Here is a 288,358-nt window from a genome sequence, read left to right on the forward strand (position 1 = left end):
TGATTCGTTATAACTGCAAACTTTCACACTATACTTTAGCAGCATGAACATTTCGGCTGGCACTACATGGCAAGGATTTTCAATTATTTTAAAAATAGTAGCCTATATCAGGACTATAACACAGATATTATGCAGAAGTCTCTGTAATCTCTGTTCCTTAACCATCACTTTTGAGAACTGATGTCTTTTTTGTAATTATTGTAATAAATATTGGGAAGTAAAGTAAATTACAAGTAGGCTATTCAAGCTCATACTTCACTTTTAAATTGATAGGAAAAAAAAGGAATTTCTATTTTGCATTACAGTACTGATAGTTGGCAGCACAGTGTGAGTGGTTGCACTTTATTTTACAGTACGTGTACTTACATGTACTTACAATATACTTACCTAAGAAAGTACTGGTACAATAAGGTAACTACATGGGGTAGGGTTAGGATTAGGGGTAGGTACAATGTTAGTAACTAGTTATTACCTAACTATTGTAATTACTACAATAAGTAGCCTACATGGTATGTACATGAGGAACAGGACTGTAAAATAAAGTGCTACAGTGTGAATAATACTACAAATAGGTTTCAGCTTCAATTTCTTAATTTTAATTTTGATTTTGGGAAGACAATTTCTTTGTGAGATTCATCCTCAAAGTTCCATCCAAAATCTTTCAACCCAAATTACACAGGATTGAGTCAGAAAACTTTGAACACTCCAGAGTGGGACAGTAAGTGGGCCCTGATGCAATTTCCTGTGTGTTCAGGGCATACACACAGACAAGCAGAGAGTAGTGATTCGGTTAATCGAATCGGTTCTTTTGAACACTTTACCAGATCAAAAATGATTCAGCAGTTTTATTTGTATGTCCAGTTACATTCTGTTATTAGTACAAAGTAGATTACTTTTAGTTCAATCAGTCATAAATTAGGTTCTTTCCTAATGTATTCACTCACTGTCCGCTTGGGGTTTCGTCTCATTGCGAGTCGTTCTGGGTGAAAATGATTCATTTGAAGATTCGACTCAATAGAACGATTCGTTCGCGAATCGGACATGGCTAGCAGACAGGGGGTTTGGCTCCCGGCGTAATCTGACCCCAGCGCTCGGCTCTTTAAAGGAGTAAAGGATGAATTTACTGAATGGAGATCCGCTGCGACGTCTGCTGAGTTCAGAGCAGGACTGGAAGCTCTAAAAGACGGCGCGACGGAGAATGAAATTTTTGGAGGAGCGACTTTTGAGAGCGTTTGCGAAGTTTGGAGGCGTAGCGCAGCGCAGCGATGTGATGTGATCTACCGGCTTTGAAAACATTAAAGTGAAAATCTCGGGCGGTCAAGAGAAGGACAGTCACAAGGTAGGATCATGGGTAGGCTACGTAGGACACGAGCATATTATAGTTTGACTCCGGTTTGGCTCATGGCATGTGTCATCGTGTTTAATGTCTTCATGCTTCACATATCTCAAACTGCAGTGTTAGTTGGGATGTTCAGGGGGTCCATATAAGTTAATGTTGTCATTTTCCAGTCTGACACACCTGTGCGTTGTGCCCATTTTTGGACAAAAGTAATGCCAGCAGTGCCTACATGTCCCATCTCTGTGTTTCTTGTAGTAACGTTGGGTTAATTGGTGCATGAACAAGTTTTGTGATTCTTTATGTTAAATAAATAGTAAAGGAAGAGCAACGATGCAGTTTGGAACCAGTCTCTGGTCACTCGTGCTGTTATAGTGAATAACAGACTATGAAGTGTTTCTTGAGAGTGTTTATGTCTGTTTCGTTCCCAGTGCATGTGCATTTGTGCTCACTTGGAGTTTTGGATTATAATGAATGAGTTTGATCATAGTTTGACCTCATGTACACAGGACTGCACAATAAACAGTCATGAATTATAGTAGTATAAACCCTAGTTTATTCTCTTCTATCTCTTAGACATTTACACATTATTACAGTGCTTGCAAAACAGCACTGTTGATATTATTCAAACATGCTTTTTCATTCAACACGACTCTATCTTGTATATTCAATCACTTGAATGCACCTCTTTTATGGTGTACGTTTTCAGTTTTTAAATTAAAATTCTTATTCTGTGTGTGTGTGGCATAAAGTTTAAAAAAATATCTAGCTGGTATAACTGTTGATTGTAAGGAAGAAAACAATTTATTACAAAGCAGAAGTGCTTATTATTTCTTAAAAAATAAGCAACATAGATAGATAGATAGATAGATAGAGATATAACACTTGTTCTCTACAAAATCAATGTGTTATTATCAAGATGTAATATATAACTATTTGTCAAGGTCAGTAGAGCTTTTAAAATATGAAATATTTTGACCTTTTTAATAATATGATTATCTTATTTCAGGTGGTCAGTTGTTAAATGGTGTAACGAGAAAACAATGATGTTGAGGATTCTTAAGGGATATTATAATATTAAAACTGTTATATTTGTAAAAATGGTTTATTACCTTGAAATGGATATGGTATTATACTTTTATTATTATTTGTAAAATAATAATTTTGTGTTAAAAATTGACCAAGATGTGTGTACATGTACTCACTCACATGTATTGAAGGTGTAAGGAAAATATGTTATACCACATGCCATTGAATCAAAATTTCTTGAAAATGGTATATAAAAGTTTTTATTTTGAAATGTCTTCTGTTATATTGTCTCAGACTTCTTTATCTGTCATTGACCCTTTTATCTATCAACTTCTAGCCTTCACTTTCACAGACAACAAGTCACGTGCTGAGTGACACGACAGCAAATGCCATTTAATTTGTGTAAACCAAAGCATAAAACCTAAGCTTACCTAAAACTTCTATTGCTGCTGGCAAGCACTGTTATTTTCTTCACCAAATAAAGTTTTCTCTTCATCCTGCATCAGTCAATGCTTTCTGAGGGAGGCTGCGGTGTGTAGGTGATGTTTACACCTCTGCATGGAGGAATGTCATAGGCTATATTTACTGCTTCAGCTGATAATGAGTGTGGCCAGTTTACAGAAGCCTGTTATTAGGCTGAATACAAAGCTTCCTGTAGACCAGAGAAGAAGAGCATTGGAGAGGTGAGCTGCAGGAGATCTACAGCTGTTAGGAACTCTCTGTGATTCATGTAATCCAGTCTATTTATACCACTAAATGGGTGTTGTATTCGACAGCAGATGTTCTCACCCCAAATATGACATATCTGGAGGCTCAGGCTGCGGTGATGTGCTATATTCAGTTGCGGCTTTTGCTGTCATTGATGGCTATAGACTATCTGACATCTTATGTAGTTGTTTTATGGTTCAGTGGCATGGTTTACTAGCATAAGCTGGTTTTAACTGGTTTATCTGGTCTTCTATAGCTCTGCCAGATTGGTTGTAAAATGGTGCTGGTTTCCTGGCCTGACCGGCTGATTTAATAGTAAACCAAAACCTCTCTAAAACCACCAAAACAGGCTCTGAGACCAGACAATAGGATTGTATTCATTTATTTTCCCCCTCCAGAAACCTTGAGAGGAACCAACTTTTATGACCTTCTCATGAGTTGTAGTAATTAAAGCTTTACAGTTCAATAGAACTAGAAAGCTTCAGCATGGTTTAAGCCTGCTAAGCTGGTCTTAAGCTGGTGTAACTGCCAGTTAATCAGCCAGCTGATTTAAAAGTACCCAAAACCTCTCTAGAACCATCAAAACCGTTTTTTTTTTTTCCAACCAGAAACCTTGGGAGGTACCAATCTTCTCAGACCTTCTCATGAGTTGTACTGATTAAAGTTTTACAGACAAGTACAGTCGAATATGCCCAGTCTGCATGGTTTAAGCTGGTTTTGATAGACTCCCAGCCTGGCCAAGGTGGTCTTAAGCTGGTCTAACTGGTCTCCATTCCTGACACACTGTAAAAAAAATAAATAAATAAATTGGGCAAACTTAAAAGTTTAAGGCAACCAGCTTCAGCAGATTTTTGAGTTTTCTCAACTTATTTTTTAGGAAATTTCTCAACATTTTGTTGTATAAACTTAAAGCAAGAAGTTGAGAAAACTCAAAAATCTGCTGAAGCTGGTAAACTTTTAAGTTTGCCCAACCTTTATTTTTTTTTTTTACAGTGTATAGGCTAATTTATTAGTACCCAAAACCTCTCTAAAACCATCAAAACCATCAGGTTTGGAGACCAGACGACAGTGTTTTAAATTATTTTCTTTTCACCAGAAACCTTAGGAGGAACTAACCTTCTCAGCTCTTCTCATGAGTTGTACTGATTAAAGCATTTCAGAGAAGGCAAGGCAAGTTTATTTATATAGCACATTTCATACACAGTGGTAATTCAAAGTGCTTTACATAAAAGGAAGTGAAAAAGTCATTAAAAAAAAAGTCACAACAATAAAAACAAGGAATTAAATAATAATAATAATAAAAACAAGATATAAAAATTTATTTAAAAAGAATTTAAAACAGTTAAGAATAGAAAATTATTATACATAGTGCAATCAGTTCGGACGTAGCACAGTGCTCATTTGACAAATGCACAGCTAAACAGATGAGTTTTGAGTCTGGATTTAAAAGTGGCTAATGTTTTAGCACATCTGATCTCATCTGGAAGCTGGTTCCAACTGCGAGCAGCATAATAGCTAAAAGCGGACTCCCCTTGTTTTGTGTGAACCCTTGGTATTTCTAACTGACTCGATCCTAATGATCTGAGTGGTCTGTTAGGTTTATATTCAGTGAGCATATCTGCAATGTATTTAGGTCCTAGGCCATTGAGTGATTTGTAAATGAGCAAAAGTACTTTAAAATCAATCCTAAATGTAACTGGAAGCCAGTGCAAGGACCTGAGGACTGGTGTGATATGCACAGATTTTCTGGTTCTAGTCAGAATCCTGTCAGCAGCGTTCTGGATGAGCTGCAGCTGTCTAATGGTCTTCTTTGGAAGGCCGGTGAGGAGACCATTACAATAATCCACCCTGCTGGTGATAAAGGCATGAACAAGTTTCTCCAAGTCTTGACTGGACACAAAACATCTAATTCTTGCAATGTTTTTGAGATGATAGTATGCTGATTTAGTTACTGCTTTGATATGACTACTAAAACTAAGGTCTGTCTCCAGAATCACCCCAATATTTTTGACTTGATTTTTAGTTGTTTGACCCCTAGAGTCAAGGTAGGCATTCACCTTGAGAACTTCATCTTTGTTTCCAAATGCAATGACTTCAGTTTTCTCCTTGTTTAACTGAAGAAAGTTCTGGCACATCCAACAGTTTATTTCATCAATGCATTGGCAGGGGGAGTCAATTGGGCTATAGTCATTTGGAGATAAGGCTAGGTAAATCTGGGTATCATCAGCATAGCTGTGATAGGCAATTTAGTGGGAGCATATACAGGCTAAACAAGAGTGGTGCAAGAATTGAGCCTTGTGGTACTCCGCATGCCATGGATGTCCACTTAGACTTATGCTCTCCTATACTCACATAATAACCTCTCCCTTCTAAGTATGACCTGAACCATTTGAGTACCATCCCAGAAAGCCCGACCCAGACAGAGAAGTACAATAGAGTCAGAGAGCATAAGCATGGTTTAAGCTGGTTTAGATAGTCTTCCAGCCTGGCCAAGCTTAAGCTGGTGTAACTAACTGGTCTCTTTGCCTGACCAACTGATTTAAAGGTACTCAAAACCTCTCAAAAGCATAAAGCGGCATTTAAATTCTGTTTTTCACCAGAAACATTGGGCGGAACCAACCTTTATAGAACTTCTTATGAGTTGTACTGATTAAATCTTTACAGAGAAGTACAATAGAGCCAGCTGGCCTTAAGCTAGTCTAACTGGTCTCTTTGCCTGACCAGTTGATTTAAAAGTTCCCAAAACCACTTCTTGACAGGCCTGTTTTTTTTTTTTTGTCCACCAGAAACCTTGGAAGAACCAAACTTCTCAGACCTTCTCAAAAGGTTAAAACTGTACAGAAAAGTACAATGGAGTCAGTAAGCATCTGCATGGAGGAATGAATCCTATTTTGCTGTTTTCTGTCGAACAGCTACTTTGAGTTAGTCAAACAGACATTCAGACCTCCAAAGCTGATGTTATGGGTGGCTATAAATTGTTGCACAGACACCAAATGGAAATTTTGTTGCAGGCTGAAACAAAAGATGTCAGACTCAGTTGAGTTGCATGTGGTGGCCTTTCTTTTGAGATATATAGTCCGTGCAAGAGCAAAGAGTTGGAAAGCTCGCTGACTGCTCGCTCCAACCTGTAATAGCTACTTTAACTATTCATTCCGACGATCACACATGCAGACATGATATCATATAGCACCGCACATCATTTTTTATTTGAATATAAATGCAGTAGTAATAGGACTCAAATGTCATTGATTGGCTTCAAATCGAGTTGATTGTAATGACAGAAACACACTTGCGCGCACACACACACACACACACACGTACACACACACACATACCACAAGCTGACCCAGACATGCTTTTTTCCTGCTGATTTGAGTAATTCGGATGGGATGCCAAAGTCTTGGAAAACCAGTTTGGTCTTGACAGAGACAATCCAGAAAAACAACAGAGGGGATTTCACACGACTGTTGCGATGATATCATTTAATCGCCTAATCGCTTACATCACCGCAGCTGCACGCTCAGCAGAGATCTAGGGTGTGTGCGCGTGTGGGTACATGAAATAGAGTTTCAAAATGATATTCATTTTATTGGAATAACAGAGGAGGTTCTGTTTTATTGAATGATGCACCAGAGACTTGTCCTGGTTTCCCACTGGCCTTTCATGACCTACACACACATTGCTGTTTTTTCATTTCACATTGCCTTTTTCATTGGTTTATAAGATTTACTCTTTCCACTACTACACTGTTTAACAGAGATCATATTCTCCATGTGTCAGTTATAAGAATATATCGAGTATAGCAAATAACAGACTTTTTTGCCATTAAAAGCTAGACTATAGTTTGGTGTGCAACTCTGGCTTTTTTATTTGTTGTCATGAATGCGCTTTGAGATATCTATATAGGCCTGTTTTTGAGATTGTTTAGTATGGAAGCTTTCACGGTGTCTTGATCTTTTGAGTAGATGATAAGCCTGTTCAAAATATCAAAAATCAATCAATCAATCAGTCAATCAATAAAAAAAAAACAATCAATCAATCTTAACACTTATGTATTTGTTGTGGAATGGCTTAAATTTCAATAAGTGGTCAACTTGTTGTTTTTAATCGTGCTTTAGAAATAAATTGGCTTGCATTGCTTTGCTTTGCCTTGCCTTGCCTTAAATTTGACCAAACTTCCATAATTCAAAAAATTGTTAAAGAAGAAAATCAAATGTTAAATAGAACTGAAACATTAAATTAACACAAAATATTAAAACATGATAATGAATATTAAAATAAAAATGATATAAAAACATAAAAATAAGGCATTTATTCACTAAATAAAAATAAGGAATAAGAGTGATATTTAGTAATGGTAATTTATATAAAATTAATGCATGTGTATATTATGCAGTTTATACAGTAGGCCTATATTGTAATTATACCTAAATATATGTAGGTAGTTTTTATTATGTTTTTTTACTGTGTATTATTGCAGAGATATGCATGAACATTTTTGAGTGATTACGTAAATCAGACTTCAGTTTTATGTTTAAAAAAGTTTAAACTGATTCATGGAAATTAACTTACCAACTAGCCTATAAGCTATTACACATCTTTGATCTATCACACTTTCATACATTCCAGATGTGACAATGATGGTGAAACTTTTGTGATAGTTATATTAACTGAATTGTTTTCATTTTATATTATTGTGAATATGTTGGGAGTATTTGATAAATCTTATCTATAAAATTGTGCATTTTGAATATGTCCAACTCAAGGCATATGGGGAAAGAGTATAGTACTCTTTCTCCTCTCTTCCTCCCTTCCCCCCATCAAACAAGACAAGGGTGCAAAATGCCTTGTTCCTCACAACATTAGCACAGAGGCTTCGGGGGCAAATGGATTATTTGCATGTTGCTGTCATATTTGGCAGTACAAGTCGACGTGGGCTGAGCTAGCAGAAACATTGGCTTAATTTGACCTCTCTTTCTGACGGCCATTCCTGCCTCTTCCAGGCTCTGTTTCCCAAACCTCAGGTTTTGACTTCAGTCAAGTCCGTACATAACTGGACAGAGAGTTATTGCGTTTTGGTCAGCTAGTGGAATCTCTCTGTGCGCCGCTTCTGTAATTTGTCAGTAGGGCTGTAGTTATGACCATGCTAATTGTAGAGTGCAACATGGCGCAGTTGTGCCGCTCTGCAGTTTGAATGTCTGCCGCACCGGAGACTTCTGGTGTCAGTCCGTCTCATTTACCGTTTCACTTCCAACGCCACTGCTAGATTTTCTTTATTGTCTGTTACAAGGCCTGTTATATTGTCCAGACGTTAACTATTATGGCTTTGTAGTCTGTCAAAAACATCTTTTTGTTGGGACATGAATTTTTGAAATTTTTCTCTTTTACTTTGTTGTCTACCATTCTGTACTGTGAGTTTTATTTTTTCCCACCATCTGAATAGAGATGTTATATTTAGCCATTTTCAGACTTCGGGGTTAGTGCGTATTTATTACAGGCTACATTTAAACTCCACTAACAAGATGATCTACAGCTCATACACCCCGGCGCTTTGATTAGATACACCACAGGACTCTGAGAGCCTTTGTCATAGCAGTTATGCAAATCGTGCTATAGGGTCAGTGACATTAAAGAGTCCATGATCAATAAAAAGAAATAAAAATCTTTTAGAAACTTAGTTTAAAACACACGTGGCAAATTCTCAGAAATGTACTCTTTATATTCTTGGTTATAAAAAACTTCAAGTTTGTCATGCGGTGTAACCATCAAATAAAAAGTAATAACAAATTTCAGACTTATTCATTATCTTATAATAATTCATAATTATTTTTTAAAATTAATTATATTAAATTAATTAATTAATTGTATTTATTTATTTTTAAACAAACATAATGAACTTTTTTCCCCATAAATATCACTACATTTTTGGGGGGTTGCACCAGATGACATTTTGAAACCTGAGCTAATCTTGCCTTGTCATAAAAAGGTCAGATTATCTGATAATTTATAAGAATAAGACTTATTGATACACTGTCATCAGCCTCTCTATCATATAATTTTCCATCTATTTTCCATAATTTTCATTTTATTAAAATATCCCCCCCAGAAATATAAGATTATGCCAAACAGGGTTGAGGAATTTAATAATTTAAATGATGCCCTTTTTTTATTAATTATAAAATCAGGACAGTTGTAGCATCAGAAAGTTGTAAAGTCAACATTTTTGACTTTATGCCCCTCAAACAATAATAAAAGGGATTTTAATTCACGTATATTTAAAAGTTGATCATTATAGAAGAGGCGTATTCAAGAAATTGTATTTATGAATTGCATTTTCAATGTATTTCTGAATAAATTAATAGATAGGACAAAAAATAACTAGATTCACCCACTAGCTTCACAAATGTTACACATTTTTAAAATGTGAGCTACAAATGGTCGCCTGTCGGGTTTGTACAGGTAAAAATAATCAGTGCTTTCCACTATTCAAGAGCTTGTCTCCTTTGAGCCTCCACATTCTTTATCCCTTTTTCAGGGGAAGAGAGAAAGACCCCCCTCCCTCATATTGGTAATGGGACTGTCATGCAGAAAGACTCCATTGTGTGGGCCAGGATCCTGTTTCTCCATGGGCCTGTAATTAAGAAGGGATTGCTTGAGCAGGGATATTTAGGTGGCTGAATATAGGGTAGGGATTGCTTAGGACGCTGGGTAAACTGTCTGCACATGCATAGCTGGACTTACCCCATCCCTACGGCCTTCACACGATATATGCATGTGTATATTAGTGTCTATAGTGCGTATGTAGAGAGAGAGTGAGAAGGTAGCCTTTGTTAAACTGTGTCATCTCTATGAGCTCACAGCTCAAGTTTGCTTTTCAGTGGTTACCTAGGTGATCACTAAAAAGTGAGCTCATTTGAAGGGAGGGAAACAATGAAAGAGAGGTGAAAAGAAACCCCTGGCCCAGAGCGTTTACCGCCAGACCTGTGATGTCAACTGTGTGTTCTCATCTTATGGTAAATGTCAGTCTTAGATCACCAAGATTTTGGCCTCTTTTTCATTAGACTGTCTAATGGAATTAAACTCCAGTCGTTTAAACACTATAAACACTAAAGCAAAGTTCCTGTCAAATGCACTATTAAGTAATGGTCCACCAGTATGGGGTTTTTAATGGCATTACGCATTCAAATTTGTTAGAGATCAGGGTAGCTGATGGCTGATATAGTGACGAATAGAGGCCTATTTGTGTCTTGGAGTTAAAAAAAGAAGGAAATTACAACTATAAAGCTCACAGTTAATTTGGTGTTGTTGTGAACAAATGTTTTGTAATTGCAACTTAAATTCTCATAAATATGACTTTGTATCACAATGTGACTTTAAATCTCAAAATATCTGTGAATTTTAAATTTTGTGTCTCACAATATGACTATTTCTTATAATTGCAACCTTATATCTAACAATTGTGACTTAATTTCTCATAAATACAACTGATTATAAACTTTATCTCCCAATCACTCTTTTTATTTTTTACTCTGAGGCAGAAACATACAGTGGCCCAATAGTGCACAACCCAACGAAATCTCCTTGTGGCTTGTTTCCGTTGTGTTGTGCTAATTCTGTTGTGTTGTGTCTTGTTTCCATTGTGTTGTGCTAATTTCGGTTGTGTTGCGGCTTGTTTCTGTTGTGTTGTGCACTACTGGTCCACCGTAGAAACATGCAGATAATATCTACACAGCTGTGCTAAAATCCAGATCAAGGAAAATAGGAAAATCAGGGAATTTTAAAATTAAGATGTCAGTCCTGGAAATTATGCTAATTATACTAGTCATGTTTCTTTGGGTATAAGTTGCTATCCTTCAGTGCAAACTTAAAAAAAATGTGTTTTCAAATATTTATCCAATAATCAGGATTGACTTTAGAAGTCATGTAAAGACATATAAAAAAAGGTTTTTGAACTCTGTAAATGAAGCATTGGAAACAGAAAATATTCATTGTAATGTGGACAAGGCTGTTGGTATATTTTGGAACTGATACAAGGACAATTATAAGCTATTGTCAGTATTTTCAAATATTGGCAATTTAATTGGTCTGGGCTGGACATTGGTCACTACTATTAATGTCTGGCTTTGGTTTTGATGGTCTTTCAGTCTTTTTCTAGTTGCACTGTCCAGTGGACAATCTAATTTCAGTAGACGGTTCATTTCATTAGTTTTTTTCTCTAAACCAGCCCGGGTCCAAGGTCCCACGCCTCCTTTGCAGGCTTCAAGGCAAACCTGTTAACCCTGTCCTCTATTTGCCTTGCATACATGTAAAAGTTAATTACGTTCTCACTCCATCTGACAAATTTCCATCGCTGTTACCTGCAGGTTGACAGACTGGCACACAGGCACAGATGGCAGAGGTGATGGAGGGTGTATCCACGGCAGCAGTGCCCAGTGGAAGTGTGGACTGGCAGAAGAGATGCATCGCCTTGGAGACGCAGCTCATGAGGTTTCGTCTACAAGCAGGAAACATCCGCCACCTACTTGCTGAGAGGGTAAATGAGGGGTGTTATGGGTAACACGGGGTCTACAATTCACCCACTGCATTCCAGTTACGCATAAGATTAGTTTATTTTATGTACATTTTTCACAGCTTATGTACGCTAAGTTCATCTAGCCAAAACAAATATCAATCCCCTTGAGTTAGACTGTAACAAAGCCATTTTATTTGACAGTGAACATTGTATGCTTTATAAGGCCAGATAATATAGTAAACATGCTGCAGGGTTGCATCTTATAACTTGCACATGAAGTCTTCAGCCTGTCCCATCATCCTAACTTACTAACAAGAAAGTTCCAGAAAGTAATACTGTCTTTTTATTTTTTGGACTTGGTACTTTGTATTTTTTTATTGGACATTTACCATGGTACCTTGTAAATATCATGTTGCTTGAACACTGTAATCATTCAGTACCATGATATATCAAAGTGCCATGGTTTTGCCACCTGATATATCATTGTTCTATGGTATTTTTTTGTACTGGTGATATCAGCTGATTCTTTTTCTCATCTATTTCTTTTAAGAAAAGTCTTTCTTTTTCCTCAGTTACAGTGGAACAAGTTACTTAGTTTCTCAACTCTTTCTCTCCCTCCTCCTCTACGGTTTGGTCATGCTGCATTGACCTCAGTGTTTCGTCTTGCAAGAAAAGGTTAACTGTCAAACTTGGCAAGTGGCCTTCCAAGCAAAGTCAGGGGGAAACCACTGACTCGTGTGAATGCTTGAGTGGATATGCAGGTGTGTGTCAGTGTGTGCATTTTAGAGGGAAAGAATTGTTTATTAATTACCAGATTACCAAAAGTAACTGTCTTTTGACATTTTCTGAAGAAACTGGTGTTGTTTGTTTGTGACCGCTTTGTTAGGGTGTTGTGGATGGTTGCAGAACATTACTACATGGCTGCTGCTAAGGTGTTCTAAGTGGTTGCTATGCGTGATGTTGCTTGAACATACTCCATGGAGGTAACAAACCTAACTACTCTAGGGGGCGAAAGAGACTTTCAAACATAATGTATAGGCATAGATGCTATTTACAATAAGTGCAATATATGCTATTTACACTCAGTGAAATAGTTATAGATTCTATTTACGCTATGTAAAAATAGGAATATTTTCATTACAATAATAGGTACATGCTGTTTATATTACTTAGTGCAAATAGTGGCGCATATCTGCACCTCACTATTGTAGAACATTATATGCAATAACGTACTGAGTGTAAATTATAATTGTTATTAAAATTATTAAATGGATGCTGCTTTGGGACAATAAAGCCATTACTACACCTAACCCTAACCTTAACCAATAAACACCCGTGAGGTATGTTATTTTCCCTTTTTTATTATTTCCTTTATTTTTATTGAAAATAAATTCCCTTCCGATTTGATGTGTGATGTGAAAAGGGAGAAGAACGAGTTGGGCAAAAGGCGGATTCAAACTCGGGTCAATCGCGTCAAAAAAAAAACTTGCTGCACGCTGTACTACCTACCTAAGCTGCTGTTTAACAGGCCTCTTTTGCAATGTTGTCTAACCACACCACACACTTTTCGGCAGTTAGTGTAAATAGACACTCCGTAATGTCCAATTATTCAGGTCACTATAAACATTTTGACTTTAACAACTTGGCTTAGCAATATTCTTTCTAAGATGTTGTTTTACTGTTATTGTAGTTGACCTCAAAGAGGCCCTACGATTAGTTTTTTTTTTTTTTGCGCTAGCTAATCTTAAACTGCCATGATAGTAGTTGACTTGAACGAGAAAACTGACTGAAAAAAAGACATTTACACTAATAGCTACTGTAGTGCCCCTTGTGGCGACACTGAAAATGCAAAGAGTACTTGAGTGAATTGAAGTCAAACTCATTTCAAAACACAACAAAGCTAGCATAGCTAGAAACATCTGTGTTCGCTGATTTGCGTAAAGTATGTTTCAGGCCTTAGGGGTTTTGAGGTTTTGCGCTAGTCAATCCCAAACCTTTTCAGCCATAAAAACCATTTAGTGAAGAATCAGAACACCTTCTAACCATTTTTCATGCATAGCTTTGTCTCAATAAACACACTGTGAAATAAACATCTCCTCACGGAGGAACATATAAACAGTATCAGATCGGTTTGTAAACCCTGTGTGTATATGCTTTTCTTGATGTTAATAAGTCAGTCCAAAAGCAACAACATCAATTTTGTTTTCTTTTCGGTCCAAGAGGTAGGTCTGTTGTTGTGTTTTTTTTTCTATCTGTGGTGGTGCCATTATGGTGTTTACTGTCCAAACACGCAGACCACAGGGACATTAAGTCTTGGACGGCTCCCAAGCATCCTCCATCAGGTTTCTCCCCTCTCTGGTCATTGCTCTAACAGCCTTTCGCTCACCCTGACCTCCACACTCTCCTGCTCTCCCATTCTTTCCAGCCTCTCTCGCTCGCTTGATATCGGGGCTCAGTGTCTCATGGGTTTCTGCTTGTTTTGTTGAAGAGGACAAAAGAACGTGCTGAGAGTTTGCTTTTAGAATTTTTTAGAAAGATTCATACGCTTCTCATCTGCTTCTCTGGACGGCATTAGGAGTGTTTTACACATTGACCCACTTTGCAGAGGAAAGGCTTGACACAGAATTGTGTGAGGGGTGTGATCTCTCATTCTGGCGTGAGGGAATACTTTTTCCATTTGTTCACGTACGCATGCCCTTTAGTTGAAAAGTGTGTCCTGTTGTAGAATGAGATGAAAATTGAGTGCTCGTAGGCTATGTTTGAATAGCATAATACCATACTATGTACTATTTCTGCACAATATAGTATGTGAAAGGTACTGTGCAGTACTGTATAATACTGTGCAAAATGTTGCACATTTTCTGTATTAATAGAATTCCCATGTGATGTAGAGTACTTTTTTTGCTAAACCTTACAGTATGACTACAGTAACATCTGACAAAATTACAAAATAGGGCTGCCAAAAGGCAACTGTGATATGCTTAAACTCGTGAAAGGGATAGTTCACCCAAAAATTACCCCATGATTTACTCACCCTCAAGCCATCCTAGGTGTGTATAACTTTCTTCTTTCAGAGGAATACAATCAGAGTTATATTAAAAAAAAAATATCCTGGCTCTTCCGAGCTTTATAATGGCAGTTAACGATATTTTTAAGCCCAAAAAAGCACATCTGTATTACTTTGTATATATTTTGTTATATGAATATCTGAACATACAAAACATCAAAATAAAGAACAGATTATCTGCTTGTAAACAAAAACATTTTATTCTAGCTTCTTGCATTCTTTTTTTAAACACTTGAATGTGGGTAAGTTTCATAAATAAAAAATAAATAAATAAACAACATTTTGAACAAAAAGCTGAAAAAAAAATATGAATTGGATTCAGAGTGATAATTAAAATGTAGACAGAGTCAATCAACACCCCAAAGCTCATTATTACCTCTTCATTGGTGACATTTTATTCCATAACGTTACACAGTTTTGATGCTGTTTTATGTCAGATGATCGTGTTAGATTACACATGGAAGCATCTGTTGTTTCAGTTTCTTCTTCACTTCACAAATTCTGTAAAGAAGATGTGTACTAGCGCCCCCTACCATATAACAATGAAAACACAGATTCTAGGAGCACATATGTTTAGACTTTTTCTAAGTATAAGTCAAGTATAATTAAATGTCATATTAAGTATATTTCTGAGAAGTACATAAAGCCCATTTCTGAGAAGTATATAAAAAGTAGACTAAAAGTATACTTTCCTATTTTTAGTTTAAAAGAAGTATACTGTACTAATAGCACACTTGAATAAACTTATTTTTCGTAAGGGACAGCATACAACTGTTTGAGATGTATTATTGCATAATGCACAATGTTTCACACACATTGTCAGAATTTAAGTGTAAAATATGCTGTACACTATGCAAGTTTTCTATTCTGAACATAATTACTAATGTCTTTTTATTTACTTCAGTTGAAAGTGTCAGATGCAGTTGTACTTCAGTTCTGATCGTGCTGATGTGACTTCACTCAGTCTTTACGTGCCACATGTGTTTGTATTTAAAATGGGAAAGTAGATGTAGAAGATTCAGTAAGTTGGTCCTCATGTTGAATTTGGCCTAGTTCTTCATGCTCTCTGTAGAACTGTCTCGTTTCTAATGAGCTGCCAGACAGGAGGATTAGCCTGCAATAGCAATAATACTTTCTTGCTATAGCTCGCTTTCTCAGACTCACCCAATCTCCATTCTATCATCTTGCTCCATTTTTAAATACACCATCCCTTCTTCATTAGCCCTTATCTTCATGCATAGTTCTCTAATTAATTATTGAGCCATTGGTTGTTTCAGGCTTTTGGTGTCTGTGCCTAATATGGTTAATCATTACGTTTTCAGGCAGTAGTTTGATGTTTCTTCAACAGCGGGCACTTATTTTAAAAAATAAACTCTCCTGCACACTTTTCACACTCTCATTAGTTTATAAAGATGTTGAACCTCAGCTATACTGTAAAAAGGTTATGTTTTAGTAAGAGACCAATAGCAGATGGATGCTATGCTGGTGATTTCCACAGTCATTAATGCATAGTTCACATTCTCTGCTTCCATAATCTAAGGCGGATAAGTCAGCTGGTTAAAGAAGTTCTGGAGTTCAACCAAGGAGGAAACCTTCTTTGCATTTTCCAATAGCAACTGCAGAAGAACAGTTGTTAAATGTTTCACATACCTGGTTGTTGGATGCCTGAGCAGCTGCCCTGCCCCCACCTGTTTAACCTGTGGCCTTTCATCCCAGTCGACTGTCAGTCCATCCACAGCCTTCTGTTGAATCAGGATGATGTGTTGTGTCTTAGCATTGGTCTTAAACCTAGGATCAATGTTAAGCCATTTCGTTGAGATATTTGCATGATGCTTTTTTTGAAGAAGTGTCACAAAACTCATGCTAATGCAGTGTTTAAGTCTATCCTAGTCAGAATGATTCCATGTTTAATTTGACATGAACAAAAACAAGCTGTGAGGAACAAAAGTGTTGTCCATTCCAATTGTGAAGTTACCATTTACTTATTGCTAAAGGAATGTACTACGACTGGTTTATTTTATCACCTAAGAACATCAACTACCTGAACAACATACCATGTTAAGTTAACCAGTTACACAAATTGAATTACCCAAAGTATTTTTGCTTTTGTTTTCAGTTTTCAGCTCAATAAAAACTAGCTCAACTGAAAACTCAATTGACTATTACACTAATTCCCAGTAGACAATATCTGAGGAAAACGGGGGTTGCGAAGATTATATGCAACAGAACATAATCAACACTGAACTGACAGAAGAATTTACAGCAGAATTGATCTCTGTGTTGCAAAATTAAATCAGTATTTTAATGTTTATCCCTGTAAAGCTACTTTGAAACTGTATTGTATAAAGTGCTACAGAAATAAAGGTAACGACAGATTTCTGAATACATTGTAAAATGAATAAATTTTTTTTTGTTTTTCCTTCAGTTTTTTTACTTACGCCTTTCAGTTTTTAAATATGTAATCTAATCTGACTAAAGGCTATACTACTATCTTGGAATTCACTGCATACTCTATTGAGGCCAGTAGCTCAACACTCACCACCAGTAAACTTTACGACATAGTTGTTGAATAGCTCTTAATGCTCAGTGAATCATTGCTGAGTGGGTAAGGCTAACCTGAGGTCAGTGCTGAGCTTGAGTGAGTGGACACTATTCCCATAGTAATGTGGATTGATTGAGTGTCAGTGAAAGCATGTCCTTGTTCATATTTGTCACCGTGTCGTCTATTCATTTCTGTACATTTGCTGACCCTTGGGTGAAGTGTCACACCTCCATACACTGACCCCACAGGCTCCTTTTTGGCCCCGACACACAGGGAATGCTCACATGGAGTGGGTGCCTCCTGGGAATCCCTGTACTTTTGGATTGAGGAATGAGAAAGGGTGGAAAGAAAAAGGGAAAGAACAAAGAATTTTGAACAAAAGAAGTGCTCTGTCATACAGTGGGAATCCATTAGTATGCTTGTCATCCTTTTTACTGGGTCAGTGAGCTCAAGAAACATTAAGTCCAAAGCACTTCATGGCCAGGAACTTTGTTTGTGTGAGTTCTAATAATCTTTTGTCAATCTATATATTTGCAAAAGTGATTCTGGGTGAATTGATATAATCCATGCATAGATGAGAACACCTTCCCACTGCCTTTTCCCCCTTCACCTCTTCCTTTTCTTTCATTGAGTTTCATTCATAAGCAGTTAAATGTTGCATACTTGCAGGAGAAGATTCATTTAGCAAGTTACCATCTTCACAACAGGAGCGAATACACATTATTTTTTTCTTTCTCTCATTTTAATGTAGATGAATACAGGTTTTTCTAAATGCAGTAGTGTGCACCTGCAGTTAGTAATTTACATAAAGCACCCCCAAATAATCTCCATATAAGGGATTTGCACACAGCCATTTCTGTAAATCATTTGTCACTTTATGCAAACGAATCACTGCATAAAACTAAACATCAAGCTGTAAAATAATTTTTGTAACTTTGAAATAAGTGAAACTCATTAGAGTCAATTATTTATTCAGTTTCTTTAATAATATGTATGAAAACATTTAGTCATTTCAGTTTCTAAGGCCATTGGGAGTATGTGATTGTTGCATATATTAGGTCCAGGCCATAAAAAAAAGTTCCTGGGACAAATTGTTCCAGGTAATTTTGGTGGAAAAGCGGCTTATGTGGTTTTAGTTTTGAGTTTTATTCTAGATTTAAAATAAAGAAAAGTGCAAACTAATTGAAGATTCATGATTTCTGCGTCACTTTAAGTCTCATTAAGATTGTCCTGGTCAAGCTTAAAATACTCACATATTTTCAAATGAAAACATATACATATAATACACAAATAAAATTGAATACAAAGCAACAAAACTGGAACTTAAACATGCCACGAAAAAAGAGAAAATAATCAAAACAAAAAATGAAAAACTAAATGAGAAAGAAAACAAAAAGATTAAATGAAAAACTAAACTAAACAAAACAAAATCAAAACAAAACTAACATAACAAACAAAAAACAAAATAAAAACAACAAAAAAGATTAAATGACAAACTAAATCAAAACAAAACTAGAAACATCACAAAACGAAAACAAAATAGAAAGAAAATTAAAACAACAAAAAAGTAAAATTAACAATTACAAATTACACAACAGTACCCACCCTGTGTCCAAACCAGGCATGATGCTATAAATTGACAAGTAATAAATCACTTTTCTTTTTTCTTTTTTGCCATGACAAGCAAGTAAGTACTTTATTGTCATTGCACATGTACAAAACTCTGGTGGAGCAACCCCCCGGGTGCCCACCCGATACACACAAACAAGTGATGCACCATTTACACCACTGTTATATGCAATACAATTCAATATACACAATACAATAAACAATATACACAATATGCTATTCAACACAGTACTCAAGGAACACATAGCACATGACAACAAATGTGCATTAATGTAAACATAATGTGTATGTGCATAAATGTAGTCATTATGTGCAATTAAGCAGAAAGTGACAAGTGCTGAGGCAGTATAGTTGACATCTTGACCATAATAGATAAAGACTTTTAGACTGTGAAATATTGCACAGTAAGGTGACTGCACTAAAGTCAGTAAGTGGGGAAGTGGTTGAGGTCTCTGGGTCCCTGTGGAAGGTGGGGTGTAGAGCAACTGCTCTGTGGTAAAAGCTATTTTTGAGTCTTGTTGTGTGGGCATACAATGTTCTGTATCGTTTCCCAGATGGCAGAAGGGTGAAAATGTTGTGACCTGGGTGTGAAGGGTCTCTGATGATGGTTTTGGCCTTCCGGATGCAACGTGCCCTGTAAATGTTCTCCAGACTACTTCCCAGCTTGTGAGTTGGGTGGCTTGTTTACTAGGATGTGCCCTAACCTTTTCCCAGTGCTGTCAGGCCATCATGGTGGTCTTGTTGATAACCGCAGTGGATTGTGGCATGAGCGTGCCCTTACCCGTAGCAGTACAACATGCCCTCAGTATTTAGTGCCAGATTATGATCAAAATCGTTTAAGTATGACAGATAACACCACTCAAAATCAGATATACAGTAGATTATTCTTATAGTTTATCATACATTCATAGTTTATTTAACCATCTCTCTCTCACACACACACACACACATCCTAGCCTAAAAAGAATAATCCATGAATCTCTGTGTTTTGTTTATTTGTATAGATGCAGGAGTTGGAACAGAGAGTGATTGAGGCCGACCAGCGGGCAGAGAACGCTGAAAAACAGGTATGGCTGTTGTACCACTATCCCTCCTTTTGTTTATTTTCCATAATTTACTGTATTTGGATCATTCTCAGGAAGTAGTAGCTATCCTATTTGCCAGAATTTTCATTGATAATTCATTAACAATATATAACTAGCAAATATTAGCTAGCAAATATTATCACACCACACCACTTTATTCAAGGTCAATATTTTTGTATTTTTGTCCCAAATTGTAGAATGCATTTTATAAATTATAAAATAGTAAGCCATAGGAGCACAAATGGCAACTCTTTCCCGACAATTATAATCATAAAAACCACATTTATCTTGAGAATTTAACCAAGATTGCCATTGTAGGTCCACATTATGGAGGAGAAACTGAAGTCTGCAAACGTGCAGCCCAGCGAATCGGAAAATTCGCTGTACAGGCGTTATCAAGAGTTGAACAGTCAAATTCAGGAGAAAGACATGATCATAAAGACACTCGAAGGACAGCTGGAGAAGCAGGTAAAGAAAAGACCTCACAGAGAGGAAGAGATGGCCATGCGTGTTCATTAAACTCTCAAAACTGCCCTCTTTATCTGCAGAACTTGGTTCGAGCCCAAGAGGCGAAGATAATTGAAGAAAAAGCTGCCAAAATCAAAGACTGGGTCACCTTTAAGTTACGAGAGGTGAGTTGAAACATCAAAGTGCTGTGGATCAAAAAAAAAAGCATTTGTTGAAACATAGTGTGTCATTTATCTTTCTGATCTTTTTGTGTCTTGTAGATGGAAACAGAGAACCAGCAGTTGAAGAAGGCAAACCTTAAGCAGGCTGAGCAGATCCTCATACTGCAAGACAAGCTTCAGAGTAAACATAGTTTCTTTCCTGTTTTCTTTCTTTTTACCATTTGTTTTCACTTATGTTTGTATATATCTCACTGTGTTTCTGTCAGCTCTTCTCGAGAGGCCCTTGTCTCCAGCGGTGGATGCCCATCTGGTCCCCTCTAGTCCACTCCACCCTCCCAGCTGCCCCGGGACACCGCCTGCGCAGGAGGAGGGTTGGAGATTGACAGGATCTCGCATAACCAACTCTACAGGTATATGGTCCTATTTTTTTCAGGTTTACTCATGGAGCAGTCTTAAAAAATGTTGACTTATAGTGTAAAACAGATGATTTTTTATTATTTTTTTAAGTGGCCAAATTTTACACTTTGCATTGTTTTTAAAATCCACTTATTAAGTTAGATATGGTTTCTTGTAGCAAGCATTTAAGCCTCAGCTTTAACCAGACTGTTTTTTTGATACTTTACCTTTAAGATTTCTTTGTAAAAATGATGATTGATTATGATTATGTAGAGTTGATTATGATTGATATTTATTGTACTCAGTTTTAGCAACAATTATTTAAACAGTTTCCATAAATTCCATAAAAAGTTCAGCTGTGTTGTTAGAGTATTCACATGGTACATCTAGATTTGATCAAAATAATACTTAAATATAATTGGAATTAACAAAACACATTAGTAATGCACCAAAATTATTAGTCATTTTTGCTGAACAGATTTTACACATTTCTAATGTAGTATAATTTTTGGTTATTGTGAAGTGCGTCCATACTGCTGACATGTTTACCTGTTTTAATTTATTATCTGCTTATTAAACATCACTGTTCAATTAATTATAAGCGTCAATGATTTTGGCCTGTCAAAATTATTTTGTCCAAAACCAAAAATGCCTTTTCTGTTTCGGCCTAATATTTTTGGTTGCCTAAATTTAACTTAAACAAATAATCATAAAATATTAAATAATTCAAAAATAATAATAATAAAATATTACATCATTTAAAAATAAAATTATTAATAAAAATAATTTCTAATATTTTAAGCTTTTAAATGGTCCATGTTGTACTTTTTGAATGTTTTAGCTTTCGTAGTAATTTTTAACTGAAATTGTGTTTCTATCTGTTGCAAATTGCAGATAGCAAAAGGAAAATCACGGAGGGTTGCGATTCCGCTTTTCATAGTGCATCTTTACTTCCCACATTACAAGACAAAGGAGACTCTCATAAGTCTAGTCAAGATGGTGTTGACAACACAATCTCAATAAAAGAGAGCGCAGAGGGGGCGGAGCCTTCTTTTGGAGTGGCACGTGAGAGAGCAGTGGGAGGAGCCTCAGACAGAGATCACTCTTCTGACGAACTCAACAGCAAATTTCGTTCCCAGCGCCTTCGCTCTTCTTCTTCATCCTCTTCCTCGTCCTCCTCAGCGTATGAGACTCCTGGTCGGGGTGGCTTTGACACACCTACCCCCACTCCTAAAAGCCCTCCTCCTGTGTCCCTCTCACCCCCATTATTACGCCTCCCTCTGTCATGCCCCTTCCCTCTTGCTTCACCCTTGGGCACCAGTATGACCCTGCCCAAAGTTCGCACCCCTCTAACCCCCCGTGACAGCATCCAGCTTGTGAAGAAACACCACAGTCAGCCGCAGCCCGGCATAGAGCGCCTCCATCAGGTCAATGTCAGTATTGATATCGGAAACTGCACCTCTCCATCCTGCCAAAGTCTGGTCTCTGGGACAGTTTCCACACATGGGCTAGAGGAGACGGACATTGATGAAGGGCCTCCAGAAAGCATGGAGGGTGTGGTGGAGGGGTCAGAGTTGGAAGCCCAGCCCACTGATGGAGCCTTATTTGAGGGCTTGGCCAAGGAGTTTGAAATGATGGACCCCGAAGCTCTTAAACCACCTACACCACCTCTACACCGATTTCCTTCTTGGGTAAGACAGGAAAAATACTATAGCTTGGACCTCAAATTGCGTGGCTTGTTGAGGACAGATCTGCTATTACAAGTTAGCAAGTTGGTACAAGCGCTTGTAATGTAAATGAGCACCTGGTGCATTTCTACATTTTTAACATGATTAAACTTAGTTAAAATATATATATATATATAATATGTTTGTTGTATTTTAACATTTATTTATTACTTTTGACTGTTTAAAATTTAATAAAACTTTGATTATGACATATTTTAGTATACAAATGGTAGTATACACTACCATTTAAAAGTTAGTGATTTTTGCCAGAGCATATTAAATAGTTTGAAATTTAAATTAAAGACATTTATGATGTTACTAAATATTTAATGAATGCTGTACTTTTGAACTCTCTATTCATCACAGAATCTTTAAAAAAATGATCATGGTTTTCACAAAAAATATTATGCAGCACAAATGTTTTTAACATTGAGCGTAATAATGAATGTTTCTTGAGCTCCAAATCAGCATATTAGAATGATTTTTGAAGGATCATGTGACACTGAAGACTGAATGATGCTGAAAAAGCTTTACTTAAGCTTAAAAAAAGCTTTAAGAATAAACTACATTTTAAAATATATTAATATGGAAAACACTCATTTTAAATTGTAATAATATTTCACAATAGTACTGTTTTACTATATTTTTGATCAAATAAATTTAGACGAGACTTCAAAAACATTTTTAAAAAATCTTAACGATCCCAAACTTTTGAGGGTAATTTTTTATACAACTATAATAGGTGTAATGAATATAATTAATATAATAGATGACTATTTCCTGATTAGTTTACGAATTAATGATGCAATGAAGTCAAATTAAGTACCATTAAGTAAGTGTTAGTTCCAAACTTATTTGTAGATACTAAGCAGGTAGTACAAGTTCTCCGAATGCTTGAGGTGAGCTTAACGTAAAAGAAAACTAAAAAAAACACTCAAAATATTTAGCAACCACATTGCAACACCCTGGCAACCACCCACATCGCCCTATAGCACTATAGTCATGCAAGTTTTGTGATGTAAATCTACATCACTTTTTTCATGTTTCTTTGTGTTTTTCAGGAGAGCCGGATCTATGCAGTAGCTAAATCAGGAATGAGAGTCTCAGAAGCCTGTCTTGGAGCTAAGATTATTGGGAGAGGTCAGTCAACCAATCAGTAACAATCACAGATCACTCAGTTTATGTCTGTCACCAGCAACTTGCTGGCATTTCTAGCAACTTACTGCTATAATGCCATATGAACAGATGCTCTTGGATCTGTCAATTAGAAGTCAGGACTTGTTTGATGTCACTTCCTCTTACCTAAGGGGAACACACCTGTGCAGGTGTGATCTCCATTCATTCAAGCTTCTAAGAGGCTTTTAGAGGACGACTGGGTCTGTGAGTAGAGGGTGAGAATGGAAACCCTGATTTTCAATCAGCCGTGATGAAAGGATAAAAGCGCTGTGTAATTATCTCAGCGAGTATTTCACCTCAACTCTACAGCAAAACTTACAGAAACTGTGCTCTATGCTGCAGTGAGACACAAGTCCGATCATATATTTACTTTGATACAAACTTACTACAACATTTTGGAAGTGACAACCACATTTAACTCTTCCACGCTGTTACCACTGAACATCGAGCAGCCGGCTGAAAAGTTGATTTTAGGTTGCAGATCCTGTGTAAAAGTCTAAACCGGGTCACTTTAACCACAGATGCTGTTTTGGAGCAAAGTAATATTAGCGACCGGAAATGTTTACCTAACCATCATTGACAGGCACTGTTTTGTTTAAACTGCTGCTTTTAAAACTGCATGCCTTCTCTGGACCATAATGCATGGGTTGCACTTAAATAATAAAGAGTAGTCATGGAAAATCTGGAAATATTAGGGAATTTTCAGGCTTAAAAAAATAATACATTTTTCTAGTCTTGCTCAGCTCAAAAAATACTTTTGCGAGTTTAATTTTCATTAAATGTGACCCTGGACCACAAAACCAGTCTTAAGTCGCTGGGGTATATTTGTAGCAATAGCTCAAAATACACTGTATGGGTCAAAATTATAGATTTTTCTTTTATGCCAAAAATCATTAGTATATTAAGTAAAGATCATATTCCATGAAGATATTTTGTAAATTTACTACTGTAAATATATCAAAATGTCATTTTTTGATTAGTAATATGCATTGCTAAGAATTCATTTGGACAACTTTAAAGGCGATTTTCTTAATATTTAGATTTTTTTACACCCTCAGATTCCAGATTTTCAAATAGTTGTATCTCAGCCAAATATTGTCAGATCCTTCGAAAAATTGACACTTAAGACTGGTTTTGTGGTCCAGGGTCACAAATGATTCTTCAGTAATTATAAACAGCATGAAAATTACTGAAAGTTAATTGGACATGAATGAAATGAATACAACCAGGATGCATTAAAGTAATCAAAAGTGACAGTAAATACAATTTATTATGCAACAAAATATAAATGCTGTTCAATCTTGCTTTCAAAATTGACAATAAGAAATTTCTTGAGCACTAAATCAGCATATCAGAATGATTTCTGAAGGATCATGCGACACTGAAGACTGGTATGGCTGCTGAAAATTCAGACAAGAATAGATTAAAATTATTATATAATTTAAAAATATATAATTATTTTATTAATAATTAAGTTATTTTAACTTCAAAATCATACTGGTTTTACTGTATTTTTGATCAAGTAAATGTGGATTCCTTTCAAAAATATTAAAATTTTGCAGACCCAAACTTTTGAATGGTAGAGTTTACCTGCTATAAAAAAAGAAAAGAAAATTGAATTGCATAAAAAATAAGCTAATTAAATGTACGAACACCATATTTGGCTATTTCACTGGTGTCTGTAAATGGAAAGGCCTTATGAAATTATATTGAAGTGCCCACCCAGGCCCTATGAATTTTTACAACTTTGCAGACTTTATGCAAGTGCCCATGTGTTGGTTTGTTTCTCCAGTATCCACCCAACCTCAGCACTCAACATCTGGCCCCTTCACCCACCTCATTTATAAGAACATCAGTGTGCCTGTGTACTCCACACTCAAAGGGGTAAGACTACATCATTAGTATGACACTTAACTAATTCTAAGCTTACAAATGTGACATAACAAGGACTGAGAGAAATCTTTCAAATAATACAAAATGTAGTGTCTTTCTCATCCTTCCCACACTGTGCCTCTGCTCTTTCAGAAAGCAACTCAGATCAGCAGTGTCCCTCTCCCTGATGATGACTCGGGTTCAGAAGACGACAGCAGCTCATTGGCCAGCCTACACACATCCACATTGGTGCCAGATAAGAAGGGCAGTACCCCAGGCAGTCCACGCGCTGTCAAAAGAGGTGAGGAAATCTGTAAAATAATACACTCTTGGGCTTTCAAAATCTTTTTAACTGTAATTTAACTGTTTTATAATAATAAAAGTGTGTAAAAACTTTAAAACTCTCAAAGATCCAGGTTCATCTCTTGGACGTGTCTTTTGTCCCGCAGGTGTGTCTATGTCCTCCATCAGTTCAGAGAGTGACTATGCCATTCCTCCGGATGCGTATTCACTGGACAGTGACTGCTCAGAGCCTGAGCACAAGGTGCAACGTACCTCGTCCTACTCGTGCGAGAGTGTCGGACCGGTACGTTTCTGAGCTCCTCATTTGAGCCGCCTCAATATTTGTCTTCTAATCTACATTACCATCCAAAAATCTAGGGTCTGGTAAGATGTTTTTGAAAGAAATTTCTTATGCTTACCAAGGCTGCATTTATTTGATTAAAAATACAGTAGACAAACAGTTATATTGTGGAATATTATTGTAATTTAAAATGATTTTTTTTTTATTTAAATAAATTTTAATATGTCATTTATACCTTTAATGGCAAAGCTGATTTTTTTTTAAATCAGCTATTACTCCAGTCTTCAGTGTCACATGACATGATCCTTCAGAAATCATTCGTTTGTTTTTTTGTTTTTAATGGTCAAAACAGTTGGAAACAGTTGTGCTGCTTAATATTTTTGTGAAAACAATGATACGTGTTTTTTTTCAGGATTTTTTAATGAATAGAAGGTTCAAAAGGACAGCATTTATCTGAAATATAAATATTTTTCTTACTAGAAAAGAAAGATTTTATACTGTCTTTCAGTAACATTTTAGTATAGGGACCAATTTTCACATTAGCATGCCTGTTATTAACATATTGGCTGTTTATTAGTTCTTATAAAGCACATATTCTACACGACTATATTCTACATCCCTAATCCTACTCAATACCTAAACTTAACAACTACCTGACTAACTATTAATAAGCAGAAAATTAGGAGTTTATTGAGGCAAAAGTTATAGTTAATGGTTTGTTTTGTTTGTATTTTTTTAGTACAGAGGTTCTTCAGATGATATTTGTAACTATTATTCAGTCTATTCTTACATTTTAGTATTAGTCCAAGAAGGTCTATCAGTTAGCTTTCCCATTCACTGCAATCCCATCCACAGAGTTAGAAGTAAGACAGATTGTCCATGTTTAACGGCTTTGTATGTGCCTTTCAATATAGGAGACTCTAGAAAAGACAGGTTACTTGCTGAAAATGGGCAGTCAGGTGAAAGCTTGGAAGAGGCGCTGGTTCATTCTGAGGAACGGGGAGATCTTGTATTATAAATCACCGGTGAGTAGGCTTTTCTACAACTCTGCAGCAGTATTTGAGAGACGGTGTGAGGGAAGGAAGTTTAGAGTTACAGCACTGATGATATCTGCCTTTGTTCTGCTCTCAGAGTGACGTGATCCGGAAACCTCAGGGCCAAATGGAGCTGAACTCTTCGTGTCATATAGCCCGCGGAGAGGGAGCTCAGACATTCCAGGTGAGAGACACACGCTGATACACCTAAACAGCCTTTAACAAATCTGTCAGCCTGAGGCTTTCAGAAACAGCCTGATATGGGTATCGCATGAGTTTCACTTGTGTTTTGAGGGGATGTTCAGCTCTTAAGTGCTGTTAATATTGGGTTTTCAAAGGCGTAATAATAATAATAATGGGGAATTATGTATCATTTCCTCAGTCTTGAATCAGTGTAATTGGTGTAATCAATTCGGGAGGAATTGAATATCATAATCATAAAATATCTTGCAGTATTTATTGTAGATCATCTGGACGTGTTTTACGGTTACCACATGACTTGGAAGAAATTCTACAGTACATTCCATCATGGTCGAGATGATTTAAAATCTTCACTCACAATGCCAATTTTTCAGTTCACTTATGGACAGACAGACAGTTTTTAGTATTTTATTTAATATCATAATCATAAAATGTGTTGCTGAATTTACTGAACCATCTGTTTTACTGTTATTAACTGACTTGGAATAAATTCTACAGGACATTGCATAATGGTAGAAATGGTAATTCATTTATTTAATAGATTTTTTTGTTTTATATTTTATTCATGATGAAGCCCAAATTTTTTTTTTATCTTAACATTTAAATTTTAATATCTGCAATTTGTCGGTTATCATCAGCCATAAAATGAAAACATTTATCTGCTTATCGGAATCAGACAGAATTTTAATACCAGTGCCATTATAGTCATAGAATGATTAACCAGTTTTGTTGACTAAATCTCTGTCCATGTTTTTCTCATTTGCATGTTGTTTCTAGTTAATTACAGAGAAGAAGACCTTTTACTTGGCTGCAGACTCCCCAAATATCCTGGAGGACTGGATCCGAGTTCTCCAAAATGTTCTCAAGGTCCAGGCCAGTGGACCAATTTCCATGGATAAAGAAGCTAAGCCTACGGTGCGAGGCTGGCTAACTAAGGTAAGAGCTCACAGGAGTGTTATTAAAGGGATAATTCACCCAAAAATGAAATTCTTTGTCATTATTTACTCATCCCCATGTTGTTCCAAACCTGTATGAGTTTCTTTCTTATGTTGAACACAAAAGAAGATATTTTGAAGTATTTTGAAGAACCAAACAGTTGTTGGTCCCCATTGACTTCCATAGTAGGGAAAGAAATACTATGGAATTCAATGGGGGCCATCAACTGTTTGATTACCAACATTCTTTAAAATATCTTCTTTTATGTTCAGCATAAGAAAGAAACTCATACAGGTTTGAAAAGACATGAGGGTGAGTAAATGATGACAAAGAATTAAATTGTTGGGTGAATTATGCCTTTAAGGTGTAAGAATGTTCCCGTCTCGCTTAGCCCAAAGAATATTTGATTGGTCTTTAGTTTTACTCTTGAATAGGTATTAGCTTATGATGTTAGCCGCAAACTAACACTAAAAAGTTTAATAATTTATCTAGTCAAATCCACAGTATTTGAACAGTGTATCTACCTCTAGTATGCATCTATTTTCTTATCATAACAGTAAGAGTTTTGACATGTATAAAACAAATGAAGTGATGACGATTAAAGAAGGAATGAGCAGGTGACAGCGAGGAGCGTGGGATGAGATGGCTGGTACATGCTGGGACACAGCTGAGGTCATCAAGCCTGGAATGTATCTGATAGGGAGTCCTTGATCACAGACTGTGTATGTGTGGGGTGAGGGGTGACTTCATATCTGAAGGGTTTTGATTGACAGTTCAGGATACAATTTTTTCTGTATGTTGCTGTGCTTGTGTATTGACCTTCAGGATGTCTTGTCAAATGGGTGCGTTGATAATGGCATGATTTTTCTATTTGAATGCATTTGATTTGACCATCCATTTTCAGTTTGACGAATAAACTAGAAACTATCCAGCACAGATTTCATATATTGAGCCTGTTTACACCTGGTAGTAAGATCCTGTTTTGCCTCTTCTTTCTCTCTCCATATTTGTGATGATGTCTTTATTTTACTACAGGTGAAGCATGGTCATTCAAAGCTTGTGTGGTGTGCTTTGATTGGGAAAGTCTTCTACTACTACCGGAACCAGGACGACAAGGTGGATATCTTTAGCTTCATTCAGTTCAGAGTGATTTTAGTTTCCAGGAACGTTCATGTGTGTATTTTAAATGTTAAAATAAAAAATATATATATTCAGGTATATATTCATGTGCTGAGATCAAATATGTGTTTGTGGCAGTTCCCACTGGGTCAGCTACGTGTTCGGGAAGCACGGGTGGAAGAAGTGGACAGGTCATGTGACTCTGATGAGGATTATGAAGCAGGTGGACGGGGCTTCCTCTCCTCTCACTTCACTTTAGTGGTTCATCCCAAAGAGCAAAGCCCCACCTACCTGCTTGTCGGCACTAAACAAGAAAAGGTACCACTTACACCGCAAACACAATCTGAATTTTGCCTAGCATTTATTTGCTTTTTGTTTATTATAATACAATATGTAAAATGCTTCATTCTTATGCAAATCAGTTTTCCATTAAGGTATGTGATTACTGGTGTTGCACTTTGATACGATGACAAAATTAGAATTTAAACAAATCAACTTGTTAACAAAATACCATCAATAAAACCAGACAGTTATATACACTAGTGTTCAGAAGTTTGGGGTTGGTAAGATTTTGCAATATTTTGAAAGAAGTCTCTTACACTCACCAGGGCTACATTTATGTGATCAAAGATAGAGTAAAAACAATAATATTGTGAAATATTATTACTGTTTAAATGACCTGTTTTCTATTTTATTACATTTTAAAATGTAATTAATTTCTGTGATTGCAAAGCTGATTTTTTTTTAGCAGTTATTACTTCAGTCTTCAGTATGATCCTTCAGAAATCATCCTAATATGCTGATTTGGTGCTCAATAAACATTTCTTATTATTATCAATGTTGAAATAAGCTGTGTTGCTTAATCTTTTTTTTTTTTTTTTGAGGAAACATGCTACTTTTTTCAGGATTATTTGATGAACAGAAACGTACTCAGTTACTGTCGTAACCTCAGTTCCCTGAAATACGGAACGAGTACTGCGTCTTTGTCTAAAGACACTATTGGAAAATGCCTTTTTTCTCCTGAACTGAAGCCTTATTCAATCACGCAGTGAAACTGCACGGCCATTGGTTCGTGCAGTGTGTTAAAAACTAACCAATGGCTCGGCAGCAGAGCTGCATGAGCCTATGGCGACAAAGCCCGCCAGAGCCCGTCAGAATAGGCAGAGCCATCTGGCTATATAAGTGGCCGTTTCGCCATAGGATCCTCAGGTTACTTTGACTGAAGCGACGACTGAGTCGTGCAGCTACCTAGCACGGCAAGGTACACCGTACTCGTTCTGTATCTCAGGGAACCGAGGTTACAACAGTAACCGAGTATGTTCCCTGTCGATACTTCACTCGTACTGCGTCTTTGTCTAAAGACGCTATGGGAACCCAGTACAATCACGCTGTGCTTATGGAAGAAGAACGACTGCATAATATACCTCCTTAAGCATTCAATGCCCATAGGGAAGCATAACAATATACTCCAAGGCTAAAACGGGCTAAACTCATAGAGGTCACGCCCGGCCTGGGTAATCATTCCAGATGACTCTTGCATTTCCAGCACTCCTCGGGCTGAAAGCATGCAAGCAAACCAACCAGAGAGCTTGAGCGAGACGCGGTCAAGGACTCTCCATCAGAATTGTTCCCATGACGTAGTTTGTGCCCACTTAAGCAGAGAGGACTCTGGCCTGTAAGGCCGGTACATCCAGGTTATAAAACCTAGCAAATGTGGACGGCGAGGCCCAGCCGGCCACCGCACAGATCTCTGTAATAGACACACCGCTAGACCACGCCCAGGATGAGGCAATGCCTTTGGTGGAATGGGCTCGTACTCCGATGGGGCATTGCAGGCCCAAGGAATAGTACACTAGCGTAACGGCATCCACTATCCACTTAGAGAGTCTCTGCTTAGTGACCGGACGCCCTTTGGTGTGGTTACCGAAGCTAACAAAGAGTTGTTCCGACCTCCTAAAAGGGGCGGAACGCTCAAAGTAAATCCAGAGCAAGGATAACTCCCGGTCCTCTTCAGAGGGAGGAAACGCAGAGAGTGTGATGACCTGAGCTCTGAATGGAGTGGAAAGCACTTTGGGCACATAACCCTGCCTTGGTTTCAGGATGACCTTGGAGTCGTCAGGCCCGAATTCCAGGCAGGCAGGGCTAATGGAGAGCGCCTGCAGGTCTCCTACTCGCTTGACCGACGCTAGTGCTAGGAGCAGAGCAGTCTTAAGTGACAGTGACCGAAGGTTAGTAGACTGCAGTGGCTGAAAAGCAGGTTCCCTTCAGGCCCTCAACACAGTGGGCAAGTCCCATGTAGGGACAGTGAGGGGCCGAGGCGGATTCAGCCTCTTGGAACCCCTCAAAAAGCGGACAACCGAGTTATTCCTGCCCACCAACTGGCCTGCTATAGGGGCGTGGGAGGCCGCTATAGCTGCTATGTACACCTTGAGTGTGGATGGGGAGTATCCCTTATCCAGCAGCTCTTGCAGGAAGGACAGAACCACCGATAAGTCAGAGGTAGACGAGTTTTCACCACGGTCTAGGCACCAAGTGGAGAAAACAGACCACTTAAGGGTGTAGAGGCGTTTTGTAGACGGGGCTCTGGCCTCAGAAATGGTGTTTAACACGTGCTCCGGGAGACTCGCAGGCTTCTGTCGAGCAGCCAAAGTTGCAGGGCCTACAGCTCGGGCCGAGGGTGCCATATTTTGTCCCATTCGCTTGAGAGAGGAGATCCCGTCTCAGGGGAATAGGCCAAGGGGCTGCTACAAGCAGTTGAGTTAGCGCTGACAACCAGGGTTGGTTCTCCCAAAAGGGGGACACCAAGAGAACCTTGTGTCCTCGTTCGATTCACCTGATAACCTGTGGGATCAGGGTGATCGGGGGGAATGCATAAAGGAGGAGGTTGGGCCAGTTGTGGGCCAACGCATCTCTGACCTTCGAATAATAAGTTGGGCAGTGAGAGTTGTCTTCTGAGGAGAAGAGGCCTACCTCAGCCTTGCCAAAGATCTCCCAAATCCTCTGAACCGTCTGCGGATGGAGCATCCACTCCTCTGAGGGGACATTGCTCCGAGATAACATGTCCGCTTCCCAGTTCAGCTTGCCCAGTATATGTGCTGCTCTTAGCGAGTGCAGGTTGAGTTGAGCCCATTCAAGAAGGCGCTCTACCAGAAAGAAGAGGCGCTTCGAGGAGATGCCTCCTTGGTGATTTATGTAGGACACGACAGACATGCTGTCCGAGTGGATTAGCACATGATGTTCCTTTAGGTCTGGCAGGAAGAGCTGGCAGGCTCAACATACTGCTAGCATTTCCAAGCAGTTGATGTGGAACCCTTTCTCCACTTTCGACCAATGGCCAAAATTCGGTTTGCCTTCGCACAGCACCCCCCAACCTGTGTTGGAGGCATCTGTCTTGACAACCTTTATCTTGCAAACCATTCTGTCATTCTACAAACCAATCAACCCATGGCTGTTACACAAGCCTGGCTCACCCTGATATGTAGGCATCCGTGATGCCATGCATGGGATGGAACCTGTGGTTTCAACCAGCGCTGAAAGGGGCCGCATGAGAAGCAGGCCCAGGTGTAGTGCTGGCGATCCTGCGGCCATGAGGCCCAGCATCCTCTGAAACGTTTTGAGAGGGTGAGTGGCACCGATCTCGAAGGAAGCCGCGAGTTTTCGCATGGCCAGAGCATGTTCTGGTGCGACTACGGCTCTCATCCGAGCTGAGTCGAGTACTGTTGCCAGGAACGATATCCGCTGGCTGGGGGACAGCGTGCTCTTGGCGAAATTTACCCTGAGCCCAGGCGCTCCAGGTGGCTAAGGAGGAGGGTTCTGTGCGATAATAGCTCCCCCTCTGACTGGGCCAGAACGAACTAGTCGTCGAGGTAGTTGAGAATGCGGATTCCCATCTGTCTTAGAGGGGGAAAGAGCTGTGTCGTAAAAGTGACAGTCCAAAGGGAAGGACCGTGTACTGATAAGCCACTCCCTCGAAGGCGAAACTCAAGAATCGTCTGTGATGGGGGGCTATCTGGATGTGAAAGTATGCGTCTTTCAGGTCCAGAGAAAATAACCAGTCCCCAGTGAAAATCTGCAAGAGGATCTGCTTCAGCGTGATCATCCTGAACGACCACTTCATGAGAGCGCAATTCAGGTGTCTGAGATCGAGGATGGGCCAGAAGCCGCAATCCTTTTTGGGAACGAGGAAGTAACGGCTGTAGAAGCCTGACTTGCTCTGAGCTGGAGGAACCCTTTCTATAGCTCTTTTTTCCAGCAGATTCACCACCTCTGTGTGCAGAACGTGGGCGTTCTCGCTTCGCACCGAGTGCGGGGGTCTTCGAATTAATTGGAGTGAATAAACTTGCTTTATTATCCCCATAACCCACTGTGACACTCCGGGGATGGCCTGCTAGGCCTCGGCCCGCGTGGCAAGGGGTTGGTTAAATTCGAGTGACTGGCTGCACGGGGGCAGGGGGCAGAAAATTGCTCTATTTTTGAAAATTGAAGTAAAAATTGTGTTTTATTTTTCCCACTATAACAGCGGGCGGTTGCTTGGGCGCTTATACGGGCCCTGTATTCGCAAGCAAACACATTTCCTTCTGCACCCAGGGTTGAACGGGGTGGGGTGATAGGAGGTTTAAGAGAGGCTGTTTGGTGGGTGGTCCAGCCGTGGCGGGACTTGGCCCCCTCCTCGTGAGCTCGTTGTGGATTTCAGGGAAGAACAGAGAGGAACGCTGGCAAGTGGCCTGATGGTGCCCCGGCAGGAACCACTCGTCCAGACAGCTGCGAGAGGGCTCCTCTGGTGGAGACCACTCCAATCCCAGCTCTTCAACTGCTTTCGAGAGGGCACGGAGAAGTTCAGCATCCATCCCGAGTTTGGCGGCACTAGGTGCGGGCGAAGGCAGGAGGGTGGGGTCAGCTCCTCTGTGTCCGAAGCTGCCGACATGCTGTCATTGGCCAGCTCTTCGTCACTCCCCCCAAACGAGACCAGATCGCTTGTGCTGGCAGAGGGATGCTGGTCAGGCTGGGTAAAGAGGACGGGGGAAACCTCTGTGTGTCGAGAGCGAGGCACATGGGATCTGAGCCGACGTGAGCTCGCTCTCAACTGAGCGCTGAGGTCCTCTGCCCCGCTGTTTTTTCCTCACAGGTCCCTGGGAGGAAGAAAACGGGAGGGCGCAAGGGGCGGAGTCATTCTCTGAAAAGAAAGCTATCCACAAGCGCAGAGAGGCGAGACTAATGTTCTCGCAATGAGAACAGTCTGTCCCCCTGAGCACGGCTTCCGCATGGGATTTCCCCAGGCAGGAAACGCACTCACTGTGGCCGTCATCGGCGTGCAGGGGAGACCTGCACGAACTGCAGTAACGGCGCGGCATTTGCAACAACACGGAGCTCTTTTAGATGCTATTTCAGTTCGCCAGATGGCTGCAGGGGAGCGAGAACGGAACTGCTGCAGTGCTGAGGCACGAGGAAAAGGTGCTGGATCAGCCGAGCAGATTGAGGTCGCTGGGTCCAACTGTGAGGCGTGTCAACGGCGAGCAGGCTTCTGGGATCAGCGGAGACGAAGTCGCCATCGCTGAAGGAGAAGAAATCTGAGGATCCTATGGCGAAACGGCCGCTCATATAGACAGATGGCTCCGCCCATTCTGGCGGGCTCCGCTGCTGAGCCATTGGTTCGTTTTTAACACACTGCCCAAACCAATGGCCGTGCAGTTTCACTGTGTGATTGAATAAGGCTTCAGTTCAGGAGAAAAAAGGCATTTTCCCATAGCATCTTTAGACAAAGACGCAGTACGAGTGAAGTATCGACAGGGAACAGCATTTAGCTTAGTCTGCACAGAAGCCTGTGAATCAAAGGAAACATCTTAATGAACTGATTGACTAAAATTCTAATTTCTAATACTACTCTGCTACTCGTTGGAAAAAATTGCATGATTTTGAAAATCAGTTATCTTAGTATAGTATAGTATAGTATACTATTTTATACTTTTTTAATACTATTTTTATACTACAGTATTTTTTTTAATATTTTGAGTTAACTTTTTTCTCATTTTAGTTTTAGTAATTTTATGGGCTTTTTGACATTTGTTTTAACAAATTTTTACTCAGCTTTCATTTTTATTTGAATTTAAGTTTCAGTCATTTTAGTACTTCTTTTTATACTTAATATCAATTAGTTGCCAAACAGCATTTCTGATTTTTCATCTAATATCATATAACATCTAATACTTCGGTCTGTTCCTGTCTGTCGTGCTGCTGAGAGGTTTGCGATTGTAGCTCCATATAGCTTACTTTACTTTCACTCTCTGTTGTTTAAAGTGATAATACATAACTTAATTCCCACCATATTTCTGGTATTATCTATCAAACTAATCTAACTCGTTATCTTTTTAAAACCGCGAGTGCAGCGTGTTAGCATTCGTTAGCCACTTAGCTTGTCACTCGCGGTTCCATTCGCGCCTATTATTGTTTTATTTTTCTCGCTCCGTTTCATTTCTCTCTTGCTCCGTTTTTCACGAGTTCATCAAACAACAGTGGTAAGTAAATCATTCATCAATCACGGTGAGTAATGACTTCTTCTCCTTCTATTGTTGTTTGCACTGTTTGCCACATGTACCGTTTATCTCTCTCTGTTCGGCGACGAGGGATTCACATGTGATAAATGCAGGGAAATAGTTAGGCTGACAGAGAAGATTTTAGAACTAGAGACACGCATCCAAACTTTAGTTGAGGATAGTACAAATGTGAGGGCTGTAGACACTGCTTTGGATGCGACTATCTCAGGGAGTCCTGTACATTGTTTGGTTCTGGTAGAGCCCGTGCAGCAGGGCAACTGGGTGACTGTGAGTCAGCCTAGTCGCAGGTCAAAACACTGCTCTTCCGTTCCGATCAAAAACCCACTGAGAAACCTGATGGAAGTGCTCTAGTTATTGGTTATTCTATTGTACGGAACATGAAAATAGAGACACCAGCCACCATAGTCCATTGTTTACCGGGAGCCAAAGCGCCTGACATCTTGGCAAATTTAAAAGTGCTGGCTAATGCTAAATGTAAATTCAGTAAGATTGTTATTCACGTCGTCGCTAATGATGTTCGACTTCGCCAGTCGGAGATCACTAAAAATAATGTTAAAGAGGTGTGTGAACTTGCAAGTACGATGTCAGACACTGTCATATGCTCTGGTCCCCTCCCTGCTTACCGGGGTGATGAGATTCATAGCAGACTGTTGTCACTCAATGGCTGGATGTCTAAGTGGTGCCCGCAGAATAACATAGGTTTTTATAGACAATTGGACAATTGGAGTTTTTGGGGCAGACCTGACCTGTTGAAAAGAGATGGTGTTCATCCCTCCTGGGGTGGTGCCGCTCTTCTCTCTAGAAATATGGCACATAGTCTTAGAGTTCGTACTTGACTAACTGGGGCCCAGGTCAGGAAGCAGACAGACCAGCTAAACCAACCATCTGCTAGCCGCCTCACGTCACAGAAGTCAGTTAATTCTCAGCACATAGAGACTCTTTCACCTAGATATCACACTATAGAGACTGTGTCTGTTCCCCGAACTAGAAAATACAAAAAACGTCAAAACCAATTTAAGAGTAACAATTTTATTGATGTTCAAAAAATAAAAAATGTATATAATACAGAGCAACAAATGACAAAGCTTGGCTTACTGAATATTAGGTTCCTTTCTACGAAAGCGCTTTTTGTAAATTATATGATCACTGATCATAACCTAGATGTGCTCTGTTTGACAGAAACCTGGCTAAAACCAGATGAATACATTATTTTAAACGAGTCTACCCCTCAAGATTACAGTTATAAAAATGAACCGCATCCAAAAGGCAAAGGGGGAGGCGTTGCTACACTTTATAGCAAGGAACCTTTAAGTATAACTCCTTTGAAGTAATGGTGCTTCATATAACATTATCTAGAGAAACAAGTGTTAATTATAAATCCCCTGTGATGTTTGTACTGGCTACTGTATACAGGCCACCAGGGCACCATACAGACTTTATTAAAGAATTTGCTGATTTTCTATCAGAGTTAGTGCTGGCTGCAGATAAAGTCTTAATTGTTGATGATTTCAATATCCACGTTGATAATGAAAAAGATGCATTAGGATCAGCATTCATAGACATTCTGAACTCTATTGGGGTTAGACAACACGTGTCAGGACCTACTCATTGTCGAAAATCATACTCTAGATTTAATATTGTCACATGGAATTGATGTTAATGATATTGAAATTCTGCAGCAAAGTGATGATATCTCAGATCATTATCTAGTCTTGTGTAAACCCCATATAACTAAAACTGTAAATTCTATTCCTTGCTACAAGTATGGTAGAACCATCACTTCTACCACAAAAGACTGCTTTGTAAATAACCTTCCTGATTTATCTAAATTCCTCAGCATATCCAACAGCACAGTTAACAGCACTGTGTTAGTGAGGCCAGCAGGGGGTGCTCACCCTGCAGTCTGTGTGGGTCCTAACGCCCCAGTATAGTGACGGGGACACTATACTGTAAAAAAGCACCGTCTTTCGGACGAGATGTTAAACCGAGGTCCTGACTCTCTGTGGTCATTAAAAATCCCATGACACTCATCGTAAAGAGTAGGGGTGTAACCCCGGTGTCCTGGCCAAATTCCCTCCACTGGCCCTTGTCTATCATGGCTTCCCAATAATCCCCATCCACTTGATTGGCTCTATGACACTCTCTCCTCTCCACCTGTAGCTGGTGTGTGGTGAGCGCACTGGCGCCGTTGTCCTGTGGCTGCCGTCGCATCATCCAAGTGGATGCTGCACACTGGTGGTGGTTGAGGAGAGACCCCCCACATGATTGTAAAGCGCTTTGGGTGTATTGCAATACACATTAAAGCGCTATATAAATGCCTCATTCATTCATTCATTTACAGAAAAACTATGGACTCTCTCTTTTCTAGCACTTTAGATACGGTTGCTCCTTTACGCTTAAGGAAAAGACTCCAAAACTGTGGTATAATGAGCACACTCGTGCCCTAAAGAGATCAGCCTGGAAAATGGAGCGCTGCTGGAGGAAAACAAAACTAGAGGTATTTCGTATCGCTTGGCGGGAAAGTACCCTATTCTACAGAAAAGCATTAAAAACAGCTAGATCTGATTACTTTTTGTCTCTTTTAGAAGAAAACAAACATAACCCCAGGTATTTATTCAATACAGTGGCTAAATTAACAAAAAATAAAGTATCAGCAGGTGTTGACATTTCCCAACAGCACAGCAGTTATGACTTTATGAACTATTTTACTTCCAAGATCGATACAATCAGAGATAAAATTGTAACCATACAGCCGTCAACTACAGTATTGCATCAGAGAATGCACTATAGATCCCCTGAGGAACAATTCCACTCATTCTCTACTATAGGAGAGGAAGAATTGTATAAACTTGTTAAATCATCTAAACTAACAACATGTATGTTAGGCCCTATTCCATCTAAACTACTAAAAGAGGTGCTTCCAGAAGTCAAAGATCCTCTTTTGGCTATTATTAATTCGTCATTGTCATTAGGATATGTTCCCAAAACCTTCAAATTGGCTGTTATTAAGCCTCTAATTAAAAAACCATAACTTGACCCCAAAGATCTAGTTAATTACAGACCGATCTTGAATCTCCCTTTTCTCTCAAAGATACTAGAAAAGGTAGTATCTGCACAATTATATTCTTTCTTAGAGAAAAATGGTATCTGTGAGGATTTCCAGTCAGGATTTAGAACGTTTCATAGTACTGAGACTGCTCTCATTAGAGTTACAAATGACCTGCTCTTGTCATCTGATCGTGGTTGTATCTCTCTATTAGTACTACTGGATCTTAGCACTGCGTTCGACACTATTGACCACAACATTCTTTTGAATAGACTAGAAAACTTTGTTGGCATTAGTGGAAGTGCATTAGCATGGTTCAAATCGTGTGAATGAAGAAGTATCATATCGATCACAGCAGTATGGAGTACCTCAAGGCTCAGTACTAGGGCCATTACTTTTCACACTTTACATGTTACCCTTACCCTTAATATCATCAGGAAACATGGTGTTAGCTTTCACTGTTATGCTGATGATACTCGGATCTATATTTCTTCGTGGCCCGGCGAAACACACCAAATTGAGAAACTAACGGAATGCATAGTCAATATAAAAAATTGGATGACGAGTAATTTCTTACTGCTAAATTCTGAAAAAACAGAGGTGTTAATTATCGGACCTAAAACCCCCGCATGTAATAACTTAGAACACTATCTAACACTTGATGGCTGCTCTGTAAATTCTTTGTCATCAGTCAGCAACCTAGGTGTGCTATTTGATAGCAATCTTTCCTTTGACAGCCACATTTCTAGCATTTGTAAAACTGCATTTTTTCATCTTAAAAATATATCTAAATTGAGACCTATGCTCTCAAAGTCAAATGCAGAAATGTTAATTCATGCATTTATGACCTCAAGTTTAGATTATTGTAATGCTTTATTGGGTGGTTGTTCTGCACGCTTAATAAACAAACTACAGATGAACAAACCAAAATGCAGCAGCTAGAGTTCTTGCTAGAACCAGGAAGTATGACCACATTAGCCCGGTTCTGTCAACACTGCACTGGCTCCCTATTAAACATCGTATAGATTTTAAAATCTTGTTAATTACTTACAAAGCCCTGAGTGGTTTAGCTCCTCAGTACTTGAGCGAGCTCTTATCGCATTATAGTCCTCCATGTCCACTGCGTTCTCAAAACTCTGGCCATTTGATAATACCTAGAATATCAAAATCAACTGCGGGCGGCAGAACCTTTTCCTATTTAGCTCCAAAACAATCTACCTAACACTGTTCGGGAGGCAGACACACTCTGTCAGTTTAAATCTAGATTAAAGACCCATCTCTTCAACCTGCCTTACACATAATACAGTAATATGCTTCTAATATTCAAATCCGTTAAAGGATTGTTAGGCTGCATTAATTAGGTCAACCAGAACTGGGAACACTTCCCATAACACCCTATGTACTTGTTACATCGTAAGAAGAATGGCATCTACGCTAATATTAGTCTGTTTCTTTTTTATTCTGAGATCACGGTAGCCACCCGATCCAGTCCGTATCCAGATCAGATGGTGGATCAGCACCTAGAGACGACCTCTACAGCCCTGAACATCAGCGGAGATCAGGATACCTAGATGAGCCCCAGAGACAGATCCCCAGTGAGGACCTCGTCACCTAGACAGCCATCGGGACAAGACCACGGGAACCAAATGAATCCTTTACACAATTTGACTTTGCTGCAGTTGGAACTGCTGGTTCGTCTGGCCAGAGGAGAACTGGCCCCCCGACTGAGCCTGGTTTCTCCCAAGGTTTTTCTCCATTCTGTCACCGATGGAGTTTTGGTTCCTTGCCGCTGTCGCCTCTGGCTTGCTTAGTTGAGGACACTTCATTTCCAGCGATATCGTCGACTTGATTTAAACTGAACTGAGCTGGACGATGACATCATTGAATTCAATAATGAAATGCCTTTAACTGAAAATTGAGTGTTTAATCTTGTTATTTTACATTATTGACACTTATTTTCCTATTTTGATATTGGAAAGTTACTTTGACACAATCTGTATTGTTAAAAGCGCTATATTAAATAAAGGTGACTTGACTTGACTAACATATTATTTCAAATTTATTTCAATTAACAAAAATGACTTTAATAATTTAATAATAACATGACTGAGCTACATTACTAACTTAGGTTTTTCAGTATCACTTCAGCTGTTTAATACTGTCACTCCTTTTGGTAAATGAAAGTAATCTCAGTTATACATCCACATTCAAACCTAGTCTTTTGCTGTCTTTCTCGTAGGACACCTGGCTGTACCACCTGACCGTGGGGGCAGGCAGTTGTGCCAGCTTGAGAGTGGGCACAGAGTACGAGCAGCTGATTGGCAAGCTGTTGGATGTTGATGGAGACCCAGGTCAGAAGTTACTTTTAAATATCTACCAACTGCACACTTCTACAATATGTACAACTGCTTCTCAAGTCACTTGATGGATGGTTTTAAATTGAGACAGACAGATCGAATGACTCTATTTAGAACCCAGACAGTGTTTACGACCAGTTTTTATGGTCTGATAACAGCTGTTGTGCCATTTTAATTTGTTTTTCAATCTGTTGTGTGTTCCATGTGTGCAGACTCCGCTCTGTGGAAATGTGAAGTGTTGTGTTTCAGTAAAGAGGGTCTGCGGTACCCTCTCACCACGCTGCCCTCTGAGGCTCTTCAAACAGAGGCTCTCAAGCTCTTTAAGGTGAACGCTCTCGTCTGTGTCTTCTTTTACTCTCACATTCACAATCACTCTAGTCTTTATGTCCTCCTGTTGTCTTTATCTTCCTTGAAGAGTCACTCCATCTCTCGTAACACTTCTAAATTGTCCTTGTCCTCCTCTCCTGAGGGTTGATGGTGCCGTCCTGTCCCTGTGTGTGAGAGCTACTGTGTCTCCCACAGCAGGATCAAAGGCTGTGATGGGAGGCCTTGTGCTCATTATAGCACAGGAGATAATGAGCTGGATTTGGCTCTGATTGACGTAGTGTAGTCATATTGGGGAAGCTGCTTTGAAACTGTAGCTTGCCAAGATACATGCTACTCATCATTTATAGTAGTTCAGACTACACTTTCGAAACACTAGCACTTGGATACAGTACCCGTAATAAAATCAGAGAAGGTTTTTTGGCACAAAACATTTAGGATCTCTATTACCATGGGAACACAAACTAAATCATGGCTAACAATATAGAAAAAACTACTCTAAACTGAAGAAACAGCTGCTGGTATCAAAATAGCAGGCTGGTTGATGACCAGTATAATTTGAAAGCACATGATGAAATTAAATGAGCACGGCATAAACTACCGTTCAAAAGTTTGGGGTCAATAGTAAATGTGGTCAGTATATTAATAAAAAATAATAAGATGCACAACTGTTTTCAACATGGATCATAAGAAACCAAATCAGCATATTAGAATGATTTCTAAAGAATCATTTGACACCGAAGATTTGAGTAATGGCCGTAAAATTCAGCTTTGCCACAGAAATAACACAGAAGATAAATAAACACACAAAAATACAGTCCTTTGATGCCACCTACTGGCTTAACCTATCTAACTGCAAAAAAAGGAGCTAAACAAATCAGGGAATGAATCTGAATGAATCTTTTTGGTAAATGGATTCAAACGGTTCACAGGAATGAATCACAATCCTCACTTCAACACAGACTTTCTAGGAGAATGCACTTATGTTCACTTAATTGTGCCCCAGATCACTCATTTGTAAAGCTACATGTAAATAATGTGAAAAAAGTTAAGTAGGGTTTGTTACAGTTATTCATTATGCAAGAAATGTAGTTAGTAGCATCACTACTTCTAGTAATGACTTTTCAACAAGTGGCTCTCAGCACTTTGTGTGGGAAACGGCACTAGCTCTGTAACGTCTCATTTTGAGGACAGGCCTAAACATTTCATTCTGAGTTCAAAGAGGATCGCTGACAGTGTTTGGAGAGATAGTCTCATTCCAGTTGCCCGTAGTTTCTCCTCAGGCTCCCGTTTTCTATTGAGAACCCTGTTCTCCAGAGGTTTGCAGACATTATGCCGTATTGATAGTTCAATGGCGTATCCTCGAGAGCTAGCATCGTGCGCAGCCCTCAGTGCTCTTTGAAGATCAGAGGGGCTTTTTAGGTAGTCATTTGATACTGAAAGAAAAAGCCTCCCACTCTGAAGTAATGAATGGGGGGTTGACAGCTACATCCTGACTTGATTTAATTTGCATTGTAAGAATTTCTGTACGAACAGAAACGGAATGTTAATAAGAAAGTAAAGCTTGTTGTTGCATGCGCTGTCTGTATGGCTACAGAACCAGCTGTGTGTGTGTGCGCTAACATGTTATGTGAGGAGTTCGCCATCTGCTGGTTGTTCTGTTCTCATCACAGATGGTAGTGCCATATATTTCTAGCTTTTCTCTGTCTGCTCATATGGTTTTAAAAAACTTTTATGCCAATTTCAAGATAAAAATCTATTTAACGCCTCTTTAAATGTCATGTGGTGTCTATCATATTTTTCTTGCATCTTGGATACATGTGAGAGAATACATCTAAATATGTAAAGTAAATAAAGTTAAACTAAATAATAAATTAAATATTTAATTAATTAAACGTATTATAAATCTAAATTGTATTATTTTATTTTATTTCTCCATAAATATAACATATTTTGGGTGGCCGTTACACCACATTACATTTTACAACCTGAACTAACTTTGTGTGATCATAAAAAGGTCCAGTTATCTGACATTGTTATGGACAGTTTTCATGAACAGCATTTTTTAATGTACTTTTGTATAAACTTATATAAGGAAGAAATGTAGTGTCATTGACCCACACACATACAAATAAGTTATTGTTTTGCCCCCCTGGTAGTCATGTCAGCTGTTCATCAATGTGCTGGTGGAGTCTCCCTCTATCGACTACCACACCTCGCTGGCCCAGAATGCACTGCAGGTGTGCCTAACACATCCAGAGCTGCAGAATGAGATGTACTGTCAGCTGATCAAACAGACCAACTGCCGCACTCCTCACAACTACGCCCTCACGCAGGTCAGTGTCATATTTGTGCACACACTAATTTCACACTGTATCATCATATGAAGTGTTTTATATTTCTATATCTCTCTGCTTTTCTTTTTCTTTCTCAGTGCTGGCAGCTGTTATCATTGTGTGTAGCTCTCTTTCTGCCTCAGCACCATTTCCTGTGGTACCTCAGACAGTACCTGCAGCGGAATGCAGATCCCAGGTCACTGGCCACACACTCACACACTCCATGAAGTACAATGTGTTGAATACATTCCACTAATAAATTTAACTCTCAGACTGATTCTGAAATATAAATATAAATTTATATTTATAATATATACAAATAAATCTGAATATATAGTTTGTGAATAGTTGTATTATTATATACAGATATTTGGAATTACAACTGTATATTCAGGATTATAACTGTATATTTTGATTTATAAACATTTTATAATTAATATACAATATATATAATAAATAATTACAAGTTATAAATACATAATTTGTGACCCTGGACCACAAAACCAGTCATAAGGGTCATTTTCTTAAATTGAGATTTATTCATCTGAAAGCTGATTAAATAAGGTTTCCACTGATGTATGGTTTGTTAGGATCGGATGATATTTGGCTGAGATACAACTATTTGAAAATCTGGAACCTGAGGGTGCAAAAAAAATCTAAATATTGACAAAATCGCCTTTAAAGTTGTCCAAATTAGGTTCTTAGCAATGCATATTACTAATCAAAAATTAAGTTTTGATGTATTTATGGTAGGGAATTTACAAAATATCTTCATGGAACATGATCTTTTTACTTAATATCCCTATGATTTTTGGCATAAAAATAATTTTGACCCATACAATGTATTGTTGGCTATTGCTACAAATATAATATACCCATGCAACTTATGACTGGTTTTGTGGTCCAGGGTCACATTTATAATATATGTTCTGGTTTATTCAGTATTTGTAAATACTGTATATTTTAAGAATTTACATTTTATACATTCAGATTCATAACTATATGTTCAGATTTACAACTATACACCACTGTTTACAAGTCTTAAATTTAAATGTATTTGAAAGAAGTCTTTTCTGCTCACTGAGGCTGCATTCCTTTCAGCAAAAATACAGTAAAAACAGTAATACTGTGAAATATTTTTTAAACTTAAAAGAACTGTTTTCAATTTTTTTTTAATATTTTAAAATGATTAGAAATCACTCTAATTTGAAAAGCATTTGTTTGAAATCTTTTGTAACATTATTAAAATTGTTACTGTCATTTTTTAATCAATTTCATTAATTTCTTACAAAAAACTTAGAATGGAAGTGTATATTTGAATTAATAGCTATATATTTAGATGTACATTTTGTATAGTCAAATTTATAAATATATATTCAGTTTTATATTCTTATTTTACAATTTTCTTTAACAATATTTGGTGTTTGGCCTCTCACAATTTAAGAATGTCATATATAGTATATCTTACTTAATGTATTAAATTCAAATCACTGTCAAAAAAGGCTGCTAAAATAAGAAGAAAAAAAAATAGTTTTGATGTGCTTACTGCAAAACAAGACTTCGATACCAATACGAATAAGGGTTTTTGCAGTGATGCCTCATGTAATTGAATTTGAAAGCCTGTGTTTATGTGTGTACACCCACAGGACTGAAGTGGGGAAGTATGCAGTGTACTGCCAGCGCTCGGTAGAGAGAACCTTACAGAATGGAGAGAGAGAGGCAAAGCCTTCACGAATGGAAATTCTGTCTATTCTGCTGAGAAACCCCTACCATCACTCGCTCCCCTTCAGCATACCTGTTCACTTCATGAACAACACTTATGAGGTACACACAAACACATTCTGTTCCCACTGATCTGGCACTCTATAAAGCCCGCTGTATCATGCTCGAGACTTTCTAAGGCCTGTAAATTATCAACATAATTAACTAAAAATCCTGTTGTACACAATCTACTGCATGCCTTCTGCCCTCTGAATCATAGTTTATATTTTCTTGTCTTTGTGCTGTGAAATCTTTACTAATTTTTATGAAGTAAATGTAAGAAAAATTTTATTGCTAGTAATATTTCAAGATGAATATCTTCTGGACTGAAGGTACTTTTAGAAAAAAAAGTTAAAATGTGATTATCAAATACGATCAGGCTTTTTTTTATTTGTGCATCTCTCAATCATCATTATATTGCATTGCATTGTATGTTTTGCCCCCCTCAATTAAACTGCAGATATTTTATCATAAAAATAAGCATTTAATATCATCTTGCTAAGACATAGGCCTATTATTGGGAGATTCTGAGTGATATTTATATGCATTTTGAAGTAGTCTGTTGCCATGTAAATAACAACTACACCAAAATTACAATTTTTTAAAACATTTTTTTATTTTTTGCTCACTTTGGGCCTCTGAATGTTTTTTTTCCTCCTTGAATATGAACTCCATATTCTCATATACATGTATCACACTATGCATCAATTATGATACTGAACAAAAACACAATTGCATTTTTTAAAATAATATTATGTGTGAAGGTTCAATAGACTGTTCCATTTCAAATAAATAAATACTTTTTCCCTGTTGTCACTTGGTATTAAGATGTATTCAGGATTTTAGACCCCATTTACACCTGTATTCAAAGCTGCAATGGCGTTAAGAAGAAAATAAACGAACAAACAAACACCTGTATTCAGCATTGACTACTCATGATATGACCACAAAGATGGATGCTAATGTCAGGTGTAATCAGGGTCTTTGATGTATTATATGGAATGTATAAGGGTCAACAGTTTTACTATAGCAGGACAGGCTTTCAGAATGCTGCTGCCTCTTACCTTCCTCCATCTCTCTCTAGGTTGTAGGGTTTGATGGTTCCACCACAGTGGAGGAGTTCCTGAACACAGTCAACCAGAGAGCAGGCATGAGGAAGCCACAGATTTCAGGCTTTGCGCTCTTCACTGATGACCCCTCTGGAAAAGACCTGGAGCATTGCCTGCAGCCTAGCAATAAAGTATAATATGAACATTAAATATCAGAGCTTTTACAAGTACAAAAACATTTTAGTCTATATATATTCTGTGCTGCAAGAAAATTAAAGGAATGCTTTTTTATCTTGCTGCAGATTTGTGATGTGATCTCAAAGTGGGAACAGGCACTGAAAGAACTTCATCCTGGAAAATATGAAGGAACACGGATTGTCCGTCTCACTTATAAAAGCAGGTACGTTTGAGAAACTGTGTTTTTTTTATCTATCAAAATCATGTCAATAGATTAATAATGTTAGGATTTTAAAAGTGTTCGATCTTCCTTGTAGACTGTGTTTCCGAGCTCAGGCTAAGGGGGAGACTGAGCGAGAGCGCCTCCTGCTGGCATATCAAGTAAATGAAGAGGTACAACAAGGGCACTTCCCTGTCAGTAAGGAACTGGGCCTGGAGGTGGCTGCGCTGATGGCACAGGTGTGTGTTAAAGTGGATCAAGTGTTTGAGGGTAAGTGTATTTGAAGTGGTGGATCACAAATACACCTCACTCACATTTATCTTTTAGGTCGAGCATGGTGATCTAGACCGACCAGCAATGTCTCCCACCGGTTCTTCTCAGCCGAAGACCCAACAGGTCCTTCAGCAGGTACTGGAGCGTTTTTACCCTAAACGCTACAAGCAGGAATACAGCATCGAGCAGCTTAGGTAAATTCACATTTATTTGATTTTGTGTTTATTATAATCGCTTCATGTTCGTGTTCATATGGAAGCCCGTTTCCGCCACTGAATAAAAAAAAAAAAAAAAAGTTTATTGCGACTTTTTATCTCACAATTTGTGATACAAACTCGCAATTCTGACTTTTTTTCTCAGAATTGTGAGACATAAACGCAATTGCGAGTTATAAAGTCAGAATTGCGAGATATAAAGTCGCAATTGTGAGAAAAAATGTCAGAATTGTGTGATATAAACTCGCAATTGCTAGTTATAAAGTTAGAATCGAGACTTTATATCTTGAAATTCTGACTTCATAACTTGCAATTTTGTGATATAAAATCGCAATTGCGAGAAAAAAAGTCAGAATTGCGAGAAGGTTATTGCGAATTTTAATCTCAGAATTGTGAGATATAAACTCACAATTGCAAGTTATAAACTTTTGAGGAAAAAAAAAACGGATAGGTTCTCAGAATTGCGACTTCATATCTCACAATTCTGACTTTATATCTCACAATTGTGAGTTTATTTCTCAGAATTGTGAGTTTATATCTTGCAATTCTGACTTAATAACTCGCAATTGCAAGTTTATATCTCACAATTCTTAGAAAAAAAGTCAGAATTGTGAGATAAAAAGTCGCAATTACTTTTTTATTTTTTATTCAGTGGCGGAAATGGGCTTCCATATGTTCATGATTATATTATATTAGTAGTAATTCATCTTTAGCAGTTTATTATATATTTATTTAGAATATGCATGATATAATAATTGTGAATGAATATACTGAAACACAATAAAGTTATGTATCTCATCATTTAATCTCATATAACAAAATAAAAATGTTCACAATTTCACAATAATTTTCACACACAAAAAAAGAAAAAAAAAAGGATGATACGATTGCTGTTTGTGGAGCGTTGATTTTTTATTTTATTTGTGTGTGTGTGTGTGTGTGTGTGTGTGCCTTATTCAATTCTAGGACAACTTGATGCAATTAGTAATATGCATTATATTATTATTAATAATTATTATGCAATTATAATTTTTACATAATTTTATGTTTTTTTGTATAATTATAATTATATAATATATTATAATGAATTAATAATTAGAATAATTTCACTTGAATTTATTATGTATATCCTTTTTGGAATATTTTATTCTGATGTTTGACCAAAGAATGCCCCATTTACAAATCAAAATATAATAATACTGTACATTATGTATACATTTATATTACATTTATAATATACAGTATCTTTAGCATTTAATTATGTATAGTTTCATTTAGTATAAATATATTTTTGATATATAAATGCAGCTTTGTGGAATAATTTATAACAGATAATAATTTAGGTTTATACTAATGTTTGACCATAGAATGCCTAATTTACCATTTACCATATTATACTTTTCTTAATTAACTGTAATATGATATGTTTACTGTTGTTTTCTTTTATTTAAAAAGTACATGCAATCTAAAATGTTCACTGGATTGAACTTTATACAAACACTTTTACACTTTGTTAATTTAATCACAACTTTGTCCCACAGGGAACTCGCTGAGCGTTTGGCCACTAAGTGGTCTGTCCTTCGTGGATGCACAGCCTCCGAATGTGTGAGAATCTACCTGACTGTGGCCCGCAAGTGGCCTCTGTTTGGGGCCAAGCTGTTCAGTGCCAAGGTAAGATCAGATGTACATTAGATAAGGTAACAGTTTCCTTAGCCACTGAAAAAACGGAATGCTATTTTCTACACAACCTTGATCCCCTAAAAAGATTTTCAGATGTATTTTTCACAAGAGGGCTGTTAAAACATGACAGCATTTCTCCTTTTACTCCCACTCTGTTGGTGCACAGCCATTGCCTCCCTCTTCATTGGAGCAAACTCGAGTGTGGCTGGCTGTTAATGAGGATGGGCTGAGTGTTCTGGACTACACAATGGTGAGTGAATGTGAATACTTGATCTAGTTATAGTTTCAGAATGTAAGACTGCATCAAAGGAATATTAAGGGTCATTTACAACTTAAGCTCTTAAGTGTGCTGTTGATTACCACAGAATAATAATTTGGGCTCCCTCAGGTTGTAAAAACAAATGAAAAACATGCTTACAGTAAAGCTCCTTTAATGAAAGCCTATAAGTAAAGTGTGCAGCACCACAAATATAAAACTATAATACAGTTTTGAAAATGAAACAGTAACAAGGGATATGATGTAACTGTAAAGTACCTCTGTAAATATGCATAAGTCTATACAGTACATAGAGCTAATTCCAAGAAAATGTAGGGTTAAATCATACTGTTTTGACAATAAAAATAAGCAAATATTCTACTACCTCTCTCAACCAATACACCATGTAGACCATTTATAACATCATTTTAAATTATTTTATCAGGATCTAAGTAATATTCAAAAGTTCACAGTTCCATGACATCCCCACCATTTTTTAAAACATTGATTGTACATTAACAGTTATTACCAGTTAGTTCTACTTCAATTGAACAATTTAACAAAAATATGAGCTTCATATTTCTGCTTTAAACCCTCCTGTTCACATATCTGCTGGGCTTCCATTGTAAGTGCACTTCTTTTCAGACATTTAGTGCCCTCTCTTGGCTCAGTGAAATTTTATTTTATTTTAGTTTAGTTTAGTTTAGTTTATTTCTTCCATTTTCTAGGTTTCTGTTATGGAAGGAACAGAGGAATTGTGCGGATCCATCTGCAGAGCTTTTATTAACAGCCGTGGTCACAATCAGTCATGGGTCAGACAATGGTAAACAGGGATGTAGAAGACAAGACAGAGCAGTCTGGTAAACAAGCGAGGGTCAATCGACGTCGAACGTAATCCAGGTACACGGTAATAGTCCAGGCGAGGTGCAAACACAATCCGAAACGGCAAGGCAAAGGGTTAATTGACGATACACTAGAATCAAAACACGGCAAAAACAGGCAAGACTAAGACTTAGACTATGACTATGACTATGAAAACTAAGACAGGCTCCGTAAAGTAGCTATCAGCTATCACAGTAATAAAGGCTGAACAATACTCGGCAGTTTGAGAAGGATCTGAGTGGGTGTAATATAGTGTGTATGTGATTGGCTACATCTGTGTGCAATCAGTGCAATGGATGATGGGAAATGCTGTCCAAGGTAACTTGAAACAGTCTGTGCAGTGTGAGAGTCAACACAATGGAAAGGCGACCTCTGGAGTCAATCGGATGGAAGTCCACAGACCGGATTCGTGACAGTTTCAAGAACTATATAATATTTATCTGGCACTTAGAGGGCCATATTGGCAGGAGTGCTTGTTTGAAAAGCTGTAGTCCGCATATCTTGCCCAATTGGCTGTATTCTCACTTGGAGAGGTCTGATTGTTTTGAGAAAGAATAAACAGGGTCAGGCAGACTCTGTAATTTTCTGTTTTCTATTTTTATATCTTTTTTGCTTTAACTTCTTCATCCACTCACTATTCTATTCTAAAATCGCCTTTTGCAGATAAGATACAGAAAAATAGTAATATTTTGATATATTATTACACAATTTATTGTTATTATTATTACTTATTGTTATTGATATAAACAGTTTTGTATTTTGATATATTTTAAAATGTACTTATTGTGTAATTAATGTGATAATAATTCTAATATGCTGATTTGCTGATTTAAAGAAACATTTCTTCTTATTTTGATGTTGGAAACAGTTGAGATGCTTAATATTTTTGTGGAAACCATAAAACATTTCTTCAGGATTCGTTAATGAACAGAAAGTTCAAAAGAACAACATTTATTTGAAATAGAACATTTTCTAACAATATAAAAGGCTTTACTGTTACTTTTGCTTGATCAATTTAATACATCCTTGGTGAATAAAAGTATTAATTTCTTTAAAAAAAAACAAGCAAAAAACAGTAGTGTTTATATTTGTTTTTGTAAATATCTCAATTTGTGTGCTCTGCTTTTCTTCAGCACCCGTTAGTCACATATCCATACCAGTCAGTGATCACCTTCGGAGGCTGCAAGGAAGATTTCATGCTAGTGGTCAGCCAGACTAAAGACCAGGCTTTGGGCAAGAAGACTGTGGATAAACTTTTATTTGCAATAGCTAAACCAAAGGTAAGACCTGCTAACTCACAAAAGGTAAAACACAGTTTAACTGCATTTCCAAATGAAGCCAGTAAAGACAGAATTCTGATGTGGTGCTTTTAGCATTAAATTTTATGACCTATCTTAAAAATCTGATCTGAAGTGTGTGGGGGTGAAATCAGAACTTTAAAACAGCTTAAAACCCCCCTTTGAAACCACTATCTGAAAGACATCCAATGATAAAAACAGGTTTTTCAATGAGAGTTTCACTCATACAGCATTACACGATACAGGAAGTGCTAATGAGCTCGTATATATGTGGTTTGTTGTGTCGTTTTGGCCTGATACAGTAAGAGCAAGTCAAATGTTGAAATATTCATCTACTAAAGACCTCCTGCTTCACTGTCTCTCTCTCTTTCAATGCTGTAGATCCTGGAACTGACGCTCCTCATGGCTAGTTATATTAACTACTGGACCTCCAACTTACCAGGGGCCGGAAACCAGAGTCAAGGCTCAGCGCTGGGGCCTCAAGGAGACAGGAAGCTCTGGGACATTGACAGCCGACACTTCCCCTCAATGACATACACCACCAAAGGCCCCACTCTCCTTTAAAACCTCAGTCTCCAGGTGTCTGGATATATCACATGGTCTGCAAACAAATACAAAAAAAAAACACACATTTTGGGAAATATTTAGACCATTTAATTTGGGATACAATTCAAAGATTGTGTGTTTGAAGTTTCAAACCATAAACTGCATAAGTTATTTATTGTGCGAAACAGACACTACTTGCACACTGTTCGTAGTCCAAATACAAAAAATAAACACATCGCAAAGTGGGTTTTTAAATGGAGACTAATAGAAACCCACCCTGAGAAGATCACCCACAAAGTCAGAGCAGATCCAAGAGTATTTCATTCTTGAATGCTAAAAAGTTTGGCGTTCATTTTTAAGGAATTAGAGCTTTTAAACTGGACGTCCAGTTAAAGGCACGGTTTGACTTTTTCATTTGTGCGTAACATGATTTTATTTCTGTCTTTGTTTGCATTTTTAAATGTTTAGTTAGTTTAAAAGTTTTTTTTTTGTTTTGTTTATATTGGTTCAGGACATTTCCACTGTTTAACGGTACATTAATTATTGGTACCATCAGTCATTTGAAGTTTATACAGTGAATATCAGAATGTGTAGAAACATGTGTCATCTCTAATACATTAGCACAAACTAGCTAACCAGTATATAAAGGACAGTCTTATGTGGTACATGACTCAAGAGCAGTCTATTGTCTAGTGGTAGTGTAACAGGGTTGATGAATTCTTCTCATCTATCCAAGCAGGAAATGACATGAATATGTCTTCAGCACTATGTGAAGTTATAGAGTTTGGGTTAAAACTTTGTTTTCTCATTTGTTTTGTGCCATTTTCCATAGTACTACCAAACTTAATGCTTAATCTGAGCCAAACTGTTCATGTAGTGACAAGTTTTATGTTATACAGTAGTTGCAGAAAGGCACACATTTAGGCTACTTCATATTTGCTCGCTAGCCATAGCCTTGCCTCTTGTATAAAGAAAAAAAAGAACACAGCCACACATTTTTCAACATGACGTTAATATGTGCAGGATCATATATTTTCGTGAAGTTTGTTGCTTGAGAATGGCCATAGCTATACTGATATTATTATGACGTAATTTTTTATATTAGATTTTTTTTAAAACATTAGGTCTTATTTACCATAAAGTGCATGTTTTCAACCATAGAACATTTTTAATATTTTTTTTTCCATAATTCATAAAACTTACAAATAAATACAAGTACAGTCTACTTTGTTCAATAAAATACAATTTTTAATAATTATCACGAGTGTTTCAGAAACTGATAATTGATCATGAGTAGGTAAAGACACACTGTACCAATAATATGGCAGATTTTGAAAGATTGGAGGATGTACGGATGAGTTTTGAAAAAGAGCTGTAATAATGACTTGAATTATTCTATGAATCAAACCACTGTCTCTGTATTTTGAATATTTATTTTGTCATTTTTTAAAACTTTGCTTTTTTTAGTCTAACCAACTTGTTTTTATTCAGTTCTTTTTAGAAACCTTGAAGCATTTCAAGTGGCTTAGAAATAGTGCCACTTTTGCGATTGTTAAAATCCAAGCCCAAAAATGTGGTAAAACAGACATTCAGAGGTGATGCTGTGAGAGCTTCACATTTTATGTGCATATAGAGGTTGTTGAAAATAAAAAATTAATTGTTCTGGTGTTTCCTTTTTGATTATGCATTACCTTTATGCACAGTATGACTATTGTTAAATTCTTCATGTTCATTTAGGTTTTTAAAATACTTCTTCATTCCATCATATTATCAAGTCATTTTCTTTGGCTTTCTGTGTGCTCTTAGCAATCATAATGAAGTCTCATACAAATTTACAGAATAGTTTTTTTTAATTATTTATATTTAATTTTTTAATTATTTGTTCTTATATTGCAGAAGAAGAAAAAAAAAGATGAATAACTGAAAAATTTCACAGATTTGCTGGCCACCATGTAGGTTTATAGACGGGGTGGGGTTTTGTCTGCTCTCTCACTCCAGGCAGGTCAAAGTGCTAATGGCATTTCCCTGCCAATAGCCTGCTATAAATTCACAATTCGAAAATTAAACGGGGAAAAAATGTGTATGTTCTAAGCTAATACGGTAATACACTCATTACTCGGCCAAGACTCTCTCTAAGCAAGTTGTAACGATGAATTAGGGAAAGCCTGCTTTTCATTGTTGCCTTCTGCAAAGAAAGAAAAAAAAGCTGTGGCTCACTATATGATTTGAAGGAATCCTAGACACATTTTAAATGACAGCATTTAGTTTATGAGACATCAAGAAAATTATTTTAACCTCCGAGTTCTGTTATAAAACTCTTTAAGAATTCGAGTATCAGAAACAAAATACAATGAAATATCTGCACGTCATCTTCAGATTCCTTATTCATTACATTTTCTTTAACTAACAGTCAACGCTTGAATTTTTTTAAGGTATATATATATATATATATATATATATATATATATACATACATACAGTATATATATGTGTGTGTGTGTTATATTACATTATATATTATATTAATATATATATTGTGTTGGATTAGATAGTGGGAAAAAAAGATGGTAAATTGTACAGCTGGTGCTTAAAAAGTTGTAGGCCTATTTAGCCTACATTGTATTAGATTGTAGAAAAAGCCAATCTCAGTGCTTGGACATTAACAGTAAGTCACAGTATCGTAACTATTTTTTTAAACTTATTCTGGCTTTCATTTGTGAAATGATGGAGCATTTAGCTTAGAAGATTAAGGCCAATTTAGAACAATTTATAGTGACTTTATGTAAAGTACAAGTGTTTTAAATAAGTATTTAAATAAAAGTATGTGACTTTTTACACTTAAGTCACAGTTAACGTAGGAGATAAAATGTATGAATATAAAATATCCAACAAGTTAGCACTTATGTTTAAGTGTATAAACGTCACAAGCCTCAAATTGAACTAAAACAAGTTTATTAGGTTTTATTTAAAAGACAAAACATGAAATAAACTTAAAACTTAAGATAAACGTATTTTGGTTATCTGCTAGAAAACGAGTAAACTTCAAGACAAGTAGCCTAGTCTTAAGGAAATGTTTTGTAAATGATTAAAATAACTGAAAAATAGCGCAGGAAAAAAAAAAGTTATTTTAAGAGAAGCTTTAGCACAATGTGTTTGCAGATGCAACTTGTTTTGGTATTTTGTTAGCCATGACATTCAGACGTGCGTTTCAGTGTGAAATTGACTACATCTAGGACCACAGCAAATAAGCAATATCTCTTACAGTGTCCTCATTGAACTCTGACTGAATCTGAGTTAGAGTTAAAATTAACCTGCATTGCCCAAGAGCGCGCTCACACACTGAATCCCCATTTCAGCTCGCGCCAGGACGCCGCGTGTCAGACCAGCCTCGGACTTCCGCCGCATCTCCGCAAAGCGAGGAACTACAGTAAACAAACTGTACTGAAAAGCCAGAGTGAAGTAAGGTCTAAACACACCTGCAGTGCTCAGCACTATATAATGCGGCTTATGTCCACCTTAAAATAATAACAGACTCCTCTGTTAGGCCTATTCATTTTATGGACACATTTTATTTCCTCGAGAAATAAAATACACTAAAATACGTTTGAAATAACAAAGAGGTTTAAAACATGGCAACGCTGCTATAACCGTTTGTTTTCCTCAACACAGGCCCAGAATCAGAAAATGACATCTAAAAAGCAGAGTTTACTGAGAGAAGCGTCTCATCAGATCATAGCGGGCGGATCTGCAGGTAAGACGCGCTTCTAGTTTCTATTTCCACAAACTTGGTTTACCAACTCGTAAAGTGTCGCATTCAGCACCGGATAGCAGACACTCAAAACCGCCTTGAAGTACCTTTGTCGGGTTTTTTATTTTATTTTATTATTATTATGTGGTGCAAGGCTGTTTACATGAAATAAATATGTTTAGTAAGTGATTTTAAAGTCGATAGATGCCAGAGACATAAACCGGATGTCTGTCTTGAGGTACGCGGGATACACGCGCGCTTCAGTTAGTTCCGTTTACAATCGTTCCCTCAGAGTTGAAGACGCTTCACTTTAGGGCTATTTGTGTAATATACCCCTGACAAAATGAAAATGTTTATTTAGCTCATCCGTGTTATGCTTACATAGGTTTACGTTAAAACACCATCTACGTGTCTATAAGGACGATAAGAGTGACTGAGTCATGTGTGGGACTCACCGACAAGATGTCTTAAACAGCCAAGACGCCCATGTGATGCATATATACAGAGACCAACAATTGTTTTATTAAGCGTTTTATGTAACATATACAGCAGACGGAACGGAAGTCTGCACATTTGTAAAAAGCATGATGCCAGCTGCTTTCCAAAAGGTTTCATTATGCATTTTGAGCTCGTCAAAATGTATTGGCGTAGAAATAGGAAAATGAACTCATGAAGAGTCCTTTAACGAGAAAGAACCGGTGTAGTGGCGCTTTACTGTATTTTTGTGTGTGTGTGTGTGTGTGTGTGTGTGTCATTAGACAGTCAAGTCTGTGTTGGATCAAAATCTTTTTTGTTTGAGGTTCTACTGCTTACACGATGTCTACCTTTCATGCAAGGCTATTTTAAGAGTGACAATGAAGGATTTTGAACTTTAGGTTCCACATTAAGAAATAAGTGAAAGCATGCCCTTTTCACTTGGTGTTAAATTTTAACAGCCTTTGAACTTTGCATCATATTTAGCAGTAATTTAGGACCTTTCTTTCTTTCTTTCTTTCTTTCTTTCTTTCTTCAGTAGAATAACCCAGTGTTATTAGCTTGCACCCCCTGCACTTGCCATATTCCCTCCAGCAGCCTGTTAACGAGGCTGGGTAGAGTGAAAAGTTAATTTATGTATGACCTGGTCACAGGGATTGGATCAGGTTTGTGCTTGGCTTCTCTCAGGTTTGGACTGACTCTCCAAAACTGCCTCTTTTTTTTTTTTCTTTCCCCCCTCTGAAGGACACTAGAGTTAATGTCACTGCAGTGCATTTTATATATCCTACCAGGACTCGTTTCACAGCCTTTCCATTCAGGGATATACAAAGAAAATGGGGCATGTGTTACAGGCTGAAACCGGGGAGAGTTTAAGCTGTACCTTATGATAACCGAGTAAATCCTAAGAGGGTGAATTTTTGAATCTACCACAAGGGGGAAGCATTGTACTTGGCATTGGTGGTAGTCACAGAGTATTATTATTTTTTTTCACTTTTGAGCATCATTGGCTGTCTTTCTCATGCTCTATGGAAATGTAGCAGATGTGACTGTATCATCCTGTTGACAGTCCATCTTTTGCAAGAGAATATTGAATCCAGAATCTTGAATCCAGAATTAATTGAAAAATACATAATGTAACTAATTTGACTCCATTCTATACTTCAAGCACTACCTCTTTCAGGAGTAAATTAAGTAATTATTTAATCAAATCTGTATTGTACTAAATCAGGCCTAGTTTCTTGGAGCATATAACTGCTTTATAAGCACACTAATATTTACTGACATGCTTTTTATTTAGGAAATATTCCATCTATATGGAACTTTTAGGTGATTCATAAGACGATATACAGTGCACAGTGCAATCCAGCATTAATTGTGAAAAATGGGCCTGTATTAGTTCAGCCGGATATTGCGAACTTTACATTTGCCCTATTATGTAAAAAAATTCTCTTTCATAAGTGTTCTTAATGGGAACTTATTTTCTTTTCATCATTTATCTTAGTTTTATCCAGAAGGTCCGGAAGAACGGTCAGATGTTACCTTAAGTGTTTTTGGTATTGATTTCCTTTCCCTGCCCCTGTTATACAGAGTAATTTGGTAAGATTTACACAAAAATGTTTTAGTTATGATTAGTTTCTGTGTAAACGTATCCGCCGACCGCAAATGGAGTGTGACGGGAAAAGACAGACAGCCTAAGTATAATTGAACTCAGTCCACCCCTCCACAGCAGACCCTCACTTAAAACACACTCAGACCTCTCCTGTTTTAACTGGTGCGTAAGTGTGAAATGAAGTTTAGGAGCCTCAGACAAATAAATTCGCAAAACCTAAACTGAGAAGAAGAAAAGAGTAAAACGAGATCAAATAAATAAAAGCAATTAAAATAGGGACCCTGGGAGAAAAAAATAGCTACATTAGATCTCAGCCGCAAAGACCGTTTCCTCTCCGGGCCACAACTGGCTGCTACAATCAGAGCTGAATTAGGCCTAATATTTATTTCCAGAAACAATTGTACATGCCTCAGCAGGGCAATGATTGGACATGTTGTGGACAGATGTTTAGATGAGCTCATGTTTGAAGTAATGTTGATTTTGGAGGGTTCTTCTCTGAGCCTCCAAATCGCCTTCTTATACACCCACTTCTGTGTCATTTTTAGACTTTTGTCTTTTTGTCCCTGGACACATTAAGTGATTCTATATCTGAACAAATTATATAATCAGAGTTCTAATGATATTTATGTAATTATGCAATCATTCGGTATCAGATGAGAAAACTTGAGTGCGTTTGTAGTGCCCTCGTCGACATGTAGAAAACCGTTCTCGAAATGGGGCAAAAACGCAATTAAACCATAATAAACATTACAAAAACAAACAGAGGAGATTTATTGACTGCTACGACTAATTACCGCTGGAGGAAATGTGCAGGATCATAATGTCACAAGAAATCAGTTGACTGCAACCAGGCATGAAGTATAATGGTAACATATGCAGCAAGGAGCTTAGACTCTCCAAACAGATCATATACCTCCCACAGGTACCTGCAGTTGATGGGAGCAACTCTTTAAAGAGAAAACACCTCAAATAAGCATTTATTTACACCACAAATGGATTATTTTCTTCTGGTGATAAAACAAAACTCCTCTGAGTCCTATACGCCTACAAGAACTACTGTCGAACTACTGTTTGTATGAGCCTGACTTGGATTGTCGCTGTTGTGTCAGCTGTTTGTCAAAACGGGGCCTTAAACGGATGCAGTTTAGTCTGCCTGGGTAATGTACGAGCCAGCCAGGGGCTGCTGACGTTATCTTAATGATATGATTTATGGAGGTCGCACGCTGAACTGAGCAGAGGAGCTGCGACAGATGGGGACGTGCGTGAGAGACGTTTCTACTGTAGACGGTTCGCTCAAACACACATAAGCACGCACACACTCATCCATCACGCATGCTGTGTTGCTGTAAGCAATGAGGATAATTGCGGTGTTATGGTAAGAGTAGCGTGATTATGATTGTTCAACATGGGAGGCTATGTCTGGGCTAGAGCTCGCGCTTATTTTCTGGGGGAAATTATTAAAATGAGGGCCTTTGGAGCGGACTGAAAGGAACTGCGGCTCAATAAATACAATATGCTCTATCGCCTGATCACGATGGTGATCTAATCAGAGATCTTAATGTTAACCACATTCATTTTTGATAAAACATACTCTGAGTTTGAATGACGTTTATGCCATTGGCGAAAATTCACATCAAGCAAATTAGCTCATTTTATTCATTGAAGTGAATTTTCTCTGAAAAAAATCTTGGCATCTAACGCGAGGGTAAACTCTGGCTTTAAAATCGTCATGAAATCAAAATTGACCCTGTTTACTTGTGTTGTGAAGAAGAAGGTTTTTGTTCTTAGTTTTTCATTAAATAGCAACTTCTTAACTCTGAAACGACTTTCCTTTTCGATGAAGTCACATATTATTAATTAATGCATCGGTAACACTTTACAATATGGGTGCACAGATATGCATTAAATAATGCTTAGCTAATGCACAGATAATCATGAGTTAATGTATAACTCATGATGAACTAAACCATTTATTAATGATTACTGCATCAGCAACTAATGAACATTCGATATGATTCAAAGATTAAGTAATCAATAAAGTGTCATAATGTATTAATTACCTAATAACTTATTATATTAACTAATGAAGTACATTTATATGTTAATTACCACATGGAGTCGAAGCCATGCTTTTAAACTTCCAGTTGTCTGCAACTAATGATTTGCAAAGGTATCATTATGTTATGACTTTACTTGTTGAGGCACAGAACTATTAACCAATTGTTAAGTAATATGTCATTGTGGTTATAGATTTTGAATTAGTTAGTTAGTCATGTGCCAACAAGTAAAGTCACACCATAATGATGCCCATGCAAATCATTAGCTAATGATTAATTAAAGCAGGCATCTGGAAGTTGAAATGCATGCTTGAACCCATTGTGGTAATTAACATATGAATTAATACTATTAGTTAATATAATATGTCATTAATACTTTATGACACATTTAACTAATAACAATTTATTGATTACTTAAACTATGAATCATATAGAATGTTCATTTGTTGCTGATGCAGTAATTATTAATAAATGGTTTAGTTCTTCATGAGTTTGTTTGTTTGTTTGTTTGTTTATTTGACAAAAAAAGTAGTGAATACACTCAATTCGTCAAGGATAACACAATAAAGTTTAAAATACAACTTGTTTCCATTGTGGTCCTTGATGTAAAGCACAAACTCCACTCCCGGTAACAGGTACACTGGCACTGCATTATAAATACAAAAATGACAATAAAATTCCACATTTACAAAAATGTACAATCACAAATAACCACGTACATAATACAGTTTCATCAACAAAACACCCTACTTAAGAGCCAACTTTTAGCTTTTAAACTAAAACTAACCATAGTCGAAATACCCTTAATATCCAGAGGTAATTTATTCCACAAAAGTGCCCCAGAATATCTAAAAGACCTACGACCATACATAGTTTTAAAACGACATAATGTAATATCCATAAGACTTTGCCTAGTTTTATAACAATGTTGCTCAGAAAAATGTGCATTCAAATATAAAGGAGCTCTATTATTGATAACCATATGTACCATTTTTAATTTAATATGTTCAAGTCCGCTACACATTAACTCATGATTATCTGTGCATTTGTTAAGCATGAATTAATGCATATTAGTGTGGTCAGACAAAGTGTTACCAATGCGTCCTTTCTAAAATCTTGCCATTAGTTAATGAAGTAATTGAATGCCTGTAAATCAAATAAAGTTTATAGTTTAACTGCAAATAATGATAAGAATTAAATTAAGTGTTTCCATTGAGATACATCAAGATCATCTCAAGGGTGAACTTGACCTTCAACCTTCATGTCTTTGATCAAATAAATTCCTCAAAGTGTTTGAGGAGGGGAATGGTTCTCCACAATCTAGTGCAAACTTGTGTCCAGGTTTATTTTGGTACGTTATACCCACTTTTCACAATGAATAAAATCCAAGTTCAGCATTTGGATATGTCACATTTTCATGTTTACTTTGTTCAATTCTTCACACCTTTTATACAGTCTCTCATATAAAGAAAAAATCTGGTGGACGTAACATGAAATCAAAATTTGAGTGAAGGAAAAAAAGAGTCACTAAGATGCCAGAGATTTCCAAAGCACTGAGATCTGCCATCATACTGGCCGAACACACTGTATTACATACAGTACTGTAATACAGCACATGGCAGCAATAACATAGCTGGAAAGGAAACCGGCTAACAAGCTATGCTTAATTGAGCACTTAGTCTAAGTAGTCAAGGGCCATAGTTTGAATGACCCTGTAGGAAAATGAAACTGTACGGTAGATGCTACACTGTGAGTGCATGAATTTGCGTGTAAGCGTTCCCTTTTTCTTGGACTGCTGTCCAGTTGGCTGTTGTCCGACCTTGTAATTAGCGCAGAATGCTGATATGTCTTTTGGCTGGAGAAGAGCTTTTGATGGCGTGATCACAACATTGCATTGATCATAAAGTCTCGTATGAACATATTCCCATAAAGCTCTTTCTAAAAATAACCTTCCAAGGAGCTCTCTCTTAGCTCTTTAAATGCACTTTAAATTTGTAATTGTTTCTCAATCCGCCATGCTGTAATTTGCAATGACTTAACTGTGGTGGAAGACTTGTGTTTTGCTCTGTTTGAGAGACAAATCATTGTCCCGTTTTGGCTTTATATTGTCTGGAAACTTTGGGTGAATCTCTGCCCAGAGTTACAGTTCTGTTGTCGGCCTGGTTTCTCATGTGAAGAAGAGGCAAACATTTCAGAGGACTTTTGGTCAAATACTAACGTCATAGATGAATCCAAGTCAAAAAGTAATGTATATATCTTTTAACTGAATCTAATTTGAGACACTAAATTGTAGAGAATTACAAACCTAGTCATTTTTTTAGTAGAAAAGCTTGAATTATAAATAAACATAATAAGTACTGTCAAAAACAACAACAGTCAAAAATGCTGTAGGGAGAGATTTCTTGATTGAGCATGTCAATGTGTATGTGACTTTTTTTGGTTTATATCCATGTATGTGTAGATACAGTGGCTAAATATTTTTGTCAATCCATTAGTTAAAGAAATGAATACATTTCTTCAACAGAAGAAAATCAAATTATAAATGCTGTTCTATTTAACAATTATGTTTATTAAATGTAGCCTTGGTGATCATGTCACTTCTTTCAAAAACATTAAAAAAGATCTTACAGACAATGTTCAAAGCAATTGCAGAAATTACTAAGCAAAGGGAGGATAGTGCTGACTAAACGTCTGACATAATTTGTTTGCAGATGCCATTCAGGTTAATATTAATTAGTGCTGTCAAACGATTAATCACATCCAAAATAAAAGGTGTGTGTGTGTGTGTGTGTGTATATATATATATATATATATATATTTTTTTTTTTTTTTTTTTATATTTACATGTGTATATATATATATATTTATATTGTTATATTATATATAAATATATTTAATATATAAACATAACATATTTTTCTTATATATGCATGTGTTTGTGTTTATATATGCATAATAAATATACACAGTACACACATATATTGTGCAAACAAAAACTTTTATTTTGGATGCGATTAATCGTTTGACAGCACTAATATTTTTTGACGTAATGCAATGACATGAAATTTTTAAGTGTCCAGAAATGTGCAAATATTTTTTAAGGGCCATCATTGACTTTACATATGTGTTTCTCCCTCGGCATGTTTAGAGATCCAAGCGACTGCAGGCTTTTTTAGGTAGTCAGAGCACAGGTCTGCAGCAGCGAGACGGCCTCTTCAGCTGGGTTAACTGACTCAAGATGAGCGGTGCGTGGGCAAGAGCTGAAATCATAATGTGATTTGTTGTGCTTGGGAGCCAATTTGAGTCTTTTTGGGAAGGGTCCCTGCCCGGTCGCCTGCTTGTGCGCTTTGCAAGGAGACCTTAATTAGAGAAGCTCAAATTTATAGACACTTTTGATTATAGCTGATCTTGAGTTGTAAAAGGATGACATTGCCTAGGAGGGGGACATTGGCAAGGGCGGCCGCACAATTTGATAATGAGAACCAAAGCTTAGGAGAAAGGCTTGTTTTGAATTTGTTTACACGTTTATTATCCTTTCAAAAGGAGCGCTTCATCCAATAAAATCAAGACAGACACAGATGTCACAATCAAGAGGCAATAAGAAGGGATGGGGGGGAGAAATGAAGCGGTTTCCATTATTATGTTTGAAATAAGGGCAATTATACAATGGAATAAAGATATAAAAAATGATGTTGGGTCATGGAAAAGTGCCCTATTACGTCTTGAATTCCTGTTCACTCATGTTACCGAGTGGTAAAGGATGGGCGCTGGCAGGAAAGTGGGAGGGGATTATTGCACAATTTGATGCTGACTGGTTTATAAATTAGTTTTGAATGATTGACAGGATCTTAATTTAACAGAGGATATGTCCAGAGAAGCTTTTTAGGACTGAATCATAAAAAAATAGAAATAAAAACTGTGCCGCAAGAGTTGTTTCAGATTGATCTGATCCATGATTATATCCTCACTTTGATTGGGGACTTTTTTTTCCAGCTTGGGAAAATGGCTGCATCCTAACCGGATAACATGTCCACTAAAATGTTTGGTCAGCCTCTAAATCTTAAGCTGTCATAATGTTATAAGAATCATTTCACTCTTCTGACTCGACTCCCCCTGTTTTCTCTCATAATGGGGTTGTTTTAGTCAACCGACTTGCTTGTAGTTGCCATACTCTTGGATAGGTGGCAGTAGAGAGCTATTTTGAAGGTTCACTTCCTCTCTTTCCTTCTCTCCAGCCTTAGTAAATCTTTCACCAAGCGATGACGTTCCATGTGGAGGTTGAGGCTGAAAATTGAAAGCTTTTTATAGTAATAGAGAAGATTTATTTAGTTATAATTATGTAGGAGAATCGTATGGAACGGGTGATGGTAAAACTTTTGATCTAGAAGCTTTTTGCATCACATAGGTCTTTTTTCCATCCAATCCAATGGAATTGATTTCTGTTATGAATTTTCTATCACCTCACAAAAATGAAACACAACTTCATGTTCTTCTTCTGAAGGTCTTAGCTTCATCCAAAATGGGTCTCAGGACTTCAAATTCCCTCTGGACTTAATATGACGTGATTAAATAGCACTGATTTAATTTCCCACAAGAGCAATGGCTACTAGCCAGTGGCTTTCCTAACATTCCAAAAACACTCCAATCTCTCATTTGCCCATCACTGTCTAACGCTCGGGCAACACCATGGCAGGTGGTACTGCTCATCCTGACCGCAGTCCGACATAGCTGGCCAGCACATTCTATTCCAGGCGCTGAAGTCCTGAGAACATGTCCATACCAACGTCAAGATCTCTAGATGTTTGGTAGAGGAATAAGTGAGATCAGAAGCAAAGGGAAAATGCATCTTTATCCTCGAGCGGTGTCTCGTACTGAATGAGACATGCATACAGAAATCAGTGGTGCAGAGAGAAGACCACACATTCTGAGGGATCCTAGGGGCTCTCTGCTCGTTTTGAAGTGCAGTATGGTGGAAAGGTTAAGCTATCAGTCTGCTGACTGTGGCAGCGTTGGGGCAGCAGAAGCCTCTGATGAGAGATGACAGATGCTTTCCCCAGATAAAACTTCCCGGAATGACACAACGACTGCTTTGTCGTCTCTGCAGATGAGATTCAGGTTGTGGATTTGAATCATATATGCATATGAAAAAAACAAAGAGAAATGTAGTGTTTTGTTGTTGTGTTCTGTATGTTCATGGTCATTTATTTGTAGATACAGTGGCTTCTAAGTGTTTGGACATGACACACAAAATATCAAACCACACCATACATGTCAGTTTATTCATTTGAATCCCCCCCAAAAAAATATAATAATTACTTTTTTTTAAATATACAAATATCATGAGTTATTAATTCATAAATATAATTTATGGTTTTGAGTAGTCATGCCACATGACATTTTAAATATTACAAAATATTATTTTCTAAGAAATGTTGTTATAATAACAATAAAGAATAGTTTTGCCAAACTACTCAGGTTTTTCTTTAATAAAATATTATATTAATATAATAAAATTTTTGGTTGCACTTTATTTTGCAGTGTGTGCCTCAGAAAATACTGGTCATATAAGGTATGGGTAGGGTTAAATTTAGGGGTAGGTTCAGGGTTAGTACCTAGTTATTACCTAGTTATTGTAATTACTATAACAAGTACATAGTATGTACATGAGGAACAGGACTGTAACATAAAGTGCCAGTTTTTTTATTATGTCATCACATAAAACTTTATCACCCTCACAGCCACCTATTTTTGTCTTTTTTATATAAAGACAAAAATAGGTGTCTGGTCATTGATGTAAAAAAAAAAAGGAAAAGTTCTGAGTAAATGTTTAGGTTTAGTTGTGGCACTTGATATTTTGTTATCCAATGCAAAGAAATTTACACATTAAGCGTGGCTTAAATGTCCAAGTACATTATGGGGCTGTTGTATAATTAGATTAAAAGGATACATTTTAAACTTATAGTTGCAATTTTATGCTTCAGTCTACTTAATCGCATGAACAGCTTATTATAGAGATGTTCTCATCGCAGTTTTGTGCCGTGTAATACTCACAATCTGATGGCTCAGCAGGTGTTTGTTAGTATGAGGGTAGAAGCAGAGCTGATGAGATGGGAGATATATCTCCTCCGTAAGCACTTGTTCCTTCCCAGGAGCCCATTGCCGCCCATGTAGAAAGGAATCTAGTATGGCTCTGGTGTCAGGCTCTGTCATGCATAGCCAGGCTCTGGGGTGCTTTTGAAAACGGCCCTTTCCGCCTCAGTCGGCTGAATAGATGGAGCCCAAGGGGCACTTTTTCCACAGCCACCAATTTATCAGCTCATATCCAGACCGATACGGCCTGTCGTTGCCTGCGCTTTCCCTGTTTGTCCCTCTCAATGTTTATAAATGGCAGTGAGTGAATGGCAATGCCTGGCTTAGAGGAAATGTCTCACTGTGATTATGTGCAGGTCGCTGCCGTTTTTGTGGGTCTGTTTGTGTTTTGATTGCTTAGGGAAATGTTTTGTTTGGTAATTTTTTTTTCCAACCCACCCAGATTTAATTACATTTATGATATACCGTAAGTGTCCTTAAAAAAAAAGCTGTGCATTACGCACACGACTAACAGTACTCGGTAAAAATTTAGAAAAATATGTAATGCAATCCACACTAATAGTATGACTTTATATTTTTCTCCAAAATGGCTGGACAGAGGGCTACAATAATTGCCCCGGGGGCAATTAGATAGAATGGCTGTGGGAGCGGCAAAGTCATTTTGTAAGCCAAACATCCTGGTGCTTGGCTGCAGAATTCGGCCAGCTTGAGGGAAGCTGTTTGTAGGGAAGTGGATCAGGGTTTGTTTTCTTTCTCTGAGAACTCTGCCAGATGAGCAGCACCTAAATTTCAGCACCCTTCTTTCCTTCTTTTCTCTTGCATCTTCATGTGACCAAAACAATAATAAAAATGGGAAAACCATGTCTAATTTTAATCTCAATCTCCCAAATTATTCTGTGGTAAAATAAAATAACATTATAAAACACACAGTAAGCCACATTTAAGGCATTATTTGGTGCAACAGTCAGGTTCTGGAAATAAAAATCCTATTTGTTTTCTCTAGAAGTGAATTGATTTTTAAAGATAACATCTAAACAGAGGTTGCTAATTAATGGTGTATGCTTTTGTTGAAGTTTTATTGTTATTTCAACTAACATTTTACACAATCATGCTTAACAGTGGGTTCTCTGGTGAAAAACTACATTAGCTATTCTGCAAAGACAACGCCACCAATCAGAGAATCGTGACAAGCAAATTGCGGCAAAAGAATTCTTTAGTGCCCGTCGATTCACACAAAGCACTGTGCGATGTGATAGAGTCAGTCTCCCTATGGTCTCAAAATGTTTTCACAGAAACTGCAGTTTTCTGCCAAAATTAAAGTTCAAAGGATAAACTTTTGCAAGTGAGGAAATTAAGACAGCTTTATTATTTTAGTGTAAAGTAAAGTAATTATTATAGTTTTGAAATATTTGTTTTTCATTTACATTTATTTTATGGTGCAGTTGTATTACAATAGTAATTACTGTCTTAGGGATGATGACAATAATATCAGTAATAATATAAAGTATTATTATTATTATTATTATTATCATTATTATTAGATTGAAATGGCTTTCTAAAAACACCAGTGAGAATGTGATGTGGACTGAGAACTTTAAAATGTACAATATTTTCTTCCAGTGTTACTTAGCAACAGTAAAACAAATTAATTTAATTTGATTAATTATTAGTAATTACATTTTTAAGATATACTTTTTTTGTGAAGTCAGAAAATGCAGTCATTTTTTGTCTACCAGTACTGTAAAATCACTGCAATCCACAGCCTAAAGTGCAGGCTTATTACTTTATAATAATGATACTGAGTAAATGTAAGAGTGGAAAAATTGATAAATGAATCAATTTAGTGATGCTGAAGATCTCATGAAAAGAATGCATGTGCAGTAACCGTAAGCGCAGTTCATCGTGGTGGAATCCCTCTCAAGAGTTGGAAAACGTGACTGTTCAGACAGAAAGCAGGCAAAAATGTAATTTGTTGTATCCCAACCCCCTGTTAGGTCACACACCTGATATAAAACGGGCCAGCTTTAGCAGTCTGAATATGTCTACGCTTTATAAACCAGAAGCTGAGCAGCTCATAAGTGATATCCATCATCACAGGGGCTGAGCTGAAAGACCTGCCTTTGAATATGGAAAAAATAGAGTGGTGTGGGGAAAAATGAGAGTGAATGAGCATTTTGCATGTGGGTAAATCAAACGTCATGCTGTCTGAGGCACTGAGCTGCCTCGATGGGGGACTCAGTCCATTTATTAATCATGCTAGAGGACCAGATTATTTTTCTTAACTTCACTATTTCAGGTTGCACTATAATCTGAGCATGCTTTGAAAAAACGAGATGATCAAGTAAAAGAACAAGGCTCATAATTGACCTCACAGATGAATGAAAATAATTTTTAACTCTGACCCAGGAATCGCTAATGAGCAAAACAGCAAATGACATCATTCTGATGTTGTGAGAGAATTAACTTGTTTTGAATAACCCTCCACTGACCCCTTTGGTCAAGGAATCTCACTTTTGCATAAAACTGTCATTTTCCTCTTAATTAGTGAGGTATGTTTAATGTGGAATAAAGGTATTTTAAGAAGGCCATGCAAAATGAACAGCACTCTGTCATTTTGTTTGGTTCTCTTGCATTTTTGTTTATTTTTTTTTACGTTTGGGGGAGGAGCAATGGTGTATTTGTCACTCTTGAGTTAGCGCAGTCTCTTTTGGCCGAGACGACTGAGGTTTGCCATCACTCCCCTAAAAACAACAAGGCACTCCTGCCAAGCTTCCTAGTTAATTAGCGAAGCATTTCACACGCTGCATAACATCAAAAAGGAAATGGAAAAGTGACAAATTTGGAGAGTTTGGCAGCGTGTGAGAGTCAGACTGAGCTGGACGTTTTCCAAGCTGTCCTGTTACCTGGTTTAACTTAACAGAGTCTACACTTTTTGTACTCAGAACATTTTAGAGCAATATATTTCCATCAGAAATATTTAGCCTTAATTAGTTTTATTTAATTTATGAGCTCTTCCCCAAACTGACTGTGAAAGCTGAGACAAGAACAAAAAGAACGTCAAATTGAAGTTTAACGTACCCATGGAATGAAATCTGCACAAGTTGATTTTTTTCTAAGCAATGCTTAGGTTGGATTGCATTTGTTTTATGCTAAATTTAAATTGTTCTGGTTAAAAAGGAGTTTCTGACTCCCTAAGTGGTAATTAGTTTATTCATTTGCACTCCTTTTTTTAATTAGGTGATAACTAGTACGTTCATATTGTGCTATTGTCTGTATTGCAACGATACTTGTTTTAATACTTGCTTTCAGCCAAATAGTCTCTTAGTTCTTCGCTTTTTTCTGAAAAATTAACAAGAACTGTCCTATAAAACAGAATGTTAAAAAAGAACTACTGATCCCTTTATTTCATGCCTGACTTTTATAGGTTGGTAGGCGTCCATATCCATGTAATGATGACTGCCAAATGTTACAAGAAAAAAAAATAGCAATGCTTTATTTCCCAGCTCTCTCAGCAATTTCAGAAATGTCAGGCAGAGAATTCTACAATTTGAAATGGCAGCTCAAACCTCCATAAAGCATGATTGACATCCATCACACCTGTTCTTAACCTGATCATATCGTCATCCAAATCCTTCCCTCCTGCAACAGACTGCTCCATCCTCACCCAGCTCCCTCATAAGCCTGGGCAAACTGTCACCGCATCAGCCGCAACAGTCTGGGGAGTTGAACTTGACTGGAACATATGTCTTCAATTTTAATAGCCCTTCATTCCCCCAGATGGCCTGGAGGGGGGAAGGTTGCCTGAGAAGCTGCGTTTCATGTAAGAATAATTTGTGTTAAGTAGCTGGGCGATCTGTTTGTTACGCTAGAGCTGACAGTTTGTTTATGTTTCTTGAGGAGTATGATGGATGGGGCAGGAGTTGATGCTAATTAGGCTAAATTGTTGCTAAGAATGCAGTTGGCCTGCGCCACACTGCATAGGCCAGCTCCCATTGTTCCTGTCTCTTCGCACTCAAGGCGTAATTGAATGGAGCTTGCAGCCATTCATCATTGTATCGAGAGGCAGGAACAGGAAGTTAGAGTCTGAGGGACTAAGGACAGAGAGGGCTGGGGGACAGACTGGCTGGGCATGAGTGGCGGTGATGGGGCATGTCACAGCGACTTCTCTCGAAACAATCTTTGTTTGATATCTGTTGAGAGACACACTTGAAGGGTGTGTTCCAAGAACCTAGTGAGCTGCCTACATAGCCAGCTACTTTGTATGGCAGCATCCTAACAGAGATGGAACATAAGTGGGCTATTTTGAACTCTACATACCGCATGGATAAGCGATTTATATTCAATTTATTTATTTATTTTATTAATAGTTATTGGTAGATTTGTAGTCTTTGCAATGGGAGTGTTCCTGTGATTCCTTAAATTTCTCACTTAATGGTTTTGAAAGAGAGCTGAAGTGTAATAGACTATAAATTGAATGTATACAAAACGAGTGAGCAGTTGGAAGAGGAATATTTGTGTTAATAATGCTAATACATAATGTTGGGGCTCTAGAAATTAGATTTACTGAATCCATAATCATATTGCTTTACAAAGAATGGTGACATCGACTTTAAAGGCACCTGATTTTTTTGGCCTTCTTGCATGATATAATGTCAGACACTGTATCGCTTCCTCTGTACCACTTCCCTCTGTACCTATCCTTCCATATGTCCTGTTCCTTAATTTCACCCATACATTGCCAGTGGCACCTTCTCAATGTTCACCTTAATTTGTTTTCTCCCCTTTCCCCCTGCATTTATTTTCCTTGGTCTGCCCTTTTTCCTGAAGCAGGAAAGTGAGGAAATGACTTCTTCAAATTTGTAGACCTGTGGACCACAACCCAGCAGGCCAAGACCCCCAATCACCCACCCCATCCACACGTGCCCCTGACAGCCATTCTAATGACCTCCATTCAGATTGGCGTGCCTCTCACTGTAAGGGTGTTATAGGGTCACTTCCGCCTTACTGTAACGTTATGCTAAACGAAGACATGTGAGGACCACACTCAGAACCCCCCAGCCTCATGTTTGCTATGTGTTATGTTGCAAACGGACAGAACCTGGCACTAGTCAGCACCCTTGACCTTCTAAGCCCGATCGCCCTAGAGAAAGATGGAGAAAGCATTGTTTACAGTGCCCCCACAAATGTTTGTGTAGAAACGCATGTGTTTTCAATTAACCTCAAACACGTACATTCACCATACGGCAATGTCATCTGCAAACAACAGCGTTATGACAGGGTGGAGGGGATGGGTTGGCTCATGACAGAGAGCAGACCATGTTTAAGATGGGTTAGACTTCAGAGAGGTACACTTAAATTGTTCTGGATGACTGTTACTTAATTAGCCCCTAGCTAGCATGGAATGGTTTAGCATTGTCTCTAGTCATGAACTAAACAAACAATGTACTTTCAACAGTGCTCCAATAGACTGATTATGTTTGAGAATGTAAGACAACTTCTTGACATGAGAGGTCTCTCAAATCTACAAAAACCTAATGAAAAAGGTCCTTGCATCTAGCAAATATGCTCTGACACATTGATGCTTTCTTGTGTGCAATGCCAGTTTGATTGGACTAGGGTTGCCAGCTTCCGCAAAAAAGAAATCAAGGGACACTCTCAGTTTCTTTTAGGGGAAATTGGGGACTCTTTCCATTTCTTTGTACTACATAAGCCATTTGAGATTTAAATCTGATGAATACTACAAGCAAAAGTACATAAAGAAAACAAATAGAAGTTAGCTAGCGGTTAGCAACCTCCTTTGTCTGTTCCTTTATCCTTTCCATGCTAGCGCTTAACATGTGCTGCTACTAACGGTACAACAATGTCCTGAACTGTACAACAAATACTGTTAAAATAATGACCATGACCAAGCTTTTTCGGCAAGCACAAATGCTTTCAGCCTGAGCAGTTTTTCATGACCTTGCTAGCAACTTTGGGTAATGACTGAAAGTCACATTATCATATAATACATCCATCCATCCATCAAGTTATGTATAAAATATTTTGTATGGCATATTTCTGCGGGCTTTAAAGCTGCTTATACATGTTAGGTTGTAGGTAATGGTCTGGATGGGGGAGGTCAGAAGAAGGAAGTGAGTGTGTTCAGATGGGCGAGAGTGAAACCTGAGCATGATTGAGTTAAGGAAAGGAGAAGAAGCCCTCCGGCTCAGAGTCGGATGTTGTGTGTGTATACATAGGAGTCTTGTCATGCTACCCTTTAAGCAAGGGAGACTGACTTACAAATTGCAATGGGACTTTTTTTGCATGCCAGAGGTATTTTTGCGTCCCTTGCAGTGTACATAAGGAGGTCGTGTGAGTGTATGTGTGTGGCAGAAGGCAGACGTACCTGTACATCCTCATTTTGTATGAACACTGACAATGCAAATGCACGCAGATGCTTGCATCTGCTTTTTAAAGCTGTTCTTGATCCAAGATCACACAAGACCACATAAACAGATTATGGTCCTTCATTTTATTCCCAATTATCAGCACTCTCTTGTGAATGATGCAGAGCACAAATAATGAAGAATCGATTCAATTAACTAATCAAATTCTTAGCCTCTGCAAAAAAGGTCTTCCTTTTCTTGTTTTCCTTGTGCTTTTTTAAACTAGGAATTTGTTCTTGCTGCTTGCTCCACCGTTCTTTGTCTTTGATTTGGCACAGCGTGTGAGGTGCTTTTTAAACTGTGGGAAAAAATGTCCCGAGCGAAGAGCGGAGTGGAGGCGCCGCTCAGCACTGCAGCAACGCTAAGCAAAAGCAGATGTTATAAAGTTTACAGAAATCAGAACATTATTTTCCTGTTTCCATCGCATTCTTCTAAACACTTAGTGAACAAGCTTTGAAGTCACCCAAGAAATCTAGTCTGCGGGAGGAATGATAGCATCTCGTAGGGAAACAGCGTGAGGGAGGGGCAGAGGCGTCTCTCCTCCAGCGCTGCTCTGTCAGAACCAGTTTTGCACTGATGCGGACAGAGCCATTCAAGGCCATGGCAGACGCCGCCCCCTGCACACGCCAGCACCACTGTGGTCCTCAACCTGGACGGCTGTGTGTGTGGGTCCATGTATCCAAGAAAGATCAGATAAATCCAGAATCTCTCAAAGGCACACAACAGGATGTGAGCGCAAGGGTTCAATCCTTAATCCCAATGTTGAGTAATTTGTAAGGTCAAATCCTCGACTCCTTGACCAACAGAACAGGGAACACTTAGCCTTTATTTCAGTGAAGCAAGGCACTTGAAGTGTCTTGAATTGTCTCTAACCTGAAGCGGCCTGTTGGTCTCTGCCCTATTGTTTTAAAGTCGAAATTCATTTCATGTGCACTTGTTTTTGATTTAGCAAGGCAAATCACTCTTATTACTTTGAATTAGGAGTAAAGGAGAAAAACAAGTGTGTTTTCCTGTTTCGACTCTGCGGGTTGAGCTCTGGGTCAGCTCAGCGCTTGTAACTTGGTGATTTGTTGTGGCATGGTAGTGGGACAGATGGCCATGTGTCTCTGACGGCTAAGAAAGAGATCTCATTGTCACTATTGCTTCCTTCAGTCAGGATGCCTTCAAACCTCATCATAACATATACATGGATGTTGTTTGTGATCTTAATTCAGCCCTCCCAACCCTACATGAATTGTATTCAGTCTTTTTCCCCTTCTTTTCCCCTTTTCTATGTTTATTGTGAGCCTCTGTTTGTGTTTGGATAAGGGACTGGTACAGGCCCAAAGCGAGGTGAGCTGTTTCTCTGTCTTCTTTGTGTATCTTTTGTGGTCAATGTTAATGTTTAGGTGAATTCTTTCTTTTGAGGGATGGCATCTGTGCCCAAGGATGTTTTGCTCATGTTTCCTTAAATTTTCTCTTCTCAAAAAGTCAGAAACTTTCTCAACGAAACAAGACCTACTATAGTATAAAACCTACAAAAAAGATGTTATGGAAGCTTTTGTTACAATTAGATTAGATAAAATAAATGTGAGTGGTAATTCTGGGCATTTTGGGTGGTTTTCATGGTGTTGGCAAATTGTTTCTAGGCTTTTCTGGCTGTGTGTAAGGTTACGTACCTCTTGAAATCCATGTAGCTCACTCCTGTGTCTCTATGACAGCCATTCCTGTTCCTGCACTTGAGTTCCAACCCTGCTACAATGCACCTTGCTATTCCTGAAGACCTTGATGAGCTGGTTCAGGTGTGTTTGGTTAGGGTTGGAACTAAATATGGCTCAGGGCCGCATTTCATTTACATTGCATTTACATATATTCATCTAGCAGACTGTTTTATCCAAAGCGACTTACCACTGAGGAATACAACAAGAGATTCATCATAAAGAGGCAAATAAACACAGGAAGTTCTCGTAATAAAAGGTCTCAGGCATTGTTCAGATGAGTACAAGCTAGACAGGGAGGTATTTAAGGAAAGAGAAAGCAAAGTTTTTTTTTTGTTTTTTTTTTTGTTTTTTTTTATTAAATAATAGGATGCAGTCAAATATTGACAAAAGAGATATGTTTTCAGCTGTCACTGAATTGTATTAATTGCAAGGGATTCATAATTCTAGATGGGGTGGGAAGATCATTCCACCAGCCAGGAACTGGAAAGTGATTTTGTGCCTTTCTGTGATGGTACCACAAGGCATCGCTCACTTGTAGATCTCAGGCTTCTGGAGGGGATGTAGATTCGTAAGAGGGTGCTGAGGCCGTGGCTGTTCTATATGCAAGCATCAGTGCCTTGAACTTGATGCAAGTCGCAACCGGTAGCCAGTGCAGGGAGATAAAGAGAGGTGTAACGTGGGCCCTTTTGGGCATGCTGAAGACCAGTCGTGCCGCTGCATTCTGAATCATTTGTAGAGGTTTTATTGCGCATGATGGAAGTCCAGCAAGAAGAGCATTGCAGTAGTCCAGCCTAGAAATGACAAGGGCCTGGACAAGAGGTTGTGCAGCATGCTCCATTAGGAAGGGCTTGATCTTTCTGATGTTGTGCAGTGCAAACATGTATGAATGAGTGGTTATTGCAATGTGGTCTTTGTAAGTCAGCTGGTCATCAAAGATTACACCAAGATTTCTGAACGAACTTGGTGGGCTAGTTGTTAATGAACCTAGCTGCATGGTGAAATCATGCTGTAGAGTCTGTGTTTCAGGGAAGACGAAAAGCTCAGTCTTTGCCAGGTTGAGCTGTAGGTGATGTTCTTTCATCCATGCTGAGAATGTCTGCCAGGCAGCCTGAGCCTCAGCTACCGTTGGATCATCTGGTTAAAATAAAAGATAGAGCTGTGTGTTATCAGCATAGCAATGGTAGGACAAACCATGTGCCCGTATGATGGGTCCCAGTGATGTAGTGTATATGGAGAAGTGAAGGGGTCCAAGAACTGATCCCTGAGGAACCCCAGTGACCAGCTGATGTGCTTTGGATACCTCCCCTCCCCAGGCCACCCTGAAAGACCTACCTGTGAGACAGGACTTAAACCAGCGAAGTGAAATCCCTGTGATGCCCAGTGATGAGAGGGTGGACAGAAGAATCTATTCACAGTATCAAAGCATCACAAAAGCATTGTGAGCCAAGTTAATTGTAGAGACCATTGCTGGCAGTGGTTCTATGATCTAATTAGGCTTACGATGTTTTGGGGGGGGGGGGGGCATGCATTCGAGGAGCCTTTCTCAATCAAGTGTATGTTTTTTTTTTTTTTTTTTTTCAATCATTTTATTTACCAGGCAAAAAAACCTTTAGTAAAAGCACACCAATTCTTGTCTATTGCACAAATATTGCAGGACTAATTCTGTGCCAAATTTCAATACTTTAGGTTGAATTAATTTTTTTTTAAATCACAACTCAAAGTATGAGCAATACTAATTGCGATGGTTGCCTTAGGAAACACCACGAATTAGTGCTGTAAGTCATTAGCGGAGAGCTCAGGGGTTCCTTGAGTGTGAGTTAATGTTCAAGTCTCGGAAGGCCCCTGGAAAGAAATGACGTTGAGGAAAGAGGCCTGCAGGCATTTCTGCAGCAGAGAGCTTCTCCTTATGTGTTTAGATTGCTTCACCACGCGCATCGGCCTGTTATCATTGGCTGGGCGGCCGGTGATGCTGCTCCACTGGAAAGGCTCTGGTGTGAATTTTACTGTAGGACAGGGAGCACAGATCATAAAAGCTGCCTGAGTTTGAGTCGTGAGCCCAGACGGGCCTATGTAGCTCTTACCTTCACTTCCCACCATCTGCTCAAGGGCCCACACACTGGAATGGAATCGGAGTGTGTGAATGGAAGACCAGAAGAAGCCAAAGCGAGAGAACCTGGGTAAGAGAAGGAGAATCTTACCTCACACATGTGGGCACAGGGCTGTATTTTGACAGTAAGTGCCATAAAAAGCAAAAGCAAAAAGAAAAAAAAAAATGCTTAATTCCCTACCGGTGGCTCATGATATCATCAGCCAAATATGTTTTGAGCAAAATCCATTTATTGCCCAGTGTAAACGGCCAGTGGGGGAATCACGGGGGAAGATAAAACAACAGCCTGTCTTTACTCTTTAATGGCAGCACTGCTCATTGCCTCCCCTCGCGCCATGGCATTAGGGCTCCAGATGCATCGGCCACCCTGTAAGCTCATCCATCTCTCAGTTTTTTCCATAGCTCCCTTCTTTCCCATCCCATCTTTTTTCCAGCATGCAGACCTGCAGCAATGCTGCCAGGCTGAACAACAGAGGGCCAAAGCAGATGGACTTTCCTGTCCATTGTCCCAACATCTACTCTCCCCTGGACTGCGAGAGCATCCATGGTGCCGGTCAAGCCCAGGAGGGGTCAGGACCCTGACATGACCGAGGGTCTGGGGTCAGCCTGAGCATAGGGGGTCAGCTGGAGGAAGAGGCTTCCGCTGCCCGCTGACTTTGGGTGTGAAGGAGCAAAAAACAAGGATTGAAAGATGGCCCAGGAGAGCCTGAGCCAAGCCATGAAAGTTTAAACAAATACAAGGAGGAGAGAAAATTACCTTGGTGGTCTTGCACACTTCCCCCAGCTGATGTTTTGTTTTTTGACAGGCCTCATTTTGAGAATAAGAGGTGAGCCAGAGACAGTACTCTTCACTGCCAGTGTGGGGCGTAATTAGTTATGCTGGTTCTACTCAGAGACACCATTAGTAACAACAACAACAACAACAACAATAATAATAAACAGGTTTTTAAATAAAGCCTTTTACTATTAAATTGTATGCGGGAATGTGCTGGGAAAGCATGTTGCAAGGGTATTTTTATTCGTTTGTGAGAGTGTGTATATTGGGCACATATTATTTATCTCAGGGAGAATGTTAATGTGTATGTTTAACCACAGAGGATGATACAAATGTAGCTCTTATATTTTGTGTTTAATGTTGATGTATATGCATGTTTATACACAGCATGTGGTTTGTGTAATGTTATTAATTTGACACGACAGTTTTAGAAACACCGATAGAATGTGCTTGTGATATTCACAAACACATTTGCTCCCACGGAGTCTCTGAAATGTAAATATGAAATATTATATTAAATATTGTATTTCACAGCATTCTGGTCTATTCAGTAGTTAAACATTTCAATAATGACCTGTGAATAATGTGGGTCTATTCCAAGATTTCTATTTTTGTACATAGATGTACTTGTGTTCAGTCTCTCCTTGGCTTCTTCAAGAAGGCTCATTAAAAAAATGTAACTCAAATGAATATTTAATTTTCAAGTATTTATTTGGTTGCATTACATTAGGAGTGTTATACACCAGCTAAGTCTGGTATTTAGAGCTTCAGCGATTCGTCGACGTCATCGATTACGTCGATTAGCGTGGGATGCGTCGATGAATCGCACATTTTAGCCACGCCCATTGCGCGAGCCTGCAGTTATCCCTACTTAAGACTGTTTTTCTGCCATGTTTAACACAAAACAAGACTCTAGAGCCGAAGGTAAAGGCTAGTATGGCAACATCACTTCATAGAGTTGCATTCATAGAGCATTTTATTATTATACGACCGTCAGAACCGCATATAAATATAGCCAAACTGACGCCTTTACATGTCAAGATCCAACCGCATTCTCGCATTCAAAGCTGTGCTGAATGAACGGAACAGCACGGGACATCGAGTTGCCTATATAATCATGACGGGTTTAATTCACCCACAGAGACGGAGAAGGAGAAATGATTCGCGTTCATCTGAAGATCCACTGGAGCTGCCGTCAGTGCCGTGGGCGCGATCGCGCGAGCTCTGAGACGCGCGCACCAAACCCGCTCTCTGCTCTCGCTAACAAAGCATTTAAAGTCATTGTTTAACTGTGATGGATTGGACAAGCCTCGACTGGGCTCATTTATTTAAAAACGGGCTGTCAACTGTGATAAAACATCCTGGTGTTATGACGCCATTTTTGATTCTGTCGCTCTAGTGTCCTGAATGCGGTTGTGACTTCAGCTGTTCATTCATACAGAGATGTATTCAAGCAGATGTTTTAATCTGCTGAATAAATAAAACATTTCAAGTCTCTCACCTGTAAGCAACTGCTGTGCTGTCAGCCCCAAACAGTAACTGTGAATGCAGCCATAAAGTGCATTTCTATTGTTTGTATTGCATCACTGCCCTGTTATTCTTTCTTTCTTTCTTTCTTTCTTTCTTTTCTTTCTTTCTTTCTTATTATTATTTCTTTCTTGCTTCCTTGCTTTCCTTTCCTTTTCTTTCTTTAATTTTTATTTTGTATTAATTATTTATTGTTATTATTTCTTTCTTTTTCTCTCTTGTTATTTTTTCTTTATTTATCGTTATTTTCTTTTTTCTTTCTTTGTTATTATTTATTTTTTGTAAAGTATTAATTATGAGAAAATGTTTGAATAAAATATTAAAAGATATAGCAGAAGTTACTGTTATTATTTATTGATAGTTTAACTAAATAATTAATCAACTGATAAGAAAATAGTAAATAGATTAATTGAAAAATAAATCGATAGATTAGTCGACTAATCGAAAAAATAATCGAGAGATTAGCCGACAATAAAAATAATCGTTAGCTGCAGCCCTACTGGTATTATCACAACCTAAACAGCCATGATCAATCTGTCAAGGTTTATAACTGTAAATTATTCCCTGTTACTTTGCACCTCTAAATGTGCCTTCAGCAATTTACAGCTTTTTTTTATTCAAAAGAAATAAAATCAGTCATGACTGAGTAACAGTAATCAGTCTAATCTGTAATTAGCAAAATAAAATAAAAAATAGTTCTGTCTCCATAGCTTTGAAATAAAAACAAAATGTGAACTAATAAAACAAGGGCAAGTCTCCTCTGCAGGTTATCAAAGCAAAGACAACTGTGTTTTATTCTGGATACACACATTCTGGAGTTTTCTGTCTTGTTCATGCAGGCTGAATTATATGGTCTGCTTTAATTTAATTTAATTTAATTTTGTTTTATTTTTTCCTGCATTTGTTTATGTGACATATTATGACAGGAGTCATTTATCATCTGCAAACAAAAAGAAAATGCTTGACAATCGTTTATATTACCTGTTTCAAACTCAGGTCAATTATGGTAAGCAAATTATTAATATATTAATTAATTTAATTATGTGAGGTATGCACATTAATATGGTTTTACTGTATGCTGTATGTTTGCAGTTTAGATAGAAGATAGACTTAAGGCAGTGCGGTGCTGTCAATAGTCTAATTTACATATAGTGTATTTATTTTTGTCACTTACCCATAAATAACACTGTAAATGATTTGAGAAATTGTTTGTGTGACCTTAGTAACCACCAGATAAACTCCCTCTGGGTTCAGGCAAGTTAATTTATGTCTTTATCAAACTGAGGTGAGTCACGAGAAAATATCAGCTGTCATCTTAGACTAAGAAATTATTTGAGCAGAAAATGAGTTTATTAGGTTCCAGTGGCCTGTGTTGTATGTTTTTGGGGGATGCTGCTGAGCTGAAGTCGAGGTGTTTCTTACACGAGTCCCTGTGGAAGCGATGATATGTATGCTTTAAATCTGCTCAGTTTATCTATGGAGTGGAGGATGGAAGAATAACACATCATGCACTTTGTTCACCCCAGCCTGCAGTAAAAAATTAAGAATTACACAGTCAGAGACAGTTTAACTTATGGTCGTAAATAACTGTTTTACAGAAGACGCAAAGACACTGCTCGGAGCGGTATAAAGCCGTCACGGGCGGCACTCTCTCAGGCTTAACATGTCTGCAGATGTGACTACAGATACGCACCCACAGATGATCTGTGCAGATAGGGTCAGAGGTTTGCTAATGCTTAACCACACATACAATAAATGAAAGAAAAAACAAGCATCTGCATGCAATCTTCATGTTTTTTTATTGAAGTGAACTAATATTTAATAATCAGCAGGTCTACTGCTTTGTTTATTCATCTGTATGTTAATAGTGTTGTACAAATTTTCTTCCGCTTTCCAATATGTTTAATTACTTTGGCGAAGACTGCTTACAATATTAAGAGTTCATTAATGATCATACAACTAAAAACTTGCTCAGTGAATGTTCTTTTCTGAAGCTCAATATATATAAAATACAGTATATTTTTTAAAGCCTTTAAAAAAATGAAATTATTAAACAATCTAGAATATTTTGATATAGAAACCATTTTTATAAATTTCTGCATTCATCAATTCACTGAAAATAAATGATACTTTATATTTTTTAAGGTAAGTGGTTGCAAACAATTTATATTAGCTACATTTAAAAAAATATATTTAAAGTTAGTCAACTAAATTTGTTTATTTAAATGTAGCTAAAATACATTGATTGCAACCACGTACCTTAAAAAACAAATTAGTAAATTCAATGAATAATTTTTTCAGCGCTCTTATTAACATTATGAGTAGTATTTATAACATATGCATGAAAATATATGCCTGCTTTTAGATTTTAAAAAGGAGGTCACTAATAAGGGGTCAGATTTGTCATGTTAAAGATTTTGACAACACATAGACTGCATAACATTGGGCACAAACAACTCCACAAGGTGCTTAAATTGTTAGTTTTGTTTAAAATAACATTTTTAGAGATTTCAAAAAATTAGGCACAAGCATTTAGATCAAATTCTTTATGGTATCATGACTCACATGTATTCTGTTAGGTGTGCACAAACGTTTGACTATTTCATTTCCCTAAAGTTTTAATGTGTAACATTTTGTGCAACAGTGCTAAATGACACTTATTCCACCACTGAAAAAGGCTAATATGTCTCAGGCCAAACATAGTAACAGGTTCAATGCTGTATTAGCCCAGAAATTCGGATGGTTGTGGTATTCGACTACAGTCTTTTGAAGCAGTGAAAGAAGGTTTGTTTCCAGCCTGTGGCAGCGTCCCCTCCCATACCACAGGGGGGTAATAATCACTTAACCCAAATCAGAGGCAATCAGACCATGGGCCGCAGCTGGGAGAAACACACATCCCCGGTTTGGGAGGAGAGCCACAGGAAGGAGAAATGAGAGGGGGACGAAGATGAAGATGAGGGTCGGAAAAGAAAATAGCCTTTAAACACTGGTGGGTCTGCTTCACGTGAAATAGTTTGGCACATTTGGGCCTACATATGTATGTCTGTCTCGTGAATTGCTGCATTACGTTAAACTTTACATTCTTTGTCTCTTTTTATGGATATTTTTTAAGAACTGAACAGGCTGGAACCTACAGTACAGAATTATTAATTATACACTGTAAATTGCAGAGGTGTAGCAGTCCTATCTCATTTGAGACATTTCTACATTTGTTGTAATTGTAATCACAACAGGATTTGTGAGCAAATGATTTTAGTTGGGGAAAAAATAATGTTTTTTTTATATTATTTTTATATATTTACATTATTATCCACATCCCAGTTATGACAAGAAATGTGTTTTATCTATTCATTTTAGCATTCTCATTCTGCCATAGAATAATGGGAAATGTTATTGCATAGACAAATTCAAACAAACTCAAAATTCATAACTGCAACATATGAGGAATAGCAATGGGGGGGTTTGCAGTGATGCAAAAAAATAATAATAAATAAATGATAAAAAATGCAAATAAATTTTATTTCTTAAAATAATTTTTTTTGTTACTCTAAAGAATTATTTTTCCCCACTATAAAAAAAATCCTTTTGTAACAATGGAAAGGGTCCATGAATGTTAAAGTTTCATCATGAGGCCAATAAAGTGTAGGTACGTGAAGTTCATGTGTACTCATCACAAATATTGTTCCCATAACCCAAGTGCACTACAAGGATGATGTTTTAGCTTCCCAAGCCCTCAGTTCTTTCGTCTATCCCGGCCGAGCCCCCAACAACCTCTAGTATCTGTAGTGACATGCAATGGTCTTGTCTGTACTGTGATGTTCTTTAGTGATAATGTCGAGGCAGAGATTCTCTTCGTGGCCAGAGTTAACGTGGCCCCTGTGGCAGCGTTTCTACGCTGAGCCTCGCAACAGCCAAGACCTCCAGCGTTTCAGCTCGACTCAGGAGTCGGAGTCCTTCCGCTCTGCACAGCTTATCTCAGCATACTCGCCGCTTAGCAGCCTGGTCTGCTCTTAATCAACTGGAGATTGCAGCAATAAGATATCAGGAACATAAATCTGTGTGTGTGTGAGTGTGTATGCGTGTGTTCTCTCTACTGCCTTCATCTCAGGGCCATTCAGAAAGGCCTCGCTGTTGCTCACAGCTTCTCACAGCATCTGCCATTCATTTGGAGGGGAAGACAAACACACTGATGAAAATGTCAGGGACCGCAACATTGCCTCTACTTTCTCTCTCCGTGTCGTTGTTTGGTGTGGAGAGCAAGAGGTATTTCCACTCGTTTGTGCACATTTAGACTGTTGTATGTTACTCTACAGATGGGCCACATTTGAAAATTAAATATAGTGAATTGAATTTTACATTGTTTAAATACAAGGTCATGAGAATGTGGAGTTTAGTCTCTGCTTGGCTCCAGAGTCCCACGTATGTTTAAGGACATATGCATTTTAATTCCTTCTGTTGATCTATATGCTTCTGTGATTGAGCAGAAGAGATTAAGTTGAGATGAGGTTCATATAACGTTTAGACCGTTTGGAACAAAATTCTGACAGAATGTTGTGAAATGTTGTCAACCATCAAGATTACATGACGGATCATGGAGATATGGTGCTGTACTTTTTCCAACCAAACCCAACATTTTTTTTCTAAACTCCTCATCTCTTAATCTAGAGTTTGCTGTTAGTCACTTGGGCCAGGTTTTTTTTTTTAACCTGTAATTTAATTATAAAATTTAATTATAAAAAGTTTTTTGAAAGTTGCATTGATTCTTCACCTGGCTCATCCAAGGGGAGAGATTTTGACTTCCAGAACATTATGAAAGTCATTTTTTCTTTAATACCACTCTTTTTTGTTTCCTGCTCCATTTACACGTGTATATATATTTTTTTATTTAAATTATTTTTTTATGATCTTTTTTTTAAAATTGGAAACACATTGCATTAAGGAAGTAAAATGGGTTGTGGATGCCGTTTCATGTTGACTTTACCTTCATAAATGCTAGCACACATACATGGACAAACACACACACACACACACACACACTAGTGACCGATATACTTTCAGTTAAATGAATGTGGGATTCCTTCCTGAACCTCCCCAGTGTTGTTATTTTAGGTGCTTGTAATAGCTATTCATGTTTGTTAGGATTTTTAAAAAAATAACGCAGAGCTACGGCAGGATCTTCGAGGCGGAACATAAAACATGTAAGTTGAGTTGGGGGAAGGTGGATGTGTATGCATGTCTGTTTAATGATGAGGTGTTGAAGTGGAACTGCACATAGATCAGTGAGGGACACCTGCTTCCCGCTCTCAGTGACCCAGAACCCCCTAAATCGTCTCTCACACACGTTAATGCCCGGCTAATGGGGGAGAGCCTCCCCACCCACACCCCCTGTATACACACATTCAATATATCTGTCTCATTCTCTTTTACTCATCTGACAACCATGTGTTCGTGCACACCATCTAGACTGATAGCAAGTGGCACAACACAACAAAACTAAAATGCACCCTAAATCAGTTAAGGTTTATAAAATGATCATTTCTATAACAGTATTATTCTATAAATACAGTACATTTATAGTAATAATCTTTTTTTAATCTAATTATTACCTTTGGTAACACTTTAGTATAGGGACCAATTCTCACTATTGACTAGTTTTTAATTAGCAGCCTTATTATGAACATATTGGCTGTTTATTAGTACTTATAAAGCACATGTTCTGTATGACCATAACTACTACCCTACTAACTAATAATAAGCAGCAAATTAGAAGTTTAGTGATGGAAAAGTCAAAGTCAGTGATGGAAATTGGACCTTAAAATGAAGTGTAACCATATCTTTTATACATAATTATTATCTTTTATCCACAACTTTTATTGTTTGATGATGATGATGATGATAATAATAATAATGCTTTTTATTTATTAACTTTGAAGTGTCTTCTCTCTTTTTTTTTCAGCCAAAAATTGATTTGGATGGTTGGGACTTATTTTTTTAAAGCAACATAAACATAGGAAATATTTTATTATGTCATAGTTGGTATTTTAGGTCTGTGCACTTCTTGGGTGTCCTGTGCCAGCCAAGTAACTGCCATTGAGATAAATGAGAATGCTAACATGTAACTTTATTCAGCTGTTCCAGCCCTTGGTGTGGAGCTCACGTGATCCACCTCATGATGCAGTTGGGATATGGCAGTCAAATAGGAACGCCTTCCAGCGACCAATGTTAGAGCAACTGGACGGCCTTCAGTCTTTTTGGTCACGTCACATTGTGCCGTTCACTTGTAGCGTGGAGTTTCTCCAGCACACGGCACTGCTGAGAGGTGTTTTTGATAAGATAATGGTGAGGGCTGTCATTCCTCTGAGACTGCTGACCTCTAAATGGGTGCTGAGTGGAGTCTTGGTGTGGTTTCGTTCGTTCGGGACAGCGTGGACGTGCTCATGCACTGTTGACTTAAGCGTTCCGCCTGAGCCATCAATCATCGGCCGGGTGACAGGCGGCTTCTGAACCCTGCAGAACTTCTGCCTGCAAATATTCCCCTCTCTCCCCATTCCCTGCATGTAGCAACCAGCTCTCTGAAACAACAATGAAAACAGCCCTATTTCTCTCACACGCACACCACAGCACACACACCGTATTTAACCTTACGGACCCCTCACTACCACACACACACTAGCTCACCCCACTCTTTCAAAGACGAAGAATTGCTTCTAAATCCTTCCTTCCCATTTTTTCAAAACCGCTAAGGCATTTGGAAGAGGTTTTTTTGCAATTATATTTAATCATACGCGGCCGCCCCAATCAGTGGGAGCGGGAGTGATCACATTTGCATGGGTTTCAGGTTCTACCCTTCACGTCAGATCACTGCCCAGCGGCCACAGTACACAGGACCACCTGGGCGATCCTTCTCTGTCTGTCTCGCTCTCCCTCTTTCTATCTCTCTCGCTCTTGTACCTTCACTCTTTCCATCCCGTTCTGTCGCTCTCTCACTGTTTCCTGACTTTAAATGTTTAGTGATTGGGTAATGTGGATGCACACACACACACACACGATGTGCTGTGCTGTGGTGTGAACTGTGGTTGATCTTGATCTGACTGGAAAAGCTGCGTCAAAAGTACATGTGGTAAATCCGACGTTTGTCAAGTTTTATTTTTCTCTCTGTCTGAATCTACATTATAAGGGTAGCTCACTCAAAAATGATAATTTTGTCATTGTTTACTTTCAAATCAAATATGGCGCTGACAAGTTTGGGATTTAATCAAATTTGGCTATCTATACAATAGAAGGCAGGAAAACTTCAACACCCATAATGCACTGAGCTCGATCAGGCAATCTGAGTGGGGATGCAAAAATTCAGAAGTACGATTTGTAGATTTAAAAGTAGCCTTGAAGCTGTCAAAAGTCTGCCAGATGATGCATATATGGTGAACTTTTGTCCAATATATTGAGATATCTTGGTACAGGTAACACGAAAATTAATACACATTGATAATTTACTTAAGCCACCAATATTGTAACAATATAAATCTGGTTAAAAATCTGAACTTGCCATTTAAGCTTGATATCATTGAGATTTTATCATTAAAAATAAATTAGATATAAATAAATCAATAATTTATAATAATAATAATTATTCTAAAATCAATAAATTCTAGAAGTGCATTTATAATAAAATATGCAGTATGAAAAATTTTTAACGATTAAGTGAGCATTCAGTGATGACTAAAAGTATAAAAGAAATAAAAGAAGTAATAAATAATAAATTAAACATGAAACGTTTAATTTCATGTTTCAAAATAAATTAATATATAAAATCAATGGTTTCAAATACTGCAAGTGAATCAACATAATAATGTACACTGAAAAGTAGATAATCATTCTGAGAGACACTCAATATTGATACAAAAATGGTACTGATATGTTGAACATCCCTAGTACTTCTATGGTGATTTTTGGAAATTGATAGTCAAGGTCACTTGTGACCGTTGTTGTATGGAAAAGAGATTCGTGAAGGTTCTTTAAAAAAAATAATTTTTGTGTTCCACCAAAAAATGTGGATTTGTAAAATATGAGTGAGTAAATAATGACAGTTTTCATTTTTGGGTCAACTATCCCTTTAAATGCAGACAGTTGAAGTCATGAATATGCTTGCCAATTGATTATGAGTGTCTTTGCGACTATGTCTGTGTGTGATTGTCGGTTCGTCTGTAGGATTAATTTGTTAACTCCCTGAATCTCATCCCGGGGTACAACAGTCAAGCGGCCCACCCAGTCTGTGTGAGAGCATTCCATCATTCCTGCGGATGTGTGTGTGTGTGTGTGTATGGATATGCTGACCATTGTATGCATGAGTGTGCGTTTGTACATGTGTGTGTGTGTGTGTGTGTGAGTGCGAGAAAACCGGTCCTCTCATTTTCCCCAGTGAAAGGCTGCATTATAACCCATTTCCATGACCTCAAGCCAAGCCCTTCCAGTCTTCTCCGCGGCCTGCGTTAGTGTGTGTTTGTGTATCTGCTGCGCATGTGCACGTGGACATCCTCTAACTGCTTTCCATGTCCTGCAGCCAGGACTCTCCTCTGCAGCCTGCCTTACAGCGCTTGTTTAGACAACAGTGGCGCACATGTTGGCTGAAATACGGCCGCTGAGCTCCTTCGCTCGGGTGAATTAAGCTACGGCATGTGTGCTTAAACCCAGACAGCTCGCTGATTTAGCCATAGATTTAAATGATTGATTTAAGAGCTCAACAGCCCACACTTGTTGAAGCGATGACCTTTCGGAGCTTAGGTGGGTCTCTGCGATGGGAAAGGAGGGGGGCCGATTGTGAATTTACAGCTGAAAACATACAGCTTCCTTACAGGCCAATATGTTTACATTGTCTTTACACGGTTATGGAATATTTATTTAAAATTTCATGATATGAAAAATAAATTTTGTCTTGTTTTCCTCAACAATAAAGTGTGTGTCTCTATCTCTTTCTATATACACACAAAAAAATATATATATATAGTATATATAATATAATATATATATAATATAATGCTGTCAAATGATTAATCGCGATTAATCACATCCAAAATAGAAGTTTTTGTTTGCGTAATATGTGTGTGTACTGTATATATTTATTAAGGATATATAAATACACACACACACACACACACACACACACACACATATACAGTATATATTTTGAAAATATGTACATTTATTTACATGTATATATTTATATTCATATCATTTATATTATATAGAAATATATTTAATATATAAACAATATATTTTTTCTGAAATATATACATGCATGTGTGTATTTATAAATACATAATAAATATACACAGTACACACACATATTATGTAAACAAAAACTTTGGATGCTATTTTGGATGCGATTAATCATTTTGACAGCGCTAATATATATATATATATACATACATACACATACATATACATACACACACACACACACATTCATCTTTAAATATATAAAATGATAATGTGTTATTTAATTTTTTATTAATTATAAATATGATTTATATGAAATACAATTAATACATTATATGAATACAATAAAAAAAATATTATTTTCAATATATGCAATATTTTATATATATATATATATATGTATATATGTATATATATGTTGTTATTTGTTTTATTTTTCATTAATTTTTTACATTTATTAATTTTTATTTATTTTTTTTCTTGAATAGCGTGACGCCCAAGGGGAAGTGAGAAAATCTCTTTATCCATGATACATTTATGTTTTATGAGCTGTCTAATTATTAAATGTTGTGGAGGAAGGTTCAGGCGGGACAAAACATTCCAGATCTGTTAATGCCTCCCGGTCATATTTCCTCTCCCTCTCTCCCTCTTTGATAATACTTTTCCTTATGAGCCCATAAAACGCCTTGTTTTGGCTTCATAGAGCCACCCATATTACTATATAATTTTTAACACATCATTTTTATGTTTAAAAAAATACAAGCTTTCTGCATACTGAAAAATGTGAAAAATGCCGTAACTTGTGAAATGTTGACTGAACCCCCTTCAAATATGTGAAATCTGGACTAACTAACATGTTATTTCCTTGCGATTCTGTCAGTGAAGGAAGAAATGAGTAAAAGAGGGAAAAACAAGTAATGAATTCAGTGAAAACAGCAGTCTAGTAAATACACCCTTTCTTTCTCTCTCTCTCTCTCTCTGTCTCTCTCTGTCAGCGTACAGGACTAAGTTAGGCATAAGCGAATAATTAGGTAATTGCCCTCCTGATTGAGCCCAATAGGAAACGTTTCAATTAGGCTAAAACTGCGCAAGGAGGAAGTAGGCTCTTACAAAGGGAAACATTTCTTGTCATGCAACTGTCAGCCCCCCCAAGCCCACACCACAAGCGAGGATTTACTGGATACGAGAAGGAGGAAACGTTCGGAACGAGGGGAACTCGCTTTTTAAAAAGCAAGGAAGAGAAAGGGGAAAAAAGTGTGCTAGTGAGGGCTAGAGGAAAGGAGAAAAAAAGAGACAGCAACAAATGATTGCGGTAATTAGGGCTATATTTAAACAGGCCTCTTCTCTGATATGATTTGCTAGTGATCCCTTGTTCAGATAAGAGGAGGGCTTCTCAGCCCGCCGAGTCGCCTGTTACAAATTACAACCTTCCAGCCATGGAAGAGACATAGTTCCTGGAAAGAGAAGAAAGAGTAGGGGGAGCGAGAGGGCTTCTGCTGTAGCCTGAGAGAGAGTGAGCGAGAGCGAGAGCGAGAGAGAGAGAGAGAGAGAGAGAGAGAGAAAGAGAAAGAGAAAGAGAGAGACACGGTGGCAAGAGAACACAGATGGAGGGCATCCTGCTGGACATTAGCAGATGTTAGCCGGATCATTTGTTATCTTGCCTCAGCTCGTCTCATTAGCATCATCTTTGCATCTATTTTTTTGTGGTTTTGTTTTATCCATTTTATTATGTTATTTTTATTAACTGCTTTATTGTACTGTTTTAATGATTCCTTAAAGATGCAGCAAGTCATTTCTGCACAACTAGTGGCACAAAATGGAAATGATTTTCTCTAAACAAGTTTAGAACGTTCTCTGAACAAGCCAAACTTTTCCTTTCTGCCGTTATTCAATAAAACAAGTAGTTCTACTCCAAAATAACACCATTGGTTGAGCCAATATGTCTGTATCGTATGGAAGCATATGGGTAGCAATATTCATTTTGAAATGTAATATGCAAAATGGCAATGCAATGTGTAAAATGGCAATGTATCTCTGTATTTAAATTTACATTTTCCCATACATACTGCAATGTTTAGTGCAAAATGAAAATGAAAATTCAATTATATAATTTACATTTCAAAATGAATATTGCTACCCATATCGGGCAAATGAAACAGATTGCAGTTCTGTGGGGGTTCCGAAATTAAAGATACCTTTAAAGTGTTTGTTTGTTTGTTTATTGATTTTTACAGTTTACTGTTAAGGTGCCTTTAAAAACAAAAAATAATGTTTATTTTAAAAATATATTATATTGTAATATTATATAATTATTTTATTATTGAATATTTATTATAATGAGTCCTATAGGTGCAGTTTTTCAATAATGTCTTTACCTGAAATATGATCACTATCATTTAAAAGTTTGGTGTCAGTAAGGCGGTTTTAATTGATTAAAATAACAGTTTTCTATTTTATTATATTTTAAAATTCCTATTATTGCAAAGCTGAATTTGTAGCATCATTACTCCAGTCTTCAGTGTCACATGATCCTTCAGAATAATATGCTGATTTGCTGCTCAAGAAAAAATTTGTATTATTATCTTAAAATGTTGAAAACCTTAACATTTTTTTGAAAAATGTGATACATTGTTTACAGAATTTTTTAATGGGTAGAACAAAAGATCAATATTTATTTGAAATAGAAATCTTTTATCTTTTGTAAAACTTTAAATGTCTTTGTCGTCGCATTTGATCAGTTTAATGTATCCTTGCTGAATAAAAGTTTATTTATTTGTTTTTTAAATCTTACTGCCTGAAGTTTTCCACTGTAAAAAATAACTGTGATTTTAACGGTAAAAGACTGTAAAAATACAACAGTAAAAATCTGTCAAATGGTTAACGGTAAGTTCCCCTACTATATACAGTGAAAAACTGTATTGGACGTTACATGTAATTTTATGGCAGTATACCATTTTTAGAAGTGGAAAAAGAATGTATAATTTACAGTGAATAACCATAAATTGACATTCCCAGAAATCTCTGCTTTACATTTCAAATTTGATGTTTTTTGTTGAAATAACTTTCTTAGTTTTTTTTCTTATCAGTTGTGTAGGTTTTATGTCACATCTAATGTTGTTAAATGAATGTTTATTGCATTATTTCAGTTTCATGTGTGTTACCATGATGGTGTTTAGTGTTTGTGTGAATGACACTGTGCACTTTCTATATATGTTAATATTTAAAAGCTGCTTGTGATGGGCTTTGGTTCATCATGTGACTTTCTCATCACCACCTGCTTTTGGTGGTTATCAGTGTATTACAAAGGTACAAAACAGATTTCAGTACTTCAATGTATTGGTATATTAACATTATATCATTAAATGAAATTACGGTATTTGAATGTAAATTTAAGTTAATTTAAGTTTTAAATGTTGCTACCATATTTTATTGTAAAATTCTGACAACCACAGCTGCCGTTTTTTTACCGTAAATTTTACGGATTTTTTTTTACAGTATAGTATAAAATAAATTACTATTTATTATTATTATTATTATTTAACCTATTTATATACAAAACTATTGATGGAAAAACTATTTAGATTTAAATTTTTAAATAAAATGACTTCATTTGCCTTACCCAAAAAACAGCCAGATCTATCAAATAATGTGACTGAAATTAGTTTCTAGATAATTATATCAGTTATGGAGAGCATAGTGACACACAACACACAAATGGCACTGTTTTTTGCTGACTCCTGTCATAAAGTTATTGATGGTGAGAACTACCTATCCTGATGTGTAAATAAACTAGACCTTATACAGTGGCTCAGACTGTACCCTCAGCAGAGGAATGTGATGTTTGCATAGGCTTGAATCCTTCAGGGGGGAAGCCAGTCGGACTGTGTGCTCACTGCAGTCTCTCTCTGAAATATTAACTCACACAGAGCATATATTTGACAGCCATGTTCCACAAATAATTGTTTACGACCCGCCATAGGCACGCCAGCGGGGGGGGGCGGGGTGTTAATTGATCTTGTATGGATGTTTATATGAATAAAAACTGACAGTAATAAATGTATGAGAAGTTGGGCAGTGTTCTGGGGTGTGTGCGCGCGCTTGTGTTTTTTGTATATGTAAACAGACGCTGCCCTGCAGGCATGTCCCACAGGGCCGCAGTGTGGTTAACAGAGTAAACTGTGGTCAATGTTAATACATTTCCTGTGTCTGACGGACTTACCTGAACGCTTCACACATGCCGATTAAAGAGAGTTTCAGTCTGCATTTCTCATTCTGTTAGTCACTCATTCTGTCTGCTCCTCGTTCTCTCTCGAAATCGCTTTTTCATACTCTCCAAATTTGAATGTGTGCAGCGGTCTGTCAATTGAGGCTGACCGTGGTGTTTGTGTGGTCGGACCTGGCACTTCTTTGGCCATTGCTTGTTTCCCAAAGCGGGCCGACGGGCACACACATCCGCCTCTCTCGCATTCATTCGTTTGTGTTGGGCTTCACGTGACAGCTGTGATGAATGAGAGCCCTGCAGTCACATGCAAACCTGAATCGTCCTGCTGCCTCTTGCTCAGGTGGATCCTGTGGATTTATAACCAGCTTATACTTGCTTTATCATATAAACCAGTGGATTTAAAGGGTTAGTTTGGTCAGAATTTTTTGTGAGACACAGAAAGAGATGTTTATCAGCATGTGTACTCTACTCTTTAAAAGTGAATGGGGACAGAGGCCGTTGAGCTCGGAAAACTTTGCCAAAGTACCACAGAAGCGGCATAAATGTACTTTATGACAGCTTTGTGTGAGGAATAAACTGAAATTTATAGGAATAGCTTTCTCAAAATGTAAAATTCTGTGAGTATTTACTCCCTCATGCCACTTTCTTTTATGGAACACTAAAGATGTTTTTTTTCTTTTCTTTTTCCGGAAAATTGTATGACTGCCCTTTGCAATGAAAGTGAATGAGAACTAAGGTTGTCAAAGGACCATAAATATCTCACAAATGCACTCCATACGACTATATTTTTTAAGTCTTCTGAAGCCATGTGATAGGCCTTACTTTTAAATATTTTAATTTTTTTAGCAAGGATGCATGAAATTGATCTAACATGATGGTATTTTCTATCTATTTCAAATAAATACTGACTAATACAAACAATACTGAACTTTCTTATCTATCACGGTTTCCACAAAAATATTTAGCAGCACAACACTTTTCAACACAAATAATAATAGGATTTTTTTAAGCAGCATATCGGCATATTAGAACGATTTCTGAAAGATCTTGTGACATTGAAGACTGGAGTAATTCAGCTTTGCTTCACAAGAATAAATTACATTTTAAAATATATTAAAATAGAAAACAGTTATTTTAATTTATTATTGTATTTCGGTAATACTTTAGTATAGGGACCAATTCTCACTATTAACTAGTTGCTTATTAGCATGGCTATTATTAAGATATTGGCTGTTTATTAGTACTTATAAATCCTGTATTCTACATCCCCAACTTCTACCCAATACCTGAATTTAACAACTACCTTACTAACTATTAATAAGCAGCAAATTAGGAGTTTTTTATTTTTATTTTTTATTCAATTATTGATTTTTCATAAAATAATTGCATCCTTGGTGAGCATAAAACATCTCGCCAACCCCAAACCTTTTTCCCTATTTACTTTCATTATATAGTAAAGGGTTGAACATGAACATGAACATGAACAAAAGCCTGAAATTCACTTTGTGTTTCATGGAAGGCAGAAAATCTGTTTTTGGAATGACATACAGTAAGTGAGTAAATGATGACATCCCAACTAGCAGACGCTTTGGATGATTAAATGTAAATGTAAACTGTTTATGGCAAATGCTGTTTTCCCTGCTGTCAAGGCAAAGGTAGAGCCATGACACTGATATACTGGAGTCCACACATGTATACACTGCCACAACTTCTGCATTTTCCAACCCCAACATTTACATGTTCCTGGGTATTTGTCATCCTAAACGTATTCTGTCGTCAGGGTGGGGGAGGGAGTGAAGGGCAGCAAGCTCATTACCGGGATGGGAGAAGAGCAGCGCTGGTAATGTTTTAACCCCAAAATGAGTTCCATTCCTGAGGAGTCCCGTGTGGAGTCAGGGATGTAATGCTCATATGGAGCAGTTTATGAGGATTAAGAGCTTTTATTTAGTCTACAGGGCCAGGCCTGCTCTCAGCGTCTGTCTCTTCTCCCTCTGTTTCTCTGACTGTAAGCTCGGCTGTGGGTATTGGGTGGCTGAGCTTGGGGGCAGAGACTCTAATTCTAGTCATTCATGCACAAAACGCTCCCTCTGAATGTAACACGTCACACTAGTAATGGGCACAAATCTATCTGACATTTAAAAATAGATTTAACAAATTATAACAACAATTAGCATGTTTATAATGATAATACAGAATGATGTCCTGCACACACACACACACAAACACAAGCACAACCATTCAATGTGGGTCTGTTGAGCCCCACACATAACGTGGGGTAAAAAAAAAGATATATCATTGACAATATCATTTACTAATTTGTTCCCTGGATTTAGTAAATTTTGGCCATGTTGTACTAATTCATACCCTCGTTTTGATTTAACTAAAATGAGGGAACAGATTAGTAAATCATGCATTCGATTTAACTAAAACAAGGGAACGAATTTGTAAATCATAGCCAACGGCCACTGTTTAAATAAAACTAGGAATGAATTCTTAATTCGTAGCCATGATATTCTGTCCTGCATGTCATGTCAGTAAGTTTTTCTTTTTTTTTCTTTTTTTTTCGTCAAAGAATTCTGATTGGGGCACTCTTAAAATGATATACCATATCAAATATTAAAATGATTTCTGAATGACCATGTGACACTGAAGACTGTTGCAGTGATGCTGAAAATAAACTATAATTTATAATAATTTATTATTTAAATTACATTTTAGGTTATATTACAATAGAAAATAGATATTTTAATTTCACAATATTAACGTTGTATTTGTGTTATTTTTGATCAAATAAATTCATCCTTAATTAACGTAAGTGACTTATTTAAAAAAAACATTACAACAATTTAATAGGCTCCAAACTTTTAAACAATATTAAATATGGTATCTGTGTATTATCATTGTATTATCATATTTAAAAACCTATATATGCTATATGCTATATGCATTTTTAAAATGATAATAAAACTTTAAATGTAAATACATTAATATTTAAAAAGCATTATGTAGTTTTAACTTATGAAGTAACTTGTTTGAATGAGCAAAACTTAATATTAACTTCACTGTATTTTCTATTCATATAAATGAAAATAAAGAAAATATTTCTATAATATAGTAATTATAATTATATTGTTTTAATATAATAATATTATTATTACTGTGTTATTATATAGGCTAATATCATTTTTAACTTGACTTCTGGAAGTTATAAAATGTGTCCAAAAACATGTAATAAATGTAAAACCTTTTTACATGTAAAAAATTTTCTGGTCGTTGATAGAGATTAATTTGTATATTTTTTTATACTATATATATATATTCATAATATTCCTGTTCAGTTTTACCAAATTTAAGTGATTCAGCTAATTCAAATGACCCCGATCTTTAATTCATCAGTCTTCCATTGCCTGCTAGTGTTTCAAATGTTCTGTAGTGTTAAATGTCTGACAGGATTACGTGTTTACTGCAGGTTACTGTTATTTCACTACATCCAGTGCCGTTTACTGCGTGTGGATTTTATGTTCTCTCCTGGTAGTGGACTCTCTGGTGTAATGGCACGCAGGCCAAACAGGCTACTTGGGATGACGATAACTTAATGATTTTTCCTGTGCATTTACACTGTATTGGAATGTGCAATCATTTTTATGTAAACAAAGTCCATGTTTATTAAAATTATCTACATTCCTGTATACTGAGTTGCATTTCTGGTATTTTAATGTTTCCATTTCCTCTCAGTTATTTTATTTTGCTAATTGTGTGTGTGTGTGTGTACACATTTTTGTTTGTGGGGGTCTGTTTCCTCATTTGCATGTTTGCTTGCGTGTCTGAGCTTGCAGTATGTGTGTGGCTTTCCCCTCCTTCTCTCTCCCAAAAGGAAAAGTTTCATGTTCGCTCACTAACTCGTCCCTGTAGAGGGTCAATTGCAACCAGTTGGCCACCAGTCTGGTCCAAAATAAACATTTGGAGAGAGGAGACTATATAGGCAGGTACTGGGGGCCTCTCTCTCTCCGTCTCTCTCACTGGCTTTTTCAGCTGTGTTTCCTTGGGAAACTCTCTCTCTATGTGTGTGTATATGTATAAGTGTGTGTGAGTCTGCAGACTCTGTGCTATGCTAGATGGCATTATATAGCACTCTGCAACCTTTGATATGTCTATCATTTCATTTGCACAAAGAAAACAAAAGCTTTCCTCCTTTAATCATCTTGTGAAATGTGCTTTTTGCTTCTCGGGCTCTCCCATGTCTGACGCATTCATTATGGATGTAAAGCTGTAGGCTGTCACATGGGTCCACGTCATGTATGTGCTGCTTGATGTGGGCAGGTGGGTGTGATTCATGGGTACAGTGTGGCTGTTTGAGGCTGATGGCCAGCGACTGGTTTAACTGGGACGGGGGCGTGACGAACGCGGCTCAATTTAGGCCACATTAATCACACTGCCATTTCCTCACATCAGCCCGTGTGTCTGTTTGGCCGGCAAGCGCTTTCAGCATAATGAGCTCAGGTGACTGAGCAGAGAGGGCCGCTCTGTTCTCCCTTTCTCTAGGGGACCGGCCAGCTGCCCACTGCCACTTCACTGAGACTTTTCACAACACACAATTTAATTTTTTTGTGAACATACAGCAGCACAACATGGATGTTTCATAGTTTTGCAGGCTACAGTAACATTATATCATTTTTGTGGTTTTGTTGTTTATTTGATTTTGTTTTATTATTTATTTTATTTTAATTTATTTGTAATTTATTTTTATTATGATTCTAAATGAAATCCTGAGGCTGATATGGTGCAACGAATCATAATTATCAATATGATAATACAATTTGAATCATAAAATTTAAGTTGATTAATATAGAAGATTAAGTTTATTAATATACTTAAATTAATTTAATTCTTTATTATATAATTTATATAGGGGTCAGGGGGATGATTGTAATCAGTTTTTGTATTTATTTAAATATTTTTAATAAATTTTATTTACTGTATAATCTGTATTTTCTGTAGTTAATTGCATTAAATTATTGTTTTAAAGTGGCATCCCTAGTTGTAACCTTATTTTTGTCATGTGCTTTAGACTAAACCCTGTAAAGTTCCACATTATTGTTCAAATATCTTATTAAAATAGATTATATTAATAATAATCTGTTAATTGTGTTATCAATACTGAACACCACGAACACTATCTGTATTATATTTCTTACTATATTAATACTTTGAGTCAAACTAGACCATAATTACAACATTAGCATTTCTTACTGTCAAAAACTGACATTGCAAAATGGAATTAAAAAAAAAAAAAAAAATTTTTAATAACAAACAGAAATAAATTTAAGCCGGATATTGTCAATACCCTGATAACAAAGAAGCACAGTGATCAAACTATGTTGCATATACAAACAGACAACATGAGTTTACTAAAAAGTCAGTTATGTTTTTATGGTTCTGATTTATTTACTTTCACTTTCCTTCCCTGAGGATTTTTCCTGGTTGCTTGGTTGCAGCACTAATTCTTTGCTTGTACTTTCTTGCTCTGAACCTGGCTTCTTTGTTTTTATCTTGTCTTGTGCTGAAAGAGAGATTTAGTTGAGAATTGCGATTATATTGGCTGAGGGATAATGTATGTGAAATAGCTCATAAATTAAATTAGATTAATGTGAAAATGTGGATTTAAAAGAATATTTAAAAGGTTTGGCCAATTCTGCGGCCTAATTGAAATCAGCTAGAAACAGCAGGAGCTATGTTTAGTTTTACACAAATGAGGCTGCAAGAGATAGACATACAACATGTTTCTCATTTTAATTAGAGTAAAATTAAATAAATATTGATATTGATCAAGAAATAATAATGATACAGTGATCACATAAAAACAAACAACAAAAAGCTATATAAATAATGTGGTTTAAAAGTAAAACTCACATCACAACCTTCAGATGTCATCTGGTTTTTAGCCGAGTAAGAAGCGTTTCATAACAAAAGTGCTTTAAATATTTCGATTTTTAAAACACACAAAATAGTGTCACTTGTTACTTCTGTTTTAAAACATCAGAAAGATCATCGTCTGACATGTTTTCCTCTTCAAACTAGAATCAAAGATAAATACATTAAAAAAAAAAACTAAATATATTTAAAAATGCATAATAAAAATTGAATACAATTTAAACTATTTAAACTTAATATAATACTATTTAAAGATAAATTAAATGACTGTTTTCTTTAGTTTAATGGGAAAAACATGTCTGACCATAATTGTTTGACATTATTATATCTTATGCTTTGGTACTGAATGGAATTTAAGTATAACAGTATTTGATTAACAATATAATAGAGATTTTTAAATATGTATTTATGGATCGTTTGCATTGTGGAAATCTAGCACTGGCACTATTAGATGTCTGTGTGTAAGTTATTATATATTGTATATGTGTGTGTTTAAGAGGCCCTGTCGTTAGGAGAAAGAGAGAAGCAGTGTAGTGTGTGTGTGTGTGTGTGTGTGTGGAAGGCGATCTGTAGCTTGTCGTACAGGTGCTTATAATTTGCAGTGATTAATCATTGTTGTGTTTGGGGGTGACATGTTGTTTAATGCATCTGTCTGTCTTCCTCTCTCCATCCCGGAGCAGCAGGCCACAGCATGCTGGGTGTCACTGAGGGGTTACTGTGCAGTAACACACCAACACACTCTGATTTACACATCACGCATTCTGCATTGTAATAGACACGCCACTCGCTGTACAGTATTAGAAGAGTAGGCAGTATTCCAGTTTAATGTATGCTTTCTCAAAGCCTTTATACAAATAAAGTGGGCTATCTGTGTGTGTGTGTGTGTGTGTGTGTGTGTGTGTGTGTGTGTGTGTGTGTGTGTATTTGCTTTGGGTACAGGGCAGGCAGTCTGGTCAGTGCAGGCTGTAAATCAGCTGCTCTCTGATGGAATTCTGACAGACAGGAAGCTAATCTGTCCCTCGTGTGTCATTACAGCCAACCTCCCAGATTGCCACATATCCTGCTGCTACGCTCATCTTCTGCACACACACACATTCGCCCCGGCTGCCAGAGACAGTAACAAACACACATGTTGAACATAAAGTGGCTTTGGCTGTGTCAAGAGTTCATTGTCCACATCTGCCAGAGGCAGAAAAAGAGCTCAAACAGACGTTCACTCTCGCTCTCTGGCTGTATCCACATCTCCAAATTCACTTTCCCTCATTTATTGTTGGTGGTGATAACTATTCATTCACTATAGATATGTTATAATTAACGTATTGCTTCTCTTCCTGCATAAAAGGGTAGTTTGCCCAAAAATCATTATTTTCTCAACCCCATGCTTCAAACCTGTACGACTGACTGACTTCTGTGGAAGCGGAGATGTTTTGAAGAATGTTCAGGCTGCTGTTTTATATACGACAAAATCAGGACTAGGGTCTTTTTGACTTGAGTGTTATATGTCAAACCTCTGAAGCCATATAGCTTTGTTTGAAGAACAGGTTCAAAGTCCTTTAAAATCTTGGTGTATGAATGCAAGGTGTATTTATAAATACAGACAGTAAAGGTATTTGAGAGTGGAACTTAAATTTAAGTTTGTTCCTCACACATTACTATCATTTGGCTTCAGAAGACATAGGGAACAACACAAAATTGATATAGACCATTTCTTTGGTGCTTTTATTTTTTGTTTTTTGTGTTTTGTGTTTTGAAATTAATACTTTCATTGATTGAAATTGACTTACTTTTTACATTGTTACAAAATTTAAAATAAATGCTTTGAACTTTCTATTCATCAAAAAATAATAATAAAAAATGTATTATGGTTTTCACAAAAAAACATCAAGCAGCACAAAATTATATTTTGTGAGAAAGCTATAGATGTGCTATAAGCCCTTCACTCATTTCGAGCCCCTTGTACCATCTCTCTAAACTCGCAGGAGTTTAATTACGAGCATTCTCATGTATGTGTGTGTAAGCAACCATGTTTTTACTTGTACACCCTTCACAGCGTTTCATGTCCCAGCCCACTGCTTTCTTTACAGCTCTGCTGTAATACCACAATCTCATGAACAATTTCGGTCTGACAGTTTGAAATATTTTTTTTTTGAATCCTTTGACAAATTGCTGTATGAAAAAAAGCCCAAAGCATAATGGGCTGGTTTGGAGAGTGTCCAGTATTAAGATCCTGACCCTTCAATTACAGACTTATGGTGCTTGTTTTCATGCATGGTGCTGAATTTCATTAGTGGTTATAGTGCTTCTTGGTAGCATGAATGCTTCTGCTCAGCAATAATGGTGATATGTGAAAGAAATCTGTGTTTTAGTGAAGCTCATGAAATAATATTTTGGCTCAAGAAGGAGAAAATAAAATTTAGTTTCTGTTCCTTGTCATGTTAATTGCGTGAATAATATGACGCTTGTTATTTTTATGTTTTTTGACTTGTTCAACAACATTTTAAAAATGTTCATACGGACAAGGACTTGAACACATCTCTTCTATGAGCATGTTTTTAATTTATGGAATAAATTGTGTATGTAAATATGAAACGCACTAGAAGTTTAAGACTCAGAGTTTACTCAAAATTGAAGACTCTTCTGAATCATCCAAGGAAATGTTTATGTAGTTGAGTTTGTAGTTGAATCTTAATCTATCTAATCTTAATTACTAGACAATTGCAGCACTGAAAAGTGAAAAGAGAAACTCGTTGTTGATTAAAAACCTTTTTTTTAAAAAAATAATAATAATAATGAATGTGTGTACACTCACAAATATTCAAGGTGTGATGAAAATAATACTCTTTACTTGATGGTTACACCACATGACATTTTTCATTTAGTCACGGAGTCGTTAAATTTAAACTTCTTGAAAATGGTATAAAAGTTTTTCAAAACCATATGAAACCAACATGAATACAAAGAGCACATTTCTAAGAACTTGGCACATGTGTTTTAAACTAGATTTTTAAAAGATTTTTCATTACCCTAATGCATTTTCTGTGTATGTGTACCTGTGTGCACATGTGTGATTGTATGCCTCTGTATGCCAACCACGGATTATGATGACAAGTTAGATTTTTCCCAGTGCCCATGGAATCACTCCATGCGTCGTTCTTGCCAAGTTACCTGGTGCCAGGGACTGTCAGGGCTGCCATGTCATCAGATCGGACAGGGTATTTGCTCCACGGCTCAGGATAATTCATTACACCGCCTCCAATAATGACAATACATCACACACGCTCTTTCAATCGCTCGAACGCACAAAAAAGTCCAGGCCGCACGGCTGATTTCATAATTACCGCATCAAACCGCTGCCGTATGTAACACAATCACAAGCTCTCATCAGACCCAAACCGCCACCATGGCTGGCCAGCACCGCTTATGTAACGTTTGGAAAGAAAGAGTCTGTGTGAGATTGTATGAACTTTATAAAACCGAGACTTGTGTAGATCCCGACAGTTTAGAGATGCTTAATGTGTTTGTACTTGTGTGTGTGTGTGTGTTACTCTTGTTCGTTCTCTCTGAGGACGGGTGGTGAAACATGTTTCTCTTGTGTTTGGCCAGTGCTGGCTGAGTGCGTTTACACTTCAGTAATGGCTTCCTGCTTCAGTCTCTCACGCTAAACTCGAGGAGGGGACACACGGGGGCCCTTCAACAATGCTACCATAACAGCACACACACACACACACACACACACTCTTAACCCTCCTGTTGTGTTAAAAAAAAAAAACTAGGTCTAATTTTTGTGTTGCAGGTCAAAAACACCTACATTGGGTTCCATGCAATTTGCCAAAAATTACACTAAAAATATAAAATATATGAGAAATGTAATAATTCCCATCTATTTCAATTGTGTTAAGAGTCAATTTGACCCACATATCTTATGTAAAATTAGCTGCACAGACACAAAATAGAGAGGGAGAGAGATTTCATGGCTACTTGTAGTGATTATTTGCACACTAAAATGCAAATATCTACAAGTAATAATTGTTATTTGTACTTTAAGTAGTATTTATTGCACAGACAACGTTTTTATGGGGTTTTTGGGGGTTATGGCATCTTGTAGTGACTTTGCACACTAAAATACAAATAACTACAAGTAAAAATTGTTATTTGTACTTAGCTTAAGTAGTATTAATTTAAACTAACATTTAAAAAAATTCTTTTTTGGTCATGGCATTTTATAGTGACTATTTGCACACTAAGGTGCAAATAACTACAATTAAAAGTTGTTATTTCTACTTAGTTTATGTAGTATTTATTGCACAGACATACAATATAAAAAATGTTTGTTTGTTTGTTTTTTTGGTTATGGCATCTTGTAGTGACTATTTGCACACTAAGGTTCAAATAACTACAAGTAGGTAAAAATAGTTATTTGTACTTAGTGTAAGTAGTATTTATTGTACAGACATAACATATAAAAATGCTTTTTGGTTGTGTCATCTTGTAGTGACTTAACTACAAGTAAGTAAAAAAATATTTGTTTTGTACTTAGTGTAAGTAGTATTTATTGCTATTCGTACTAATAGTGTAAACAGCCTCTTCCCTATGTCTTGTTCTCAAACCCTTCTGAGGGTAAAATGAGTTTCTCATTTCACTTTTCAGATTTTCACCTTTTCAGATTTCACTGCAATTGTCTAGTGATTAAGATTAGATTAGAACTACATAAACATTTCCTTGGATGATTCAGAATATGAGTCTTCATTTTGAGTAAACTCCGAGTCTCAAACTTCTAGTGTATTTCATATTTTAGTGTTTGACAAGCTTCAATTAAGTTTTTTTTGTTTGTTTTTTGAAGATAATTCTTTGATTTTTTTTCACAGTGTTGATTTTTGCCAAATTGCGTGTTGACCCCAACAGAAAAGTTGCACAGCCTTTCCAAAACACATCTACTGTATGCGTGCCTATACATGACCATAAAACAGAAATAGACACAAAAGATAAAATAGTTTAACCAGTGTTTCAAGCAGTTTGAAAATCCTGTGCGAGACAAACTGACCACAACACAACAGGAGGTTAATCACTACAGGGCAGACACACACATCTTGGCAACTCTAGCTTGTACAATCATCAGCTATGTTAGATATATTTAGTATGCAAGCACACAATTGTGTTTGTTATAGATCTTTATTTCCCCCTGAATATTTTCGTTGTTTCCTAAAAAAGGCCCCCTGGGGAAAGGAAAGATCATATCACTCCCTAAGAATGTCCGTTGTTCTTTCCCATCATTCTCTGATCTTCTCCTGCACCTTGCAGGCAGAGGGCTGTTTTTCGACCCATCTTGCACCTCCACACAAGAGACGCCAGGTTCATCTGTTCGTTTAGTGAGGAACGGCGAGCTTACTATTGAATGATGGGACAGCAGGGATGAGTCTGCGCTCACATAAGCTCTCCCCAGCGGTGCCTCTGGTCGACGCAGATCCAGGGCCCCCATTCCTGCACTTGTCCAAAGAGACACAGGGTGTTAACAGGTAATTAAAGAATTTACTGCCCCACTAAAACTCTATTATTGCTGTTCCTGGCCCATAATTGGGTTCATTATCAGCTTTTATGGACTATAGGTGAGCGTTTCTGAAGCAGTGGACAAAGCGTTCCACAGCCGCTGTCCAGGTCATACACAGTGCGTGAGTTTGAAGAGGTCACATGTTGTCTCCAGCTTTTATGCTTTCACAACCAAACGCAATCTTACTAGTTCTAACATGATTAAACAGACTTTTCATTTAGGTTTGTTAGTAAACTTTTCGATTATAAAAAAAAATGCACTTTACTTGTGCGGAAGTAGTGCTGAAGTCCAACTAAAGATATACTGAAGTATATTTGATTGTGCTAAAGCGGAACTATTGCAAGTATACTTTAAGTACACTTTAAATATCTTGCGTTTGAAGATCCGATATTATTCAAAGATCATACAATCCTCATCAGTAGTGACATTAAAACACATTTTAGGCTTAATAATAAGAAATGTGCATTGTGCACAAGTAGTACTCCAAATAAAGTTTAATTATAATTTTTATATCCGTAAGTCTCAAACGATATGTCAGTAAATATTTTAATAGATTTGAACTACGTTTAGTATTAAATAAATTGATTTGAAATTAATTTAAAAAGGAGCTGCAGTTTTTATAAGAATCACCGGTAACACTGTAGAACAGTGGTCCATCATTAAAATAATGCAGGATAATTAAGCAGTACTACATTAACACTTCAGCACCTACTTTTAACTAATATGGAAGCAAAATGAAATAATCATTAAGTAATAGTAAATTTAGGACTGAAATCAGGTAATGCATAATTATGGAATCAGATTCGTCTTATTACAATTATTAAGTATATTAAATAACATTTTGTGAAACCTATGTGAAGCCCTCACTCGAGAAACTTTTTTCACTTTAATATAAGAGTGACATTCATTTCCATTATGAACAGTGGCCACTTGTGGGTGTGTCCAATGGCAAAACTGAGAAAATGTTAACTTTATGCAAATTAGCAGCTAAATGATGCAATTTTCAGGAGTAAAATCAGTGCAGCTCACTTTGGATGTCTTGTTAGTTACCAGAGTCAAGTCACAGAAAGGCAGAGAAGTTATGCTATTGTAAGCTTTTTATGATTTATATCTCAGAAATAATTGAGTAACTTTTTTATTTATAAAAATGTAATTTAAAGAATCATGCATTGAAAAAACATCAGAAACTGTTGGAATGCTAAGTGAGTTTGATTAAGTTGATAATCATTCATCATATGATATATTTATGCCCTGTTCCAGAAATGCTCTTTCCAGAAAAATGTTAATTTTTAGTGACAAGAAAACTGTTTTATTGTCAAAAATCAAATGATGCCAAACTTATAATTGCAGTGCATCTAATTTATAATCAGATTTTCAGCTATGGCCAGTTGTCCAGCCCACCATTAATGTGGCACCATTAACTCCTATTAGTGACCAAGAGTACAGCACGTTGGAACTGTTGTTGTTTTGCTTGATTTGAGATAAATATGACATTATTTAAAATATGTGACTACCACATAATCTTAACGTAATCTCTTTTGAAGTGTTGTTTTTCCTCATTCAATGCGCTCTACTTGAATGCGTATTTACCCGCATGGAAAATAGCTGCATGGGGACGTTATCAAGATGGCCACCGAGTGCAATCACATTCTTTTTAAGGGACTTTGGTGAACGCCCATTAGGAGTGCAGAACAAATATAGCGAGAAGCACGTCATCATCTCTCTCACTCTTCAAACTCTCATTTGGATGTCTCCATGCCTCTGTTACTTCCCAAAACACTTTCACTTCTCTCTACTTTTCATGGTAGGTGAAGATGGCCAAGGTTGTTCTGCAAAACATAGCGACTCCTGGGTGTGTATTTATTTGTACACTGTCACAAATGGTGTGTGTCCATCTCTCTCCTTCTTCTCACTCTCTCATGACTGTCCACTAGGTGACAGTAATGACACAGCTCATCCTCTGGGGTGATTGACATGAGAAATATCATGTGTATTACACATAATCCAGGGCACAGCATGACTATATGGTATGCCAATGGACAGTTTATGTTCTTTATTTTATGGACGTTATTCACAGATGAACATTAGTGTTATTTTATGTATATATCAAATGTTAAACGATAATTACCTATGTAATATCAAAACATTATTGCATTTAAAATATCACAAGTTTAAACATTTTCTAAGTATCTGACTTTGAATTAAGAGCTGAACATGAGTGTGTTCTGTGAGGGGGGTCTCCAACTGCATGCCCAACTAAACTAGCTTAAATAAACAAAAACACAGACAAACAGTTGAAACGCATAAAGAGGCATGAAACTGACACCCACACATACTGGGCCCTGTAGCTGGCGGCCCCAACCACCCCTATTTGACGGTGACTGGTTTATCAGATTGCACCGAGATTGTGCGTGGCTAGGCTAGTTTGAGGAAACGGTGCATTAACTTCAATAGCTCCTTCCGTGTATATATTCTGTGGAAATGTTCATGTAAATGTGGGCAGCATTTTTGCATATGTTGGTTTTTGTTTTGTTAACTTATTCAGGTGTTGGTGTTCACTGAATTGAGTGCTGAAACATGTCAGCTGTACGTCTGTTGCGCTTTAGGGATCTAAGAAGGAAATTGTTTAGCTACGAATGTTTTGTTTGGAATTAGGGTTAATAGTTTTTTTTTTTTTTTTTGGGTTAGCTGGCCTAGCTAGCTTAACAAGTTGAAGCTGAAAGAAATAGCTTGTTCTCAACAGCAAGGGCCAGGACTACACACAGAAAAAATGCTTTAATCTGAAAATCTGAAAGTTTAATTTGGGTTACTGTTTTCTCTTTGAAGTATTATGTTCCGCATTTGTTAGCAGGCAATTCTGCCATTGTTCAATAGAGCGATGCAGTGATGACATGTTTTTGTAGACCAATTGGAAGTTAGCATCCCTCTGGTTACCTCAAAAAAACAATAGGATTTTAGGATTTAAGCAGAAAATAAGCTCTGTGACAAACAAAAGTTTTAGATTTTTTACATGTTTTGCTCATTGTGAGAAACACAACTTTTATGAATTTTGAAGTCTAAATATAATTGCCAAAAGTAACATAGACTATAAACAAACTATATAATGGTTGCATGAATTCAACATCACCATTACTAAGCTTCTGACGGCTCTTTCAGTCTTTATTTTAAAAAGTACACTAAGTAGATGAATCACAAGGGGGTATTACAGATGTATTTTATGTGTGGAAAATATCTTGAGCTTGTGTTAACCTCAGATCTTTTTTGAACAAAAACTCATTCAATAAACCCTTTGACTTTACCCAGTTTTGGTCTACAAAAATAGCATGTCTCATCCCTGGAGCACTTTACAGTATATATCTAGCTCGTTCTTCTGAACTGAACTATTTATTGTGCTAGTTTTTAAAAGTTTCAAAAAATTACCCTTATTCAGTTTTTAGGAAGGCTTTGGTGGTTCCCTCATTTTCTTAAAACTTTTCCAGAGAATGGACTCTAAATATATCTCTAGTATCCTGGTTAGCATCAGTTAACACAAGATTTGCATCTAATGTCCACCCTTTTTTTTCTGTATCTCTTGTATGTTTATATGTACTGTAGTCCTCATGGGATTTGCATTGTGTGTTACAAATGTTATCATCCGTGTTTTTGTGAAATTTGATCTCTGGTATTTTCCAACTGCAGGAACCAGTGATGAAAGAATTACATGAATGCATGATCGTGTAAGGTCACGCCAGGTCTCGTTTAATAAATATGTTTAAAAAAATAACTTTGCAAATTGTTAGATTTTACCCATGATGACATATTTGCATCAATGACAAATAGGAATGTGATGATATAAAGATATAGTTCAGAAAACAATTGCAAGTTCATGTGAGTTTAATACATTTTTGGGAAAAAATAAATGGCAAGTGGTGTAACCAAGTGCAAAGTTATCAATAATTTTTTTATCATTTGTTTTTAATAGTTATTTACAAAAACATTTTCTACTTTTATAATATTTGTCATTGAAAATATGCATTGAAGTATTGTCTTTATAAATAAAAAAAAAACTGCCTCTTGTTACCTTAGAGAAAAGGTAGTGTCATGACACAGTGATGCTATCAGATGATAAAACTGAATGATTTCCATATACATGTTCCATGGTATTACCATAAACCCTATTTTTGGGACAAACTTACGTAAATCCTCTTACTAACCATTGTTTTAATAGAACAGTGTAATTTTTGTATGAAGAGATGTTTTAGATGTGCAAAAGTGTTTAGACCAGTGCAGTAGTTGACATAAAAGCTTTTCATTGAAGGGGAAAAAACCTCTAGGGAGTGAATATCAACCATGTTTGACAAATGACTCGAAGCATATTTGTTTTTTCATTTCCTGTAGTCTTTTCTTCATCATTCTTTCTCCTACTAAACAAAAACACTTCAACCCCAAGTTACCATATTTGAATATGTAAAGTCTTTGAACACTTGGCACTTGACTTCATCCTAAACTTAAAAAAAAAATTATCTTTACTTATTCCTTCCTTTGGTAGTTTGTATTTATTTGAACAATGCCTGAGACTTGGTGTTGCAAGCACTTCGTCTGTCTGATTGCCTCTTCAAGATGAATCGCTTTATGTATTCCCCAATTGTAAGTCGCTTTGGATAAAAGCGTCTGCAAAATGACTAAATGTAAATGTAAATGTAACATTGATGTTAGCATTTCTCCATTTCAGGCATTTACTTGCAGTACATTTCCTTTAAAAATACTATTTTAGGAACATAAAACTTCTATATTGTGAATATATTCACAACTAAAAGCCATTCACATAATAAAAATACACAAATTTAATTATAAAAACGTTCTGTTAGGCAAATTCTTAAGTTCTGCTAAAACATATAGCCCATGGCATGCAAACTAAGTTGAAATGCACAGTGCCAAAGTGTTTGTTATGTGGCATTAACCAATTAGAAACCAGAACTAAAACAATCCATTTTATTTATTTCTTTACAGTGATCCCTATGCATGCATGACAATTCTAATGCACATACTTATATGTATATGGATCTAACCACACTAGTGAACATCTTATCAACATACTGTAGCTCACACTTCTTGTATTTTCAGATGCTAATCAGATGTTCATTGTTAGTCAGGATGACAAATGGTTCAGTGCGGGTCGTGCCGCCTGTATGTTTAGCATTCCTGTGTCTGTGTGTTTTGAGAAGCCGTATTCATAGGTTTAGTGTGGAGGTGTCATCGATGATAAGGGTGTGCTCGATTAGCTACCGGTGGAAGCGGGAACGCGGCCAAACCTCGCCGCTCTGGACTGACGTGAAAAGGAATGCCTGACACGCAACTCCTCGATTGCCAACCTATAAAAAGCGCACTCAAGCCATCTCAGGAGAGAGTTCAGAGGTGTCATAATATTGTTGTCAACAAGATTTACGCCCAGCAAGGAAACATTTTGTGAATTATCTGGTAAAAGAATTTTTGAGGAGTGTCATGAACGGCAATCTGTCGAAACCATCGCTGCTATTTCACACATGGTTGCACAACTTGACTTTTCCAGTATGTCATGCCAGGCCATTCTCTCTGATTGATGTGTCAAAGAGAAGGATTAGCACCAGCCAAATTATTTAGATATGTAAATGAACTATAATCCAAGTAATGGTTGGTCTTTTATCTCAGTTTCTCTAAGCAGACAGAGCCAAGAGCGTTTTCTGTCTGGTTTGAAGTAACTCAAGTGTGACTGTAACCCAGGTAGCTGATGAGCCAATGCCAACAGCTGCGTTAGTCGAGTAGCACCGATAGTTATGATAGTTAGGTTACAACTGCAATTGGAGAAAACCCACCTTCGCAACACTGTACTTCACATGATCGCCCCTTCCCTCGGCCGCTAACCTTTTCTCAGAGGCTTTTAGGGGAAATCTGCTCACTCAGTCACTGTCTTTGGATGATTGATGACACCTGTGCATGTTGAGCAATCGTTTACTGTCACTGCGCTATTTTCCTTTCTCACTTTTGCGTGGGAGCAAGAGTCGGGTACTTGCCTGAGCCAAGACCAACTGCAAGATAGTGATCTTAACTGTGATGATGTATGGTCTTCAATCAGGGAAGATATCAGACTATTATGAATGCACACTGAAGAACTGTTGCCTGGAGTACATGTGGTGTCACCTCTGTGGATCTTACTCGAACATTACCTAGTTAGGCGACAAAACATTAATGCTTGAGGTAACTCGTAATACAGCAATGCTGATGTATTAGAACGTGTGTGCTGGAGTCACACTGGACTTCTAGTCATCCAGTAGACAGACTGATGAGTTTATATACTTTTTTTTTTGCTGTTTTCAATGACAGTTTTTTTTTTTTTGCATGCTTTAGGAGTTAGAAAGTTTGAACTGTAAATTCCTCTCAGAAAAGTTGTCTTTTTTTAGTTCTGTCAGGACCACTTTCGTCAAAATGATTAACAATTAGCATACAGTTTGGTTTGGCGGTATGGTTCTCTTCTGGGCAAAAACTCCATGCCCATCCATGCAGCTTATCATGAATGAGCAGGGAGAGCAGCAATAATAACCCCCAAGGGTAAACAGAACAGAACAAAGCAGATGTCATTAATGTGCTTAATGAGATTTAAGTGTAACACATTATTCAAGATAAAAGGTCTGATTCAACAAGGAATATCAGAAAGCCAAATCCTGACTGTGGTGAAACAAGGAGTTAGGGATGGAGGAGGGTGATTTGCGAAAAAGCTGCTGAATAATACTGAATAGAGCTTATATAGGAATGCCGTGATAGGTGTCGTATTCTTATAGGTAGATGTGATCAGCTGAGAGTCACGTGACCTTACGTGATCAAAATCGACAATCAAAATTTTACAATTACAAAAAAATTATATTTCAAATAAATGCTAAAAAATTTCAAAAAGAATCCTGGGGAAAAAAAGTTGGGTAGCACAACAATATTGGTAATATCAAATCAGTATATTAAAATCATTTCTGTGGGATCATGCGACACTGAAGCCTGGAGAAATGACTGCTGAAAATTCAGCTCTTCCAGCACAGGAATAAATTAAATTTTATAATATATTAAAATAGAAACAGTTGTTTCAAATTGTAAAAATATTTCACAACATGACTATTTTTACTGTATTTTTAATCAAATAAATGCAGCCTTGGTGAGTAAAAGACTTCTTTCAACAGCAGTTTACCAAACCTTTTTGAATTACCGTATTGACCCGAATATAAGACGATGTTTTTTTTTTGGAAATACATCTGAAAAAACGCGGTCGTCTTATATTCGGGGTCTAGACTTTGACATGTCAGTAATACACCCACAACAATATGTGGCGCCAAAAACGCATAAAACGAGTGTGACATGAAATATGTAATATGTCGTGACTGTCATGTTAGCCTGATGGGAACAAACTTCCTCTGTAAGTGATTTTAAAACATAAGACAGTACCCAGATTTGAAGACTACAATAAGATTTCACTTCTACTGTTAATAAAATTGAAAATTGAGATGGATAGCTTAAATGTTATATAATTCATATGGGCTACCTGTTATTTCAATGGTATATCAAAAAGTGTATATTTTCAATGTCATTGTTGGTACATTTTACCAGTATTTACCATACTTTCAAAACAAAAATTAAAATAGGAAAAATATGCAGTTTGAAAATAATTTAAGAAAAAATGTTTTACAGAGAGAGAGAAAAAAAACAAGATTTGGTTTTCAAAAAGCCTTTTTCCAAAAGGTACATCTGGAAAAAGGGGGGTCGTCTTATAATCAGGGTCGTCTTATATTCGGGACAATACGGTATATAGATTCCAAATATATAACTATGTATTTTTTGTTTATAGTACTATAATATAATATATCAAAATATCTGGTCTTGCCCATCCTCAGTATGTGCCAAGTCAACATTTAGATATTTTTTTAATTCTTTATTTAATTTTGAGTTTTGAGTTGATTTGCTGATTAATTTGTTGAGATAGTGAATTGGTGGGTTTTTGTTAAATGTGAGCCAAAATCATTACAATTAAAAGAACCAAAGACTTAAACTACTTCAGTCTGTGTGCATTGAATTTATTTAATACACGAGTTTCCCAATTTGAGTTGAATTACTGAAATAAATGAACTTTTCCACGACATGACATTCTAATTTATTGAGATGCACCTGTATATATATGTGTGTGTATATATATTCCAGATGTATGACACATCACTCTTGTACTTTTTTTTTTTTTTACATATACACTCTTGTACTTCCTGAGTATGTGTCATGCCCCTCATGCCTGATGGCGAATGTTACTCACCTGGCTTGAATGACTTCCTATAGTGTGGTCTTCCCACGCCTCATTTGAGAAAACCTTACGTCAAAATTTCCACGTAGGCTATGTTAAATCATTTACATGATTAAGGGTTGGTCATTAAAACATATAATGTCACTAATGATAAACTCACAAACATGTATTGATTTCTTTGTTGCAGAGTGTAGTTTGTGACAGCGTCTTGAGGGCAATCGCCTCTCCTTGTCAATCTGTTACAGCGCATGTGTGGCTGTTCTTTCGCTTGTATCTGCGGGTGTAGATGCTGCAGATGACAGAAACTGTCAGTGCTATTGTGGCTCAGAGACAAAAGACATGCCAAATAATGGAACTCAATGATATGTCACTCACTGAGGTGGAACTAAGCCTAAAACACCAACCAGATGGCAGGTCAATTTCTGCCTGCACTTTGACTAAATGGCAATATTACAGAGGAGTTCAGAAAGAGACTTTCTATTTCTCCACTTTCTCCACTCTCTGCTCCACTTAAGGCACATGATCAAACAGTAGCATGTGCTGACAGCCTCAGAAATCTCATATAGAGCAACTGAACTTTTGGATGGGGAAGCCTACAGAGATTTTTGGATCAGAAGGGCACAGGCACTTGATCATGTTTGATTATGCTCTTCTTGATATAGTATCTGCGACAGTTGATCAGTTGTAAAATAAAGTTGTTGTGGAACAGCAAACTTAGATGTTGTTGCCTGCAGCTGCTCATATTGATTCTGTGGTTGTCGTTTGCATTGCTATTTTAGGTAGATACTGGAGCTGATAAGCGGAACCAATGCGATGATCCAACACAGAAGTACTGTGAAAACACAAGGCTTGTGTTTTCCATCCAAATGAATTCAGTAAATATTACTCAGTCATGATGCTATGCCTGACTTAATATCTGATAAGGTTTCCAATCGTGTCCTTTGCACATAATGTCTTTAATCTTGACACGCTCAACATAAGAGTTTGTTCGTTTGTACTCAGCTGTCAAGGAAAACATGCAAATCGTGCAAGCGTGCCATTTTTCTCCACCTCCACACATGGCAGAGCTGTCTGATTCTGTTATATACCCCAGTGACAACTATTTTGTTGGGTAAACAACATTACTGAACCTTGCAATGCAGTAGGAACACAGAAGAAAGTAGAAACTGCTGATTTGAACTTTGTTGTCCAAGGACTGGGTATCGCTACACCAGTGTAATTTTAGTATTATTTACATACTATTACAGTGTTCCCGCCTCTTGTTTCCATATTTGGTCATGTTCCTGTCCTTGTTCTGTGTGATTATTAGTTCATTCAGTTCAGGTGTGTCTATTTATCAGTGATTGTCATGTGTATTTAGTTCCTGGCTGTTTAGTTAGTTTTCGTCTGGTCTACTCGTTATTCCCCGGTGTTCCTGTCTGTGTCAACCTTGCCTTGCCTTGCCTTGCCTTGCCTTGCCTTGCCTTGCCTTGCCTTGCCTTGCCTTGCCTTGCCTTGCCTTGCCTTGCCTTGCCTTGCCTTGCCTTGCCTTGTCTTGTCTTGCCCTGTCCTGATGTCATCATTAAAGACTATTATTTAGAAGTTTATCCTCGTCTCCGTGTTGCTCATTCCTCCCTGATGTGTGCACCGTGACATTAGTGTGTTAACATTACACTAGTTAAGTATTTTACTGTGAATTTAAGTTCAATCCATAAACCTAAAAAAAAACCTTTTTTTTCTGGCGTGGTTCTGGCAATGACTGCTGCCTTTTTTTTTTTTTTGCAGTGTGTGTATATTTTGCAGTGTCCATTTTGCTTACATGTGATTCTCTCTAAATTGTACTAGGAATCTAGCATATGTGTGTTATATAAACTGTGAATATATTACCCACTACACACACAAACACACACACGTTTGTTTTTGTGAAAAGTGGGGACATCCCATAGGCGTAATGGGTTTTATACTGTACAAACTGTATGTGCTATTGCCCTACACCAACCCTACACCTAAACCTACCCCTTACAGGAAACTTTGTGCTATTTCAGATTTTCAATACACTCCATTCTGTGTGATTTATAAGCGTTTTGAAAAGTGGGGACATGGGGTAATATCCTGAAAAGTCACCTTCTTCTTGTAATACCTGTCATACCCTTGTCATTATACAAATTGATGTCCTCATTTGTCACAAAAATGTGTGCGCACACATATAATGCCAGCCAACTGTTTTTTATTTGAATATATTATTTGAATATATTTTTTTATATAACGTATTCCTGTGATGTGAAAGCCGAATTTTCAGCAGCCATTACTCAGTGTATTATTATTATTAATAATATTATCATCATCATCAATGTTGAATAGTTTGAAAAAAAAATCTATATTTTTACCCAGCCCTATTGCCCCGTATACCAAAATGATCTTATTCCCATCCAGGGCTGAAATTTACAGAGCTCGGGACAAATGTTTAATGGGTGAATCATCTCTCCCCTGAGTACAATGAGTAGGCTACACCAAACTGGGCCCCTTAATGACGGCCCTGTTCCCATCGTGGTTCTACCAATAATTTCTTGGCCAACAACATCACCAATTCTTCATATATTGCAGCTGAAGTTCAGAGGCTTTCTTATTTGCCACAGCCATATCACCCTGCAGCCAAAGACTGGTTGCCCACTGAAGCTAAGCAGGGTTGAGCCTGGTCAGTACCTGGATGAGAGCCTTCTTGGGAAAACTAGGTTGCTGTTGGAAGAGGTGTTAGTGAGACCAGCAGTGGGTGCTCACCCTGTGGTCTGTGTGAGTCCTAATGCCCCAGTATAGTGACGGGGACACTATACTGGCAAAAAGCACCATCTTTCGGATGAGACGTTAAACCGAGGTCCTGACTCTCTGTGGTCACTAAAAATCCCATGGCACTTCTCGTAAAGAGTAGGGGTGTAACCCCGGTGTCCTGGCCAGATTCATTCCACTGGCCCTTATCAATCATGGCCTCCTAATAATCCCCATCCACTTGATTGGCTCTCATGGGTTGAAGAGAGACCCCCCCACATGATTGTAAAGCACTTTGGGTGTACAGCAATACACAATAAAGCGCTATATAAATGCATCATTCATTCATTCATTATTTCAAGAGCTCAGCTTGCATCCACATAAGCCATTTTAATTACTTGCTAGTGTTGTGTAGGGAAAGTCTTGCTTTCCCTTTCAGTCCCTCCATCTCTTGCCCCCCCACCCCTTCGTCTTTTTCCTGCTCACTTAAATCCACCCATATGGAACATGCCAACGATGGCTGTGGTTTATTCTTTGGCCCTCTCACCTTGTTTGTGCATTTTCCCCTCTTTGGAAGCTCTTAGACGATAACTCTCGAGTGTTGTTGCTTAACTAGGGTGTTCTTTTCTTTTCCGCCAAACATGGAGTTCATTAGACTCAAATGAGTGACAGGCTTTCTCAACTACTCACTGCTTCCTACCTTTGATCCTCTACGAGCCCCTCTTGTACAGTTCAGAGCAGCAACAGGGTTCACACGGATTCAGGCTTCCTCCACATTTACCTCAACAGTGACCGGGATTTTGCCAAGTAGCATGTGTTTTGGGATCAAAAACCTTTTGTTGGTCCTCAAACAACATTCCTGTCAACACAAACATAGGGGGTTGGTGAATATTCTGAGTTCAATACAAGTTAAGCTCAATCGAAAGCACTTTTGGCATAATGTTGATAAAAGAAATAATTTTGACTGGTCCGTCGATATCAATTAATATAAACGGTGACATACTTATCATAAATGTAAATGGGCACTATTTTTGAAGAATTTAAAGGGAGCAATGCCATTAGTTGGAAATTGTATTGAATTGACAACACCCACTGGACATTAAATTGAAATGCAGGAAGTGGGAGAAATTCAGCAACTAATGGCATTCTGGTAAATGACACATTCTTTCATCATTTATGCTATTTAAGTATGCTTGATATGTATTTATACTAGGGATGTGCGGGACTAGTCGACTAAACGGTTCAGCTCCTGCTAGTCGACACTGAAATCAATAGTCGATTAAACGAGAGAAACCCCCCATAATTTTAACGTTACATTTAAAACATTTTAACAACAAGCTAAAATAAAACTTTTGAAAAATAATAAATATCAAAACTGCCCTTAAAATCTGAGGTAAATAATAGGCTGATAAGAATGTTGTTCCAGGAGCATGTCCTACTTGACAAAATGAATTCACTGCAATGAAAATATTTATCAAGTGGTATGGCATTTTAAAAAGACATAACCCTTAATATGACTTTACGGCTCCACCTCAGCGTCAAGTATGGATGGGTCTATTCCTCCAGCTGTCTCGCTGCTGAGATGACTCTCCCAGGCCTCCTTCTCTTTTATTTCCTCAGGATGGATAGAGTGCTGAAATGGAAAACATGTGTCTCCTGAGTGCGTAACATTATTTTCCCCTGTGATGCCCTGGCAGCCGTGATTAATTAATGATAAACGTTACAGCGTTATATCACCTTGGGCGACGAGGAGACTATGACACACCTAATTTGCCTGCTTTCTCCTCATTTTGGTCTCACTGATGCATCTTCCACAAGCTCATGTCAGCCTTGAAATGAATCACACCACCTCGGCCTGTCCCACTGCTGGGATTTGTTTATGAATATGCCACATCCTCCGTTCAAAAGACGCACGTTACATGCAAAACAACACCACTGTATCACCTTTGTGTGTATCTTTTGCGAAGTCTATTGCAATTCCTCTTTGGAATTTCTCTTGATTATTACTTTCCTGGAAAATCCCCAAGGAGGCAATGTCTTGTTTATGGACAATACTTTTAATGGAAAAAATTAGAATAGGAGCATATTTCTCAGCAGCTGTGTACACATAGAGGAATCTGTGAAGGAAGCCATTAAAGTAAACGCCTGAACGGAGCTGAGAATTGCGATGCAGATGCATAATCGCGCCTCTGCGATCTCATTGCAATGCATTGCACCCATCAAACACCCCCTCAATCTGTTTGTTTACAGCTACCTTGAACAAAAAAAACGTGTTCTGTGAACTGTTTAGTGCAAAACAGACACTGAACTGAGGTGTTAACTACTTACATAACTTGTAGCCCAACAAGTTGTATGGTTTCAGCTTTTGTTCAAAATCTCCATTAAATGGAACCCGATCTGTGTGGTAACAACATCTGAAGTATTCGCCTTGTTTTGCAGTGTGAAATCACCATTATTCAGCATGTTAAACAGCCCTCGCCCCCTCTGTCATGGCTGGAGTGTATATGAACTGGAATCCTGGCATTAGGAAGGCCATTACGGCAGCCTCTCTGTGGGCCGGTCCAGATAAAATAGGATTTGAAAATACTTTGGGATTTTACGTCCATCAGCACATTGGAACCGAATAAAATGGATGATGGTAATGACTTGCAGGCCAGGCGAGCGCAACGTCCCACATCTCTGCATGGAGGCCATTTTGTTGCCAGATCCCTTCCCGCACGCTTGTCAGTTGCAGTGGAGTGGCAAGGAGGCGAAAACAAGATCAGAGTGACGAAGGTGGCTGCTGGCCAAGCAGCTCCTGTCGGATGTGAGTTCAGGCGACTGTTACATTGGGATTTTTGAGGGGAAAACCCTCCGTCTACTAAATGTAGACACACACAAACCGCACGCATATGGCGAATGGAATCACACACAACACATCTGTGGCTTTTTATTTGTATTTACAAATATATGGATTGTAGTGTATAATACATCACCATTTTAACGCGGTGAAATATTAGTGGATTAGGTCAAACGTTTCAGTCTCGAGAGACTTTACAAGTGTTTGTATGAAATGAAGCTGTGTTTGCGATGACTAAAAAATTCACTGTTTAATGCAAAAAGGCTCTTGAATGAAACTGGATTGTACTGAAATATTACTTAAAAAGCTCTGTGAAATATAACAAGAGTGAGTGAAAGAGACGGAAAGAAAGCTTGGCATTTGGTAATGACAGCTTAATGGCCTGTGAGCGAATAATAACATGTTCGGTTGTGCTCTTGTCCCGTTTTAATGACTGATTTATGTCGGTTTTAACAGGGCAGATACATAATTACTTATGATTTTTGTCCTCTATAGGTCTTGTGGAGATTTGCTTGATGCACCCATTGGATGTTGTGAAGACCAGGTAAAATATCGTTCCTTTCTGTTCTTAATTAAGGGCTAGGCATTTTCTTCTTCTTGTGGCAGTAGTGGAATATTTCTGTGGAAAATGAAATGCATCATTTACTCATTCTCCTTCAATGTTTAAGTAATACTTTTTAATGTTCTCAAATTGCTCACATACTTACCTCATTATTTCACTTAATTATATCCCTTGTTCAATGCCTGAGCTTCTATGTGAATTGTGAACCAAGGCTGCATTAACAAAACGGCACCCAATTGTTTTTTTGGTTTTTCCATTAACGGCTCTTGCATGTGTGTTCTTCCACCAATGCTGATGAAAACACCAACTGAAATATTGACACTTCCTTAACCCTAGAGAGCCTACTGTATCATATTTAATACAGCACTCTGAATTATCAACATGATCAAAAAAACCTAAACCTGTTTTACACAATCTACTACATGCTCTCTGATTAATAGTTCATACATTTGTAGTAAGTAAAAGGCCTTTTGTTATAATTCTTAAAAATGTGGTACATGTGTCTTTTGCTCTGAAAACTAAGTATTTTTATAAAGTAAATGTAAGGATAACTTTTAGATTTGTTAGTAATATTTCAAGATTTTTTCAAGACATTTACTGGACTGATGCAGTTTAGGATTACTTGATTATCCATACGCCATTTTTTGAGAAATAAAACAGGGAAAAAAGATGAAAAATCATGTTGAAATTTAATTAGCAAGAATGATACAACAGGAACATTTATTTATTATTTAATACAAAACAAAAAACACGTGCAAACTTATAAAAGTTTTTTTAATACATTGTCTAAAATTTAAATAAACTGTTCCATTTAAAAACAATAATAAATAAATAACTGACTAATATTTCATAAGCTCTCCTCTTCTAAATTTATATAGTGTGACCATAGTCTGATTCCCAAACAAATTTGTTTGTTTTGTTTTGTTTTTCCGTTTACAATCAGCTAACAGTGAAACTTAAATTAGTAGTTACCCACTATAGTTGTTAAAAAACAATCATGCATTTTATCAGGATAAATTTATGTAAATGTAACATAAAATGTAACATGTAAATGTGTTGTTTATTTTTTGGTTACAGTCAGTCATGAGACAGTATTTATGTTGCCTAAAATTAATAATAATAATAATAAACCATCTATGAAAAGTCATTTAAAAATGACTTTTTATTTATTTAATTTTTTTTTTTACATTTATTTATTTAAATTATAGCTCATTATTTGGCAAATGAGTTGCCTTTTTCCTCCAAATAATTATTCTTTCTTTTGTATGAGAATCATTAATGAAAATGGAATCATTAGCAGGACCTAGAATAGTTCAATTATTTACAATTCTCATTAGTAATACCAATCAATTCTGAATCTTTTGGGCAGCGATACCTCTTTCCCTCAGTCCTGCAGGAAAGAAGGAATGTTGAAGAGAGGGAAAGAGAAAATGAATCAGGGCCCTCACACTGGAGTCGCTCAGTATGGCGTAAACAGGTTGTGGGCCGGTACTAAACCTTTACGGCTTCTGGGTGCCCTGCCAAGACCTCTGGCTCTGTGACAAACACCCCTCACACATACGCTATGATGTTTCACATTTTCCGCCACCGTTTTCTGGTAAATAAACTTTTTGAGATGATAATTAGATATTTGTACTTTGGAGAGCATGTGTGGTAGTCAAGGTGGCTTGCTTGTGTTTCTTTGTGTCTATTTGCATGAGTTTGTTTGCGGCAGTGTGTCTGTGTGTACACTTGTATGCAGCGACATTCGATACTCTAGAGTCCTGTAGAGTGATTTAGGATCTGGTGCTGCTGGTTGAGGGTTTATTACAGGTAAGGCCACAGTTAGGCCGCTCTCTCCTCACACTGGGTCAGGGTTAAAAGTGCACTCTCTATTTTCTTTGTAATGCTCTTCCTCAAGAAGTGATAAAAGCCCTGTGTAAAGAGCGGCAGTTTTATTTATTTGTTTTCTGTGGGTTTCTCTGTTAGTGTGAGTGCATCCAGTCAACTGCGTAATGCATGTGAGTGTGGCTCGCATATGTTCCCTGATTATTCATAGACTCAGATTGAGAGGATCAGTCTTTCTGCTCACTGTTCTGTCTGTCTGTCTGTCTATCGTTCTATCATTCGATCGTTCTTTCTATCGTTCTACTGTTCTGTCATTCTGTTGTTCTTTCTATCTTTCTATCTCTCGTTCTGTGTATCATTCTGTATGTCTATTCATCTGCCTGGCAGATAAAATGTCAAACTTCAGTGTTAAAATGGTTTTTAAACAAGTCTTTGTAGTAGTGATTCATTTGCAACAGATGACAGCTACTCAAATATCTGAAGAAAATGTAAAAATCTAGTTGCTATATCACTTGTGTACCGCTTTCTTTCTCCCTCTTTCTTTCTCTCTCTTGGGTTTTCAGTCACACTAAAGCAGGCTAATTGGCAGAATGAAGGGTTAGTAGAGCTGAAATCTATTAGCATAGGTCTCAGAGAGCTGCTGAAGCACAAATGCCCAGCACACCTCCTCTCCGACGCTAGCTGCAGGAATGGCTCCTATTAGTGACTGGCTGCCGCTTTAATGTCCGCTGCTCCAAATTAGATGCCAACTGGAGTGAACAGTTTTTTTCACCCCCTCGCTTTCTTCAACGAGCCGCTTTAGTGGAATCAAAGGCTTTTTTTCTGAGGGGAACCTGACAAAATGTATACTTGGGAATACATATTTACCCTGTGCAAATGAGGGTGCTGGAGCCATGAGGCGGAGACAGGAATTAGACGACTGAGGGGGCCGTCGATCTCAGACACACGCACAAACTCACAAACAAACATCTGGAAGCAGATTAGGAGAACATTAAGAGGATATATTTCAAGGCCATGATTGTTTGTAAGGTTAAATCAATGTTTACTTTAAAGTCTTACTACCATTCTTCATACTTGTTTATATTCGGGATCAAGCACTTCCAGCTGAATGTAAAATTATGGGTCTCTCCTCCTCTGACCGTCATAAGTCACTGCCATATATTCAGATCAGAGCAGTCCTTCACAAATAAACGTCTCTTAGAAGAGGACAGGTCCATGTGCCACTTATATTCATTTGCGTTCAACGGTGCTCATTTCTGGGTTGGAATGTTGCCTTTTTTCAAAGGGGGCTTGCTAGGGTGAGAGTAGGGGGTTTCGGGGGTTAGTTAGACTTCTAAGGAGACAGTGAGACTGGAGTTACAGCTTTTCATTAACCTGGAAACCACCTAGTTACATGGTTCATGGGCTGGTCTCAGCTCACTTGGAGGTAACAAAGGGTGTCAGGCGGCACTTTCGGCAGGGGGCGGCTGCTCGGGGCACCCCATCTGACTCTGATCATCATGCCGGCCGCCCTGCCGCACTCATTAGAGGCCAGGAATGAGCTTGCATTGCTCTTGTTGAAGAGCTCCGGTTACGTCGCCTCACCCCACCCCAAACACGCCCTAAGCCCCTCCTACAGTCTCCGTTGTTGTTCTTTCTTGAAATGGGAAGGTACAGAAAAATAAAATTATAATTCATGTTTGTTTTGTTTTTCACCCGCATAGTAATATAAATGGCTCTATTGAAAAAAGTTCATGTTATATACATAATATATTTCATGCAAATAACTATATTTGAACCATTTTAAATGCCAGTGCATACATAAATAATCAGTAATCAAACAAAAATGTATTACATTTTATCATTTTATTTTTGAACATCTTTGAAAGTCTTTTCAAACTTTTCATATTTAAATTTTCCATACAATGGTAACATTATGAATTAAATATATTAAAAAGTTTATAATATAATATAATAACATAACATAATATAATATAATGTAATGCAATATAATATAATAGTGCTGGGAAACGATTAATCGCGATTAATCGTATCCAGAATAAAAGTTTTTGTTTATATAATATATGTGTGTGTACTGTATATATTTACTATTTATATATATATTATATATTTATATATTTAAAAACACACACATACAGTATATACAACCCAAATTCCGGAAATGTTGGGACGTTTTTTAATTTGAATAAAATGAAAACTAAAAGAATTTCAAGTCACATGAGCCAATATTTTTTTCACAATAGAACATAGATAACATAACAAATGTTTAAACTGAGAAATTTTACAATTTTATGCACAAAATGAGCTCATTTCAAATTTGATGCCTGCTACAGGTCTCAAAATACTTGGGACGGGGGCATGTTTACCATGGTGTAGCATCTCCTCTTCTTTTCAAAACAGTTTGAAGATGTCTGGGCATCGAAGTTATGAGTTTCTGGAGTTTTGGTGTTGGAATTTGGTCCCATTCTTGCCTGATATAGGTTTCCAGCTGCTGAAGAGTTTGTGGTCGTCTTTGACGTATTTTTCGTTTAATGATGCGCCAGATGTTCTCTATAGGTGAAAGATCTGGACTGCAGGCAGGACAATTCAGCACCCGGACTCTTCTACTATGAAGCCATGCTGTTGTAATAGCTGCAGTATGTGGTTTTGCATTGTCCTGCTGAAATACACAAGGCTTTCCTGAAATACACGTCGTCTGAAGGGGAGAATATGTTGCTCTAAAACCTTTATATACCTTTCAGCATTTATAGTGCCTTCCATAACATGCAAGCTGCCCATACCACCCCATACCATTTTGAACTGAACGCTGATGACATGCTGGAAGGTCTCCCTCCTCTTTAGCCTGGAGGACACGGCGTCCATGATTTCCAACAAGAATGTCAAATTTGGACTCGTCTGACCAAAGAACACTTTTCCACTTTAAAACAGCCCATTTTAAATGTGCCTTGGCCCACAGGACACGACGATGCTTCTGGACCATGTTCACATATGGCTTCCTTTTTGTATGATAGAGCTTTAGTTGGCATCTGCAGATGGCACGGTGGATTGTGTTTACCGAAAGTGGTTTCTGGAAGTATTCCTGGGCCCATTTAGTAATGTCAATGACAGAATCATGCCAATGAGTGATGCAGTGTCGTCTGAGGGCCTGAAGACCACGGGCATCCAACAAAGGTCTTCGGTCTTGTCCCTTACGCACAGAGATTTCTCCAGTTTCTCTGAATCTTCTGATGATGTTATGCACTGTAGAAGATGAGATTCGCAAAGCCTTTGCAATTTGACGTTGAGGATTGTTGTTTTTAAAGTATTCCACAATCATTTTACGCACTTTCACAGATTGGAGAGCCTCATCTTTACTTATGAGAGACTCTGCCTCTCTAAGACATCCCTTTTATAGCTAATCATGTTACAGACCTGATGTCAATTAACTTAATTAGTTGCTAGATGTTCTCCCAGCTGAATATTTTCAAAATTTCTTGCTTTTTCAGCCCTTTGTTTCCCCCTTGCCAACTTTTTTGAGACCTGTGGCAGGCATCAAACTTGAAATGAGCTCATTTAGTGGATAAAAATGTTTTGTTCTCTATGTTCTATTGTGAATAAAATATTGGCTCATTTGATTTTAAAGTCTTCTAGTTTTCATTTTATTCAAATTTAAAAAAGTCCCAACATTTCTGGAAATGGGGTTGTATTTAGAAAATATTTACATGTATTTACATGTATATATTTCAGTGTTTCCCCTACCATTATTTTAGCTCCCGCCCCCCTTGAAGGTCAAGTTAATTTTATTTAATTTTATTTTCTCTATAGTGCCAGACCACAAAAGAAGTAATTCAATGTTACCCTATAGAACAGGTCTATACCTTGTTCTTTTATTAAACAAACTAAATAGCCTTATGTTATTTATCTTATTTACACGACGGCATGTCATTTCTGTCTCTACGTTACATGGCCACACTCTCTGTATCGCGCGCACAGCGGAGTTCCGCCCCGGTTCGCACATACACACGCACGCACACACAAGTGAGCACACTCCCACTCCTATTTGTAAATATTAAGCAGCAAAACGACTATATAAATATGACTTCTGTGTGTCTCTGTGTTAATGTATGGCGCAGACGCGCGAGTTTGTTTACTACTCATACAGAAGCGCGCGTGACGCTTGTGGTGATATTAACTTCTGCCGCCTCACTAAATGAGGACATAAATACATGAACAACATCTCCAGAACTGCTCTGAGAGTTACTTCATGAGCATTTGACCGTTTCATTTGAGAAAAACTATCCATATCATATACACACAGAAATGTAAAGGTATTCACGGCAACCCGTCAAAATAAAAGTTCGGTTTCACTTGAAGACATTGGGCAGAAATATATTACCGTATTGTCCCGAATATAAGACGATGTTTTTTTCTTGGAAATACATCTGAAAAAACGCGGTCGTCTTATATTCGGGGTCTAGATTTTGACATGTCAGTAATCCCACAATACACCCACAATAATAGGTGGCGCCAAAAACGCATAAAACGAGTGTGCCATGAAATATGTAATGTAATGTGTGTTGTAAAGTCGTGACTGTCATGTTAGCCTGATGGGACCAAACTTCCTCTGTAAGTGATTTTAAAACATAAGACTATACCCACATTTGAAGACTACAATAAGATTTCACTTCTACTGATAATACAATTTTGGTTGGCTACTATGAGATGGATAGCCTAAATGTTATATAATTCAGATGGGCTACCTGTTATTTCAATGGTATATCAAAAAGTCATTGTTGGTACATTTTACCAGTATTTACCATACTTTCAAAACAAAAATTAAAATAGGAAAAATATGCAATTTGAAAATAATTTAAGAAAAAAAATGTGTTTTACAGAGAGAAAAACAAACAAACAAAAAAACAAGATTTGGTTTTCAAAAAGCCTTTTTCCAAAAGGTACATCTGGAAAAAGGGGGGTCGTCTTATAATCAGGGTCGTCTTATATTCGGGACAATACGGTACTATTGTTCAGAAGAACGTATATGTAATAGGCTACTACTACAAAACTATTAAAACCTTATCTTTAAGGAATAATCATACAATGTCTTCAATGTTATTATCAATATTAAATCCCCTTTATTTTCAAAAAAATAAGATTTGTTTAATCTAATAAACCATAAACCTTTTTTTTGGTGCGATTAATCATCATTAATCGTTGCCCAGCACTACTAATATATAATATTAAATAATACACACTTTCATATATTATATAAAAGCATAGAGATTTTGAGGGGAGGACACCTTTTGAAACATTTGAAACATTTTAAAATAAACTTTATTTTATTATTTATTTATAAATATTAACATTTATAAATAAATTATAAAATTTGGGTGGTGGGGGGTTTATGTCTGTATGTTTGTACAGTATATACTGGTAAACAGATTCCAATTTAAATAGTTATAATATATAAAGAATATGCTGTTAATGTTACATTGCAATTCAAATATAACAATTGTAATACTACATAGAAATCATGAAATAAAGCACCTGCACTGATCCTGTCATTGCATCTATCCATGTGATCTACCATATCTCTTATTTGCCATCAATCTATATGCTTATCTATGTTCCTCCACCACTCATGATTAAAACAACCTGGAGATACCTCCTCATGAGAGTCACTGCGATGACACAGCCTTCATCAGATCCCAGCACGCTACACACTGAGCTTCACTGGTGACGGATTGTAATGTTTGACGAGGGCAGTGACAGATGACGTCCTGTCCCCAGGAACGGTGACGCTGAGAGAGGAGCCCAAGTCTTCCACCCCCGACTGGTGGCTGAACCCTGGTGCACTCTTGATGGAATCCCTCAACCAGCCCTTAAACAGCAGGGCTCAAAGCTCAGAGGACTAAGAGCCAATCCGGCCCAGTAAAGCAGCACGTCGCTCAGCTGTGCTCCAGTGATCTCTTAATCCTACCCTGCCCTGGCTGACAGTGTAAACTGCACACAGGTATCTGACTGTGGCTATCTGTGCTTAGAAAGCCGAGACTCCAATCACATCAGTGGTCGGACAGTATACTAACAATTCCAGTGAAAGAAGTCAGCAGAACATTGGTTGTGGCATGTTTCATTATAAAGGGGAAATCTAAAGCCAGTCCAAAATAACTCAAGGCACTACTATTTGTGGTTTAGAAAGGGAATTAAAAAGCTTTTATATTAGTGGCTTACCACTGACATTTTTTGGCCAAAGTCTTCACCAGGGTGTACGGAGTACAATATTGACTGCTGCTTAACACAGATCATGGAAACTCAGGTGCATGTAATAATAGTAGTAACAGTAATAATTAGTTTGAGGTAATTACTAAAGACTGAAATTATATCAAAAGTTCTGGTGTCATATAATACAAACCACTAAAGTCCATTCCTTGTTCTCAAGTGTCTCAAGTGTTCTCAAGTTCACTGAGACTAAATTACGTTAAATGTGTGTTTATGTAAAAAGAATGAAACTTGGCACCAAAACTACTCACAATGAGCAAGAAACGAATTTTCATCAGAGAAAAGTTTACATACCTTAACAAATTCACTCGCTGTTCATTTGTGGGCTTAAATATAAAGGGATGTTTTCACCTTCCCGGAATGGAACAATAGAAGAATAGGAGTGTGATAGCGTGACATATGAATATTACTGTATGTTGGTAATATTGGTGTTCTACTCTTAGTAATAATAATAATTGTGAGAGTAGAACTGTTGTAACACATCTGGTGCTTAGATATAGTATGTCTATATTAAACACATTTCCATTTTTTTAGCATATCACGTTTCAACCAAAAAAGCGAACTTTATGGCTTTCTTTCTCTTGTGGAACACAAATTAAGATATTTTGAAAAGTCTTTAAATGAAAGTGACATTCAGTGTTGTTTTGGATCCCTTTGGCTTTGATTATATTGAAATATTCTTCAAAATATATTGTGTTCTGCAGAAGAAGTGTGGGCAAATTAGCAAATTATGACAGAACTTTCATTTTAGGGTAAACTGTAAAATGAGGGACCAGGTTCTTATCAAGCCCAAAATATCATAGAATTTCTTTGCATACATAAGCAAAATGTTTGACTCCAGATTCTAGAAAAGAACAATTAATGTGACCAGGTACCAGCGGTGTGACCTCCTGCTGATGTGACTGCCATTGCACATTATGACCTGGTATTAAACAGGTCTGCTTGAAGGAGTTGTCACAAACACCTAAATGCATTATGTTACAAACATACTAAATAAAGCAAAAATGTCCAAGTGTGCTGAAATGACCCGTTTTAGAGAAGCAGTAAAGTGCTTGATGAAAACTCATTTGTCTCCTGTACCTGTCAGACGCCTCGCAGCATCTGTGACCCACTCCTTCAGAGTTTTGTTTTGCAGCGGCCGTGTTCCTACCAGGCAGGGGGTGAGAGGTGCAAATGTAGAGTTGTAATTCAGAGAGTCCGGTTTCTGTTGCTGAAGAAGCAGAGTGCAGTATTGATGACCGCACTCTGCACTGTCCTGACCGTCTGTGTAATAGCTGCCAGTCTCCTGCTGTCTTAAGGAGTCTCCACCATCCTCAGCCAGCAATTTCCTTTCTTCAAAGCAGCCGTAACTAAGCTGGACTGAGATGGATTATCCAGAGTCTCTCAATCTGATATTTCTAGTTCTGAAAAATTTGTTTGGATGATCAGAAAGCGTAAACCAACTATTTTTTCTTTATTTATTTGCTAACACTTTACAAAAGGTTTATATGCATTAATATTGTGTTAATGTAACTTTTACAAAAAAAAAAAAAAAAACCACTTTCAGACAATTTCAAATTGTATGAATTAGTTAAGATATTAATTAACATTGAGTAGTTGTTTTATACAGATATAGCCTAAATTAAAAGGATAGTTCACTTGAAATTGAATATTCTTTCATTATTTTATCATGTTGTCTAAGCCTGCATTACTTTCTTTCATCTTTGGAACACAAAAGAAAGCTTTAAGAAAAAAAGATACTGGTCATTTTCTGCCATGTTTACTTCAATCCTAAAAACATTACACAATTCTTTCATATTAACACAGTACATTATGCAATATATATATATATATATATATATATATATATATATAGATATATATATATATATATATATATATATATATATAGATAGATAGATAGATAATAGTAATAACAATTAATAAATAGATTAATAAATGGTCTTTTATGCCAATATATTAACTGATATTAATGAATTCATCCTCATTTTAAAGTGTTTAAAAAAAGTGTTCATATTTTAAGTAGTTGTGCTTTAATTAGCAAGCTTAGTTGTTACATTAAATGCTGCATTTAATGCAAGTTTTAAATGTAACCACTTTAAATCACAGTCACTAGTCATTTCAGCATGCTGTCACATGCGTTGCATTTTATTGTGTCAAGTTAGAAATAGTCCAGCTTTATAAACGCATTCTGCTCTTCCTGATTTAGAATGCAATAAAGGTAAGAAAGGTATCCATTTGGGGTCGGTTGAACACGAAACCTGCATATTTATGTAAAGCTTCCATAAGACCAATAGGCCAAGTAGTGTGCCAATAACCCTCTGCTTAGTTTTTTTTTTTTTTTTGGAATGTCTTAACAAAGTGAGACAACGTTTTCACAATAAGTCAGCCAGAGTTTGGAAACCTGAGATATAAATTAGAAGGAGCGTTTTGTTAGATGTCAAACTGGTCATCTTGAGGACGTCATTCCTTGTCCCACTCCCCCTCTTGGGCAGCTTCATTTCCCCAGTCACAGTGGGTCAAGTTGGCCTGTGGTGCCACTGAAACCCAAGCTTTCCTAACGCAGACCGAGACCTAGAAGCATGCGGTGTCACAAGCGCCATGACTTTATCACTTCCCCTTTGCCCCATCTTCATCTTCTCTTCTGCTTTATCTCCTTCCCTCCAAAGGCTCATCTTTATAGGCCACCTCCTGCCACGGGCCCAGCGGTATTAGCCTGAAAAGCCAAAAGAACAGAGGAAAGCAGCTATGTATGTCTGCAGTGAATCAAGGCAGTTTTAAGAGAGAAATTTCCCTGTGGTTTTCCAAAAGCATTGCGTTTCATTGGTTTTACATTTATATTCACCCCGCTACTCAAGTATCAATGGTGTTTTGCTTATGTATAGTCCGATTAATGTAGTCACAGAGCATTAATTGATATTCATGAGTAGCGTGATCACAGAGGGTCGATTGGTCCCCTTCCATATTGGAGCATTTAGGTTAGAGAGGTTTAACCTCATGTACCATTGCAATGGACGTCTGCCATCTTTATGATCCTGCTCATTAAAATTAACTGTCTGGCTGTAAAAAATAGATTTCCTTTTAATGCTGCCTTCTGGATTCTCTTACGCACCGCTGATTGTGTGTAAAAGAAACCTTGCTCACGTGCGTGTTTTGCTTTTTCTAATTTTACTTTCATTTCAACTCTTGATGAAAGTGTCGTTGGTTCAGAGGCAGCAGATGGAAAACACATTAACATGAATAAGAATTAAAGACTGAATAATTGAAATAAAAAATGCCATGACCAAAAACATTGGTGAATAATTCAGTTTATAAAGAGATCAACCATAGTGATATTTGTTTTACTACCATAAATGATTGAAATTTATAATAATTTTCCAGCAATTTTTTGTCTTACTTATACCACACAATATTTGGTTATCATTGTACCAGACTGGAAACATAGATGGCCAATATCAAATGCCAACTGTTTAAAAATTTTCCTGTCACAGCTACAGTCACACAGTTTCAGTTATAAAAAGGAAAAAGGAAGTCATACAAAAGTTATAAATGCTGCATTTGCAGGATGGTTTTTCGCTCATGGGACCTTGTTTATCATGGGGTTGATATTATAGTCATAAATGAAATAATGCAGTTCCCACTCCACGCTCCATTCTTTGGGGGAATACCCTTTATTTAACAAGGCAAATTTAAGAGACCTTTTTAAAAGTTTAGCCTGCCCCTTTAAAGGCAAACCCATCAAACTCAAGCCTTTTGATCAACCCAGTAACCTCCCGCCCTTCCCACAGGGCTTTTTTTAACACCATCATTATTAGGCCTCAACCCATCAAGCCCGTCTTCCAGCGGGGCATAGCCCCCCCTGTCGGACCCGGTGCTGGCCCATTACATACAGGGTCTGAAAGGGGATGAGGCCCTAGCACTCGGCCTGGACCTGAAACACTTCACTTCTGTCTATAAAAATACAAAGAGTAGGTGTTCTCCTGCTCTTTATTCTCATTTTCTTTCCTGTCAGAGCGTTCAGAGTTCGCCATTTTACAGGGAGTTTGGGGTCAGGTGGAGATGGTAGGGTTATATACCCACAGTGCTCATTTCACCCGTAGAAGCTCCACGTTGGCCTTACCTTCACCCTCACCTGGCTATTCAGGATGGCGCTGTGGTCCTATAAAAACAGAGTACAGCAGGTCGTTGGAGGATTTTGATGAACTCACAGATATCGTCACCTGTAAGTATATCTTTTCTTTCTTGGTTTACTTTCAGAGTGATTCTGAGAGCTGGATCTTTTAACAAAGCCTTTGGGCTTTTCGCAGTTCCTCTGTTTGTTGACTTTACAACCGGGAGCTTGGCTCCAAGGCCAACCGAATTGGCCCTCAACTCATCTCAAGAGTAAATATCTGTCTCCAAATCTGTCTAAAGGTTTCACTCCTGATCTTCTGGCTAGACTCATGTAAAAACAAAAGGTTCGCCTTATCCTAAGCTTCTTTTCTATTTTGAACTTTCGGTAAGCGAGGGAAGCCTGGTGATCCTTTTTGAAAGTCCCGAGGCATCTTCTGCTGCCAAATCTTCCCCATTATCTTCCACTCCCCGGGCTGTGACGTTTGGTCCAAGGCTTTTATGACAGGGTAGGCAAGGGGCATGAGGAAATGAGGTGACCCCAAGGTCAGCAGTGGAGTCAGGCAGCTGAAAGTGGACCGTGGCCCTGCCACCTCTGGGCTACAGCGGGTTGGGCCATCCCAGTGTACTACAGAAATGGAAACTCTGGCATTGGTGGGACAAGACCATCTTCGATCCTTGACCTTGCTCTCATGTGCCTTTAATTAGGATGGATTTAAATTTGTTTACAAGCTCCACTGGTCTTAAATCTTTTGGTTCGGTGCCCCATCCTTTTTCATGCCCCCATCCCTACATCCCCCCTCACTTGACTGCCTGCTGTTTCAGAGTCCCTCTTTTCTTCTTTCTCTTTAATATGGTGTTGGACGTTCATTTATGATGCTTTTTTAACTGGTTCTTAGGCACGAGTTACAAGCTATTTGGGAATCTACAAAATTGGATGTTGGGGACACCCCTCTAAGATGTTAATCTGTTGCCGATATGAAAGGCTGCTCACCTCGGTAAACCCTCTCATCCGATGGAACCAGGCCACTTTTACGGCCCCATCAGGCACCCGCCTGGATGACTTACTGCTGACCTCTTGACATGGCAGTCAAAGCCATATGAGGAGAATCTTTCTCATTCTGTGTCTTCCACCCAGAGTTCATCTATCCGCACTTGGAGGCCAAAGGTTGGTTTATTTATCGTCTCTGTGTGCCCAAAAAGATACCCAGCCTGAACTCCTATTAATTGTCCTGGCATGTCAACCTATAAACAAATCATAGTGTGTGGTGTCAAAGTACCAAAGGTCTTACAGTTGCTTTGTCCATTTCTTCGTGCTAAAACCGCTATATCACATGAACCCTTGGTGGTGGTGGTGGTGGTGGGGGGGGGGGGGTGGAAGAAGCAGTAAATCCCTTTCCCCAAACTCACACTCTGCGCTGGTACCACGTTAAACATTTACACGGTTCAGTTTGCGCTTTATTAGGGAGTTACTAGCATGCTTGTTGCTACAAAAACATCTCTTGACCATTTGTATCATATTAAAAATTTACACGGAACTGCAGAACTGTTACCTGCAGGTTACTAGCATGTTAGTGACAAAGTTAGCAGCTACAAGGTCTGTGGCTATAGGAGAAGCGAAGCTAATTGGTAAGGATGGGTTAAGTAAATGTTTGACTTCTCCGCTGTGCTAAAGGGACCGAGAAAGTCAGCACCGCCTCAGAAAGAACAGAAGGTGGGAGAGAAGAGCGGTTTGGGTTTTGACAGACGTCTAAAACTTGTGTCGACACTTTGCACAGATTAGCCAGTGTCCCACATTTCTGCACACAGATAATTGATAGCATATGGTGGTCATGCTCTATGATCTCTCACTCATCTAAGTGAAAGAATGTTGAACATAATGTATGTACAGCAGTGATGTTTTCCAGAATTTATGAATTCTCAATCATTGTTTTTCTTGTTATTTGGCTTTTTTTTCCCCAAATGTGAAAAGGAGCCATTACATGCGTGAAATACATTTGTTTAGAGGGAGAACATTGTAAAAAAAAAATAATAATAATGTTATGAGTTAAAAGGTCTGTAAGATCATGTCTTTATTTGTCGTTCTAATTTTTAAATGCTCTTTTCATAATGTGTGTGTGTGTGTGTGTGTCTAGGCCCCATTAATATGGTAAATACAAAAATAAGATTTCTTTCATTAGTTTATTATTATATTAACAGCAGTATTTTGATTAGTATGTTAGCATGGTACATTTTTTGTAAGTGATTATAATCCATGGAATAGACCACACTGGTTGGAAAAGTTAGTTTAATATTTCTGAATCAAGGTTTATAAATTCATATTTTGTGTAAATCAAGTCTTGGGGTGACCAGTTGGCATCATTTCATTTTTCAGGTTTCAAATCCAGAGAGGGAAGTCTGACCCAAATAGCTATAAAGGCCTTGGAGACAGTTTCAGAACTATATTTCGCGCTGAGGGGTAAGTTATCAATTTCTGTCTGTCTGTTGTCCATTTGTTTATCCATTTGTCAATCAATCCATCCATCCATCCATCATACTGTATTGTATTGCCGTGCCATCAAAATTTCTCAATAATTTCATTTATAATTTAAAAATATTTGTAATCTACGAAGACGTATCAGACACCAAAATAAAACAAAAAAATAAACACTTTTAGGATCTTTGTAGTTTATATAATATAATATGGAATTGTCTGGTGGTACGGTTTTTGTTTAGGTTTCCAATCTTGACCCTGTCCTTCATCACTATTCAGTTTCATTTGGAAATACGATCTTTACTTTAATTTGTAACTTAATTTCACATTTTTCAGTTATAATTACTTTTTTGGTTGGAAATGTGAACGACACTTCTGGTTTGTAATGTTTTCTTTGAGTACTTCCCATCTGCTGTTTTCATGTATTCAGTGTAAACTAGGTACACATGTCTGCTGTATGCATGGTAACAACATACACCTGGTGACAGGGAATGTTTTGAGGTTTGGAAAAGTAGTAAACCTGGTGTACAAAAATCACAAACTTTAAGCCCACCTGCTCTGTAATATGCAGTGTGAAATCATAGGTTTATATTAATCACTGGCAGTAGCATGCTCAACATGTGTCATGTTAACTGCCTCTGCTCATAGCAAATCACACATATGACGTAGTGTGCTTGAGGCAGAGATTTATCTGTTTCTGTCTCCCTCCTCTTTTTTTATTTTCCCTCCCAAAATGATTTGCTCTCCTTTCAGTTTTTTCTCCCCTCCCTCCGCCACACAACATGAGGCACGTGTCAGATCCCAGACAGTGTGCACACTTGAAAGAAAGCTCTGTTTATGGCAAGATGACAGCTTTACAGTGGATCTAAAGCTGATCCGCAGCAAGGTGTGAGAATATATGCGCGTGTGTGGCCCCAGGTGACGCTGACACAGCAGCTCTGGCTGGCCATTGTGAGATCCATCGTACTTTCCCTCTCCACGGAGCTGTCATCGACTGCATCCCGCAGGCCTCCCCTGCAGATTACGCCTCTTCTTTCTTCTAAACCAATTATCACCCTCCGACTGTTTGTGCTGTGGCTGGAATCACCACACAGTAGCCGGTAGCATGATCAGCCCCAGGCTGAACCACTTAGTTTTAATTTACACAAATGGTGGTGGGAGTTACTGTTGTGAAATTATTATTGAAAATAAACATGCTCTTGCTGTATGGGCCAGCATTGCACTTTTGCTCTCGGTCCATATTTTGCTTCATCCACCCCTCTGTGCGGTAGAAACCTGAGCCCTTCGGCTTCCACACACCAATTAGTTCAGAGCTGGAGATCCATCTGTGAACTGGCTCCGAGTCTGTTTGAAATGTTATGAACATTCACTTGCGTCATGATGTAGCATGTGTGAATCATCATAGAAAGAAAGCACTAATAGTTTTAGATCACATATATAAATAGCTTGATTGTGCATAATTATTTAACAGCATGTGTCTTAGCCGGTGATTTATAGAACTTTTTGTTGGTATTTTAAGTTGCTATGGCTCCAAAATACTTTCAAAAGTTAGAAATGTATTTTTCGGAACCAAGCTGCATTTTTGAAGTCCATCCATTCATCCATCCAAAAAAGAAAGAAAGAAAGCACTAATAGTTTTAGATCACATATATAAATAGCTTGATTGTGCATAATTATTTAACAGTATGTGTCTTAGCCGGTGATTTATATAACTTTTTGTTGGTATTTTAAGTTGCTATGAAATGTATTTTTCGGAAACAAGCTGCATTTTTTAAATCCATCCATCCATCCATCCATCCATCCATCCTTCCTTCCTTCCTTTTCAGCAGTGTCACATGATCCTTCAGAAATTATTGTAATATGCTGATTTGGAGGTAAAGAAACAATTATTTTTATTGAAAACTGAAACACATTTTTTCAGGAGTCATGGACATGATGATTTTATTTATTTTTTTGCATGCATTAATTTATTGGTGATCTAAAAATCAGCATGATTTTAATTTCTGGATTTCTATGAAATAATAAAACTTATGTTGTTACATGAAATGCATAAGAACACATATTGGTTAAATAATTTTATAGTGGATTCTTTGACGTTTCTGACTGTGTTTAGACGACTGATTTCCAAACAGGAATGTTGTATGAATGTATGTTTCCTGTAAACACAAAAAAGGAAGGCTTATATTGCTTTACATTATAAATTTTTCTTATAGTAAATATATATGTATATGTAATTAATACCATATTTAACTTTTACGGTTTTAAGTCGCATACCCTGAAATGAGTCATATTCATTGGATAAAACCTACAGTAAATATGATATGATTTAATGTCCATTTGTAATGCTTTTTATTAATACATTTGTGTGTCAAACACAAAGATGAACACATTTGTTTATCTGTAAGACGGGATATAAAACCTTACATATTTGCCCTGATTTTAAACATTAATAATATATAAATTAGGTAACACGTTAGAATAGGGAACACATATTCACTATTAACTTGAACAAACTCCTTATTTGCTGCTTATTATTAGTTAGTAAGGTAGTTGTTAAGTTTAGGTATGGGGTAAGGGATCTAAAATATGATCATGCAGATTAAGCCATTAATATGTGCTTTATAAGTACTAATAAACAGCTAATAGGCATGCTAATAAGAAACTAGTTAATAGTGAGAATTGGTCCTTAAAGTGTTAACGTAAATGATTATATAAATAAACATTACATTTTATTTATCAAAGTTCAAATTCAAATGATCAGATCGGTTTCTGAGCTTCTTTTCTGCATTAATCACTGGAGGCAATTAGCTGATGAATTGGTGTTGTTTTACTCTGCCTGTCATGTTTGATTTCAAGCCAAATCTCAAGAAACATCCCCACTCCTTGATTTATGAGCATGGAGCCGTTGTGCTGCCCCAAACCAATGTCAAGGTTAAAGACTCGAGAGGCAAATGACAATATTTGCAGATCAAGCATTCAGGTTGTTGACAAGGGAAAGGACAGGAAGAGCTCAAAGTCACCCGGTCCACCACGTAAGATCACAATTGTACGCTTACTTACAGCAGACAAAGACCGAAATGTAAATATTCCATATACGTTTCCTGTCAGCCCAGTGATTCATTGACGGTCGGCCCCATAACAGGGATCAAACATTTTGCCTCATTATCCAATTTGGTTAATGTATCATTTCCTTCCTCTGCTTTTGTTATGTTGAAGGATGTGGCTATGAGTTGAATGGGAGAAATTGGGTTTGATGCAAATCAAAGACAAATCACACCTATACAAACTCCAGCAGCTGGACCCACAGGTACCTAAATGTGTGAGCATTTGCTTATGAGGGCCAACTGCGTGCTTACATTTAGAGTCAAATTGGCATTCAGGCATAGTCAAACCAGGCGTAGTCAAATGGGGTCCTAAGTGCGTGTGTAACAAATTGGAGCTTTATCTCACCACCTGATGTTTCTTAGACTGACCACACCCGGGAAACACACGGCCAGCGTTTGCATGCGCCACAAGGGGGACGACAGGAGGGGGGCTTCCGTTTCGCCAGACAAAAGCCCTGCATGTCGGTCCCACTCTGCCAGGCACTTTCGTTCGACACAATGCCTCTCTGTTGCAGTTTCACCTGACAAGTGATGCTTGTGACATCTGACACATCGTGATGCTGGTGAAATCGAGATTGTTTGTCATCTGATGAGATGTGTGGTAGTAATTAGCCGTGGGTCAGAGGTTTTGGAGTGGCGGTCATGGCGTGGGCAAATTTGCTCGCTAATCGCCTCATCTCTGTTCGCAGAAACGATAATATTTACACCCCAACTAAATCAGCCGAGGACATCTCTGTTGACTGCTCGGGCATGTTTTCACAATACAACGACAGAAGTTCACATGCAGCTGTCACGCTACTCTGTCCACCCTGTCCACACACGTGTGTTCAATATCAATACACGCTAGAACTGATACTGAGAAATCTGTTTCATTCTTACCGTCCCCTCCTGGGATGTATCAACCCTCTTATACGCATACATGGATGTTACCTGATCTGAAGCTTTGGTTATAGTAAGGCTGTTCATGTTAAAGGGATAGTTCAGCCAAAAATGTACTTTCCCTAATGACGTTTTTTGTGTGGAACATACTAGAACCTTCCTCACTAAGCTTTCCAAGAACAGACAAAACAATGTTCTTGCATTCAAAAACAATAAATTGACTTGTGATACTTTTTATAATGGCAATTTAATGCCTTTTTATTATCAGAAAGTAATATAAAAACATTCAAATATTTTGGAAATATTTTGTTTTATAATTAATTCATTCATTAGGTATCAGAACACTGAACAACAGTTTCTACGGCATTTATTAATCTACACTACCGTTTAAAAGTTTGGAGTCACTGAGATATTTTTTTATATTTTTATAATTTAAAGAAGTCTCTCATGCTCGCCAAAGCTGGATTTATTGAAGCAATGGAGCAATTATTACAATTTAAAATAACTGTTTTCTGTTTTAATGTAGTTTATGTATTTAGAGAACTATTTATTATTTATTACTATTTAATACTATTTATTTGAAATATTGAATCTTTTGTTGTATGTCTTTACTATCACATTTAATCAATTTAATGCATCCTTACTAAATAAAAGTATTAATTTCTTTCAAACAAATTAGCAACAACAACAAACAATCTTACTGACCCCAAACTTTAGACAAAGTAGTGTAGAATAATGTTAACTGATAAATTAACAGTGTCTGCTCACATTATAGTAATTGGTTTATGCGTTTACGTATATTTATACTTTAATTTACCTTGAAAGGTAAAAAAATATATCTGTATATGTAGAAATTAACAATAACCTATTAATAAATGCTGTGAAAGTACTGTCTATTGTTATGATAACTGTTATTAATATTAACAAACTGAACTGTATTGTATTACCAAAATATTGCTATTGATAGCCGTTTAATTTAGATCAATTTGATTAATAATCATATTATGTTATTCTTTTTTTTTTTTTTTTTTTTTTCTTTTGGCAACCCGTATACATTGTATACCTTTGAGATATTTCATGGAACATTTTAGAGGCATGATTAAATTTGTTGGTTTAAAAGGGGTGGTTTACTGCGATTTCACTTTTTTCATTTTAAATAGTGTGTAATGTTGCTGTTGGTGCATGAACAGTATCTGCAAAGTTGCTGCGCTGAAAGTTCAACGTAAGCGGAGATATTGTCTTTTAAAAATCAGGAAGTTTAATGCCTACAAAAACGACTCATATGGGACTACAACGAGATACTTCCCGGGTTGCATACGTAATAAACCCATAAATTTACATCAACCCCTCCCTCCGGAACATACAAAAAAGGGGGCAAGGCCATGTTCTGCGGCTTTGTCGAAGAGGAAGCGTTATAGTGGAGAGTTGTAGTCATGCCGTCGAAACGGTGTTATTTTCACCCAGCTGTCAGGTCTTCTGTGTTCGGGCTTCCTACGGACGCTGTAGTTCGTCAGCAATGGTTAAAATTTATGTTTGATTATGTTCCTGACAATTACAATCCTAATTTAACTCTCTGTGCTGTGCATTTTACGGAAGACAGCTTCCAGAATCTACACGAGTTCAATAATAAAATAAAAATAAAAACGTTCCATTCAGAAACGTTTGTAAGAGCCGTGCTTGCGGAAGTTCTGCTTGATTCTCTTCATTACTGCTTTCTGGGTCTGATTCTGGCTCAAACTGATACGGCAATATTGACACCATTATTTACATTTGACCGGAGCACATGCAACTGTCACCCGTAAAGGTAATGGGCGTGAAGTTTCTGAACAATGTGCAGTACGCAGTTTAGCCAATCACAACACACCGGCCCAACTAACCTATCTGAGCCCATCGCCTGTTTCTGAGGGAGTGGTTTCATAGAATCAGGAAGTCAACCGGTCGTTCAAATGACAGAGGAGAAAGCGGCTTACAATAAAGGTGAAATATATGAAAAATAAGGCGTTTTTAACAAACGAAACATGAAGACATGTTATATTGCACCCCATAAACACAATCAAGCAAAGAGAAAAGGCAGTAAACCACCCCTTTAAATACTAATGACAGAATCTATTTTCTCAATGTTTTTGTTTTGTTTTTGTGTTACATTTCTAGATAAACTACTTTCAGTTCTAAACAAAATGGTATAATCCTCATTCTTTACTTTAATTCTTAAAATGTGCATTATGTGGACTTCAAAGAATGAAATCATCATTTGATTTCTTTGATTGCAAGTCTTTAGCTAATACAGCTTTAAAAAAGAGGTCAAATGACCTGATGATTTTAAGCCTCAATATTTATTGTCATCCCTACTAACCAATTGTATCACTCCACAATAAATCTAATGACAGACCTTTTCTTTTTGACATATTACTACAATACCGAAACTACACACACAATTCTAGGTAAATGTTAGCTCTTTACCATACTGCTGAGTTTTTGTATGAGAGAATGAGGAGTGAGAAGAAAAGCTCAGGTGTTTCCCTTGCTCAGGCTTGTCCTGACTTTCAGATTGACAGAAAGCATAACAGAGTCAGGTTTCAGCTTCAGAAAAAGTACATGTGCTCTCCAAACAATGTCTGCTTCTCAAAGTGCACATGTCTGCGTTTAGGGGTGGTGAGAACGTGCTGAAGCATTGATCAGACTGGAATCTCAAAATGCAGACACTTATTTTGGTTGCCGTTTGCTTAAGCAGGCTGTGAATGTCCATGAGATCCTGTATGATATTTCAAATCAAAGAAAATATTGGACTGTCACAAAAAAAAAAAAAAAACGTTTCTGTTAAGATACGGCATGGTAGCCCAACACATTTGGATCATTTACAGTTTGAGATACAATTTGTGCCGTTACAACGTTAAACTCGTATCACGACAGTTATGCAAGTAGCCTTGATATAAGTTTATGGTGATATCAAGATTAATTCAAACACATTTCAGCTTTCTAAGAATATTCAAATGAGAAAAAATATTAGTGATACTGCTGTTGCAATACAAAGACTGTTTGTGTTCATTTGCTTATCATACAGATACCTGTCAAGGGTTACCCTCTATGTCTATTTGCACTTCTAACTCTATTATTTGATAAGTATCCCTTAAAGCTATTTTCTCTGATGCAATACTGTGACAGTTCTTAAGAACACATTATTAATTATATAGCAGAAGCTGAAGAATCTCACCCGTTTTGACACTAATGCCAAAAGATGATTTGACTGTCTTAATCTTTTTAGACATTGAAAATCTAAAAATGTAGTTGCCTTGGTTAAGGGCTTTTGTTTTTCATTTATAAGTGCTTTAGACCAGTTTAACCTGTTCTGGTTTGGAAACAGTACCCTGGAAACAGTAGTGCTTTACAACCGAAGTTGAGCTCAATGCATGGTAATGGGGGTGGATTTCCATAATATTCACACATCAAAGTAGGATTCAGTAAGATTCAGCATTATGTGAAGCACCATGAATCAAGATGTGTAATAGTTGCAAATATTTGTCACATCTTCTGTGTAACAGACTTAAGACACATTTTTAAGCCAGTTTGACACATTGCACCAATTTGGATTCAATTCAATCAAGATTCTCCTAATAATTCAGCTGCATCCAACTATATATATTAGAGATGCATCGGCTGATAAAAGAACATTTTTCCACTTTGATTGTTCAAAATCAGCTGATGATCAGGGCCGATTATATCCTGTCAATAAAAATTTAAGTTATAGTGCAAAATAAACATGAATGGACATCAGAACGTATGTTAAAAGATACAGTATAGCTCACCAAAATGTGCCAAAATGTCTCTTGTAATCACTCAGTGTTTCCATTGCAGAAATACAGCAATAAAACAGCTTGTGAACAATATTTCACTTAATGCTGCATTTACCTCAGGAAAGTTATCCAATGTTCACAGTTCATTAGTTATCTGTAAAAAAAAAAAATCCTAAAGAGGTAAAAGGTATTTATGAAGACTATGTTAAGTGCAACTGAGTATATTTCTGTTTTGTGTTTGAGTGTAATTATGATATCTGAAAATAAATAGCAGTTGAATATAATAGCTCTGCTGTTAATTTTAACTTTAATATTATAGTAATGTACCAAATGAGAGTGTTTCCTGTATTGTTTACAGCACTATCAGTATCGGTATTGACAGTATCAAATTATCAGTATCGGTAGTGGCAGATATCATTCTGAATAATCGGCTATCAGTATTGACAGAGAAAATCAGTATCGGGGCATCTGTAATATATATATATACAAATAAATAAGTTAGTAAGTTAAATAGATAATTACTTTTAATCCTGTTGCTAATTATTTTAAACACAGATTTAAAGGTTTTAGATTCTGATTTTAAGATTACATTTCTAAAATGATTGCATTTATTTGATGGACTGGGGAAATTTTATTAATTAATTCATTTATTCGTTTATTCATTCATTCATTCATTCGTTCATTCATTCATTCATTCATTTTTTTTTTTTTATTTATTTGTCTTCTATTATGCTTCCATATTGCTCCATTGATTAATGCAGTAAATATTTTTCAAACTGCATATGCACTACTTCAACATTTCACAGGTTGCTTGATAAGCTTTTTGCCAATAGTGATAGTGAAAGTATGCTTAATCTTCAGAAAATGTATCCTCAAACTCAGGTCATATAAAATTTTATTTAGCTTTGTTTTATTTTATTTTCCTTTTATATAAGGTAATCAGTTTTTGCAAACCTGCTACCAAAATGTCTAAATGTATTTTAACCCTTATTTATTTTTTTATGTGTCATATGTTAATTTACTTACTTCAGTATAACCGTATTATTAAGCTTTATGAATGCAGTCAACACAACAGTATTTGTAAAAATTGAGAAAATGGAATCGGATTATTGTTAGGGTTTTCTTGGGTGTCACAGTTTCAAGAAATTTTTGCAATGATGCTAAAATCAAGTGTTAAGAGGGTTAGCACATTAGCTACAGTACATATTGGTGCAAATCTCCCATAGGGCCTAGCTTGATGTTTACCATGTTCAACTGTTATTCTGTATTGAATCAAATTTTCTATGCGATGCAAACAAATCTTTGGTTTCATTACTGTACACATAATTGGCCGAATAGATATTTCAATGTTGTTTGTCCATTTATCATGTGTCTCAAACCCAATGAGTGATGTCTTTTGCTCAACAGAGTGTACGGCTTCTACAAGGGAATCCTTCCCCCCATTTTGGCCGAGACCCCAAAGAGAGCAGTGAAGGTAACAGGAACCACATTTGACTCTGAGCTTAAACTCATCACTTAAACCATACACACTCTGATCTTTGCAACCTGGCCTTCCGAGTGTAAACAAACACACAGACCACATACGTATGTCCTCAACATACCGGCTCTAGCCAGGAGGATCAAAAACACTCATCCCCTCTCTATGTTTGTCGTCATGCCACATGTGTTTGCTGTTGAGAACGCCCAATATTGACCTACATGGCCAAAGATTGCTACCGGCCTCACTTTAGTATCAAGTATAAACAGTACATATATACACTCTTGAGTTTAGATGAGCACTCGCTGTGGCTTTAGGCCGTTGGTTATGGGCACCTCCAAATGGGTGTCTGAAAGGAGAGCGAGCACATTAATGTCTCACTTTTCCAATCTAAAAACATCTGGAAGGGGTTTCGTTCCATTATTGGAAAGCTTTGGATTGGTAGACTTGACATGCTTTAACAGTTTGCCATAAAGGATTTGTTCACCTGAATTCACATGAAAATTCTGTCATCGTGTAATCATTCGCATTTCATTCAACTCATTTGACTTTCTTTCCTGCTAGAAACGCAAAAAGAGAATTTTGAATAATATACTGCTCACTTTCTTCCAGTGAATGGGGCCTGGAGCTTCTAAGTTTCAAAAGGACACAAAAGCATCATAAAATAAATCCATACTTTACTCGTGTGACTTAAAGTCTTTTTAGGCCATACTCTCTTAAAAATAAATGTTTCAAAAAGACGTTTTCACAGTGATGCCATAGAAGAACCATGTTTTGGTTCTCCAAAGAACCTTTCAGTAAACAGTTAATAAATATAACCATTTTCTTCTTAGTGTAAAGAACATTTTAACAATCTAAAGAAACTTTATTAAAGGCTGTAATGCATTATAATTATTTATAATGTGTGCTGTAATACATGATATCTTTTAGAAAATAATTATAACTTTATATAAATATAATAATTATTATATTTATTTTTAAAAGTGTACTATAGTTTTGTGTCGAATATATATCAAAATTGAAGGTGTTATTCACTGAAAATGAAGAGTAACAGCCGCAACTGGATCATTGATCGATTGTGAACAAATTATGCAAAGTAAACTAGATTAATCTGTTCAGGGGAGAAAAAAAAAACCTGACTGAAAAGCACTTTTTGTTCAGAAATCAGGCATCATTGCTACTCTGTTTTACTCTAATTATCTTGCCAATATTGTCAGAAAAAAAAGTCAAAACAGCTCATCACTGGGGCAATACCCTTAAAGGGATATTTTTGTATCATTTTTAGCCTTAAAAAGTGCATATTAGTTCCTTAATAGGTACCCTTATGTTAAAACAAATCTTTAAAAAATGTTTCAGTTGTATTTATTTTTAATGTTTTTGTGAATGTGAAGAAAAAGAGCTAGGGTGTATGCTAGATTTTCTGTTAATAATAAAATTTTGGTCTGTTCATCACACAAAACTATTGTATAACTTAGGAAGACTTGGAATATAGTGCACAAGTTTTATGGCATATTTTGGATTATGGTGTATTATGAAGTATTTTGGAGCTTGATGCCCCCAGTCCTCACTCACTTTATGTTGAAAAGAGTAGCTAGGATATTTTTCAGAATTCCTTTTGTTTAGCATGAATAAGTCATACGGATTTGTAACGACATGACGTTGAGTAAACGATGACAGAATTTTCTATTCATTTAACACTGGTCCATGAATCCATGCTCCAAATCTGTTGATTTAAACCTACTAAACAGACTTGGTTTATTCTACAGGCCCTGGCCTCCATCAGTCTTACTGGATGTTTTATTATCTAATATCTGTCAAGCTGAGCAAATCTTTACTGATATAAAGAATTATACGTCATCCTACTAGTCGCCTATGTGTTTTTGTATTTGCTCAGTGTCATGTTGACAGCTTGAGTGTTCTCATTCACTACAGTTGAGCGGTGTTTGCTTAGGGTGTGAGCATTCATCTTGTCTGCGTGCATGTATGTGAATGCATGTTGCGTCTGAAAACACTTCCTGACAGGTTGTCCTGATCTTCTTTGCAGTTTTTTACCTTTGAGCAGTACAAGAAGCTGTTGGGCTTTACTCCTTTATCACCCGCCATGGTAAGTCATCTAATACAAGCGAGATATGTGCACACACACACGGTCATTGATACTATACACACAATCACATCCACAGTCAAGCGAAGCACTCTCCTCATTACATGGCGTGCTGGCAGCAAGAACCAAGTGTAATCGAGATGAATGCTGCTCAGCGAGGCATGTGAAAGATAGCCCATTACTTTGACAGGAGTCTATCAATGTGGCAGCAGTATTGATGGCTAAGCCCGGCGGCAGCTCTCGAATCCATGGCTTCCTCGAACGGCCAAGAAGAGGCAAAACATTCACCTGCCTTATCAATCACACCTGTCTCCGCCCACTCTAGCTAGAGATGTCAGTCCACACAGAGCCCACGGGTGCTGGGAAGATTGATGTACGGAGTGTGTGAGTGAGATCGTCTGCAAGGCAGTAAGTGAATTCAGCAGAGCGATTGAGCTGTGGCTCCGCCCCACAGCTGAAACCTCTCAGAATGATTGATGAAGACATGCAGTAATATGACAAATAAAAAATGAAAGAGGGGAATGCTGGCTCTGTAAACACGGTCAAGGAGATGTCCGGTTTTTAGACAGAAAATGAGTAATGAGGCTCTCACACTGTCTTGCAGTGTATGCATAAGCTTGTATACATGGCTACGCATATACACACACACAAAAAGACAAAATGCGCGAGTGTAATCATCACAAACACAATTTCGTATTAATCGAGGGTGTGGGTGTGGACTATTTCCAGCTCACCTTATGCAAACACACTCAAAGATCTCCTTTGTCACTCTTCAAGTAGGCCTGAAGCCTGCAGACATACAGGTCAAGTGCTTGAATGGAGAGCCACTAATTATAAGAATAAAACCTTACCACATATTTTATTGGTCTGTTTAGCGGGGTCAATCTACCTCAAAATTACTGACGGAAATGTTTGTTGATTAATGTCTTTTTTTTATTGTTGATAATGAGATAAAGATTTATTATGATGAGGTGATTGTACTAAACATGCTGAAATGTAGGACAAGAAAATTATAACAGTGCAATATATTACCAATTCACTGACAATGAGAAGAAAAAATGATTTAGTTGTATATATAAAATGTAAAATATATAATGAAATAAAGCGTGTGTGATCAATATCAGCAATAATAACTATTCAAGTATACTTCTTTTTAATTTCAAACAAATGTTCTTCTTTTGAGCTTTCTATTCATCAAAGAATCCTGGAAAAAAATTTTTTATCAAAGTTTCCATAAATATATGATATTCATAATAAGATTATCATCAAAGGAATAAATTACATTTTAAAATGTATTAAAATAAAAAATCTGTTTAAAATAGAAATAATATTCACAATATTTTATTGTTTTTATGGGGTTTTTTGTATTATTTTTTCAATATTTAAAACAAAAACAATGTTTTATTCAATCTCTAAAGCACTGAAAATGTTTGATACATATTTAAACTGAACATTTGACGTAATTTGTGATACAGTCGGACACTGCAATCAGACATTGTAGTCAGTGTAAAATGCATAACAAATTAATATGGCATGGCAAAGCATTAACAAAACTGAAAGGACATTTTTCATCAAAAAACAAAAACTATGACTAAAAAAGCTATTCTAACATGAACACTGCTGTTCATTTGCTTAACTAGGGCCAATGCTTCTCTTTTCAGCTATTATGAAAATATGAGAACTTTTTCTCTGTCATACAGTTGAGTTGAGCTGTTATTGCAACATATGAAGTAATTTATCTTTGTCCCAGTCATTTTGTCTGAGCCAGTTCATTCATCTTTGATTCCTGTCTGCATTTCCTTTCTAAACTCTGAAAATGATTGACGGTGGCAGTTTCATTCATTCATTTGTGGGTTAAAGTCAAGCTCTGCGTCTGGACAAACACGTTTCTAAAAGGCTAAGTGTCACAGTAGCATTGTTCCTTTGAGTTATGGGATTTGTGTGACATACCTTAAGTGTTGACTGGTCATCTAAAAAATACAGTCTGTTCTCAATTAAACACAAAGCGACTTCCTTTATAGTCTCTGTGTCTTTCTCGTTTGTCATGTGGCGTCATGTTCTCTTGTAATGTAATTCTGCCTGCTTCGATATGCTAGGCTCTCTCTGTGGCTGGCCTGGGGTCAGGGTTAACCGAGGCTCTGGTTGTAAATCCATTTGAAGTAGTGAAAGTGAGCCTACAGGCCAACAGGGATTCATTCAAAGTGGTAAGAGACTACAGCTGTTAATTGTCGTCTTGGTATTGTTTTTGCCTTTGTCTTGTCACAAACGTCTTAGTCATTCGTTTTGAGGGCCCTAATGTTGTTGCTCTCTGTTTTTCTCCATGCAGCAACCGTCTACATTTGCACAGGCCAGAACGATTATGAACACAGACGGCTTCGGTCTCCGTGGGCTTAATAAGGGCCTGACCTCCACCCTGGGACGGCATGGCGTTTTCAACATGATCTACTTTGGTTTCTACTTCAACGTTAAAGATGCCATACCTGCCAGTCAGGTAAACAAAGTGTCAGATTTTGGGATAGTTCACCCAAACATTAAAGTTCATTCATTTACTCAGCCTCATGTCATTCCAAACCTGCGTGGCATTCTTTGTTCTGTGCATCTCAAAAGGTCTTTTGAAGAATATTTTGATTGTTTTTGTCCCTACACTGAAAGTCAGTGGGGTCCAAAACAGCTGACTTTAACTGTCTGGACAAAAAACAATGAGATATATATTTTTTTAAATACCTTCAAAAGAAAATGCCATCTGCAGTTTTTCTCAGAACAAAAGATTTTTGATTTTTGCATACTTTGTTTCATACTATGAAATTAGCTTTTTACATGTAAAAGATAAATGGAGGTCTGTATAAATCATATCTTACTATTAGAAGAAATATGGATGGAAATAAGGTTTTCCTTAAATATTTACTGGAAACATGGTGTACACACATTCATACAACATTCAAAAGTCCTTTTTGGAGACAGGTTGCCCTGTACATATGAATACAACATAATCTTATCTGAAGACATTTTGAATTTCGCTGTATTCCAAAGTTCAAAAGTCATGTGACCAATTGAAGATCAATACATCATGGCATGGCCTCTTTGCTGAATTAACCCTCCTCCATAATTTCTGTTTTGCGTTCATTCAACTGAACAAGATTATCAGCCAACCAATATTTCACTTAATCCAGACACCTACGAAGAGTTACACAGGAAGCATTACAAGTAGGTCTTAAGGGCAAATAGATCTGTGTCGTCTGCGTATAGGTGATAAGAAATACCATATTTTGTTAAAAATCCTTCCCAATGGGAACATATATAATGCAAACAAAACAGGGCCCAGAATGGACCCTTGAGGTACCCCACTGATAGAATGCGCAGGGTATGAAAAACAATTACCAAGCTTTACTGTAAAAGATCTTTGCTGTATTCAGAACTGTATTCAGTTCAACTGATTGAAAATTGTTTAAACTACTTATTTCTTGAAATGTTGTGACTTTTTCTCATCTAGGGTCACCTCATAATTTTTTTTTAATTTTAACATAGGGTTACATGATCTGTATTGAAAAGATATGAGACCCTCTAAACAGAAATGTTGATTTTTAATATTTTTTTATGAATTGTATGTTTTCTTGGTCCACATTTATCCTTCACATGTATTTACATCACATGAATAAACCACTTTCATATGTCAAAAACTACAGTGATTGTACAATGTTGTTCATCTCAGAACGTTTTAATTTGAGATACAAGTCTAAAAGTAATACGAAAGCCAGAGTTTTTTTAAACACGTATTTACAGGCTGATGACTGGACATGTCGCCTAGCAAATTAAAGGAGGGATCAGTCATGCACATCAGGAGAGAGAGAGAAAAAGAGAGAGAGGGAGAGGAAGGAGGAGGAGGAGGAGGAGAGGAGCTGCTAAGATAAACCTCACTAATACCTTCTCTGTTTGCTCTCCATCACATCCTCAAAGGTTCAGATTACACATCCGGCAGGGCTCAACTCCCAAACAAAAGTTAATTTTGTTTAATGGAAACGTTACCATACGCCTGCTCCACATGTATAAACTGGAGCATTAGATTTACTCAAATGAACTAATTGGAAGCAGACTGAGGTATTTGTTGGGGGGGGGGAGTTACAGTTGAAGTCCTACTGAAGATTAGTATTCCCCCTTCATCTGGTGCTAAGATCGTCATTGCCTGAGAAGCTATAAACCTCCAGCGCTCAATCATGCAAAAGGGCAGAGCTCACCATCCTGATTTGACTATTTCAAAAAAAATCTCTTGGCTTTTTAGGTGGAGCATCTACTTCCTTCAGTATTTTCAAAGAAACCAGTCATTCACTTGGGATTAGGATCGAAATCAGTGATCCTTCTCCAGGGGTATCAAATCCTGCATAGACTTCGAGATTTAAGGAGCTTTCGCTATGAAACCAACGACTCTTTTCTGAGAACAGCGGTAAAGCGTGCTGCAAATGTAATGGCGTTGAAGGGAGTGTTTTGTGTAGAAACTATACATAAGGCGGAGCGCTGTTGTTACACATCGACGCTCCTCCCCTACAATGCGATGTTCAGGTTTAGCTGTCGATGTTGCGTGTCGCTGCTGGGCTGCTGTCATTTGTAAAAAATATCCTGGCCAATTAGATGTCAGAGCTGCACTGGTTCAGGCTTCTTTTTGTACAGTAATACACCAGTGTCGAGTCGCAGCCCAATTACCCAAATTGTCCCCATATGCCTCCCAGTCTGCCTGCATGAACTCTGTTTATAAATCCTCTCCCAAAGTTTGCCCTTGGTCACGTGACCCACTTCAGCCAATAGTAAAGCCTCGCTTTTCTCATGAAACTAATCTGTGCCCCGCTACCATAAAATGATCTGAGGTTTTATTCCAGCTTTGCCATTACATCCTTGACTCCATGCCCCCTTTCTTTCACTTCTTTCTTAAGTCCTCCTTTGCTCGATCACTTGCTCACATTTTTTCCATCCACATTTTCATATCTCTCCTCCTTATTAGCTTCTTTATCTGCTTACATTGTCTTTGTATGCGTTAATTTGCATTTTCGTATCAACTAGAGTGTTATCTCAGAATTTTGAATAATATGGCTCTGACTATAAAACTGTCATCAAACAGCTATTGTTTTATCATTAAAGGACTAGTCCAGTTAAGCTTAATCTACAGCACTTATTTCAGCAATTTATTTAGACATGTCCCTGTATTTTAATAAAAGAAGACAATTGAGGTACAGTGAGGCACTTACAATGAAAATGAATGGGGCCTATTTGTGAGGTTAACTCATTGTTTCAATTATGTAGTGACAAGACATAAATTATTTTAACAAAATTATTTTAGTGTGAATAAAATCACTTATTAACCTGTGTGTGTGTGTGTGTGTATATATATATATATATATATATATATATATATATACACGTGTGTTTGTGTGTGTGTGTGTGTGTGTGTGTGTGTGTGTGTGTGTGTATATATATATACACACATATACATACATACATACATACATAAATTTATTTATTTATTTAAAAAAAAAAAATGTTCGCGTTAATCAACATCATCCCACAAATCCTGTCTTTACCTTTAACTTTCTTTAACTTTACATCGAAAAGTTCACTTCTAGACTTGCAGACCACTTTATTTTACAAATTTCATTTCACAATTTGATTTTATCTTTGCAGAATATTCCTTTAACAGCTTCAGCAAGCATTAAAGTAAAGAATTGTTTTTGCCCTTCAAATACAGTAAATGTGTGTTGATCGTCATTAGTCATCTTATAAGCAAGCTCCAAACAGTTCCCATGCTATAGCAAAGCTCTCGCTCTCTTTACCTTGAATTTATCTCTCTTGTCTGTATGTATACCAGGACCCTCGACTGGAATTCATGAGGAAGTTTGCTATCGGTTTGGTGTCAGGAACGGTCTCATCCTGCGTGAACATTCCTTTCGATGTCGCTAAAAGCCGTATCCAGGGTCCTCAGCCCGTTCCAGGGGAGATCAAGTACCGCAGCTGCTTTCAGACCATGGCTCTTGTGTACCGTGAGGAGGGGTAAGGCCATCACCCAACTACTACAGGTGTTAAAATTACACACGACAAGAGGCATTAAACCAACCAGAACTGCCATGAGGTTCACCTACAAGAAAAATTATACAACATTTTATGTTTATCCTCTGCCGACAGGGGACAAGAGGGCAAGTTTTGACAACCAGCATATTTAAGCACCCTCTAAATCTCAGTGTAATTATATTTTCCTTTTGTTCTGAGCTGTATGCTGGAATTATAAAAAATTAGCACTTTGTGCCACTTCTTTTGTCTAGATCTGTTTGAATTACATAAACTTTACCTAACATTTTTACTGGATACTTGATTGGGATCCATAAACTGGATGGTTATGTTTTACCACATGCATATCACATCCTAAAACTGAGAACACTAATAATGGGTGAATGATATAAGGCAGATTTTTTTTCTACTAATAAAGTATACAAAAATGAATTCAAACACAATGACTTAAATACACATCTTCTGTGATTAGCATGTTTTTCATTTTTAATATAAAACTTATGTATTTATTTACTTATTTACTTGCTTATTTTTATTTCTTTTTTAACTATAAAGTAAAAATATGAGGGGGCTACAATAAAGTCTATTAATAAAGTATACAAAAATTAATCAAATGCAATTCATACACAATGACTTAAATAAACATCTTCTGTGATGAGCATGTTTTTAATATCTAATTTAAAACTAATTTTAATTAATTAATTGATTTATTTATTTTATTTGTTATTGTTGTTTTTTTTTTTGTTGTTGTTTTTTGCCATAAAGCAAACAATATGAGGTGGCTACAATTATGTCAGATTTTTTAGCATGATCTTTTGTTATTTCTTAAAATAAACTTCTTAAATAAATATGTGAAAAGTACTGACATTGTTTTATAATGTATAAATATTTTTGCATATTATGACAAATAAGAATAAGACCTAATGCTCAAAAATGGCATTTAAAGGAAGATCTGATGCAACAAGCGTGAGATCAGCTGGCATGCTAATAAAACTTGTGTACATTCATTGTGTAAACACTATCTCGATTCTGACGTGGGCTGTTGTTTCTTATGGAGACTGTAATAGCGCCCATAGCGTCTTTCTGTCTCTCTCTCTCTCTCTCTCTCTCTCTCCATCTGAATTGACAGGCCTCATGGGGAGCTGTGAGAGAGAATCAGTAGTTTTATGGCCCTTCAGGGTCTTGATTGGCCCCGTTCACTCTGTACAAAGGGAACAGCAACTCGTTTGTTATTAGAGGCAAAGAATTGAGGCCTGATCTTGGGCAAGGCAGGGTGTGTGTGTGTGAGTGAGTTAAAGAGAGAGACACTGAAGCTGTTTTAGTTTTAGGGGTGCTGAGAGGGTACCCCATCCTGTCCAGCCCTCTAACACGACACAGTCCTGGCTAATTAGTGGTCCCTATGGGAGACGTCGTTAAGCAGGTCCTAACGAGGCGCGCGGCGCTCAGCGGGTCAGTCTAATCAGACAGCGGGGCAGAGAGGAAGTGGCTCAAGCCTTATTAACACCAGCACAAGCAGAGGACAGAGGCTGGGACAGGGAGACCGCCAGGCCCACTGCCAGAAATCAGCTTGAACACATTAGGACAGGTACGCAGCTAGACCAGTTATTAGTGCCCTATACCTGTTCCAGTATCACAGACAGACCGAGTCTGAGAGAGAGAGAGAGAGATGAATTACCTTAAAGGGATAGATCAGTCAAAAAGAAAAGAACAAAGAAAAAGAAAATAATCTGTTATTTACTCACCCTTATTTCGTTCGGAACCTGTAGTGAAACACAAAAGAAGTTTAAAACATGTTAGTGCTGCACTTTTCCAAACAAAGAATTGAACTTTCAAGCTCCAAAAAGGACATAAATGCATCATAAAGGTATTAATGTCATCCATATGATATGACTACTCTACATTCCAAGTCCTCTGAAGCCACATGATAGATTTGTGTGAGAAAGCAATTCAGTTTTAAAGGGATGTCTTTTATTCACCCTCATATCATTCTAAACCAAAAAACCCACCCATATCGTTCCAAACCCATCATCTTCAAAGCAGAAATTTTGATATTTTTAATGAAACCTGAGATTTCTGTACTTCTATTAAAAGTCCATTTCACCAAAACTTTGAAACTTCAAAAAGATTATTTAAAAAGTACGGTTGACCTTCTTTTAACCGTATTGTTGTTCGGTGTGAATAAAAGCCCAAATTTAAGCATATTCAAACATGCCTTGAGAAAACCAATTGCATTTGGTGTTGTTGACATTTGAATCACAATTTACATTTTAGTCCATTACTCATACAAATCAAATGGCTTCAGAAGACCTTGAATATAGTGCACAAGTAGAATAGACTACTTTTATGATACTCTAGTGTGCATTCTTTATGGAGCAGAGGAGCGTTAACATTTTTTTGAATTCCTCATTTTGTATTCCAGAGAAGAATGAAATTAAAATAATTAAATTATAATAAATATAACTGATGCTTATGTGTGTGTGTTTTTATTTTCTGCAGATATCTTGCCTTATACAAAGGACTGATTCCCAAGATAATGAGGCTTGGACCAGGTAACACAAATAAAGTAGATAGTTTACCTATGTTAAAGGGATAGTTCACCTAAAAATGAAAATTCTGTCATCATTTACCCACTTTCATTTCTTTTTCGGAACAAAAAAGAAGATATTTTGAGAAATATCTTCGTGTTTTTTGTCCGTACACTAAAAGACAACGGTAACTGTTTTGGTTCTTCCTCAAAATATCTTCTTTTGTGTTCTGCAGAATAAAGAAAGTCATACAGGTTTGGAACGAGGATGAATAAATGATGACAGAATTTTCATTTTTAGGTGCACTATCCCTTTAACATATCATAATTTTCCATGCCCTTTAACCGATGTTTACTTTCTGAATATAGGAGGCGCAGTCATGCTGTTGGTTTATGAATATGTATCTGGCTGGCTGCAGAAAAACTGGTGATCATCTGCACATCACCATCAGTCTGTACTCCATCCCTCCCCAGGTCAATCAAACACAATGCCAATGTTGTTCCTCAACAATCAACACTACCAACCGCATTCAAAATCACAGCTCCTCAGACAAGTGACATCTAGACTCTCCACCACAGATGCTTTCCGCAGTCACTCCCTGGATCTTGACATTCCAAGTCTTGTTTATATATAACAGAACACAACTACTGAGACATCTGAGAGTTACCTGTCCACATGCCTGCATATGTAATAGTAACCACAGCAGCTCTACACACCCTAACTGAAAATACCAAACAAAAACAGCACCTCATTTTTAACCTAAATTCAGATTGTTTTGACTGAGCTGAATTTCAGTAAGCCTGAGCGATGCGTCTGCTGTCTTCTGGATGGCTTCCTCAGGACTTTGACTTTATTAGATTTGGTTATAATTCCGTCACGAAGCTATTCAAAGCTCTCAAGGTCCCGCTTCTCAATAGCCATGTCAACAGTGTTTTAAATTTAAATGTTTAAGGACCGTTGATATGCTTAATGCTTGATAATGTCAATCAATATCATATTGGTAAATTTAGACATAAGCACAAATTGAATTATGGGCATTCAAATGGATTTCAAAATCATTTTTGATATACAATAATTATAAAACGGCAATTATAACAACTTAGTAGTCATGTAATAGCTGTATTTTGCAAATAAATGTTCCTGAACTACAATAAATCTGTGAAATTTGTTGTTGGTGCCTTTAAATAAAAGTCTTTAAAATTACACCTTCTGACCAGTGAATTTTCATGACCTTTCCAGTTCATTTCTACATGAAAATAAATATTTTATAAAACATTTTATTTAGTTTTCGAGCTGGTTACGTGTTTTTTTTTTTTCTTTTAAACTTTTTTTTTTTTTTACGTCTAGAAATTTCCATAGCATTTCAGAACTTGATTTTAGGCCTGGGCATCACAATTTAAAAATTTGCTGATATTTCAAAATTTTCCCTAACTGTTGGCGGAAACATTGCTGTTGTTTAACATTTAAATCATCTGAATTTCGAGGCTTAAGTTAATTTACGGTAATTTACTGGTTTGTTACTTATAATTCCTTGTTATTAGTAATAACAGATTATAGTGGGAAAGGAATCTCTGTGGTGACAATCACTAGCGAATGATGTATCACCTGATTTTTTCTCTCTCTCTCTCTCTCATTTTTTTTCTCCCTTCATACTACAATCCAGTATGTCATCGTAGCGTCATGAGCCAAGACGCTCGCTCTCACTCTCACTCATCTCTCCTGGCCTGCAGGCTGATTCATCATAGCTCAGCACAACTTGAAATAACAAAACTGAAAAATGCAAATAAAATCTAAACAATCAGGACGGCCTCTCAATGCTGTCATAATAAAAATATGAAGCGCTGTGGCCTAGTTGAGGAAGACCGTTTCACATTATTCACACAGTCTACCTCTGTGTTGCTTAAAGATAACTAGTTGGATGAGTTAAAACAATACGTGAATGAATTCCACCCTGACTACATCTCCCTCCTTCGCTTTAAAGGTCATGTTTTGTGTCACTCCATTGACTTAAAGACAGTGAAGGCAATTGTTATACTCATCTTATGTATAGATGTCAGTCTGAGTAGCACCTCAGGCTCTCATCCTCTGCTTCAACTCTTGATTGGTTGTTCGCTGTCAGTCCTTTCAACGGCCTTTTAAAGCTTCTCTGAGTTACAACACCGAAGGCTAATGACACCAGACACATTTTCAGACTATGCTCATAGTTTTCCGCTAAATGCTTAAAAGACCTTTTTTCAAGTCATTTGAAGCATTATATCAGATAATTTAGTCTTTTTTTATATATAATCCCTTAACCTTTCTCTCCCTTTCACTCTTTCGTTTGAAGTTTTTCCTCGCCGTTTCTTCAGATTGCGAGGTTTCGTCGTGGCAACCAGATATACACCGTACCAGAAGAACGAGCATAAACCGACGCTTACCTTTGAGCGTTTAAGACATACTGTTCTAGTACACGAGGGAAAACAGCCTGCTTATGGTCAGACGGCCTTTAAAATCAAGCTAGCACCTCGGCCCGGTCCACCCGCAGCCCCTGTGCAGTGTTACGGTGCTCCGTGCTCCTGTCTTCAGCCTGATTGCACACAGTCAGCTAAAGATAACCATGTGACATTTGACTTGACTTTCCATAGGCATTAATTCTAAACAGATGTGGGCGCGTGAGCAAGTGTGTTTTCACTTTCCTCCATTTCAATGGTGGCTTTAAGATTAAGGTGTTTGTCATGTTTCCCCCTGTCATGACTGTACGTGTGCTGCGCCGCCCTGAAAAACAAATACACTTTTTCTGTGTTATTTCAAAAACTTCCCAGTGATTTTTAAATTAGATTAATCGTCACGTTTTACGACTTTTTTGACTGTACGTTATTATGCGTGTCAAACTCCCAGTTGTAAGGAACCAAAGTGTCATGGCTTTTCTCAAATAGGCCGGTCTTGCTGTGCTCTCTGCCTTTTTTTATGTCTGTTGACCCTGTATTAAATGAACGGCTGTGATATGTGTGTCCAGTCGATGCATTTGTATTGTCAGCAAAGCCAACATCCGTATCAATGCCATCAGAGTAGGAAAATGGCATTCAAAGCTGTTCATTTGAATAGAATAGGGTCTGGGGAGTTTGTCTGGTGCATTGTGACATGTGATGCCCTCTATGTGTGGTGGTTTCGTGTCTGCCTTTTTGGTGGTTTATATGTGTTCAAAACAGCACCTCGATCCCGAAGCAACGGTCCGTGACCACGGGGTTGGGGTGAAAGTGTTTTCCAAGTCAAATCAGCAGCAGTGCCTGCCAGAAGGACTGTTTGTGCTGCAACATGTGGGGATCTGCGTATATCGTAACATTAGGGACAGAGAGCGTGTGTTTGCGAATTTTCGGCATGGAGGTGGTGTGTTTGTGGAGGTTGGGATTTCTGAATATAAATGTATTTTGTTGTGTTTTCGTGTTTTAAACATTACATGGAGCTCAATGCTATGTCTTTCATTTTTATGCTGTTTTGGACCACCAAAAAAGGAGGCAGTGGGTGTTTAAACAGTGGGGAAGCTTTGCCCCATCATGACATGCGACCCACAGTGATATAAGCTTTTCCTTTCTCTCATAACTTTATTGTTTCACATCAGCTCTGACTCTAGATAAAGCTCAGAGGCAGGAGCGCTCAGGAATGTGTGACCATTCATGTAAAACCTGAGTCGAAAGGCCTTGCAATGGTGTTTGTGCATTCATGTTGCTGCATGTGTGTATATACGTGTTTTTTTTTGTTTTTTTCTCTCTTGCTGGGTATAGAACTTCAAATAAATTATATGTGAATTTCATAAATTCTTTCATTTGCACAAATTATGCATATGCATAAATTGCATAAATAAAATTAAAAAACAAATAAATTAAGGCATTTGTGTCTACCATGCATCATACATTTATATGCTTTTTAATTGATCACATTAGATACTACTTTTTGTAAAACCATAGATTTTTATCTGGCTGCTCTCCATCATTCAAGTGTCAGAAAAACTAGTACTGCTAAAATTTCATCTTTGTATAAATTACATTACTATGTACTTACATTTAAATTAGTCATTTGATACAATGCACTTATTGTGTACAAACATGTTGTTACGTTGTACTTATATTTTTAAAAATACTGATATGTAATTCCATCTGTAATTAATTTCTGTAATTACATTTAGAATTACACTGTTGACCCATCCCTTACACCTAAACCCACCCTTAAACCTACCCATACCACTTTACCTGTCCCTAACTTTACCCGTATCCCACCTCGATAGCAACAAAAGTGTTTTGCAATAAAATATGACCACAATAAGTATATTGTACTTATTTTTTTATGTAAGTACATAGTAGTTAAGGCCACCTAGTATAAAATGTGACCCATTCATCTACTAAATTAATAGCAATTGTTTAATGCATTGTTTTTTTAATGGGATGAGGCTGTAATCTTTGATTTCATTATTTCATAGCAGAGATTATTTTTAAGGATATAATAAATAAACTAATAATAAATAAAAAATAAACTATTATTATTTACAGCAGTTATAATTAGTACACTTAATTTTTTACACTTACACTAAATGTTTAAGTAGTAGTAATAATAGAAATGATTAGTATTTATAGTATCAGTATTATTAGTAGTAGTGGTGGTATAGTATATAGTGGAAATGTCATTAATAATTTTTCTTCAGAATTAAAGTAGGCAATGAAATAAAATGATATTAAACAGGTTTTTACACATGTCTCTTTTAATAAGATACATTCAATTTCATTGTGCAATGTCTGGAGGTGTGCAGCTTCACTGATCATTAATGTTGCACGAATGAATGCTCCTGTTGTCAGAATGTGCGTCAATGTCCCACATAATGCCTCTTCTCCCCGGTGCCGTGTCAAGTGCACTTCATTCAACGTACTTTACAATCTAATAAATAAATGTCATAACTTTTCCCAAGAGCTCTGGCATACAGTATTAGTGAAGTGAAACTGGTATCCAAAAAGACAAAAATGTGATTTTTATCAAAAACATTTAAAAAAAGAAACAAAGCAGAACATCTAAACATTAGCAATTTTTAACACCCTGAAAAAAAAAAAAAAAAAAACATTTTAATGCAAACTGGTCAATCGTTTTACATGAGATTTGCTTATTCAATCATTTTCTCGGAAACATACAAGAACAACATATTCACAGAGAAGCACCAAAATTGAACTCGGGCTAGTGATGACGCAGTTTCATGAGGAATGGCCATCACTATCAGACCAAGTGCACTGCACACCGTTGCTGATGTTCTTTACTGCTAAATCCTCTGCTCAGACCAGATCGGACTGGACGGCCTTTGCATATCCTCACTCTTGCTCTTTTGTCCTGTGCAAGTGAGAGATGCTGATATGGAGCAAGAGAATGTGGGCATACAGAACGGTAGATGGCTCATCTGACAAGTCTTTTATAAATATTGCAAAGCGATAAAGATTGGTCCATCTAGAGAGAGCCAGGATGAAAAAGTCCAAGGTGTTGTGTTTTGCCCCATCTCTCTCGTTCTCTGTTGTTGCCTTTCCGTTCTGTTCTTCGAACCCCCCGTGCTCCTAGTACAGTCACAGGGCCGAGGCGGCGACTGAATGGATGGAGTCTCGCGTGGCAGCCGAGCTCTTGAAGGCCAGAGGGGAGGTGATGTCACAGCTGTGGGGAGAGAGAGCACTGCCACTGGGCGGCTGCCATGTGGGGCCGGTCACATAGGCCGACGTGGTGCCGCTGTACCCCATGTAGGGTGACACTTGGGTGGGAGGGTGGTAAGGATGGATGCTGGGAGCTGTGACATAACTGTTCACTGTGGGCAATCCATTCGGCGTCTGAAAACAGAGAGCAGTCAGCGTAAGACTTCTGGCCACAGACCACACACGGCCACTGAGATGAGCATAAAGATATCACGACAGCGAGGATAAGATAGTGACGGGTGAATGTTAAAAACAGAAAGGGAGATTTTCTTGCGGAGTCTGTGAATGGAGATAAAGGACAAGATATTAAAAGATTTGACGGAAATGGAAAAGCTATATGCAAGAGCAGGAATGTCTGTAACCCTTTGGCAGAATGTCAATATCAGTTCAGGATGAGAGGAATTCACCAAGGCTTTTCTACATAAAGGAAGAAATTCTGAGGCAGGGTGGTCTCTGACTACTGGAAATGTTTTCCGCAGATGAAATCCCCTTTGTTGCATAGTTAGGATTTGCCTATGATTTTCTCATTATGACACTCTTGACCCCTAGCTCTAGCACACCAGTGTACTTACATACATGTATATGGTATTCATTCAATTAATTCATTGTTCAAACAGCATAGAAAATTACCAATTTGCATTCTTCCACAATTTATCATGAATGATTAAAGCCATGCACTAATAATTAAGGCGATAGCAGATATTTACGGTCAAGCTTGACATAAAGAAAAACTTCTTATTAAGAATTCACAAGGAGTTTGTTTTCTCAAGTAAAGGCATATGTGTATTGCCTAACAGCGTAAAGTATGTGACATACAGGCCTATATGAACATTTTCAGGCGGCTGTTTTATTAGCTTGCTTCAGTATGATTTTTACTTAAATGATCTGATGTACTTTTTACACATCGTTAACAAAGCGTTATGATTTACCAAGCTCAAAATCCAATCGTCGGAATTCATGAGCCCTAAACCACTAGCCAACGCGAACAGAAAAAATAAAATATATATATATATAGGCAATTGATTCCAAAATGTTAGATAATTACGTATTTGTGCTAAGGCTGTATTTTGCACCAGCATTTGTGAGTTGTTGTGTATCGCAGTGTGGCAATATATTTCCAAATAAATATTTGTGCTGTCTCACTTAGGAGTTGACTAAAATTACAGGTGACAACTTATTTTAAAACTATTTATTTCAGTCGTTAGTTGTATTTTAGGAGTGTTGCTATACTGAACAGATCATCAGTTTCTCAATTATCGTTTTTCCCCCCCGACATCATAGATAATAGACAATATTATAACATTAAATAAAGTAATCTTAATGTAAGTCGACTTTTATCCTCTGATCTATTGTGTTTGTTAATGAAGCATGTCATCACGCTGTGTCTGGAGGATTCAAATAATAGACATATACTCATATCGCGTTATGCTTTAAGGTTTAGATAGCCTATAAAATATTTGATATTTGAATAAATGTTTTCGAAATAAGGCTAATAATGCTCAGTAAATTGAATATTTATTATCAGCCTACACCTTAATTCGCTGCACAGTAAATGTAAATGAAATGTATCGGTTTAGTTCGGTTATGAGAGACGCATAACATAGCCTAATCCATTTTCATTAAAATCGTGTGAATGACGATTCATTTTCAATGACCCTTCTTGGTTTTTATTCTTATTTTTTTTTGGTTTCAAGCTATCGGGCTTTCTGACGGGAACAAATAACCTCTTTAAGCCACAGTGATTTATCTATTTACTGTCCTCATTTATTGCGTAATCCAGCCTGACTCGTGATATCTGATCATTTATCCAAGATGACAAACTCAAACAGTCGGTAGTCAGTGCTATTCATCATCTATCCGAAGGTTACAATCTTTATTTCTTAAGCAAACTACACTCTTAATTTTTAGGTTTCAATCAGTACACGCATAAATTACGCCAAAACAATGTTTCAGCATCAGTAACAAAGATTTATTCCATCGTATTCCACGAGACATAAATCTCTAAGACCCACAACAAACGATTAGTCAATCTGTTTGTTGCTGCCTAGCAGTGCGCGAATAAATAATTCGAGCGTCTGCACCGGATGGCACGCGCTTTTTCCGCGCGCACTCTCCCCTCTCATCCAAGCGCACGAGCAGCCAGACACTGGTGCAAGAGTTTCTTGACAAATATAAAAAGATTTGTCTCTTACTGTGGCTACGGCGCAAGTGTGCAACACCAGTGTGCAGAACAGCCAGCCACGAGCCAAAGGAGTTTCCATAATAGCATATTAATAATAACAATCGTGATAATGATGGTAAAGTCTATCCGAGTATTGCTCTAATGTAAAACAGGTAAGGGGTTTAGCAATCCAAAAGTTTCTGGTGAATATAAGAAAGGGCGAATATAAAAAAAAAAAATGTAATAACGTATAAGTACACGTGTTTATTAAAGAATAATAGAATGCATATTTATTGAGTAAGGAGCGTTGGCTTCAAGTGTAAATGTGCATTAAAAACAAAGATAGACACTTTTAATATTTATTTATTGTTTATTATATTTTACATTAATGTGGGCTATGTAAAGCTTTAATGAAATATAATAAGTAACTGATAAGACTTCGATAAGCCGTACACAAAATATTTACAATTTTAAAACTGAACTATATAATAATTAATCATAAACTGATTGATTAAAAATAACTCTAATAATATTTAACCTTATTGTTGTTCTATCTTTCTTCGGCTGATTTTGGGTAATCACGGGTTACATAGAAATCGTAAATATTTGATCTCGACAAAATAATTTTCTTAAGAAAAAAAAAAAACATAAAAATTCGTTAAATCACAGAAAAAACATATTTTGACTATGTAGTAAAATAAACGTTTATGACAAGTAAACGCATAATTCAAGTAATCCAAGTCTCTTAATCATAAAAGAACAGGATAAAAAAAAATATTGGTTAAATGTTTAAAAAACTATGCAAAATATTGGATCAAAACGTTTATTACAAATTTATTTGTCACACACTCAATATTACGCTCTCAAAAAAAAAAAGCATTGAGGAATATGAATACATTTTGATTCGGGACTATTGTACGCATAAACCTTGCACCTTACAAAAGCTTCGTAGTCAACAGCTGTGCGAAAACAGACACAAGTAGGCTAAATAGTGTCGTTCATTTTATTCAAATTAAAATGTGAGATACTACATTTAATTTGTAAATACTTCTAAGAAAATGAAACCCAGTGACCCACACTCTGCACAAGGCCTCATATGCCCGCCCAAGCCAAAGAAACACACTCGCATATTCTGTTACACACACACACACACACACACACACACATACACACACGGAATTGAGAGAGAGAGGGAAAAAAAAAAGTAATGAAATTTTGACTATTAATTTGCTGAATCAGGTTTTCTTTTTTCCCCTGCTCCTTCCAGATTTGATTTGATTGGTTTTACGTTTAACATAGGAGGCTTCTTTACCTGTGTGTATTTTGCTTCAGGTTCTAAGTGAGGCTTATCCACACCATTGACTAGTGGAGAATTCGCTGGTGAAAAATTACTCCTGTTAATAGCTCTCCATTCTTCTAGTTTGGCGCTGGGAAAGGACGGACTGTCACTAACTGGGGGGCAAAACAGAGACATGGAAGACTGGAGTCAGACAGGACAAGCGTGGGGAGTAGAACTGCCACAAGAAGAACTTATTCAATACAGTCTGCCAACCATCTCAAACTCACCACACTAAACACAAAAAAAAAAAAAATGGTGTGTCACGTGTATGCATATATATATTAACAGCTTGTGCAGTCTGTTCCCTAAAACACGTTTTTCATAAGCAAGTTATGATCATAAAGACGTAATGTTAACATGTTTTAAATTAAATAAAGAAAATATATGATGTTCATATACGTCGCATATATATAGCTATATATATGCGATCTTGAAGAGATATCAAAATTTGGATTTATGTAGTTAATTCATCAGATGAAGTTTACAGTGTCACGGAGTCCTTCGGAACATTTACCCAGAGTCTTCCTGGGAGGACAAATTAGATTTACTTTAACCGTTTCCCCTTTGTGCCTGATGGATATTATATTATACACGGTTCCTAAAGTCTGAAATTGGAAAAGCAAGCCCACCAGTGTTGTAACCTGAGAGGGCCACAAAGCAGATTTTCCCCCCTGCCTTCACGGAATCTGTGTGTGTCTTTGTATTGTTTCACAATGTATAAACAGGAATACACAATAACGATGCCATACTTTGATGGAGTTTAGTGCAAATCGATTGTAGGAGATCAACTTAGTTTTAAAAAGGTCGATTAGGGTAAACAAATCTACAGTTACATAGACCAAATTTAATTAAAAGGCATACTTAGCATGAAGACCAGATGATGTCTGAGCATGACCAACCATTACTCAGTGTCTCTGTGTGTGTGTGTGTGTGTGTGTGTGTGTGCTAGAGAGAGAGAAAGAGAGAGAGAGTAGCTATTGGTTGTAACCGAACTCTAAATGATGACAAACTGTCCAAAAGTTCGCGGCACGCATTCTTCCTGTCAAACCGTCCTTGAAAGTATGTGTTTGTGGATGTATTTCGGTGTTTGCTTCAACTAATGTTATGGTGAAACGGTTGCACGCGACACCTTATTGAGTGTAGCCAACATCATACTTTATTTAGGTTTTCAAAAGCTTCCCTAAACATCTGCTAATAATTTAGAAATGCATTAATGGTTTATAAAGACCGCCTATACGCAAAATCCTCCTCTGCGTTTGAAACATTATTGTCAACATTGCCCTTGAAAATAGGCAAAGAACTACAGTTAAACAGGACAGGCTGCGGCCTTCACACTTTACTGTACAAACACACCACTTAGAACAGACAAACCGATTTTAAAGACTGATTCAATTTCCATGAAATCAACATCTCTTAGATTCCGTTAATATACAACTATTGCTTAAAAGAAAACGTGACATTAATTGTAAAATGCTTTCGACGTGAATTCAAGTAAAGCGTTGCTTAAGATGGATACTGAAAGAGCACAACATTGCTGTGTAAACATTTGCAAGTAAACCTAAATTGTTTTGTGAGGAGTTGAGACGTAGCTAAATGTTGGCCTAGTCTTGTAACACACTGCTAACCATGAACACCTAATTTTATTTTTTTGCCGAGTTTTCGTTGTCCAAAATATTCCACATCCGCTGCCTAATTATTACTAAAAAAACTTAAACCATCTGTTTCAATGCAAACGTGGGGCTTCTGCACAAATCCCAGCACGCTGTTTGCGTTTTTACTTTTTCATGACGACCCTCCGATGCATGATAAATCAAATAATTCAGTTACATAAAAATGATTTTGGATAGCTTAATAATCTTATGTTTTGGCCCTTCCATCACAACCAAAACGTCTCTTTTAATTTTTTCTCTGTTGCGCAAACATACACAGTCAGTCACACACACACACACACACACACACACACTTTTGACAGGCCTGAGAACAGACTTTTCGCATGCCCCCACACGCACTCACATGGACAAGGACTTTCTTTTACCAAAAACTAAGAGGATGCTTACTTTGCTGCTCCGTTATTGATCGAATGCCCAGAATATCTGTAACAGAATGAGAGGAAGGCCATATCCTATGCATTGCCATGTGTCCAGGAAGAGTGGGCATGCCAGGCGGAGTTGGTACTTTAGTCCCAGTGGCTCCGATCGGAGTTGGATAGGAGTACAGGTGGTTGTAAGGTAGGGTGGGTTGAGGCTGATGATGAGGGGCCTGTTTGCTCGACTCGTACTGGTTCTGTTGAGACAGATTTCCGATCTTGTTGCGGAGAATCCTACTAATCGAGCTGACAGAGGGCAGATTGAATTTATCACACACACCGTCCGCAAGCAGTCTGTCTCGAATCTCCCAAGCGAAAATGCCGGGGTCCCGTTGCTTGTAAGTCCTAATGTGCTTGACTACGGTTGGGGTCGTGACCCTGGTTTACTGCCGCCAATTGCGCCGGGAAGTATTGAGCCGGTTTCGTTGTACCGAGCCAAAATCTTGCTCACACAGCCGTGAGAGACGCGGAGCTGCCTGCTGATGTCGCAAGGCCTGATGCCCAGCTGTGCCAGCTCTACTATCCTGAGCCGGATGGCATTGGGTAGGGGTCTTCCGTTCACAAAAACACCGCCTAGCTGGTTCACCTCCCCAAAGGCTGGCTCTAGTGATGCAGATATATGAAGAAAAAAGGATTGCATAAAACATCAGATTTTTACCAGGCCCTGAACCGCGTCTGAAATAAAAAAACTTATGGATAAATGTTTCGGTAAGATTACTCTTTATCTGCTGTTAATATTTGCATTGAATCAAAGATTGCAGTTTATGTTCAGTTTTGTGTTTCAGTTTATTGCATTGAGTGGAACAAACTCTCAAGTCGCTCTGCAAATTCTTTAAACAGAAAAAAAAAAAGAAAAAAAAAACACAATGTTACTACATTCTTTAACACGTAGGTCATAATAAACGAAATTGCACATTCAGTAGCCTAGTTTTGGACGCGATTAAGCTCATTCGCGGCAAAGTGCCATTCTGTTTCCCGAAATGACCGTCAAAGCATCAGTCGATTTAAAAGTTTGAGTCGAGACCTGGATCATACGTTACTAAATTGTCTAAGCCATTTTTTCCTGCAAAAGTGTTTATGCATGCCGTTCCTATGTTGAAAACATGAAATATGGATCTTACCCATTGCGTTTAGCCTGCCGATGAAAAAAGAAACTTCGCTGTGCTGTCCTTTTCTGATCTGTTCCGAGTCCAGTTTAGCTGATTTTTATTGCACCGAAGCCGATGTGGATGAAAATTAAGCGTCCGAGACGGATGCGATACCGATTAGTTGCAAGAGAGGAAAATTCGCCTTCTGTTTCCTGATGGCAGGGCGCACAGGCTTACATTTCAATCCCAGAAAATGATGGGCTGGCCTTTTACACATGTCTCCAAAGCGAGGTGCTGCCAGCCAATCAAACCGCGCGTTTCTTCCATGTTCTTTTTCTATTGGCTGACAAGTTTGACATGACAGGCGCTTGCACTGGTGTAAGATTCCCCTCTCGCTTTTGAAGTAGTGGACAGGGTTACCCGAGTGTTGGTTTTCTTTTTAGACAGATCTAAGGATGGTAAGTGTTTGAAACATTGCACTGTAATTTTGTTTCATAAGCATAAATTCGAATGATTTCGTCGACTAAAACAAGGGACAAATTTGCAGCGCAGTATTTTTAAACAGAGGCCCTGTGATGTCATTTAAATTGCTCTTAATACGCGTCCGATTTATTAAGTGGTTTGAGTAATAATCATTACAAACGACATCTTTAGAAATGCATTTTCATTTTGTCGTTTAGCCTAGTTCCAGAACCAACATTTAGACGTGTTGTTTTCGATCTGAAGAAGAAAAAAGTAGGGCTAAACAAGTGACCATGGAACAGTCCCAAAAGTCGTCCTACGTTAATGGTTTTTTAGCTTTATCTAACATTTACCTGTAACGCGCTGATTCTTTACATAAAAAATGATATTTTGTATAAACTATTCATAACACATTGCCTTTTCTGCCACAATGTAGTCACTCTGCGAAAATGTGAAGATTTGAAAAAATATGAAGGCCATAAACAAGATTCTTTTATGCTTTTATTTTCATTGGATTATGTTTCCATGGCAAAGCAATCACGGACGAATGAAGTCTTTGTAAAGGAGACAACGACTTATTTGTTAAAAAGGATAAATATAGTCCGGTGTATGTTTGATGCTGAGGATATCAATAGGCTAAATGTGAGCTATCATTAATAACAAACTGACCTAATGTTAAAGAAGTATATATTTAAAAAAAAAAAAAAAATCAATCAATCAATTATTTATCAGTTTTAATTATCATGTGTTTTCGGTTGGCTAATTGGTTGGTACACAACATAACAAAAACGGGCATATATAGCCTATATATGTTATTAAATATATTTGTTAGTATATAATACGTTTTATGTTGAGGCCTACAGGATTTGAAAACCCTTTTAAGTTGTCAGGTGTGGAAATGTAAGGTATTGTTTAGCTGCGTTCGGGCCTGTTTGAATACTGTGACAGCCACGGCAAAGATAATGGGATGTTATTTGTATTATTGTTGCTTCCTGTTTAGTCAAGAGACTATCAGCGTTTGGTTTTCTCTTACTGTTTAGAGTATTTCTATCTCAAATCTCACTGAGGGCTTCACTCTTAGCTCGAATCTCGAAGCTAACTATTCTTTTTTTTTTTTTTTTTTTAATCCGTTTCACAAACTTCGTGTGGATAAAAAACGATTTGGCGTTCATTTATGCGCATTTTAGCTTTTTCCCAAAAAGTAATTAAATTACGATGCTCCTTGAGGTTCTCTAAGCATTTCCTACACCATAGAAATATGTTTTCATCTGGGCAGGTTTTTTAAGGCCCATCTCCTGAGTGTGTCGCTACTCACTAAAACGATTCCTATTTGTTGAGATGTCTTAAATCCCTCAAATAACTAAGTTTCCAATCGACGAGGGCGATTCAAAACATTTGCATTATTCAAATCAGACTCTTACTTTCTGAAAAACTACCTCCAAAGTAAACACCATAGGTTTGGCTTGTTTGTGGCTTCGGCCGGGTGAGAGGACAAAACAAATGTGCAATAGGGAACTCCAAAAGAAAGTGGATTAAACCTGATCGCATGCTGTGTTTAGGTGAAGTGTCTCTGGAGACGCATATATCGAAAAAACAAATACGATGACTATTCTCCAGATGAACTGTTGGGGTATCTTAAAGCATTTTAATGTAGGTTTAGTTTACTCGCTGTATTTAATGCTTTCTTGCGTCTTTTGCTATGATTGCAGTAGGAGAGCATAAATCCCGCGCACTACTGAAAGATAGAGAAAGAGGTGCGTTAATGAGGTGTGAAGACTGATGTGAAGGGCAGCCTGCTTCTGCCACACTTTCAGACTTTGCGTGGGAGAGACCCACATGATATTAGACTCTACAGTGGCTTTCCAAGACACTGTGAACTTCTTGGAAATAGTCCACGAATTAATTATGAAAACAAAGTATAATAAACGTAGTATTCCGCGATAGTAGCAATGACAGTAGGCTATATCCAACATTTAATGCAGTATTTTAAAAGGAATAGTATTGAAACAAGTAGGAATTGAGTAATTAAAAAGGATATTCCTTTATGATTTCATGCTGCTTTTTATAATGGGAGATTTAGATGGAACATTTGCATAAGACCCAAATTAGCTATTAACCAGTTTAAAATCATTTTCGCATTATTCGTTTATTTATCATTTCTAGGTATATAGGCTACTATAGCTATACGAAAGCGCACATTTCTATTTCATGTTAGAAAGCCTATTTGTAATTATATAAATGCGTAATTTCTGGCATCGGTTCTTATTTATAATTTGTTTGTTGGTTATCATTTATTAGACATTAATGGAGCTGATGAAGTGGGTGCCTTGGATGAGAGTAAGCTACACAGCCATGCAGTTTACTTTCAGCTTGAGCTGCACAGACTGGTCAGAATAATAATATTTATTTTTATGATGTTCTGTGTCTTTCTTTTGAAGATTTAAGGGGATCGTTCACCCCACCTTCATGTTATTCCAAACTTGTTTGATTGTTTTTTGTTTGTTTTGTTTTTGTTTTTGTTTGTTTGTTTTATCTTGTTTTTTTGTTTGTTTGTTTGTTTTTCTGCGGAACACAAAAGAAGATACTTTAAAGAATGTTGGTAACCATATAGTTTTAGTAACATTGATATTTATTCTTATGGACAAACAAAACACTGAGCCATTCCTCAAAATATCTTATTTTGTTTTCCAATAAAGTCATGCATTTTTGGAACGAGATGAGGATGAGTAAATGATGACAGAAATTCATTTTGGGTGAACTATCTCTTTAGGTTTACAGACGTGAGATGGTTCACAGCACTTCAGTTCAAGTCAAAAGATTTCAGCACTCTGAGCAACGCATCTCACCAGCAGGCTTCATTAATACATCTACATGTTTCTATGTGGTTCTCAGTATTTCTAGGACGATGAATGTTTTATAGGATAGATTAAACGATCTGGAATATTTTCATACAAATGATGGCTTATATTTCTCTATGGCACACCCCAAATTTATGAAGAATCGTTTGTGCTAATTTCAGACCACAGCTCGAACTCTTTTTCGTTCGCGAGAATCACAAGTGCAGCTCACAGCTCAAAATTTTTCTTATTCGTCGCAAGAGCATTCGAATCATCATCCTGTCCTGCTTGGGGGGAAACATATGCATTTATAAAATTAATATTCTTATTAAATATTAGTATACATGGTAATAAAAAGCCACTTGTGTGGTCAACAGAAAAAACAGCGCTTTGAATTGAATAATAATAATAGTAATCATAATAAAAAAAAAATAATAAATGTATTATTATTATTATTTAACAAAAATAGTTAATTTAATGAATCTGTATAATACAAAGAAGCCAAGTTCATATGATACGCTTCATCTTAAAGACTGGTCGCACACATGACACATGGTCCGAGAGGGTGGAAGTCAGAAGTTTATTTTGACTCATTACACACATCTCAGCTGCCATGAGCTCATTACTCTTGAAAGCATCTGACCCTCTGATAGTAACGACTTTGTACATTAAGACTAGTTAATCTCGTTTTAAGAAGCACGCTTCAAGAATTTCAAGACCAGAAATTAAGAGAACACTGAATGTGGCAATGATTTCAATCATCTCTTCTCTTTGTTCCTTAGTGTAAAGCCGATGCCATCAGTCAATATGTTTCCGACTGTGGGGGGCCATGATGAGAAGATATTCCTAAAACCTGACGGATGAACGCAAAAGAAAATAGGTGATTCTGCGACGAGCATGCAGAGTACTATTTACGTTATAGCTAATAAACTAATCGAAAAGATCCATTGTTTTGAGCTTACTTGAGGGGCTACAGTGTTTTGATACGGTCTTGAACATTCATCTTCTGGCATGGTCTTCTCATTCATAAAAACGGAACGGAAAGTGCATGGTTCGAGTCAGTGTCACCCACTTTTTAGACCAATGTAATTGTTATGTGTATCATTAGATACCAGTGGAGACACCAAGTGTTTACCCACCTCTAAAGAAACATTCGCAGCGGTTACTAACATATCTTTATTTATACACTCGTCTCGGTTGTTTTTGCCTGGAACATTAGTTCGGGTGTGTGGTGAAAAAATAGCTTTCAGCGACAGCTCAGAAATATTATATAGCCTACTATTTCACCGAGGGGAGAAAAAATGGCCATGGTTTCGCATGGTCATTTGACAAGCTATTGTCATAGAGCCATTGCAATTGCTTGGCCTTCTGACGATTGTGATTGGATATAGATAGATAGATAGATAGATAGATAGATAGATAGATAGATAGATAGATAGATAGATAGATAGATAGATAGATAGATAATATATTAAACATTTAAATGTGAGAATGCACAAAACAACCAAACATTGCTAAAACAATCATTTGCATTCTACTAAGCAGTCAAAAAAAAAAAAAAAAAAAAACTGACTGGAATATTTTAGAATCAACATATCATTAAATAATGATTACATTTATACAATTTGATTGTAGTCTGTTTATTATCAACTCACACATTTTTAAGCCGTTCCTATATGCATTTAGACCAGAATGTATTTTGTTGCATTGCTAAAATGTAGCATGATATTTGGGGCATTTGGGCAAACGAGTTTGTTTGGTTGATTAAAGTGAACCGTCGAGTATGAATTCCGCTTATAATGTCAAAAATATCTTAATATTTCATAAATAATTATGGAAGTGTGAATTGTATAAAGAAGCTTTTCTTTGCTAAGAGCAAAATGTTCACTTATTTCAGGATGATTTGATTAACTGATAATTGATAATTGGCGCAAATTAACTATCATTTTAGGAGGAAATGCAGTTTTATACAATATAAAACTGCATTTGACTTGACATTTTGCTTGTAATTTAAGCATACATATACGGAAGTTCTGTAGAAAAACATATATAATTGATTGGTTTAATGTTTCTTTAGGTTTTGATTGGTTCAAAGTTTCTTTAAAAAAGTTACCAATCCAGTTTATGTTGCTTAGCCTATGCAATAATATTCTATTTCCCAAAAAGACAAATCGTCTGCTGCTAATTATGCGTATCTTCACAAAAGTTCCTATTTATCATTATTACAACATCATTCTAATTCTTGTCATTCATAACACATCTCGTCCTAATAATTATATGGTAAACCCAGGTTATGTTAATGTGTAATTTTAATTTGGGTGTCAATCAAATGTCATTGCCTTAATCAAAATAGGCTTCTGGGTCTACCACAAAAAAAAAATAAACAAAAAAAAAAAGATGGAAAAAAGTGATCAGTTAGGCCAGGAGATGAGTCACAAGAACGCTGAGAAAAGTGGGCCCAGTTTTTTCTGTATGGTCACTTTCAAGACAGCGTGTCACAAGCATCAATAACAAATACGAGTTCTTTAAAAAGTTTTCAAATAAACCTGGTCGCATTAGTGTGAGTTAATGGGAACAACAAAAACAATAATAATAATAATAATAATGATAACAACAGCAACAACAATAATAATAATAACAACAACAACAACAATAATGATGATAATAATAATAATAATTTAAATAAGATACATTAAACAAATCAATTATCTAAATTGTTACGGAGTAAAAAATCTAGTTTAATTTACATTTTAAAAGTTTAAAACGTTGTGGCATAAATTATTTTTAAACATGTCTGGATTACATTACTCAGGCTCAGCAGTTATTATTTACAGTTTAAAAGGATCAACTGATAACCATAACTTTTATCTACCAAATGGAATTGACACCATTAAACTGCTTTGCCACTTAACACCTCTAAAAGGTTGACTGCTCCTGTAACTTAAATCCGGCCGTAATGAGGACTTTCGCAGATTAACGATGGGTGTTTTGGGGCCAGAGCGGGATTTAGAGGACAAAACCAACAATATTTACGATAGTTTTAAGCATCGATCATATCGACAGCTTTTAGTTTCTCCACCTGTGTTTGATTAGCATTAAAGAGTACATTCCAGCCTAGTTCACCTAGGTTTTTTTTTTTTTTTACATAAAAAATGTACACGAAAATTTCCATTCTATATTTCATATTTATGTTTAATTACGACAGATGGACACAGGCGGACAACTGCATAATTCAGCTTGAAATGCTGAAAATGCTGTTTAGGCCTATCCCACAGTCACATTTAAAATGTTGTACGCCTTTTCATTTTTGAATTTTTCAAATTAATTAATTTTTTATTTTCATTTCCATCTTGTCTTTACCACTAGATCATCAAGAATATGATATATCAATTAGCCTTTAATTTTGAATTTGATTTTTAGAGGCATGATGGTGTAATTTTGACATTCTTTAAAAAAACAAACAACAACAAAAAAACCTGTAGTATGCCTCAGTTTCTACTTCATTGAACATCTTTATTGTCGCATAGGAAAACTATTGCTATCTTAGCATTTAATGCGGTTCCACTTAACAGCTCCAAGGTGAGACAATTATGGGGAAGTAGCTCCCTCTGCTGTTCACTTTTCATTATTACGTTATTATGAGAAAAAGAGTATTGGTCCTGCGCACAGGACAATAGGCCTACATTTTCACCTTAACTGCATGTTGTTTATCATTGCATACAAAATAAAGTTTCATCGTGCACAGAGAGATTCATCAACTTCACATAAAAAGGGAGCCAGTGAAACTAAAATTGTGTTGTTGATTTAAGCTGCACAAAGAGTACAAAACACGGTCAAATAGACCACTTACAGATTTCAGTACTGGGCTACTTAGTTAACTAGTGGCCCATTGTACCCGAAAACTCCCTCCTGTCATATACTACATATAAATTTACATAAATTGCAGAAAAAAAAATACAAGCATATATAATTGCGGTATAGCCTATACAAGCAAGCAAGCAAACGCGTAAAACTAAAAACTGAACTCATCATGCACTCTCAGAAATAAAGGTACAAAAGCCGTCACTGGGGCGGTACCTTTTCAAAAGGTACACTTTTGTACCTATTAGGTTCAAATATGTACACTTTAAGTACTAACATGTAGCCTACCTTTAAGGTACCAAAATGGACCCTTTAGGTACAAACATGTACCTTTTGAAAAGGTGACAGCGACAGCTTTTGTACCTTTATTTCTGAGAGTGTGCCTTACCACAGGGTTGTACAGGAAAACATTTGTTACTGTAGGCTACAATACGTCGTATTGTCGTATTTGATGTACGGTTGAAGACCACAGAAGATCCAACTTCTTTCTTTCTTGGCGCACCCCCAAAAGGTGATTCGTATTACAATAAACCGTAAAAGTGCATGCAATATCTGGTTGAATTTTTAAGCAAATTTATGGTCAACTAATTAACAGGTAGGTTCCAGCATTATGCAGACTTATTCTCAAACTACTAGGCTACTTTTTTTTCTTCTTCTTCTTCTTTTTTGCGTTCAGTCTGGTAAATTACATTTTTCTATAGCAGCGAAGAAATTTAAAAAGTTGTAATGTGAAGAAATTGGCATTTTTGTCACACCATGAATAGACAGAGGCGTCTTCATAATGAGTGCATGGAGAAATGAACAAAAGTTCTTAATCTCGCACGAAGAGATCGTAATAGTTGTGATAGGCTATAACTCATAGGCCCATTTGAAAATCGTTGTAGATTTATAAGTGCTGTGCATTGAATAACTGGGTCGTTTTCTAAGTTGCACCTAAATTATTATAAAAACTATTTATTTTATAAAATAATTATATTACTTCCTATTAAAACAGGAAGTTTGGGCAAGGCGTGCCAGGTCTCGCCTCTTTAAAAAAAAAAAAAGAAAACCTGTCACAGCCATTACCTATCTATGATTTGCTATGCTTGCCAGTTAGTGTCAGTCCCAGACGACACGCCCACGGACCGCCCACTGTCTGTTCTGTGCGTCTTCCTTTTCTTTCCTGATGATGTGAAAGGACAGAGGAATCGATTTGTAAAATGGAATGTCTTTGCTCTGTCAAGCGCTGTATTTGCCCAAGTGCATTACCTGAGTGTTGTTTACGCTTGATTAATTCATATATTCCTATAAATCTTAATAAAGTTGTTAAAGTAGCCTAGGCGATATTTGCTGTAAACTGAAAATGTAAAATGCTACTTTGTGCCAACTGTGAAAGGCAAAGGAGAATGCGTGTCAATTATTTTAATGTCAGTTATATATATATATATATATATATATATATATATATATATACACACACATACATACACACACACAGAGAGAGAGAGAGAGAGAGAGAGAGAGATTAGTGCTGTCGAAATTAGCGCGAACGAATTTTTCAGTTTAACGCGTTAAAAATATTTAACGCAATTAACGCAGGGGCGGGGCCAGCGTTGGTCTCCCCAGTCACAACTGAACTTTTTCTTGACAAGAAATGCTTTTATTTATTAGCAGAAGTCTTTACGACCACATAAAACGGGAGACGTTTCAGACGCGCGCTCCAACTTCACTTCAGCGCCAGGCGCGAGTCAAACAAGCGCAGAAACTGTACTCGTAGCGCGTGCTCTTCAATTGCAAGCACAAAGGCACCGGCGCGCGCTGTCGCCTTTATTATTTCATAATATCAAAGTGTGAATGATACTACGTGCATGCAATGTCTTGGTCAGTTAAGTCATGAAGTTACCAAAAAGTCGATTAAAGCAGCCTTAAAACTGTGCGAGCATGTAATATGTTATATATGAGTCACATTTAAGAACATGTCTCTGATGGTTTTCAAATCTGTTCTGGAGCAGCCTGTCTCCTTCATTTAACACACCCGATTCAACTCGTCAGCTCATTAGACTTTGGCCGTTTCTCAAACTGGAGGATGCAAGACCTGAAGTGGGTCAGAATAGGTAAAGAGATGCGTGTCAGATCCGCGTCACGTTTAGCAGCGGCAGCTCTTAAAGAAATAGCAGCCAAATAACCTAAAAACCCAGTTTCTGTGATGTGTTAATTAAAAGAAAAAGAAAAAAAGAGGAAATCAATCAATTTTATAGCTTTAAAGATTCATCTATATTTAATTTAGAATTTAGTGTTTGCTGGGTTTATGTGAAGATTGATTTAAGTTCACTTAAATTAGAAGTTATTTTTTAAAGTCTAATAAATTTTAAAATTTATAGCTGTCAATCATACTGTAATGTTGAATGGCTATTGGTTAAATATTAGGGAGGAAAACTATTTCACAGAGACAGTAGTATTGGTATCAGTGGCTTTCAGTCATAAAAAAAGATGTCATTAAACTAATATTAACAAATATGTCTTTGTTGTTTGCATTAATTTGAAGATTGAATGTTAGATGGGATTAATCGCGATTAATCGCGATTAATTTCAGGGGGGTGTGTGTGGTTAATGAGTTAATTTCTTTTTTTCTTTTTTTTTCGATTTCTGCAGCATGCATGTGTATCTTAAATCTCAGGATGTTGCTTCCACCGTGCTTCCTCTTTGCGGTGCAGTATGTTCTAATATTTTCTGAATATTAGCCTAATTATCTTTTAAGCCTTACCTGAGTGAGCCAATAGGCACGAAGATGACGCAATCACTGTATTTAAGCTTTTTTGCTAGGTCTGTGACATTTACAGATAGTCTAATATTAAGAGTTTTGTTTGAGACTTTTGCGCCATTATTTAAAATATTTTTCACTCGCTCAGATAACCCTACCACTAGAACGGAAAGTACGAACAAAATAACTTTAGACTCATTGCTTACATGTCAGTCAGATGGCTTTTCTGTCTAAAGCCCTTTTTACATATAGCCATAAGATCCGGCTTTGGAAGCTTGCATTTAAACTACAATATGGAGCTCTACTCCAAGGCCTGAAACTGGAAGCCAAAAACTAAAAGAATTATGTACAATTAAAAATGTACATAATTTCATTAAATGGCGCGTACATACATTTAATAGGCCTACTGTTCCAAATGTCGTTTCTTACCTTCAAGATCACAGGTGGCTTTTTGTCTTAATGTAACTATGTCCATATAGGCTATTTGAATGTGGCTTAAATTGATAGTTCACTCAAAAATGCAAAATTCTGTCATTATTTACTCACCTTCATGTTGTTGCAAATCTGAGTTTCTTTTTTCTGTGGCACCCAAACATTTTTGGAGGTATGTTGGTTTTGCTTAGCTAATATTGACTTTCATTGTATGAGTAAAACTGTCATTTTTGAAGATATCTTCTTTTGTGCTCTACAGAAGAAAGTAAGTCATACAGGTTTGGAATAACACGAGAGTGAGTAAATAAAGAATCTTTATTTTTGGGTGAACTATACTATTAACATGGCAAACTATTTTGGAGGCTACTGTATCATGATGTTAGTTCAAGGGTCTATTTCTGCCCTGACCCTTAAAATTGCACCTGTTTTAACTAATAATATTTATATTACATGATATTTATATAATATTTTTAACTTCAAAAGATATAAGAACAGATAGTTTAATTCAGTAAAAACATTGTTAAAACAGTTACAGTAGGCCTATGTACGTTTTTTTATAAAGCATCCTGTGCAACAAAACAATAATAGGATGATGAAACTCAGAGCACTATTTTATTTTCTTAAAAACCAAAGTGTTACAGATGTACAGATCGTTACAGAAGTGTTGGAGATTAAACATACATCTTAATTATATGATTTGTTGAATTTAATTATTGCAGTTGGCCCCCAGCCATATTTAAATCTCATAAAATATAGATTTTTGTTGGTTGCTTTTCACGCTTTCTGTTGATTATTATCTATGTTGTCTGACTCCTTGGGCTTGAGAAGTCAAACAACAAGGGTAAATATTTGACAGTGAAGAGCTCTTGGGTATTTGAGAGTGCACACTTTTCCTCGAGCATACTTCTATCTGTGGGTGTCTAATAGATTAAGGAGAAACGAGAGGTCATTAGAAACTAAACTGTGTGCCTACACGGGGCTTTATTTATTCTTTGAGAGCGTGCGCCTAAATTCCAAGAGCTTGGCAAACATTTTAACTCACTTTATACAGGTTAACATCGACACGTGAATGCAGCTTGTTGCAGTTACTAACCGGCAAACGCTATTTAGAACCGACCCTCATATAGGCTAACAAATATAACCATTAGCCTAAGAAAATCTATTTAGAAAATCTATTTAAAAAATCTGTCATTCATTGGAAGATTTAAGAAAATTATAAACAGAGAATTTTCACAATTAAAGAAATGTTGTTTATTTTAAAGCGTTCAAAGTTACTTTAGAAGACTTTGATTAATCGGAAGACAGCTTGAAGTTTTATGGAAACGAAAAGTCTTTTAATTCCGTTTGAAAACGCATAACTAATAATTCAGTATAGACGTAAGCAGCTAGACGTGTAGCAGTAGATAGTTGCCCAGATCCCGTTCGGCCCTATTCAAAACCATGACAACAAGAAACAAGCGCGGATTTATTTGAGAAAGTTAAAGGACATTGTGCGGGGGCGTCAATCAAGCATTATTTCAGGACTGAACAAATGCAAAATCTTGACTGGAACAAATGCTTCCAACGGGTCTCGGACGCGGGGCTACATTTCCCTCTTTTGTTCCCGGTCGCTGGTTGGCATGTATTTGTGTTCCTTTTTTCGCCCGACCACCCAGGACGACTAGACGAGAACGGATACTTACTCTGTTTGGGAGGGTCTATGCAGTCATCCAGAGCGCGCTAAAGCTAGGCAATCTCGGGAATCATCAGAACCCAATGATATGCCTAGTGCGCTTACTGGTGAGGTGCAGGAGTAAGCAATAGTCCATAATGAAAAATTACTGTCTCCTTGATGCCTGGATCTTTTCCCAAATAGAAGTTCTTAGTTATTTCAGATTTCTCGCTCGTTAGGAAGAAATGAGCTTCTAAGTTAAACACTTAAACAGCAACGTATATTGTAATGTCAGATATAGGCTAGCTGTTAGGAAACATCCTTTCAATTAAAAAAAAAAATCTAGCAATAAGGATTTTTATTTGTGTGCTTTTACAGTATACAAGAGTAAGCCGCGAATATCAATTTCATTAATTACCATGTGATAACTATCACCCCACTGTACTGAGAGAGTGCACATTTAACCCGTGTGTGTGCAATGACACCTGCAATAAACGACAATACCCCAATAAACGAATTAGGAAAACCAACTCTGGGACGCTAATGCATCACTTTGTATGCAAATATCCGATATGTTATTTGAGCGGGGGAAAAGAAGGGAGGGCTCTTGTTGTCACTTGCCACCCAAGACGTGATTCAGCCTCAACAATTACCATTATCTGTTTCCCACTTTTCACGAATTCGGACGAATCAGTAATGATGAAGAGTGTTACCCTCCATCATTGTGAAAGTAACGGGCTATTCTTTGCCGAGTTCACACCTACCATTACAGGGATTTAAGTACACGAGTCATTGAGGTACTTAGAACCCATAAGGAGGAGAGGCCTCAAAGCAGCCACCAAGTGCTGTTTATATAAACACCGCGACATCAGTGTACACATTGTCACTTGGATGCGCGTCTTGAGAACGCACAGATCACTTCAGCACTACGCGATTAAGGATAGCTCTTCACGATCGAGAACCAGTCCTGGAACTACCAGCAATCCAGCGCTGTTACAGATGGCTATTTCTAACAAGTTCAGTTTCACTGTGAGAAGTATTTTGGATTTGCCAGAAAATGACACCGCGAGCATCGCGCACCATTCTCCAGTGGACTCCTTCTCCGTCTCACCTTACTCGTCTTGGACTGAAAACGAGAGAGGACACATCTGTAAGTTCTTAAAACATTTTCCAGTCAGTTTTAAGAATACATGTTTAAATGTCCATACAATGAGGGGTTATTTTGTCATTTATTTTAGTTTGATTCACCATTGAAGTTCTACATGTTATATGTGGTAACTGTAAAGCACGTACATATATAGGCTTTTTTTCTCTCTCAGAGGATAGATATACATCAAGGCTAATCATGTTTTTTCTTTAGCGTCAGACGAGAGCAACCTTGAGGCTTCACCAGACTCCACCGGGCCAGACGCGCTTTCAGTGGATACAGAGCATGAAAAGCGGAAGAAGCGTCGCGTGTTATTCTCCAAGGCTCAGACGTATGAACTGGAGAGACGCTTTCGTCAGCAGCGGTACCTGTCCGCTCCTGAACGAGAGCAGCTCGCGCACCTGCTACGCCTCACGCCCACGCAGGTGAAGATCTGGTTCCAAAACCACAGATACAAGATGAAGAGAGCGCGGATAGAGTGCGCTCAGGACCTCAATCAGCCTCCAGTGCTGCGCAGAGTCGTGGTGCCCATTTTGGTCCGAGATGGCAAACCGTATCAGAACTGCACCATTGATGCAGAAAAAGGAAGCTGCATCGTTCCACCAACAGTACCATCCTCACCCTTCAGCGTTCAAGGTTTCCAGTCTTTACAGCAACAAACGCCCTTTGCGCTTTTCCCCACATACCAGCACTTTACCAACACAGCGGCCTCCCGTCACCACTTCTGTGTTTGGTGAGATTCACTTAGGACAACACGAACTATTTTTGGGACTTACCCCACAGGACAGCGCATGGATTCCTCTTGATTCAAGTTGTTTTTAATTACATAAAGTGTTAGGTTTATTAAAGTAGAAACTCTCGGCGTTGATAAGATAAAAAAATAAATAAAATAAATGCTGTTTGCACATATTATATGTTCTATTTAGTTGCATTTCGTGAGAGTTTTGTATTAATTGATGTTGTTTATAATTGCCTAGATAGTGTATTTTTGAACTGTTTGTGTTTGTTCTAAACCAAAAGTTTATATATCAGTGAGGAAAGAAAAAGTTTTATGTTTTATACTGTGAATAATGTAGTGTCATAATTTGATGAAATTGCCTCATCTTAAAGTGTTACACGTTTTCGTTCTTTATTCTATGTATTACAAAAAAATGAGAATAAAAAAATGAATTTTTAGCAATTTATAGTTGTTTGAATTGTTCAAATTATTGTTGCTTTATACACATTATATCCCGTAAGCTTAAAATCACTCCTTAATTATTAATGCTTTCAAATATTAATTTTCTCCTTAGGCTTTAGGATTTTTATTATTATTTTTTACACGTTTAATTCGTTCACCTTTTTTGTTAATCCCTTCGATTGTTACATACTGTTTGTACAAAAGATCTCAGACTGAACTGAAAAAGAGTACGAGAATTAGCGCACAGCAAGAGATGAGTGGCTTTTGTAATGTTAAGACGTCCACTTTCACCCAACAGAGAAGACCAAATAACCATCTTTAAAAAAAGAACCCTTATTTAAGACTCAACAAAGTAGGTAAACACTGAACAAGAAAGGTAGGATGCACAATGGTTATTGAATCTTGAGTGATAGTGAAATTTTAACATTCTGGCTTTTATCGTCTTTTTACGGTACGCAATATTAATATACCGCATTAAAAGCCTTTTTGTTTGTTTTTAAGCATATTTGAGTGTTGCTTGAGGCTTTAGTGACCAAATTAGAAAACAGAAGTTGTTCTTGTTCTTAAAATTGTTACCCCAGCACACCCAAAAAATAAATTAAGCAGCGGTTTGTCAAAAATGGCACTTTGACTTTAGAAAGTTCAGGCAATGCACAGTCTGCTCGTAACATTAATGAAAGAGGTGTGATTTCTCTTGCTTTCTCAATCCCGAGTTTGTCCCAATTAATTCAGCGACCCAGCTAGTATCATCCCTGTCACCTGGCCTTTTGTCCCCTCTCTCAGGCCACCTTGTACTACATATGGAGGGGACTGACCGCAGCGCTCTCTTCTCTACATCTTCCCTAAAACACTTTTTTGTGTCGTCCTCTGAAAGGACCATTGTGTGGTTCCCAAAGGGACCTAGACAAAATCCGCAGCGTCTCAATTCTCATGATGTTTAATCAGTCCCGGGTGACAAATTTATGGGCTTTAACAAGACAATGGAGTTTTAAAAGTCGTTGGGTTTTGGGAGTGACAAAGACAGGCTTTTAGAGGTCTCCGCTGGTTTATGGCGAGCTTGGCCACAGCAACCTGGTAGTAACATAGAACTCACCAACTGCGCTTATGAAGTTATGTTTTTCTTTAAAGTAGGTCTACCTATTTGTTTCTTGATTCAAGATTAGATTATTAAATCATGTGCTTCGATGAATCATTTACCCTTTAAATACACCCAAAGAAGATGAAATCAAATGTAACCACATGCATGTGACAAAAACTGATCATTTGACCAAACCAGATACATCTATCAAAGTTCTAGTCCTTACTATATAATCTGGCAGTTCTTGTTCGATGTTTTGTTTATATTTGTCAAGACATGATTAATAAAGTAAACCTTGAAACGAATTATTATAATGAACCATTGTTATCTTTTTGCTTTTTAAAAAACTCTTCATAGAGACGACTCTGTGCCGTATTAAATAATAGGCTAAATACATTTAACATGTCATTACAAGTGCGTTTTATGCCCCCAGTTGGTCTGTCAGATTTTACTAGTTAACTACAATGTCATCAATATGTGATGTCCACCGTTTCGGTTTCCTGGCTGTAAACGGTGCCACTCTGCCACCTTGAGGTTAACAGCTTCCTGTGGTGGGTTTGATCTGATTGCGCTCAGAGGGAAACGAATATTCCCATGCACCTCTCTGCCATAAACTGTTCCTGTTCAAACGGCATGGTTGCCAATCTCCACTAGATGTCACAATAGCACCGTGGAGTCTCAAGTTTGAGTATTCTGCTGTCAATATTTACTGCACCTGATGAGCATCAACATCGCTCCCGTTCCACCGTAAACAAACGTTCAATAAAACACATCAGTAAAAATAAGCCTCCGATAATATAATATAATGTAATGTAATAATATAATATAATATAATATAATATAATATAATATAATATAATATAATATAATATAATATAATATAATGTAATACGCCTTTGGATAAATTATGGCATTAATTCCTTATATATTCATAAGCATATATGCATATTGAAAACATTGGCCACCCAGCGCTGAACATAATTGTCCGGATTGTCAATAGAAAAGGATATTAAAAACAAGACAAAGCATACTACTAATTGCCGTTAATTGGCCATGATAGCCGTACTCCAGCAGAGAGGAGTGAGCCTGATTAAGATAATTAAGAGAGCCTTTTGTAAACTGGATCAAGTAGGCCGAACACCTTGAAAGCAACGTTGGACGCCCCATAGTTTTGACACTAATTGTTATAATTGCACTCGCGATTATCATCACTGGTGAACAAACTACGCCCACCTGTGCTAACTTCAAACTAGAGAAATGCGCAGTTTTCTTAGTTTAAGGATGATAAAAATTTCATTTCGCTTTAAGAGGTGACAAGCGTTCTGTAAATTTGGAGTACTGGCCAAAGATGTTAACGCTGGATATTAGCTATGTAAATATTCGTAATGTTACGAATTAAAATTATTTATTTTTTTCCGAAGCTGTAAATGTGTTGTTGTGACATTTGACAAAAATAAAATGATCAGTCTACGCACACTTGAACAAAGCTTTTTCGTCTTGTCAAATATTCCGTGACCACCAGAAGACGCTGTATTCCCTTCTGTTAAACGTTTGTTGGCTCATCCTAATAGTTTATGACATGTTATATTATTCTGCTTTATGCATATAGGCTATTTGTTATTATTGTGCCGTACAGTTTGTATTTTATTAGATTTATTAGGCATATGATAAATAGGTTAACTTTTTTTGTGTGTTCCTGGCTCTTCGGAGCAGCTGCTTATTTCATATTATCACGTTAAGTGTTCCATAAGATCGCAAAGAAACAAAGAAATACATAACGTAAAGAAAGTTGCCGTTTTCTGAAGGTGACATTTGAATTCCGTCAGCAAACGTTAAAAAGCGCAGTAAAATAATAATAAAAATGCGTCAGAATTTGTGTTCCCTGGTTTTATATATTCACAATAATCTCATAATCAGTCACCGACTAATTTTTTGTGGCATTTTTGGGTCTTTAGATGAGTTGCTGTAGACACTCAGAAAATAGCACGGTATCTTTGCAAAGAGAAAACATTATGTTTTTTAGCCTTAACTCTATTACAAATTGAAATAATAAATTAGTCTTAAACCATAAACAGAGTCTTTGTAGTCCCTTGCCGCTATAAAGACCAAATGATCAGTGGTTCCCGTCAAAATTTGCTTAAGATTTGTTTTTTTTTAAATCAATAAAACTGTTACATTTTGTATAGCCGTTTAGAAGGTTGCGGCGTTCAGAGGAGGCTCTGAATGAACGCAAAATAACTAAAGTTTACACCAAATATTTCAGTCTACAACTGGTGGATCTTACCCCCATGAGAGTTGCCTGCATTTCAAGTCATTGTTTTATCCAAAAGACATGAATACTTGGTGTCCCAAAATGTCTTTTTACTTTTTACTAGCAGTTTTAAATTTGATACGCTAAATTGGTGTTACTGTAAGTAATTTTATGTTAGCGCCGCACATTAATTTATCCAAGCCGGACGAAAAATGGGGGAAAATGTAATTGTATCTTATCATTATTGTAACAGATATTAAATTGAGAGTAGCATGGGACAACGCGTTGTTTTGTTAAAATGGTGAAATAATAATAATAATAATTATTATTATTATTAGGCTATTATTAGTAGTAGTAGTATTGGAGATGTTGTTGTCGTCGTTTTTATTTATAATAATAAAGAAGAGTATGAAATGAAAGTCTGTTTTGTACAATAAATCTCTCAAAACCGATTTCGTTAAGTCTACCATCCAACTGACATCCAGATTCGATTCTGTAAAACAGTTTTTCTGTCCAGTTATACCGAGGAAGTCCTAGGGGCGTCGGGACGATGCGCACTTGTAAGCAATGCATTACTGAACTTCCGCGGAGTTACTTCAGGACTTACTCAGGTTATTTCAGCGTCGTTAACTTTACCTGAGAGCCTCTCGTTCTCCCGAGTTCATTTACCTCAGTACCGCGCGTCTCAGCCGAGTGGATGAGAATTTGGACGAGTCGCTGCCTATGTCCAATAATATCAAACGGAAAGGGGCTTAATCATTTACTTGGCCTCTTAACACGCGCATATGTATTTATTTATTTGTCAGTCAGTGTTCCTGAGTCGTCGCAAGGGCCCTTTGCATGTTTGAGTACGACGGAGCATAATACAAACACGCCTGCAATCACCAGAAGCCTCTTGTGGCCATTAAAAGTCAGTAGTTCAACTCGAGCTTTTTTCACAAACTGAGTGGTTCTCAAAGTCTGAAGTCCGCATATGCACTCACATCAAGGGGCCCTTATAAACATCACTCCAACTGTCAATATTTCATCCTTTGCTGTGTTCCTTGCCGTTCTCGCAAGCCTCGCCACCGCGAAATAACCAGCCTCGCGCTGAAAATGAACCATGGACGAATTAAATTTACGCACAGGTGTTGTTGCATGCTTAAATGTTTTCGGGGTTGGGGGAAGGCACGGGTAGTTGAAGACCGCGTAATAGAAAGTGTGCGTGGGTGCACAGATGATAGCGCTGCTTTGTATTGTTGCCCTGGCTGCTGATGCCCCGCCTCTGATGGAAGCCTTAAACCTGGCACCAAGCTAAAACAAACGAAAGTCAGCTTCGAGCTCCCACTCAAACCAATTAAGGCGGACTCCAGTGCACACTCATACGTTTCCATCCTGCTGCAGCGACGGTGAAACAACAGGAACAGAGGAGCTGGCCAAAAAAAGAAGGAGAGATTGCCTTGCCTTCTAATTTCTCCTTTCCAACACAGAACAATGTCGATGAGCCCTAAGCATACGACTCCTTTTTCTGTATCCGATATCTTAAGTCCTCTTGAAGAGAGCTACAAAAAAGTGAGTATGGAGGGGAACAACTTGGGGGCTCCTCTTGCCTCGTACAGACAACCCCAAGTCACGCAAGCGGCGATGCAGCAGCACCACATGGGCCACAATGGAACAGTACCCGCTGCCTACCACATGACTGCAGCTGGAGTTTCCCAGCTGTCACATACAGCCATGGGGGGCTACTGTAACGGGAATTTGGGCAACATGAGCGACCTGCCGGCCTATCAAGACGGCATGAGAGGCAGCACGACGGCCACCAGCTGGTACGGAACGAATCCCGACCCACGCTTCTCTACAAGTACGTGAGATTGACACTTTATGTCGTAGCCTATTTGCAAGAACTGTTTGTGAATTTTGAACGATAGCTATTTTAAAATATATTAAACATGTCATGCAGCTACGATTTTTATTTTATTTTATTCATGCTGCTCTGTAAAACTCCAAGTGACCGTGGGGCTTTTGACAGTGATGAAGGGAATTATGTTAAGCCAGCCGCACGTTAAACGCGCCAGGTGTTTTATCTAAACCCAAACAAACTGCAACAATTAACACACTCTTAACTGCAGTTCCAGTGTTTCTCCAAAACTAGGAATTTAAACAAGAGACGGTTGCGTAATTGTGCACAATGGCTATATTCGCTCATCTTGTTGTAACCCACTGAGCTAAAGAGCGTTTGTGTTTTCTGTAGTCCTCAAATATGATACTGAACCTGCGCTGTTTGTGTCTGATGTTGTTGTCAAATTGCAAAGCTAAATAGGACTGTTCTTCTTGCAGTCTCTCGTTTCATGGGCTCCTCGTCTGGTATGAATATGGGCAGTATGAGCACGCTGAGTTCACTGGCGGATGTTGGCAAAGGCATGGGTCCGCTGACCAGCACGCCTCGCAGGAAGAGACGAGTACTCTTCTCCCAGGCGCAGGTGTACGAGCTCGAGCGACGGTTCAAGCAGCAGAAGTACCTCTCCGCGCCGGAAAGGGAACATCTGGCCAGCATGATTCACTTGACTCCGACTCAAGTTAAAATTTGGTTTCAAAACCACCGATATAAAATGAAAAGGCAGGCCAAGGACAAAGTGTCCCAGCAGCAACTGCAACAAGACAATGGCTCCTGTCAGCAGCAGCAACAGTCTCCACGGCGGGTGGCCGTGCCAGTGTTGGTGAAAGACGGAAAGCCATGCCAGGGCAGCAGCCATACACCCAACACTGGTGTACAAAACCACCATCACCAGGGGGGAAACGTCATGATTATGTCCAATAACAGTTCTTCAATGGGCCAGCATCAAAGCCAGCAGGTAGGCAGCGCCGGCCAGTCCCCAGATCTGGGTCAACACGCTGCAAGCCCCCCATCTCTCCAAACCCAGGTATCCGGCCTGTCGCACCTGAACTCTTCCGGTTCCGAGTATGGAGCTGCCTTGCCCTGCTCCGCTCTGCTCTATGGCAGGACGTGGTGACATCGGAACAGACAGTAACACAATAACAAACTGACAGGTGGATGCAGATAATCTGTATACCCTGCTCAAAAGGACCATGAGAACAGTGGTTGCGCTCTGAAATCAATGTCTCCTTTCTGGAGGGAGACATGACAAGGCTACAAGCAACACGAGGATTGCCAAATGTCAAAGGTATCAAATCTTTTATTTTGAGGATGAGCGCCAAAACACCGTTAAGAAGATGGAATTATTTATATACGCTAGATTTTAAAAGGAGACTGATTTAAACACTAAAATCAAATATTCTGTCACCCTGTTGGATTTTTAAAAATGTCCCGACAATGAAGACATCTCCCCTCACAGTTAGACTGCTAAATACCTTTCATGATTTCTTATAGATTTCACTGTAAACGTAGCTTGTATATTTCTGTAAAAGGTTTGGACTGACTACATAGTTTTTAGCGATATGTAATATTGTACAAAATTTTTATCGATATTAAGGGTCACATGTTTTTCAGTTTCACTGTTATTTGTACGTTTAATTTTCTTGTAACTTATATAGATATTTGACTTAAACGCAGTCATACAATCATATTAATAAATTATGACAATAATAACAATAGCCTAACAATACGTTTGTTTTAAATTTGGGTGTAAGAATCAATCACTCGGCGGTGCTAAAAGTGGGACCTGACCAATTTAACATTTTTTTCTTCAAGAAAACAAGTTTAAAAGTCATCAAGCTTCCACACAATTAGCCATTACATTTGTACAAGCTTTCTGAATACGCATTAGAAGAATTTTTGCTGCAGTCGATCATTGTTTGAAATCCACGATTTCTACTGTTTGTATTGGATCTCCATTCAGTGTGACGGGTTTGTGGAGCTGGGATTTCTGCATCACAGGCCTTATAGTAAAGTGTTCATTCTGCAAATAGTTATGCAGTTTTCTGTGTGTCGCAACACCCCTGGAGTCAAACGCCAAATATTATTAGGCTACCCTAAATATGTTCATGGAAGTCAATTTTGCGTCGTGTAAAAACGTTTATACAACTGACAAAACCCGGGATCTATTTAGGCACAAAATGAAATCCGTTTTGTGCATTTTTGCACGAAACAATTATTAAATATTTTACAAATGCTTAGCCTATATAAAACATACAAATGTTTCATACCAATTTGATTGTAAAATCTAATTCCAACGATCTGATTGTGTTTAACTCATTTAATACGTCGTAGTCTATGACTTTTTCCAAGAAAAAAAGTTTTGGTACAGGTTTCTTTTCGGAGCGTATAAGAGAATGAGTCGGTGCAGGTGAGGTCTCCACTCCTTGAGAGAAACTCACATCAAACAAACGCTCCTAAAAGCTAACTTATCAATCACATCGCTGTACAAACAGCAGCATTCTCCTAAATAACTTTGCAAGACGAAATAAACACACTTATCAGACCGCCGTCCATCAATACCGTGTTTGTGAAGATCAGAGGTAAAATCAAATGCCACCGTGTTTATGTATCGATAAAGACCGTAAACATCTGAGGGGCGCGGTAAGATTGACTGAGGTGCCAGACAGAAATAATGAAATATGACAGAGACATTTCCATTAAACTTTTTGACCATTTCAGAATCAAATAAAAATAAATAGCCCACACACGGAAAACAAAAAAAGCTACAAACTATTTGCTACACGATTAGGAATCGGTTGTGGACTGAAAGGCCGCGTGTCTTTGACTTTCTTTCTTTCTTTCTTTCTTTCTTTCCTTCCTGCCTTCCTTCTTTCTTTCTTGCTTTCTTTCTTGCTTTCATATAGGATCCAAATGATTTATCATTTCATTTTTTGTGGACATTACTGTCTTTTCGAAAATCATTTTCGACTTGTTTGAACTATAAACTCTTCTATAGTATTTTTTTTTTTTTTTTTTTTTTGCTTGCGTGATCACAAGGAATGGTAGTCTTCGGCATGCAGATTTGGGAAACATAATTATCGTTTATGTGATGGCAAAATATTTATTTCACTTTTCAATTGTATTGAAATTATAAAATTTAAGTTTCGGCTTTGTTTTGTTATTTAAATAATTTTTATAACTTTTTTTCAAAACTAAACCATTGGTATCATTGTTGCTTTTATGACATAATTACAGCGTTCTCTTGCCTTTATAATTTCAAAAATACATATTTGCTAAATTGACCAAAATAGTATTTCTAAAATAAGACTGTCATAGGGCCTGAGATTAACCCCGGCGTTATGATGGATGATGGGGGGGACTATATTAAACTGTGCACTATTTGGCCTGATAGGATATTTTATTAGGCTACACCGCTGCAGCAGCTATAGTAGCTCTAATTTAACTATCGATGCAAAGCAAAACTTGTACAACTATGTCATTAGGCCAAATGCTCGGTATGGCCCTTGTTGCTGTTCTCGCCTGGGTTTTTGCACCTTTTAATCGCAAATAAAACCCTCTGCATGTAGTAAACCTTCAACTGATGAAGGTATTTATGTGAAGCTCTCGCGCCAATAATCGGGCAGTGGGGCGCGCGTTTTAATGACTCACTGATTGTAATGGCGCTCTTCTTTTCAGTGAAGGGTCGTTAAATCAACAGATCATTTTGTCGATTATGTCCGAAATTATACTTTCGAAGGCCTACAGATGCTTCTTTTACTTGCACTGATACTCAATTATATGTAACCTCCACCTAAAACTCTAAGCAATATCTAGCCTACTAAAAATACAAGCTCGATGGGCGGATACTGCGATATATTAATAATGTGATATATTTCACCCAACATAAAAATAAAATAAAATAAAAAAAAAAAGGTTTGAGAATTTTAAGTATTCGTCGTTAAAAGGCATGTTAGTCAGTTTATCGTGACAAGATTTAATATTTATAAAGTTTACTTTAATTAGGAGCGAAAATTGAAAGTGTGCCTACGGAGTACATGTCACTGTTAATGACCTTCAGTATTTAGACAAATGTTTGAGGATGTCTGCTATCCTAACCATGCGTACTTTTCAAGGCTGGATAAATTGATTAACCACATACATGAAATAAATGTTCATTTTATGGGCAAGTAAGATTTTCTCTTTTATCCGTTGTGCAAATTCAATCATTTTCCACAGCAATCTACCGGCGCCGAAAGAGTCTATTAGGATTTCGGGGATTCGTTTTGTTAGAGCTCCTCTGAAAGACTCCAGATTACATTAACATGTCTGAGGCTCGGTGTGTGGTCTTTGTGGGGAGCTTGTAGCTGTTGAAAATGACTTGTTGGAAGCGTGTATGCTCTCATCACTCTCGCTCAACACACGTTGCACAACTGCGGACTGTCCTTGAGGCTTTGGGTGCAAAGGTCCCAGTCACCTCCCTGCAATTAGACCCCAATCGCAACGCAATCATATTAGAGTTAGGGTTTCTGAGGTTCGTTCTACGCTTATTCAACAGTGTAGTTCGGAGAAAGGGGTTCATATACACTATCTGCATTTATAGCGTGTTTTGTATTGAATCTTATAGATAAACCACAAAGTTTGGACTCTGTGGTATCGACAAAAAAAATAATCATGCATTTTTGGCATTATTCATATATTTCATATAATGATGTTATACATACATTTTTAATAATTAGATGGATTTAAGAGCAATGTCCTACTAAGAATTTTAAAGTGTAGAAAGAAACGTGTTCCCGTACAACGCAAATGTAACACCAGATAGGCCTAAGTGTCAGATAGAACAAATACGTCTTTGCTTACACTAATAACTAATAATCATGTCAACTGATTTTACTCAGCGACCCATCTTTTATTTACACCGCTCGCTGACTTGACACATGCCCACACAAAACAAACCTGTTTCAGCCACACCTTCGAAAAGTAATGTTATGCAATGATTTGCCCGCATTATGTAGTATTTTTAGTTCGTATTATGTCATTTGCTCTGGAGCTGTCCGGGGTGCTGAAGTTTGTTTTTTTTCCGCCAGCATTGGAACTATACTTAATCAATAAAAACATTATTTCCAAACACAACAGTTTCGAAGTAAAATTGCAAAAGTATAACTTAAAACCACAAACGTAGTTTTAAATGAAATGCTTAACTGGACAATTTAGCTACAGTCCGCAGCAAAGTCAGGCGAGAACGGTCCAAAAAAGTCTGTTACCACAACGTTTCAGCGTAATACAAACCCTATTCTTGACACAACAGCACAAGATATAAGGAATGAAAAGGCAACTACTGCAAAAGTAGAAAAAACACTGCAAGACGCTAAACATTACAGTATTATAAAGTCTTATTATAAAGACTTGATCGTTTACAGTTATACAGCCAAAAAAAAAAAAAAGCAAATATGTCTTTGTCGGTATTGTTGCACTGAAAACTTGAGTCTTTAAAACTAAAGAATAGTACAAACCTCTGCTTAAAATGGACAAAGAAATGCTCTTCGTGTAGAAAACTCCAACTTTCGAATGCATACCCACCTTCCTTGTTTAATCTAAATACATCTTAAATGGGATTTGTAACAGTAAAGTAACAAAAAAAAAATTAAGATGAGCAAGACCTGGTTTTCTTGTACGACTTCCAACACCTCATTCTTAGACCAGCTTCATCTGAGTATGTGCATGACAAATGGCACAATTACACATTAAATGCAATCACCTCCTTTAGTAAATCTTATTGTCAGCTAGTAGCAAAAATATATTTAATTGTCCAGCATTTATCTGCTTCTTGAGGCCATTGTGCTGCGCACGCAAACGAGGGTCATTTGCAAGAAGAAATACTTAGCATGCAGCGCGGAACACAAGATGCAGTAATACTTGACCTTTCAGTGTAATTGTGGCACCAGTGAAATGCAGCGCATTCAGCCTTATGTGAATGGAGCCTTTCCCATCCAATGAATAAAAACTGCATTTTCATACCTTCCCATTTCTTTGCTGTTTTTTATTTAGCCTATTTATTTATTTTGTTTCTCCTCAAAGAAAATTACTTTTCTAATGGCAGTGTCTGTTAGAATCCTACAATTTAAATGGACATATTTACACCGAGGCAAATTATCATGAACTGCAGAAATGTTCCGAAATGAAAATAGGCCACCTCATTTATTGGTAGATGTAAGGAAAGATATTAAATTGATGAATCACCCGGATAATGACAGTTTGATCGTTTGTTTTATTTTGCTGTTTTATTTTATAGCAGAATCTTGTGGACAGACAACATTCTGTAAGATTGGGGAGACATAAATGAATTATTTCTGCTATATGGCATTCAAATAAAAACAGAATTGCTTACAACTAGGAATATGAAACCATGTTTTAATTCAGTTTTTAATTCAGTCAGGTAGCCTAATATAAACGCTCTTCTTGCTTAAGACTGCAGACATTATTCTTAATGATTAAATGCATCGAGTATATGCTCTATGACATATCAGATTCAGCCCTGCACGGTTTGGCCCATTTCTATCTGTGAGCGTTTGGGGTGTGCAAAGAGAGAAAGCAGTGTAAGTCTGTAACACGTCTTCCGAAATAACAAGCTTCTGTGAATAATGTTTAATATTTTAATGTTCCGCAATGTCGGAGTGGCTCGTGCTGCAGCACGCGGGTCATGACTCAATAATGAAATTCAGAGCAGACAAGAGGCGCTCCAGCGCAGTCTTGTACTGTACCAGCGGGAGTCCTTTGGTGATCAACGAACCATCACTAACCGTGTTAACACTTCCTCCCCCGCTAAATAACATGTAATCACCTCACCCCACTGCTGTTTTGATCAACTTTTTGTCACTTAAACACTATCTGATTGCTTAAGCGTGGTACAACAAAAACTATTAAAACAGCATCAATATTTAACATAGCGGATATAAACCATTAGCCTGCAGTCACCGCCAGCCATCATTTTTAGGACCCAACAATCGATCTACGTAATGTAAATAAAATGAAATAATAGCAGCGAGAGAATAGAGAAATTCAATATTTTTATATCTTAACATCATCATAAAAAGTTAATGCAGTTGAATTGCAGATGCATTGAATTGCATACTGTTTAATAAAAATGTCATGTTTTATCATGTTTTGTCAGTTATACATATAAATGAACTGGTTTTATTCCGGGTTGATCTGACATGTGCACTAACAAACCTCACTTTTTAAGGGAGACAGTTTTCATTTATTGGTGAATTAACCCTTGAAGGATCAAGGTTTTCACTTTTTACAGTGTTTGTGGTGCAGGGCCTATTTAGCATGCAATCCAAAATCACATATTATGAATAGAACTAAATAAGAAGCGTTCTAGCTAAATAATTAAACTCTATTTTCTAAAAAGTAAGCAATAAAAGACAGTGCCACTCAACGTACATTTGTAATACTAGCTAATAAATGAGTAAAAGTAGCAAATTTCAATATCATTTTTATGCACTATTTCGCTTTCGTCCCATTGTGTCTGGTCAATCGTTGTATAAAAAATGATTCGAAAAATGTGTTTATGGAGAATGTCAAAACGCATGTAGCTACAGTGCACAAATGATTAACATTCCTTAATAGTTTCCATAAGACTTTTAAGCGATTATACTGTAAAAACCATTGCATGCTGTCATGTCAGGCCTAAATACGACCGAGCTTGGAGTCTGAGGAACACAATGAGTAACTGTGGAGAATCGGTCTATACGGGAGTGCATGTGGCTTAAACATTAAGACCTGTTGAGATGATGGGTTTTTTTCTGTAGAACCGGAAGGAGGGATGCTATTTGCCCCTTTATAAAATATGTCATTAGGAAGAATTCATGTCACACAAAGGGACTGCAGTCAAAAATTGCCCCACCACTGTTCAGTAATTATATAGTTTGCCCAGGCTGCGGGCTGTCATGCGTCGAGGCAGGTGGCAAGTCCATCATGCAAATGGCTTGGCGGTGCCGCCATAATTAGCCAGCGCGAGTCGCCCAAATTAACAATTAGCTAACATGCAATTCTCTCTGTGAGCGCAGCGGCTCGCCGTTGTGTGACCATTGTATTACGCAGCCAATTGCACGTATAGCGTATCATTTATCATTTCTATGCTCAATTTACAATTCTATGGCAAAGAAAATCAGGGTAAACGTCTGTGACGATTAGAATTTCTGTGACTGGAAAGCTATATATGCACAATACAAATCACATACATTCAGGCCTATTTTACCAGTCTCAAAGACGCACCAACGCTCCCCCAAGTCAACTTGCCTTTGTAATTTCAGGGATTTTTTCCTTGCCGCAGCTATATTTTGTTATGTTCTCTATAAAGCTTTGGAACGAATGCAAAATGATGCAAATAGCTTGCATACATTTGAAATGAATTATTTCCTATTGATTTTTTTTATATATATACTATTTGGACTATTATTATCAGGGATTGGTAAATCACTAATGTTGACATTTTTTGTTGTAATGGTTCGTTGAAAAACTTCAGACAAACGCTGAATCAACAAATCTGCAGCTGTAATTGCATACCGGCAAAATGCAGCCAATTTGATTTGATTTATTTATTTATTTTTTTATTTTTATTTTTTTGGTGTACGGCAATCTAAAATTGTTGACTTTGCCCACCTGGTCACCCCATAAAACATAACGTTTGTATTTGTTTCAATTTCAGTTTTAGTTTGAACTTCAGGTTGTTGGTTAAAATGGAGGACGGGCCCATGCTGTGCAGCAGTTAAAAGTAATCCAGACCTAAGAGGTGCTGCTTTTTTAACCCCTCCAGTGATCTCCTTGCACCCGGCAGACTAAACGCCTCCCCAACAGATAGCCCCAAACACAGCCCACCCACTTACTCATTATTCCGGGCTGCCCTCCGACATGACACGGGAACAAAGTAGGCGTTAAGCCACATTAGAGCCGGGATGGGAGTCATCAGTAACCCGTTATCAGTTAATGAAGGGAAACACATGCGGGGCGATACACAGTAGCCGATCAATAGCGCTCTCGGACAATGAGCGACTGCTCACAAAAAAGAGAAATGCAAATCAATTAGAAACCTTGTTTGCTTCGGGCCCGCTCAGTCTATTCCCAGCAATTACATGTTCATTAAAGCTAATTTAACCGGGATGCTGCCGCAGGGACAACAACAGTTGTTTGTTGCTCCATCATTTTCAAAGGCAGAGAATGACAGCATAATGCGTTATAGCTTAATGGCGACCGTCCACAGGGAGATTTCCAATTATCTGGCTTATTAATTTTAGGAGATTTTAGGCCAACCCCAAAAAAGCAACCTTCAAAACAGGCTTTTTTGAAGACATCAAATGCTTACCAAAGATACAGCATGTCAAGAATGCCGGTCTTGGTCATTTTATAAGTTGAATATTTTTTTGACAAAATCTCTGATCACATATTCACTAGCTTACAGTGGTTATCAATCACTAAATGTCCCATGTCTCCCTTATTAAACACACCTGATTTATATCACCGGACTGTTAGTGGCTTTGACTCCTGAAATAAGTGTGTCAGATTAAGAAAGGCATTCAAAATGTGCCACGGTTTAGATCTTCTGCTCTATATCATCAACCTTGATTGAGGATGACATTGCTTTTTCATTTCTGCATCACACTGCTGGCATGGTACCCGTGGCACCAAACCACAGCTTAAATATGTATCCAAAACAAGGAATGGAAAGGGCTCCCTGACTCGGCTAATGAAGTTCCTCTGCCCGCTAAGACAACAAACACTTCAGACACCTTCAGATACACCAGTTTGGCAGTGAACACGTGTAAGTTTGAATCAGCTCTTTCATATTATAAGAAGATCTTTGCCAAATCGACTGCCGATTGAGAGCCATTTTGAGTAAGCATACTTGACATGAGCTATGTATAGTGACACGCTGAAGTTTATCTGATGAATGGTAAATGAAAGGGGTTAAAGCTAAAATCATCCACATGATTGCACGGCTGTTCTTTCCAGAAAAAAAAAAGTCTGCATGGGGTGGATTCATGGTGGCAACAAAATGCATTTATGAATTAGAATGACTTCAATCAGACTGGAATAGAAAGGAGCATAGATATCATAGATGCGAAGGCTTTTGTTCATAAGTATGTTGAGTATTTGAGATATTTCCATTTATTTCAGACTATATTCAGTCACAAAACTGTCAGATAAGATGGACATTTGCAACAACTTTTCATTAATTTAGTGGTTTTATAGTATTTCACAGCACCAGTCTGACTTGAATAGATCTGTCATCATTTAATCACCTGTTCAAAACCTTTATGACTTTATTTCTTCTTCAAAACACAAAGAAATATATTATGAAGAAATATTGTTAGTCACTGGAGTCCAAAACAACAGTTTTGACTTTCATTATACGAAAAAAAAGACCTATAGGTTTAGAACAACGTGAGAATGAGTGAATGAAGAATATTTTGATGATCCCTTTAACTGAATGTCTAATATGTGCATGACCTTCTGATGACTACAGCTTTTATGCAATAATGTAATAGAAGAACTTGTAGTAGTTGCAATTTCATCCACTTGCTTGTGGGGTCTTTCTAAATTTTCTCATAAAAGATTTATTTCATGATTACAAAATCAAGTGTCAACACTTTACAATGCTGTGAATAGCTTATAAAGCACATTATGATAATATCTAATAAAGCCCAACATGCTCCACTTGATTTGTTACATCATTTATGTTGTTTCAGTGTGATTTAAGAGCAAAGCGTAGTACCATTCGCTTGCTGGTAATGTTGACGATGCTCTTTTTGTGCACAATGAACGGTCACCTGGGGCAACATGTTACTTAATATTTTTAAGCTTCTCGTTAAGATCTCATTCACAGCCTCGTGTTTGCCATCTTGCAATCTCATATACAGTATCACGGCGGTGGTGTGCAAAGACTTTTTTGCCACGTGATCACGCAGACCCCTGCCCCCGTTTTCAAGCTTTTGCCTCCCCTCCGATTTCAGTTAGCTTCCTAGTGCAGGACCGTGGCATGCTGTGTTTTGGCAGAAAATCAATAAAGGGGAAAATCTGCTCTAATCATCCGCACATTTACCATCACAATCAACAATCAAAGCCAAGACCTGAGTCTTTATTTGTAGGCCTGAGCTGCCCAATTTTCCCACTGTGAAAGGCAGGCTAAATTAGAACCCTTGGTTCCTGTTAGCAGCTCTTAATGGCTCTGATTTGTGAACTGCTAAATGAGGTTATGTAAATTGATCCTGAGTGCAGGCAGGGGCCCCCAGGTGACAGGTGCAGCTTCCTGTGAGCGCGGGCAGAGGGGGAGTTTTGAGACAAGGAGGGAGAAGACTTAGCAAGGCTGCAGGAGCAAATACCCATCAATAAAAGACACAACAGTATTAGATGGATTTTCAATTAAACTCTTAAAAAGTACAGTCGACTTTCATTAGCGAAGAAATAATTGTAATGTTTGCTAATTGTCTGTGTGTCGACTTCAAGACAGTGTAGCTAAGATGCTTCTACAAAATCGACTCATTGCACAAGAGAGGAAAATGGCATTAAATCCATTGTTTTTCTTTGTTTTGTTGATCAGTCGGTGTTTCTCTTCACCACACGTAGAAAGTCTAGTGTTGTTAATATTATTAAAGATTAATATCATTTAAAGGTCCAATTCTCGCTATTAACAAACCATTAACTATGACTTTTGCCTAAAACTCCTAATTTGCTGCTTATTAACAGTTAGTAAGTTAGTTGTTAGGTTTAGGTATTAGGATTAGGGATGTAGAATATGGTCATGCAGAATATGTGCTTTATAAGTACTAAACAGCCAACATGTTAATAATAGGCATGTTAATAGTGAGAATTATCCCTATACCAAAGTGTCACCGATGTTTCTTATAATGTAAATGTAGGATCAAAAAAAGATGTTTGAACTAGACTACAAAAAACTGTTAAATTAGCTCTCATCTAAGTGACCCAAAAATGGCACGCAGGTCTGTTATGATAAAGTCACATTTGAACTTATTTAATATAAAGGCGGGAATCAAATGTGTCCAGACCAACCCAATAATAATTTTGCAAATTCATCTGTTACTTGGTGAGCTTGGTGAGCTAAGCCACAGTTTTTAAGCAGTTTTTTAGTATAGCTGTTAGTCACCTTTCAGAAAACCGGACAGCACATCATTTACATTTTCATGTCTATTAGCCTTCCTACAGCTCTAAAACTAGAGCATGATGCAACACCAAGGTCATGGGTTCGATTCCCAGATAAAGCAAGAACTGTTAAATATATAACCTGAATTCAATGTAAAGTCAGTTTGTATAAAAAGCCCTCTCATTTGATGGGATGGTGTTCCAATGTTTACAACATTACTATATTGATAAGAGAATCAGTAAGCTCTTCTGTAAACAAGAAATTATGAGACAATGAAGCACACTGACAAACGTCAAATGTTTTTCTTCTGTTTAAACTCTTGGATCATTTCAGTAATGTCTCCATGATTTAAAGAGAAAACATCCATACCGCATGCAGAAAATATGCACAAAACAGGCTGCTTAATAGAAACATCAGCTATGTATGTCAGAAATATGGTGTGAAGGCATACATTCTTACAGATTCGGATGTGGTGTACCTAATATACCTTAGGGTTGCTTTGAAGAAATGAAACATGGCTGACAGGGCTACTTCCTTTATAGAATCTGATCACTATTTGTACAGCAGATATAGATGAAAGCACCTGAGGTCACTATTAGATATTAGGTATGTCTTAGATATTTCTAAATTGAATGGTCCTCTACCTCTCTCTTTCAGGTTCTTTGAGACTCCCCATTGACCTTATTTTTTTTTATACATGCTCCTTTATGCTGTAGTATAAAACAGAGAGAAAGAAAGGACAAGATACAAAGGCAAAATCATTTTTACTAAGACATGCAGCTGAACAGGATATAGGAGAAACAATTATGTTAGATCTGCTCTTGCACATTCTGCTCACAGTTGCTGGGTAAAACAGAACTGAAAACTGATGAATGCACCTTGTGACAGGACTTTTTTTTCCAAAAGACATCAAAATCCTGTTTGGGGGATTTTCTAAAGCTCCGTAACACCATGCATGTTTGGTCTCTCAGCATCAAAAACTTTCCATGTTTTTGGGGGGTTCAGAGGGCCCGCTTATCTCATTGAATGCACCAACACAATCATTCAGATATTTAGAATGTATAAGAATTGTTTGCAGTATGCTTGTAAAGTACTTGCTGTTATTTGGATGTCAACAAGGGTCATTTTTGAGTGCCTCGAGAGCAATGTAAACAGTGTTGTTCACAGTGTAAAGTATATTAAGTGAATGTTTTGGATCATGATGCATAAAGGATTATTAAAAACAAAGGATATGGAAGAAAAAAGCAATCTTCTGCTAATCAAATGTATGCAGCTGATTTATGTAATAGTATACGACATAGTATATTAGCTATATTATATTGTTATATTATATATATTACATAAGACATTTTTAAAGGATGTGTTAAATTGATCAAAAGACAATGTTATGAAAGATAAACAAACTTCCATTTCCATTCTAGAACCCAGGAAAAAAATTCATCATAGTTTCCACAAAATTTTAAGTAGCAATTGTTGTAGTAGTTTTCAACATTGATAGTAAATGTTTCTTGAGCAGCAAATCAGCATATTAAATGATTTCTTAAAATATATTAAAATAGAAAATGGTTATTTTAAATTGCAATAACATTTCAATATTCACAAATTTTCTGGATCAAAGAAATACAGCCTTGTTGAGCATAAGATACTTATTTTAAAAACATTAAACCAAATCTTAATTACAAACTCGACCAGTTGTGTGTGTGTGTGTTTTATGTCGTTTGAATCATATTTACAGTAGAAAGATATTTCTAAAATATAATAAACTGAAAACCTGGTTTATCCAAGTAGCCAACCCAAGGCACCTCTCTTCATGTGTCCTGCTGCGTGGGAATATGCTCAAACAGCCCAGAGTGCAAGAGGATGTCAAGTGTTACAGTTCTCTTCCAACTGGAGGAATTAAAGAGCGCCACAGAAAGGACTGGAGCTGAAAGGTTTGTCTCCAAAACCCTTCCTAAAATGATTAACCCTTCCAGAAGACATTACAGGGTTCAGCACCGAGCACTTGTGCTTTGTCATTGATGGTAATTGTTCTTTTTCTCAGTTGTTGCGTTCATCAGTCTCCTCATTATATGGAAAAAAAGAAGAAAAAATGTATGAATAGACGAGGGAGATTTTCCCACACTTTCTCGGTACAGAAAAGAGCACCATTGTGAGCAGCTTCCCATCCCTATTGCCCTTACACTATTGTTTGACAGTCAGTATTGATACAAACGGGCAGCCTGCCTTTCAAAACGCTCCCTGGTAGAAAAACTTTGAGTGGTGAGCACAATCTGAAAAATATCCCCTAAAGAGTGAAACGTCTGACGTTGAATATGATGGATACTGAACCGATGTCAAAACCCTTCAACTTGTCTTAAAGGTCACATTTCTGGCCGCAGTATACAAGCTCAACTGAGTTGATACTGCTTTGATTGACAGGGGAAGTGATTAACAAGAAGAGTGACGTTCTTATGACTCAAAACAAACCAGACCTTGACTACACTGACCACTATAGAAAAGGTAGGTAGGCCTACACCATGAATGACAACCAGAAAACTGCTGTCTAAACAAATGCATTAACACTGGTCATTTTACCTTCAAACATATGTTACAGAATATATTATACGATATTTGACACAGAAAGGGTTATAAAATGTTGTTTATAGCCTAAGTGTATTGAGTAAAATAATAACATGCACTTATAAAGTTATAAGTTATAAGTAAAGTTGGCTTAATCACGCATAAATTAGTGTTATCACTATAAGTACATGAAACATCTAACAAGGTCACATTAAAATAAAGTGTCATAGGCCTATCAGTATTATAGCTTCATAGCCCACAGTATATGCAGGCTATAAAACCATGATAAAAGGGTACCAAGTATAGACATTTATACAAGGTTTAAAAAAAAAAAAATGTGCATGCCAAAAAAACATGGTATTACCTTGGTACCATGTCCAAAAAACAAGGTCAATTTTATTATTATTATTTACAAAATATATGCATTGTTTAATGTGGCATAATAAAAACCCAACAGAACGTAACACAAGATAAATATTGAACATAATATTAAATGTTGAAGAAATTAAATATGAATTTTCAAACTTTTAAAATGCAAGTAAAATTGCCTTTGTTTTGATTTCGCAAATTTTGGAACCACGATCCTAAAGGAAGTGAGGTCACGTTATACAGGAGCGCGTTAGTCCAATCAGCGCTGCCGTCAGGAGCGGAAGTATGATGGCGGCGGACGGAGACAGAAGCGATGCGTGTGCTGGAAGTAAACAGGAGCAGCGCAGCAGCCAGATCTCACATCATGGAGCACACCGGGATGTATTCAGAGACTGCGTTGGCTCTATTATCCAGTCCCTCGCTGAGTTTGGCGCTAAGGTTTGTGTAAATAAGATGCACGCGCTTTAAAACAGGGTTATTGGGAAAACCGGGATAGTATTACAATCTCAGTTATTGTAGTGGATCATTTGAGTATTATTTAAACCTGTAGATTTTCAAAGATCACCCATGTCCTGATTAGTAAAAGTGAATGCATATGTTTATTCTAATATTGTTGCTGAAATAAACTTCACTGAGACTGAGCCTGAGACTGTTTGATGGTCTCAGCTGGTCTTCTTCATTGATGTTTAACGGCGGTTAGCATCTCAGCTGGTCTCAAATCCCTCTCATAAACAATAAATAAACAGACGACCATCAATAAGTCACCTAGGCTGATTTATTCATTTAGCTTTTCAGTAGAGATGCTCATCAAAAGCAAATTGACTAAAGCAACAACAATAAAACATTTTCTCTTGTTTTCCAGTTAAAAGTGGGTGATAAAGTGTTGAGCATCAGTGCCAATGTCAACAATGTAACCCTCTCTGAACTTCAGCCATCTCAGGTGTATGCCTGTTTACAACAGCACATCTCCAAACTACAGGTAAAAATGGTTTTATCGCGTGCATTTTCTAATTTAATTAACACACTTCTATAGAATACTTGATTCTGAGTGATCAATTACAGCATCCTATTTGTCTATAATGCCAACTGAACTGAATAGGCTAACAAACCATGTAGTTTTTTTAGTCATTTTTTTGTTGCCATTTATTTATTTGTTTACTTACTGTGCTTACATTATATTATTTGTAATTTTCACTTAATTTCATTTATTCTATTATTGTTTTTTTGTTTTTTTGTGGCTGCTGCTTAGATGTGTAATGGACCTTACCCAAAATAGACACCCTATCTATCTATCTATCTATCTATCTATCTATCTATCGACAATAGATAGACAATGGTTGTACTGTTGTCATCAATCAGCTATTTAAAATACATCTACTTCTCACAGCCTTGCTTGAATTGTTGAACTGAATTAGTTGTCGACTGATATTGTTTTTTTTTTTTTAGAACAGGGTGGCTGATGGCCGATATAAAGCCAATATATCATTTTCATTTATTCTAATTAATATTTAAGAAATTTGAAATAATTTGAAAATGATAAATGTGAAAAATATTTATACTTTAAATGAAAACTACTTGATTCTATAATCCTATTACAGTATTTTTATTTTTTCACAAATAAAGAAACATTTAAATATATATATATAAATAGAAAGGAAGTAAAAACTCAGGGCAAGTTTGTGTGCATTGGGAATATATTTTTTTTTTCAAAGGTAACACTCATTTTACGTACAGCACACAGTGGAAGTGACATGAACATGACAGTGGGCAAATCGACCACTATAAAAAGGAACATGTGAATTAATTATTGCAAAATAAACCCTGACATAGCAAAACAAAATCTTTCTCTTTCAGTACGGAGTTCTGGGTACCCTGTCAGGATTTATTTTGAGATGATGATCAGCTGACTGTACATTATCCCATTTGTGACCCGGGACCACAAAACCAGTCTTGAGTAGCAAAAATCATTAGGATATTAAGTAAAGATCATGTTCCATGAAGATATTTTGTAAATTTCCTCGTAAATATATCAAAACTTAATTTTTGATTAGTAATATGCAGTGCTAAGGACTTCATTTGAACAATATTCAATATTTAGTTTTTGTTTTTTGCACCCTCAGATTCCAGATTTTCAAATAGTTGTATCTCGGCCAAAGATTGTCTTATCCTAACAAATCATACATCAATGGAAAACTTATTTATTCAGCTTTCAGGTAAAAGATTGACCCTTATGACTGGTTTTGTGGTACAAGGTCACAAATTTGTTTGCCTAAGTCACAATTTGTCATTATAGATGCACATTGAAACTGAACTATCTGTGATCACTTTATAATTCATTTTTTGACTCTTTCAGTTAGTCTCTGAAAATCTGAAGCAAATGGTAGAGTCTGAAGACCACTCCAACCCAGGCAGCAGTGACAGGAAAGAAACAGCAGATACATCTGAGCAGATGGTGGTTGACGTAGAGCATCCTACATCTGACCACAGCATTGTCCATGAGGATCGTAACAAGACTCAAATCGATGATAATGTGCAGATAAAGGCTGCTAAATCTGAGGTAAAACATCTCAAGCATACAACTACACAAAATGTAGAAATATTTTATATATGTTTATAAAATATAATATATTTTTTAACCTTTAACCTGAGTATACTGACAAAACTTGAGCATAATGACACAACTGAAAACCTTTTTTTTTTTTTTTCAGTCATGTCATGTTTTTATGCTGCCAGTGACAAAGGAGTTCCATTATATATTTATGTACTATATATTTTGTCCTATTTAGTTGAACAGTTAGGCTATTATTGGTTTTATTTGTATGTACCAATGATTATTGTTGGACCAAATATTCCCTTTTTGCAAGTACTCAAGCAATCTCTTTTCACAAGTGCAATTAAAGTTGAATTTTTGACAGTGGCTATTTATTATTTGCATGTAATCTGCCCCAGTTGGTCAGTCATAGTGAGTGTGAATTGCTATCTGTGGACAGATAGTTGCGAATGAATGGAAGGCTCCTTCATCGCCTGCTTTCCTTCAGAGAGAAACAAATAGCCACCCACTTTGAGAGTCCTGAGAGAGGTCCTGGTCCTTGCAACGTTATGAAGTGGATGTTCATTACACGCTGAAATTGCATGTGGGCGAAGGACAAGGAGGCCCTCATTTTTATTGCTTATTTATTTACAGTCACTGTAATAAAAGGCCCAAGCAAATCACAACTATCTGAAATGGTTGCGTGTGAGAAATATTTTGATTTTTGGAATAATTGTGTCCACTGCGGTCACTTGTTAGTCATGCAGCCCATATGGCCTAGTGTTCCTCATTACAACTAAACAGCAAAAAAGAAGACAGTGGATTGATTTTTTTTTTTCTTCAATAGCTCATCAGTCCGACTCTCATTCCTCTCTCTCTCTTGCTCATTTTCTCAGATTGAACGAAGGATATCTGCATTTATAGAGCGCAAACAGCTGGAGATCAATGAAAACAATGTGAGGGAGTTTTGCAACGTGATCGACTGCAATCAGGGTGAGAATGGGAGGGCACTGGCGGCATGGGGGGTGGTCAGATGGGTTACTGCACAATTGCCAATCTCTGTAAGAGTGCTGATTTCCACGGGTGTGAGGACAAAATACACCCGTCATTTACAGACTAAATCCTTCAAATACAACCAGGTGTTAAAAGCTCTTTATTTCTACCAAATCAGGTCATTTGCTTCGGACATTTGCAGGTGTTTACTATTGCATATGTGTAAGGCAGTGATTAATCAATTAATCTGCAAATTAACAATAACTTTTTTTCCTATGTGGTGTAAAGAGGACAGCTGTGCAAGAACTGATGCAGTATTTACACCATATCCTGGTTTCAAGAGTCATGTCAAAGGTTAGGCTCTTGTTCAATCTTGTTGTATGGAACCTCAAATCTGATGTTCAAATATATATAAATATATATACGGGTAGTTGACAAATAAAAATTGGAATGTGTCCTATGGTGTGACTTAGCAAAAATGTAGAAAAAAACACAACAACATGCAAATAACATGAGAAAAATGTATCTTCATTCTTAGACTTACAGATAGCATGAGAGAGGTTTATCTTCAGTGTTAGAGGTTTGTTTGTTTGTTTTTTACTGTTTTTTTTTTAAATAAGTTTCTTATGCTCATCAAGGCTTCCATTAATTGATAAAAAAACGACAGTAATTTTGTGAAATATTATTGCAATTTAAAATAACAGTTTTCTATTTTAATATACTTTAAAATATAATTCATTCCTGTGTAGCAAAGCTGAAATTTCAGCATCATTACTCCAGTCTTCAGTGTCACATGATCCTTAGAAATCATTCTAATATGCTGATTTATAATCAATGTTGGAAACAGTTATGCTGCTTAATTTTTTTTGGGACTTGTGATATTTGTTTCAGGATTCTTTGATAAATCAAAAGTTAAAAAGAACAGTGTTTATTCACAATATAAATTTTGTGTCACAATATACACTACTATTCAAAAATTTGGGGTCAGTGAATGTTTTTCTTTTTGTTAAAGAAAATAATACTTTTATTCAGCAAGAATGCATGACATTTTTTTTTAAACAGTTAAGAGATTTATAAGATTTCTGTTTCCAAAAATTGCTGTTCTTTTGAACTTTCTATTCATTAAAGAATCCTAAAAAAATGTATCATATTAGGATGATTTCCGACAGATCATGTGACACTAAAGACTGGAGTAAGGACATAATGATATATTTTTAAATATATTAAAATAGAAAACTGTTATTTGAAATTGTAATAATAATAATACTGTTTTTACTGTATTAAACGTGTAGCCATTGTGAGCAGACGTCTTTCAAAAACATTTTAAAAAATCATACCAGCTCCAAACTTTTTAACAGTTGCGTACTTGTACATACGTGCACATTAACAGAAATTTTGTAATATGAAATGATAGTAAATACAGAAATATAACTATATATATATATATATATATATATATACACAGTGTGAGGTAGTGATTAATGTACTTACCCTCACATTCTAGACTAATAATAACAGAATGATCGGTTGATTTGTGGAGCATTAATCAGTGTTTGTTTGCTATTGCAGTGACGCGTGTTATAAATACATATGGACCTCAAACCAGAGGGACACACACTGAGCTGGCAGACCAGCAGCAGGGATCCATGAACAGAGACTGTGGAAACCCTGCCGTCGAGGAGAGGCTCCAGAACATGGAATCTCACCTTAAACTTCCACCAGGTATGTGAGATCAATAGAAGAGCATTACAAAGTTAAATGTCCTAATGTTTCACATGTATGCTGACAGATGAACATTCTACTGTTACTGTATCTGTACTGTAGCAGGTCCAGTTCCTCAAAGCATTTATAAGCGGCTAAAGAAACTTGAAGATCGAATTCTGGAGCTTGAGGGTCTTTCCCCAGAGTACTTCCACTCCACGGTAAGTGGTAGGAAAAGAGCGAGAGAGAATGTGTTGTGTTCTTGGTTGTTGGAGGAGTGGATGATCAGATATTGAATTAGTTTGCTCATCTTAGCAGTGTCATTCCACAAGTTCCACGCTCTTTGAACATCCACAGTATCTTATGAACACTGAGAACCACACATTGAGTGATTTTGATAGGGAGTTGTTGGTTTTTTTCTTCTTCTCTTTCAAATGAATCACAACATTAATAAATGTATTCAACCTTCCAATACACAGTGTTTATGTATTCTAAAAATAGTAGAGAAAAGTGGTTAAAAAGAATGTAGACGTGCCACTGGAGCTCGTTTTGAGGCCGTTGCTATTCTGCTTAAATTGACAGTTTGTACATTTTTGTCTTAAGAATTAATCTGAAGATTAAAAGTTCAAAAATCATTCAAATTTATATTGCCGTTTTGATAGATTAGTACAAATGGATTCAATTCAATAAAACGTAATTGCACAGCTTGACAGTTGCACCTGACTGGCATTAAGAAAGGAGCTTGAAAATGTGTCTGAAGAAGCAAATGCAAAGATAAATATCTTTTAAAAAATGTTTTCTAGGCCATATATAATTGTTGCTCATTTTCTAAAGAGAATCTCCCCTCATTTATTTTGAAGCATGATGATTTCACCCTGACCATAACCATTAATGTGGCAAATTTGAGTGCAGATTGTTTTATGAATCTGTCACAATGCAATACAGGCTTTGCAAAGAGCCTTGCTTAAGACAAGCACTGTTGCTCATGTCACATGCAAAGGATAATTTCTTAAAGGCACAGGCTCAAAGAGAGCGTGGTGCATTATATAGTACCATTCAAAAGGTTATTTCCTTTTTCTTTTTTTTTTGAAAAACAATTAATACTTTTATTCAGCGAGGACATATTAAGTTGATCAAAAGACAGTAAAGACTTCTCTTTCAATTAAATTCTATACGTTAAACTTTCTGTTTATCAAAGTGTCATTAACAATATAAACAGCACAACTGTTTTCAGCATTAACGATGAATGATTTCTGAATGATCATGTGACACTGAAGACTGGAGTAATGATGCTGAAAATCAGCTTTGCATCACACGAATAAATTACATTTTCATATATATTAAAATAGAAAACTGTTATTTTAAATTGCAATAATATTTCACAAAATTATTTTTTTTTTCCTGTTTTTTATTATCAAATAAATGCAGCCTCGATGAGCATAAGAAACTTATTTAAAAAACATAAAAAATCTTACTGATCCCAAACGTTTGAACAGCACTGTGTACATATTTATTTATATATATATATATATATATATATATACAATGCATTCAGAAATATTCAGACCCCTTTACTTTTTTCAGTTTTATGTTGCAGCCTGATACTACAATTGTTTAAATTCTTTTTTTTTTTCTCTCATTAATCTAAACTCTGCACCTCATAATGACAAAGTGAAAAACTGAAATATCGTTTTTACTCTGTACTTAGTTGGCGCACTTTTGGTTACAGTGCTTATTTCACAACAGTATTGTTTTTGCTATATTATTAATCAATTAAATGCCGCCTTAATGAGCATAAGCGACATTAAGACATTTGAACTTTTGAAAGGTAATCTAAGTCTACACCAAGGGAAACAATTAAACGCTAAAAATGACAACCTCTTTATGGTGTTAGACTGAGTTTGACCACTGGATTCTCTGTTTGTTTTTACACTGTACCTCACACGTCCTTGTTACGCTGAAGACTTCTCACTTATGTTTCCTCCTGCGCTCACGACAGTCGGCCGGAGAGTTCTTCAAAACCATTAAAAGCTGATATGAGTGATATTTTTTTCCCTCACTTCAGAATTTGTTATCCCTGTCAGATTGTAGCCCATCAAAGTTAGCTGAGTAAGTGCTCTTGAACCGTTTCTACGCCTCCTCACACCAGCTTCACTTAGTTCAGTGCTGGGCTGAAAGCTAGCTGATTTCCATGTCCTTTACAATGTGTGTGTGTGTGTGTGTGTGTGTGTGTATTGCCTGTAAAGTGGGACATTAAGTGCCGTCAAATATGCTGATCTTCTTAGTTTGCGGCGCAGCTTTCAGCAAGTCGAATGAATTAATTGAACTCTGCTGACCAGGGTGAGCAGATATCATGCATCTGCCAAGTGGGTCCATATGCACACTGAAAAGTGATTAAAATGAAGACAAATTATGGGTAATAGATAAAAAGAGATGGACAGAATAAATGAAAGGGGCACTGGGTGACAGAAAGAATCCCGATGGCCCCACTTAATACTGTTAATCAGTGTAAGTCTATGGCGGCTCGGCTCTGTTGGCAGTGATTGAGTGATGCTGAAGGACATCTCTGTCTCTGTTTCATACTCTAATCATGTGCCGTTTCTGTCCACTTACAGTTGTCCTTGGTTCAATTTATTGTTTTGGCTGCCATTACGTCGTCCCCCCTTTTTTTTTTCTGTGAAAAACAGCCATGTAAGAGATTTTTGTTTAGTCTGATATGGAGATAAATGCTTTGCCATTTAATTGAATGACAACTGATCTGCATTGTTCATATAAATCGGCATTCATTTCATGCTTTTATTTCTTTTTTCTCAGAATTACTCGCACAAACGACCTAAAGCCTCAGTGTCGCAGGTAAGTTCCATTACTGATGCATTTGCGTATTCATGAAGGGAAAAATATGAAGGTCCTGCTGTTCAATGAAAGCGTATTAGCTGATGAAAACATCCTTGTTTTCACAGAGCTACAGTCTCGCTGAGCTGGATGGGAAGATCAGTGCCGTCAAAGCTGCCTTGATGAAGAAATCCAGCGAGTTCCAACCCACAGATGCAGGGGAGTTTTCATTCTGACACCTGGACTCTTGCATTCAACGTTTTTTATGCTTTCTCATTATGAGTTAAATCTTCTGTTTTGGTCATGTACAGAAATGTGATGAACATGGATTTCAGAGTAGATTTGGGTTTTGTGTGTCGCTGAATATTTTATATTTGTAAAATGTATGTTTTTCCTTTGTCATGTATGTTTACAATGTACATCACTTATGTAAATAAATTCATGCATTCAAATTCATATACGTTTTTTTTTTTTGAACATTCCTTTTCCCAGCTTATATTGTTCATACAGTCCAGTAATTTTCAGAAAATAAAGTATATCCTCTGAATGTGTAATGTGTTTGTGTACAATGAATTTGGAGGCTCAAAATACTCTACATTTTTTCATTAAAGAGAAAATATTACGTTGAGCTCTTATTATCAGACTTAAATTGGACTATAAATGGTCTGCAGGGTCGTTCCTTGAGGAGCTGTGAGGAATTAGCTGCCATGTTATATAGTTGCTGTTAAAAAAGGCTAGAAAGTAGAAACCTACAAAATTTGGAAGATTTTTGAACAGGAGAACAGGATTAATGGCATGCATATATAGTAACAATTTTGTAACCATATTAATATTCTTGATTTTTGTAGAAATAATGCCAATCTTCATTTTTTTTTTTTTTTCTTTTTGGAAAATGAAAAAACAATACTGAAATGACAAAAAACTGTTACAGATATTAAAGTTATGATAAAATATTTCTGTTTATTTTCTGGAAAAAATGATGCAAATTCAGGCTATTTTGCTGTTTCTATTTTAAAAGTGCAAGAAATATTTCAAGAAAAATTCTTAAGCAGCCATGTCAGCATGGGGCCCATGAATATGTTAACATGTTAAAACCGATCTATGATTATAACATGTGATTGAGGGTAGAGGTGACTGAAAGAATATGTGAATGTGATTGCAAACGGCAGGCAGTGTGAGCAGACAGCAGTGAAATTATATATTTTTTCTTTCTTTCTTGAAGCTTTTGATAATAGAAAATTAATGGAATTGTTCACTCAAAATTTATGTTGCTCCAAATCTGACAGACTTTATTCTGCAGAGCATCAAAGATATTTTGAGAAACTTCTTGGTCAACTTCTTTCTGGATGAGTACAATAAATGGTGACTGAATTTTCATTTTTGGGTGAACTATCCTTTTAGGACTTTAGACTGGGAGACTTTTAAACTGGACAGATCTTTACTGGAAGAAAACGTATTTAAAATGCAAATCGGAAAAACAGAAGACATTCGCACATACAAAAGGCATGATTGGATTTTGCTGTACTTTTATTGCACAAGCTTGGGTTCCTGTTCCTCTCAGCTCAGACCCACATTCACAATCACGACAACTCCATCATGACAGGTAATTAAAACTGCCTGAGTGAAGGCTTGTCAAAACACAGGACTTGGAATTCTCTGTGTGAGGGCTGCGATCTGTTGTAACAGTGAAGTGGGAAGCAAAAGCTGACTCCTCCAGGTGTTCTACCAGACCTCTTTAATTTTTGCTCCAGCTTTCTGAGCCCGAAAAAGGCCCGCAATGCACCCTGGGAGGTGTGTACTTGAACAGTAACAAAGCAAACGGGGGGAGTTGGCCATTGTTACCCCTCAGCTTTTGTCTCAGGCTTGGACCCTTATGTAGCTTAAGAGAACAAATTGGCCTGACAATAACAAATGGATTATAAAAGTGAATTAAGGCTTTTGTTCTGAAGTATAGCTCAGCAGTGTCCGTTTGTCCCTGTGGTCATTAAGCTGAGAACGCGGGCAGGTGAAAAACAGTCTAAATCAGCGACTGTCAGTCTCTGTCCTTTGTTGACTTATTCTACAAATTGGTTCCTCATTTCTTTTCTTTTTTTTCCTAAATATACGAGACTTGAGTAATCTTTTACATTTTAGTGCATTGCTCCTCAACCACCATAAATGGCAAACAAAATCCATTTTTTTACAAGTAGAAGCATACCAAAAACGCAGCGTATTTCACCACCCAAAGCAGCCTGTAGAGCAGTCAACGGCTATATTCTCATGATTTTATAAGGGTAGAGGGGGACGTTTTGAGGCCCCCGGAGGATTAACTCCGTTCCCCACCCCCATCCACTCCACTTCACCCAGCCATTCTGTCTGTAGCAAAAGGTACTTCCGTCCCGATTCGTTTACTGGTTTCTCTCTGTCACACACTTTCTCACTCTTTCGCTACCTTTACTATCTCTTCTGTTCTGCCTGTATGTGATTAAGACTTTTTGCAAGTCTCAAGAAAAGCCAGTTAGGTTTTTCTCTTTTTCTTTGGCTCTCCTACATTGTGCGAGGGAGAGACACGGACTCATAACCATTCATAACTCCCAAACTCTTAATGGGCTTCAACCCTCCAAAAAGAAGGAAAGAAAGCTTTCCCCCACCCTCTCTCCTGTGACTAGTCAGCTTCAGTCTTTCTTCCCCCCATGGCTCTGTGTCAAAAAAGACTGTTGCTCGTTTGTGCGGGGAACAATGACGAACAAGGCTGAATCTCTAGCGCTGAACAAAAGGAAGAAAACAGGTTTTTCATTCTGCGGAACATTAGATTCTGACACATTTTAGCATGGCAGCTTTTTTTTCCATCCTGAGTGCAGTGGCTAGGCTCTTTAAAAAGGACCACCTGTTGGCTAGTAGGCTGCTCTTCATTACGCGAGCAACTATTATCACAGAGAGAGGAGCTCCGCAGGGGAGTTCTGAAGTTAACCCTGCCGGTCTGAGCCCCGCACGCTTCCTGCCATGCAGCAGGAAGTCACACGCTCATGCTGGTACAATGCATCTGCTTCAAGAGGTGTCTGGATGTACTTTTTGATTTTCCAAGTTTTAATGGAATGTTGGTAAATCAGCAAAGCATTTCATTAAACGATGTCTTGGTAATGAGCTTTTGACTAACTTGTGCATCAAGAAAGTACAATCACCGTCAAAAAATAAATACATAACCAATAGTGGTAACACTTAAGATTAGGGAACACATATTCACAATTAAGAGTTTTCCCTCAATAAACTCCAAATGTGCTGCTTATTAATACACTGTAAAAAGTGAAAGTTGACTTAACTTAAATAAATTGAGGAAACCCGTTGCCTTAAAATTATTAAGTACATAATAATAATTTAAAAAAAAGAAAAAAGTTAAGTGAACGACAATTCAAATAACTTATTTTTTTAAATGATCATTTACTTAAAAATTTTAAGGCAACGGGTTTACAAAATTTTTTTAAGTTAAGTCAGCTTATCACTTTTTACAGTGTAATTAGTAAGGTAGTTGTTAAGTTTAGGTATTGGGTTGGGTTAAGGGATCTAGAATATGGTCATGCAGAATAAGGCATTATTATGTGCCCAATAAGTACTAATAAACAGCCAATATGCTAGTAATATGCTATTAAGCTACTAGTTAATAAGGAGAATATTGGTCCTTAAAATAAAGTGTTACCCAAATAGTTATAAAATCAACAAGTTAGACAGATAGGTAGATCTAGAGAGAGAAAGAGAATAGAATAGAATAGAATAGAATAGAATAGAATAGAATAGAATAGAATAGAATAGAATAGAATATAGGCAGCTATAAACAAATATAAAATACAAAAAATACATAATATGACAGTCACTGAGCATATTCCAGAAAATTCCACAAAGTGCATGTGCAGCAAAAAAATAAAAATAAAAATATCAGGGTTTGGCAAATTATTTACAGCCAGACTTATGCACAATTTACCAGAAGGCATCTGTGAGGTTGACCAGAAAAATATAAAAAATTACATATATCACAATCCAGATCCAAATCAAATTTGCAAGTCTTCATTTTTAAATTTTCCAACATTTTCATCCATGATGATTTAGGTAATCAGAATACGTTTATCCTGGAATTCTAACCCATGACCTTTGCTAGTGCCGTGCTCTACCAGCTACTGGAACAGAATTAAAGATAAATATTTAAACCAAAATAATCGAGGGGGACATAAAAGCTAATTTGTCCCCATTCTCGAGCGCAATTCAAATTGAAATGAAAGGTAATATATTTAGAAACCTTTGACCATATATGCACAGATGCTGCCCAAGCGGAGTCAAATATAACATCCTTCTAAACAGCCAAAGGGCTGTGTGGCAGTATCTAGGCTTGCTGGGGTTAAAATGTGGCAGTTATATTGCCAGGATGGAGCAGCGGGAGCCGAATTCAGGCAATTACAATCAAGTCAGGGCGCAGTTAGAGCGTGGGCCTGGAACATGAGTAGGATGCTGATGAGACACTTAGCCACACAGCCTCAGCCATTGGCCCTCTCCGCTGACTGCCAACCCCCCCTGCTGGACGGCCTTAGATCCCTGCATCCCATACTTGCACATACTCTCTCACGTTCAGCCAGGAGAACATCTGTGCCATTGAAAATCATAAATATGCGACGTAAGGGCTGCTCTGGTTGACTATGTGGAGGTGGACATTTGTATATTATCCTCTCAAGCAGTTGAATTGTGTTTTCTTGTCAAACACGAAACACTTGACAACTTATGTCATGATTTAGTAATTATTTACAAGTTTTCCCGTTAAGGAAATGTATTAGTCATGCAGGAAATGGTATAATTGGCTCTTACGTTAACGGCGAGAGTCGCGCAACTCATATTGTGACCTTGTGAAAACATGCTGCAAGGAGTCTTTCCACCTTACAAAAAGCGAGCTTTTCAACGAGAATGTACACCTACACTCACGCTCCAACACAAATACGCTCTTGAACATCGATGCATTAGGTTGCACACCTGAGGCCTGCGCCTGCCCTGTGTGAGCTCTAATCTAGGGTCCATTCATCAGAGTGGGCCCGTCTGACACACATAGGCGAGAGGTGGGGGTGTGTTCCCCATCCTGATTACTCCAACCCATCCCAGCTTCACTCCGGCCTCCTGCAACGCCAGCATCTACACAAATCACTTTTGCCCTCCTTCTGGTGCCAGAGTCACTGTGCATTGAGAGGAAGACACCTGAAAGCAATTAGGAGCTCAACCGTAGCATGGAACTGGTGACTTTTCGAGAGCTTTTCAAACTTTCCCCCCCCCCCCACTGGTTGATGTTTTTGTCATGCGAAGACACAAACCTGATTCCGAAGCACTTGAAATGCTTTGGAGCCCAGCTGCTTCGAAACAAAATGGGATATTTTTAGTAATCGCACGAGGAGAAGCGTAACTTCAACATGACATTCTCCTGGATTCCTGAAGCTTGTAGCTGCTGAAATGCAAAACAGTGCATTGCAAGTTTCTCTCGTCGCATGGAAAACTCATCTTGCTGCGTCTAAGCTGTAATCCACATAAAATATGTTTCCGCATGTCTCATGTCTCGGCGGAGCTCTGTTTTGGGCTAGATTGCTAGTTAGACACCTCAATTTACCCGTGGCTTTCTCTCACTTGATGTTTTGGAAGCCACTTCCCATCTGTATTGTCGACTTGGGGGTTCTGTTGTCCTGAAACACCTCTCACCCAATTCCTCTCGTAATGGCTGTTTTTTAACAGCGCTTTATCTTCCCCCTGGATCCCAGGCACTGGTCTTGGCGACTCCATTCTTTCAAATTATTCCATTTTTGCACAGAGAGAGAAATTGGATTGTGTTGATCCCGTTTTTGCAGCGGGGAAGGTGGCCGTAGCATTATCCTCGGTTTACACTGGTGACGGAGAGGCAATCACACAGAGGCCTCACTCTGACACAAACACTCCAGCCTTTGGACGAGGAAATTACACCACAATAAGCTTGGACTCTGTGTTTTGAGGTCAGAAACTGCCTCACAAACACACACGCGCACACACAAGAGTCATAGTGTGATGTGATCACCTGCTGAAAGGCATTATCCATATCACTAGATGTCTCATTTATTTTCTCATTTTCTTCAGTCAAGTGTATTTTCTGTGAAGAGCCAATAAAGTGAATAACTTTTGTTAAGGGAAACTGATAACATTTGTATGAACCTGTTTCACCTCTATCAATGTCTTCTAGTTTAAAAGCAAATGTTTACATTTTCTCCCCCCAAAAAATGGTGGTTTAAAACTTGCTGTACAATGGTAGGGTGTTTTGGGTAGTTGCCAGGGTGTTGATATGTGGTAATTTACTGGCCCAAGTCAAAAAAACATAGTCTGGTCCCTACATAAATAAGTCTATGGGATTGTTTCACCTGTTAGAAGCAAAAAAACGTGTCCAGTCGCTTTCAAAAGTAACAGCTCAACAAGCCACACAATTTTAGTTATCATTCAAGGGCGGGATGTGGCATGTACCAAGGTTTAAGGTTTTGTTTTTTAACCCTAAAAGCCTGTTCACATTAAAGAATGTTAACTACACTCTTAAAAATAAAGGTGCTACACGATGCCATAGAAGAACCTTTTTGTCTAAATGGTTCCATAAAGAACCTTTAACATCTGCAGAACCTTTTTGTTTCACAAAAGGTTCTTCGTGGTGAAAGAAGGTTCTTCGGATTATAAAAAGGTAAGGAAGAGATGGTTCTTTAAAGAACCTTTGACTGAATGGTTCTTTGTGGAACCAAAAATGGTTCTTCTATGGCATCGCTTGAAGAACCTTTTGAAGCACCTTTATTTTCAAGAGTGTATAACGATAACTAGCCCACACCAATGGTTTATTCTAAAGTCAGATGGCTTCTGACTGGTTGTCAGGTTAAAAAAATGGTAACACTTGGTGATGTTGGTGTTGTACTTGAGTCCAGACAACTCAAGTCTGAGTCCAAGACCATATTTTCAACCTGGACTTGGACTTGAATGAGCTAGTATTCACAACTCATAGAAATTATGGTATTGGATTCAGACTTTCAGTACCACAACACTAATAATTTGCAGATATGCTGCATGACCATGACCAAAGTATTAATCTCAAACGATTGACATTTTGGAATATTCTGTAGACTGAAACTCACGGATCATAGACTAGACAGCTTTGCCTTATTTAGAGTGTTATACATTCAGTGCAACACATTGCACATCGAAAACAGTACCGCTGGAGCTATTACACAAATGAAGACGAGCAGATGAACGTGTCCCGCCGCATAAAAAAACAATCCATTAACATTCATTGTGTCAACCACCCAGTTGAATCTGGGGATCAGTCGAAGCTCTTTGTGCAAGAGCCCTGACCCCCTACTATTTACACACGGAGACACGGCCCAGCTGATACCAACCCAACAGCACTACCTTACACATACAGACCTGTCATTACCACCCCGCCTTCTCTCTCCACACCGCACAGCCGCCCATTTCCACAAGAGACCTTAATCTCTCCTCCAATAGGCAACTCCTGTTAAACTCCTTGACATGCCGAGCCGCGCAGGAGACACACAGGACCCATGAATAATCAATAGCACGCTATTTACGACGAGGCCGAGACAAGCATGTGCCACAACAGGTCATTTCTGCTCGCGATTGCTTGCAGATTAGAGTTGAGATTAGAATTTCAGAGGCGGACGGGGCGGAGGGGGTCTCTGCGCAAGATGGAGGGAAAACCAAGGGCTGCAGAGGAGAAGAAATTAGAATAGAGACACTGAGACACATGTGGGCTTCTAGATAGTTAATTAGCTGGCTTTCATTTTCCTCGCTAAAGAAATGCTCCTGAGCACAGGAAAAAAAACACATCACGCTCTCTTTTGTACGCCGAGAGCGCACGCGTCGCACACACACGCGAGCGCACACCTACGGATACGAGGACCGAACCCAATTTCATCTGCAAGGGGCAGAAATCAATCTCATATCTCTCTAGTTAATCCGCAATGGCTCTCCACAGATCCTGACACTAATAAGGTATTGAGCAGGTGAGGCCAAGGGATGCAGGGAAACAGGCAGCTCGGAGGAGGAGGGGGGCCGAGTCTGGCTCTATTCCAGTTCAATTATGTGACTTGTGTACAGGAGAGTGGAGTGCAGGAGACAGAAGAGAGAGAGAGAGAGAGAGAGAGAAAGAAAGAGGAGAGGGGAGCATAGAGAAGAAGGGCCACGAGATGAGAGGCAGAGGAGGAGAGCTAGGTGAAAGACTTTAGAGAAGGGGGTTGAGAAAGGCATGTAAGGTTGGTGGAGAAGGAGAGAAAGAATGAGTGCGACCCGAAGAGCGGGGGGGTTAAAATCGATCCCATCTGTGGTATGATGGTTAATTAAAGCAGCTCTCGAGTAGACTAAGGATGAGAGGTTTGGCTGGGATCCTGCAGGCAGGGCTCTGATTGCTCCGAGAATGGCTGCTTTCTCGGCTTTGAGAGCGGGAGGGCTGCCGCTGGCATCCACAGACTCGGCCGCGCTCTCCAACGGAAACGCGCAAATGCATGTTTGAACAAACACGGGCATACAGACGGCCGCAGATTGAAGTTCACCTAAGGATGTCGTTTAAAAGATTTCAATATGCACAAGAGGCTCCATCTCAAGCAAATCGCTGACCTCTGCCATGGCCGTGATGATTTGTTTTGTTGGATTCGCCTTTCATGCCTCAACATTTTTATGGAGATGCACTGTAAAAAGCTTTTCTCCTTTGCATTTATAAAGTAGACTAAGAGAAAGCAAGTCTCAAGGATATTAATAAAAAGACGGGGTTGTTTGGTCACATTGACATCTATGGTTTTTGAAACAAGTTTTCTAGGATGTCATCATTTCCTGCTGTTTGATGTGCTATACTTTAAACAGCGTTTTGATCATTATTTCATTATTTTAATTATATTAATTAAGAAAGTACTGGACTTTTTAAAATTGAGAAATGATGAATCATTTTTTCACTACTAACACAAAAAACGTATTTAAAATGATCAGTGGACTTTTTGTGTGTATGGAATGCAAAATGCTTATGATATCCATGTTTAACTGAACCTAATTAATAGCAAATAGCGTAAATAAACTCTTTTTTGGGATTTGCACAATTAAGTATTTACATTTTTCGCTATGAACTTTCGCTATGTGTATTTCAGAGTATATTTTGGTTTGAGAACAATTTCCTTTACAAATCGATGAGTTTTGTAAGCTGGCCTTTCAGCATTGTTAATGTTGTTTGAATGCACAAAAGCCTGAATGTCCGTCAGGTGCCTACTCGTACGACAAAAGACATGATTAGCATTATCATGTCAAGATTAGCCAACCAATATACATCCAATCCACACCAGAACAGACAATGGCAAGACTTAGAGGTTTAAGTTAGAGCATGTCTACTGCTTAATCTACTTATTCATTAACTTTCTACTGTTGAAGTGACAGGCGAGCTAGTGACCACCCGCCTTTGCACTGTAGCCTGTGCTCTGCACCCAAAATTCTGTCGTCATTTACTCATCCTCACCCATTTGACTTTCTTTCCCTAAAGGAAAAATTGAGAAGAATGTAATGGTTACTCTTTATCATGTAAATAAATATGGACAAGAGCTGTCAAGCTTAAAAAATGATGCAAAACCACCATACACTCTTAAAATTAAGGTTTCCTAAAGGGGTTTTGCAGTGATGCCATAGAAGAACCTTTTTTGGTTCCTCAAAGAACCTTTCAGTGAACAGTTCTTAAAAGAACCATTGTTTCTTAGTTCAAAGAAATAAAAAAATAAGTTCCATAGTTCCTCATGGAACCATCAATGCCAATAAAGAACCTTTATTTTTAAGAGAGTAAAACTGGACCATACAACTTAAGATTTAACTCATACAACTTAAATTTTGGTCTTTTCCATACACAGCTATTGTATGAAGTTTAAATGACTTCGAATATCACGAGTCATATAGACCAATTTAAGGATAATCTGGTGATTTTCAAACTTTTTGCAGTTTGAAAGCTTGCTATCCTCTTCTAAACTCCACATTTGAGTACAAAAGCTAAAAATGGGCATCCCATGTCAAGAAGACTTAAAACAGAGCCTACTGCCCAAATGACTGAAAATGCTCATAAGCCAGAACTGTTGAGTAAATCCCAAGAAACTATAAAAGAAGAGGACTGTTTTCTTATGAAGTGACGGCAAACCACGCAGATTAATCTGTAATCATACTCTTCATGTTGCAGAAGTGTGGAAATAGAGCACATCCCTTCACAGGTGTATGAATTATGTATATGGGGATGATTTGATGGGTGTGAAAGAGAGCTTGTCTGATTGAAATCCCGTATGTCGCGCATTACGCCGTCTCCTCGCTCCCTCCGCGTACAACGTCGGGGTCAGAGCCCTGCGCTAATTTGCGAAGGGCCAACTGCTTGTGAGGGAAATGAGAAAATTATACATTCCAGCAGGAATCAGCTGTGGTTCTTCAGGATCCGTGCACTATGCCGTCTGCAGCCGGCTTTATGTGGCACACACCTGCCAGCTTCTCAATGGCGTGAATCTACATGCCTGAAACTCATATACAAACACGCCCACACCTAGAAGTACATCAAGAGAAATTACCACATCAAAAGCCTGAGCTGAGAAATTTGATGTATCTCAACACTTCATGCAGCAGCACGTAACATAGAAGCTGTGGAATATGTTTTAAATGGTATGTTTCTGGGAAAATTGAGAATACATGAGCTAAATGGTCTGGCTGAATACTTGAATCTTATTTCATAGATAGCTATGCTAGTTTTATGTCTCTTGTATCCCTCCATGGTCCCTTTTTAAAATAAATAGTCTCTTTTCAAATGAATATTTTATGTGCATTTTATATTTATTTTGTATGGGGATGTGCCAAACAACATTTTCATCCACCATCAGCATTTTGGGGCCTAAAATGCACACTTTTGAAAATAGGTCTCAAAGTGCACGTTTTTGAAAACGATACTGCTATCATCTCTGTTTTAATGGTAATGATGACATTGTGTGAAAGAAAATTCAGTATTCAGGAATTTGTACGTTCACAGGAACATAGTGTTTCTTTACTGGCCTGACATGCATAATACAGTGTTTTTAGTTGTTTTTGTTAACCCATGTGAACGGGGATGGTTTTGACCACTTTGTTGTCTGAGTTCCTCTCCTCTCCAATACTAATTAAACACACCCGAACAGGCTAATCAAGGTCTTTCGATTGCTAGAAATTTTCAGGGAAGTTAGAAGCAGGTTGGAGCTAAAATCTGCAGGACATTGTCCCTCCATGAGCAAAGTAACAACATGCTAATTGAAGCACAACTACTAAAATATATCAATACTAAAATATACAGAATAAGAAAAAATCTACATAATCTAGTCAGCCTCACTAATTGACTAGTCAGTTATTAACTGACAAGCCAAACATTGTTAAGTAGTTGTGGGGGATGGTATACAGTTAGCTAGTCATAATATAAGATGCTGTTTGCATGCTAATTAAACTGTGTTGTTTAAAATATCAATAGAAGAAAATACATGCAAAGTGTACACAAACCACCCAAGCTTGTTAATTGTGAATGACTTATGCCTTTGTAAATTTATTATATTTTTTTATGAGTCATGAACTGCCTTATTATTTTGTACTATTTTCTGAGGTCCACTTATAATGTTATCAACATCAAAAAACATCATAATTCAGAAGTAGGAGGGTATTTTCTGTCCTGTTTTTGACCCCCCTCATCAGAACACTGTTTGAATTGTAGGATTGTAGAATCGGAAGTAAATGCCCACTGCTATGATTGGCTAAAAAGTTGTGTATGTTTGACAGCCTACATCCTTCACAGATGGATGCTGCAGTGATTTAGGTAAAAATTGCATTAATACTCTACATATCAAATGATCTGTAATAACAGACAAAGCAATAGTGACCACGTAAGGAAAACATTTACTCACATTTGTGTGTTGCAACATTACTGTCAGATCCAATATAGTTAGAACAGCATCATTTTTAGTTTCAATGTTTCAAAAAAGGACCAAGTTCTTACTGATGCAGCCTGGCACTTCATTAGAAATAAAGTTCATCAAATAAAGTTTATCATTCTGCGTAAACCTGCGCTTGTCGCTCTTGTCATTTACCTTTTATGTGTGCAAATCAGTGGGCGGGGCTAAACAGGCAGCGATGTAGAAGCAAGCGTTGATCTTCTTCTGAGAAGTCACACTGTTACGTCATAAAGTGCGAAATTCCAAAACCTGTCGTTTTGGCAGATTGGCTTCAATATAAGCTGTTTTTAAAATAACGAGAAAGTTTTGAGTTCTAAAAACGTACAGAATGTTTTTATATCACTATGACCGCTTATATGTCAAAAGATCATGACCCCTTAAAAAGTAATGAGTAAATTAAAAAGTAAAAAGTAAATTAATTTTAGTAATGAGCTCCAGAAGCTTTAAATACTGTAAAGGTGGATTGTATCAGTGTTGCTTTGGCTTATTGTGTGACACCTCAACATTTAATTCTGTGCTTAAATTTCCAACAAATTAGTTGCTGAACTTGTCAACAAGTCAACCAGTGTGACCCATCCTAGTAACTAGCAATAGAGCATCACGAAATAATTATCTACACAAATGTGAATCCTCTCAGAGTTTTTTTTGTAGAAATGATCAGCTGACTACACATTATACCTTCTGTAGGGCACAAGACATGGAAAGCTTTACCTTCAGTAAAAGGCTGACAGTAGAAACATGTTTGACCCAGATGAAGGTTTATGTTAGAGGTCATCACAAGCTTTAACTCTGACAACGATTAACTCTTTCTTATATGCTTGAGATAAGTTCCCACTTGAGTTGCCTCTCCTGAGCACCAGCCATGTCTGTCTACAGTATGCGAGCGGGGAAGAGAACATGCAGCATCATTTCACCAAGTGGAAGAGTGGAGAGGTCTTCAGGGAGGATTTTAAGAGGAGAAAAGCGCTAAGTCGAGCATGGGGTGAGCGTTGAGCATTCTCGAAAGGGCATAGCACTCTATTTGCGCACTCACAATATTAATTGTCACTTCCATTGCTTTTAATTGCCGAGTTTTTCACCCTTGCGTGCCATTCAACCCAGTGCACTGATCCCTCCTTTAGATACTTACGGGTTGCTAAGACAACGAAGGATCGGAGCAACACGGCATTCTGGCTTTCCTTCAGCTCTCGCCCAGAAACAAATAAACACTCATGTACAATTTGACCCTCAATTCGTGTTTCACACAGTTCACTGTGTGATATTTCTCATGGGGTTTCTTCTTAATTAATAGCACTTTACAAATATAAAAACATGTTTTTTAAAAACATATTCCGTCTTCGATCACCTTCTAGCATTACCTCTTGGTGAACTAAACTACCACAAAAAAAACTGCCCAATAATTCACCCTAAAGGTGACATTCCTCATGGCCACAGTCACACCCTACAAACATCTATACAACAAAGCCTTGCCCCGTCTTTCTTTCGCTCTCTCTCGCTGGTTTACTGGAGGGAGGCTGATAATCTTGAGCAAATATCATTAACTGTTTGCTCCTATCGGCCGCAGAGAGTGTGGCTGTGACTCTTTTGTGCTGCTATCAGAAGTTTAAAGAGGTTTCATGCCATAAAGCAGTGCCAGTCCTTTCAAGTGGCGATTCACCCGCTGAACTCTCCTGCACATGGATCAGAAATTAGACTTATATAACGTCTGAGCCTCTAAACACTGTTGAGATTAGAAAGTATATCCGCGGACCACAGGAAGTCTCCGAGTTCAGTATCCTGTCCAGCTCCAGAGTAACAGGAATGAGGGTTGATTTGTGGAGAGAAAATGTACTCGGCTCTGTTTGGCCTGAGCTAACACAGGTCAGAGGAGCCCACGGCTGAGATTAAAGGAGGTGATTTAAGAGAGAGTCGACCTGTCTCGCTTCCTGCACTATGCTTGATGGGGTTGACATCAACACACACACATGCACACACACCTACTCAACACAAAAGGAAAGAAGCGGCACTGCTTTAAAAACCCATTTAACAAATATTTTGTAAGTATTTCCTTACATTTGGCATATATAGTATCTTTGTTTCAAATAATAGTGAGCTGTCTTGATGTCTATGGCCTATATAGGCAAGCTGCCTTCTAAGTGAAATGGAACCTCATAACTGACTGATTGGAACACACTATTTAGCATTCTTTACATGCGGTTTACAGGAAGTTTGATTCTCAGTATAATGCTCCTAACAACATGATAATCTAGATATCTCTTTTTCACACGTGGCTGTGTACTCTCGTGAACGCACGTCACGTTTTCTTGTTTTCTTTGCGCACAAAATGTATTCTCGTAGCTTCATAACATTACGGTTGAACCATACAGTATGTCACATAGACTATTTTAACAATGTCTTTATTACCTTTCTGGGCCTGGGAACCTTTCAGTTGCATTGCTGTCTATGCAGGGTCACAAAGCTTTTAATTTGTGTTTTGAAGATGAACTTCTTACGGGTTTGGAACAATATAAGGGTGAATAATTAATGACAGAATTTTAATTTTTGGGTGAACTATCCCTTTAAGAGATTTAACCAGTACTTTTAGCACATGCAGAATCATCTAACATTAATGATAAACTAAATTATGAAAAGCATCTGCTGAAGTCTGTTAGAGATAAAGTTCATTTGAAAGATAATCTGCAGAAATGTTCTAAATGGCTTTAAACCTAATAAAATGTGTTACTAGGAGCTGAGAGAACTACACTTTTATGGTAGCATTATCATATTAGCCAGAATATGTAATAAACAAACAATGTTATTTTTTGTATAAAATTCAAATAAAGCAAAAAAGACCTGCTCTGAACAGAGCTTCAGGTTCAATAGGACATAAAAAAAATGTCTGAGTTTTTACTCAGAATGAACTATATTTAGCAATACTTTTAGATTTATTCATAATACCATTTCTCTTGAATTGCACCATTCCATAGATCCAGCATAATTCCTACCTTTGGGAACAGCCTTTGTGGTGTGATCGGTAGTGCCTCAAAATGCTTTCTAAGTTGGTTTTGGAACAGAACCTGCATTCTGTGGTAAAGTGCGCATGCTCGTATATCATTATGTTCACAGCACAATTTATCTGCCTCTGATCTGACCTCCGTCAGAAAGGTCAAGGAGAAGTATACATCTGAATGTCCATCACAGACACCACAGCAAAGAGAAAAAGACCCAGCGACAGACGGAGAGGGAGGGTTAGAGGAAGTGTAGGTCTGATCACAACCCCTACAGTGGTGAGTAAATACAGTCTAATGGCCACTGATTAATTCTGCATTGCTCTCATCGGCCCAGTAAAGAGAGATGTAATGACCTGCCTGTGTCTGTCATTCTCTTCTTCTCCCTCTCCCTCCCGACTCCCTCTCCCGCTCAATTTTTGATTATAAATTAAAAGGGATTGTAAATGGTGTAATGCTGGTTTGAGGTTCCTGATTGCTGTATTTGATTAGAGAATGTCAGTGCACGCATTTTCCCCTCTCTCTTGCACTTCAATAGCTGCAACACTCAGCAATGCACAAAGAACACAATGGACCAACTGCTTAACACTACCAACTAAACCATAACTAGCACTAGCTGCAATCAAACACATTCTTTTAGCCTCCCTTTTCTCTTTCCGCTCGTTTTCTCTCAGCGCGGATCTTTGGTGACTTTTCGGAGTTTGTTTCAGGTGTGCAAAACACCAACAAGTGAAAATCACCAGCAATTAAAAAGCATTCACTCATGCAGGTATGAGGAACGTACGACCCTTTGTCTCTCTCCATTATGGTGATGTGTTGTTTCTCCCAGCATACAATGTCAGGTGTTTCATGATAATAGGATTTCAGAAGGACTTAAATAGGATTCAGAGAGGAGGGTGATGATGACAGATGTAGGGACAGCATAAATTATCATTTCAAAAGTAAATGTTAGTACTTTTTAGTGTGAAATATTGTAACTTGTAAGGCAAGGGAGATAAAATGCTTTTTTAAAACTTGTGATGATAGGAAATATGTAAATATATACGTTCAAAAGTTCAGGGTCAGCAAGATTTTTTACTTTGATTCAGCAAGGATTGTAATTTTCAACATTGATAATATTAAATGTTTCTCCAGTTTCTTAAGTTTCTTGTATCAGCATAACAGAATGATTTCCGAAGGATCATGTGACATTGAAGTCTGAAGTAATGGCTGCTAAAAATTCGGCTTTGCCATCACAGGATCCTTTTTAAATGATAGAAAACAGTTATTTTTAATTGTCACAATATTTTACAAAATGAATGTTTTGCTGTTTTTTATCAAATAAATGCAGTCCCAGTGAACACTAGAGACTTCTTTCAAAACCTTTCACCAACCCCAAACTTTTGTGGTACGGATAACATCTAATTACATGTACATGTGTTTCAGGTGGAAAAGTTACGTAAATTTAGGAAATTGGACATGTGGGTGGGTAGATGTCAACAGAATTTTCAATAAAATCGAAACTCATTTAGATTGACCAAATTTATATGAATATGTGATTTTGGTAACACTTTGTTACACGTTACATGTACTTACTATTATAATAACAATTAATTATGCATAATGCATATGCAAGTAACCCTAAGCCAAACCCTAGTCCTAACCCTAACCATATAGTAAGTACATGTAGTTAATTAATATTATTCAGTAATTAAATGTATAATTACACTGTAACAAGGACACCTTAAAATAAAGTGTAACTGCGATTTCTATCATTATGTTCTGACCATGGTTCTAACAAACACTTTTTTTTATTACCAACATTAATCATACTAACTTAATTACCAAAGATACAAATGATTTTTTGGAAGCTGCATTCAAAATCCATTTGGCTCCCAAATCCAAGGCAAGCATGATTGAATGAGCCTGATGCTTCTGATTTCTATTTTTTGGTGCTCAATCCCAAAAACACTGCCTGTGAATGTCCCCTCAGCCATCTTAGTACGCTCAACACTCCTCTTTCTTTCTATCTCTCTCTCCCCTCTGCCCTCAGTCTCGTTCGTCCATTGGAGGGTGGAAAAAGAATTTCTGTTCCATTCTTTCCATTGCATTTATTCGTGGCCGGGGTCATTCCACAGCGCCGTATAGTGAGGTGGGGGAGAACACACTGGTAATAGGACCATCAGCACCAACCGAGACACACACACACACACACATATGCTCACTGCCTGCCACAGGGTCAGATCAAGTGCATACAAACGTAAATCAATTCTCCTGTCCAACCTGAAGAAAAAAGACACCCAAGGACATTTTTCCCATCTGCAAGTAGGCACAAAGAACAGGAAAAGAAAGCAGCAGGGCAGGAACTAGAAAGGTCTGATATTAACCCATCGGGGTCATCAAAAAAATCAATCAGAAGAACTGATGATTTTGAGAAGGAAAGGAAGGAGCACAAGGTGCTTTCTCCCACCAGTGAGACTCAAAAACCTCTCTACAACTTCACAGGATGGGAAAAAAAGCTCTCGATGGAGCACAAGGTTACACGAGGATGGGTCTGAAGAGGATGGGAAAAGGGAAGCTCAAGGTGAGGATGTAGGAGAAGGAGTGGGGGGGGGGGTGTTAATGAGAAAAGGGGGTCCTGTTGTTGGGAGATGCTTTGTGTCAGGCCTCTTGCATTATGTTGTTGACTCTCTCCCTCGGAAGGGCTGAATAATGGGCCTCAGGGTGCAGGCCAAGAAAAATGCCCTGCTGAAGAAAGTCAGGAGGGGGTGGAAGGTAAAAGGGTGAGTTTGAGCAGCTCATTCTCTCAAGACTCCTGATATCCATGGCTGCATTTTCCTTCCGATGTCTTCCTCAAGCCCCTTACTCTTTCTTCTCTGCCTGTCCCCTTAACCCCCGGGCCTCATCAAGCCTCTTATATATGTCAGTCATCCTGTGAGAGACACCCAAGCTCTTTAGCTGGATAGTAGGAACAGATGAGCGGCCCAAAAGGTACTCTATGCAAGTATATGAATACAACACTAGCAATGCAAACTCAAATTAATGCTATTAAGCAAGTATGCATTCAATCGATCAAAAGACATTAATGACATTTATTAAGTTACAAAATATTTCTCAAATATATCCTGTTCTTTTGAACTTTCCATCAAAGAATCTTGAAAAAATATATCATAAGAGCTGTTTTCAACATTGATAATATTAAGAAAGGTTTCTTAAGCACCAAATCAGCAAATTAAAATGATTTCTGAAGGATCCTGTGGCATTTAAGATTAGATTAATGTCTCCCGCTAGCATTGTTTGCTTTCTGAAACATATCAGATCACAATTCTACAGCCACTTTTCTCTTTTAGGTATACTACGCCTATGCCCTATACGTCATCCGGCTGGAACGCCACTCTCGTGAACGCACATACCAGTTAGTGGAAGCTAGAGATTATGGTTTATAAAGTCTTAAATATGGATGTTTTTCTTACAAATACGCATCGATTCACACACCCACGCACACACACACACACCCACACACACAGCTGTGTGGAGTACTTTCTTGGATTGGAGCAGTTTATTGAACTTCTATTGTACTATTGAATATCACCCATTTATTACCATTATAAAGCTTGTAAGAAACAGAACAATTTTTTTAATTTAACTCCGACTGTATTCGTCTGAAAGAAGAAAGTCATACACACCTAGGATGGCTTGAGAGTGAGTAAATTATGGGGTAATTTTCATTTTTGGGTGAATTGTCTCTATAAGGCTACAATACGCTACATGGATTTTAAATCATTACAGAGAAACACTGGGTATCAAATACTAAACGACTGAGGGTCACGCACTACCAGACAACAAACTCACATAATACCACACAAAAGCATGCAACTCATTGCTAGGAGACACATGACAAAAGAAAACAATAAATGTTCTAAAATTGGCACAAAATATCAAACATGTTTGAAATCCTCCAACTCTATAAAATGAAATCTGAAGCTATCCATCATATACTAAGCAATGTTCTATGAAATCTGTCAACTCTGACTGCCCAAAATCTGCAGAGTGGCTCTGAATTTCAGCAACTAGCGTTGACTCGTCCACATTATAAATCAGGGGGAAAATCTGTGCAAAATTTGTGTAGTGTATTCCAGCCTTTTGTTATATTTTCGAATATAAAATACGAATTTATGAACGCACCACTTGTTTTAAAATCTTTCCGGTCTAGTGACATTTGTTACGACATCCACTTCTAACATTACAATGCACGTGATAACTTTCGTTAACTCTACAATAAGTAAATCCAGCTAATTACTCTTCAACAGTGATACTACAAAACTACCGGGAAAACAGAAGTTCAAGACAGAATTCTAAAGATGGCTCACAGTGATACAGGACACATTAAAGTTGCATTGTGAACAACCGGTGTCCTGACATTTTATCCTGACAGCTGTATCCCTTCTAGCCACAACCCTGAACAACACATAATTACTGTATATGCATTACTGTAAGGGTAGGTTTAGGTTGGGGTAGGTGCAGACGTTAATAAACCATAAATGACAGGTAGCATTTTTCGTTGTCGAATTGTACTACCTACTGTTTTAATGGGAGGTAGCAAAATCTGACAGGGTAACACAAATCGACTCAATACCAGGTCCACTGGTCATATTGGTTCGTGAGTCAGCAGAGCTGGGTAGCTAGTAACTGATCCACATAACCTGGATTACATAATTATGTAATCAGATTCCAAAGATCAGGTACTCGTAATTAGAGTACATTGCATCACATAATGCTCATAATCAGATTACAGTTACTTTTTATGAATTACATGATTACATATTATTCACATAATGGTGTATGAAGTAAATTATTCATAAATTATTGATTCTCACTAATTAAATTTAAATTTTCCTTAAAAAACTCTACCATTTAGCTTTGAACATATTCGCAATATATAATGGCCATGTAAAAAAATTGCAATCCATGCTTCTGCTTTGGGGTGGAAGCAACTCTCAAGGAAATGTTTTTGTCAGCCAAACCCCTTTGACATGAAATCCTTACTTGAAATGGCTCTGAGGAAGCGAATATTTCAAATAATTTAATTTTCGCTGTCGCTTAATGGTCACATTGACATGCAAGTAAACAAATTACATTACTATTTTTAGTTTTTAAATTACTTTAATTTATTTTTTTACATTTTTTTTTTTTTAATTTTTCAAATCAACTCACAAACCTACTGCAGTTCTTATATTAAGCCCAGTTTGGGAAAACCTGGTTTAATGCATCTTATCATGTTGATATCATTTTCTTTCTCTTTGCTTATATTAAGATGGTATGTTAAATGGCAAGTTTAAAACAAGTAAGATAAAAAAAAAAAATGACATCTAAAAGTAATCTAAAAAGCAGTCAGAATACATTACCTAAAATGAGTAGCTAATCTAGATTACATTACTACTATCAGTAATGGACTACGATTTGTAAGTAATCTACCCAGCTCTGACTGCTAGCCAGGGATAGCTGTTTGTAATTGTAGCATAGGCTATCATTTCTTATGCATACAGGCACAAATTTTGCCTTATTTTATGGCCATTTATTGTATTATTTTGCGTTTTGTTATTTTCATGTCTTGCCAAATGATCAACGGTAATATTAGATTTAAGCTAGTATGGCAATTAAAGAACAAGAAATATATAATTTCACAATATGTAACACTTTAAAAGACATTAATATGCATGATTAAGACACAAACACACATTTCATGAATTAAATAGGTTTTCTAATCACAGAGTACCTATTAAAAGGTCTTTCAGCCAACGGCAGACTCGTTTGTTCATGATACTGATTTTAGTTAACCGGACAATGTTACTAGTTAGCAATGAATATTAGTAAATATCTGATCCCACAAATACTCAACTGACCTGTCATTAATGGAGTATTGAGAGAGCCATGCAACTGTTGATCTCGTTCCATACACCAAGCATACAGAGTTAATGAGAGCATTCAACGTACATTTTCAGGGCTTCACAAGGAAGCATAAGGATAACACCTTCCCGCACGCAAACGCAAACACATCACTTCCCAACCCCGCTGCACCCCATCCCTAAAAGTATAACCATAAACAAAATCAGAGGATACAGTAAGGTCTCTAATCAAGGCAATCAGTGCTGTTTTCAAACGTGCACGGTGCACGAACAGCGAGCTGGGCTCATCTTTGTCTGCGGTTTAATTACTTGTTTTTGCATTCTGATGGAGGGGGGTGATTGTGCCTTGTCACCTATTTCCGAAGATAAAGGACTAGCCAATTACTTTGTTTGGATGCTAATGATTGGGTTTCATTAGTGGCCGCTCTTAGCCCCCCTCACCCGGTAAATGAATGAATATGCTATGATTTCAATTATTGGAATTATGAAAATTGCTTTTAAAAAGACGACACGGGTATCATCAACTCTCCGCTGTGACATAATGTCATTTTAATTTCCATAATAGTTTTAATTGTCGGTGGCCCTGTTGCGCGTTAATCATTTAATTGTATTGTCTTTTTCCGTCGGCGACACCCACATCCATCCGCCCCTCAGCCACACCAAATCACAATCAGAATTAGCTGAGGAGTTGACAAAGGCCAGTTGAAGGTGCAATTTAAAAGTTTCAGAGATGGTTTTGACACCATCCGTGGCCCGAGTCAATGACGCCGCGAACTGAATTACCAAAGGAGAAGGTCAAGTGTCACCTCTAAACTCCAAGACTGATCGTGAAGCAACTTTTGCATTATACAACATGACATCTGGCCTCCCACAAGTGTCGTGCGTTCCATCTAGTGTGATGGCAATAAAAATGTAGATTCAGGTTGATTCAGAGGGTTAATTGGTACTTGAATCCTTAAGCTCAGACGAAACTGTACGTCCACGTACACTCCACGAAGACTTGTTTTTGACGGCTTTTATGGGGACTTGTTTTCTCCAAGCTCCTGAAGGAATGCAGCCTTTTCTTTTTCCGAGCATTCATGAAAGAGCACATGATGATGAACCCGAGGTGTGAAAAGTAGACAAATTACCAGCCTACATGGACCAGCACAATGAAAAAAGCAACATAGACATGTAAACCATTCAATTCCTGAACCGAGTGGCTGGAGCACAATCAACTGTAAATTACCTCTGAATCCAGGTCTGTTATCATCAGTGCGATGGAGACCGGTGGAAAAATAAAAGCCTTTGCTCAAACAAAGGACAAGCATCTCTAATGGTGATGTGGGTCAAGGCCCAGCAAGGCCTTTGACAAGTGACAGAAAAGAATCCTTAAGCATTGCTCTCCAAGGCCAGTGCTTCTATAGATTTAAATAAAAGATTTTGTTTTTGTGCTATGAAGGTTACAGGGCCACAGCAGACAGAGAATGGGCAGATTTACAGCATAATGTACACAAAACATAGGATCCATTAGTGCAGAAGTATATTTGCATGGTGCATAGAATCAATTAAAGGAGAGGTTTCAGGCAAGGCCAGGTAGGTTTATTTTTGTGCTCAGAAACCCGAGTTTTTCCTTCATCTCCATGGAGATGGAGTCTGCCAGAACAAACGACCACGATCAAAGGGCACCGCAGAGGACGAGACCTCATTCACAGCCGAGCCAAGAACAACGAGGACGGATTTCAGGAAAAACAAAACATCTGGCTAAATCTAAAAGTGCGTATCTAAATGACATTTTAGTTTTGAATGAAACAGCATTGTCCATTTGTATTTTCTGAAATACCAAAACAAAAGAAAAAGAAGTTCTATTTTACACTGGATAAGTGAGATATGGATGCTTCACACAGACTGTGAGTGAGGGCACGTTTCCACAGTTATCATCATAAGTATCATAATTCTATATATAATAATAAACAGTCATCAGACATCTGTTTTTTTTATATTTTCAGTTAAAAATAATGTACAATTACATTATACATTGTGTCATATTACTTTGGCATTAAATGACAGAAAATTAGTTAATGCTGCTGCATAAGTATTTCTAATAAAAGGAAGTGACAGCAATTTTTGAATATTTTATATCTTTGGAAAGTCTTAAAAACTCTCAACTTTTTTGACTATTGGGACAAATGTTGCACGCAAAAATTATATTTGTTGTAGTTTCTGTTCACTACTATATAAGTTTATCCAACTATGACAACTTCCACTTCTGAGAACCACAGAAATGTAAAAAGGATCCATTGGTTAGAGTACAAAAGTAAAGAAAAATACCTTTAAAAATGCACATTTATTGTTATTATTATCATCGATAATTGTTATTATTAATATATATTATTATAATTATAATAATTAGTGGATAAACATAGATTGTGTATTATTTCAGTAAATTATTAATATAATAAAAATAGTATTGACAATTGTACTATTATTCATTTTAATTGTATTAAATATTATATTATTATACAATGTTAAAACAAGTATATAATTATTATTATTAATAGCTGACTGGGGAAAAACACATTGGAAAGCACAACTATGTTTGTTGTATGTATGGCAAGTGAACCTGTTTAATGATGTCTAGGTTGTTTTTTACCTTGCATTTTTATGTTTTAGCTTAAATTGAGCTTGAGTTGAAGCATGGCCTTTAACATCAATGACATAAGATACATAATGGAAGTGTTGGAATATGGGAAGCTTTATTTGAAATATTGATTTGCCTACTTACTTTCCCATCCTTAACTATGCACCAATACACCACCAATATGTCAGTCGTATTTCATTATTTGCATTTAGCACTGGTAATATCCAAACAGGTTCATTTTTAGGTTGCAACCCACCACTGTTTTATAAGGTCATGCGTTGAGCAGTTCAGGAAGTAGTTCAGTTGACTCCCAACAGGCCCCAATGGAGTCAGCGAGCGTGTGACTGACAGCTTTAAGCAGCTCTCTAACCTCTCTCCTACATCTCTCAGTGTGCGAGAAAGGGGCGGTCAAGTGAGCCCCTCAATACTGGAAAAAAGGGACATTCAGATGCAACCATGCAGAACACCTCACTGACTGCCATCCCTCCTCAAGCAGAGACGTTTCTCTTGAGTGCAGGTCAGAATATGAGAGGATGTGAATATGGGTTAGGGTGGGGGCATACTAAAGACAAGCTCTTTTCCCTGAAGTCTTCAAACCATCTTCAAATCTCCTCGGGTAAATGAGAAACATCTCGGCAGTACAAACACACCCACCGACGTTCGAATGTACAGCTGATGTTGACGGCGCAGTGCTGGAAATGACATTCAGCGAGTAAAATCCTGTTTCTTCAATAGTTTAGAAACAGGTGTGCTTCTCTTAAAGCCTTTGAACGCCACTTCATGCATTGGAGTTGAAAGATGGAAAGACTGCAAGAGAGCGATGCCCATCAGGGCGTACGGTAACTGTACGACTCCTGAAGAGTAGACAGACAGCTTGGAGATGAGGATACTTGTGGTGCCCATAGGACTCAAAAAGTGTGGTAGAAAGGACACAGAAGGTGGGGGAAGGGCGCTTGGGCCTCTGTGCTTGTGCAAGTATGCCACCTGCTGGATAGTAAGAGAACAACAGCTCGGGCAACCGCCTAGAAACACACTTCTGCATGGTATCTTGAAATAAAACAGTAGACATGGAATCATATGTTTCATCTGTCTCTCTCTCTCTCTCTCTCTCTCACACACACACACACATACAGTCACCTTGCATTTGGTTTGCCTCAGGGAGACGGCCTCTATCAGGCTCCATTGTGTTTTGAGTGCTGAGAGGCCCTTCTAGCAGGCTAAGGTAGAGAGAGAGGGTTAGAGGCCATACTAGAGAAGAGGGATGAGAGCGATTCAATCGCTCAACAAATGGACCAGGCTAATAGAGGCAGCCTCTGATCCTATCCGACACACAGCTGGGGGCCTTCTAATAAGAAAGGGTTGAAGAGGAGAGACGAGAGAAAGCGAGAGAGAAATGGAAGAGGAAAGGGTAAACAGGGACTGCTCTATTGGCCTAATTATGAAGCAGATATAATATTAAGGGTATAAGTTGACGCGCTATTTAGACACTGAACCGTAAGATGGTCTTGTGCGGAGAAGCCCATTTCTATCCTGTAGGAGCTAATCAATGACTAAGAGACTAAATTACCATGGTAACTCTCTGGTTTCATTCACTGGGCCATTGATATTAATGTTTTTGATGCTTTAATAAGCTGCAGTAACTTGGTAATTTGGTAACATAATTAAAAGTAAAAAAAAAAAAATGTATGTATGCTTCGAATAGCAAACACTGTAAAAGATGTTTGTAGTTTATACAATAATAAAAAAAAACTACAGTAACCTGTGAGTTATGATTTAACATGGCATTATATATTTGACTAAAAATACTGTGAGATAAGTGGCTTCTGGAAGTAAATAGTAGAATATACTGGGGAAAACTGAGAGGACATTCCCAGAAGTCCCTGCATGTTATTTAATAGTTTTGTTTTTGTTTTTTCCTATTTTTGTTTTAGTAATGTACATTAGAATGTTTTGTGTTGCATTTTCTAATAATTAGTTAAGGTTTATTCCATTACTTGTGTGTCATGTGTTACCTTAATGGTCTTTTGTATTTGTTTGTGTGACCCTGTGCAGCATCTATATGTGCAGTAGGAGTCTTGGCCATGTTTTATAGACAGGCCACGATGAATTCTGATTCATCATGTGATTTTATATTGTCCCTTCAGTATTATAATGGTTATCAGTACAATTTAAGGTCAATTTTGGTGGTTCAAGTTCTTATCACTTCATTGCATATTTCATGCATGGTTGTAAGTGGTCAAATATACAGGTATTATCCCATCCCACTGAAACATTGTTACCATATTTTTAATAGTGAATTTCAAATATATATATTAGTGCTGTCAAACGATTAATTGCGATTAATCGCATCCAAAATAAAAGCTTTTGTTCACATAATATATGTATGTGTACTGTGTATATTAATTATGAATATATAAATATAAATACACACACACATACAGTATATATTTTGAAAATATTTACATGTATATACATATATATATTTATATTCTTATATTTTATATTATATATAAATATATTTAATATATAAACATAACATATTTTTCTTAAATATGTACATGCATGTGTTTGTATTTATATATAAATAATAAATATACACAGTACCCACACATATATAATGTAAACCAAAACTTTTATTTTGGATGCGATTAATCACGATTAATCATTTGATAGCACAAATATATATATATATATATATATGCAGTGAGCTCAGCTTGTGGCTGAGCTACTAAGAGTTAAATCAAGACATTTTTCATATAAAATTGGTATAAAATAATAAACAGTAGATAATTAATGATACATAGACATCATTTGCATGAAATATTCAGTGTCATATCATGTGACAGCATACTGCTGTTTAAAGCTTATTGTTGCATATTTATGGACCTGTGTACTTTATATTAGATTTAAATTAAAACAAGGGAACACATTAATACAAGGTGGCCATAATGACTAAAATGAGGGAACAAATTTGTATAACATGGCCACAAATTAGTAAGTCGGAGGACATTTTTATTATTTATTATAATAAATAATACATTTTAATTTCAGTTTACTTTTTTTATTTTTTATTATTATTGTTATTATTTTGCACGTCATGTGCAGGGATTGGTACATTTTTTAACACAAAATTATAAATAGTATACAGAGAGCAGTATGCCATATTAAACAATGACAGAAAGACTCCTCTATTTAAAGAAAATCCCATGTATATTATTATCATTAACATACGTATAGTGCATCACTGCAGTACTATGATTTTTTCAGCACACAAAATAAAGCTTACCATGATTTTTGTAAGAGGGGAAAGAGAATCATAATTTCGATACACAAGTGCTTAGACTCGCTAAATGTTTTGTTTTACATTGCAGCACTGCATTCAAATGAAATGTAATGTGTATTGGGAAGACAATGGATGGACATAACCATACTTTTAACACCCAGACTGACCAAAAACATCCATGGACAACAACACAGAGTGTCATACTACCTTCTAATCTCCCAGACACATGTGCTGAAAATTGATACAACCATCCCGATATCATCTCTGTGTCACTTTCTCTTCTACAGTGGTGGTTTTAGTATGCAGTATGTAGTGCGGGAGACGTGGATGGACGGAGGATATCCCTACTCTTAACACACACAAAGAGCTACTTAACATCCACACAGCAGGAAAGCTACAGGGAAAGAGAGGAGGAGCTTACAACCCATGCACTGGCTTCATCATGATGTTACTGTAACTTTGTTTATATATATGTTCATAATGCCAGCAATTAATCTCCAAGAGGTGAGTTATGATCAAATACACGAGCAGAACATTAAATAATTCCTCCGAGACACACACACAGAAAGTCTGTCCCTCCCACTGTGTTTCCTTTGTGTTGGCCATTGTAACAGTTTTGTCCGGACATATGGAGTGGTTTAGGCCGCTGGGACCCCCAACGGCTCTGGCTTTGTGCCGGGGTCACAAAGGTTGCTGGGATTGTGTTCCAAGCTAATTCCCCCATTCACTGACTCCAGATCAGAGTCTATAATGATCTGGGCGGTGCTGTACCAGGGTTAGATTATGGCTGTGACACCCACAGGGTGGGAAGGGAGAGAGAGAGAGAGAGAGACGGACCCCCACGAGGGCAGCAAGTCTTTAAATGAAACATTCTTGTGTTTTGCGCTTGGCATCTCCAGACTCTCTCTTTAACTTGTGGTATCAATGGCCGGGACACACACACACTCACTCCCACTGTTAAAGCCACACACACACACATCGTTTTCCACCTCATTTCCCAATTGCAGGCTGAGCAAACATTATAAAGAGGGAAGAGTGCGGGCACTGAAGAGAGCTAGTGTAATTGTAACAATAATGAAAGAGTTGTGAAGAGAGGCTCTTACTTCCTATGGCCCCTGCATACATCCTCATCTCCACACACTCACACACAGCGCAGTAGCCATCATTATGACTGTGGATGGACGTGTCCTTTCAACATTTGGAAATTCTACAGTTTCATCCCAGAAATTCAATACGGTACCTATATGAAACATTAAATCAGAACTGACCCTGTTTATTTTATTTTTATTTTTTTACTACAAATGATACATCAGTATGCAGTGTCAAAAAAATGATTTATGCAGAATAAAAAATTATTGGTAAACTTTTAGCAAGAATTAATAACTTTTCTGCCTCTGAAACGAATCTTCTTTTCTGCTGACATCACCATGCCCACCAAAAATCCCACCATAATTAATTTTTGAATGAAGCATCGGATGATCTGTTTTGTTCAATTTTCATCACATTACAGAAGAAAAATAAGTTGTAAATATGTTTGTCTTTAAAAGTGCAAATTTTTCACTTTCAAAATGTTGTACTTACTGAAATTATTAGTACTAATTGACAGATACGTTGACATTGTAGTCATATGTGATGAAGTCTCAGTGGCCTTAAAAAGCATTTTTATTTATTTATTTTTTCATTTTTTTGTCACCTCTCGTGGCAGCCATGTTGAGATCACATGACTAGCCAAATAGTACTCTGTAAACACCCTATAACCAGACTTTTTTTTTTTTTTAACTATCATACCTGTGAAAAGAATATTAGTAAATATTTGTGAAATGCTGCATCCACACCAATAGGTGCCAGTATAAACTCCAAGAATCATATCAGCTGGTGAAACAATGGGGGGGAAAAACATTAAAAAAAACATAAGGCTCTGTCCAAAATCACATACTCTCTGAATCAGCATTCTTTTGAATATATCCTTTCTTATCAACCATTAAAAAAGTATGTCATGTTTGTGGATTTTTTGTTAAATTATCATGTGACAAACATACCTGTGAAGAGTATTAGTGTAATATTTGTGTAATGCTGCATCCACTCCAATAGGTGTCAGTATAAACTCCATGCACCATATCAGCTGATGAAACAATGGGAAAAAAAAACACCAAGACTGCGTCCAAAATCTCATATTCTTTGAATTAGTATTCTTTTAAATAGGTACTTTCTTCTGGACCATTAAAAAAAGTATGCCATGTTGTCATTATCAAGTGACTTTTGGCGTTAGTTGCATCACTTCACTGCCATTCACAACTTCTCTCCTGAAGGACTTGTGCATGGCATACTAAAATGCCTCATGGGATAGTAAAGTGTCCATTGCATTCTCAATTTGCTCATCTAGGAACTTACAGGGGCTACAGTTTCATGAGAATTGTGAATTTGGACATACTACTTTTTTTTTTTTTTACTATAAAGTAGGAAAGTAGGCATAGTAAGATGCAGCCTAATTGAATGTGTTTCTTTTACAAACACATATCTACATATATATCTGAAATTACATTCAATTAAGAATGTATTTTACAAAACAGCAACTTAATATTCCTGCTGTGATTATAACACAAATTCATAGCCAGTATCTATTTTGTTGATTGCAAGAGGTTGTACCGTTCACTGTATGACTGGACATCCCTTAAAGCCAAAGAAAAAGAGTTTAGCAAAAGCGGCACGAGGCGCATTGAGCCATTAACCTTCAGCTGGAGTATCGTGGCTGTCTCTAATTCTGATGAGCAGAAGTAAATAGAGATATTTCCACCGCTGATATCACAAAGCCATTCTGACAGATATGCACATATGCGTCATATTCGCTACAATATCCACGAGTGTTCTCCACTCGGCGAGAGCTCGCGCAATCACTCACAGAGACACTTATAGTCTGCATGGGAGCGGGGCTGAGTGACTGAGAGAATGAGGGCTAAATTAAGAGCTCTCTCTGTTTGCTATTGTTAAAACAGCATTCTGCTGATGAGCTCAACTCGCACGCTTTTAAAAATCATACTTTTCAGCGGTTTTGTTTTTCGATATTATAGATTCATACTGACATCTTTGCTTTTTTACCGAGCCGTTCTCGGTCTCTCTCTCACTGACTGTCATTCAAATTCATGTTCTCAAGGACCCAGTGCACACAAGGCCTGGGGAATAATAGGCAAACCCATTTATCGGCTGCCTTTGTTTTTTTATTCCTCTTTCCCCCCTTTGGGAAATTCTGAGAGGCCATGTTCCATGTAAGATGGCAGCTGTCTCCTGACCATTAGCATTGCAAATGAGGTCAGAAGAGAGAGACCCTCAGCCCAGCATTTAGGGGCCAGAGACTGGGTCTCAACAAGCCCCATAGACAGGCGTTGAGCGCCGTCCAGTTTTGTCAAAGTGAAGGGTGACTGTTCAAGAGAGTAATTGGTCATTTGCAAAAAAGTGCACGGCATTTATAACGTTACGCAAAAGGGGTCTGAACAGAAGCGAATGGTGAACGGAACTTCAGCGGCTAGTTGTTTTATTTTTTAAGTGATTGTGAACAAAATGAATTGTGCTGTGCAAATACAAAAATGTCAGTTCATGATGTGTTATCTGATTGGTTCCTTCTGTTACAAACATAAAGTACTACAGTTCCACAAATTTTATGTTGCTGTGCTCGTTCATTGAAAAAATAAGCTTTTTGTGCGATGCTCGTTCGTTTCGTAAAAAAATATATATAGTATAGTGCCGCAATTGTTCTCAGAGGTTGCACAGACCTCAACGGCCAGCGAAGCAACTCACAGGTGATTGTTCTCCGAACCCTCAGCGAGCATTATTGTCATGGTAACCGGAGAGTACTTCAGATCACAGAGGGCACAGACACACACACCCACACCCACACACACACACACACACACATCACTGTCACAAACACACACATACACAGTCACAATAAACAAACTCCAGTGAAGTTTGGTGAGCCCCAAACAAAAGTCTGTCATTATTTATTCACCCACATATTTTTCCAAACCTGTATGCAAGAAGATATTTTGAAGAATGTTGACAACATTGACTTCCATTGTATTTTTTGTCTATACACTAGACGTCAATGGGAACAGTTATCTACATTCTTCAAAATATCTTCTTTTGTGTTGCACAGATGAAAGAAAGCCATTCAGGTTTGGAACAAGATTTGTCAGATTTGTCAGTCAAATTTGTTGCAGAAAAGGTTCTGTTAAATACTGTTTGTACAAGACATCATGAAAATGCACACTGTGATAATCTATAATAATATTTTTAGATTTGGCTGTCACGTTCTCCAGAGGGCTAAACTCCTTAAAACAACATCAGAGTCCACACAAATGACTTTTATTCAAATGCATGGCATGGATCAGTGAAATTGTTGACCTCAAATTACATGGCTAATATATTCCAATTGGGTAGACACTCAAATCCACATGCACAGAGATATACTGTAAAGAGAAGCTGAAAGCACAATAGATTTACACTGCTGTCCTCACTGATACTATAACACGCTTCTCACAAAAAAAACAATGGGCTAATTCTGAGAGCATGCATTGCTTCATTGGGAATATTTATCTATAGTCAAGAAAAACAAATCAATGTGAAACTCTTTAGATACTTTGCTGTGTGTCTGCATGAGTGCAGGCTTTGTGTTGAAGGCACAGGAAGCGCAGGGGGGTTGTGGTGACCAGGCCTGGGTCAGCTTTGTCTGTCTAGCTTTCCATCAACGGCATGATGGATCTGTAGGGTGGACAGAGGAGACAGACCCAAACAATCTACAAACTTCACGTTCTTCATGAACGCTATATATATATATATATATATATATATATATACACACACATACCATTCAGAAATATTTATTGTATTTGAAAGAAATTGCTTATGCTGCATTAAAAGCTGCATTTATTTGATAAAAAATACAGTAAAAACAATAATAGTGTGAAATATTATTGCAATTTAAAAGAGCTGTTTTCTATTTCAATATATTTTAAATGTAATTTATTCCTGTGAAGGCAAAGCTGGATTTTCAGCAATCTCCAGTGTCACATGATCCTTCAGAAATCATCAGAATATGCTGATTTGGTGAAATAGAAAAGTTTCTTGTTATTTTCAGCGTTGAAAACAATTGTGTTGCTTAATTTGTTTCTTTCAGGATGATTTCATGAATAGAAATTTCAAAAGAACAGCATTTATTTGAAGCCAAATTATATGTAAAACTGGCTGAAGTAGTGAAGTATTAATTTATTTCAAAGGAAATCATACTGACCCCAGTTTTTTTGAAAGGAAGTGTATTTCTGTAAATCTTAAACAATTTGAACTGATATTTGCATCCTTTTAATTCATTTCTGTTGAAAGTAGCCATATAATAAGTGGGAAAATGTACAGTCGGCAGGTCATTCTCACAAAATAAAGGATTCATATAAGAAAAATGTCCAATTTGCATAAACTGTGAAATTTACATAGTAAATATTCTTATGTCATATGTACATTCCCTTCAGGCAGTTTCCTACATGGCTCTGCTAGACTAAATAATTTTGTTAACTTCATTAGTTTCAAATCTGTAGCTGTGAAAAAAGTGGGATTGTGTACAGTTAATCATAAAAATCTCACAGAGTAGACAGTGGCATCACAAATCTTTGATATTATCCCTTACATAAGTAAAAGATCAGTAAATGCATAGTCATTTCACCTCACTCCTCACCCTGCGACCCACAGATGAGCCATTAGTGTGTGTGTTTGTGTGTGTGGGATTGCCATGGGGACAGCTGGGTGTGGGAAGCTAGAGCAAACACGGCGAGGCCTGGACGGTGACTCCGACCGACTCGCAGGGAGACAATAGAGGCTCCCGTCGGAGCTAATGGGGATACATGTAACGGGATTACGGCTCTGGACACTGATGGTGAAGGCTGGGGAGGGGGGGGGAGACCACATTGGTAGCTCCTGCACTTTTACACACCTCCCCCTCGTCTGTCTCTCCTGCCGTACCCTGAGAACATCCCACTCAATCACATCCCACTGACACACTCAGCCACAGCAGGCCCATTCAGAGCCTTCAGGAGCACTCCAACCTGAACGGGCCTTTCCCACAGCCCGCTCCACGGAAGCCTCTGCTGCTTCTATTCAAATCACTGTCACCGTACAAAAGGCAGGTTTATGACAGTGGTTTGACTCATTTTTTTAGTCCAAACTTGTGAATATGGAAAAAGCCAAGCATCACTTGGGTTAGGAATTTGAACAACACACACAAAAAAAATATATATATATATATATATATATATATATATATATATATATATAAAATATAATATAATAAAGTATAATATATAGAGTGTATTGATGTATCCTCCTGAGACCCAGAAAAAGTTTTAGGAAAAAAAAATCTTTTTTTTTTTTTTCTTCATGTCATTACATTGTTTAGAACATAAAAAAAAAAAAAAGATATTTCATTCATAAATTATGCTATGTCCTCGGTATAATATATAATATTTCATAGACTATTGAAATATAATTTCTTTCCCTATTCATTTATTGTGTCTCCCAAAATGCGTAATAAACATGATTTTAGTCCCGGTGTCCTCATATAAGGACATGTATGAAATCAACATCCTGTTTCGTAACAGAAAGTCATATTTTGATTTGAAACCCCATAACATTTTCCTGAGATGTTGATTTATGACACACAGTTTAAAAATTTGATTTAAATGATAATTACAAAATATGATCATATTTCCAAAAGAGTGTCACTAAATTAATAGCAGACATATTTGAAGACCAAGGAGAGGGAGTAGTCATGGTGAAACATCCAAACATTTAGTATCTCTGAAAAGCACAAGACGTCCAGACTTAAAACTGTGGCATGTATAGTCTCAGAGAAATTCACTAAAATATAATTTACTCATATGAGGACGCAGGGTCTCAGGAGGGTATGATAGAAACAGTTTATTGGTCTGGATCTGTAATTTACTTAAAAATACAATTAAAAATGTAATTCATACACTTAAAGACTTAAGTACACCTCTTACATTATGCATTTTTTTTTTTTTTTTAATTACATTAAGTAAAAATATCAGGGTGATTCAACTATAACTGTTCGCTTTTAGGGTCTGTAAGATTTGTAAAAGTTTTTAAAGGTGCATTGGTAACACTTATAGGGGCCAATTCTCACTATTAATTAGTTGCTTATTAGCATGCCTATTAATAACATTTAGACTGTTTATTAGAAAGCACATATTGTGCATGACCATATTCTACATCCCTAATCCTACCCAATACCTGAACTTAAACATCTACCTCACTAACTATTAATAAGCAGCAAATTAGGAGCTTATTAAGGGTGAATGTCGTAGTTAATGGTTTGTTAATGGCAAGAATTGGACCTTAAAATAAAGTGTGTCCCACGTCGACATACAGCACCATTGCACTACGGGTGTCCTGAGTTTGAATCCCAACTTTCTGATCCTGCCCCACTATCTCTATTGTAATAAAGGCTAAAATGGCAAAAATAAATTACAAAAATTAAGTGTGACCAGTGCATTTATTTAAAGGAAAATATAGTAAAAAAAAAAAATTGTTATACTGTGAAATATTATTACAATATAACTGTTTTCAATTTTAATATATTTTAAAAATTAATATAATTTATTCCAGTGATGGCAACACTAAATCATTCAGTTTCACAGGATCCTTCAGCAATTATTCTAATAGGCTAATTTGCTGCTCAAGAAACATTTATTATCATTATAGCATTGAAAATTATATAGCATTGTGTTGCTTCATATTTTTGTGACAAATGGTAAAACTAATAATAATTTGATGAATTGAAATTTCAAAGGAATTTAAGTATTTATTTGAAATAGAAATCTTTTGTAACATAAATTGATTTTGAATAGCCTAATTTAATACATCCTTCCTGAATGACAGTAATAATTTCTTTGAAAAAACGGTAACACTTTACAATAAGGTGTCATTTGTTAACATTAGTTAATGTATTAACTAACATGAACAAACAATGAACAGTGCATTTATTACACTATTTATTAATCTTTGTTAATGTTAGTTAATGAAAATACAGTTCATTGTTTATTCATGTTAGTTCACAGTGCATTAATTAATGTTAACAAACACAACTTGTGATTTTAATAATGCATTAGTAAATGCTGAAATGAACATTAACTAAGATTAATAAATGCTGTAGAAGTATTGTTCATTCTTAGTTCATGTTAACTAATGTTGCTAACTAATGTTAACTAATGAACCTTATTGTAAAGTGTTACCGAAAAAACTTACTGGCCCAAACTTTTAAATGGTTGTGTATATACAGATATCATAATGTAGGAAAAAATTATTAAAAAGGATGAAATTCATGAAAAGAAAAGCTAGTTTGGCATAATATTTCATCATTATAAAAACTGACAATGAATAAATTTTGTTGAAATTTTACAAACATTTGATCCACATGTGGTGCGACCAACATGCAGAAACATATAGGAATCATTTAAATTTTTTGTAAAAAATTGTGCATTTGCATTTTTCTGTGTTGTTTTCCATAAAAAAAAAAAAACAACAACAAAAAAAACTGTAGATTATACTTTCAAAAGGTTTTTTTTTTTTTTTTTTGGACTTATTCCAACATTGCACCATGGCACTGTCACAGTATATTTGGTACGTATATATTCTAAGTGCCTGTATTCAAGATTTTCACCTGACAAAGCACTTTTTGGGTGTTGGGGGTGGAAATCAGAAACTTGGGCTTGGGCTCATAAGTAACCTCTCAGAACACACTAGCAGCCACTCAGAACCGCCTAACAGCTGCATAGCAACACGCTGAAATCCACTCAAAACACCTTAGCAACCACTCAGCAACGCCCTAGCAACCATCCACAACACCATAGTATTGAGACATTGACTTTTGCACTTGCTAGCACCGCTTCCATTTTTCCCCCCAGAAATGTAAATATCTAGTTGACATTTATGATTGAGTAGGAGGTCCAGGCTAAGCTGCGAGGCAGTCCTTCCTCTCCTTTTTCTCCCGCAGCCAAATTCCTACACTCCTTCCAAGACACCCAGTCAATTAATAAGACATCGTCTCCTCCCCTTTGCAGCCCCCTGCACAAGAGGCCACCCAGGAGCGGGTGGCCCCGTCTCTAAAGCAGCTTCTCTGGTGGCCCAGTGGAATGCCAGGCAGACAGGAGGGAAGGCCCCCGGGACCGAGCTGGAGAAGAAAAGAAAAAGTCCCATCATTGCTCGCCAGGGCAGCTTGGTCAAAATTTGGGGGAGACAATAGGAGATGTAGGTCCCGTGCAGAATTCCTGTATTTCCCGCCACTGACTCTTCAACAACTCCCACTTTAGACCCCAAACCCTTTCTGCTTTCTGTCCTTTTCTGGAGCTTGTTACTCAGATACACCCATCTGTGCTCAAATCAGCACTTCAAATGATGGATCTGTGCTTCACTGGTTTGAATCTAGTAAATTTGGTTATATCTATTTAGTTATATAAATCTATATAGTTATATAATGATCTTGATTCTTTTTTTTTTTTTTTGAAGATTTACACCATAAAAATGTATACTAAATGAAGTCAGTCTGGCGTGGCTTATTAAAAGTTTATTATAACATGTTTATTATAACACAGACATGACATGATATAATAATTATAATGAAAAGAAGAAGAAAATTGCAAAATATATAAATTGCAAAACATTTCATATTTCACAATTTTCTGACAAATGTAATTATTATTATTTATTATTACTATTATTGTTCTTGTTGTGTTGTCTTTTGAAAGATACATTGCAATGGTCTGATTCTTTTATAGTCCTCTGATTCTTCTATACATTATTCTGATTCTTAATATATAATAGCCACCAAAATACATCACCATGATAATATTATTGTTGTTGTTGTTAATAATAATATTGTAAAACATATAAATGGAAAAACATTTCATATTTCACAATTTTTATGACAAATATAATTATTATTATTGTTATTATTATAGTGTTGTATTTTGAAATATAAAATGCAATGGTCTCATTATGAAAATATACTTTTATGTACATTATGTGAACAAAAGTCATTAAAACGAATCTGAGTGTGTGTGTGTGTGTGTGCGTGTGTGTCTGAGGAAGACTCTGGGGATATCATATTTTAATATATAATCTATAAACTTATTATATATTATTTAATATATTATCTATAAAAAAAGAATTATATAAGTCTTGAAAATTTTAAGCGAAACAATTTGTGTGATAGTCATTTCGTAAAAATAAATCAAACATTACAATCAAAGGCTTAATAATGTTTTTTTTTTCTTTCTTTTTCTTCTTTAATCAATGAAGAATATTTGGATAAAACATTATGGCAGCCACTCAGAACATAATATAAACTGAAAATATAGAAAACTGTTTTTGTTCCTACCAAAACGTCAGAATAAATGCACACAATACATGAGCATTTTTGTGAATTTAGAGGTTTTATTCCATTTGTGACAATTTAAATTATATTACTCTTGTTCAATAAGATGTATTCAAAACTTTAAAGCCCTTAATTTTTTTAATAAACACCTCAAACATATTTTGAAATCACAAAACAAACAGGAAAACAGCTGCTAACAAGACCAGTTAATAAAAGTAGCATACTTTCTGACATCAAACAGACAGAGTTGATTCAACTCATCTGAGACTAAAACACTCATGCAAGACACTCCAATTCGCATTTGTATCAACACAATGGACTGATAGAAGCACACAATCCTTGAAAATATGATCTTTCCACGTATATTGTGTTCAATTATTTCAAAAGAACAATCTTGAAAACAAAGCAACGGACACATCAACAGGGTTCAGTGTCATACTGTGTGGTGAAGTATATGGCTTAGCACTTACAAAATACATACATAGCATTACAACTCACTGTAAATATGACTTTATTTTAGTGCTTTTAAGCGTTATAGTTTAATAATAATTTAATTATATTAAATTAATTAATATGAGGAAAAACTCTAGCCCAGCTAGATAACACCATTTTTTTATGATAAGCCATTCAATCTCATGTTGAAATCTATCTCCATGTAATGGCTAAATATTAAACATCTAGTGCACAGTGAAGACTAATACAGAGTCTAGAGCCAGAAAAGCTCTTATATACATCCCATAATCAATGACCATCAACACAACTTAAAACTGTGTAAACAGCGCCCCTTGGTGGCAGACCAGGAGAAAAAGAGCCTTTGAATGTTTACAAAACCCTTTACATCCAAAATTCCCTTTGCAATTTAATGCAACTTGTGCTAGACCAACTGGACAATAAAATGCAAATACACATATTTCAAAACTAAGCGGCTTTGCAAGACATTTCAATTTTAGATGTTTTTAGATCATCACGATCACAATATGTGAATTTGCTCCAACACCAGACGAATATTATTAACAGTTACATTATCAAACCCATAAGCCCATAGACAGCAAGAACGCATATGATGTACATTTTGCATTATGCTTTTTTTTGGTGGCTTTGTGGAAAGTGCAGTTAAGGTATACATGGTCCATTTCTACGTCAGACGGGGGGGAAAAAAATAAAATGAAATCATAGGATTGTGCTAGTAATTTATGCTGCTTAATATGACTCAAAACAAACAGAAGTACATTTATAAATGTGCTTCACAGCAGGAACTGCTGGAAGATGGAAGCACATGGAAAAAAACCTAACAAAATCAACTGATTTTTAAAGACTTTACTATTAAAAAATTAAAGCTTGGTGTATGTTGAAAAAGGCTGTGATTTTGCATTAAGTTTCACTGCTACAAATGACGACTTTGGTAAAATAAAACAGATATGTAATTTATTCAATTATAAAACCCCCTTTCTATAGATTCAGATTGAGCGGAGACTCAAACATCCAAGGCATCGCATGCATGGATACTTTCAGAAAGGAAACAGGACAGTGTTCGTCGGAGGAGACACTTCCATCAAAACAATGTACAGAGTCTGTTTTCATTTTACGTAATCCATTCAAAATGTTACGTAATCTGTTTAAAACTGTCGAAAGCTATTTTCCAACACTGTATAAATATTTAATGCAACTTCAAGGCTGTTGAATAAAAGCTTTGTGCAAGGGACAACAAACTTCAAAAAATTATTGTTTGTCCAGTCACATTAGCCAAAAATTCAATTACAGGCATACAGCCAATACGGCTGGCTATATACACTACCATTCAAAAGTTTGGGGTTAGTAAGATTTTTATGCAAAATATGTTAAATATTCTTAACATTTAAAGCAAGATTTCTATTTGAATATTTTTTAAAATGGAATAAATTTCAGTGATGGCAAAGCTGAATTTTCAGAATCCATTACTCCAGCTTTCAGTGTCACATGATCCTTCAGAACTCATTCTAATATGTTGATTTGCTGCTTAATAAACATATCTTATTAGGGCTGGGTATTGGAAATTTCATGATTCCATTTGCTTTCTATTCACAAGCTTGCGATTCGAATCGATTCTGATTGGATTGGATTCAATATCGCTTATTTTGGATAAATATCAGGTATAATATTTGGCTAATTTTCTCAAGGAAAATCTCTCAACTAATCTACATGAGAGTCAGCTGGTGGTATATTATAATATTGGGGTTAAAATTAACTTATTTGTTTACAAACACTTAAATTTAAGTTTTTATAATAATAAGGTTTTACCACTAACTTTACAATTACATAATTATATTTCCACTCCAAATCGTTTTTTGAAATATACACATTTAAATGGTAGTTGTCATAACTTTCATGGATTTAGCTAATCAAACATAAATTAAATATTAATTCATAATAATAAAAATGATCATGATTATGTTATATGGTGCATATATTTAGGGAAATGTTCCTCTATAGAGATAATTTTTCCAGATGACTAACGAGTTTGTGGTGACCGAATATGTTTTTCTGAGTTAAATGTGACGTTACGTGACATTGTTTACAAGCTGTTATACTGACGTCTTTTCGAGGTTGAGCGATTACATACAGATTTCAGTAAGTTGTACTGTTTCTTTTAACATACCTTCAGATGTTCATTCATGTTTATTTTGTGCTGTAACAGGTTAAAGCAGAGGAGATGATCACTCCACATTAAACAGCACCAAACAGTATTTATTTTTTGTATATTGTAATAAAATGGACAGAATTTGAAATCTGAGACTTTGTTTCATATCAAAAGTTCCATTTATTAAATGAAAACAGGAAAGACTAATCGATTCTTGGGATTTAAGAATCAGCATTGTTTCATAAAAATGAGAATTGGTTGAAGTCGAGAAATCAATATTTTTTTACCCAGCCCTATTTCTTATTATTATCAGTGTTGAAATAGGTTGAGCTGCTTAATATTTTTGTGAAAACTGTCATATATATCTTACTCACCCTGAATGGTAGTGTATGTTGACAAGTAGAAAGTTGTATTTGGGTAGCTGAAATATTTCATGCACTGACATCAGTGCTCCGCAGTGTGATGTGCTACACATAATCTAAAACTATTTTAAACAACATTGTTTTTTTGAAAAATCTTCATTACATGCTCATTTTGTACTTTAAAAATAATTTGCAGTACTACTGAAGTGAACAGGGAAAAGAATCTTGAAATAATTTGATATAATTAATATACAATACAGTCAATGTTATTCTCAAGATTCTTGACTCCAAGACCCCCAAATGTCCACAACAATTTAAGGCCCCATGACCTTTCCAGCTGTTCATGCTTGATCAAGGAAAAGGATTTTTAAAAATACTTGTACTCATTTTTTAGCAGATAAAATATTTTGAATTTTATTATTAAAATGCCCATGGAGTTATAAAATGTTCTTAATTGACATGACTTTTCCACGCCTGGTTTTAGAACCACTGATATACATATCAAAATTTGAAATTTTAACCTAAAATTTTTATGCTGAAAAAACAAAAAGTTCTTGATCATGTTATTTGTCAACTACCCTAAGCCACTTTTTTTAGTCAATGTAAAAATGTACAGGCTACTTGCTTTTTTTAAGTTTCAAATAACAGTTTTGAACTTTCAAAGTTTGACTTTAACATCTAAAGCATAGCCACCTCTAGAACAAGGCAATTCTACTAAAGATACCATGAAACAGAACGGGAACAAGTTTCCATGCAATTAAACAAATCCATTTATAGTATATTCCAACATTAAAGTGAAAATTCTGTCATCATGTCTTCACCCTGCACTTGTTCCAAACCTGTCTGAGTTTCTTTCATCTGTTGAACACATAGAAGATATTTTGAAGAAAGTTGGTAACCAAAAAGTTGATGGTAGCCAATGACTTCTATAGCATTTATTCCCATACTATATAAGCCAATGGCTACCATCAAATGTTTGGTTACCAGTATTCTTCAAAATATCTTTTACGCTCAACAGAATAAAGACACTTGTACAAGTTTGGAACAACTTTGGAGGATGATTAAATGACAGAATTTTCATTTTGGGTGAACTCAACTCTCCAACTTCAAATCCACAGCCCCTTTAAAAACAAGGTATATCTTAAAAAGTCTAATCAGCCCATCTCCACAAGCAGATGAGCCACTCACACCCGGCGCTACCACAGATACAAGCGCATGGGGCCCCTCGGTTACATTTCACAAGTAGACAACACAATTTACAAGCACCCAAGAGCACTGAAATAGGGCAAACAAAAATGGAGAGCACAGATCAAAGGAGTGCGTTCAGTTTAAGGGCCGATGCTCACTACGCTTCTATAAACGCTAAATGAAAACCCACGTCTGGCCTTTAATCTCATATCAGCTAGCTAAAACAAGAGGGAAAACCCCTAAAAACGTATCAAACCTTTAAACAAGCTCCATGTCTGTGCGATTGGACACAGGGAGCCAGTGGGACAAACAGCAGCACGTCAAACCATCCAATAAAGCCTCAGTCCCCAAGGAGAGTTCAATGTAGGACTCTCTCTGCCTTCCCTCATTCCCGTTCTATTAATACACCCAAACAAAAGGAGGCGGCAGTAATGAGGGAGCTTCAGGGAGAACAGTGATGGGGAAAGGCCGAACGCAGCGGCTTTCAGACACATGAAAGTAAGCTGAGCTCCTGCTGCTCTTATTGCTCTTGTCCTTTGCCCGGGTTCGAGTGGGCAGGAGCACCAGTTTATGTATGTTTGATGTGTGTGTGTGCGTTCGTGCGTGCGTGCGTACCCGCCGCTGGGTCCCAATCCAGCCCTCGCTATTTAAAAGCTCAATGATGGGATGTCTCATCTCGATTAGTGCACAGGAAGTGGAATGCATGATTTACTTAGAGACCAGAGCCTTCGCGTCTGTCCCTAAAAATGGCAGTCATGTTAGCACTGATGAGGCACTGTTTAGATTCAGTATTTTCTAATGCATAAAGGTCTTTCAGGATATGAACAGAAACATAAGAGGAAAGGAAGAAAATAACTTTTGCATAGCAATGTAGGAGTTCAAGTGCCTTTCAAATAGTTTTGTAATGCCTGAAAGATATGAATACTACCATGTCAGCCATCACAGCACAATGCTCTGAATAATACAGATGGTCGCTCAGGCTAAAGATAAAACCAATCCTTTCAACTGTAAAAATGCCACCACCAGCTAGAAAACACAAACACCGAGAACCACATAAGAGTGTTGCACACTCTTAAAATGAATGGTTCTGTATTGGCATCAATGGTTCATCGAGAAACCTTTAACAACCATGAAACCAAGTGGAAAAAGGTTTTTCAGATTATTAAATGTTCTTCACACTTCGAAAAGAAACATATTATATTAGGAACTCTTCACTGAAAGAATCCAAAATGGTTCCTCTATGGCATTGCTACCATAGAACAGAGGAAAAAAAACTTTTGGAATCCTTTTTATTTTTATGAGTGTAGTACTCAAGCCCAGACAAGACTAGGATTTGGACTCAAGAGTCCAGGCTGAGTCCAAAAGCTCTTGAAAATATGAACTTAAGTCCTGCAACATTGCACTTCATTGTCACAAAACCGCCAAGGCTTGTGAAACAGATGATGCTAAGAAGAAAAAATGCAAGCTCATCATTTTAAACACCACAGACTCTGCCGCAGCACATCTTTAAGCATCATTAATCTAACACAGGGCCAAAAACACAACATGCCACCAACAAACAGGAAACCACAGATGTCTTTTAGCTGGCGTATAACTTCATTTCGGGCTAAAATGTGGCCCTGCAGTCATGGTTATCTTCTTTAAGATAAGTGTGTCATTAGGCTTTGCAGACGCTTAAAGCCAGCATGAATCAAAACCCATTTTCTTTCTCTCATGTGATGCATTCTCTAATAAAACACAGTATAACAAGACAAAAATGTAGGGAGGGACTTCAGTCTATCCATCAGAAACTGATTGGATCATGAAAAGTGGCAGCATTACAGAGCAGAATGCAGCCAGATTGAAAGCAAGTTTGCTAAAACTGTGGCAAAAGAGCCATTTAGCTACCGGTTAGCATTATCCAATAGCCCGAGAGGCCTATGTGATCGAAAATAAAGAGTTTCATTTTGGTTTGTCACTGTGTACAATAGAATCTGGTGCATTAAAAATTTAAAATGACTTTTGATTTCACATTGACTTAAACGAAGCAGATTCATTCTCAGCTTGAACTTACACTCAGGCTTAAAACTTTGAGGTAAAACAACACCCAAAGCAACACCTCTAGAGTTCTCCCATTTAAGACATGGTCACATTAGTGAAATTTCAGTGATAAACCAAAAAACTTCCATTGTCTACTGAAGATATTAGCAATGCACAAAGCAATACTCACAAAGAAGTCACTTTCAAACCAAACATCTTCTGGTCATCAAATTTGTGTGAAAAAACAGAACCTGATGCAAAATCTGCCTGTAGAAATGTTTCGCACCTCTGCAAAATTTCTAAATGCGCAGATTCCTATTGATATAACTGGATTTCACCCACAAAATTTCTTGGATCAAGAGTAAATGTGACTGCACCTTCAGTCTCTTAAAAAATGAATTCAAGTTTAAAAGAACAAATAAATAACCTGAGGAAAGGATCTCAACAGAAATGTCAAATAACATGTAAATATGAAACAAGCCGTCTTTTTTTACCTTGCCAAGGGTAACTAACAAGAATTTTACAATGAAATGCTTCCATGGAAACTATTAACACCTAATTGTTGCTACTTCAGTAAAATCTTTTGGAAGAAGTCAAAGATCGAAATTACATATGTGAATCAATACCACAAAGCTCCCAGCACAAATAGAGCGGTCATATTTGACAAATTGGTATATACCAAATATGTATCATATACCAAACTTGAGTCTGTATAAACTAAATTGTATTAAATTTAATAAATTCTATTTATATTCTTTTAAAATACATATCCCTTTCCTTTTTTTGCCCAAAGCAAAGTGCCTGGTCTTTCAGGACACTGCAGAAGCAGACTTTCCTTTTTTCATCATCACTGGAAGGTTTGATGCTCCCAAAAGTGAAGTTCACCCTCCTGTTTGAGACACTGGACTGGATGCAGTGAGGTTTCGCCATGCAGGACTTGAGCCAGAAGTTCACTCAAGCTCAGTATTCAGCACTCATGGTATGCATCTATTGCTAGTGATGGATTTGAGTTGGTCCCCGCATGCAAATTCTGGAGTTGTACGGCCTTGCCAGAGTGTGAGGAGAAAGAACGGTGGGATAATTATGTATCCTAATTACGTAACCTATCCTGTTGTCCGACTCTCAGACGGGTTTACTCCGTAAATGTGAAGGCAGGCTGGGGTTTGCCCTGAGAGGGCTCATCGTCAGGGCCCAGAGTGAGAGGTGTGCTCACAGAGGCCTGGGGAATAATGGCCATCTCTCCACCTGGTGGCGTCTTATCCTGAGACTGGGAGGAAGAGGATGATGAGTGTGTGCTCTCGCTGGAGCTGCTGCGGGTCTCTGTGCTGGTGCTGGTCTTCTTCATCTTTCTGCGTTTGGCCAAAGGAGCCTTGTCAACTGTCTGGAGTCGGAAGCCCTCCCGCTTACACTTATTAAAGGCCTGGGGAAGACAATAACAGTATTATGTTATGTTGTAATCTTTACTTTCTAGCATCCTTCTGTTTTTTTTCTCTTTCTTACATTGAAGGTGGCTTTGACACAGGTGTGCACTGATATGGTAGAAGATCCCAGGATGTCAGGGGTCATAAGAGGGTTGGAAGAGAGCTGACTGTCATCCTGCAGCCAGGCATTATAGCGTAGGCCACACATTTTTATCCGCTTGTCAGGGTCCACCGTCAGCAGCTCTGAACCATGAGTAGGTCAGGCACATTTTAGTTTTAACAAATGCATTCCAATTTAAATCACTGTAAAATGGTCTCTAAACATCTTCAGCTGTGTCTTACCTTGTATAAGATCTTTGGCCTGATTGGACACATTCCTCCAGGCTTCACCTTCGAAAGAGAAGTCTCCTTGTTTGATCTTCCTCATAATCTCTTCTGCACTTGTGTGCATTAGACTCTTCCCATGGCACTGAAATGGGACCTGGCCAGATAGCATGGTGTACTGCAACAAAATAAAAAACACAAGTGCACCTTAATGCAGGGTACCTCAAGGTTCTATCTTAGGACCAATTTATTTTCTTCATATGCGATTCATTAAGAAAAAAGAAAATACACAAAATTTACCTTCACTGTTATGCAAATGATACAGAGCTGTACTTTCCTTTTAAAGTCAAATTTATTTTCCAAATACATGTTCTTGGTTTTATTGTGCACAAACCATTAGTATGCATTATTCCAAAGAAAAAGAAAATGTATCTGTAAAAATGTAATGTAAAAATGTAAATAATTTTCTTAAGTTTATTTTAGTAATCTTTCATGAAAAAGTTATCATTTGATCCACCTCTGAGACAACTTCCGGTTTTGAAGATGTCAGCAGAACTGTGCTGTTGAGGGAAACACTGTAGTCCTCACATTTGACTGTAAATACTCCTTTTTGATCAAATCAATTCCTGATGAATAAAATCAAGCCCTGCCTTACATTTAATATGATAAGAAATGTCTCACATTATGGATGTATAATGGATTCAAATTTTAAATCCTTTTTTGATTGCCAAGATGATGTTTAAATGTTGGGACAGTGCACATTAATAAACATTACTGTAAATATGCAAATATTAGCCAAAGGATTTTTTAATCTGTAGTTCATCTCACTCCATTGTGTCATCATCAATACATTCAAATTGTGCCTTAAGACTTATTTATTCTAGCTGGACATTGTCACAATGTAACGGTCATTGTGATGTACACAGATGTAATGTGTTTTGTTTTTAAATGTGCTATATCAATAAATTAGAGATAAGAACACATACTTGTTATGAAAAGTAAATGGGGGAAAAAAAAGTGCACAGCTAAATAAGTTACAAAGCTCTCGTCTTTCTCAGCACTGTGGTCTTACTCCATGCTGTGCAGAGCTCCAGGGTCTCTCAGCTCACAGCCTGTCAGAGATCATCATGTCAAACTCTGCTGCATTACTCTGTTCTCCCCCCAGCCAGGTCCTGCTCCCCAGTACTGAGTGCCACAAAAATAACTCGGATATGGACATCTCCCCTGGCTCCATCTCGCTATCTCCTCTCATCTTTCTCTCAATTAAGTCCTAGCTGGAAAAATCTCTGCTTAAGGGTAGTCGCGAGGACTCCGATCAGCAATGCTAAGCTGTTTTGGAAAGGCTTGATAGTTTGTTTATTTTGGTTGGTGTTCAAGTGTCAGAAACAGCAAGACATAGATTCATATCCAAAAGGAGTAAATAATCTACATGGAGGATAAAAGGTTGTGTGGATACAGAATCTCATATTTGCAGAAACAGGAGAAAGCACTCATATATTCATACAAAATGCACCATTCAGTGTTTTATTTCCATTAAAAAAGGCTGAAAAATTAGATACTTCTGTGTGACAAAGATGCATTTAGCTCTTGCCCCTTTCTCTTCTCCATAAAATTAGTTTCAAACCATAGTGGGCTTCCCTGCAGATTAGTGCTTGACCGATATGGATTTTTTTTTAATGCTGTTATCGGGTGGCCAATGGCCGATATAAAACCAATATACATTATATGATATCAAACTATTTAATTTAGAGATAATGTCTTTAATTGACATAATATTTACTAAAATAGAAATAAATCATTTGAAAATGAATCAAATGAATCTGAACTTGATAAAAATACATTTTAAAAATGATTAGATTCATATTTTAGATAGCAATTTTCGAAAAACGGTTTGGTTTGGTTTGGCATGGCAAAATGTCAGCAAATAGCGCTACTTTTATAATCTCTAAAAAGATGACATTTCAGTTCATCGCAATCTCACAAAGCTCTGTTAAAGCACAATGAATATATGCATAATGAATCTTTCATAAAGTCTACAATTTGTGTGTTATAATGAGAGGATTCGTGAGCATGCACATTTCAGCACTGCACTCCTGACTGGCCATTGCATTCCAGATATCAACATTGCTCAACGCAGCAAACGTGTTATAGCCTAAATAAAAACTCTGCCTACGTTTGCGCCTGTTAAACGTTTTTATTTTATATTAGTTCTTGTTGCTTTTGTGCAATAGATATATAACAGTTTATTTGTTTAAGACATTTTATGTTTAGATATTTCTATTTTGCGGGAGTCCCATGAATCATTTTATTCTCCCGTATCCGCACCAGCACTCGCCCATCTTGTCCTGCGCTGCACTCTGTAGCGTCGGGTCTCGTGAGAGTGCAGGTCTCTAATCCATTGGCACTGGACTCGACAGTGTGTGTGCTACATCCTTTTTACAATCTAGATTATAAAACACTGCATTCCATCAGCAATGTAACATGGCAGTAACGTAGAGAGATCTCGGCTTGTAACTATACTCTAATTACTATTTTGAAAATTATAACTCCGTTACTAAAAAAGTAATCAAATTACAGTAACGCGTTACTAAGCAACTTTAAGTCACTCACACTCATTTAGCACTCGGCAGCCATCTTGGTAATGCATAAATATGAGCAATCTTGGAAAAAAAAAGAACAAAAAATAACCCTTCCTAATACTTGTAATTTACATACTGTAGGCATTACGTGCAGTAAGAATATTGGCCTTACCAAAATGACTCCTAAACTCCAGAGGTCACAGGACTCATCGTAACCGTCGTATTTGAGGATTTCCGGTGCAGCGTACTGAAGAGTGAAGCAGGGGGTCTTCAGGAGCTGATTGTCAAGGGGTTTGAGCCGTGCAAAGCCAAAGTCAATAACTTTTATCTCTGAATTCTCAGTGTCATCAGTGAAGAGCAAATTCTACAAAGAGAAAAGAGATTAAAGAAAGCTCCATAACACAGTCAGAAAAATAAAGCAAAATAAACCTTATTAGTTTACCAAAACAAATGTTTACTAATTCACTGTTCACCAAACTAAAATACAAGCAAAATTGAGGAACATAAATTTTACAGGGCAGATGTTTCTTGAACAAGTTTCCTTTTAATTAAGTGAGAATTGTCAATCCTGCGGTCTAACTACTATGTAAAGTTCTGCCCAACCTGTACTTTGGGGCCCATCAGCCTGGAGTGCTGTGACATGTGGGTTGTACATTTGAGATAATGACAGTGGATGTGTCGTGGCGTGCTGTACCTCTGGTTTGAGGTCCCTGTGCACCACACCAACATCATGCATGTGGCTGACGGCAGACACCAGTCTGCGCATGATGCGGCTGGCCTCCGTCTCGCTGAAGTGCTGCTTCCTTCTGATCCTCTCCAGCAGCTCTCCACCTTGCAGGAGCTCCAGAACAAGATATGTGTGTAGCTACACAAACAAAGTAGTTTTATTTTAATATCATTGATATACTATCATAGGTTTGTTAATATTTTGAACTAGATTTTATTTTTATATTTTCACTTTTTAGTTTTAGCTACTCTATGTAGATTGTATTCATTTTTATTTATTCATTTTAGTTTTAATGCTTTCAGATAAATTAAATGAAAATGGGAAATGCTTGCCTTGCAACTAGCTGAAATATTTCAGTAAATGTTAATTTTATGTTATTTATTAAAATGTCTTTTTATGGTTATATTTTTAGTTTAAGTTAACTATAATAACAGTGTTAGAGAGCTCAAGTCATTCAGTGTCACGGCGCAGTGGTTATCGCATGTGCGCCAGAAATTGAGCCTTGGTGCTCATGTGAGCAATAGGGTTCAAGTCTGGCCTCAAACACATCCAGAACAAATTTCTCCTCTCTTTCCAATAATTTCCCGACACTTTCTCATCAATGATAATAGAGGCATAGGCAGTGCCAATCTTCCCTACGCACAAAGTACACACTCTTGCTCTCAAGGATGATTTAAAGGGTCATGAAACCCTAAAACACATTTTTTGAGATGAGAATTCATTATTCATGAGAATGAAGTCTTATGATCCAATCACTGCGCTGTATTATGCAAGATGTCATCTTACAGCGGAGAATTCAAATCTCATGAACGAGCTTCCATGCTGTCAGCTCACCTCTGTAAACATGACTGTAACAATATTTAATATTTAACAACACGTTGAGCGCGCATGAGAGAGCAGTTCCATCAACGCCATGATGAGTTTAACAACACTCTCTGCACCGATCATAGTTCATGTACGGACCAGAGTTTGTGAACATATTTCATATTCTCGTGCTCCGAACTTTAACCAGCACGGTGTATGCACACATATCATGTCTTCTTCAAACAAAAGATGCGCAAATAAGGGCACTGATAGAGCGGTACATCGATCATGAACGCGATGACATGATGGATTATTGTGATACACAGTAAACAAAGATACAGATTGAAAATGAAAAGAAGAGTAAACAAAGTAACTATTCTTTCTGTTTTAAACTGATGTGTGTCATTTGTTCTGAGACTGTAGTGCTGGTAAACGCGAAAATATTATTTGAACTTTGAAATGTTCTTCTTCATTTTTCATATAGACCAGTATCTCTGCTTATTTATTTCAATTTATCAAAACATATTGGATTTGTTCATGATAGTCATTCTCTAATGATAAGATTTCTTGAGAGTTCATTATCATTATTATTATTATATTTTTAAAATATATCAAGGTGGCCCCTATCTCCGTTGTTGATGGTTTTTTTCTTTCTTTCTCTGCTCATATTTTAATATTAATAGTGTGTTGTAGGTCTGTGCTTTATTGGTTGTTTTCTCCCCTCTTCCCACCCTCTACATTCCCACTTTTCCACAGTTTTACACGACCCATTTCTCGAGTCTTGTAACAGGACTGTTGTAATATACAGTCTCCTGCTGTATGTGCTCAATACTACACATGAATAGAATGAGTATTGAGCTGCAAAAGGGAAACAGTGAAACACGGACAAGTATAAGCTATTTAAGGCTTCAGGTGTGCGCTAAAAGGTGCAATAAGTAATTTCGGAGAAATGCTGTTGATATTTGAACTCACCAAAACAAATGCCCCTACCCAAAAAGATCTCACCGCTATCTTGATAGCTCCGCCCCTAAATTCACAAACATGTTATGCAACACAGACAACTCCCCCATCAGATCAGTCTGCGCAGCGCTGCTTCAAGTCGAACACACCTAATAACTACAGTGCAGTGGTTCGCCCACACAATTGCGAGTTACTGTCATTACCGTTAGTTACTACAGCCTACAGTTTGCTAGCTAGCTAGCTATACCTTCTTCATGTAAATGCATAATACCTGGTTGCGATAATTTACAAACCAGCTCAGTCTCCTTGTTTAAATTAAGCTGCTAATGGAAGACAGTTGAGAGATAGTAGCTTTCTCGCGAGTGGGCGTGGTTTCAGCGCCACTAGCAGACACGCCCCCAGCATTTGAGAGCAGAGAATAATTCTTATTTTTTCAAGATTTTGATACCTAGTTTTATTGACTTGTCAATTTTTTTTTTTATAATTCAAATTTGGCTGGGTGGTTGATATATTCTTCTGTGGTGAGACAAACTCATTTAATATTGCTTTACATGGACTTTAAATGCAGTCAGGTTTGTCTTACTATAAGTGAACAGTTGAGAAAGTAACTGAATGCTTATCAGTATATTAAATCTCAGTCTTCATTCAGTCTTAAAGTGACAGCAGCCTAATAATCCTGCTGTTGTAGGCTATTATTTTTAGTAGGCTAAATTGTTTATTTTGTATCTTTTGTTTATAATTCTTTTTTTTAATTGTACTACTGACTGTTTTAACTCAAACTGCTCTGAAAGTACATATTAAATTGTTGAAGGACATTTTGGACGCACTGACAGGGAACCCCTGACAAAGCTTTGCTTTTGGACCCCAGAACTCTAGGACCAGCACCGGGCATAAGACTATATATAAAATTAGGGACCACAAAGAAATACATTATATAAACAGTATATGATCGCAATTACACAGATAGATAATCTATTATGAAGTGCAAAGCCTTCTATTCTGGTGGAGATGTACATTTAATGACAGAAAGAAAGTCAGAGGGAATGCTGCCTTTGAACTCAGAAGGAGCTGGAAAAATCACTTGGCAAAGGTTCAGATTCAAGATGATTTAATAAATGGGCTTCAGTCTCATTATACGCTGAATGAGTGTGAATAAGTGAACGGCAGAACAAGTGTTTGCGTGCTGTACGTGGGTGGGATTAAATAGAAAAGAGTGTATGTGTGTGCAAGTGTGTGTGTGTGCACGAAAGAAGAAAGAGAGGCAAATGAAAAAGAGCAAGCTAATATCTCTCATTATTTCTGGCATAGAGGAACAAAAGACCCTGACCGGGCAGGGCGGCTTTGCTTTTCATCTGGGGCACGGCACTGGGTACAGAGGGTGGGGGTTGATAACCTCCAATTGGCAAGTGGGCAAGCACACACACATTTTACAGATCTGAAGAGGTGCCCAACTGACTCAAGCTTATCATACTAATGAATAACAGGACGACAGATCAGAATGTCTGGCGCATACACACACAAAATAATACAAATAACATACATACATATATATACACAAAGTCATGGTCAAAAATATCGGTACCCTTGGTAAATATGATCAAAGGAGGCTGTGAACATTTATCTGCATTGTTAAACCTTTTGATCTTTTATTTAAAAAATTCACAAAAATCTAACGTTTCATTGGATAATAAGAATTTAAAATGGAGGGAAATATCATTATGAAATAAATGTTTTTCTCTATTACACATTGGACACAATTAACAGCACACTTTTATTCAATACTTTTTGAAACCTCCATTTGCCAGTTTAACAGCTCTAAATTTTCTCCTATAATGTCTGATGAGGTTAGAGAACACCTGACAAGAGATCAGAGACCATTCCTTCATCCAGAATCACTCCAGACCCTTTAGATTCCCAGCTCCATGTTGGTGCTTCTCCTCACTCATTTTCTGTAGGGTTCAGGTCAGAGGACTGGAATGGCCATAGCAGAAGCTTGGTTTTGTGCTCAGTGACCCATTTTTGTGTTGTTTTTGAGGTTTGTGTTGTGTTTGGATTATTGTACAGCTGGAAGATCCAAACATGGGCCATTATAAGATTTCTAACAGAGTCAGTCACTTATTGATTTTTTATCTATTGGTATTTTATAGAATCAGTGATGCCGTGTGTCTAAACAAGATGTCCAGGACCTCCAGCAGAAATATAGGCCCACAACATAAAAAATACAGCAGTATATTTCATTGTACACATGGGGTACTTTTTATCCCTGTGTTCACCAAACCCATCTTGAGTGTTTGCTGCTAAAAAGCTAATTTTTTAGTTTCATCTGACCATAGAAGCCAGTCCCATTTGAAGTTCCAGTCGTTTCGTAACATTTTATGTTGATTGGAAATTCTTAATTATTGCCCTGATGGTGGAAATGGGAATTTTCACTGCTATATTCTATATTCAAAGAACTATATTCTTTGGTTTTCTTCGTGATGGATGATTAAGGGATGAAGGGCTTTGTTTTCCCTCCTATTTATATTTCTGTGAAACAGGAAGCCATGGCTGGATAATTTCATGTTCATAATCACCCTGGAGTGCTCAAAATTGTGACTATGAATGGGAATATACTTCAGACATATTTTACTCATCAGAATTTCTAGGGGTGCCAATAATTGTGTCCAATGTGTATTTGAGAAAAACATTTCATAATGATATTTCCCCCCATTTTAAATTCTTATTATCCAATGATTTATTTTTTTAAAATAAAAGATCAAAAGGATTAACAATGCAGTTTAATTTTCACAGCCTTCTTTGATCATATTTACCAAGGGTGCCGATATTTTTGGCCATGACTGTATGTATGTATGCATGTATGTGTATATATATATTTGGTTTTTTTTGTATCTTTGTTCAACAGTTTAGGTTCAGTAAGTTTTTTTTCAAGAAATTAATTAACACTTTTATTAAGCAAGGGCGCACCAGAATGAAAATTTAAATGCACCAAAATATTTCCATTTTAAATAAATGCTGTTCTTTTGAACCTTCTATTCTTCTATTCTGCTGAAAATTCAGCTATGCCATTAAAGGAATTTATTACATTTTAAAATAGAAAACATTGTACATAATGATTTCTCACAATTCTACACTTTTATTGCATTTTTGATCACATAAATGCAGCTTTGTTGAACATGGCGTTCCTTTTTCAAGAACATAAAAAAAAAAAATCTTTTTAAAAAAATCTTTTAAATGCATATTAAATGTTAAATATTTTACTGTACAAGCTGTCGTCGTAATCAAGGTTTTTTAGTCTGTTTTTAGTCTCCCATTGACTTTCTTTGGCAAAGCAGATGCACTTTATTTTTTTTACTGCCCTGCAGGAAATGTAAATCTATGTTTTTCTCTAGGATTTATTGAAGAACTAAAAGGGACCAATTTGATGTTGTTGTAATGAAAACCAACCATGGTGTTATTTCTCCAGTTAGTTTTAACCTTCTTTGGTGCTGCATCTGATAAAGACTGGACTGTAATTGAGACGAAGTACAAAGAAAAGGAAGGGGACAGTTTATGAACAGGAGGGAATTAAATCTGGGGCAGGTGTGAGGACAAAGAGAGTTCAAACTTATTCAGGCTAGCCCAGTTCATTGAGAGAATGAGGCTTTGATGTGCACATGAGCTCTAGGTTTCAGTCTCAAACACTGTCTTACCTGGTCGTGGTAGATCTCATGTAGCTTGACTATGTTGGGGTGTCCATCACACAGTTTGAGAGCAGCGATCTCTTTCTGTGTCTGTGCCTCCATTCTGCAGAACAGTAAACTACAAATTACTTCCATGACTAGTAGCGTATATAATTTAACTGAACTTTAAATGCATCCAAAAGACTCTGTTAGCAGGCTGCATAGCTGGAACCTTTTACTGACGATCTTTACAGCGTATTTCTGTCCAGTCTTTTTGTGAGTGCACTGTCTGCAGATGGAGAAGCTTCCCTCTCCCAGAGCGTTCTCCCTCAGGTCCATCTCATAGTTCATGTAGAACGGAGAGTCCTATAGTCAGTTAGTAAGAAGATTAGAGGTCAGGTAAAATCCACTTGCAATATTAATCAAGGTTTCTTGCACCAAACCTATTGTAATATACTTTCACATGACCTGATACTTAGTTAAAATTAAACGAGTAGAATTAAACGAGTTTGTTTCCATACCTTTAACATTTTTATATGTAAATGAGCCCTGTTTTGAATGACTAGACTCTATATTTTCTTCAATTTCAAACTGACATTTATCAGAATCAAGTTCATAATTAATCTGAAACTGCTGCAAAGGTCATATGATATTGTTCTTATGGTTTGATTATTTCTGAATGATCGGTTTTTGCCGATTTATTTTAAAAAAATGGTTTGGATGGACTGTGAAGGGAGCTTTGGTTGTAAATGTTGCAGTATGACTGCAGAGTACATCAAAAGTCCTTTATTTTAGAAAAGCAAAGAAAATCCAGCTGCTCTTGATAGTTTCTGACACTTCTGGAGAAGGGCATAAAATACATAAAAAGAGATGGATGTCGTTGGTTTTTTAGTGTATCACACCTATGAACACAATGTTTCTAAAGACATTTTCAAATTAAAAATAGTCCAACTTCGACAAGCAGTGCAGAAGTTCAATTTTAAAACAACAGACTGATCAGATGGATCTAGGAGCAGGATAGACACCTTCAGTGTACTGAGAGTGGGCATCAGCATCATTTTATGAGAGGTTTATGCGCATTTATGCACCACTTCTGCTAAATACCACTGCACTCCATCTAGCCGTTTTTAAACAAGAAATTTGTGAAAGACCCTCAAAATGTTGGCCACTCAACAGTGAAGCTCTCATTGTAATATTTTACATAGTGAATTGTAGGAGGACTTTTGTTCTCATGTCAATTTATTCTTCTCTACTGCACATTACTATTTCTCTATTTCACCCTCTATTTATCTTCTCTTCCATCATTTAATTTACCAAAAACTAGAAATCAACCAAAATACTGATATTATGGTATAATTGTATAATTGATATAATGGTATACAGTCATGGCTAAAAGTACTGGCACCCTTGGTAAATATGATCAAAGAAGGCTCTGAAAATAAACCTGCATTATTAATCCTTTTGATCTTTTATTAAAAAAATAAATAAAATCACAAAAATCTATCCATTCATTGAACTAAAACAACTGAAAATGGGGGAAAATCTTTAATTATGAAATTAATGTTTTTCTCAAAAACACGTTGAACACAATTATTGGTAATCCTAGAAATTCTTATAAGTAAAATATCTCTGAAGTATATTCCCATTCATATTTACAATTTTGAGCACACCGGGGTGATTATGAACATGAAATTATCCAGCCATGGCTTCCTGTTTCACAGAAACATAAATAGGAGGGGGGAAAAAAGGCCAAATTCCCTTATTCATCAATCACAATGAGTTAAACCAAAGAATATAGTTCTGATGTGCAGCAAAAGATAACTGAGCTTCACAAATTAGTGAAGTGGCTTTAAGAAAAGAGCTAGAGCAGTGAAAATTCCCATTTCCACCATCAGGGCAATAATTAAGAAGTTCCAAACAACATAAAATGTTACGAAACTGCTTGGAAGAGGACGTGTGTCTATATCGTCCTAATGCACAGTGAGAAGGAGAGTTTGAGTGGCTAAAGACTCTCCAAGAACCACAGCTGGAGAATTGCAGAAAATGGTTTTGTCTCGGGGTCAGAAAACCTTAAAAAAAATAAAATAAAAAAAAGTCAAACAGCCCCTACATCACCACATGTTGTTTGGGAGGGTTTCGAGAAAAATTCTCCTCGCTCATCCAAAAACAAACTCCAGCATATTCAGTCATCAGACACGACTGGAACTTCAAATGGGACTGGCTTCTATGGTCAGATGAAACTAAAAAATGAGCTTTTTAGCAGCAAACACTCAAGATGGGTTTGGTGAACACAGGGATAAAAAGTACCCTGTATGTACAATGAAATATACTGCTGTATTTTTGATGTTGTGGGCCTATATTTCTGCTGGAGGTCCTGGACATCTTGTTTAGACACACGGCATCACTGATTCTATAAAATACCAATAGATAAAAAATCAAAAAGTGACTGACTCTGTTAGAAATCTTATAATGGGCCATGTTTGGATCTTACAACCGTACAATAATCCAAAAACAAACCTCAAAATCAACACAAAAATGGGTCACTGAGCACAAAACCAAGCTTCTGCTATGGCCATTCCAGTCCTCTGACCTGAACCCTATAGAAAATGAGTGGTGAACTGAAGAAAAGAAGCACCAAAATGGAGCTGGGAATCTAAAGGGTCTGGAGTAATTCTGGATGAAGGAATGGTCTCTGATCTCTTGTCAGGTGTTCTCTAACCTCAATCAGGCATTACAGGAGAAAATTTAGAGCTGTTAAACTTGCAAGTGGAGGTTTCAAAAAGTATTGAATAAAAGGGTACCGTTAATTGTGGCCAATGTGTATTAGAGAAAAACATTTATTTCATAATGATTATACCCCCATTTAAAATTCTTAAGTCTCCAAAATGAAAGGTTAGATTTTTGTGAATTTTTTAAATAAAAGATTAAAAGGATCAACAATGCAAATTAATCTTCACAGCCTTCTTTGATCATATTTACCAAGGTTGCCAATACTTTTGGCCATGACTGTATGTGTGATAATCAATATGCACAATATGCATTCAATATCCATTCCTGTAGCTCAACCAGTAGAGCATGGCACCAGCTTTGGTAAAAAGTGTCTGCCAAACACATAAATATAAATCTATAACCAATAATAATTTGTTCCTGTATTATATAATAAAAGAAAGTGTAATTATTTATGCAAGCAATTGAAATATTAAGTTACTGTACCTGTGAACTATGCTGTACACAGTGGTGTAACGGCAGTATTACAGTAGATGCTATTTTCTTAAGACTTAAGGTCCTTGCACAAAATTTCTATATGCATTTTTTTTTTTCTTTTTTTTTTTTTTCGTATTCGTCATCCTTTCCTATCAAAATGCTTGCTACAGATGTGAAAATACAGAAAATCGAACCTGGTCCAATTTTTTTTAACGTGTGAAAATTTTGGACGATAATTTTTGGACTCAGTGTGCAAAGAACTTTAAACTTAAGATGGCATAAAACCGATATTTCAAGAACTGATAACCATTTTAGTAAAAAAAAAAAAAAGTAAATATTGTTTAAAAATATTAATAGTAGTTTAATGGTCTATCACTATCGAAAACTAATTTGCTGCCTAATAAGCACTGGCATTTCTTTCTTGCTTTTTTTTGCAAAAATAATGACTGTTTCAAACAGGTTTCCTGAAGATTTCACCCTTTTTCCATAGGTCGCGTTGGAGAAATGTTTACACTTTTAGGTCAAATCAACATACGAATGGCTTGCTTATAGTTGCACCTAACATTAAACTGGGATGGGAGACAGTATTTTAACACTGAAAAAATGACATTTCAGCTTTAAATGTTGTAATGTTTTTACAAAGGAGCAATATGCAGACTGACCTTCATCATAGAGCTACGGGCAACAGCGGTGGAGCCCGGCCTCTCTGACACTCCGCACAGCTGAGCTGGGTCGTCCATCACCGCGTTCCTCTTAAACAGGATGGAGGGAGCCATGAAGGAATAGCCCTGCAGATACAAACATCTATAAACACACTCACTAACAGAAGAGGGAACTAATGCTAAGGAAGTTTCAGGGTCACTGACAGAACTCAAACATCAAGGCCTTTTACATTTCTGCAAATCCTTCATGCTGTGGGACTCCAGTCACATTGTTTGCGACAACTGCATCATGTGCACCCATCTAAATAAAGCCTCCGACAGCCCATGTCCCACTTACACGGCCAGACTGCAGCTGTGTGCTACATGGGCGGAGGAGTGGCTGGCTGGATGAGAGGATGGCTGGACGGAAGGATGAGGAGATGAATGGTTGAAATGCTTTTAATTGCTAAGCCAAGGTATTTGATTGCCCTGCTTTTCAAATTATCACAGTCCTCTAATGCAGCTTAATTTCAGTTTGTGAGGAGTTTGAGGGGGTGGCTGGGTTTATATGCGGCTATGCATGTGTGTGTGTGCTGTGGAGCGCTTCGTAAGTTATCATTGCAGACGTCGCTGCAATTGTACCGCTCCAGAATTACGAAGGATCAAAATTCCAGCGCACATGAAAGGCGAACGCTTAGAAAAGCCAAGATGAAGTTGGTAATCAAAGGTTGAAGGAGTAATTGAGCCAGACATGGTTGTTCTCGCAGACGCCGACCTTTTATTCCATGACAGAGCCGTTTAATGGCGGCATTGATCCGCCAGACTGAAGGATTCAGAAGGCAATCATAGACACCATCTCTTTCGCAGCCTCCCATTTCAGCTGGCATCATGCTATAGGCAACGTTATGGATCAAGCAGCATCAAAAATAGTCATTCACATCTGATGCTTGAATCCATCTCCATATCACCATAATTACGTCTCCGAACAGCTCTCTAATTCATCTGAATACCAACATAGACAGCCGGGCTCATGTTGCATAAGTGATCATTATAAAGGCTGACTTGCCCATATCCACTTTGGCACTTCCTGCTTACTAATAATGGAGGGTTAACTGGACAATTATATTCTAAAGCAACATCAAATGTCCACTCACGTGCATAAATTCATTTTCAGTGTCATAAATAAATGCTCAGTGTGAATCAATATTGTTTTAGGTACATCACACATTGGATGACATTAGAGAAAAACTGATATATTGGCCTGGAAAAGAAATCAGATGATATTTGGTAGTTTTGGGACAATTCTGCTTCAAAAGCTGAACTTTTTTTGAGTTAATTTTGAGTACATTTGCGTAAAATACACTACCATTAAAAATTTGAGGTCAGTAAGATTTTGTTGAAAGAAGCTAATTCTTGCATGCAGCAAGTATGCATTAATTGCATCATAGTTTCCAGAAAAATATTAAGTAGCACAACTGTTTTCAACATTGAAAATAATAAGAAATGTTTCTTGCAATCAGCACATGACAATGATTTCTGAAGGATCATCTAAAAACTGGAGTAATTGCTGCTGTAAAAATTCAGCTTTTCCATCATAATAACATAACTAATAACAATATAATAATATAATATGTAAGGGATAATCAACGGCTAGTTGTGCATTAAACGATTTGAATGCACTCCGCAAAGTGCATTCAAATCGTTTAATGCACAGATAGCCGTTGATTATCCCGTTTATGTCATGGTCATTTGCCAGCATTCACATATTAAAGATGTTAATAATATTTGCGCTGCAATATTTGACCGGAACGATAAAAATGACGGTTATTTTTGTCTGTATTACTATTCAACTGTAACTGTATGTTACTATGGTTACCAATGTTTATAGGAAGCGCATTAATATAGAACGTGATTAAACTGACCTGGAACTACCTGTACAGTTAAACTAATTTAATCAACACCTGCCAGCCAATCAGAATCGAGTAATCAGACAGACCATGGCATAATGTCATCTGATCGATGTCTTGAGGTGTGGTAACCGTAACATTATTTTTCTAATAATTCAACGGCCGTCGTCAATTATTCCGTACATAATATAATTGCGTATACGTTATGCCATTGCATGATCACGTAAACGAACTAGTGAATTGAACCAGTTAGTGGAAAAAAATAGTACTTCCCCGTCTGCCTGATGCTATAGATTAAAGGTAATAATGTTGTAAATAATGTTCAGTTTTCTTGCACAGACCGATAGTTTCGCTTCATAAGATCTCAATATATAATATATATATATATATATAAAGTACATACATAAAATATATCGTCAGGAGCCATGGGAATTAATTTTGTGCTGCATGACATGCTTTTTTATTCTCAAAGACGGGCAGCCGTTGACATGCATTTTATGAATCACCAAGCACCATGGTTTAAGCTAAAAATCTTCTTTACTGTTCTACCCAAGAAAAAAAGTCATCTATATCTTGGATGATCTTTGGATGAACTATCCCTTTAAATTCCTCACTTTCACACAACATGTTAGGCCGTCTGACTTGCAAATAACCAAAAATATCTGCCAATAAACAAATATTATAATACAATAAAATGAGTTATTAATTATACTACCTGGAAGATGCGGTCACAGTTGTTTGGAAGTGCCGCTGGGGAGTATGTTGGGTCCATCTCTGTAAACTCCTCAGCAAAGTTGCTAACATCCAGCTCATCACGAATTACAGGCTTAAATGGAGCCGGAACCTTCTTAGCAGCTAGATCCTCCCAGTTCATTTTCTGAATCAACCATAGTCAAACATTTTAGATGGTGAATTAACTTTAACAAGCCAATAAAATGACTAGGGAAATAATTATTCTTCTCTACTAAAATTATTTTTTTGTGGAAAAAAAGTCAATTATTCATTTTCGTCTTGCCTGGTAAAATGGATGGCTTTTCACATTCTGGGCCCCTGAGGGCCCGGAGCCCAGCCTCTTCTTTGGGTCTTTTATTAGCAATCGTTGGATAATGTCTTTGGCTAGAGGCCCCATGTCTTTAGGGAATGGAGGATCCTTTTTCATAATTCTTCTATTGGGCAAAGAGAGAGAATAAAGAAAAAATTAAAAACAACAACTGTACCCTTCCTTCAGATTTGTATTGGAATTATAATAAAACCAAGAAGGATTAAAAAAAAAAAAGAGTGCAGTTTTAAGAAGATAATTCAATGATATTTTGTCAGCATGCTGATGCAATCAAACAGTCAACTCATGATTTCAAAACTAGGCAGACTTCTAGATAATAAAAAGAGAACTGGTGTTTAACCACATAAAGGCGTGCAGAGAATTAGGGTTGGAAACCGAGAACTAGTTATTATTCAAAACAAGAATTCAAAAGAAGAAATCAAAAATAAAATTCATTTTTGAGTTTTCAGGTCTGTTCAAGTCTGAATCCTGAACAAATTACTCTCATGAGCCACCAAATTTCGTCAGATTCAAAATTAACCCCCAAAAAACATATCCTTGTTATCTGTATGTAAGGCTCATGATACTCTAATAGTGTAGTTGACTGATCATATGACAATGTGTGTTCATAACAAACAGAATTGGTACCCAATGACTTCCTTTCCATTCAACAAAAGTCAATTCTTCAAAAGTATTTTCTGTTGTTTACACAGAAGAAAGTAGGTCATACGGGTTTGGAACAACATGAGGGCAAGTAAAGTATTTTAATTTTTGGGTGAACTATCCTTTTAAAGAATCATTAATGGAACCAGAGTTGCTAAGAGGAATCAGAATCATTAAATTCCTTACTCCCATAGAGAATACAGCTCTGTGTGTGTGTGTGTGTGCTGGTCTTACTCGGCAATGTCAGAATGAGAGTTCTCATCGCCATCGACAGTGAAAGGAGAGCCTCCGGTCAACAGCTCATACATCAGAACTCCCATACTCCACCAGTCCACCGCCTGCAGGAGCAAAACACAAGGGTTATATTCCCAAAAGCACATTCAAATGTATGCTGATTAGTGCAAAAATGAATGAATCACTTTTCAAAGTCAAACTTTAAGCTGCTGTGTATAATTTAAGAAAATTACATGCGTAATTAAATAGCACTTAATGTGGTGAACGGGCGGATAAGCGATTCACTTTACCTTGTCATGTCCTGACTCTCCTCCTGCTACAATCTCAGGAGCCATGTACTCAATAGTGCCACAGATGGAATAAGCCCTCTCTACCTACAAGACCAAAAGGAATTATTTTACTGTTTGCAAAAACCTGTATCTCCCTTGCTTCCAAATTTCCTAAAGTTTCTTCTACAGTTTCAGTTTTCACAATTGTCTTTGTAGCATTCAGAAATTCGTTTCTTTTGGAAACACAGACATGTGAATGTTTGGTTTAGGGCTGGGTATCAGCAATTACCTCATGATTCGCTGCATATCAAATACAAGTCACGATTCAATACATCAGCATGTTTACTCAACACAAAAATCTCATTAATCTACCATATGCTACATGTCTTACACTACTGACAGTGGAAGCATCGACACAGAATGTTCACTAACAATGGACCAATCAGCTTTGAGAATTTCTTTTTTTACTACTTTATTATCAATAAAAAATACATTGGTATTAAAAAGAGAGAAAGAAAAGAAAGAAAGAGAAAGAAAGAAAGAAAGATTACAATTGGTCAGACAAAAAACATTCAAACTCGTAGGCCAGAGACCAGAAACATAATGAGCTGGCATTGCAGTAATGGTCAAAAATATTCACATATATACACTACTGTTCAAAGGTTTCGTGTTGGTAAGATTTTTATAATGCATGTTTTTGAAAGAAGTTGTATACTCATCAAGGCTGCATTTATTTGATCAACAATATAGTAAAAAATGTAATATTTTGAAAAAGTATTACAATTTATAACTGTTTTCTGTTTTCATATATTCTAAAAAGGTATCATATTCCTGTGAAGGCAAAGCTGAATTTCCAGCAGTTATTACTCCAGCCTTTAGTGTCACATATTCCCCCAGAAATCATTCTCATACGCTGATTTGCTGCTCGAGAAAATTTCTTCTTATAATCAATGTTTCTTATTATCAATGATTCTTTGATGCATAGAAAGTTAAAAAAAACAGCATTTATTTGAAACCGAAATCTTCTGTAACATTATAATTGTCTTGACTGTCACTTTTTATTATCACGTATTCTTGCTAAATACAAGTATTAATTCCCTTCAAAAACGAAATCTTACTGACCCCCTTTTCACTCGTAGTGTATCAATTGCAACAAAGTGTTTTAAAAGTTAAAAATTAAAATGAAATGTAAACCTATGCATCGAAAAACATGATTATTCATTCTAGAATGATTAATTACTGCACTTAGATGCTGTTGAGGCTAAGACTAAACGCCATCTGTGCTTTCTAAATTGGGCAAAACTGCTTTCTGAATTATGCGGCATATTTACGGAATGAAATACATGAAAACATCTGGAACAATCTTCTTTAATATCCTATGTGCAATTAACATTCTTGCCACATGTTTGAATACAGTTACAAGCACATGGCTTTTATAATTAAAGTTCCTGCGTACATTTATTAATTGCTTTTATTTTTATGCATCTCATAATCAGCACATTTCTGTCGGATGAATTTACTCGTTTTATGTGCGCTGGTTTATATGTTCGCTGTAAAGTCTTAATAGTCACAGGCGTGTTTTCAAACCACACTTGTAAAAAAAGAATTCTGGCTGAAATGGGTTGTTAGCTAGTACAACAAAGGTCAAACTGAGAAAAACAAAAAGTTAATATAATCTTTTAGAACAAAGAACAACAAAACATGCATGATAAGCGATTACAGCATTGAGTAAACAGCCTTGCGCTGTAATTGCCTCATGGGACGGAGGGAGGTTCAGTATGAACTATTGAAACAAACAGACCATCACTGACAGGGCAGGACATGTGCTGGATATTGGGTGGTCCCCGGGAATAAACAATCATTTGTTATAGATGCACTTCTCAAGGACGAATGTCAAAACCCTAGACAACAATGCAACAAGAACTCTCTTAATACAGATCTTTCAACATTTGTCTCAAACACCCATAACAAAAATCTCGAAAAGTGGAAGTCTGGTCGTTTTTAATAAGGAATACTCAGTATTGAGATATTACAAATATCATGACAACAACAGCTGTGAAATATTAAACACTTGTTGGCTGGTCTAATCAAATATCTTTAAACCCTCCCAGTAGGGATGGGACGATACACCTACCTCCCGATTCGATACTATCACGATACTTGGGTGCCGATACCATATGTATTGCGATTTTTTAAAGAATTTTGATTCTACAAGTATTGCGATTCGATATGTGTTGCGATTTTTGTTTTTTGTTTTTAACTCTAGACCATGGGAAAAAGTTGAATGATACACTTAATATACAGACTATCACAATAAAAAAAACAAACACACATCTTAGCAGTAATTATTGCAATTCAATATTACAATTTATTGTGATTTTTGATTGCTTGTTAAAGATTAGACAATGGAAAATAGTTAACTATACCCTTGAAATAGACTGTATATGATGAGTCATATTAACAAAAACAATGCATCACATCTTTCTAAACTTTTATTTCAGGAGCATACACAGTGTATATTTAAAGATCCTGGATCCATGAAACTTTAAAGTACCAAAACCCTGAACTTGCACATGAATATAATAGTCAAATGTTCAACAAAATGAGCAGAAAAAATACTTTCTGAAATAAAATAAACTGCCATGTTACTTTGCATAACGTTTTAGTCATGTTTTCCCGGCAGTTGGGATTAAAACGTGAAGCTGCAGAAAGAATTCTGGAGGAGGTTTGATCCTCTGCCTCCGTCATTGTTTTGCTTTCTCGCGCCGGCTTTAAACGTATATGACGTCATCTAATGCAGCGGCACTGCGCACGCAGACCGATCGGTGCATGACTTCAAACCACCACGAGAGCTACAGAGAGCAGACGGCTCCCACTGATCTATATATAATGACGGCTCCGCATGCTTTCGAATCGCTCTCGCGGTACTTTGATGACATACGCTGATCGTCTGCGCGGTGCTGCTTCAAGTCGAACACACCTATACATTTTGCTCTCTGTTGGAATTACAAAGCGCTAACTTCTACTCACCACCTCTTAGGAAAAATAAAATATTGAAATAAAAATCGATTCTGAGGTAAACCAAATCGATTTTTAAATCGTTTTAAAAAGAATCGCGATAGTTAGGTGAATCGATTTTTTTTTCTCCCACCTCAACTTCCCAGTACACTGTAAAAAAAGAAAAGAAAAAGTTGAGCAAACTTAAAATTTTAAGGCAACGAGCTTCAGCAGATTTTTGTCAGAGATTTTTGAGTTCTCAACTTCTTGTTGTATAAACTTAAAACAACAAATTGAGAAAACTCAAAAACCTGCTGAAGCTGGTTGTCTTAAACGCTTAAGTTCTCTCAACTTTTGATTTTTTACTGCACTGTAAAAAAAAAAAGAAAAAAAAGAAAAAAAAGTTGAGCAAACTTAAAATTTTAAGGCAACCAGCTTCAGCAGATTTGTGAGTTTTCTCCACTTACTTTTTAGGAAATTTTTAGGAGTTTTCTCAACTTTTGTTGTATAAACTGAAAACAGCAAGTTGAGAAAACTCAAAAATCAGCTGAAGCTGGTTTCTTTAAACTTTTTAAGTTTGCTCAACGTTTTTTTTTTTTTTACAGTGTAGTTCCTAACCTGGAATGTCACCCTAACACAATGATCCCTCTAAATATTTGTTCTGGCAAAACCTATTTCTATTGGGCAAACCCACGGAGCCGACTATCTGAGCAGAAACACCCCTTGCGAGAGACCCATGAGGTGTTCAATGGGTCATCACTTTCAAAGAAACTAAAATATTAATAATCATCTAACAGTTCTTCAAAAGTTTTCATTATTTGGCTATTTAAAAGTTTTTATTATTTGGTTATTTTGGGGGTTTGAGGGTTTTTTTTAAGAGAAGCTAAATATTAATATATTTATTAATATATTTATAAATACACTACAGTTAAAACATTTAAGGTCAGTGAGATTTTATTCAGCAAGGAAGAATTTAATTGATAAAACAAAATAGATTTCCAAAAAGATAGATTTCCATTTCAAATAAATGCTGTTCAATTTAACTTTCTATTGAAAGAATCCTGAAAAAAGAAATGTTTTTTGAGCTAAACATTATTTCTGAAGGATCATGTGACACTGAAGACTGGAGTCGTGGCTGCTGAAAAATCACCTGTGCCATTAGAGGAATAGATTAAATTGAATTCATCATAAATTTAAATTTACTTATATTCAAATAGAAAAACAGTTATTTTATATTGTAGTAATATTTTGTAAAATTACTGTTTTTACTGTATTTTAGTTCAAATAAATGCAGCCTTGGTGTGAAACTTCTTTGAAAAACAATAAAATAAAATTTATAATATTTAGCCTAACTGTGTCAGAATGGTGAACTGTCACTTTTGATAAATTTAATGCATCCTTGCTAAATAAAAGTATTAATTTCCTTCAAAAATATCTTACTGACCCCCTTTTACTCGTAGTGCATCAATTGCAACACAGTGTTTTAAAAGTTAAAAATAAAATGAAATGTAAACCTATGCATCGAAACATGATTCTTCATTCTAGAATGATTAATTACTGCACTTAGAGGCTGTTGAGGCTAAGACTAAAAGCCATCTGTGCTGTGTGTAAATCATATGTATGCAATGTACTGCAATATTCACTTAAAATGTAGCATTTATGATGCAGGACAATGGTTGGTAATTTTCTTTAAGTGGTTGTAAAGCTTATTCAGCCTTTTTGTCCTTGGCTGAACAACAACTTATCTGATGGCTCCCACATATGTTTGTTTGCACAGGCTGAGCGCATGGTTTTGTGGTGTATATGATGCTGCAGATGCGACCAACAAGCTCTTTTTGCAAACCGCATGGTACTTATCTGGATCATGATGTTTTGCCCTAAGCACGCTTTTCAATAACCAGAATTAAAAATAATCTGATCCAGAATTATATGAACTAGGAAGACTGTGCTAGGATGCAGCCTTATCTCATGAATTAATGTGCACTGTTTATATTTGCACATTATTTCTCCCATTTTCACTTCCACACTGAAAATCTGTGGATATGTGGACAGACTACAGCTGAAACACTGAAAACTAAACATTTTTCTCCACACACATTTATGAACCTGCATTCTGTGCAATAACAACAAGATTCAGATCATCAAACAAATTTTAATATTACACAAAGATAGCCCGAGTAAATACAAAATGCAGTTTTAAAATAATGATTTCATTTATTAAGCAAAAAAGGCTGTCCAAACCTGCCTGGCCCTACATGAAAAAGTAATTGCCCCCTAAATCTAATAACTGCTTGTGCCACCCTTTTGCAGCAACAACTGCAATCAAGCGTTTGCGATAACTGGCAATGAGTCTTTCACATCGCTGTGGAGGAATTTTGGCCCACTCTTCTTCTGTTTAAGGTCATGCCACAGCATCTTAATTGGATTTAAGCCCGGACTTTGATTTGGCCACTCCAAAACCTTAATTTAGTTTTTCTTGAGCCATTCAGAGGTGGACTTGCTGGTGTGTTTGGGATCATTGTCCTGCTGCATAACCAAGCATAACTGCATAACCTATCTTGGGGATAATCAAGATATTTTTTGGCAAATGTGGCAGTGGCTTTTGCCTTGGAACTCTCCCATGGGTGCCGTTTTTGCCCAGTCTCTTTCTTATTGTTGAATCAGGAACACTGACTTAATTGAGGCAAGTGAGGCCTGCAGTTCTTTAGATGTTGTTCTGGGTTCTTTTATGACCTCCTGGATGAGTTTGTCATTGCGCTCTTGGAGTAATTTTGGTAGGCCAGCCACTCCTGGGAAGGTTCACCACTGTTCCAAGTTTTCTCCATTTGTGGATAATGGCTCTGACCGTGGTTCGCTGGAGTCCCAAAGCCTTGGAAATGGCTGTATAACCCTTTCCAGACTGATACATGTCAACTATTTTGTTTGTCATCTGTTTATGAATTTCTTAAGATCGCAGCATGATGTGTTGCTCTTTAAGCGTGCTTCACTTTGTCAGACAGGTTCTATTTAAGTGATATCTTGATTCAACAGGTCTGGCAGTAATCAGGCCTGGGTTTGGCTAGTGACATTTAACTCAGCTTTCTAAAATAATGTGGTTAATCACAGTTCTTTCATGATTTAACAGGATGGGGCAATACATTTTTCACGCAGGGCCAGGTAGGTATGGACAGCTTTTTCTCTTAATAAATGAAATCATCATTTAAAAACTGCATTTTGTATTTACTTGTATTATCTTTGTGTAATATAATATATATATTTTTTGATGATCTGAATATTTTAAATTTGACAAATATGCAAAAAAAAAAAAAAAAAACAGGAAGGGGGCAAAAACCTTTTCACGGCACTGTATACACACGTGGTCGGAATTGTTGGTACCCTTGGTAAATATGATCAAAGGCGGCTGTGAAAATAAATCTGCATTGTTAATCCTTTTGATCTATTATTAAAAAAAAAAAAAAAAAAAAAAACACAAAAATCTAACCTTTCATTGGAGAATAACAATTTAAAATGGGGGAAAATATCATTATGAAATAAATGCTTTTCTCTAATACACATTGGACACAATTAACGGCACACTTTTATTCAATACTTTTTGAAACCTCCATTTGCCAGTTTAACAGCTCTAAATGTTCTCCTGTAATGCCTGATGAGGTTAGAGAACACCTGACAAGAGATCAGAGACCATTCCTTCATCCAGAATCACTCCAGACCCTTTAGATTCCCAGCTCCATGTTGGTGCTTCTTCTCTTCAGTTCACCCACTCATTTTCTACAGGGTTCAGGTCAGAGGACTGGAATGGCCATAGCAGAAGCTTGGTTTTGTGCTCAGTGACCCATTTTTGTGTTGTTTTTAAGGTTTGTGTTTGGATTATTGTACGGCTGGAAGATCCAAACATGGGCCATTATAAGATTTCTAACAGAGTCAGTCACTTATTGATTTTTTATCTGTTGGTATTTGATAGAATCAGTGATGCCGTGTGTCTAAACAAGATGTCCAGGACCTCCAGCAGAAATATAGGCCCACAACATAAATAATACAGCAGTATATTTCATTGTACACATGGGGTACTTTTTATCCCTGTGTTCACCAAACCCATCTTGAGTGTTTGCTGCTAAAAAGCTCATTTTTTAGTTTCATCTGACCATAGAAGCCAGTCCCATTTGAAGTTCCAGTCGTGTCTGATGACTGAATATGCTGGAGTTTGTTTTTTGGTGAAAGCATTTTCTTTTCTTGATTTTTTTTCTTGAAAGCCTCCCAAACAACATGTGGTGATGTAGGTGCTGTTTGAATTTTTTTTTAAAGGTTTTCTGACCCCGAAACTCAACCTTTTTCTGCAATTCTCCAGCTGTGGTCCTTGGAGAGTCTTTGGCCACTCAAACTCTCCTTCTCACCGTGCATTAGGACGATATAGACACACGTCCTCTTCCAGGCAGATTCATAACATTTTATGTTGATTGGAAATTCTTAATTATTGCCTTGATGGTGGAAATGGGAATTTTCACTGTTATAGCTCTTTTCTTAAAGCCAATTTCTAATTTGTGAAGCTCAATTATCTTTTGCTGCACATCAGAAACATATTCTTTGTTTTTTCTCATTGTGATGGATGATTAATTTGGAATTTGGCCTTTGTTTTGTTTTCCCTCCTATTTATATTTCTGTGAAACAGGAAGCCATGGTTGGATAATTTCATGTTCATAATCACGCTGGTGTGCTCAAAATTGTGAATATGAATGGGCATATATTTATTTTACTCATAAGAATTTCTAGGGGTGCCAATAATTGTGTCCAACATGTATTTGAGAAAAAAACATTTCATAATGATATTTACCCCCATTTAAATTCTTATTCTCCAATTGAAAGCTTAGATTTTTGTGATTTTTTAACATAAAAGATCAAAAGGATTAACAATGCACATTTATTTTCACAGCCATCTTTGTTCATATTTACCAAGGGTACCAACAATTCTGACCACGTGTGTATATGTATGTATGTATGTATGTATGTGTGTGTGTGTGTGTGCGCGTTTTTGTGAAAAGTCAGGACATAGATTTGTATAATAACAAAGGTATGACATAGGTATTACAAGGTGAAGGTGACTTTTCAGGACATTGACCCATGTCCCCACTTTTCAAAACGCTTATAAATCATACAGAGTGAGGTTTTTTTGGGGAAAGCTGAAATGCACAGTCTCCTGTAAGGGGTAGGTTTAGGTGTAGGGTTGGTGTAGGGCAATAGCACATACAGTAAGTACACTATAAAATCCATTACGCCTATGGGATGTCCCCACTTTTACAAAAACAAACATGTGTGTGTGTGTGTGTATATATATATATATATATATATATATATATATATATATATATATATATATATATATATATATATATATATATATATATATATATATATATATATATATATATATATATATATATATAAGGGATGCACGTTATTGGATTTTTGCTGATATCCAATATGCCGATATTTTTCCAACTCATTTTGGCCGATACCGATATATTTCCTTTTATTTGGAAACACCAAGTCTCTCCTGTGCAGAAATTCTAAGCAAAATATTTTTAATTTTGGTTATTTTTTAATTAGACTTATTTATTAAAATTAAATAAAAAAATAATGAAGGTTTTTTAACAGTACATTGAAGCTTTGAAAATAAATATAAATAAACTATCAATCGCTGAATTTTTTCCCCCAGAAAGATGCAGTGTTAACCCTAACATTTTATTTTAAGATTTAACATATGTAGATGGTCTAAAACAAGAGTTGTAAAAATTCTGAAAATCTTTTAGAGCTCATGATTTGTTTAAAAAATAAAACACATTACACATTAATGAATAAATCAGTATATATACATTTATTTAATTTACAAGTGTCATGTTTGTGATTTTATTTTTATTTATTTTTATGTAAGCTTCTGACCATTAAATCAAAACATTTAACTCATCATAAAACAAAACTCATAATTTTATGACATCAATTAAAACTCCTTACAGAGCGGGCGTTAGGACCAGGGGGAGGCTGCTGCCGCTGCACGTGCTATTACTGTTGACCCTATCACACACCGAACCCGTCATTCTGTAGGTGCTTTCACAGATTAAATGCAGTGATCCAAAACAGTCAGTCAATCTAATCATCATTCAGACAAAACTTTGCTTCAAGAATGAGAGACACTGCTGACGTGATCTAATCAATAGCACACCCTGAGCACATTTGAGATAACGTATTCCTCTTATCGGCAAGACATATCGGCATAATTATTCATATCAGGCCTATGCCGATATTTACATTTAAAGCCATTATCGGCCGATTCCGATATCAGTCCGATAATATCGTGCATCCCTAATATATATACTGTTTATATTAGTGCTGTCAATCGATTAAAAAATTTAAATCGCATTAATCACAGTCATGGACTTAACATGATTAATCACAAATTTAAAATACTAGGATTTACCTGTAAATGTGTTGAAATAAAGATGCATGACAAACTAGTTTAAGGAAACAGAACCTTTCACACTTCCGCCAGGTATGAGACATAATTCTTTTTTTTTTTTGTTATCAACATTTTTATTTATTTTTTATACACAACATCCAAAAAAAAAAAACAACAAAAAAAAAAAAACAACAACAGACACATACTCAATATCTCAAAGTCCAATCAAAGGGAGGGAAAGAGGGAAAGGCAAGAAAAACACAAAAGTCACTCCTTTATACAGTCACGTATATCAAAAAGAAAGCACTGCCAAGCATCGATGGTAGAAGGCTTGGCCCCATTGATTCGTGCTGTTGTACATTCACAAGCCACTATGTGCAGGAGACTACGGATCCAATATGTTTTTCCACACATGTGCGGTGTAAACCAGTTTTGTATTATTGTCTTCTTCGCAGCTGTAAAACCAGCAAACATCATTCTCTTTTGCATTGAGGTTATACAGAGATCAGAATCATCATTAAGAAGACACAAACTTGGATTAACAGACCAATCCATTTGCAATAAGGATGATAAAACCAGGTTTACATGTGTCCATAGACTGATGACGACAGGACATTCCCAAAACATATGCAGAAAAGTACCTGATGATGTAGTATTACATATATGGCAGTTGAGATTCGGTTGTAGTTTCATTTTAAATCTTTTGTAAGGAGTTATGTATGCTCTATGAATGACTTTGAAGTGAATAAGACGATGAGCCAGATTTTTAGATGTTAAACTGAGATTAGACCACACTCTCTCCCAGTCGACAGATAAATTAAGGTCAGATAACTCCCTATTCCAAATAGTTTGAATAGAAAGAGGTTTTGTAACGCAATCAATAATCTTATTATATATTAAAGAAACAGACGGCCGACCAACAGATGGTGCAATCCAATCTTGCATAGGATGAGAGGAGATGGGAGATGCCCAAGGAACTCCATACGCTTTGAGAGCAGAACGTAACTGAAGAAAGACAAAATATGCGGATGCTGGTAGACAAAATTTGGTTCTTAATGTCTGAAATGAACATAGGCCCTGGTTATCATATATATCACCGCATGTGTTTACACCCAAAGAGGACCAAGAGGGTTGGACAAATGGACGATTTCCGCATACAAAATTAAAATTGTGCCATAAAGGTGTACTATTACAAAATTTGAAGGTTCCTCCTATCCGACGTTCCACCGTTTTCCAGATTTTAATAGAGTTGGCCACAACCGGACCAAATTTATACTTATCCCCTTTTTTTCCTGTGCCAGTAAATAACATATCTTGGAGTCTATTTGGTTTAACCTTGTCAGCTTCAATCACTCTCCAAGAAACTGTAGATTGAGGATCAACCCAATTATGAAGAGCCTTAAGCTGGAGCGACCAATAATACAGTTCAAAATTTGGTACAGCCAGTCCTCCTGCGCTATTAGGATGTTGTAATGTGGTAAGTTTAATTCTGGGGTATTTATCATTCCAGATAAATTTAGAAATTATGGAGTTAATCTCCTTAAAATAACCTGGAGGGGGAGAAAGTGGTAGCATAGAGAAAAAAAAATTTAATCGAGGTAACAAATTCATCTTAACAGTGGAAATTCTTCCTTGAAGAGAGACTTTAAGATTCTTCCATCTTTGAATGTCATTTTGACTTTAACTAAGATATTATTAAAATTGTCTCTGGCAATCTTATGAATGTTTTTATATATGGTAATGCCCAAATAGATGAAAGATTCCTTAATAGGGATAAATGAGGAATAGAAGAATTGACTTTAACATTGTTAATTGGCATTAAAGCAGATTTGCTCCAATTTATTTTATATCCTGATAAGCTACTAAAATTATCAAATTCCTTAATTACACTAGAGACTGAAACATCAAAGTGGTCTAAATATAGAATAATATCATCAGCGTATAACGAAATACTATGATTATGATCATGAATCTTAATCGATACTTCAGATTTCCTGATGGCTTGTGCTAAGGGTTCAAGAGATAGACAAAACAATAAGGGTGAAAGCGGACATCCCTGCCTTGTTCCCGCTGCAAAGGAGCGGAAATAATATTACCAGTTATGACTGATGCTGCAGGTGAGTGGTATAATGTCTTAATCATAGAAATGAAGTGTTCGCGAAGCGAAACATTGCAGAACTGCCCACATATAATTCCACTCTAGCCTGTCAAAGGCTTTTTCTGCATCAAGTGAAAAGACCGCACAAGGGGTCGGGTGGGAGTCTGCAAAGTCCAGAATATGAAGGAGTCGATGCATATTGTCAGATGCATTGCGCCTTGATGAAACCAGTTTGGTCCTCCTTGATCAGACTATGAATTACCTTCTCCATACGAAAAGCAAAAACTTTAGCATAGATTTTAAGATCACATGGGATAAGCGAAATCGGTCTGTAGCTGGAACAATCTAATGGGTCTTTCCTTTTTAAGAAGTAATGAAATCAGTGATGTTTTTGATCTCTATGAAAACCCCATGTTCAATCGCAAAATTAAATGAATTAAGCATAAGTGTCCCTACCAAATCCCAAATTTCTAAATATAATTCGGGAGACCATCTAGACCTGGCGATTTGCCCTTTTGAAGGCTTTTAGAGACGTGAAGCTCCTCCAAACTTAATGGGGCCTCCAAAGATTCTTTATCCATCTGTGAGATCCGAGGCAGTTCCAATTTATCTAAATACTGCTTACAAATTGGTTCATCAAAATCTGTTTCGCTTTATACAGATTCATGTAAAACCTTTAAATATGTCATTAATTGCAGGATTCATGGTGACCTGATCATCCGATGATTTTATTGCGCTAATATATGCCTTAGACTCGCATTCTTTCAACCTAAGGGCCAATAAATGACTAGGTCTCTCTGATTCAAAATAATATTTTTGCCTAGTCCTATGTAAAATAAATTCCGCCTTTGAGTGTGAAAGTAAATCATATTCTTCTTTTAAAGAGGACAACTGTGTAGCCTGTTGCTCAGTAAAATGTTGTTTTGTAGGTTTTGCAATGATTGTATTTTATTTTCTAATTGTGTAAATTGGTAAGTTTTCGCTTTGGCAAGAGTAGAAGAAAAAGATATACAGAATCCTCGTATGGCGCATTTAGTCGATTCCCACATTATTTGAGGATCCACATCAGAGGGCATATTGATTTCAAGAAATTCCTTAATATATTCTTTTAATGAAGTAATGAAAGTCTGATTACTTAATAATGATATGTTAAAGCGCCATCTAGGGGCTTTGGCTTTAACATCGGAGAGAGGAACACTGCACAACACAGCAGAATGATCAGATAATAAAATTGGTAATATAGAGATGGACGAATTCGACGAAATTAAAGATGGGCTGAGAAATATGTAGTCTATCCTAGAGAAAGTCTTATGTCTATTAGAAAAAAGTGAAGTCCTTAGCTTTAGTATTCTGAATTCTCCAAAGATCGATTAAGTTGAGCTCCGTGATAAATTTATTCAGTAATTTAGAAGATGGATTGGCTGTTGTATCAAATTGAGATTTATCTAAAGCAGGATTTATGACAGCATTAAAATCCCCACCCACAACTAATGGGCAGTCAGTCTGCTCAAGTAATGTTTTGGAAATCTGTGTAAGGAACGCACTGTCTGTCTCATTCGGACCGTAAATAGAGACCAATGCTAACCTATTATTATATATTTTGCATCGGATAAACACAAATCTACCCTTCTCATCACTACCAAGGTGTTAAATTTAACTTTCGATTAACAAGGATAAGCACCCCCTTAGTTTTATTTTGAGCGCAGGAAAAAGCCACTAATTTATAATATTTATTCTGAAAACGTGCCACATCAGCTTGTTTTAAATGCGTCTCTTGAATTAGGGCACAGGAAATAGACTTACGGTGTAAATATTCTAACACACGGGTTCGTTTAACAGCGAATTTAAACCATTCACATTCAGTGATAAAATATTTAGAGTATGCATTGAATATTCACAATCCCTAAATTGTATTCAATAAATGAAAAACAAAAGCACTTCCATTCTGTAAATAGCATGTAAACGCTGGCGTGCATTTTAGATACCAAACCTCCTAGAAGAAAAATCCCTTTAGAAATAAGGTAAAATAAATAACAGTATAAATGTCTGTTGTAAAAAGTAAAAACAACATAAAAACCTGAACAACCAACAACTATAAACGAGGAACAACTCAGACCGCACATTACCGAGAACATAGGTCTGACTGAGCAACAAAAATAGTGATGGTTCGTGACCGATCCACTCAACGCAAGACATGTCTCCCGAAGGCCCACACAGCCAAAAATATTTTTAATTAAACCTACTCTCAATTAGTCCCCTCCAAAAAAAAAAAAAAAAAAAAAAGGAGTGTCAGTCTTACCAGCAACGAGATCGTTGTACCGGATATATAGGGACAATATCTCGGTAGTAGAGAGGAGAGAAGAAAAAGCAAAAAATAGACTTAACAAGCGTCCATGTCCATCCTACCATCATCCCCTACTGGGCAGCTAGAACCATGTCCATCCCGGCCATCAAGTTCCTCCCGCTGGACCGGAGAGACAGCGGCCGCTGTTCCCCCGTCGCCGCCCCGCAGAGCCGCGGCATATGTCTTCTGCTGAGACAGGGAGCTGATAAAATCCTCCGCTTTCTGAGGGGACTCGAAGCTTTTCTGTTCCCCTTTGTGCCGTAGTTTAACCACCGCCGGATAGATGAGGAAGGGCTGGAGGCCAAGCGCTGTCATCTTCTTCAAAACCGGACCAAATGCCTTTCTCCTGATCGCTGTAGCTGGACTAAAGTCGGGAAAAAATAGTAGTGTAACATTGTTCTGTGCGCATTTCACCGGATAGGCCTGCCGAGCACCCTTCAGGATATCTGATCTGTCATGCCATCTCAGTACACGGAAGATAAGAGTGCGCCGATCGGAGCCTCTCCTCCGTCATACACGCGGTGCGCCCGGTCAATCTCAATGTCACGGCCCCTCAAGGAAGGAATCCACTTGGGAAGATGAACTCTGAGGAAACCAGCCGCGTCGGATCCCTCAGCCCCCTCTGGCAGCCCCACCAGTCGTACGTTGTTCCTCCTGCACCTGTCCTCCATATCCGTCATCTTCTCGGTGAGTCGCTCCAGCTGATTTCTTACGTCCGTGACTGCCCTCCTATCCTCACGTGCATCTGCTTGCACAGAGTCAACGCGTCACGTGTCTGCTTCGCCGTAGTTATGGCCTCAAACTCCTCTCTTAGCTTTTAACAGACTTGTTGGTCGCTTGTATGTCCTCACGCAGTTCGCGCAATGCTGGAATCAGTACAGAGTCCATCGCATCTCTTACTGCCGAATTCACAACCGAATTCAAAGTGTTTTGCTGTTGTTTAAATGCTAGTTCAATACGGCTAGCGATAGCATCGTCGAGGTCTTCTCTGGAGATGGCGGAATCTCTGAATTTTTTCTTCATTGGCGATTGCTCAATCTCTCTTTTCCGATCCCCTTTGTCTGCCTTAGCACTCATGATGGGTCCAATACAGAGTGGTTCAAATTTTACTGACAGGATCTTACAATATGTGGCAAAGTGAGCAGAGCGAAAGACTAAGCCTGCATCGCCGTCGAAGGGTCACGTGATCCCCCGAGACATAATTCTTATTATTCTTTTGTTTTTATTCAGCCATTATCAGCCTTTAAACTGGCAATAAAACATTTACCAAGCCACATCGCTTCAATCCCAGTATACATTTACCCAACTATTATCAAAAGTATTTCTAAATAAATACAACAAAACATTTATTGCGACCTTCTTGAAGTATTATGACAAAATGCATTATGAAGAAGATGATTCTCAGAAATTCTGTGTTCTGTATTTGCTTTTCAAATGAAGGCATAAAACATTAACTTCATTTATCTTTAAATTACTGAAAATCAAACTTTATTTATTTTGGCAAACAAAGGGGTTTACTATTAAAATTAAAACATGGAAGAAATGATGTGTGATCATTACTTAAAAAAAATAAAATTTTAATCATTTTAATAGTAGCCGTAGTAGTAGTAGCAGTATGTACATTCTGCTGAACAATAGTAATGTATTTCTGCGGCAGTGTCTTCAAAGTTAAACCAAACTTTTATTTTGACGGGTTGCCGTGAATACCTTTACAGTTCTGTGTGTATATGATATGACACTAATTTTACTCATATCAAACGGTAAAATGCTAATGAAGTGACTCTCGGAGCAGTTCTGGAGATGTTGTTCATGTGTTTATGTCCTCATTTAGTGAGAAGGAAGATGTTTCTTCATTCCGCGGGATGTTTTTCATGTCCGCGGGTTGAAGCGACCCCAGTAACGTAATATTTAGCTCCTGGAATGTGAATTTTATCAGGGGGACTACACCAAAAAACGTGTATTTTACCCCACCGGAACACGATTTTTACTGGGAATCCCCACTGAAAAGTGACTGGGCTAGTTTTGAGTAGCAATTAGCCGGGTTTTGCTGAGAAAACCTGGCAACCCACTCTGCGTGTAGTAAACAAAACCGTGCAATATAGAGAGCATACTGCTCCTTACGCTTTCGAATCGCTCTCGCGGATGTCAAACACTGATCGATCTGCGCCGCGCCGCTTCTAGTCGAACACACCTAGTGCTGCAGGCTTATTGTCTCACTAACGTTGATGAGATTAACCCTTAGGTATCGACATTTGCTACCGAACGACAACGTTTTTCGATACTCGATGGTATCGAGGCAATTCGGTCGGTGCCTAAAATCATTAATGATTTTAATCATTAATGGCTTAATAAAATATGGATAATTGGCAGGAATCCAAAGTACAAAAAGGGTTTCTCAAAGAAGAAAAATATGTAGAGTAACACAAACTCACCTCATGGAACTCCTTACTAAGGCCAAAGTCCGTCAACACGATGTGGCCGTTTGAATCAAGAAGTATATTCTCAAGTTTTAGGTCTCTGTAGACGATTCCCAGCTGAAAAACGAAAAGGAACGAATAAGCTCTTATGTTTAGATGCGTGACCAAATACTTCAATTTTCATGTCATAATTCACCACATTTTTTTGTCATCCTTGCCAAAAGTATTTGCTCAAATGTTCTGTTCACAACCTTAACTTGTCTGGGGTCATAAAATGCAGCCATTCACCTGGAAAATGCACCAATACTATATTAAATAATAAATGGCAACATAATAGGCAATGACAAAAAAATGAGACTGAACCCAAACAATGTTAATCTCACTGTCAAGGTCCTTCCTACAAATGCTGCAATGCCTCCGGGGCAACTCTCTTCTCTCTGAATAATGGCTGCTATGCACAGAACAAGCATGCATTAAAACACTTTTCTTCCTCTTTTTGTTACACAGACTTCAAGAAACTTTGAGCGCTGCAGATACATTTCCCCTGGCCTGGTTAACTGACTGAGGAATTGAGGCAGGAGAGAGGAGAAGTACCTTCTGAGTAAAGGAAAGAATTACTTTCACTATTCTCTCAAAATGAGGTGCCGCTCAGTCAGATTGCAAAGGAAATGAAGAGTGAAAATAAGTGTGCAATTTTTGCAGCAATTTTACCTTATGCAAGTGCTCCAGTGCTAGTACAATCTCCCCGCTGTACAAGGTAACCTCTTGTTCTTTAAAGCGAACTCTTTGGACCAAGTGTGTGAAGAGCTCACCTCCGTTCACATAGTCTGCAATTGAAGGTATATAAAACAAAATTGCAACTGGTCAAAGACACTTTTATATTTCTTATGCACCTGGTATTGTGCAAAATCCTGCTTTAATGCTGACACTGACACAATCGGCTCCAAGCATTACCACAAAACCAAGAGTTCCTGTAGTGGCATACAGGCTTCCGCTTTTCATTATTAAAGCACATTAACTGCGCTGAAATTCACAGGGTCCCTAAACAGAGTTAACCGGTCTCTACACACTCGAGAGGGGATGTGTAAAAGTGAACTTTATTTAAAATGTCCTACAGCTTCACCAAACAACACTTGAGTCACATAAAGAAAGGGTTTCAAGCGTGATAATGATGTACAAACAAAAAACATAAATTACTTCTATTCAGCTAAATTATTTAATTTAATGTAATAAATTATACACTGCAGTTTGGGATCAGTAAAATGAAAGAAAGGATCAAATCAGCACATAAAAATGATTTCTGAAGGAAGGATCATGTGACACTAAAGACTGGAGTAATGATGCTGAAATTTCAGCTTTGTTATCACGGGAATACACAACATTTTTAAATATATACAATTAAAATTAAAAATGTGAAAATTGTAATAATATTTCAAAATATTACTGTTTTTAACTGTATTTTTATTTAAATAAATGCAGCCTTGGTGAACATATGACCCTTCTTTCAAAAACATTACAAAAATCCCCAAACTTTTCAACAGCACTGTATAGTATGTGTATTTTCTATAAAAATACAATATTATTATACAATATTATACAGTCATTTTTATGTATATACCAGTTATGTAACATAATAATAATAATGGTATTCTAACAGTCACATCTGCTGCACTTTATACTTTCGTACTGCCCAGAAACCACTTCTGAGCTTAATTAAGCTGAACAAAAATGCCGGAGATTGTGCACAATGACTGATGGGTAAATTTCCCTGCCCACTTCCTGTGAAGTGAGATATCAACTGTATACTCACCAAGCTATTTGCAGTCAGACTGAATAAACGCTCTGTATGACTGAACCACGCTTGATGGCCAAAACCTTATAAAGTCTGCTTGGTATTATACTAATTGCTAGTATACAACAGGAACATACCCATAATTCACTATAACAATACTGGTGTAAGCAAGAATGCTGGGGAATTGCTCAGTCTGCATAGGTCGCACTCTTTTAAATGCAGAAGTAAAATTGAAGCATAAAGAACAGTCTGCATTTTTGCAATCCACGAGAGAGAGGAGAGAGCGTACCTAGAATGAGATGCAGTTTGGTGTCTGTCTGGAAGGCATAATGGAGTGTAACCAGGAAAGGAGACTGTCTGATATGCTCGAGGACCTGTCTCTCTGTACGTGTGTGCTCTGCCGTCTTCGCCTTCTGCACAATAGTGGCCTTTTTCAACA

General features: G+C 37.1%; 8 protein-coding genes across 9 annotated transcripts in view; 5 read left to right on the forward strand and 3 right to left on the reverse strand.

Annotated features, from left to right (window-relative positions):
• Nucleotides 1–1,054: 1,054 nt before the first annotated feature.
• plekhh1 (pleckstrin homology domain containing, family H (with MyTH4 domain) member 1) lies at nucleotides 1,055–54,214 on the forward strand. 2 transcript variants are annotated; one of them, XM_058748782.1, is made up of 30 exons: nucleotides 1,055–1,339; nucleotides 11,437–11,606; nucleotides 19,828–19,890; nucleotides 20,227–20,376; nucleotides 20,457–20,540; nucleotides 20,637–20,718; nucleotides 20,804–20,947; nucleotides 21,828–22,624; nucleotides 23,722–23,800; nucleotides 25,629–25,720; nucleotides 25,862–26,009; nucleotides 26,158–26,294; nucleotides 27,206–27,316; nucleotides 27,423–27,509; nucleotides 28,304–28,462; nucleotides 29,498–29,578; nucleotides 29,720–29,899; nucleotides 41,418–41,529; nucleotides 41,748–41,860; nucleotides 44,019–44,195; nucleotides 44,294–44,391; nucleotides 45,842–46,019; nucleotides 47,041–47,196; nucleotides 47,308–47,405; nucleotides 47,500–47,641; nucleotides 47,730–47,869; nucleotides 49,432–49,561; nucleotides 49,737–49,820; nucleotides 51,842–51,988; nucleotides 52,388–54,214. In XM_058748782.1, the coding sequence occupies exons 2-30, from the start codon at nucleotides 11,463–11,465 to the stop codon at nucleotides 52,568–52,570; spliced, it is 4,296 nt and encodes a 1,431-aa protein (XP_058604765.1). In that variant the 5' UTR covers nucleotides 1,055–1,339; nucleotides 11,437–11,462; the 3' UTR covers nucleotides 52,571–54,214. The 2 variants fall into 2 exon arrangements, 1 of the variants encoding a protein (XP_058604765.1); XR_009266682.1 differs by lacking the exons at nucleotides 51,842–51,988; nucleotides 52,388–54,214 and having other exon boundaries at nucleotides 47,730–47,810.
• Nucleotides 54,215–55,871: 1,657 nt separating this feature from the next.
• On the forward strand, nucleotides 55,872–154,198 carry slc25a21 (solute carrier family 25 member 21). Its single transcript, XM_058748783.1, has 11 exons — nucleotides 55,872–56,011; nucleotides 56,222–56,303; nucleotides 118,342–118,390; nucleotides 132,978–133,061; nucleotides 142,258–142,324; nucleotides 144,372–144,431; nucleotides 146,525–146,632; nucleotides 146,755–146,919; nucleotides 150,280–150,461; nucleotides 152,973–153,025; nucleotides 153,370–154,198. The coding sequence occupies exons 2-11, from the start codon at nucleotides 56,237–56,239 to the stop codon at nucleotides 153,429–153,431; spliced, it is 897 nt and encodes a 298-aa protein (XP_058604766.1). The 5' UTR covers nucleotides 55,872–56,011; nucleotides 56,222–56,236; the 3' UTR covers nucleotides 153,432–154,198.
• LOC131522914 (uncharacterized) lies at nucleotides 75,071–76,765 on the reverse strand. The gene is made up of 2 exons (XM_058748784.1): nucleotides 76,737–76,765; nucleotides 75,071–75,789 (listed from the first exon to the last, which is right to left on the reverse strand). Exons 1-2 carry the CDS (start codon nucleotides 76,750–76,752, stop codon nucleotides 75,197–75,199), a joined length of 609 nt encoding a protein of 202 aa, XP_058604767.1. The 5' UTR covers nucleotides 76,753–76,765; the 3' UTR covers nucleotides 75,071–75,196.
• Nucleotides 154,199–157,720: 3,522 nt separating the features above from the next.
• pax9 (paired box 9) lies at nucleotides 157,721–165,694 on the reverse strand. Its single transcript, XM_058748394.1, is given in 5 exon segments — nucleotides 157,721–158,829; nucleotides 162,168–162,307; nucleotides 164,252–164,659; nucleotides 164,662–164,883; nucleotides 165,402–165,694. Coding segments are annotated over 5 exon segments (1,029 nt in total). The 5' UTR covers nucleotides 165,406–165,694; the 3' UTR covers nucleotides 157,721–158,574.
• A 10,255-nt stretch (nucleotides 165,695–175,949) lies between these two features.
• nkx2.9 (NK2 transcription factor related, locus 9 (Drosophila)) lies at nucleotides 175,950–179,668 on the forward strand. Its single transcript, XM_058749683.1, has 2 exons — nucleotides 175,950–178,501; nucleotides 178,712–179,668. Exons 1-2 carry the CDS (start codon nucleotides 178,243–178,245, stop codon nucleotides 179,233–179,235), a joined length of 783 nt encoding a protein of 260 aa, XP_058605666.1. The 5' UTR covers nucleotides 175,950–178,242; the 3' UTR covers nucleotides 179,236–179,668.
• Nucleotides 179,669–184,042: 4,374 nt separating this feature from the next.
• Nucleotides 184,043–186,594, forward strand: nkx2.1 (NK2 homeobox 1). Its single transcript, XM_058749721.1, has 2 exons — nucleotides 184,043–184,847; nucleotides 185,324–186,594. Exons 1-2 carry the CDS (start codon nucleotides 184,481–184,483, stop codon nucleotides 185,995–185,997), a joined length of 1,041 nt encoding a protein of 346 aa, XP_058605704.1. The 5' UTR covers nucleotides 184,043–184,480; the 3' UTR covers nucleotides 185,998–186,594.
• Nucleotides 186,595–200,191: 13,597 nt separating this feature from the next.
• Nucleotides 200,192–208,465, forward strand: mbip (MAP3K12 binding inhibitory protein 1). The gene is made up of 9 exons (XM_058749282.1): nucleotides 200,192–200,391; nucleotides 200,816–200,932; nucleotides 202,307–202,510; nucleotides 203,380–203,476; nucleotides 203,765–203,830; nucleotides 205,046–205,198; nucleotides 205,301–205,398; nucleotides 207,992–208,030; nucleotides 208,138–208,465. Exons 1-9 carry the CDS (start codon nucleotides 200,239–200,241, stop codon nucleotides 208,243–208,245), a joined length of 1,035 nt encoding a protein of 344 aa, XP_058605265.1. The 5' UTR covers nucleotides 200,192–200,238; the 3' UTR covers nucleotides 208,246–208,465.
• A 36,625-nt stretch (nucleotides 208,466–245,090) lies between these two features.
• The window catches only part of rps6ka5 (ribosomal protein S6 kinase, polypeptide 5), a 47,733-nt gene continuing 4,465 nt past the window's right edge, over nucleotides 245,091–288,358 (reverse strand). Inside the window, exons 3-17 of the mRNA XM_058748990.1 lie at nucleotides 288,209–288,358; nucleotides 286,839–286,954; nucleotides 286,143–286,244; nucleotides 269,845–269,928; nucleotides 269,555–269,658; nucleotides 268,634–268,784; nucleotides 268,334–268,495; nucleotides 265,733–265,858; nucleotides 262,099–262,232; nucleotides 261,897–261,990; nucleotides 256,411–256,581; nucleotides 255,889–256,080; nucleotides 253,156–253,315; nucleotides 252,893–253,056; nucleotides 245,091–252,812 (exon numbers count right to left, since the gene is read on the reverse strand). The exon at nucleotides 288,209–288,358 is cut by the window's right edge and continues 69 nt beyond it. Coding sequence (XP_058604973.1) covers nucleotides 252,525–252,812; nucleotides 252,893–253,056; nucleotides 253,156–253,315; nucleotides 255,889–256,080; nucleotides 256,411–256,581; nucleotides 261,897–261,990; nucleotides 262,099–262,232; nucleotides 265,733–265,858; nucleotides 268,334–268,495; nucleotides 268,634–268,784; nucleotides 269,555–269,658; nucleotides 269,845–269,928; nucleotides 286,143–286,244; nucleotides 286,839–286,954; nucleotides 288,209–288,358 — 2,198 coding nt within the window. The 3' untranslated portion in view covers nucleotides 245,091–252,524. The remainder of the gene's footprint in view (nucleotides 252,813–252,892; nucleotides 253,057–253,155; nucleotides 253,316–255,888; nucleotides 256,081–256,410; nucleotides 256,582–261,896; nucleotides 261,991–262,098; nucleotides 262,233–265,732; nucleotides 265,859–268,333; nucleotides 268,496–268,633; nucleotides 268,785–269,554; nucleotides 269,659–269,844; nucleotides 269,929–286,142; nucleotides 286,245–286,838; nucleotides 286,955–288,208) is intronic.

The sequence above is a fragment of the Onychostoma macrolepis genome, chromosome 17 (assembly GCF_012432095.1).
Source record: "Onychostoma macrolepis isolate SWU-2019 chromosome 17, ASM1243209v1, whole genome shotgun sequence".
Classification (NCBI taxonomy): domain Eukaryota; kingdom Metazoa; phylum Chordata; class Actinopteri; order Cypriniformes; family Cyprinidae; genus Onychostoma; species Onychostoma macrolepis.

Bases quoted from the DNA above. Each gene is read 5' to 3' on its own strand.
- plekhh1 (XM_058748782.1), top strand. From the start codon at position 11,463: ATGGCAGAGGTGATGGAGGGTGTATCCACGGCAGCAGTGCCCAGTGGA. The intron at 19,891-20,226 runs GTATGGCTGTTG...TTGCCATTGTAG, and splicing joins CAGAGAACGCTGAAAAACAG to GTCCACATTATGGAGGAGAA. The intron at 44,196-44,293 runs GTCAGTGTCATA...TTTCTTTCTCAG, and splicing joins ACAACTACGCCCTCACGCAG to TGCTGGCAGCTGTTATCATT.
- slc25a21 (XM_058748783.1), top strand. From the start codon at position 56,237: ATGACATCTAAAAAGCAGAGTTTACTGAGAGAAGCGTCTCATCAGATC. The intron at 142,325-144,371 runs GTAACAGGAACC...TCTTCTTTGCAG, and splicing joins CCCCAAAGAGAGCAGTGAAG to TTTTTTACCTTTGAGCAGTA. The intron at 150,462-152,972 runs GTAAGGCCATCA...TATTTTCTGCAG, and splicing joins CTTGTGTACCGTGAGGAGGG to ATATCTTGCCTTATACAAAG.
- nkx2.9 (XM_058749683.1), top strand. From the start codon at position 178,243: ATGCGCGTCTTGAGAACGCACAGATCACTTCAGCACTACGCGATTAAG. The intron at 178,502-178,711 runs GTAAGTTCTTAA...TTTTTTCTTTAG, and splicing joins AAACGAGAGAGGACACATCT to CGTCAGACGAGAGCAACCTT.
- nkx2.1 (XM_058749721.1), top strand. From the start codon at position 184,481: ATGTCGATGAGCCCTAAGCATACGACTCCTTTTTCTGTATCCGATATC. The intron at 184,848-185,323 runs GTACGTGAGATT...TTCTTCTTGCAG, and splicing joins CGACCCACGCTTCTCTACAA to TCTCTCGTTTCATGGGCTCC.
- mbip (XM_058749282.1), top strand. From the start codon at position 200,239: ATGATGGCGGCGGACGGAGACAGAAGCGATGCGTGTGCTGGAAGTAAA. The intron at 200,933-202,306 runs GTAAAAATGGTT...TGACTCTTTCAG, and splicing joins AGCACATCTCCAAACTACAG to TTAGTCTCTGAAAATCTGAA. The intron at 205,199-205,300 runs GTATGTGAGATC...TCTGTACTGTAG, and splicing joins TCACCTTAAACTTCCACCAG to CAGGTCCAGTTCCTCAAAGC.